The sequence below is a fragment of the Carcharodon carcharias genome, chromosome 28 (genome assembly GCF_017639515.1).
Source record: "Carcharodon carcharias isolate sCarCar2 chromosome 28, sCarCar2.pri, whole genome shotgun sequence".
In the NCBI taxonomy this organism is placed as follows: Eukaryota; Metazoa; Chordata; class Chondrichthyes; order Lamniformes; family Lamnidae; genus Carcharodon; species Carcharodon carcharias.
Window position 1 is genome coordinate 7,233,103 of NC_054494.1, and position 232,219 is coordinate 7,465,321.

Here is a 232,219-nt window from a genome sequence, read left to right on the forward strand (position 1 = left end):
TCATATTGGCTTCAGAGGGCAGGAAGGGTCTCAGTTTAACACCTCACCTGAAAGACAGCATCTCCAACAGTGCAGCAGTCCCTCAGTGCTATATTGAGTGTCACCCTGGATATTATTTGTGTTTACGTTACTGGAGTGGGACTAAAGGAAAGCATGCTCCAGAGCCAAACTCACCTTTACGCATATTTACAACCAGACACTAGTAAGTAGGGAGGGGACACCGGGGAGTGGCTGAGAGCAGGAAAGATGGTGAATTTTCCTGTCTGAGATCACCAAACTGTACAGACCTTGTCCTCACTCATCACCCCACCAGCCTCCACGTTCAAAGGATCATCCTACGCCATTTCTGCCAACCCCAGCATGATGCCACCACCAAACACATCTTCCCTTCACCACCCCTGGCAGCATTCCGCAGGGATCGTTCCCTCCAGGACACCCTGGTCCACTCCTCCATCACCCCCTACACCTCAAACCCCTCCCACGGCACCTTCCCATGCAACCGCAGAAGATGCAACACCTGCCCCTTTACTTCCCCTCTCCTCACCGTCCAAGGGCCCAAACATTCCTTTCAAGTGAAGCAGCATTTCACTTGCACTTCCCTCAACTTAGTCTACTGCATTCGTTGCTCCCAATGTGGTCTCCTCTACATTGGAGAGACCAAATGCAGACTGGGTGACCGCTTTGCGGAACACCTTCGGTCTGTCCACAAGCATGACCCAGACCTCCCTGTCACTTGCCATTTTAACACTCCATCCTGCTCTCTTGCCCACATGTCCATCCTTGGCCTGCTGCATTGTTCCAGTGAAGCTCAACACAAACTGGAGGAACAACACCTCATCTTCCGACTAGGCACTTTACAGCCTTCTGGATTTAATATTGCATTCAACAATTTCAGATCCTAAACTCTCTCCTCCATCCCCACCCCCTTTCCGATCCCCCTTTTTCCAATAATTTATAATTTTTTTACAAATATATTTTTCTTTTCCCACCTATTTTTACATTTATTTTGATCTATTGTTTCATCTCTACGTTTTAGCCCATTTCGATCCCTTCCCCCACTCCACTCCCACTGGGGCCATTTGCCACTAGCTTGTCCTGCTTGCTACCCTTCATGTCCCCACTAGCACATTCCTTAGATAATATCACCACCGTCAACACCCCTTTGTCCTTTTGTCTATGACATCTTTGGCAATCTCTTCTTGGCCACCACCGATCACTGGCCCTCTATCGAGCTCTCCTGTCCTACCCCCCCTCTACCAGCTTATATTTCACCTCATTTCGATATTTCCTTAGTTCTAATGAAGGGTCATACAGACTCAAAACGTCAACTGTGTTCCTCTCCGCAGATGCTGTCAGACTTGCTGAGTTTTTCCAGGTATTTTTGTTTTTGTTCTAGATTTCCAGCATCTGCAGTATTTTGCTTTTATGTACAGACACCAGGACCTTCAGCTTAGCATGATTCATGATTCCAGACACTGGAACAGTGTCTTTGGAGTAGCTCACTACTGACATGCAAATAAAGCAACCTGCAGGGACAATGTTCATATTGCAGCATTGTGGAATATTACAATCTGCCCACCAAACCCCCTACCCACCCCCAAATACCCCCCATCCCCCAGATTGATCTCTATTCAGTTGAAGCTGTGCAGACACAACTAATCACACTGCCCAACACACTGCTAAACTGTGGAAAAGCAGCCACTCATTGAATGTCAGTGGTTACCTTTTGCACACTTGAAGCTGTGGTACTGATATTCATAACTATACGTGAACCTGGTGATTCAGTGAATCAGCAGGAATATTATTGCCAGTCGGTGCTTTGCTATGTCTGCCTGTCAGGTACTTTCAGTGACACTATCCTTAAAGGCTGGGCTGACAAACACACACACACACACACACACACACAGACACATACACACACACACACACACACCACACCCCCCCCCCCCCACCCCTGCAGTGAAGGTCCTGGCTTTCATCCCCAGTGTCTGTACAGTTTGGTGATCTCAGACAGGAAAATTCACCATCTTTCCTGCTCTCAGCCACTCCCTGGTGTCCCCTCCCTACTTACTAGTGTCTGGTTGTAAATATGCGTAAAGGTGAGTTTGGCTCTGGAGCATGCTTTCCTTTAGTCCCACTCCAGTAACCTAAACACAAATAATATCCACGGTGGCAGTCAATATAGCACTGAGGGACTGCTGCACTGTTGGAGATGCTGTCTTTCAGGTGAGGTGTTAAACTGAGACCCTTCCTGCCCTCTGAAGCCAATATGAAAGATCCAATGATGTGAATTCAAAGAAACCAAGACAGTTTTTCCTGGCGACCTGGCCAGTTTTCCATCCCTCAACTCCCAAGTACTCAGAGCTGAACATTTCAGGAAGAATTAGTTCTGAAATAGACAACACTCACCTCCTTGCTGCTGTTTACACCCAAATTCTGTGGCGAAATATGAGGTGATGCAGGTTTCCCATCACACCTGATCTTCATATACAAGTTGTCACATCCGCCTCCTGATTCATCTGCAGCTTCCTTGTTGTGTCGGCACATATACAATGTATTGTTGCGCATTGCGACATCTAAACCTGAGAATATTGCTGCACCAGTTCTGGCCTGCCCTGTACAATGAAACAATATCAGATAAGTCAAAGGTATGAGGGAGCTCTGTGAGTGAAGGGAGCTGCCAAAACTTGAATCTACCAATCAGTGACAAGCTTCATTGGCCATCAATCAATATTCTGAGGCAAGGAGTGAAAAATAGAGACTAACTTTTTAATACAGACTCTGCCAGTTCCCCAACTGAGAGCAAAGGCTAGCAACACTAACTTTAACATTGTGCACTGAAGCCCAGCACTCTAGCATAAGAGAGAATGGCAGCGGTCAGAAATATGTATTTAAATATGAGCGTCACATTGCAGTTTAACCTTATTGTGGAATCTCTGTTATATCTACTCCAATCCCAGCAGACAGAATGGAAGGACAGCACTGCACACAGATAGAATCTTCCTGCCTTATCTGGACATCTCAGAGTGCTTTACAGTGAAGAAATTACTCTGAAAGGGCACTGACTGTGATGTAGGCAAATGCGGCAGTTCACATGTACACAGCAAGATCTCTTTTAACTAGAGCCTACTCCTGCTCCCAATTCGTATTTATGTATGTTCACCAGGAGCAAACAGAAGTTCTTGACCTGAGCAAATGATCAGTCAGAAAAAAAAATTAGCTCTATAAACCCTTATTTATTCTACAATCGAGTAGTTCCTTTGTAAGGCACTTTAGGACTGAATTTCACTCTGGGTGGACTCCAGGCAGGAGGTGGGGGAGGGGCATGGTGGGGTTGGGTGGTTAAGGCTGATTGAGCCACTCACCCCATATCCCCAGAGAGAGGCCTGAGCAGCGCTGTAGCGTGTTAGATGTGGCTCAGTGAGTAAAGCTCTTACCTCTCACTCTCACTCCAGTGACTCAAGCTTAAATCCCTAGCCTGATGCTGAACTACAATCTGAAAGTATCCTTCAGGCAAGATATTAAACCAAGGCCCTGCCTGTTCTCTCAGCTGAAGGGCATTATTTCAGAGAAGAGCAGGGGGTTTGGAGGGAGTGCAGCAGGCTTGACACTATTTGATAATCTGTTCAATTTTTTCATAAGGTGGACATAGAGCGTGGCAATTACCATTGGACTAACTTGGTTGAAACAGAGCAATTGTTTCTGTAGTGATTCAAAGTTAAGAACGTGCCTCCACACCCCAAATCAGTCATTTTACCTGATTTACACATAATTACCTCTAACTCTCTCTCCATCACTTCTGACCTCTTAGCCTCAGAGAAAGCCCTTGTAGATCTCTAGTTAAAAGCCTGGCTGCCTGCACAAAATGACTTCTCTTTAGATTTGAATGGCGGAGCTGGGAGGTGTGGAGGAGTCGAGCATTTTGGGGAGTTCAGATTCACAAAACACTAAAGGCAGTGCCTAATGTAGATAAAGCCATAAAGAAGCAAATGGAATACTAATACGACAAGACATATGGAATTTAAAAGTTGAGATGTAATGGTGTCTCCATACAATATGACAGTTGGAAGGCTGTGTTGAATTCTGGGCTCCTCAGTAGGGGGGAGATGTTAAGGAAAGAGAAAGTGAGCAGCACAGATGGTGTGGACAAATATGAAGAAAAGCTTTTTTTTATTATTCATCTAGAGAAGATTCTGAGGCGATTCAAGAGGACGTTTAAGATTAAGGGATGGGAAAGAGTAGATAGAAGCAGAAAAAGATGTATAAATGAGATTAAGTGTAAGAGGTTTAGGGCAAAGAGCAGGAGGAGCGTTTTTCTACAGAGAGCTGTGAGGCTGTGGGATGCATGGGCCTGAGCTAATGATTGAAGTGGAGACCAAGGCAGCATTAAATAGGTTAGATAGGTGGTTAAAGGAAAGGGAAGTAAAAGGGATATGGGAACATAATGGACACATGGATTTCCATGCTGCTAAAACCAATGGACAAGCCGAGCTGATGGGCCTGTTTATATGTTGTAACTTTTATGTAAATTCTTTGTTAAAAATTTCTTTCAGAGTCAGTTCTATCCAACTGTTTACAGCCAGACATGGGGGCCAATGGCCTCCCAACACAACAGGCTAAGGAGATGTATTTTGATTGTAAAGGGAGGTGAATGAATTACTTACGTATATCCTCAAAGCCTCATTCATTCGCATCTTAATTACTGATCACCCAATTTGTTATTTAACTTGTTCAAATATGTGAATGATGTAACATTAAAAATATTTTTTGTCCCCAATTTTTTATGTAGAAATATGATCAAAACATCCCCAAGGTATCTGTTAAATATCAGCTTAAATGTTGGACAGGCCAGCTCATCACTACTAGGAATCATACTGCACATCCCCCTCCATAGGCAGGGGCTTAGTCCAATGGTAATTGTTCACCTTATGATAAAATTGAACAGATTATCAAATAGTGTCAAGCCTGCTACACTCACTCCAAACCCCTTGGCCCTCGGTTTAACATCTCATCTGAAAAAAATGCCAAGTCAGCACTCCCTGAGTACAACAATATAAAGTTAGCGCTTAAATCCTGGATTAGAGTTTGTTACTGTATAGTCGTAAGGCTGCTACCAATTGAACCAAGCTGACACAACATCACATTAACTCAACATAGAGTAACAACTGAACCTGGAGGTGTTCTGATCTGACAGACTGCACAGTGCACAAGTTTGTAACGATATATCCGATGAAAAGTAAACTCTGTACCTGAGTTGTTAGGACCTGGTTGATTCATTGCAACAGCATGGAGAAGCCTTAAGCAAAAGCAGAAAATGCTGGAAATTCTCAGCAGGTCAGGCAGCATCTGTGCAGAGAGAAACAGAGTTAACGTTTCAGGTCCACGACCTTCCATCAGAACTGGGAAAAGTTAGAGATGTCATAGGCTTTAGGCAAGTCCAGAGGCACGGAAAGGGGGGATGGTGGGGAGCAGGGAGAACCTATGATAGGGAAGAAGGCAGGAGAAATTAAATTACAAAAGGGATAATAATGTACGATGAATGAAGATGGAATGGGATAAGTAAAGAGACAAAAGGTGGCTCTAGAGGAGACGTAATGGAAACAGCAGGATCATGGCCAGCAGCTGTCACTGGGTATAAGTGAGTGCTTGGTTATGATCTGGAATAGGTACACTCAATGTTGACCCTGGAGGGCTGTAAAGATGAGGTTTCGTTCCCCAAGTTTACATTGAGTTTCATCGGAACAGTGCAGGAGGTTGAAGACAGAGTTCAGCAGGGGGAGTGGGTCAGAGAAATAAAGTGACAGGCAGCCGGAGCTCGGAGTCACGTGGACTGAATGGAGACATTTCACAGAGCAGTCACCCAATCTGCACTGGGTCTCCGCAGGATGGAAGAGATCGCATCATGAGAAGTGAATATGGTTTATTAAATTAAAAGAAGCACGCACAAGTCACTGTTTCACTTAGAAAGAGCAGGTGGGGCCTTGGAAAGTGAGGAGAGAAATATTCCACCTGCTGCACTTACATGGGAAGATGCCTTGGGCAGGGGAGGGTGTGTTGGGAATAATAGAGGAGTGGACCAGGGTGTTGGGAAGGGAACTGTCCCTTCTGCTAACTGCTGAAAGGAGATGGATGGCAGGGATGTATTTGATAGTGGCATCATGCTGGAGGTGACAGAAATTGCAGAGAATGATCTGTTGAATGTGGAGGCAGATGGGGTGGAAGGTGAGGAGAAGGGGAACCCCATTGTGACTCTGGGGGAGGGAGGGCAAAGGGGGAACCTGTGATGGAGCAACATTGTGAGAGCTGATATAGAAGATGTTTTCACCAGAACAGGCACAACTGAGATGGAGAAACTGAGAGAATGGGATTGAGACCTTGCTGGAAGCTGGGTTTGAAGAAATATCAGGTAATGATGTGGTAACTGTAGGAATATGGTGGGCATTGATCCTAGAAATTCCTATCTTTAAAAATAGAGTCAGAAGTCAAGGAAAGGAAGGGAAGAGTTGGAGCTTGAAAGTAGAAGCAAAGTTGATGAAATTTCCCGGTTCGGGGTGAGAGCGGGAAATGGCACGGATACAGTTATTAATGTACTGGAAAAGAGTTGAGGGAGGGGCCAGAATAGGACTGGAAGAAAGAATATTCCATGTATTCCATCAAGAGGTGGGCACAGTTATGGGTTCCCATTGCAACATCTGCTATTTGGAGGAAGTGAATGGAGTTGAAGGAGAAGTTGTTCAATGTGAGAACAAGTTCAGTCAGGAGAAGGGGGCATTTGGGATGGAGATGAAGATGGGCAAAAGGAGGTGATGATTCTCTTATTCCCATTTACATCTCCTCTGGACACATCTTTTGTTTCTTGACTTGTCCAATTAGCATCTTCGTTTCCCTTGCACCATCATTCCTGCCTTCCCCTTTTGTTCATTCTCCTCTCCTTTCCCCAGCCTTTATGCTTGTTTAAAGTCTGCTGCATCACTAACTTAATTCAGTTTTGATGAAACTGAAACATTGGGCAGAATTTTAAGGCGTTTGCGTGCCAGGAAGCACTTAAAATTCTGCGGCTGTATTTCCTGCTGCCAACCAGCCTGCCCCAACCTGGAGACGATTTAAAGGGTGGAGAGCAAAACCTTGATTGGCCCACTTGCCCTCACGCCAACTGAGGTTCTTAAGTGCTCAATAAATGGCAACTTAATGGCCACTTCCCACCCGGCCACAATGTTTCAACTGGCAGGAGGAGGTTAGCAGAGGGTGTGAAGGGAAGCCTGTTGGATCTTGGGCAGGAAATGGAAGCGGGCCAGCCCCTTCATGGGCCCCTTTTCTGATTGGAGGTTTCCCCTCAAGGCCTGTTCCCCCCCAACCCAGATGCCCCCTTCCCTTGGCTGTGCACTCTGGTCCCTCCTTGCTCCCCCACCTCTCCCTCCCCCTCCTCCTCCCGAGGCTTCATATCCTGGCCCCACTGAGAACCCGCTCCACTCCCACCCCAATTTACCTGTATGCTGGCTCTCCTCCAGGACTGGCTGCAGTTCAAGCAGTGGCCACTGGTCCTGGTGGCGCTGCTGGGACCATAGAGCTACCACCCCCCAACCTGATTGTCCAGCAGCTCTTGGAGGCTGGAGTTGCTCCCAAGATGGGGGTGGAATGCCTGTCTCAAGCCAATAAACACACCTGAGAGCGATAAATGGTTGCCGTTGTGGGGGGTGGGGGGGGGGGGGTGAGTTTTGCAATGACATTTTTGGAGGCGGGGCAGGAAACACCGCCACCAGTAAGGTCCTGCCCTTTAACTCTATTTCCCTGTCCAGACCTGCTGAGTATTCCCAGCATTTTCCAAGTAGGAAAATTTCATTCCAGGTTTCCAGGATTCTCAGTATTTTGCTTTTGTGTGGAGAAGCCTTAGCTGCATTTATACTAAATAGACATATATTACCCCTCACTCATTGTTGTTTAGCCTTGCACACAGGCTAGTCCCCGGTACTTATAACAGTTAATTCCTCATCATGCTACCTCTTCTCTGGCTGACATTTTCTTTGTTAAGTTTTTGGCTTTGATTTTAACTGGTGATGGGTCAGGGTTGAGGGGTGTGCGCAGGGTGGTGTTGGGTGGGGGGATGTCGGGTGGGGGTGTCTGCATCGAGACGGGCAGGGATACATAAAGGAGGAAACTCCCCACAGAGAGCTCAGCATGAGACCTGGCCTTTTCAAGCTCCTGGTGGAACAGTGGAGCCTCTGGTCAGCAAGTAGACTCAGCCTGATTTTAACCTCACATCGACACGCCATTCCCATTGGACAGGGGATTAAAATTGCAGCGTTTATGTCCGACAATGTTGGCAGTGATCACTGTAGGTAAATCTTTAATGGGTGGTGGTGCTGTAAGATCTGGATTTCCTTTAATTTAATCATAAGGCTTAAGGTCAAATACAATTACTGACTAAGATAGGGAGAAGATCTAAAAGGGACTTAAAGCTCAGACTAGCCACAAAACCACACGGGTATGACAATGTTTTCACAAGCTCCACAAACTTTATTACATTTCCACAATTAGCACAAAGTCATGATAGTTAGCAAGGACAGAGGTCAGCTGTCACGTACACAATAGAACACTAGCCCTCAACCTCTGGTTGACTTTTTTTAATTTGCAAAAATACACTTTATTCATAAAATATCTGAAAGAACTTTACAAAACATTTCATCACCAAAAGTGCAATCAGATTCAAGTTTTCCACATAGATCATGTCGCACCCTGAGGTGTTTCAGTACAATCAAGGAACATTACAGACATTTCATAATGGCCATAACGGGCAGTCAGACAGTGCAATGGTATTTAAGTTGTCCACATAGATCATGTCGCACTCTGAGGTGAGGCATGTAATATTCACTGCATACATTCATGTGAGTCGTACAGCCCGAGGGGTCTATACAATTCCCAGCCCCTCGGTGCACTATGGCAGAAAGGTCTTAGACAGGGACCTTTCCCCATTGGGCCTTTGCAGTGGCTGCCCCAAGCTTCAGTGTGTCCCTCAGCACGTAGTCCTGGACCTTGGAATGTGCCAGTCTGCAACACTCGGTCAGGGACAACACTTTGCATTGGAAGACCAACAAGTTTCAAGAAGACCAAAGAGCGTCATTCACCGAGTTGATGATCCTCTGGACACCTTGTCTCATGATTGAAGTTGATCTTCTGTCTTCTCTTCTGATGATATCTTACAAATCCTTATTTTATACACTGTTCCCAGCTTGGCTCTGCGCCATATTAGGTAAAACCCTGTTTCTGTCTATCTGATTGGTCAGTCATTGCCCTTCCATGATGGTAGCTTGAGTCTGGTTTAGGTCATTGTCATTGTCGTTCAGGGGATCCAGACACCTGCTCCCTTGTCTACTGTATTCGCTGCTCCCAATGCAGTCTCCTCTATATTGGAGAGACCAAACACAGACTGGGTGACCGCTTTGCGGAACACCTTCAGTCTGTCCACAAGCTTGACCCAGGTCTTCCTGTCACTTGCCATTTCAACAATCCACCCTGGTCTCATGCCCACATGTCTGTCCTTGGCCTGCTGCATTGTTCCAGTGAAGCTCAACACAAACTGGAGGAACAGCACCTCATCTTCCGACTAGGCACTTTACAGCCTTCCGGGCTTAACATTGAGTTCAACAATTTCAGATCATGAACTCTCTCCTCCCTCCCCAGCCCCTTTCCGACCCCCCTTTTTACAATAATTTATAATATTTTTAGAACTATATTTTTTCTTTTCCCTCCTATTTTTAAATTTATTTCGATCTATTGTTTAATCTCCACCTTTTAGCCCATTTTGTTCCCTTCCCCCCACCCCCACTAGGGCCATCTGCCACTAGCTTGTCCTGCTTGTTATCCTTAATGTCCCCATTAGCACATCTTTTAGATAATATCTCCACCGTCAACACCCCTTTGTCCTTTTGTCTATGACCTCTTTGGCAGTCTCTTCTTGGCCTCCACCTATCATTGGCCCCCTTTCGGGCACCCCCTTCTACCAGCTTATATTTCATCTCATTTCTATATATCTTGTTTCTGATGAAGAGTCATACGGACTCGAAACATCAACTGTATCCCTCTCCGCAGATGCTGTCAGACCTGCTGAGTTATTCCAGGTACTTTTGTTTTTGTCCTGCTTCCTTGTTGTTTATTCATCAACAATGACTACTTATTGAGATTAATATGCACTTGTCCCATTTCACAGCTATTTAGCTAGACATGTTTACAATTGTTACTGGTTAAATGACTAACAGCCTCCCGGGGGGTTATACACAATCTAACAATTTTTGAACAAAGGATCTTTACATCGTCTGAATTCATCCTTTTCATCACTCCTGACATGCCAGGACTTGTACAGACTGTAGCTGACGTTCAGCTGAGTTCATCAACCATGCCTTGCAGCTATGATACATACAGAATACAATTTGAACTAAAATACTCAAGGATATGACAACTAAGTCTTAACAATACTGTAATCAAATAGAATAAACTCAGTTCTATGGTGTGGTGTCTGCAGTGGGTGCAGGTTCTTTAAACTGAATACTAGGTGTTGTTTGTAGTCACAGCACTCTGTCTTTCTATGTGGAAGCGTCAACAAGAATAAACTGGTCAGGAACAGTAACAAATGTTTTGCCCATTCAATGTTACTTGAAACTTCCTGTCCTGCTGCTAAAAATATTCACAAAGTCAAATAAGTGTACGTGGCTATTTTGTTCAAGAGAAGTTTGAGCAACGTTACTCAGCCTGTAATAAATATAAATATTGAGCTCATTATATCATTTCCTCAGCTCCATGTTCATTGATATCTTTAAGAGGTTGATGCAAAAAGTAATTTGATACAGGTATACGAAGGGTCAGCTGGCTTCAAGCTCCATTGGTAAGGGTTTAAACTAATTTGGTCGGGGGATGGGATACAGAGTGGAGGTATACTAGGGGGTGATGTACAGACAAGTATAGAAGAGAAACCAAGCCAGTCTGGAAGGCAGAGTGTATGTAGTCAAGTTAAGGCACAAGGGAGCATGACAAGGCTGGATAGCATTTATTTTAATGCAAGGAGTAAGGCAGATGAGTTGAGGATGTTGATTAACGCATGGGGATTTGGTACCATTGCTATCACGGAGACATGGTTGAGGTGGGGCAGGATTGGCAGCTCAATATTCCGGGGTTTAGAATCTTCAGGCGAGATGGGGCAGGGAGGGTGGGGTGTAAAAGAGGAGGTGGTGTTGCAATATTAATCAAGGAGTCAATTACTGCAATAAGGAGGGATGATATCTTAGAAGGTTCCTCAAATGAGGCCCTATAGGTAGAACTTAAAAACAAAAAGGGGGTAATCACATTGCTAGGGGTGTAATATAGACCCCCAAACAGTCAGGGAGAGGTAGGAGGCAGTTAAGTAAGCAAATCTCAAAGAAGTGTAAAAATAATACCGTAATATTAGTAGGGGATTTCAACTTCCCCATTATTACCTGGGATAGACAAAGTGTGAAAAGCTTAGAGGCGGCAGAATTCTTAAAATGTATCCAGGAGAGCTTTTTAAGCCGTAGAAAGTCCTACAAGAGAGAGGGTGGTGCTGGATCTAGTTTTAGGGAATGAAGTTGGGCAAGTGGTAGAAGCATCAGTGGGAAAGTATTTCAGTGATAGTGACCATAACTGTAAGATTTAAGGTAGTTATGGAAAAGAACAAAGATGGACTGGAAATAAAGGTTTTGAGTTGGTGGAAGGCCAATTTTAATATGATAAGACAGGAAGGATCTGGCCAAAGTGGACTGGGAGCTGCTACTTGTAGGAAAATCTACATCAGAGCAGTGGAAGTCATTCAAAAAGGAAATAGTGGGAGCACAGGGCCAACATGTTCCCTTAAAGGTGAAGGGTGGGATCAACAAGTCCAGAGAACCCTGGATATCGAAGAATGTACAGGATTGGATAAGGGAGAAAAGGGAAGCTAATGGTAGATATTGAAGGCTCAAAACAGCTGAAGCCCTAGAGGAGTATAGAAAGTGCAGGGGGTTACTTAAAAAAGAAATTAGGAGAGCAAAGAGGGGACATGAGAAAACACCGGCGGGTAAAATAAAGGAAAATCCAAAGGCCTTTTAAAAATATATTAGGGGCAAGAGGATAACCAGGGAAAGAGTAGGGCCGATTAAGGGCCAAAGTAGCAAACTCTGTGAGGAACCGGAAGACGTGGGTGAGGTTTTAAACGAGTACTTTGCATCTGTATTCACTACAGAGAAGGACAATATAGGTATAAAAATCAAGGAGGGGGACCATGATATAGTTGAGCAAATTAGCATTGAGAGGGAGGAGGTATTAGCGGTTTTAGTGAACTTAAAAGTGGATAAATCCCCAGGCCCAGATGAGATGTATCTCAGGTTGCTATGTGGGGCAAGGGAGGAGATTGCAGGGATTCTGACACTAATTTTCAAATCCTCTCTGGCCACAAGAGAGGTGCCAGAGGACTGGAGGACAGTCAATGTGGTACTGTTATTCAAGAAGTGTGGTAGGGATAAATCAGGGAACTAAAGGCCAGTGAGTCTAACATCAGTGGTAGGGAAACTTGTGGAAAAAATTCTGAGGGACAGAATTAATCTCCACTTGGAGAGGTAGGGATTAATCAGGGATAGTCAGCATGGCTTTGTCAGGGGGAGATCATGCCTAACAAATTTGATTGAATTTTTTGAGGAGGTGACAGGGTGTGTAGATGAGGATGGTGCAGTTGGACTTCAGTGAGGCTTTTGACATGGTCTCACATGGGAGACTGGTAAAGAAGGTAAGAGCCCATGAGGTCCAAAATTAGCTTAGTGGCAGGATGCAGAGGATGATGGTCGAAAGTTGTTTTTGTGACTGGAAGCCTGTGTCCAGTGGCATACCGTAGGGTTTGGTGCTGGGACCCTTGCTGTTTGTAGTGTACTTTAAAGATCTAGACATGAATATAAGAGGTATGATCAGTAAGTTCACAGGTGACACGAAAATTGGTGCTGTGATAAATACTGAGGAGGAAAGCCTTAGGCTATAGGAAGATATAGGTGGGCTGGTCAATTGGGCAGAGCAGTGGCAAAGATTTGATAGGCTTGGAGCAGCGAAGGTTGAGAGGGGACCTGACAGAGGTGTAAAAGATTATGAGGGTCATGGATAGGGTGGATAGTAAAGCACTTTTTCCATTAGTTGGGGTGTCAATAACCAGGGGGCATAGATTTAAGGTAAGAGGTAGAAGACTAAGAGGGGAGTTGAGGAGAATTTTTTTAACCCAGAGGGTGGTGGGAGTCTGGAACTCACTGCCTGAAAGGGTGGTTGAGTCAGAAACTCTCTTAACATTTAAGAAGTATTTAGATATTCACTTGCATTGCCATAGCCTCCAGGGCTATGGGCCAAGCGCTGGAAAATGGGATTAGTGTAGTCAGATCTCTGTTGACCGGTGTGGACAGGATGGGCTGATTGGCCTCCTTCTGTGCTGTAAACGTCTATGAGTCTAAATGGAATTTAATCCTGAAAAGTGTGATGTGATGCATTTTGGGAGCACTAACAAGGCAAGGGAAGACTCAATGAATGGTTGGACCCTCGGAGGTACAGAGGATCAGAGGGACCTTGGTGTCCATAGATCCTTAAAGGCAGCAGCACAGGTAGATGAGGTGGTTAAGAAGGCATATGGGATACTTGCCTTTATTAGTCAAGACATTGAAAACAAGAGCAAGGAAGTTATGTTGGAACTGTATAAAGCATTAGTTAGGACACAGCTAGAGTACTGTGTGCAGTTCTGGTCACCACGGTATAGGAAGGATGTGATTGCACTGGAGAGGGTGCAGAGGAGATTCACCAGGATGTTGCCTGGGCTGGAGCATTTCAGCTATGAAGAGAGACTGGATAGACTGGGATTGTTTTCCTTAGAGCAAAGAAGGCTGAGGGGGGACCTGATAGATGTATATAAAATTATGAGGGGCATATATAGGGTAGATAGGAAGAAACCTTTTCCCTTAGTGGAGGGGTCAATAACCAGGGAGCATTGATTTAAGGTAAGGGGCAGGAGGTTTAGAGGGGATTTGAGGAGAAATGTTTTCACTCAGAAGGTTGGGGGTATCTGGAATTCACTGCCTGAGGGGGTGGTAGAGGCAGGAACCCTCACAACATTTAAGAAGTATTTAGATGAACACTTGAAACACCATAGCATACAGGGCTACGGGTCAAGTGCTGGAAAATGGGATTCGAGTAGATGGGAGCTTGATGGCTGACACAGACATGATGGGCTGAAGGGCCTGTTTCATGCTGTAAAACTCTATGACCCTAAGACCCTAATTGTGTATGAAATCTAGACTGAGATAACAATACAACACTGAGGGCGTGCAGCATTTTCAGAGGTACTCTCTTTCGGATGAGTCATTAAGCTGAGGCCCCAGCTATCTGCTAAGATTGATGTTAAAGATGACACCAGAGCAGAGTAGGAGAACATTCATCCCTGGCCTGACATCACCTCACTAAATTAAACTGTTCTGTTAATTTATTTATTGTTTGTGGGACCTTGCTGTTTGCAAATCAGTTACTGCACATTAAAATTCATTTGTAGGACGTGAGGTACTTTACAAAGGCAGAGGGAGATCGATTCTTGATAAGCAAGGGGGTGAAAGGTTATTGGGGGTAGGCAGGAAAATAAGGTTACAGTCAGATCAGCCATGATCTTAATGAATGGTGGGGCAGGCTTGAGGGGCCGAGTGGCCTACTCCTGTTCCTAATTCTTATGTATGTAAATTGAAATTGTTTCTTTGTGTCGTTATTAAGATTTATGTTCTTGAGCTTTTCCAAGTCATGGAATTTTAATTCATTTCTTGTGGGTTGTGAATTCTGAACTGAGATGGATGGTCAAATATGCTGCCTATTTAACCCTGATATAGGTTAGACTCCCATTGTCACTGAACCACAATTCCACTGTCTCGCTCAAGAATCTCAGTTGGCTTTGCAACAATACGTCATCTTTACAATGCAGTTGGCAATGGCGGTTGAAATATTCACTGTTTATAGCTGAGTAACTGGCAATTTATCTCCCTGTGAGACATGAAAGGAACATCAGTACAGAATTATAAATCATTTCTGATGGAAGGACGCAGGTCCAAAGCATTAACTGTTTCCGTCTCCACAGATGCTGCCTGACCTGCTGAGTATTTCCAGCATTTCCTGTTTGTATTTTAGATTTCCAGCAACTGCTGTATTTTATTTGTGTAATATTAGAGGTAACACTATCGAATGTTTCCTTATCTTTTCTCTGAGAACTGTGGAGGTAAAATTGTCTATCCCTCCTTTTTAATTTTGGTTTGTTATTTTCTTCAGTATAACCTGAAACTCAGGAAAAGCAGAAAATATTCCTCTTCAATCCTACATATGTTCCTCTTCTATCTAAAAATGTACTTAATTTATTCATTGAACATTTTATCATTGAAACAGGTTATTGTCTCTGTTGTTGTTTTTCTTCACAGGATCTTCCCAGTCTAATCCCACTCTCCCCCTCACTCCCCGCACCCTTTAATATCCCATCCAGTCTAATCCCACTCGCCCCCTCACTCCCCACACCTTTCAATATCCCACCCAGTCTAATTTCACTCTCCCCCTCACTGCCCGCACCCTTTAATATCCCTTCCAGTGTTAGCCCACTCTCCCCCTCACTCCCCATATCCAGTAATATCCCACCCAATCGAATCCCACTCTCTCCTCACTCCCTGCACTCTTTAACACCCCACCCAGTCTAATCCCACTCTCCCCCTCACTCCCCGCACCCTTTAATATCCCACCCAGTCTAAACCCACTCTCCCTTTCACTCCCCGCACCCTTTAATATCCCTTCCAGTGTTATCCTCATGGCTCTTCCATTGTGATTCTCCTCAGGATGTGGGCACCTCCAGCTAGGCCCAGCATTTATTGCCCATTCCTAGTTGCCCAGAGAAAGTAGTCGTGGGTTTTTATCTTTTGAGTAAGTGAGTTTGTAATTAGTGGGATTTTCGCTGTTTTGGTGCAATGGAGAGGCTTGCTTGACCAATTAAAAGTGTACTTGAGAGTCAATCACGTTGTTTCGGGACAGTACTCACATATCGACTGGGCCAGGTAAGAAGAGCAGGTTTACCTTCCCAAAGAATATAAGTGACCCAGGTGGGGTTTTACAACAATTCCACAGTTTTGTTGCTACTTTTTACTGATACCAGCTGTTTAATTTTGAACTGAATTCCAAAACAATTGTGCTCAGGTTCTCTGGATTATTAGTCAAGACCCAGCCTGCTGTTTCTTTGACCTGGGTGAATTTCAAGGAATACTTGTTTTATGATTGTCAGCAATACACAAACCAAACCCTGAAAATCAGAGTCAGGCCCCAAAAAAACTGGCTGCTCCAGATGGACCTTGACACTTGTAGCTGCAAAAGATTTATAACTTGAGCATATTTTTTATTCATTGACAGGATGTAGGCATTTCTGGCACAACCAACATTTATTGGCCCATCCCTAATTGCTCTTGAGAAGGTGGCAATGATCCATTTTCTTGACAACTGAGCATCATGCTAGGTTATTTCAGAGGGCATTGCTGTGGAATTGGGATCACATATAGGCCAGACCAGAAAAAACAGCAGGTTTCCTTCCCTAAAAGGCATTCATGAACCAAGTGGGTTTTTACGACAATCTGGTGGTTACCTGGTCACCGTTCCTGATACTAGCTTTTTATTTAACTCCAGATTTATGAGTTTAAACTCCCTGGCTGCCATGGTACCACTCATGTGTCATGAATGCTGAATTTTACAAGGTACTGTTAAAATGTCTTCTTTATCTTAAGGCAAAACAGAACGTTCTGAAATGTGGGGTGGTGTAGTCATGATAAAACATCTCTGCTCAGAGACATGCCCATGTGATCTGGTTGCCATGGGGAGGGAACCTCAAACAGACACCCATTGAGGAGTTGGGTGCCAGTTTTAACACCTGCCCACAGTATTTCATAGAAAGAGGACAGCTGTGATCTGAGATGCAGGAAACAAAGAAGCTACTGCTATGGGAAAGCATTGTGTTAACCAAATAGGATGCTTGTAACAATTAGGTTTCTGTTAAAAAGGAAGGGACTGAATGGGGCTTTTGGAGACTTAAGGAATGAAGAGTCACCGAGGTGTGTCTTGCCAGTAATAAGTGGATCAGGGAAACTCAGATTGAGTGCAATGATTGCCGATGGATACTGGAAGTTGCAAACTGGCATGACAGGGAGAAGTGAGCCTGCTGGAGAGCTGGGAGTGACTGTGGGATGGTTCCTGGAATGCTAAACATCTGCCAGAAGCACGGCGTATGGCGCAAGTGTTTCACAAGACGTGTGTCAGTTACATTAGTTAGTTATTGTGCAAGTACCTTTTCTTTAGTCTGATGTATTAGTGGCCTGTTAAGTAATGTTTAATCTATGCTAATTTTAGTTTGTGACAGTAAAAGCCTTAAAGCCTGAAATTTTGTCCTTTAGCTCTTTCCGCTGGTTGCTAGGAAATTAATTTATTTTCAGAAGTTATCCATCTCTATGGTGATTATAACACATGTTTTAGGATTATTAATCTAGGCCTCTGCATTACTAGTCCACTTTGCTACCATATACATTCAATTCACTAAAATCAACTAAAGGATATAAAAGGCAGAGAAAAATGAAATAAAAGTGAGGTGAGTTGTGAAAAATGGGCAATAGATTCACTGCCACCCTGTTCCAGACTATGACACACAACCAAATTTAATCCCTTTGATACATGGGACAGAATTTTTTAAGAAATGATTGAGATTATGTCAGGATTTTGAGTTTTAAATTATGGAAGTAGATTAACAAACCAAACTTGTCTTCATTAAGAGAAATGGAAAGATGATTGATGATTGAAAAATGATGAGGACAGTTAACCCAGATTTGCATCAGATTCACTAGATTCGGAGAATGTTCCATTAGATTGGGAAATAGCTAATGTAGCATATTTATTCAAAAAGGGAGGGAGACAGAAAGCAGGAAACAGCAGGCCTGTTAGCTTAACATCTGTCATGGGGAAAATGTTAGAAACTACTATTAGCGATGTTATGACAGGGCATTTAGATAGATTCAAGGCAATCAGGCAGAGTCAACATGGTTTTGTAAAAGGGAAATCATGTTTAACTAATTTTTTGGAGTTCTTTGAAAAAGTCACATTTGCTATGGGTAAAGGGGAACTAGTGGATGAACTGTACTTAGATTTTCAGAAGGCATTTGATAAGGTGCCATATCAAAGGTTATTGTGTTAAAAAAAAAGCTCTTGGTGTAGGGGGTAACATGTTGGCACAGATAGAAGATCGGCTAGCTAACAGGAAACAGAGAGTAGGCATAAATGGGTCATTTTCTATTTGGCAAGTTGTAACAAATGGTGTGTCACAGGGATCAGTGCTGGGGCCTCAACATTTTACAATTTATATAAATGATTTGGAGGATTACCGATGGCATGGTTGCTAAATTTCCTGAAGACACAAACATAGATGGGAAGGTAAGTTGTGAAGAGGACATAAGAAGGCAACAAAAGGATGCAGATAGTTTATGTGAGTGGGCAAAGATTTGGCAAATGGAGTACAATGTGGGAAAATGTGAAATTGTCCATTTTGGCAGGAAGAATAAAAGAGATTATGATCTAAATGGTGTGAGATTGCAGAGCTCTGAGATGCAGAGGGATCTGGGTGTTCTAGCATATGAATCACAAATAGTAAGTATGCAGGTACAGCAAATAATTAGGAAAGCTAAATGGAATGTTACCATTTATTGTGAGGGGAATTGAACACAAAAGTAGGGAGGGTATGCTTCAGTTGTACAGGGCATTGGTGAGACCACATCTGGAGTACTGTGTACAGTATTGGTCACCTTATTTAAGGAAGGATATAAATGCATAGGAAGCTGTTCAGAGAAGATTTACTAGACTAATACCTGGAATGGGCGAATTATTATATGAGGAAAGGCTGGACAGGCTAGGCTTATATTCACTGGAGTTTAGAAAAGTAACAGACAACTTGACTGAAACATAAGATCCTGAAGGGCCTTGAAAAAGTGAATGTGAAGGGATATTTCCTCCTGTGAGAGAATCTAGAACTAGAGCTCACTGTTTAAAAATAAGGGGTCGCCCATTTAAGACAGAGATGAGGAGAATGTTTTTCTCTCACAGGGTTGTGAGTCTTTGGAACTCTCTTCCTGAAAAGGTGGTGGAAGCAGAGACTTTGAATATTTTTACAGCAGAGGTGGATAGATTCTTGATAAGCAAGAGGGTGAAAGGTTATCGGGGGTAGGTGGGGATGTGGAGTTGAAGCTACAGTTAGATCACGAACGGTCTTATTGAATGGTGGAGCAGGCTCGAGGGCTAAGTGGCCTATTCCTCCTCCTAATTCGTATGTATGTTCACAGTGTTTATTTATCTCAGACTGTCATCAAGGTACCTCAATGTTGAGTGCAGAATTAACCAGTCGCAGGCAAGATTTTGGATCAGAGGAAAAGCGATTTGCAGTAAAATGGCAAATGGCATAAATATCAGGTCAGGAGCAGATGTTGTAACCAAGCTTTCCTCCCAGCATTGTTATTGAATGCTTTCATTCGAGGCGTTTCTATAACCAGCCTGGTTCTCTCTGAATTGAACAAGCCTCAGGCACAGTAATGGCAACTTTGCTTCAGAACCAAAGGCGCAATGGCTGCCCACATTCTCTGCTATACTCTGAAGTCCAGTGAATCACACACTCCTACTGTTACAAGAAAACTAATGGCAAAAAAAAAGTATGCCCAGATTTTGTTGTCAGCAGGAAAGCAGGGTTGCAAGGGATCAATCTTTGATTTATAAGGGAGTCAAAGGTATTGTGGGGGCAAGCAGGAAAGTGGAGTCAGAACAACCATAGTCTTATTGAATGGCAGACCAATCTCGAGGGACTGAATGGCCTACACCTGTTCCTATTACTTATGATCTAACGCTACTCACCACTGACCCCAAAGAAAACTGCGCTGAGAGATCTATTGATCTCTGCCGCGAGAACATTAACTCTTTCAGTGTGCAGTTGACTGCAGTGCAGTTTAATGGGGATTCCCAATGTGGAGCTGCAGTGTCAAACTGTCCAAGCTGCCAATCATATCAAAACATTCTCACAGACAGCTAATTAGGGAAAAAAACACTAATTATCAAACCAGTGTTTAAATAGTTTACAGAAAGCAGAAGAAAGATTGGGACATACATGGGGATAAGGTAGAAGCTGAAATGTCATGAACATTTTAACTCTTTTAAATTCATTATTTAAAAATCCAGTTTGAAAAAATCTAGAAATTACTTATGGAGAAGACATTGAACAATATTCTACAAATATATAATTTTTTTTCAGGGCCAGCTCAGTTGTTCAGCAGTAGTTATAACTTAAATCACCATTAAAAATGCAGCAACACCTCACTGAACAAGGCTTCACTTTTCCTGGGGCTTCTAACAGTAATATGGAGCTGAAAATGGGATTTTCTCAACCCATCAATTGATTTCACGATTGCTGGCTCTTGGGGGGTGGTGTGGAGTTCAGTGGGGTGGGGGTGTCTACAGTGCAGCAGGAAACAGAGCAGTGAATGGTGGCCTACAACTTCAGGATTTCTGTGTTAATCTGTACTTGCACTGAATCCTGAAGGTGCTATCCGATTCTGAGGCTTAATGTAGGTGAACGCTAACAGTTCACCATCAAAACCACAGCAAATTTCAGCCCATTATTTAAACATAACTAAACGTAAGAACAGGAAAGGGAACAGGTGAATGGCTCACAGGGAGTAATAACAGTAGCTTCAGATTAAGAGAGATTCTTCAGGGCATTCTTTGAACAGTCTGATAATCTGAAAGACTTGCCGAAGAAATGGTTTTGACAGCCCTCCTGTTCTCCTGGACATGGATAGGCTGCTCAGCAAGTGGAGAGAAAGGGATGCGATGCCTAGAGGAATTTTCCTCTTCATCTATCACAGATTAAAGTCAGAGGCAGCTTTCATACCATTTCTCTGATCGTTCTTCTGTCAAAGGATCAGCAGATGTTCTTGAGAACCCTCAGAAATTCAACGCTAAAAGTGTCATACCCACTGACACTGAAACTGAATTAAAGCTACTGTGTAGCTACTGCTGTCCCTTTATGATAAAAGAAATCTTTCCGATAACAGACATTAATTCTAGGACATAAACCATCTTCCACTGAAACTGTACCTTGATGGTTCAGTCACTAGAGATAATTGGGCAGAAATTAATCTGGACATGGGATGGGGGAGAGAGGGCAGGAGAGAGAGAGGGTGGAGGGGATGGCAGGAGTAGGAGGGAGAAGAGTAAATGCGACAGATCTCTCTTGTGGATTTAATACCTGTGGTTGACCAAATAGCTACAGAAACTGATGTACAATGACCTCAGAGCCAAAGCGGCAGCAGAATGAAATTCCACAGTGCGGTTGTGAGGAAAAACCATTCTATCGCGAGGAGATGCCAGTGGCTGAGATTCAAACCCCATTGTGCGTCAATGCTTGTGTCGTCAAGGACCACTTGTGTGGACATTGGGAACACCGATGCTATGGTCACCTGACAGAAATGTGACAAGAAATATTTATCAACACATATCTTTGAAAGCAGCCTCAGGTCAGTCAGTCCGGGAGATAGAGACACTCAGAGGGAAGAGATCCTACCCAGCAAAAATAAGACCCTGGCTAGCACCCACTAAAAGGCAGCAAAGTGGGGTTAGCCTTTTACCTACCAATTTGCAGAACCAAGCCAATCTTCGCTACAGGGGCTTAACTACAACTTTGGCAAGAGCAAAGCAAGAAACCCACTGTTGCAAGTGCTAAGCTACTGTGAATTAATTTCCAGGATCTTCCAAAATTCATTTTCTTCAGTGAGCCAAAAGGGAATCATCAGGTCTTCAACGTTTCAAGATTCCATCTCAAAAGAGTTAAGTATAACCATGAGCAGAATTTTCCTGCCCGCTGGTGTCGAGCATCATGGCGGGTGTGAGATGACAATATGGTGGGAAGGCCAAAAAGCATTTTCACACCAGCTTGAAACCACCTTGCAATCGGCTGCTCTGCCCGTCAATGGCGGGCAGTGTGTCCCACTGCCGCAGGCCGGGATATTCATTGTAATACATCTGCATATTGTTACAAGCCCAGCTCACCAGAATGAGCTGCACTTCACTCGGGACTTCGAGGTTTGTTTGCCCAACTTGCTTGGGGCAGCACTCAGTCATCAGCGCCAGGCTTCCCAGGCAGCACCACATCACTGTTAGGGGGGCTCACGGGCAGGCGTCTACCTACCAGACCAGCCGTAAGGTGGGGGTCGCTTTTCAACAGCTGCAGGGCTAGGGCTTGCTTGGGGAAGGGGGAGAAGTGGCCTCAGGCAAGGGAAGAGGCTGCAGGGTGAGGACTGTACTGGGAAAGGGGGGTATCCCAGTGTGTGTGTGGGGGGCACATGGTGACTTGTGCAAGTGGCCTCAAGATGGTGAGGGCTGAGGAGGCAGCCTCCAGAGATGAGGCCAGATGGAGATGTGAGGGTGTGTGGGAGAGAGTGAGTGGTGATGTCCCTTGAGCTGGCAGTGAGGGAGATGCCAGTGAGTGTGTGATGGGCTTGCGAGTGTGTGAGTTTAGAGTGATGAGATGGTTGCCTTACCGTGGCTGAATGGATGAGATCATTCATCCTCTTTCTGCACTGGATGCACTTTTCTGTGCAGCGTTGGCACTGACCATCACTGCCATTGCCTCCCAAGCCGGAGTGGTGAGACTGTTGGGCCTCCTGCGGCCACAGCAGGGGTACAGGACATTGCAGTGAGCTCCAAAGGTATTGAGAAGGCATCCCAGCAACAACATCACTGAATCAGGAGGCTGCAGTCTTCTTGCCTTTTGGGGTAATGTTTTCGATGCAGCAGGTCCCAGGCTGGAAGCACTGAGTGGTCTGCAAGCTCCTGCACTTTGAACATGGTGCCCGGCATGGGGAAGCAGCGAGGTGACGGTGTGGTGAGTGAATTGGAGGCCACAGTGTGTCCCCTGGGAATGCATGATTAATGAGGTGGGATTGAGATGCTACAGCATGAAAACCCGCCATTGTGGCCAGTGTGGAAAACACCCTGTTTCCTGCCAGCTACCATTCTTAGTGCAGATCTGGGATGATTCCGCCCCATGACGTTTTTGGACTTTTATAAAAATCTCAGTGCATGCTACCTCTTTTGCAATCACCTTTTACTGGATGCATGTGTGTGGGTGTGAGTGGGTGCTGTTGCGATTACATGCAGGTTTTGAGGAACATACATTTATGCTTTTTATCAAATTTAGGAGAAAACCTGTCATGTGTCTGTCCTTGAGAGTCACAGCACTCAAGAGGTTAAACACTTCTTCATTAAAACATATCTTGTTGTGATTAGGCAAGAGGTGGAAAAAGGTGAAACCATCCAGCCATCTCTCCCCTGACTGTGATGGATTCTAGTATTTAGATTGGTTTATCTTTGATATCCTGAATAAACTTTCCAGAACTTTTTAAAAATTTGCCCTTGGGGTGTGGGCAACACTGGCAAGGTGATACTTATTACCCACCTCTCGTTTCCTTGAGGCGCATTAAGGGTGGACCAGAGAAGTGTGGACTTCTGTACGAGACACCAAATCAAGTCCTCAGCAGTCTTCTCGGGTGTAAAAGATCCCAAACACTATCCTGAGAACAGCAGCAGTTTTCTCCCTGGTCCCCTGGCCAATATTTATCTCTCATTCAACATCACACAGAGAGCGGGCTATTTGCTTATTATCACATTGCTGTCTGTCAGAGCTGGCCACAAACTAACTTCCACACTTGCTGCATTCATTAACACAGCAACTACTGTTCAAAAATACTTCCTTGGCTGTAAAAGGGCTTTGAGATGTCAGGTGGTTGTGAAAAGCGCTATAAAAATGCACGTCTTTTTCTTTGTTGTTCTGGAGCTATGCATTGCCCAGGCCAGACAGGAATGGTGGGTGTTCCCTGAAGGCCATTGTTGGATCACAAGCCTACAGCTTTCATTTCCTGCCGCTTATCATGTTAAAATCACAATCATCCATTGTAGGTTTGAGCTCTCAACCTCTGATTCATCAAAAATCAGTAAATGGTCCGGCATACACAGCTCCTCCTCAATGATGAAATGGTTTGCGTTAGGTCCGTGATGAAACAGTGGGCTGTGGCAGCAACGGGCTTGGGGAGTCACTGGCCTTTCTATGATATGGTCTTCATATAGGGCTGACTTGGCCAAGGGATTGCCCGTTCGTAGCTACAGGGTGTGAACAAAATCTATCATCATAATAAACACTCCCTCCATTGCTGGCACACACTGACAGCAATGTGACTGCCATCAAGATGCACTGCAGCAACTCATCAAGCCCCCTTCAACAGCACCTCCCAAACTGGTGACTTCCATCCCTTAGGAGAACAAGGGACGCATGGGAACACTACCACCCGCAAGTTCCCCTCCAAGTCACACACCATCCTGACAAGAAACTATATTGCCATCGCTTCATCATCACTGGGTCAAAATCTGGAACTCCCTCCCTATCAGAACTGTGGAAGCATCTTCACTAGACAGACGGCATTCATCACTGCCTTCTCCAGGGCATTTAGAGACAGGCAATAAACATGGGTCTTATCAATGAGAACTCAGAATCAATAAAGAAAAAGATAAATACGGAGGGCTCATGGCCAAATTGACACTGTTGTTCTGATAAATAAAATTTCACATTTTTAATGTAATTCAAACGTCAAACATTAAACTGTGGCTACAAGAGCAGGTCAGAGTCTAGGAATCCTGTGGTGAGTAACTCACCTCCTGATTCCCCAAAGCCTGTCCACCATCTACAAGGCACAAGTCAGGAGTGTGATGGAATACTCCCCACTTGCCTGGATGAGTGCAGCTCCAACGACACTCAAGAAGCTTGACACCATCCAGGACAAAGCGGCCCACTTGATTGGCACCACATCCACAAACATTCACTCCCTCCACCACCGACGCACAGTAGCAGCAGTGTGTACCATCTGCAAGATGCACTGCAGGAATTCACTAAGGCTCCTTCGACAGCACCTTCCAAACGCCAACCTCGACCATCTTGAAGGACAAGGGCAGCAGATACATGGGAACACCACCACCTGGAAGTTAATATTAAAGCAAAATACTGCAGGTGTTGGAAATCTGAAATAAAAACAGAAAATGCTGGATAAGCTCAGATGCTCTGGCAGCATCTGTGGAGAGAGAAACAGAGTTAATGTTTCAAGTCCGTATGACTCTTCTTCAGAGTCTGCAACACGTAAGTTCCCCTCCAAGCCACACACCATCCTGACCTGGAACTATTTTTCTGTTCCTTCAGTGTCGCTGTGTCAAAACCCTGGAACTCCCTCCCTTACAGCACTGTGGGTGTACCTGGACCGGATGGTCTGCTGCGGCTCAGGACCCCCTCCTCATGGGAAATTAGGGATAGGCAACAAATGCTGCCCTTGCCAACAATGTCCACGTCCCATAAAGAGAATAAGAGCAGAGCTTGTTGCAAGAAATTGGCATCTTTAATAAGCAGGAATTTTCTGCATTTTATGAGCTTAGCTAAACAGCATTGATTCTCTCTCTGGAAAGAAGAGTTAACATTCCTGAGCTGATGGAATGGTATTTTTTGAACTGCCTTATCTACATGTTTAGAAAGAGCCAGGATATGACTCTCAGCAAGATATAAACTAAAAAGCTGACCTCGAGCAGGGTGACGCACAAGGTGGGGGGTAACCACGCTGATGTTTTGAGTACCTGTCCTGTGTCCATTGGTCAGAATAGTTAGAATAGGTGATTGACAGCAGGTAAGCTACCAACCCCCATAAAGGGTATATATACTGGTGTCATACTGGTGGTATAGGGCTGCTGAGGTGGTGGTAGGGGGCTGAGGCGCTAGTGAGGTGGCAGCGCCTTCTTCAGATGGGAGATGGACCAGAGGAGGAGGAGGAAGATCGAGAGATCGAGGGAAGAGTTTCCCAACACTTTGATTGGAGAGCGGAATGCTGTTATCACAAGCTGTTACAGGCTGTATACTTGTTTTCCTGTCTAACTAGTTAACATATCATACCTAAGCTGTTATTTCTTACTAAACTTAATAAACCATCTTATAATTACTTATGACTAGACGACTGCTTATTTAGGTATCTGTGGTCCCAAACCCAGTAATCTTACTCAAACTCTGTAATGCTCATGTCACGCATGTTCATGTTAGAACTGATCACCAATGCACTGTAAATGGAGCAGAGATCAATTTAGATAAAAAGGCCATTTGCCTATTCATAGATCATCCCTCCAAAGATGAGCATTCTTGTCTAATCCCACTCTCCTCACTCCCCAAGCTGTTTAATATCCCAGCCCACTCTCCCCCCAATCCCCACACCCTTTAATATCCCAGCCTGCCCAATCCATTCTCCCCTCAATCCCCACACCTTTTAATATCCCGGCTTGTCCAATTAAAAGTCTAAACATGACCATGAAACCATTGTCGATTGTTGTAAAAAACCCATCTGGTTCATTAATGGGAAATCTGTTTTCCTTACCTGGTCCGGCCTGCATGTGACTCCAGACTCACAGCAATGTGGTTGACTCTGAAATGGCCGAGCCAGACACTCAGTTCTCAAGGCCAATTAGGGATGGGCAATAAATGCTGGCCCAGCCAGCGACACCCACATCACAGGAATGAATTAAAAAAACCCAATGTACTTGCACTGGGGGGAGGGGTGGTGGGAGGGTGAGGGGTGGAGGCCATTCACCTGCTGTAAACCTTGACTCAACGGGTAGCACTGCTGCCCGTGAGCTATAACCTTGTGGATTCCAGTCTCACTCCTGAGACCTGAGTACAAAATCTAGGCTGGCACTGCAATGCAGCACTCGGTGAATGCTGCACAGTTGGAGGAGCTGTCTGCATTTAGATGTTAAACTGAAGCCTTCTCTGCCTTGGGTGTAAAAGATCCCATGTGCTATTTTGAAGAAGGGCAAGGGAGTTCTCCCAGTGTCCTGGTCAATATTTACCTCTCAATTAACATCACTAAACAAAAATAATTATCTGGTCATTATCTCATTGCTGCTTGCAGGAGCTACCTGTGCAAAAATTGGTTCCTGTTTTTCCTACATTACAGCAGTGACAACATTTCAAAAGGAATTCCATTGCCCTTTGGGATGTCCTGAGGTCATGTAAAATGATATACCAAATGGAATATTTCTTCCTTTGGGATCAGCCTTTGTGGCTCTGATCTGCACTGTTTCCAGTGCCTGAATTCTTGTTTCTCTGTGACCAGAACTCAAGATCCGGTCTGATCAAAGCTCCAGGGTATTTGATCCTGACTTCCTCTGGCTTCTATATTCCTGCTTTAGTTCCAGAGTTCAGCGGTGTTATTGGTTTGCTCATTGCTGCGTTAATTCAATGTGTTGAGCACAGATTCTAATAATATCCCTAAATCTTGTTCATCGTCACCATAGCTAATCCACTGTTATAAGATAGGTTTAGCGCCTGCTGTCCATTTCTACCTGGGTTAGCCTACAGCTTCCCCCATTTCTCTTTTAACATTCTCTGAAGGGTTCACCAATGCACTCATTGCTGCCTCCTCATGAGCATCAATGCCAGCTGCCCCATCCTGCTCTCAGGCTGCCCTCGCCACCCAGTATGCCAGCTGGGCACTGCTCTAGCCTTGTCCAACTTACCCTTTCCAGTGATGACCCTGTGGACTCTGCATTGGCCCAGTTGTCACCGCCCCCCTCCACATCTCCTACCAGGATGTCTGTTCACTCACAAACAAAAGCTGTTGCTTAACCTAATGCTTATTGTCAATGATTGCATCATGGCCTTAATAGAAACCTGGCTGATGGATGATAACAGCTTCCGTCTAATTGAAACCTCCCCTGTCTCGCTATGCCTTTCACCACTTGCCTCTCCAAGATCATGGTGGTGGTGTGACTCATGTAACCAAATCACTCCTTGGTCTCTCTCCCTACTCTTCTAGCATTTTTTTCTTCTTTAATCATTTCACTTTGTTCCACCTCTGTAACATCTCATTTGAAATCCTGGTTCTCTATCACTCACCCAAGTACGATGGGAATTTTCTCTTCACTGATTTCCTCCCTCAGTCTCTGTACTGGACAGCTTCCCAACTCAAGGGGTGAGGGTGGCAGAGTGGTATCTGTCAGTGGCTGAGTAATTCCAAGGTACAGGACAATGTTCTAATGGTGTGGGCTTAAATCCCACCTTAGCAGTTGTGGCTTTCTGGTAAGTTTAATTCAGAAGGAAATAATAACTTTACTCACACAGCACCCTAATTGTACATGCAATAAGAACAGTCACTCCCTCAGGCGCACACACAAGAAAAGGTGAATTCTAGAAATGAAACTTGTCTCTAAGTCTTTAACTGAATAGCAAAAGGTAGTCCTTTAACACGCAAGAGTTGCAGGCCTGACTGATTTCACATGGTTCTTTGGGGGTTGTAAGTCTCTGGGGTTTTTTTATGAAGTTGCAGCTGAGCTTCTGTAGAGAAGAATCTTGCAGGTGAAGGAAAATTAATGCCTCTTTCACTGCCTGAGAAGACTGTTTGTCTTGGGCAGGGACCTTTCTTCTTGCTGGAGCATTGCCCTCCTTGTGTTCTGTTAGTCTGCAGACTGACTTGCCCCCAGCTGGTTCTTAGAATAATAAGATGTGTTATCTCTAGTGAGTTTAAATCATGTGACCACACAGATGATACAATGTTAGAAGCCATTGCTACACAATGGACAATGAATGGTGGCCATTCACACCTGCCTGTGATAAACTGGTTTCTTCATATCGCCCTTTGTTCGGTTTTGAATTTGCAGACACTGAGTCTGGGGGAACCATTGGATTTCAGTTTCTGTAAATGTCCAGACAATAGGGAACTCACAAGTGATGTTGTATCCAGAATGCATTTACAAGGGAAACTTGTACCACAAGTGTTTAGATTTTAATGATTTTCCAGAGAGATGGGTTAGTTTTTTTTCTGGCAACAAGTCACCTGACCTCCCCAGACTCCATCTTGGGTCAAAGTAGATTGCCCCCAAAAATGTTCATCGTTTCCATAAATTCATGGGTATATGACATGAGAGTGACACATTCTGGTAATCTATGCTGCACTCACTCCAAAACTTATATAAAATTAAATTTGCAATGAAATTAAGGAGAAAAGGTACCGTTCTGAAAATCAGGTATAAATTGAATAGGCTACGAGAGAGGCCAACCTTCTACTTTATCTGTTCTCATGGGTTTTTCTTGGGATTCGTTAGCTTCTTATTCTAGAAGAGATCTCGCTGGAGGCAATAGTATTTGTTCTAAAACATTTATTTACATTCTAACTATTTACAAAGGTTAAATAAGACTGACATATAGTTAGAGCTGCCCTCTGAGGTGCTACTCAGACACCCACTCTCGGTGAGTGACATCTGCGTGACATAGCTTCTTGCCCATGCTCAGTATGCTCTTATTAAAGTTAACTCTTCACTCTGCACTTTATAAAACTCATTAAAATATGTAAACATTTGAGAATTTAATGAACTCACCCTGACGACTTTTGATCTATGGACTTCAATACAAAATAGAAAATATAATAGACCGTTTATTTTTATTTTGTAAATTATGTTGTATTTTGCAACATATTGTCATGACTTGTATACAGAAATGTTCTCAATAATGCTATCCTTTTATAATTTTATACTTTATTTGAATGAATGATTATGTTATGAATTATGATTACTTGTTCTATTTGTGTCAGTATTCCACACCTGTTGCCATGACGATTTGTCAGCAAATCAGACCAATAAGAAAATTCCTTCCTAAGCGTGTGGTGCCCAGAGCTGCTCACCGTAACTCCAGGTGTGGTCTAACCGGGGCTTTGTGAAGCTGAAGACTGACTTCTACCCCTTTGTATTCTAGTCCTCTCCATATAAAAGCCAGCATTCCATCAGCCTTCATGATTATTTTCCCCACTGTTCATGACTTCTTAACGATCCATGTATCTGGACATCCAAGCCTCAATGGATCGCCACTATTTCTAGCTTTTCGATGCTTCTTCACATACTATGGGGTTTACACTTGAGCCACACAATTTGGGCTCCAAATAAATCGACTGAAAATTCTGGGGAAATCTGACAGTGTTAAATAAAACCCTCTCAGTCAGCTATGCAGGAACACTGTCAGAACACATAAAATGTGCTTCCCTTGGGAATGAAGGCACTGGTGACTTGCTCGGTAAAGGAAGGACAGCAAAGGGGCAGAAATGACAAAGTCCCCTGTGGGTTCCTGCAATGAAACTGTCACGTAGAAGTTGAGAACTGTGGACCTTGGTTTCAGAACTGGCTGTAGCAGTAAACAGGGTTCCTCTGGAGGCTCAGGACAGAAACACAACCTCCTGAGACACTGTGTGCCTGGGTCTATAGGTGCTGCAGGATGGGGGGGGTTCTGTACTGGTCTAACTCCCATCGGACGCTGTCTGATTTCCAGTCTTCCCATACAGCCTCCTGTTACTCCTCACCCTCCATTGTGTTTATTATGTAAAGTGAGATTCCCATTGAGAAGCAGATTTTGCAGCTTTGAGATACTTGCTCCCTAACTCCTGTTAAATACAAAGCTCTCCATGCGGACTGTAGGTGAAATGGTGCGTGGACAACCCTATTGAATCTCCTGCCAAAGCCTCCACCATCAGAGGTACCAGTGTCCATCCAATTCAGTTCACTCCACATAACATTAAGAAACACTGAGTTTACTGGATGAGGCACCGACAGCTGAAGTACTTTATCAGTAAAGAGGACAAAATCATGGAACCCTCCTTGCATTTAAATCATACATCACTGAATCACCTTCGGGGCTACAGTCATAGTATAGTGGTTGTGTTACTGGGCTGGGAATTCAGAGGCCTGGATCAATAATGAAGGGGCCTTTAACATGAGTGCAATAGAAAGGAGAAGAATCACGCGGACTCGAAACGTTAACTCTGTTTCTCACTCTACAGATGCTTCCAGACCTGCTGAGATCTTGCTGCAGATTTTGTTTCGATTTCAGATTTCCAGCATTCGCAGTATTTCGCTTTCAGCCTGGATTAATCATCTTGGAGACCTGAGGTAAAATTCCACCATGACAGCTGGGGAATTCAAATTTACTTAACCAAATAAATGTAGAATTGAAAAGCTAGCATTAATAATGCTGACCAAGAATCCGTTGGATTGTCATAAGGACCCATCTGCTTCACTAATGTCCTTTGGGGAAGGGATTCTGCTGCCCTTACTTGGTCTGGTCTACACGTGACTCCAGGTTGATTTTTAACGGCCTCTGACACAGCCTGACCAGCTGCTCAGTGGTATAGGGGTGGATAATAAATGCTGGTATTACCAGCTATTCCCACACCTCATGAACCAGTAAAAAAGAATAACCACATGCCACCAGTGTGGGAGAACCTTCAGCACAAGGACTTCAGTGGGTCAAGGGGAGCAGAGTCAGGCAGTAACTGCAGCTGTGCCAATGCCACTCGTATCATGAGCACATTTTTGTTTAAAAAAAAGCAACAAAATCTTTATGCAGCAAAGGCGTTTTTATAGTGCCTTCAATATAGTCGTGTCCCAAGGTGTTTAACATGAGTATAGTCAATTGATGCTGCGCCAGAGGAGATGTTAGGACAGGTGGACAAAAGCTTGGCAGATTTGAAGGAGCCCTGAAACGAGGGAGATGTGGGGAGGTGGAGAAATTTAGTGAGGGAATTCCAGAACTCAGGACCTAGATGCCTAAAGACATGTTCACCAATGGTGGGGTAGGGGAAGGCTGGTGGGGTGTGGGAGTCACAAGCAGACAGAATTTGAAGAACACAGATTTCCTGGAAAGCAGATCCCACCATCATCAATTCAACAAGCATTTTGGCTTAACCATAAAGTCTTGGCACCTATGCCTGTTATGCAGTGGAATACGATCAGTGGCATATGTAGTGGTATACAATCAGTGGCATACGATCAGTGGTATATGCAGTGGCATACGATCAGTGGTATATGTAATGGTATATGCAGTGGTTTACGATCAGTGGCATATGCAGTGGCATATGATGAGTGCTTTATGCAGTGGTATACCATCAATGGTATATGCAGTGGTATATGATCAGTGTTATATGCAGTGGTATACAATCAGTGTTATATGCAGTGGTATACAATCAGTGATATATGCAGTGGTATAAGATCGGTGGCATATGCAGCAACATATGTAGTGGTATACGATCAGTGGTATATGCAGTGGTATACGATCAGTGTTATATGCAGTGGTATACAATCAATGGCATATGCAGTGGTATACAGTCAGTTTTATATGCAGTGGTATACAATCAGTGATATATGCAGTGGTATATGATCAGTGTTATATGCAGTGGAACATGCATTGGTTAACGATCAGTGTTATATGCAGTGTTATATAATCAGTGGTATTTGCAGTGGTATATGATCAGTGTTATATGCAGTGGTATACAATCAGTAGTATATACAGTGGTATACAATCAGTGTTATATGCAGTGGTATATGATCAGTGTTATATGCAGTGGTATACAATCAGTGGTATATGCAGTGGTATACAATCAGTGGTATATGCAGTGGTATATGATCAGTGTTATATGCAGTGGTATACAATCAGTGGTATATGCAGTGTTATACAATTAATGCCATATGCAGTAGTATATAATCAATGGCATATGCAGTCATATATGATCAGTGGTGTATGTAGTGGTATACAATCAGTGGTATATGCAGTGGTATACAATCAGTGGCATATGCAGTGGTATATAATCAGTGATATAATGAGTGGTATATGATCAGTGGCATATGCAGCGGCATATGTAGTGGTGTACGATCAGTGGCATATGCAGTGGTATATGCAGTGGTATACGATCAGTGTTATATGCAATGGTATACAATCAGTGGCATATGCAGTGGTATACAATCAGCGGTATATGCAGTGATATATGATCAGTGGCATACGCCATGGTATACAATTAGTGGTATATGCAGTGGTATACGATCAGTGTTATATGCAATGGTATACAATCAGCGGTACATGCAGTGAAAAATGATCAGTGGCATATGCTGTGGTATACAATTAGTGGTACATGCAGTGGTATATGATCAGAAGGTTTCATGGGACTGCAGATTCAATAGGATCACCTCTCATTCTACCAAACTCCAATGAGTGTAGACCCAACATACTCTATCTTTCCTCATAAGAAAATCCCTTTCATCCTAGGAATTAGCTGAGTGAAGCTCCTCTGACATACTTCCATTGCAGACATATCCCTGTTTAAGTAAGGAGAGGAAAACTGTGTATACTACTTCACGTGTGGTCTCACCAATGGTCAACAGATGCAGCAAAGATGGAATTTATTTTTAATTCTTTCATGTGATTTGGGCTTCGCTGGCTGGGTCAGGATTCATTGCCCATCCCTAATAACCCTTGAGAAGGTGGTGGTGAGCTGCCTTCTTGAACCGCTGCAGTCCATGTGGTGTAGGTACACCCACAGTGCTGTTAGGGAGTTCCAGGATTTTGACCCAGTGACAGTGAAGGAACGCCGATATATTCCTAATTTAAGGTGAAGGGTATCCCCCTGCCCTATAACTCTGCCTGTGAGTGGGTGGGATTCTTCAGCTCTACCTAAATCTATGATCGGGCACTTTGGGCCTAGATGGTTCTTGATATTCTTATCAATTGGAGGATATAAATCTTGATTTACATTCCTCCCCAATGCAGAGATTTCAGATCTCCAATGTTGATCTGTTCTGCTTTGCTACAGTAACATTCCTCAGTAAATAAAATTGCCAGGAATGTGCTATGTAGAGTTCTACAGTGTAGAGCAAATAAAGTTCTCAATTCTCCTGCGCACGATGCCACACATGACTTGTTCTCAGCAGGCGTGTGAAGTTATTAGGAAGGCAAAAGGAATGTTGGTCTTTATTATGAGGAGGTTGGAGTATAAATGTAGGGAAGTCTTGCTACAAATGTACAGGGTATTGGTGAGACCGCACCTGGAGCACTGTGTCCAGTTTAGATCTCCCCACCTAGGGAGGGATGTACTTGTATTGGAAACAGTTCGAGAAGGTTCACCAGGCTGATTCCCGGGCTGAAGGGATTGTCTTGTGACTGGGCTTCCCAAACTTTTTCCCACTGGGGCCCCAATTCAAGGCTTCGGAATTGTAGTTACCCCGCAGTGGGGGCTTTGAGAGTGGGGGATGGGGGAGACCAGTGAGGTGGGCAGGTGAGGAGAGTTTTTAAATCTTCACGTATTTTTAAAACCTTATGTTTCGGCTGGTTTTCTGAAGCAGGCCTCAAGCATCGGCCATTTAGCTCACGCCCACCATTTTGTAAAAACGCCAATATTTAAAGGGGCCTCACAGCTGTTAACGCTCAGTCAGAGTTCCATGGCAGCCATTGCTGCTGCAGCGCCCGTGACCGCAGAATCCCGTCACCTGGTCCCATTGGGGGTCACGACCCCCAGTTTGGGAAGCCCTGTCTCCTGAGAAAAATTTGGGTATGTTTGGGCCGATACCCATTGGATTCTGAGAGGGTTTGACAGGGGCTTAGCATCTCTTGGGGCGATCTAGGACTAGGGGACACCGTTTAAAAATAAGGAGCCTCCCATAAGACTGGGCGGAGGAGGGATTTCTTCTCTCAGAGGCTCATTAGTGTTTGGAATTCTCTTCCCCACAGAGAGCAGAGGAGGCTGGGTCGATATATTCAAGACTGAGACAGATTTTTGATCTACAAGGGAGTCAAGAGTTGTGATTGGAGTTAAGCTCAAAATCAGTTCTGCTGTGATCTTATTGAATAGTCAAGCAGGTTTGATGTCCTGATTGACCTACTCCTGCTCCTATTTCTTATGATCCTATGTTCTAACCAATAGCATTGCTCAGTTCAGATAATTAATTTTCTAAGTTTGTAACATTTGTTTATGTGAATAAAAAACACAGAGTCAGACAATGCATTTGTATTTTTATAGTCACTTAATATTGGTATACAGTATAGTAACCAAACACAATACCTTCTACTTTAAAGGTTAAGGGTCAGAGTCTTTCAGACCACACAGGAAGATAATTAATAAAGGTTAAAGTGCACAGTGATAGGCCTCAGCTTCAATATTAGTTTGATTATTGCAGGTGACGGCTGACAAGGTCTCAACTTATGAAAAGTCTACTACTTTACAAAATGTTAGGAGTTGGTGGGACTTGAAGGATGACCATTATTGACCAGGCCAGCCTCAAGAGTTCACCACGACATCACTCGTCAAATGACCTTTTTGAATCCCGATTGCCTCTTCAAACCAACCATTGCCCTGCATCTGGAACAGGTCCAACCTTCTCTGTCCAATCACATCCATCTTCTGAGCTTCTGTCCATCTCATATCTTGCTCCTGCCTCACCAGGAGATCCCAGCTCTCCAGTGGACAAGGGACCACAGGCAGCTTGAGGCAAACTCACTCAGAGAGGCCATAGTGCCTGGTGCAGAAAACAGAGCAAGTTCACATGGAGACAGCTGGAAGTGTTCGTCCAAGGCTAGGCTGAGGCTCTTTGTTTGGGGAAGAGGAGGGTTTACGTTGTGACTAAAATTCCTCTTCTCACCAAGCACCAAGTTCACAGATAAAACATACAACTTTCACAAAAGGTAAAGTTTTGAAACGCAGAACTTCATTTCACATTTTCCAAACACAATTGTATTTAACAGCAAAAAGTTATCTAGGTTATAGTAAACCCTCCAGTGGACTAGGATGTGTATTAGCGCAGGTGATGAGAGCATGAGTTTAAACCCTGCCATGGATTGGGATCAGTTACTAAACAATTCAGTTACTGCTGGAAAAAGTGAATCTGAGTTGAAATCAGCTACGTCTTTTTTGCTTTTCTTTGTCTCCCCTTCTGTTGGTGTCCAGTTCTTTGGAGGATAGGGCATTCCCCAGCTCTCTTAACCAATGTGTGGGCCTGGACAACTGGTGCTGACCAATTACTGAACCAGAAACAACACTACAGCCCCAGGTCAAAACCATCCTCGACCAGTAATGACTCACTCACATGTTCCACACATATTAACCCACTGACACGCTCACTCATACACATGCTGATGCTCTCACTCACACTCTCAACACACACTCACATGTTGACACATTAATACACACACACACACAAACACACAAATACACTCTCCACACACTGATATATACACACACACACACATACACACAGAAATTCACACTTTTCATACACACTCACATGTTGACACATTAACACACACTCACATACACACACACACAAATACACTCTCCACACACATATACATACATACACACACACACACACTGAAACTCACACTCTTCATACACACTGGCACATTGACACATTAACACACACACACAAACACACACGGACACATGCACAGACACTGACACACACATATATTCTCTGTACAAACACTAGCACTTGCACACACTGATGCAGATGCACACAGCGACTCATGCATAGACACAGGGCTGGATTTCCGTGAGTCAGGCTGAGTCCAGGGGCTATTAAAAATCTGGAGAAAAGGATACTTGGCCCATCTGTTTCTGTTGCTACAGTTGGAAAATTGACTCATTATGAATGTTTGGCTGAGATCCAAGAATCGCTAATGGATTCACTCAGCAGGGGGTCTGTTCACACAGCTAAAAAGGAAGTGTCTGCTTTGATTGATTGACATCTTTATGAGGATATAATAGGTTATTCTTTCTTTGATCTGCTCTTATCTCAATGTTTTATGTTTATTTGGACAAGGTTAAGAGTTGTGAAGTGAGGAAAACATCTGCAATTGAAACAATGGGAAAAATTTTCCCCCCGTTGGTGAGGGGTGGGGGGGGGGGGGGGTGGGTGGGAGTGTGGGAGCGAGCATGGGCAGGCAGCCCACCGATTGACACCCCCGATCCAGGACTGAGTGCAAATCCTTGAATAAAAGTAATTTGAAAGTTGTCAAAGGTGCTGCTCCCTGGGTGCTGTCCTGTCACCAGCTGCCTTACAGCAGGCAAAGACACTCAGGGAGGAGGGTCTTGGTGCTGCTGCTGTTGTGAGAATCCTCTCGACAGTATCCCAGCCCTGGGGGGGGGGGGGGCGGTGGGGGTGGCGTTGGGAAGGTCGGTCAGGAGATGACCCTTACCTCTCTCTCTAAAGTGACTTTGTTCAACTCTGCTGAAATCTGTTGCTGAGGGAGTTTTAAACATGAGGGGATGCTTCGCCTCCAGGGCCTGAATCAGTGAGCAGGGGCAGTTGCAGAGCTGACTGCTGACCGCTGCGCATCAGCGGCTCTGCGCCGCCATTTCACGCAGGCGGGCCAGTTGAGGACTGCCCAGTGTAAGACGCGAGTGGTAGTGCCCAGCGCTACCTGTGTGGGCGGTGGGGAAGGGGAGGGGAGCTGGGAGAGTCGTGGCCTGCGCTCTTTCAGGGAGATTGAAGCATTTTGAAATAAATAAATAAATGGATTAAAAATGTAATTAAACATGTCCCCTCATGTGACCGTGTCAGAGCAGAAGAGGCCCTTCGGCCCATTGAGTCTGCACTGACACGTGAGAAGCCCCTGACCTACCTCCCTAATCCCATTTACCAGCACTTGGCCCGTAGTCTTGACATGTTTTTATATTTCAGAAATTTTTAAAATTTAATTAATAAAATCTTTAGGAAACCGCTCGTGGATGAGGTTTCCTAAAAAGTGTAAAGGCCGCTTGGCCTTTTTTGCCTGGCTGCCTACCGTGAGATTGGATGGGCAGTGTTAACAATTACATTAATTACTTCCTCAATGGCCTTAATAGGCTGTTTAAATATCAGCGGGCACACAGCTGACTCTGGTGCGCGTCTGCTGAATGAAGTATTGCGAGGCTGGGCGATGATGTCGAGACACGTGCCCCATGTCACTGTGGGTCGGGCCTGCTCCAGCACGCCGAGCGGAACATTCAGGCCCAGGTATCCTTAGGCAGGCTGAGAATTACTGGCTGTGGTTCCACTGAGACGCTATCCCACAGTTTTCCTGTTTCTCCCTGTTGAAGTTGTGGGATTGAGGACTGATTAACTTTGCACTTAAAAGAGAGGTGGGTAGGAAATTTGCACAATTGCATTTGCAAAATTATTCAGATAAACATCACCTATTATTTAAATTGACTAAACATTCATCACAAGCCTTAAACAATGTGAAGTGTATTCTTTTAAACAGCTTGTTTAAGAACCACACAGAATGATTTATGTAAATGGTCATCTCTTTGCGTTTTGGGTGAATTCCACCACTTTTATACTCAGGACGTTTAGCTACCATTTAGGAGCGGATATTTGGACAGTTCTCACCATTTACAGCACAACATTCAAATAAATAGATTGGTGAGTTAACTCTCAGCAAACCACACTCGGCTGTGCCATCAGAAAGGAAACTGCAGCAGACAGTTAGCACAAAAGCTGCACTTGGAACTTGATTCTCTTTTTTCCAAGTGGTAGTTCTGTTAAATGCTTTTTTATTATTGAAGTGAGGGCTGATCCCTGGTGCCTGAACTGTGACTATCGACCTCTAGGTGGCACAGGAGGAGCAGCAGCGACCTTTGCTGAGGCTTGGGTTGGGGTCCTGAAAAATAAATAGCAGATTTGCCGTGTTAGTGCTGATAGGGACATGACAGTGTTTAAGCAAAGATCCATTACCTGTACCTCCAGTGCCCACGCACTGCCTGGCATCAAGTCCCATTCACCCATCGCCCCTGTGGTTGCTGAACTATGTTGGCTCTCAACCCCCCCACCCAACTTCAAATTCCTGGCGTGCCGCCAAGGGCCCCTGTATATTCCGACACCTCATGAGAGCAACCATTTCTTTGGGTGGATGAGCCAATCCTCGATGTAGCCAACAGCAGCCACAAGCGGTGAGCCAGCGCGGCAAGGAGAGCTGGCGAGCGCGGACAGTCACAAACACAACCACAGTCGAGCAATGATTGTTAGATTGTGCAGTGGACCTGGGGACCCCTCGGTCTTCAGGAGGATTGGAAGGAATGGTTGGGAGTTCAGGGCACACAAGCATCTGCTTTGCACAATGTGGTTAAAGGTCACGAGTAGATACCTGGGTGGCATGCGAGGTGGAATTCGAGGAGGCGGTAAACTGGGTGGTCGGTGTCGGCTGATAGGCCGACTCACGGGTCTGCAGTCTGCTGGCTCATTGTCCTTGATAAGGTCAAAACAGAAAAAGAGAAAAAGCAACGTCACTATTTGCAGAGAGAATGGGGAAAGCACCGTGTGTTACTGATATTACATTGTGCACGTTTTCACACTAACTTAGTTAGGAATTCTGCAGGATTCTCCCGGTGCCCCAGCGTAACACTGGCGGACATCCCAAGCACATGGCACCAGCGAGGAGATTGGGAGAAGCCAGCGGAAATCCTGCTCCTCTGTTCCTGCGCTCCAGTGCCCCCACTGAGTGATTTACACAGCACACGTAGAGACAGGCTGCTGGCCTAACAGGCCAGTGCTGGGGTTTTATACTGAGCCTCCTCTCACCCCACTTCATCCTACTTCATTTCCACCCCTTCAACTAAATGGATGTGTTGCGAGAACGCAAATTCATGATTCACACTTCCAGTGACTACTGAGAGCGTGGAGGTGAAATATATACCCCAAAACTCAGCCTCTGTCAGCTCTCCCTCCCCCCAGCACCCCCCCACTCCCCTCCCTGAGCAACTGACGGGTGAATAGAATTGAGGTAGATCAGCCATGATTGTGTTGAACGGACGAGCACGGTCAAAGGGCTGAATGGCCTACACTTGCTCCTATTTTTTATGGTCTTATGTGCCTGCACACATTATTCCTCATAAACTGATCTTTCCTGACTTCCATGTCAGTAAACAATTCCCTTTCCTCAGGTACAGGCCCTGCCCTTTCAGAACTGCTGTCAGCACCTCTTCCTGAAATAGTTCATCCTCAACTCAACTCAATTACCCCATTTCCAAAATGCTCTGAATGCTGCAAGTCTGAATTAAAACAGTCTGACAGCATCTGTGGACAGAGAATTGCAGTTAACGTAGAGAATGACATAGTCCACACCAGGTACAGATGGCAGGTTTCCTTCCTTAAAAACAAAAAAACTGCGGATGCTGGAAATCCAAAACAAAAACAGAATTACCTGGAAAAACTCAGCAGGTCTGGCAGCATCGGCGGAGAAGAAAAGAGTTGACGTTTCGAGTCCTTCGAGTTCTGTCGAAGGGTCATGAGGACTCGAAACGTCAACTCTTTTCTTCTCCGCCGATGCTGCCAGACCTGCTGAGTTTTTCCAGGTAATTCTGTTTTTGTTTTCCTTCCTTAAACATTAATGTTTAAAATGGTCACAATTACTGAGGCTAGCTTTGTATTCCAGATTTTATAAATTGAATTTAAATTTCACCAGCTGCTATAATGGGATTTCAACCCACTCCCCCCCCCGAGTACCTAATCTGGACCTATAGCACACTCAGGCCAGGGACATTACCACTACACCACCATCTCCCTGCAGCTTTAACTCAGCATGTAACCACACCTGAATAGCTCGAGTTCCCTCTGTCCATTCACTTGTGGGATTTGGCTGTTGCTGCAGACCTGAGTCCATCACTGGAGATTCCCCTTTCTCATCCACGTCTCCTTTTACTTTCTCTTTATTCCTCTTCACCCCTCTCTCATGTCATCATGCCTTCTTTCATTTTTTCCCTCTCAGACAGTCTGCCCTTCCAAATCCCTGTCCAAACCCTCTTTGACCTTCTTACTCTCTGACCTTCAAAATCAGAAACAACATCCTACGTGCCTGTGACAAAAGTAAACTATCCCCCTCATCTTCCTCGTCCTGTCTGCACACTTCATCACCACACCATCCTCGTCCACTTCATCGTCCAGCTGGGAGCGACTGTACTCACCTGGTTCCATTCTTTTCTATTCAGTTGTAGCCAAAGAACCTCCTACAATGGATTCTCTTCCTGCTCTTGCACCACTACCTCTGGTGCCCCCCCCCACCCAAGAATCTATCCTTGGACCCCTCCTATTTCTCAGCAGTATACTGATCTTTGTCAATATCATTCTGAAAATACAATGTCAGGTTGCACATGTATGTTGATGATAGCCATTGACATAAGACATAAGACATAGGAGCAGAAATTAGGCCATTCGGCCCATCAAGTCTGCTCCACCATTCAATCATGGCTGATAAGTTTCTCAACCCCATTCTGCCGCCTTCTCCCTGTAACATTGCCATCTTGCTTGACCCCCTTCACTATCACTGTATTGTCACAATACTTGTCTGACATCTAGTACTGGATGGGTAAAAATTTTCTTCGACTAAATATTGGGATAATTGAGACCATTTCCTTCAGTCCCCATCAAGCAGTCTGCTCCTTAGTAACTAACTCTATCGCTTTCCCTGGCAACTGTCTGTAACTGAACCAGACTGGTTGAGACCTTGGCATTGCACTTAACACTGAGATGAACGTATCTGCTCCATCACCCAGATTACCTACTTCAATCCCTGTAGCATCACTTGTGGATTACCTCATTATCCCCCTCTGCTCCACTGCTTAAACTCAGGATGCTTCGAGTGCTTGACCGACTGCTGAGGCTGCCTGAGTAGAGGGAACAGAAGACAGACTGATTTAGAAATGGAGACAATTTACAAAAGCAGCTTTAGATAAAGAAAACTAATAATACCTCAAACCCCAACTCTGTCAAAACAGCTCATGGGTTGAACGCTGAGTTGTGTTAACTGACAGTCATTGCAAGTATGAATTAAATGGAGAGAGAAAATAAATTTCTGTATGTTCTGCAGAGTTTAGCTGTCCTTGCCCCTCTATATAAGATTGCTGTTTACACATTAAGATGCTGAATAAAATTATCCCATGGAAAGAAGACAGAATTATGACAGATTGTATTTTTGGCTAAGCTTAGAGGGAAAGGTAAAAACTGAAATCAACTTTTCTCTCTAGAGTTAAGTGCCTCGTGAAATGAGCAGGAAGGTAAACTTGCTCTTACCTAGCCTAGCAGTTCCCATGTTAAATTGTGCCAGAACTGGACTTTTCCAATGAATCTTAGCCTTGGTTTAGGGCGTTTTACTATGTGAAAAGTGCTATATGAATGCAAGTTGTTGCTGTCGGTTGGGTACACCTCCCTTTTGAGTTCTTTTGTGATGCTCATCCCTCTGTCACGTTTCACACCCTTCAGTCTAAACCGCTGTTCCTTTCTTCCATTGTTTTGATCTCCAGTTTTTTTTTTAAAGCGCAAGCAGATAAACTAACGCTTCCGTCTGCAAGTTTCCCTCTCTCTGTAATAAGGAGAGCTGGGGATGCAGTTGAAAAGGCAAGAAAATAGCAGGGCCAGGGGGAAAAGAGCAGGGGGGTGGGGTTAATAGCTGGATAGCTTCCGCACGTGTTTAACAATTTGATGGAAAATAAGGAAGAATTTAAGAACAAGGATAAGAAAATCAAAGAGGGTGTATGAAAAGAGAAGCGCGGGCACCAGGCATGATGGGCCGAATGGCAGCCTTCTGTGCTGTGCCACTCAGTGATAGTGCGATGAGTTTAGTTGCTATCTCAGGTAGGAAGGCTCAAGGAGTTAGACTGACATTAGAATCTGACCCATGGCTCTGCAGACATACTTGCTGTGCTAGATGTGCTTCCTGTTTTCCACATGCCCCGCTGTATTCCTTCCCGGAATGGGCAAGGCTGGTTGAATCTGGGATTATCTTGATAAACTCCATATTGCGCAGTGTCTGAAATGTCATTTGGCCGAGCAGGAAGTGTGATTTCTAATTCTGGTGAATAATTACAACAGTGACATTTTAAAACACTTATTATACGCTGCTGATCCCCCCATGCCAATGCCTCTGCATAAAAATGCTTTCTTTAAAAATAAAATCAAACAGATATTAACAAAATTGAAGTAGATATTAGCCTTCCACTGGCAGATTATAAACGTCTGTCCAGAAAGCGATTACAAATAGGGTGTGCTGCCAATAATCATTCAAACTTAAAGAAATAAGAAGTCTCTGTGCCTGGTGTCTTTAAATGGATGAAAAACCAGAAAGATTCCTTTATGGAAATGTTAACCTGATTTGCCTCTTTTTTTAAAAAAAAATGTTCTTGGGATGTGGGCTTCGCTGGCTGGGCCAGCATTTATTGCCCATCCCTAGTTGCCCTTGAGAAGGTGGTGGTGAGCTGACTTCTTGAGCCGCTGCAGTCCATGTGGTGTAGGTACACCCACACTGCTGTTAGGGAGGGAGTTCCAGGATTTTGACCCAGCGACAGTGAAGGAACGGTGATATATTTCCAAGTCAGGATGGTGAGTGACTTGGAGGGGAACTTACAAGTGGTGGTGTTCCCATCTATCTGCTGCCCTTGTCCTTCTAGGTGGTAGTGGTCGTGGGTTTGGAAGGTGTTGTCGAAGGAACCTTGGTAAGTTCCTGCAGTGTATCTTGTAGATGGTACACACTGCTGCTACTGTGTGTTGGTGGTGGAGGGAGTGAATGTTTGTGGATGTGGTGCCAATCAAGTGGCTACTTTATCCTGGATGTTGTCGAGCTTCTTGAATGTCATTGGATTTGTACACATCTGGAAAGTGGAGAGTATTCCATTACACTCCTAACTTGTGCCTTGTAGATGATGGACAGGTTTGGGGAGTTACTCACAGGAGGTGAGTTACTCACTGCAGAATTCACAGCCTCTGACCTGTTCTTGTTGCCACAGTACTTGTATGGATGGCCCAGTTCAGTTTCTGGTCAATGGTAACTCCCAGGAAGGTAATAGTGGGGGATTCAATGATGGTAATGCCTTTGAAGATCAAGGGGCGATGGTTAGATTCTCTCTTGTTGGAGATGGTCATTGCCTAGCACTTGTGTGTTGTGAATGTTACTTGCTACTTAGCAGCCCAAGCCTGTAAATTGAATGTGGGCACAAACTGCCTTCGCATCTGAGGCATTGTGAATGGCTATTGAACTTTGTGCAATCATCAGTGAAGATCCCCACTTCTGACCTTATATTGGAGGGAAGGTCATTGATGAAGCAGCAGAAAAAGGCTGAGCCTGAGGGACCTCTTGTAGTGAGGAGCTGAATCCAGGTGTGTGGACCAGAGACCCTGCTCCATTATCTCTAATCATGAGTAAAACATGGAAGTGTGAGGGACTAAGACCTCAACAGTGCACATTTTTATAAAATATACACATATACTCATTTCTAGTTCTAAATTTTAAAACTGAACCTAGGCTGAACAAGATCCTTATAACGGCTGAATCTATGACCCCAGGACAAAGAAGCCCCTTTGCAATTTTGGGAAAACTCACACCTCATTACCTTTGAGGAGCCTCTAACAATCACTGGGGGATTGCACAGCCCAACTTCAAAGAGAATTATACAAAGGCCATTTGCATATGGTAATCCAGGTTTGCCAGCAGGAGACAGAGGGTCTGCTAAGACAAAAAGCCCCTCAACCATTCCTTTCAACTCATAATGGCTGTGATGTTTAGCAGTCAAAGAACAAAGAACAAAGAAAAGTACAGCACATGAACAGGTCCTTCGGCCCTCCAAGCCTGCGCAGATCATATTGCCCGTCAACTAAAATATTTTGCCTTTGAGTCTTTGAGACCCAGCCTAAGTCCAGACAATAGATGCACATCCTTTGCTGAAGACCTGGTGAAGAGGTGGGGGTCATGTGAGAAGGGCCTCTGGCTTGTTGAACAAACTAATATTGCCTTGCTGAGCTGAATAACCCAGTCTGCTCCTTACAAAAACAGAATTACCTGGAAAAACTCAGCAAGTCTGGCAGCATCGGCAGAGAAGAAAAGAGTTGACCTTTCAAGTCCTCATGACCCTTCAACAGAAATAAGTAAAAATAGGAGAAGGGTGAAATATAAGGTGGGGGGGGGGTGGGGTAGAGAAGTGGGGGTGGGGGGCGGTGGCTGTAGGAATAATGAAAGCAGTGATAGGAGCTGATAATCAAAAGATGTCACAGACAAAAGAACAAAGAGGTGTTGAAGATAGTGATAGTATCTGAAAGAATGTGCTAATTAAGAATGGATGGCAGGACACTCAAGGTACAGCTCTAGTGGAAATAATGGAAATAGGCGGGAAAAGAAAAATCTATATAAATTGTTGGAAAAAACAAAAGGAAGGGGGAAGAAACAGAAAGGGGATGGGGATGGAGGGGGGAGTTCAAGATCTAAAGTTGTTGAACTCAGTATTCAGTCCGGAAGGCTGTAAAGTGCCTAGTCGGAAGATGAGGTGTTGTTCCTCCAGTTTGCGTTGAGTTTCACTGGAACAATGCAGCAAGCCAAGGACAGACATGTGGGCAAGAAAGCAGGGTGGAGTGTTAAAATGGCAAGTGACAGGGAGGTCTGGGTAATGCTTACGGTCAGACCGCAGGTGTTCTGCAAAGTGGTCGCCCAGCTTACGTTTGGTCTCTCCAATGTAGAGGAAACCGCATTGGGAGCAACGAATACAGTAGACTAAGTTGGGGGAAATGCAAGTGAAATGCTGCATCACTTGAAAGGAGTGTTTGGGCCCTTGGACGGTGAGGAGAGAGGAAGTGAAGGGGCAGGTGTTGCATATTTTGCGTATGCATGGGGAGGTGCCGTAGGTGGGGTTTGAGGAGTATGGGGTGATGGAGGAGTGGACCAGGGTGTCCCGAAGGGAACGATCCCTACGGAATGCTGCCGGTGGGGGGGTGAAGGGAAGATGTGTTTGGTGTTGGCATCATGCTGGAGTTGGAGGAAATGGCGGAGGATGGTTCTTTGAATGCGGAGGCTGGTGGGGTGATAAGTGAGGACAAGGGGGACCCTATCATGTTTCTGGGAGGGAGGAAAAGGCGTGAGGGTGGATGCGCGGGAGATGGGCCGAACACGGTTGAGGGCCCTGTCAACCACTGTGGGTGGAAAACCTCGGTTAAGGAAGAAGGAGGACATGTCAGAGGAACTGTTTTTGAAGGTAGCATCATCAGAACAGATAGAACGGAGGCGAAGGCACTGAGAGAATGGGATGGAGTCCTTACAGGAAGCGGAGTGTGAGGAGCTGTAGTCGAGGTAGCTGTGGGAGTCGATAGGCTTGTAATGGATACTGGTGGACAGTCTATCACCAGAAATTAAGACAGAGAGGTCAAGGAAGGGAAGGGGAGTGTCAGAGATGGACCATGTGAAAATGATGGAGGGGTGGAGATTGGAAGCAAAATTAATAAATTTTTCCAAGTCTTGACGAGAACATGAAGCAGCACCAAAGTAATCATCGATGTACTGGAGAAAGAGTTGTGGGAGGCGGCCGGAGTAGGACTGGAACAAGGAATGTCCCACATACCCCATAAAGAGACAGGCATAGCTGGGGCCCATGTGGGTACCCATAGCCACACCTTTTATTTGGAGAAAGTGAGAGGAGTTTAAGGAGCAATTGTTCAGTGAGAGAACAAGTTCAGCCAGATGGAGGAGAGTAGTGGTGGATGGAGATTGTTTGGGCCTCTGTTTAAGGAAGAAGCTAAGGGCCCTCAGACCATCCTGGTGGGGGATGGAGGTGTAGAGGGATTGGACGTCCATGGTGAAGAGGAAGCGGTTGCGGCCAGGGAACTGGAAATTGTTGATGTGACGTAAGGTGTCAGAGGAATCGTGGATGTAGGTGGGAAGAGACTGGGCAAGGGGAGAGAGAAGGGAGTCAAGATAACGAGAAATGAGTTCCGTGGAGCAGGAACAGGCTGACACGATCGGTCTGCCGGGACAGTCCTGTTTGTGGATTTTGGGTAAGAGGTAGAAGCGGGCCATCCGAGGTTGGGCAGCTATCAGGTTGGAGGCTGTGGGAGGAAGATCTCCACAGGAGATGAGGTCAGTGACAGTCCTGGAAACAATGGCTTGATGTTCAGTGGTGGGGTCATGGTCCAGGGAGAGGTAGGAGGAAGTGTCTGCGAGTTGACGCTCAGCCTCTGCGAGGTAGAGGTCAGTGCGCCAGACAACAACAGCACCACCCTTGTCAGCGGGTTTGATGACAATGTTAGGGTTGGACCTGAGAGAACGGAATGCAGGAAGTTGAGAGAGAGAGAGATTAGAATGGGTGAGAGGAGCAGAGAAATTGAGATGACTAATGTCACGCTGTCAGTTCTCAATGAAAAGATCAAGAGAAGGTAAGAATCCAGAGGGAGAGGTCCAGGTGGAGGGAGAATATTGGATGTGGGTAAAAGGATCTGTTGAATGCGGAGAGGACTCCTGCCCAAAGAAGTGAGCCCGGAGATGAAGACGGCGGAAAAAGAGTTCAGCATCATGCCGAGCCCAAAATTCATTGAGGTGAGGGCGTAAGGGTATGAAACTAAGTCCTTTGCTGAGCACTGAATGTTCAGCGTCGGAGAGGGGAAGGTCAGGGGGTATAGTGAATACACGGCTGGGGCTGGGATTGGAAGATGGGGTGGGGACGGAGGGACAGGCAGGGGTGGAGGGTCCTGGATGGCGTTGGTGTCGATGGGTTGTTGGAGCTTGCGTTCCTTAGCACTTGAGAGAAAGAGAAAAAGTTCCTTGTTCAGGCGTCAGATGAGACGAAGAATAAAATGAAACTGGGGGCACGTGCAGCTTTGAAAAAGGGTGTGGTGGTGCTGCTGGAGGGAGAGGTCGAGTGTGTTCATATGGCGGCGCATGGCACTGAGTGTGGATCTCAGAATGTGTCAGGAACAGCAGTCCGAGAAACGTTTTATGTCCAATACCTGTAATCCTGGGTGGGTTTGAAACATGAGGGGTGGAATTTCAGTTGAAATCCATGTGGGGTAAGTCGGAGATGGAGACAGTCACTGAGAAAGGAGATATGGCTGTGAAAGCGGGTTTTAGTAAACACCTTGTCAAACACCAGGAGAGAAATGGAAAGCAATGAAGGTGAACAAGGCAAAAGAGAGATACGGAAATCCTGTAGGAGAGAAGAGCAATACTTCTTTAAGGTAGGCATTTCTTGAAGAGAAGTGGCAGTCAATTAAACACAGAGATAAAAACAAAAACTGCAGATGCAGGAAATCCAAAACAAAAACAGAATTATCTGGAAAAACTCAGTAGGTCTGGCAGCATTGGCGGAGAAGAGTTGACATTTCGAGTCCTCATGACTCTTCAACAGAACTGAGTGAATATAAGGAGAGGGGTGAAATATAAGCTGGTTTAATGTGGGGGGCATGTGGTTGTAGGGACAAGCAAGCAGTGATAGGAGCAGATAATCAAAAGATGTCACAGACAAAAGAACAAAGAGGTGTTGAAGGTGGTGATATTATCTAAGAGAATGTGCTAATTAAGAATGGATGGCAGGACACACAAGGTACAGCTCTAGTGGGGGTGGGGTGAAATAAGACTAAAAGGGCATGAAAGGTATAGATTTAAAAATAATGGAAATAGGTGGGGAAAGAAAAATCTATATAAATTATTGGAAAGAACAAAAGGGAGGGGGAAGAAACGGAGAGGGGGTGGGGATGGAGGAGGGAGTTCAAGATCTAAAGTTGTTGAACTCAATATTCAGTCCGGAAGGCTGTAAAGTGCCTAGTCGGAAGATGAGGTGCTGTTCCTCCAGTTTGCATTGGGCTTCACTGGAACAATGCAGCAAGCCAAGGACAGACATGTGGGCAAGAGAGCAGGGTGGAGTGTTAAAATGGCAAGCGACAGGGAGGTCTGGGTCATTCTTGTGGACAGACCGAATGTGTTCTGCAAAGCGATCGCCCAGTCTGTGTTTGGTCTCTCCAATGTAGAGGAGACCGCATTGGGAGCAATGATTGCAGTAGACTAAGTTGTCCTCACTTATCACCCCACCAGCCTCCGCATTCAAAGGATCATCCTCCACCATTTCCGCCAACTCCAGCATGATGCCACCACCAAACACATCTTCCCTTCACCCCCCCCGGCAGCCATCCGTAGGGATCGTTCCCTCCGTGACACCGTGGTCCACTCCTCCATCACCCCATACTCCTCAAACCCCACCAATGGCACCACCCCATGCCCACGCAAAATATGCAACACCTGCGGGTTTGATGACAATGTTAGGGTTGGACCTGAGAGAACGGAGTGCAGGAAGTTGAGAGAGAGAGAGATTAGAATGGGTGAGAGGAGAGAGAAACTGAGATGACTAATGTCACGCCGTCAGTTCTCAATGAAAAGATCAAGAGAAGGTAAGAATCCAGAGGGAGAGGTCCAGGTGGAGGGAGAATATTGGATGTGGGTAAAAGGATCCATTGAATGGGGAGAGGAATCCTGCCCAAAGAAGTGAGCCCGGAGACGAAAGCAGCGGAAGAAGTGTTCAGCATCGTGCCAAGCCCAAAATTCATTGAGATGAGGGAGTAAGGGTATGAAACGAAGTCCTTTGCTGAGCGCTGAACTTTCAGCATCGGAGAGGGGAAGGTGAGGGGGTATAGTGAATTGATGGGATTGGAAGATGGGGTGGGGATGGAGGGACAGGCAGTGGTGGAGAGTTCTGGATGGCGTTGGTGTCGATGAGTTGTTGGAGCTTGCGTTCCTTAGCACTTGAGAGAAAGAGAAAAAGTTTCTTGTTCAGGCGTCGGATGAGACGAAGGATAAAATGAAACTGGGGGCACGCGCAGCTTTGAAAAAGGGTGTGGCGGTGCTGCTGGAGGGAGAGGTCGAGTGTGCTCATATGGCGGCGCATGGCACTGAGTGTGGATCTCAGAATGTGACGGGAACAGCATGGTCTCAATTAAACCCTGTTTTAGGCTGAATACGTGCAGCTGAGTCCCATGTCCAATAGTGAGGTGGAGGTGAATGTGCCTGTGTAGAAAAAAGATTATGGGCAGAATTTTATGCTGGCAGAATTTTACAGTCCCGCCAAAGTCAGTGGACTTTTGAATGGCTCGATGTATTTTACAGCCCCACCCCCATCGCAGGAGGACCATAAAGTTCCGCCCTATCAGATGACTCTTGATACACAGTTCATGATGCCCGTGTTGAAGGTCAAAATTTGGTAATGATAAGAGGAAGTGGCTTCTTCATCAGCTGACACATCCACTGCTGTGAGTGGGAACAATATTATTTATTTGCCTTGCTGCAGTGAGGAAGTAAAAATTGCAATTTTTTAGGAATCAATGAAAAATCACTTCGCCTTCTTTCTGCATGTTGTTTGCAAACCCTGTAAATTTTTACAGCGACGATATCTGCCCCTCCCCTTCCCCACACAGTGGACAGCACTACAGGATATTTCTCTCTTTAATTAAATGTCTTGTGAACAACACATCACACATGCTTTCTGCTCACCTCGCTACAGGTGTATAAATTTACTCCCTCATAGGTCTTTCATTCTTCAATCATGTCCTCCGCTCTGCTGTAAGGGTTCCTCCTCACCCTTTTCTATATGATCGCCCACTTTATTAACTTTCACTTAGCCTTTGGTCCTTCCATGCTGTGCTGCAGACCTGAATTATCCACGTCAAACTACCTCTCTTATGCCGAGCAATGCCACAGGTGATCAGCCTGTGATTGCATGTTGAAAATAAAACTGGCCATTTTGGATCGGTGTTGGTCCCAGAGTCGGCAGATTGTGGATTCAAGTTTCACGCCAGGGTTAAGCACATAAACTAGGCTAGTTTTATTGAAGGGATGCTACATTGCTTTTTGACTGGGATGTTAAGCCCAGGCTCCATAGTCTAGCTCTGGTGGAAAGTGTATGAACTTTTGCCAATGTCTTAGGCCAAGATTTTTTCTCCCACCAATATCACCAGAAACATGTTAAAAAGCAACAGCAGCTTAACTAGCCATTGATCTTATTATCGTCCGTTCAATCTTGCTCTACACAAAATTATTTCTCTAAAGTTCCTGCTGTAATTCATTGGGCGGAATTTTACAGACCCATCATGGTGGGGGTGGGGCTGTAAAATGTGGCGAGTCGTTCTAATGTCCATTGACTTTGGCAGGGCTGGAAAATCCCGCCAGCGGGAAAGGCCGTAAACTTCCACCTTTTGCGTGTGAAACACCTGGAAACGTTTCTGAGGAATGTGATAAGCTGCCATATAACCAATTCTTAAAAGTATTCCTCTCAAGTTATTAAAAATAAACATTAGCCAATCTCCAATGGCACTGGCAGCAGGTGGAATAAATAAAGCTACCATCATAGAATTTGACACCATTCAGCCCATCGCACATGTGCCAGGTCTCTGAAAGCACCATCCACATGCAAACTTCTATTTCTTTATACTATCTATCCACTGCCTCTTTAAATGATATCTTTAATTCTGATTCCACCACTGTTTCTGATTAGACAGTTTTTAATCTTCCTATTCTTTCACGTGGGCATCACTTGCAAGCCCAGCATGTGTTGCCCATGCCCAATGAGTGAGGGTCTTGCCAGGCCACTTCAGAGGGGTAGTTAAGAGTCGACCACGTTGCTGTGGGTCTGGAGTCACATGTAGGCCAGACCAGGTAAGGATGGCAGAATTCCTTCCCTAAAAGAATCGATGATATTTGTCGTGCTCATCATTGCTGAGGCTAGCTTTCAATTCCAGATTTTACTATAACATTCTGCCTGCTGCAGTAGGATTTGAACCCAATGCCTGAAGGCACTAGCCTGGCACTCTGGATGATGAGTGCAGTGACATTATCGCCATGCCATCAATACCCCATAACTAACAGCTGCACAACTGTCTGCATAGAGTTTTTTTCCCCCAACTTCTCTCTTCATTTTTTGGTAATGTTCTTAAATTTATGCCTTTTTATTACCAGCTCGCTGGCTGAGTGGAATTGGTTTCCTGACTTATTTTATTCATAATTTTGAAAACCTCTATCAGAACTTTTCTGTTCTTATAAGAATTGTCCTCGTTTCTAAACCCTGGGATCGTCACTGTCAATCTTTCCTGCACCTCCTCCATGGCCTTGGCTATTTCTTCACCTTAAGAGTTCAAAACTGGTCACAATACCAGACCTCTGATTGACTCCCCCACTCTGTCTAGGAAATTCAATCTGACTTAGTGCCCCCAGATGAAATCAAAGCTGCTGATGGATGGAACTGAGACTCCTGGCCTGGTTTAACACCCATGCTGTGCATTTACCCTTTGTGCCACTTGGTAGGCAGGAGAGAGAAATGCCTATTTCAAACGGCTTTAGCTTCTCGGGCTGTTTGACAGGTGTGGCTGGAGCTCACCTGGATGTTTGCTGGACTTTCCTTTGATGTTCTGTCTCCGTGTGATACTGTCCCGCAGCTTCTTGAGGTTTTCCTGACACAGAAAGATACTGTTAGATTTCTCATGGTCTGTCTGCTCTGTCACTCTGCGTCACCCTCCAGAGAACGAGCACTGAGCAAATGCAAGAGTTCACAGGTCCTATGCTTTTATGGAGACTGAATTCCATATGGTGGGAATATTATTATAAACAATATGATTTAATGGTCAGATAAGACTGTTACTCCTCCAATAACATTTTCTGTTTTTGCCCTTTGTCTTTTATTCAGTCTTGGGATGTGGGTGTTGGTGTGAAGGCTGGCATTTATTACCCATTCCTTTTTGCCCTTCAGTTGATGGTGAGCCACCATCCTGAATACAAGTGAATGGCTTGTTTCAGAGAGAAGTGGAGAGTCAGCCGCATTGCTGGGGGTCTGGAGCTACATATAGGCCAAATCAGGTAAGGATGGTAGATTTCCTTTCCCAATGGACATTGGTGAAGCAAAGTGGCTTTTATGTCAGTCTGGAAGTTTCATGGCCACCGGGAATGAGAGTGGCTTTTTAATCCAGATTTTATTTAATTAATTGAATTAAAATTACCCAGCCGTCTTGTCTCATGCCTCTAAATTATATATATTTTATATCTGGAATATAAAGTTATGTATGAGATATAATGTTATATATATTATATAACATTATTATATAATATTAGTGACTAGACTGTGGTGTTCATGGCATGATTTCAAACTTTGTGCTGATGTGAAGACTGGAAATGTTGTCAACTGTGCTGGGAATAGTCTTGAATTTCAAAAGGACATAGACAAGTTGTTGGATTTGGCAGACAAGTGGCAGATGAAGTTCAATGCCGAGAAGCGTGAAGTAATTCATTTTGGCAGGAAGAATAAGGAGAGACAGTATAAAATAAAGGGAGGGCCTCTAAAGGAGGTGCAGGAACATATGGACCTTGGTGTATATGTATATAGGCCATTGAAGATGGCAGGGCATGTTGAGAGAGCAGTTAACAAAGCATATAGTATCTTAGCCTTTATTAATAGGGGCATTGAGTACAAGAGTAAGGAGGTCATGTTGAACTTGTATAAGACACTAGTTAGTACTGCGTCCAGTTCTGGGCGCCATACCTAGGGAAGGATGTGGAGGCATTGGAAAGAGTACAGAGGAAATTCACAGGAATGATTCTTGGAATGAAGAGCTGTAGCTATGAGGAAAGATTGGAGAGATTGGGACTGTTTTCCATGGAGAAAAGGCCAGGAAACTTGACAGAGGTATTCAAGATCCAGGGTGGGGTATGGACAGGGTAAATAATGAGAAACAGTTCCCACTCAAGAGCATATCAGAAACTAGGGGGCGCAGATTTGATCCAGGTATTCAAAAGGGAATTGGATTTCTATCTGAAAAGAAAGAATGTGCTAGGTTACAGGGAAAAGGTGGGGGAGTGGGACTAGTTGGAATGCAGACTCAATGGGTCAAATGGACTTTTTCTGCACTGTAAAGATTCTGGACTCTGTGAATTACAATCCTCAGGCATAATCACAAAGCTACCCCACCACTCTGTGCTGGAGGTTGCAGCGGAGAGAAATGATGTGGAAGTCATTTTGGAGAGTTGCTGCAGTACATCCATTAGTCCTGCTGTTGTGTAGCATGTGTTGCTGCAACTTCAGAATAATTGTGAATAGAACTGAACACTGGGGAGCCATCTGCAAACAGCCCTATCCTTGTTAATTGTATATTAATTGTATTTATTTGTACGGGGATGGTGGGCATTAACTGGAGATTCACTTGAGAGCCCCTATAAATAGATACAGACTGAAACTGTGGTTATAGGGCTTAAGAGGTGCTTATTTGTAAAGTGTGTAAATAAGTGCTTATTAAAGTGTATAATGATTGGCTCCAGTTATAGCCTACACAACTGGCTTTCTGGAATATCACACTCCTGACTTTATGATAGCAAAAAAAGTCAATGATGAAGCATTGGGAGTCACACAGGGGATGGTTGGAGTGTGGAACAAACTTCCTGAGAGAGTGGTGGAGGCAGGTTTGATGGGGGTATTCAAAAGGGAATTGGATTGCTATCTGAAAAGAAAGAATGTGCAAGGTTATGAGGATAAGGCAGGGGTGTGTGACTATATAGAATGCTCTTTCAGAGAGCCAGTGCATTCTCAATGGGCCGAGTAGCCTCCTCCTGCACTGTAAGGTGGTGAGCTGAGCACATTTCCCTGAAGAACTCCCCTGCTGAGATAATTGGCATCAACAGACATCAATCCTCGTTTAGAATTTATTTGTCAATGCAGCTCCAGCTGTATGTACGGTCCATTCCAAAACTATAAACGTAGGTTCCGTTTGTCAGTGCTTCACTCCTGCCTGAGCATCAGAGGATCATTTCTCACTCGAGAGGTATGAGCACAAGAGGGAGTGCTGCACTGTCTTTTGGGTGAAACATAAAACTAAGGGCTGCCTTCCCCCCTCACGGGAGTTCTCCCCAACATCCTGGCCAATATTTAACCCTTAATCAACATCAATTAAACAGGTTATCTGCTTATTTGACCCATTGCTTCATGGGGCACCTTGCTGTACACAAAGGGGCTGTGAGTCTGCACATGTCAAAGCAGTAAGAACACCTCAGAAGGAATTACTGAGAGGGGCTTTGGGATGTCCTGAGGATGTGAAAGACACTGTAAGAAATGTAAGTCCATTCATTCAAAGACAAACCAATGCATGTTCAATATAAATGCGACCAACACTTGGTTGCCTGGACTTCAAAGCCCATTTGGCACTGCTGGGCTAGGCTGTCCTGCTCAGGGTTGCACCGAACTAGGCTGGGTTGGGCCAGGCTAAGGTAGCCTAGATAGGCCTGGACTGGCCGTTGGGGTAGGGGTGGGTTAGGCTGGCCGGGGGCAAATTACATATTCAGCGTGTTCTTGAGAACAACCCCACTGGCTGATTAGAGATCCCAGTTACGTGAACGATGACAACCGGCATTCAGTCTGCAAACCTGACCCTGACCTTCCTCAACTCTCCACCTCGCTTTCACACTGTCCTTACTGTCCCTGCTCTCCTGCACTGTTCAAATGAAGCTCAACGTAAGCTGGAGGAAAAGCACCTCATCTCTAGATTAGGCACTTTACAGCCTTCTGGGCTGAACAAAGATTCTGCCCCATTTTGTTTCCTTTTCCATTGTAGGTTTTGGTTTTACTCTTGTTTCTTCTTGTATTTGCTTTTGGGAGGCAGATGCTCCTCATTCTGCCATTCACACCTCCTCTAGACACATCTTTTGTTTCTTTGCTTGTCCCATTACCACTCCTTTTGGCCGTGCACCACTAACTCTCTTGCCACTTAGTCTCTCCTATCTTCCACCATGTCACAGTCCTTCCCTTTTGTTCTTTTTCCCACCTTCTCCCTTCCACCTGCTTAAAACCTGCCTGTGCATTATATTTCTAACTTTTCCCAGTTCTGATGAAAGGTCATCGACTTAAAACATTAACTCTGTTTCTCTCTCCACAAGTGCTGCTTGACATGCTGAGTATTTCAAGAGTTTTCTGTTTTTATTTCAGATTTCAAGCATCTGCAGTATTTTATTTTTGTGTTGTGTGAATGATGTATTTTAAGGTGGGCGGAGTTTATGTTTTTGTCCCTGTTAGTCTGTTTGTCTGTAAACAGTTTATCCCAAAAACTACTGTGTAGATTTCAATGAAACTTGGCAAACTGATTGGGTATGGTCCAAGGAAGAACTGATTAGTTTTTGGTGAAGATGTGGATCCAGGTCCTGGAATCTTTTAAAGGATCCATTAACGATGGGAGGTACGGCAAACTGACTTTTTTAAAAGAATGTTGCTTATTATAGAATGTTGTGGACTGCCTCAGCTGCTGTGGTGGAATTTGTTTCAGCTGTCAAAATGCGAGCAGAGTTTTCAGAGCAGGTTTGTGGATGTGCATTGGTCTGAAGCCTCATCAATGAGATGGGAAATCTTAACAAAAAGATTTCTTTTGTCAGCTTTGTAGTTACAGATCATCAACCAGGCAGGGAGAAGCCTCAAGGAAGAGCTATTTAATTGTGATAATTATCACAGTGTGGTGTAGGTAGGCACTCTACTGAGTGTCCTCTTCACTTGTTTATAACGTGGTTATGGGAATGGAACAAATGATCAATTTTCCAGTGTTATTTTGCTTCTGTCTTTGGGTTGCTGGATCTGGTGAAGCTAAATGTAAAAAGATAAATAATGCAGAAAGTACAGAGTTTTAACCTGCTCATGTTTAAAGCAGAGGGAGAAAACTTACATAACCGATCTTTAGAAGAATAAGTAAACTGGATAAAGCCCAGAGTGGAGGGGACTGTACAGTCTGGGCATGGATGGGCCAAATGGTTGTTCTCCAATCAATCCTATCCTCCGCTCTGATGGAGGTACTTCATTGTAGCTCCAGTGAATGAATGCAAAAGAGGAATTTAAACCCCCATCCCTGACCCCAATAACAAACCACATCTTGTATTATATTGGAGGAGGAGTGTTCCGCTAATGTTGGTAATTAATCAGTTTAGAGTGGAGTGCGAAATACCTGCTGGTAGCGGAATGACTCAGATCTGCGTTTCTGGTTGAGTTGCCACTCCTTAAACTGCAGGAGAGCTTCATCCACAGTGATCATTCCTAACTTCACCTGTTCCTGCAAGGTGATGAGCTGCCGCTGACCAGGGGTCTTCATCCCCGCAAATGGGTCATAGTCACTGGATGGAACTCTAGACAGCGCCTGCTTCGAGCGTGGTGGAATTGCTGGGAGAAAAAAAAACCATCAAACTCAAGTAAAGTCAACCAGTATATTACAGTCATACATTATCAGATCTCCCCTCCAGCCTGCACTCCTCTCTCTCTCTCTCTCTCTCCTTCCATGTTCACAACCTTTGCCTATCCAATAGTCTTTGCCACATGAGGGCAATCCCTTTCTAATGGGATGAGTTGTGAACAAACCATCCTAAGTATGGTGAACCTGAAACTGTAGGGGAACCCTGGTGGTCCCCTGGAGCTGCACAACAGGCAATTGGTGTTTCAGGCTCAAATTCTCATCTGCATATCCATTTTACTCTTGCCAATGCCTTGACAGGAGTGTGGATTGCAGGGCGAGCAGTTAAAATGGAGTGACTCTATTCTCCACTGCTTGCCCATTTTTGCAACACTGGTTTTGCCAATGTTTGAGGTTCCCCCCAGGCTCCTTTGGGAGCCACATTAATAATGTACATGGGACCCAGCAAGCATTTCAACCCTTTCTTCAGTGAGGCCCCCTTCAGAGCCACCCCACCAGGCAAAGCTGTCGAGGAACCAATGAGATAAAAACAGAAAATGCTGGAAAAACTCAGCTTGGCTCCAACAGCATCTCGTGGACAGGGAAACAGAATTAACCTTTCAAGTCCATATGACCCTTCCTCAGAGCTAAAGAGAAGTCGAAATGTGATGGAATTTATACTGTGTAAGGGGGTGGAGCAGGTGAAGCTGGATAGAAGGACAGCGATACGTGGGGTTAAGGAGAGATTGACAGAGATGTCATGGACACAAGACAAAGGGCGTGTTAATGGTGGTGGTGAGGACTAAAGGAGGTGCTGATAGTGTCATAAGGGTAAGAAAGCAGAATGTGAGAATGTGTGAATGTGTCAATAGCAGAACAAGGGTGAGCACTCTGTGAAAGAACAACATAGAACAAGTGACAGAGGGCCCTTTTGGGGGGAGGGGGAGTGGTTGGGGAAAAAGGATAGAAAAGGGATAAAAAGGGGATAAAACAATGAATAAATGAATAAAAATTAATGAAAATAAGTAGATAAAAAATAAAAACAGAAGAAACCAATGAGGCTCACTAAGGAAAGTAAATAAAATGCTCGGGCTGGGGCCAGGGAAGCTGGAGTGATCTTCAAGCTGGGATCCAGAAAAGAGTGATCACTACTGCCCCCAGGCTCCCCACTCACATCTACACCCTGCACAGCTGATAGATCCTAGCAACAGCCCCCACCACCCTTGCCCCACCCTGGACATGCCACAGTGTCGAGGACCAAGCTCCAGGCTGAGGAATCTAGAACACCGGGGGGGGGCACAGTCTCAGGATAAAGGGGCTGGTCATTCAGGACTGAGATGTGGAGAAATTTCTTCACTCAAAGGGTTGTGACTCTCTGGAACTCTCTACCCCAGAGGGTTGTGGCTGCTCCATCGTTGAACACATTTAAGGCTGGAATAGACAGATTTTTGGTCTCTCGGGGAATTAAGAGATATGGGAGTGGGCGGGAAAGTGGAGTTGAAGACCAAGATCATCCACATTCGTATTGAATGATGGGCTTGATGGGCTGTGTCATCTCCTCCTGCTCCTATTTCTTATGATCTGATATTGATCTCTCTGCATGAAAAATGATCACAAACGTACAAGTTACAGGCTCCTGGGCCTGTTTCAAGGACTCCCGTCTCCCCGGATTGTCACCCGCTCTCACTCGGGGTGGGACATGTCCCTGGAGGTTCCATCATGCTCCCTCCCACCTCCAACCATCCCTCCCCCTCACTCCTGCCATTGGCATGCCCATCCTCGTGGAACCCTGTCTTCCCAGGGTCAATCGGAAAGCAAAAAAATGAACGAACTGGACGATGTTTGGTCAAACACTCTTTTTATCCCATCTGCAATGTTTTTATGATTAATAAATGTTCAAAGAAAGGGAGAAAGATCACATGCAACTTTTTTGGGTCCCTATGATTTTTCTCTTTGTTGCTTGAAGCAGTTCTTGGAGATAAATTGATGTAATTCCTGAAGGAGGGCATGGATGTGTCAATCCTGGAGCGTTGGCAACTGAACCTCCAGGGGGGTTAACATACCCCTCAGAACTCCTCACAGTCTCCCATTGTTGGTCAGGGTCTCAAACCATGGAACCCCACCCCTCATCTCCTCCTGACTTGCCTACATCGTACGATCTAATAGTTTTAAACCCACGGTAGATATCTTCACCTTACCTCTCCTTCTACTATGTGCAGCCTTTGCTCTTCATTGAAGCTTCTCAATTAAATAGAGAAAAAAAACCTTATCCAGCCATGTGAGGTGGGAGGAATTATTGGTTAAATACCTGGGCCAGCAGGTCCACCTGGGGAAGCTTTCAGTGCTGTAATGTAAAGGTTCTCTGCTCTCCTCTCCTCTTTATTGCAGAACACTGAAGCAAATAGAAATATAAACATCAATATTCTTTTCAATGTTCACCTCTTCCTAGTGATGCTCTGCCATAAGCAGCTTGAAAGGCCATTGTAGTGATCGAGGGGATGCCTGGCCTCCACTATCAGTGCCAGCAGGTTATTGGCCATGTGGTCACCATTGCCAAATACAACACCATTCCCAGGCACACAGCATCTTTGGTGTTTTTTGCCTTTTCATCGTACAAATGATACATAATTGGTCCACCAATCAAGCAAACGTGCGATGGTCACCGTTTTAGTCAAGTGAAATGGCAACAAATTTCCAGTGAATCAGTAAGGACCTGTTTCATTTTGTGCAAATATATTAAATTTGATTTCGCTGTGAACTTGTCCCCTAACTACAGCTATCAGAAATGTCCTTCATTAAATATTTCTGGAGCTTATGCAATCATTAATTTTAGCATTAGGCCTGTTTTGGGTGACCGTGTACATTTTTAGTTCATTTCCAGACTTCCTGTGTGCACTACCTGAAGTTGAGGCTTGACAGTTTTTGAAGGTGAATGGCCTGTAACTGAGTTAGTCTTGATAAATCGATAAAGTCCTTCTTAAAAAGATTTACATGAAGATTTGGCGTTAGGCGCTGTTGTAAGGCATGTGCAATTCAGAAGGCCTCATGAAGAGGTTCTGAGTCTTCTATAGATTAACAGTAAGTGTTTATTAACTACTTGTAACTATATACATATATACAGTATAAGATCTAAGCTAGAAGCTGTCTCCATGCTTGTCTCTACACACATATCTGTCCAGTACAATACTGCCCTGTAGACTCGGTTAGTATGTTCCATTACATCACTGTGTTCCATTACATCACTGTGCAGGTGGTACTGTACCCAGTCTCAGGTTAACCCTTTCTATGCCAGATCCTTATATTAGAGGCACTACAATTTTCATATGATACATTTGAAATAAAATAGAATTTAACCACAGTATGTTCTGCATTCTTAACAACGAAAGTGTTATGTCAAACATTAGGCTGGACGTAATTATAAAATGCTCTTTACTGCCACTGAACATAGACGTCAAAAACTAGATTAAATGAGAACCTGCTGGGTACCATAATGTGGGTCATTTATCAACTTGCTAAAGCAGTAATATTTACAAGTCCATATAGAGTCACGGGGCTGGATTTTCCACTCCCCCACTGGTAGTTTTGAAGGCAGGGATGGCTCATTAAATCCAGTGTGTGGCCTGCCTGCTGCCTACCAGCCTGCCCTCACAGAAATTATATCAGCAGTGAGGTGGCACGCCTCTGAGTGGGCAAATTGAGGCCCTTAAGCGGGCAGTTAATACCCTAAGGGTCTTATCCCACTGCCGCTGGCATTTAACAGACAGCAGGAGAGGCTCACACCAAGTGGCCAGTTCAGCAACTTCCTAGCAAAGGCTACTGGCAGGCGGGGAAGTCCGTCCTTAATGAGTCCCCTGGACCCAACAGTTGGTCGGCCCCCCCACCCAACCCCCCCAACCCCACCGAGGTTGCCCTCACCCCATGGCTTCCCAGCACCCCCAACTTCTTCACTCTCCTCGCCCGGGCCCGTCAGCTTGGCACCCAACGAGACACCCAAACACTTACCCAAACCCCAATCCCAACTCCGCATGTCTCTGTTCCAAAGCGCTGGAGAGCGGGCGGCCTCTGATTGGCCTGCAGCTCTCTGAGACAGGACTTCCAATTCCTGCCTATTAATGGCCAATTGGCAGTTATGTGGCTGCGAGGTGAGCGTGTTCTTCTCGATGAGCGGTCACCACCCCAACTCCCCAACCTTTTTGCTGCAGAGACAGGGAATCTGGAACCTCATATACTTCAGCCTATAGCATCATTATGGCACAGAAGGAGGCCATTTGGCCCATTGAACCCATCCTAACTCTCTATAGAGCAATCCAATCAGTCCCAATCCCCTGCTTATCTGGGTAGCCCTGTTTTGTTTTTGAACTATATTGCAAATTGTAGACAGCATAATTTTGTCCACGTTGAATAGAAGGTTAGGTTGACAATATCAGATGAAAACGTTTGGAAGGAGGTTTGAGAGGAACATAGATTGGTCGAGCTGTAGGTGGCTCGGCCCTTCATGTTATGCACCGACCCAAGAGCTCAGAATGAAAGTATTTTTGCTGTGGCCTGATGTCAGTCAGCGCTGGGAGCTACGGTTGGAGTCAGGGGGTTGGTCCACATACTCATTGAGCAATTAAGGGGAACCTGTTTCGAATGGCAGGAGGGCCAGCAACCAAAGATTTAAGATGATCAGCACAACCAGCGGGAACGTGAGGAGAATATTTTAATGATCTGGAATGCAGCTTCACAAGAGCAATTAGGGGTGGACAACAAATGCTGTCCTAAAGCAACAGTCACCTCCCATGGACAATCCTTTAAAAAAACTGCCCGAAAGGGTGGTAGAAGTGGATTCAATGGTAACTTCCAAAAAGGAAGTAGATCAATACTTGAAAAGGAAAGATGTGCAGGACTGAATGGGAAGAGTAGGAGAGTGGGACTAATTGGAAAGCAAGTTCAAAGGGCTGGTGCAGACAAAAATGGCTTCCTTCTGCCCTGACCTTGGTGCCCTGGGTCTCTGTTGTTAAAAATGCAAATTGCTCTTGCAGTGTGATGCAGTAGAAAAAACAGCAAGTTAAAAATAGTTACTACTAAAATAGACTGGCTGACTTTATCACAGTGCTGTACCCTCTGGGTAAGGGTCATTGATCTAGCTCTTGAGCACCCACATAAGCCCTGGTGCAGTTCGAACAAACCAGAAGTCTTTCGGAAACAGGAAATTGAAATGATATATATTTCACTGAAACAAAACTGTCGTTCACAAATGAACACAACAGCGTTTCACAAATCCCTTCAGAATGAGAAGGGGAAGTAGCTGCCCTGTCAGGTGACCATGTTGCCACACAGATGTTGATGCACACATTTTCCATTCAGGTTCTTAGAAGTAGAAAGGAAATAAGGAGAAACTGTTTCCACTGGGCAGAATGGACGGTAACCAGAGAGGCACAGAATTAAGACGATTAGCAAAAGAGCCAGAATGCTGATGAGAAAGACTGTTTTCACATTGTGAGTTGTTGTGATCTGGAATGTACTCCCCGAGCGGAAGCAGATTCAATCGCAATTTTCAAAAGGAATTGGATAAATATTGAAAGGGAGAGTACAGCAGGGCCACAGGGAACTGGGACTGATTATTCTCCTTCAGTGAGCCAGCACAGGTATGATGGGCATCAGTCCTTTTGCACGTACTCCGATCAGCTCTGGAGGGCGGAATGTGAACTCACTGGCAGTCAAACCATCAGGAAAACCGGCTCGGCAGCAGGGATAACAGTTGGGTGATTTCTGACGGCACTTAATCCAATTCATTTGAGCGTGGAAATCTCCCCGAGGCATGGAGCTGCCTCAGGGAGATTAATTTGATTATGAAAACTTGAAGAAAGGAATTAAAAAAGTTCTTCAGACATGTCCCCTCATGTGACATTGTCACATGAGCTGGGCCATGTCAATGAGTTTTAATAACATTTTTTATTAAAGTTATAAACCCTTCATGGAATCCCATCCCACCTGTGGATGAGGTTCCATGAAAAATGCGAAGGCCGCCTGGGCTCTTCACCTGCCCCCCCACCCCCCCGCCAGCCTTAAGCTTGGTCAGGCAGCCGTGACAACTGCTTCAGTTAGTTGATTAATGGCCTTGATAGGCCTTTGACAGCTCAGCGGGTGCGCAGCCGACTCTGGTGCACGCCTGCTGAACTGAAGATCAGAATGGCGTGTGGAGTCATGGAGACGCAGGCCCGACATCATCGCGTGTCATTTTACACATCGGGGAGCAGGCCCCGCCCCTACACGCCAACCAGAAGATTCTGTGGCCGTTTGACAGGGTGGATGCTGAGAGGATGTTTCCCCTCATGGGGAATCTAGGACTGGGAGGGGCGGCGGGGGGTGGTGGGGGGGGGCACAGTTTCAAAATAAGGGGTCTCCCATTTAAAATGGAGATGAGGAGGAATTTCTTCTTTCAGAGAGTCCTTCATCTTTAGAATTCTCTACTCCAGAGAGCACTGGTCTTTGAATATATTCAAAGCCAAATTAGACAAATATTTGATGTGCAATGGAGTCAAGGGTTATGGCGGGGGGGGTGGGGGGGTGGGGGGGGGGTTGGCGGTGTGGTGCTCGGGGAAGACAGGAAAATGGAGTTAAGTCCACAGTCAGATGAGCCATTACCTCATTAAATGGCACAGCAGGCTCAAGGGGCTGAATGGCCTACTCTTCCTCCTATTTCTTTTGCTCTCATGGAAGCAGGGAGGATAGAGCAACAAGGGGCGAAGTCACACAGGAGGGATGGGATTGGATAAAATGGTGTTATCTTTTTGAGGTTAATGGACTTGTCCTGTTTGTATTGATCTTCAGTTCCGGTCTCTGGTTCAAGCTTTGACTCATCACTTCCAGCTGTTAGCAACTATGAAGACTGATTTTCTACAAAGATGGTGAGACTTGGTCCCCTGGGTAAATGTAACAGTTGGTGAATTTTGTACTGACTGGGTTTGATCCTCATTCAATCAGCTGATCTCTCGTGTGTCGCAGTAGAGATGATGCTGGACTTGGCTATAGAAGCAAAGCCAAGACAAGGATTCTTGCTCTTGAGCACAATATAATGATCACTGTGGCCATGGGAAGGTGTATGGATTGTCTGACCAACCACCTTACCTTGAGGAAGTGACAACCCAATTGGAGTGTGGTAAACCTTATACAGTTGCGCACTTAGACTTCCAAAGGTCAGATTGAGGTGAAGTATGGTTGCTGTGCACCCCGGGGATCCATGTTGGGACAACCAACGTTTCAATTTACATCAAATACATGGAATCAGACATTCAAAGCAAATCGCAGGTGATAGCAAACTGATCAGAAACTACAGACTGAACTGAGCAAAAATTGTTTGTGGGCAGAACTATAATAAATGAACCGTAATACTGACTCCTCCCATAGAATCACATGGAGGAGGGAGAAGTGGGTAACACACCAACCCAATGAATAATGTTAAAACAGCCAACAATAAAACTGAAAGGGATTTAGGAGTTTTAGTGGATTAACACTCAACATCTCCAACCACTGAAATGAGCAACTCAACAGGGCCAATAAGATGTTCAGCTATAGTAGGATATAAATCAGAAGTCCTCAGCAAACTATACAGCCTCTGGTCAGGCCCACATAGAACACTGTGTGGAGTTCCGGTCAATGCACACCTATTGCACTGTGTCCAGTTCTAGTGAGTCTGCACCTTGAGCACTGTGTCCAGTTCTGGTCAGACAACACGTTGAGCACTGTGTCCAGTTCTGGTCAGTCTGCACCTTGAGCACTGTGTCCAGTTCTGATCAGTCTGCACCTTGAACACTGTGTCCAGTTCTGGTCAGTCTGCACCTTGAACACTGTGTCCAGTTCTGGTCAGACAACACGTTGAGCACTGTGTCCAGTTCTGGTCAGTCTGCACCTTGAGCACTGTGTCCAGTTCTGATCAGTCTGCACCTTGACCACTGTGTCCAGTTCTGGTCAGTCTGCACCTTGAACACTGTGTCCAGTTCTAGTCAGACAACACGTTGAGCACTGTGTCCAGTTCTGGTCAGTCTGTACCTTGAGCACTGTGTCCAGTTCTGGTCAGTCTGCACCTTGAACACTGTGTCCAGCTCTGGTCAGTCTGCACCTTGAACACTGTCCAGTTCTGGTCAGACAACACGTTGAGCACTGTGTCCAGTTCTGGTCAGTCTGCACCTTGAGCACTGTGTCCAGTTCTGATCAGTCTGCACCTTGAACACTGTGTCCAGTTCTGGTCAGTCTGCACCTTGAACACTGTGTCCAGTTCTAGTCAGACAACACGTTGAGCACTGTGTCCAGTTCTGGTCAGTCTGTACCTTGAGCACTGTGTCCAGTTCTGGTCAGTCTGCACCTTGAACACTGTGTCCAGTTCTGGTCAGTCTGCACCTTGAACACTGTCCAGTTCTGGTCAGTCTGCACCTTAAACACTGTGTCCAGTTCTGGTCAAGCTGCACCTTGAGCACTGGGTCCAGTTCTGGTCAGTCTGCACCTTGAACACTGGATCCAGTTCTGGTCAGTCTGCACCTTGAACACTGTGTCCAGTTCTGGTCAGTCTGCACCTTGAACACTGTGTCCAGTTCTAGTCAGACAACACGTTGAGCACTGTGTCCAGTTCTGGTCAGTCTGTACCTTGAGCACTGTGTCCAGTTCTGGTCAGTCTGCACCTTGAACACCGTGTCCAGTTCTGGTCAGTCTGCACCTTGAACACTGTCCAGTTCTGGTCAGTCTGCACCTTAAACACTGTGTCCAGTTCTGGTCAAGCTGCACCTTGAGCACTGGGTCCAGTTCTGGTCAGTCTGCACCTTGAACACTGGATCCAGTTCTGGTCAGTCTGCACCTTGAACACTGTGTCCAGTTCTGGTCAGTCTGCACCTTAAACACTGTGTCCAGTTCTGGTCAATCTGCTCCTTGAGCACTGTGTCCAGTTCTGGTCAGTCTGCACCTTGAAAACTGTGTCCAGTTCTGGTCAGTCTCCACTTTGAGCACTGTGTCCAGTTCTGGTCAGTCTGCACCTTGAACACTGTGTCCAGTTCTGGCCAGTCTGCACCTTGAACACAGTGTCCATTACTGGTCAGTCTGCACCTTGAGCACTGCGTCCAGTTCTGGTCAGTCTTCACCTTGAACACTGTGTCCAGTTCTGGTCAGTCTGCACCTTGAACACTGTGTCCAGTTCTGGTCAGTCTGCACCTTAATCACTGTGTCCAGTTCTGATCAGTCTGCACCTTGAGCACTGGGTCCAGTTCCGGTCAGTCTGCACCTTGAGCACTGTGTCCAGTTCTGGTCAGTCTGCACTTTGAACAATGTGTCCAGTTCTGGTCAGTCTGCACCTTGAACACTGTGTCCATTACTGGTCAGTCTGCACCTTGAACACTGTGTCCAGTTCTGGTCAGTCTGCACCTTGAACACTGTGTCCAGTTCTGGACACAATGCTGACATTCTAGTGCAGCAAGTAGAGCAGAGAAGAGCCATAAGGCTGATCTTCAGCCTTAGGTCTGTTATGAGGGAAGAAATGGAGAGACTTGGGCTTTTCAGTGTGAAACGAGGTGCCTGAGATTTGCTTTTATAGAAGTTTATATGATTCATAAGGCTATTAGAAATGCAACAATACTACTTTAAATAAAACTAGGAGGAGGACAAGTGGACACAGGTTAGACACATGAACGGTAATTTCACATCTGCTATGGGAAGGTTCTCCTCACACAACGTGTACTCCCGGACTGGCAGACTGGTAGAGGGGAAATGCTGGAATCATTTAACAAACAACTAGATGCAGTAATGTGGGCTGGTGCAGGAATGTTCTGGGTAGATGAGTTAAAATGGGCCACATGCCCTTTCCATTTGTATGAAGCTCCACTGTCCTCCTCACCTTTAGAAATGTAAGGCTTCATGTCATCAACATTGGAAACAATCTGTAGCCGAGGAATAGGAAGTGGAGGTCTGCTCACAGTCTCTTCAGGATATTCATCTTCCGTCACAACATCGTATACACCCTCCTCACTCACTTCACCAGGGCTCTCACAATCCTCAGGAATGGCACTATTCCCTGCAATAACAATTGTTCAAGTACAAAGTAAATAATGCTTAAGAAACTTGGGTCAAACTTCCTGGTTTAATGGAAAATTGTTTCAAGCAGTGTGGTTCTGAGCTCTGAGACCTGGAAGATTCCAAGTGCAATTCCCAGGATTAACCCATCTCCTAGAGTACTAGCTACATTTAGATTTGGTGCTGCTGGGGTAAGGAGGATTCAGAGACATCAGCTGGGGCTTCCAATCCTCCTCATGGGTGGATGGTGGGTGAGGACAGAACTGTCGCAGGCTATGAAACTTTCCACTCATTGTCTGGTCTCTCTAGAGATGAATGAACCCGTTGGGTGCTAATGCCAAAGTCAAACTGTACCTGGTATGAGTGTATGTCTTTAGGGCAATGAAGGAGGGAACAGAGATGAAAAACATGACCCACCTTGGAGAAATTTTCTCAGTATGCAATCTGCTGTTGAATCAAAAGAGTCTGGATCACATGCGGCTGAGTGGACCATTCCAGTTACTTTAGACATTGGCTCATCTGCAAGCAAAGTTTATTGAAACATTATCCTCTCAAATCAAACCAAAACCTCTTACAGGCACAGCATGATTTATTGTTACTGTCTAATACATCCACTTACACTTTTAATATCGACTCGCCTGCGGAAAGCACAGATATTTAAACCAGTTATTCACAATGTGTGTGTTGCACCCCTGGTACTAGTGTCCTACCAGTAAATTGCCATTCTTCCCACTGAGAAGACACTTGCTAAAAGCAGCAAGATCTTTTTGATAAATACATGATGCAGCCACTCAGACAGAGATTGTTAGAGCTGCTCATACAGATGGGCGGGCAGGGAGGGTGGCTGCTGATATTCTGTTTGCCCATCAGGCCTTGTATATCCGCTGGAATGGGATCTCATCTTGTTCATATGGGGCTGCAACAAATCAGTCTCCATAGAATATATTATTTGTTCCCCTTTCCCAAATCCTAGCCATTTCTTTGGTTCTGATTCCCGAATCCCAGGCCAGATCAGTAATTAAGCCTGGGATTTGGGAATGCCTGGCCCAGTTTTATCCCTGGCAGCGAGCGCCCACTAGCCTGATTTTGCTCTCACTCACAGGTGCTTTCCATAATCCCTTGTGGAGGCATCAGTTCTATCATCGACTCATAGATGTCCTCATCACAGCCGGGGTTTAAGGTGCATTTCATCAAGATATCTTTGGACACCGTTGCCATGGACTCATACAAGTCTTCATCCTCTTCCCCATCAATGTTCCCACACAGCTCCTCTTTAAGGTGAGTCTTTAGCATATCCGCTGTCTCCTGTAAAGAGTAACTGTAAATATTAGGGTGAATCACACAGACAAAGGGGTCTCAGAAACAACACTGCCTGCTGATCTGATGAGAGAGGATTGGGCTGAGTTTTTCCAACTCCCTGCTGATGGGGTTGAAAGTGGGGCAGCCAGAAAATTTGGGGCAGTGCCGTCGAGACAGTCCCCGGCGCATTCCTGCCCTCAGGGACCATTTCTAGGGACTGGTTAGGACCAGGGTTGGCTGCCCATTCCACTGAAACTTCAGCATGTCAGCTATTTAGGCTAACACTCGAGGGCTGGAGTGAGGGAGTGCGATGCTGTTGGAGAGGCAGCACTAAGAGAGCATAGCAATATCGGCGGGGTGGCACTAGGGGAGTGCAATGCTGTCAGAGGGGCAGCACTGGGAGAGCCTGGCAATGCTGGCAGGGCAGTACCAGGGGAGTGCAACGCTGCTGGAGGAGCAGCACTGGGGGAGCTCGACACTGTTGGAGGGGGAGCACTGGGGGAGCTCGACACTGTTGGAGGGGGAGCACTGGGGGAGCTCGACACTGTTGGAGGGGGAGCACTGGGGGAGCTCGACACTGTTGGAGGGGGAGCACTGGGGGAGCTCGACACTGTTGGATGGGGAGCACTGGGGGAGCTCGACACTGTTGGATGGGGAGCACTGGGGGAGCTCGACACTGTTGGATGGGGAGCACTGGGGGAGCTCGACACTGTTGGAGGGGGAGCACTGGGGGAGCTCGACACTGTTGGATGGGGAGCACTGGGGGAGCTCGACACTGTTGGAGGGGGAGCACTGGGGGAGCTCGACACTGTTGGATGGGGAGCACTGGGGGAGCTCGACACTGTTGGATGGGGAGCACTGGGGGAACTCGACACTGTTGGATGGGGAGCACTGGGGGAGCTCGACACTGTTGGAGGGGGAGCACTGGGGGAGCTCGACACTGTTGGATGGGGAGCACTGGGGGAGCTCGACACTGTTGGATGGGGAGCACTGGGGGAGCTCGACACTGTTGGATGGGGAGCACTGGGGGAGCTCGACACTGTTGGATGGGGAGCACTGGGGGAGCTCGACACTGTTGGAGGGGGAGCACTGGGGGAGCTCGACACTGTTGGAGGGGGAGCACTGGGGGAGCTCGACACTGTTGGATGGGGAGCACTGGGGGAGCTCGACACTGTTGGATGGGGAGCACTGGGGGAGCTCGACACTGTTGGATGGGGAGCACTGGGGGAGCTCGACACTGTTGGAGGGGGAGCACTGGGGGAGCTCGACACTGTTGGATGGGGAGCACTGGGGGAGCTCGACACTGTTGGAGGGGGAGCACTGGGGGAGCTCGACACTGTTGGAGGGGGAGCACTGGGGGAGCTCGACACTGTTGGATGGGGAGCACTGGGGGAGCTCGACACTGTTGGATGGGGAGCACTGGGGGAACTCGACACTGTTGGATGGGGAGCACTGGGGGAGCTCGACACTGTTGGAGGGGGAGCACTGGGGGAGCTCGACACTGTTGGAGGGGGAGCACTGGGGGAGCTCGACACTGTTGGATGGGGAGCACTGGGGGAGCTCGACACTGTTGGAGGGGGAGCACTGGGGGAGCTCGACACTGTTGGAGGGGGAGCACTGGGTGAGCTCGACACTGTTGGATGGGGAGCACTGGGGGAGCTCGACACTGTTGGATGGGGAGCACTGGGGGAGCTCGACACTGTTGGATGGGGAGCACTGGGGGAGCTCGACACTGTTGGATGGGGAGCACTGGGGGAGCTCGACACTGTTGGAGGGGGAGCACTGGGGGAGCTCGACACTGTTGGAGGGGGAGCACTGGGGGAGCTCGACACTGTTGGAGGGGGAGCACTGGGGGAGCTCGACACTGTTGGAGGGCGAGCACTGGGGGAGCTCGACACTGTTGGAGGGGGAGCACTGGGGGAGCTCGACACTGTTGGAGGGGGAGCACTGGGGGAGCTCGACACTGTTGGAGGGGGAGCACTGGGGGAGCTCGACACTGTTGGAGGGGGAGCACTGGGGGAGCTCGACACTGTTGGAGGGGGAGCACTGGGGGAGCTCGACACTGTTGGATGGGGAGCACTGGGGGAGCTCGACACTGTTGGATGGGGAGCACTGGGGGGGCTCGACACTGTTGGATGGGGAGCACTGGGGGAGCTCGACACTGTTGGATGGGGAGCACTGGGGGAGCTCGACACTGTTGGAGGGGGAGCACTGGGGGAGCTCGACACTGTTGGATGGGGAGCACTGGGGGAGCTCGACACTGTTGGATGGGGAGCACTGGGGGAGCTCGACACTGTTGGATGGGGAGCACTGGGGGAGCTCGACACTGTTGGAGGGGGAGCACTGGGGGAGCTCGACACTGTTGGATGGGGAGCACTGGGGGAACTCGACACTGTTGGATGGGGAGCACTGGGGGAGCTCGACACTGTTGGAGGGGGAGCACTGGGGGAGCTCGACACTGTTGGAGGGGGAGCACTGGGGGAGCTCGACACTGTTGGATGGGGAGCACTGGGGGAGCTCGACACTGTTGGAGGGGGAGCACTGGGGGAGCTCGACACTGTTGGAGGGGGAGCACTGGGGGAGCTCGACACTGCTGGAGGAGCAGCACTGGGGGAGCTCGACACTGTTGGAGGGGGAGCACTGGGGGAGCTCGACACTGTTGGAGGAGCAGCACTGGGGGAGCTCGACACTGTTGGAGGGGGAGCACTGGGGGAGCTCGACACTGTTGGAGGGGGAGCACTGGGGGAGCTCGACACTGTTGGAGGGGGAGCACTGGGGGAGCTCGACACTGTTGGAGGGGGAGCACTGGGGGAGCTCGACACTGTTGGAGGGGGAGCACTGGGGGAGCTCGACACTGTTGGATGGGGAGCACTGGGGGAACTCGACACTGTTGGATGGGGAGCACTGGGGGAGCTCGACACTGTTGGATGGGGAGCACTGGGGGAGCTCGACACTGTTGGAGGGGGAGCACTGGGGGAGCTCGACACTGTTGGAGGGGGAGCACTGGGGGAGCTCGACACTGTTGGAGGGGGAGCACTGGGGGAGCTCGACACTGTTGGAGGGGGAGCACTGGGGGAGCTCGACACTGTTGGAGGGGGAGCACTGGGGGAGCTCGACACTGTTGGAGGGGGAGCACTGGGGGAGCTCGACACTGTTGGAGGGGGAGCACTGGGGGAGCTCGACACTGTTGGATGGGGAGCACTGGGGGAGCTCGACACTGTTGGAGGGGGAGCACTGGGGGAGCTCGACACTGTTGGATGGGGAGCACTGGGGGAGCTCGACACTGTTGGATGGGGAGCACTGGGGGAGCTCGACACTGTTGGAGGGGGAGCACTGGGGGAGCTCGACACTGTTGGATGGGGAGCACTGGGGGAGCTCGACACTGTTGGAGGGGGAGCACTGGGGGAGCTCGACACTGTTGGATGGGGAGCTCGACACTGTTGGATGGGGAGCACTGGGGGAGCTCGACACTGTTGGAGGGGGAGCACTGGGGGAGCTCGACACTGTTGGATGGGGAGCACTGGGGGAACTCGACACTGTTGGATGGGGAGCACTGGGGGAGCTCGACACTGTTGGAGGGGGAGCACTGGGGGAGCTCGACACTGTTGGAGGGGGAGCACTGGGGGAGCTCGACACTGTTGGAGGGGGAGCACTGGGGGAGCTCGACACTGTTGGATGGGGAGCACTGGGGGAGCTCGACACTGTTGGATGGGGAGCACTGGGGGAGCTCGACACTGTTGGAGGGGGAGCACTGGGGGAGCTCGACACTGTTGGAGGGGGAGCACTGGGGGAGCTCGACACTGTTGGAGGGGGAGCACTGGGGGAGCTCGACACTGTTGGAGGGCGAGCACTGGGGGAGCTCGACACTGTTGGAGGGGGAGCACTGGGGGAGCTCGACACTGTTGGAGGGGGAGCACTGGGGGAGCTCGACACTGTTGGAGGGGGAGCACTGGGGGAGCTCGACACTGTTGGAGGGGGAGCACTGGGGGAACTCGACACTGTTGGAGGGGGAGCACTGGGGGAGCTCGACACTGTTGGAGGGGGAGCACTGGGGGAGCTCGACACTGTTGGATGGGGAGCACTGGGGGAGCTCGACACTGTTGGAGGGGGAGCACTGGGGTAGCTCGACACTGTTGGAGGGGGAGCACTGGGGGAGCTCGACACTGTTGGATGGGGAGCACTGGGGGAGCTCGACACTGTTGGATGGGGAGCACTGGGGGAGCTCGACACTGCTGGAGGAGCAGCACTGGGGGAGCTCGACACTGTTGGAGGGGGAGCACTGGGGGAGCTCGACACTGTTGGAGGGGGAGCACTGGGGGAGCTCGACACTGCTGGAGGGGGAGCACTGGGGGAGCTCGACACTGTTGGAGGGGGAGCACTGGGGGAGCTCGACACTGTTGGAGGGGGAGCACTGGGGGAGCTCGACACTGTTGGAGGGGGAGCACTGGGGGAGCTCGACACTGTTGGAGGGGGAGCACTGGGGGAGCTCGACACTGTTGGAGGGGGAGCACTGGGGGAGCTCGACACTGTTGGAGGGGGAGCACTGGGGTAGTGCCATTATGAAACCCATGATTCCTAGGATCCCCTGGAATGTCTGAGAGTTTCCCAGAAACAGGGATACCTTTTCTGAACTGTGCCTCCAACAGTCCTGGGAAATTACGCCCCAAACTCCATGACTTCACTCTCTGCTGTTAAAGCCTTGGGGAGGGTGACCCCATCTGATCAGAACAGGGAACCACAAGCCAGTGCTGTATGGTCAGCAGAGTGGGTAGGGAGGCTGGAGTCTCAGGATTCAGCTTTCAGGGAATCATTGAACCCATCAGAGCTCTGACTGTAGAGCTGGAAACTGGGATTGGGGCTTAGGTGGAGGTCATGGGGTCTTGAGAAAGAGGGGAAGAAAAAGAGACAGGGGCATCATAAGGACAGAAGAAATAGGAACAGGAGTAGATCATTCAGTCCCTCGAGCCTGCTCCGCCATTCAATAAGATCATGGCTGATCTGTCTGTGTTTTGAATTCCACATTCCCATCTACCCTCGATAACCTTAGATTCCTTTGTCTAACAAGAATCTATCTAACTCTGCCTTAAAAATATTCAATGACCCCGCCTCCACCACCTTCTGAGGCAGAGAGTTCCAAAGTTGCACAACCTTCAGAGAAAATATTTCTCCTCATCCACAAAAGGGCGACCCCTAATGTTAAAACACTGCCTCCTAGTTCTGGACTCACTCACAAGAGGAAACATCCTTTCCACATCCATCTTGTCAAGGCCGATCAGGATCTTGTATACTTCAGTCAAATCACCCCTCACTCTTCTAAACTCCAGTGGAAACAAGCCCAGATTGTCCAAACTATCCTCATAAGACGACCCACTCATTCCAGGTATCAATCTAGTAAACCCCCTTTGAACCGCCTCTAATACATTTACATCTTTCCTTAAGTAAGGAGACCAAAACTGCACATAGTATTCATGGTGCAGTCTCACCAATGCCCTGTATAACTGAAGCATAACATTCTTACTTTTATGTTCAATTCATCTCATATTAAAGGATAGCATTCCATTAGCCTTCTTAATTACTTGCTGTACATGCTTACTAACTTTTTGTGATTTATGTACTGGAACACCCAGATCCCTCTGCACCTCAGAATTTTGCAGTTGTTCTCCATTTAAGTAATACTCTGCTTTTTTGTTCTTCCTGCCAAAGTGAACAACTTCACATTTTCCCATGTTAAACGCCATTTGCCAGATCTTTGCCCAGTCACTCAATCTATCTATAACCATCTGCAACTTCCTCATGTCCTCTTCACAACATCCTTTCCTACTTATTTTTGTGTCATCTGCAAATTTAGTTACCATGAGATGAGGAGAAATTTCTTCACCCAGAGAGTGGTGAGCCTATGGAACTCATTACCACAGAAAGTAGTTGAGAACAAAACATTGTATGTTTTCAAGAAGGAGTTAGATATAGCTCTTGGGGCAAAAGGGATCAAAGGGTATGGGGAGAAAGCGGGAGCAGGCTATTGAGTTGGATGATCAGCCACAATCATAATGAATGGCGGAGCAGGCTCGAAGGGTCGAATGGCCTACTCCTGCTCCTAGTTTCTTTGTGTCTATGTTTCTATGTCTTCGTTCCCCTCATCTAAGTCATTGACGTAAATCTTCAAAAGTTGAGGCACCAGCACAGACCCCTGTGAGACTCCACTCGTCACATCCTGCCAATCCGAAAAAGACCCATTTATGCATACTCCCTGCTTTCTGCCAGCCAGCCAATCTTCTATCCATGCTAATATGTTACCCACCATACCATGTGCTTTTATTTTCTGTAATAACCTCGGATGTGGCACCTTATCAAATGCCTTCTGGAATTCCAAGTACAGAATGTCTACAGGTTCCCCTTTATCCACTGCACATGTTACTCCTTCAAAAAACTCCAATAAATTGGTTAAACATGATTTCCTTTCACAAACCCATGCTGATCCTTCCCGATTGCCTTGAGCTCTTCTAAGTGCCCAGCTATAACCTCCTTAATGGTTGATTCTAACAACCTCCCCATGACAGATGTCAAGCTAACTGGCCTATAGTTTCCTGTTTACTGCCTCCCTCCCTTCTTGAATAGAACGGTTATATTTGCTACTTTCCAGTCTGATTGAACCTTTCCAGAATCTAGCAAATTTTGTAAAATTAACACCAGCCATGACTACCTCATTAGCCACCTCTTTTAAGACCCTAGGATGTAATCCATCGGGACCCGGAGACTTGCCAGCCGCAGCTCCATCAGTTTGCTCAGTACCGCTTTGCTAGTGATTTCAATTTCAACATCATGGGAAGACTGCGCAACGGAAGCTCAGGCAGAGAGGGAGAGTGGGGAAATGGGGTGAGGGGAGGGGTGGGTGCGGATAAAAAATTGAGATTGGGAATTATACAGAATGTGCAGCTCAGAAGCAGAACATTCAGCCCAATTCCTCTCTGATGCTCCAGACAAGTCTCCTTCCATTCTAGCTGCCTCAGCTCAGCCTCAGCTTATTTATTGCATGTATTCGCCCAGTTTTCTTTTGACAAAATCTGAACTAATTCCCTGAATAATTTCCCCTGGAGTTTCACATCTTAACCACTTTCTGAGTAAAGAAATCTCTTATTATTTCCCCCTTGGGATTTATAAGTAATGATCGTGTACAGACGGACCCGAGTTTTGAATTCTCCCAAAACTCATAGAATGTTTACAGCACAGAAGGCGGCCAATCAGCCCTTTGTGTCTGTGCTGGCTTCCTGCAATAGCAACTCACCTAGACCCATGCCCCCATGCTTGCTTCATTAGCTCTGCAAATGTTTTTCTCTTCAGATAATTATTCAATTCCCCATTCAAAGCCATGATTAGATTTGAATTCACCATGTATAAATTAAGGTTAAGTGGCTACAGGTATCCATTGGTATGTTTGAAGCCTTCTGCGACCAGTGGGTGCCAGGAAGTGCTGGACAGCATCATCGACACCGAGAATTACATTTTAATTTGATAATTTTTGCTGAAAAAAAAGAGACATGTCGAAGCTTTTCACCTTGCACTCATCAGGACACTTTGCAAGAATACCAAATATAAGGGGAAAACAACAATTTGATGTCCTGATGAGTACGAGATGGAAAACTTTGACATGTCTCTCTTTTTAGCAATACTCAAGTTCTGTATACCAAATGGCTATTTGATAAGTTTCCTTTAAAGTTTTTATTTTTGTTACAGTGAGTTAATAATCAGTTTATTGGTATCAAAAGAGGTATAAAGAAACACTTATTGACATTGCTGGTAGGTTGTAGAGTTAGGAGCTTTTCTTCTGTAATGTTTCATTTTGTGAATAAATTTAAAACTGCGTAAAGGGGGTAGTGAGAGAGACACAGAAAGGAGCAGCCAATAAACAGGGGAATGAGAGAGACACTGAGATAGGAGCAGCCAGTAAAGGGGGGACTGAGAGAGACACTGAGAAAGGAGGAGCCAGTAAAGGGGGTAGTGAAACTAGTGAATAGTAAAAGACTGTTTCCATTTGATGGGTGGATGGGAAACCTAGAACAAAGAATCTCAGCGGAAAAATCAAGGGGAAAGGTTTTTGAGCTGAAGGTTAATGGGTGTGGGATCTTTCACCAAATATTGTTGGGTAGGGATGAAAGCTGCATTTCAAAGGGAGTATGATATAAATTATATATTTGTAAAGCTCTTGGAGGGAGGCTAGGGTTAAAGGAGAGAGAAGCAGTATAGAGGGCTGAATGGCCTCCTCTTGTATCTAAATTCTATCATTCTCTAAAAACTCCGTTATTGACACCGAGCCCAGGGAAGGGTTTAGAAAAGTTGACGCTCTGAGTTTAGGGTGATGTGGCCTGTGGGAAATTCCCCAAACCGAGTGCTCCGTCCTCTAATCCAGCCTCTCCGATTAATTCAGGTCGGTTTGTGCTGCAGGGTTTTAATAGTTGGAGTGCATGTACAGAGCTGCTGTGACTGATTGATTGAGCGGTAAATACTGGCAAGGACACCGGGGAAAGCTCTTCAATATAGTGTCATGGGGGTCTTTTATGTCCACTTGAGTGAGCCGACAGGGCCTCCATATAATGTTTCATCTGAGAGATGTCGCCTAGAACAATGCAGCACTCCCTTAGTGCTGCACTGGACTGTCAGCCTTGATTATTGTACTCAGGTCTCTGTGGGTGGAATCTTCCATTCTGGGGACAAGTTCGGTGGCGGGAGTGAAAGTCAATGTGATTTCCTGTGGAAGGAGGGGTGGTTGAACATGTGAGATCTTGCACTGTTCAGCTAATTAAGTATGCGGGAGCAGGTTGAATCTCGTGGTGGGGTGGGCAGGAAGTGGCCTGTCCCACCATCACCTCATAGGCTCCAAATCCAGGCGCCATATTTGAACGGCACCCGGACAGCCAATCACTCTCCCCCTCTGCTCCTTGACTCCCCCTCCCATTAGTCCCGCCTCAGTCTCACCCCACCCTTGTGCACAGCCTTGTGGTGCAGTGTGTGTGACAGGCAGCCGCTGTCTCTCAGTGTGAAAGGAAGCTGAAAGCAGCGTCTACTGAGCTCAAAGTCCAAGAAGCAACCTGGCTCACCATTCTGAATTCCCGCTGGCTTAATTTGGTGGGGAAACAAGATTCTGGCAGGTTGGTGTTTTAATGAGCAGTCATGAGATGCAAATGGGGTTCCTGACATACCCCCCGCTCGACCCACCTTTAAGCCGCCATGAAAGTCGGGAGAAAAAGATTCCAAACTAATTTCCCGAACCTGATTTTTGGCCTCTTGTCAACTCTTGCTCTCCGCCATCTTCCATGATTCCCGCTGCTGGCGGGAGTGGAAGATTCCGCCCTGGACTGGGACTCAAACCCAGAATATTCTGAATCGGGACAAGGATGCTCATTTATTTCAATGAGAAGTGCCTCTGAGAGAAGAGGCTTCTATTAGTTTGGTGTGGTTAATGGCAGATTGGTGCAAACTGCCCAGGAATCTACGGTTTCTCTCATAGTTTCTCTTTCATACTCCACATAAAGCCTCGATTTGTTTAAACTAATGAATAATGGCAAGTGCCGGTAATGCCTTATTAGACCATAAGACATTGGAGCAGAAATTAGGCCATTCAGCCCATCGAGTCTGCTCCGCCACTCAATCATGGCTGATAAGTTTCTCAACCCGATTCTCCCGCCTTCTCCCCGTAACCTTTGATCCCCTTACCAATCAAGAACCTATCTATCTCGGTCTTAAATACACTCAATGACCTGGCCTCCACAGCCTTCTGTGGCAATGAATTCCATAGATTCACCACTCTCTGGCTAAAGGAGTTTCTCCTCATCTCTGTTCTAAAAGGTCTTCCCTTTACTCTGAGGCTGTGCCCTCGGGTCCTAGTCTCTCCTACTAATGGAAACATCTTCCCCACGTCCACTCTATCCAGGCCTTTCAGTATTCTGTAAGTTTCAATCAGATCCCTCCTCATCCTTCTAAACTCCATTGAGTATAGACCCAGAGTCCTCAAACGTTCCTCATATGTTAAGCCTTTCATTCCTGAGATCATTCTCGTGAACCTCCTCTGGACCCTCTCCAGGGCCAGCACATCCTTCCTGAGATACGGGGCCCAAAATTGCTCACAATATTCTAAATGTGGTCTGACCAGAGCCTTATAAAGCCTCAGCAGCACATCCCTGCTTTTATATTCTAGTCCTCTCGAAATAAATGCCAACATTGCATTTGCCTTCCTAACTACCGACTCAACCTGCAAGTTAACCTTAAGAGAATCCTGGACTAAGACTCCCAAGTCCCTTTGCACTCCAGATTTCTGAATTCTCTCCCCATTTAGAAAATAGTCCATACCTCTATTCTTCCTACCAAAGTTCTAACCATGCAAATTCCTGGCAATTTCTGACTAATTATTATTTTTAGCAACTGTGAAAATTGTGCATTGTATCAAACAACCTTTATCTAGCAACAAACATTAACTAAGAGCAGTGTTGTGATAGTCACACATCTTGAACAAGAAAACAACATTCAGACTCACAGCCTGTTACATCCTGTTATTGTGTACAACTCTGGTCACCACATTACCAGAAGGATATGGAGGCGTTGGAGAGGGCGCAGAGGAGGTTTACCAGGATGCTGCCTGGTCTGGAGGTTATTAGCTATGAGGAGAGGTTGGAGAAACTTGGATTGTTCTCACTAGAGCGATGGAGATTGAGGGGCGACTTGATAGAAGTTTACAAAATTATGAGTGGCATGGACAGAGGAGATAGTCAGAAGCTTTTTCCCAGAGTGGAAGAGTCAATTACTAGGGGACATAGATTTAAGGTGAGAGGAGAAAACTATAGAGGAGATGTGTGGGGCTAGTTTTTTACGCAGAGGGTAGTGAGTGTCTGGAATTCGCTGCCAGAGGAGGTGGTGAAAGCAGGTACGATAGTGGTGTTTAAGAGGCAGCTTGACAAATACATGAATAGGATGGGAATAGAGGGATACGGACCCCGGAAGTGCAAAATGTTTAGTTGATGGGCAATATGATCGGCACAGGCTTGGAGGGCCGAAGGGCCTGTTCCTGTGTTGTACTTTTTTTTGTTCTTTGTTCTTTGTCATAATTGATACTTTAAATTGAAACACACTATCAACTCACAGCAAAGAGACTGTGGCCAACTTTGGAATAGCAGACTAGATTCTTTTGGAGACATTCCAGATTTCCCTGAATGGCTTTTTTCTCCTTCAGTGAGGTAGCTAGCAGCCTGATTTTAACGCCTCCCCCCCACACCCTGTCATCACTCCTCACAACCCCCACCACAGCCGGAACAGTGTAGGCAGTAAGGGGTTACGTTGCTGGAGGAGGGGTTCCAATGTATTCATGCTCTCCTCATCTAACTAACGTACGTGGGCCTAAATTAAATGGTGAAGTCATGTCATAATGCAGGAGTGATCCTGCTAGTCCCATAAGGCTGCCTTGGGCTTTCCCTGGCTTCTTGTTCTCCCAGTTTCTCCCCACCATTCCTGACAGCGGGAACTGTTTCTGGGCGCCCCCCCAGACAATGGCCCATTAGCCCATGAGTATCAAATCCCGCCTGTGAACAGTGGTGCCATTCCCACTTGCTTCGGTGAGAGTCAGTATTAGGGTACGTTAAAGAGGGTGCAGCCGCTGAGAGGGCAATCAGATTGCTGCCCCTTTGACCCACCTGGTACCCCGATCCCTGCCCTGAGTTAAAATCGGGCCTTTCATTTGTTACTGGGGCAAAATCCTGAAGCTGTGAATCAAAATTATTTAGTGTATATTTTGAAGTCACCTTTGCTTACACAGCACATCATCCTTGACAATAAGTAGAAACAGGAGTAAACCATTCAGCCCTTCGAGCCTGCCCTATCATTCATTCCGATCCTGGCTACCTCAATCCCATTTACCCTGCCTTTGCTCCATGTCCTTTGATATCCTTACTTAACAAAAATCTAATGATTTCCAACTAGAAAGTTTCAGTTGGCCCCTCGTATCCATGGTCTCATCGGGGTGAGAGACTTCCAAACTTCCACTACCCTGTGTGTGAAGAAGTGGCCGGAATCTTCCAGATTGCGCCCTACAGTGGGACCGGCAAGCCATTGAAATCTCCGTTCACACGGGTGTGACCGGAAAATCCCACCGGTGTGAGGGACTGGAAAATTCCGGCCAGTGTTTCCCGACCTCACTCCTGAATAGGCCTCACTCTAATTTTACAATTAAGTCTCTTTGTCAAGATTTCCCCACCAGAAGAAATGGTTTCGCTCTATCTACGCAATTGAACCCTCTTAATATTTTAATCAGATTGTCTGTAAACCTCCTATAGTCTATGAGACTGGAACCCAGGGTTGAACCAGTGATTTTTGTGCCTTCAGTCTAATCATCTGCAACTGAGCTACTCCAAACCCCGGGCAATAGGATCAAAATCCTTCTCTGATCATTCCGCGTAGGTTCTGGGTGCCCAGCACTGCTCCTGGAAACCTGCTGGGTTTTCTATCACACCGCGTGATTCAATTTACTCAAGTCGGTGACAATTTTCTGCCTCATTGGAACAGTTTCTCAGGTGATGGTTAAATACATCTCTCATTGTCGGTATGATCGGTGTGTGAACATTCCGTGTGGCCATCTCCCATTCCTCTCAAGCCAATGATGAAATTTGACAACACATTGTAACCACTTCTCTTCCACAGCTTATAACTAACTGAGACTGATAGTGTAATTATAGAACCACAGAGCTACAGAAAGGTTACAGCACAGAGACCTAGGAATGCGTGTCCACAGGTTCTTGAAGGTGGCAGGACAGGTGGATAAGGTGGTAAAGAAGGCATATGGAATGCTTTCCTTTATAGGGCGAGGTATAGAATACAAGAGCAGGGATGTAGTGCTGGAACTGTATAAAACACTGGTTGGGCCACAGCTGGAATTTTGTGTATGGTTCTGGTCACCACATTACAGGAAGGACCTAATTGCTCTGGAGAGAGTGCAGAGGACGTTTACATGAATGCTGCCAGGGCTGGAAAATTGCTGCTATGAGGAAAGATTGGATAGGCTGGGATTGTTTTCCTTGGGACAGAGGAGGCTGAGGGGTGACCTGATTGAGGTGTACAAGATTATGAGGGGCCTAGACAGGGTAGACAGGAAAGGCCCGTTTCCCCTAGCTGAGGGGTCAATTGCCGGGTGGCACAGATTTAAAGGATTAGAGGGGACATCAGGAAAAGCGTCTTCACCCAGGGGGTGGTGGGTGTCTGGAATTCACTGACTGGTTTGGTGTTGGAGGCAGAACCCCTCAACTCATTTAAAAGGCATCTGGATCTGCACCTGAAGTGCTGTAACCGACAAGGCTATGGACCAGGTGGGATTAAAATAGGCAGCTAGTTTGTGTAGTTTATATGCGATATGTGCCTGAGTTTAGTAGAGGGGAGGGCAGGTTGTGAATTTAAAATTCAGTTTAAAAAATCCGGAAATAAAAAATGACCATAAAGCAGTTGTTAAAAAGCAACTGATTCACTAATGTCACTTTAGGGAAGGAAACCCATTTAAGCTGTCCTTGCCCATATATGACCCCACTTCCGCATCAACATGCTGGCAGAAGGCAAGCCACAGTTACCACCTCCTTAGGGCAACTACAGGTCAATAAATGCCAGCAATATCCACATCCCAAGAATGCCTTTTTTTAAAAAAAAAAGACCCTTTTGGTCTTTTGTTGAGTGTTTTCCCTGACAATTACTTAGTTTGACCCATGCAGCAATCGGCAGGGACACTGCACAATCTTTCAATTCTCTTTGGATTCAGACATAATACCCGAGGACCCGAGTTCCTAATGTTAAGCCATCATTCAGGAAAGAGGAAAGGGATAAAACAGGAAAACAGAGGCCTATCAGTATAACATTGGCGAAAGGGATGTTGCTCAAACCCATTGTCAGGGACAGAATAAACTTCTATTTGGAAAGGTATTAATTAATTGTGGAGAGTGGCAAGGATTTGTTAACCAAATTGTTTCTGACTAAGTTGATTGAATTCATTTAGGTGACAGAGAAAGTTGATTAAAATGGTGCAATGAATGATGCATATATGGAATTTCAGAAGGGATGTAACAAAGTACCACAAAGGAGACTTATTAAGAAAACGGAAGCCCATGGAACTTAGGGAAAAGTGTTGGCATGGATACAGAATTAGCTCTCTCACAGGCAGCAAGCAGCAGTGATGGATGAGTGCTTTTCACACTGGGAGGTGGTTTGCAGTCCTACTCCTAAAGGCTTTGGGCCCATGACTCTTTTCAGTTTTTATAACCAACCTGGGCTCCACAGTGTGGGGACCAGCATTATAAAGTTTGCAGATGGTACAAAACTTGGCAAAGTAGTAGATCATGACGAGGATAGTTACAGGCTTCAGGATGACAATAAACAGGATGGTGAAATGGGCAGAAGATAGAGTTCACTGCAGAGAATGATGAACTGGTGCATTTTGGGAGGATTAATTTGGAAAGATAGCATATTATAAATGATACAATTTTGGGAAGCATATGTGAACAGAGAGACCTTGGTGTCCATTTACACAAACCCTTAACGGTGCCAGGGCAAGTTGATAAGATGGCTAAAAAGCAGGTGGGTTACTTGGGCCAGGATTTTCCCTATGGTGGATGGGCTTGGCGGGAGCGGGCAGGAGCGGGTGGAAGCGGGCGGGGAGCTGAAAGACGCCCGCGATCGGCTCCACGCCGCCATTTTACGTGGGCGGGCCAACTAAGGTCCGCCCAGCGTAATACGCGACCGGTAGCGCTCAGCGTTACCTGTGCGAGCTGGGGGAGGAGGTAGAGTCCGGGTCAGCGATGCACAGAGCTGCCTCAGGGAGTTGGAATGAATATCAAAATAATTAAAGAATTGATTTAAAAAATGTATTTAAACACGTCCCCTCATGTGACTGCATCAAATGAGTGGGGACGTGTTTGTATATTTATGAAAATTAATTAATTAAATAAATAAATAAAAGCTTCAGGAAACCTCACCCCGCCTGTGGATGAGCTTTCCTGAGAAACGTGAAGGCTGCCTGGGCTCTTTGTCCGCCCGCTAACCGTAAGGTTGGACAGACAGCGTTCTCAAGTGGCTCAAAACAAAAACAGAATTACCTGGAAAAACTCAGCAGGTCTGGCAGCATCGGCGGAGAAGAAAAGAATTGACTTTTCGAGTCCTCATGACCCTTCAACAGAACTGAAGTTCTGTTGAAGGGTCATGAGGACTCGAAACGTCAGCTCTTCTCCGCCGATGCTGCCAGACCTGCTGAGTTTTTCCAGGTAATTCTGTTTTTGTTTTGGATTTCCAGCATCCGCAGTTTTTTGTTTTTTTTTTCTCAAGTGGCTCAGTTGATTTCTTAATGGCCTTAATAGGTCGCTTACATTTTGGCGGCTGCACAGCCGACTCTGGTGCCCACCAGCCGAACGAAATAGCGCGATGGCGCGAGATGACATCAGGGTGCACGCCTGACATCATCGCGCGTCAGTTTACATGTCGGCGGGTCAGTCCCGTCTCCGCACGCCGACCGGAAAGTTCTGCCCTCGGTTTAAAAGCAAAGGAAGCGAATATTAAAAGCAGGGGATCATGCTAGAACATTTTAAATCACTAGTTACAGCTCAGCTGGAGAAGTGGACAATTCTGGGCACTACGCTTAAGATATAAATGTCTTAAAAAGGACGCAGAGGGGGCTTACCAGGAAGTTAGCCCAGGGATGGGAGACTTCGGTTAAGAGGAAAGATTGGAAACGTTAGAACTGTTCTCCTTGGGAAAGAGAAGGTTAAGAGGCGACTCTAATAAATGTTACAGGATGATGAGAGATTTTGACAGAGTAGATATTCCCACAGGAGAGTGGATCACTAACCAGAGGCTGTAGGTATTAAATCTGGGAGGTGGTGGCATAGTGGTATTGTCACTGACTAGTGTTCCAGTAACCCAGGGTAATTCTCTGGGGACCTGGGTTTGAATCCCAGCATAGCAGATGGTAAAATTTAAATCCAATAAAAAATCTGAAATTAAAAGTCTGATGATGATGAAACAATTGCTGATTGTTGTAAAAGCCCATCTGGTTCACTAAGGCCTGTTAGGGAGGGAAACCTGCTGTCCTTACCTGGTCTGACTCCAGACCCACAGCAATGTGTTTGACTCTTAAATGCCCTCTGAACAAGGGCAATTAGGGGTGGGCAATAAATGCTGGCCCAGCCAGTGACTCCCACTTCCCACGAATGAACAAAAGAAAGTTAGGAATGAGAGAGGAGATTAGGAGAATGCTTTCACTGAGTTATTGGATCTGAAATGCTCTACCTGAAAAGGTAGTGGAAGCTGATTCTGTGGCTGGGATTTGACCAACTTGTGGATATTTTACCCATGGGTGAGGGGGGGGGGGGCGTTAGGTGGCCTGCTCACCTATGGGGCAATTAATGACCACTTAAGGTCGTCCTGCCACCATTGCTGGGGTTTTTCCCATGTTGGGGAAGGCCAGCACCAAGTGTCGAGGCTGCCAAGTAAAACCTGGTGCCTCTTGGGCAGGCTAGGGGGTGCCTCCTGGTCGGGAACCCTGTGCCCATTGGAAACATCCTCAAGGTAACCCCCCCCTCCCCAAAGTTTCCCCTTCCCCTGCACTGCCCTGTTGATCCCTGCCCCTCAGCAGGGTCTGCCAGCCTGGCCCCAGCAAGACTCTCAAAATCACCTGCATGTTCGGACTCCACAGCTCCTCTTCTTTGGGGGCAGCCTGCAGTCCCAGCAGTGGCCATGGCTCCTGGCGGCACTGCTGAGACAAGAGAGCTACTGGTCATTTGATTGGCCAGCAGCTCTCAGAGGAGGGACTTTCTCCCAATGGGGACAGCCCGACGGCTGTAAAATGGCCAAGGGGCCAGTCAACCAAGTGCAAGTGGACTGACCCCCAACTTTACTGGTGGGAGTTGAGGCCTCTGCATAAAATTCAGCCCCATGAATATTTTTAAAAGGGGATTGGACAGGGAGTTAAGGATAAGGAACTTAAGGATTATGGGCAAAAGCGTGGATGTGGAGCTAAGCATGACTGCTCGTTCAAAGAGCCAGCATAGGTATGATGGGCTGAACAACCTCCTTCTGTGCTCTTAAGTTATTGTTTCCATATTAAAAAAATGATTCAAAACAAGAAGGAAGTGTTAAACAAAAACAAAAACAGAATTACCTGGAAAAACTCAGCAGGTCTGGCAGCATCGGCGGAGAAGAAAAGAGTTGACGTTTTGAGTCCTCATGACCCTTCAACAGAACTTGAGTTTCTTGGACTCGAACTCAAGTTCTGTCGAAGGGTCATGAGGACTCGAAACGTCAACTCTTTTCTTCTCCGCCGATGCTGCCAGACCTGCTGAGTTTTTCCAGGTAATTCTGTTTTTGTTTTTGTTTTGGATTTCCAGCATCCACAGTTTTTTTGTTTTTAAGAAGGAAGTGTTGTTTGGAGAGTTTTGGGTTTTTTTTGCTTTGAGCATACAATCTTCACAGAATGCCTTGGTCACCACCAGGACCCAAACCCCCACCACCTACATATTCTGAAATTGAAGCCCACTTAATGCACATGAGAAAGGGGCTGTTGATCACTGAACAGCCTGCCTCCATGTTTATTCCAGTCCTTACCACATATTCGTCCATGAACTGTCGGAGGTCTCTGTAACCATTCTTCTCCGCCATGTTGTTTGGATAATCCCCGTGTTTGTTGGCCACACTGTAAGCCTGCAATGCTCCTGGACACTGCAGCAGAAGAGCAGTCAGGTTTTTCAAGCCGTACTTGGCTGCAAAGTGAAGCAGGGTTGGGAGCTCTACATCGCGCTGAGCTGTGTGAATATTAAACTCTTCATCAATGCACTGGTACCCATTAGGCTTCATAACATTTCGAGTTCAGGCCTAGGAATTTGTCTTTCACTTAAATGACAGTGAAAGTATCCCTTTACAGAGTGCTCTCCACACTCCCCACCTGCCAACCGCACCCCCACCCCCCCCCACCCACCCCGTTACTCCTGACCCCATCTACTCCCCAGTGGATCGTCCCAGTCTGTGCTGCTTTCCCTCAGCTCCACAGGGACATTGCATTTGGCCTCCCCCCTTGACCATACAGGATAAAGATAAATTGACTGGTCACCACTCCCTCCAATCCTGATCATTTTCCATTGATGCCTCTTGGCATTGTACATGGCAACAATGGATGAGGACAGGATGAGGCCAACTGTGTTGTCCTTCATGGTCAAAGAACTTGCTGACATTCATTAAGGCATAGGAACTGGAGGAGGCCATTCAGTCCCTCTACCCTCCTCCAACGTTCAATCATGGCTGACCCCCACGTCAACTCCATCTATCAACTTTGGTTGCATAATCTTCATACCATGTTACCCAAAATCCTGGGTAACAGCACTGTGGGTGTACCTACACCACATGGACTACAGCGGTTCAAGAAGGCAGCTCACCACCACCTTCTCAAGGGCAATTAGGGGTGGGCAATAAATGCTGGCCCAGCCAGCGACACCCAGTGAAAGAATAAAAAAAACAAATATTGATTTTTATTGAAATTTCCAATTCATCCTCAGCCTTTCTGGGGGGAGAGAGTTCTACCCTTCCACTATGGTTGTGCGAAGATGTGCTTTCCCATCAATGGTCTGGCTCTAATTTTAAGGTTATGCCCCGCTCACTCTTGATTCCCTCACCAGAGGTAATCGTTTCTTTGTGTATGCCCTGTCATATCTTTTTAACATTTTAAACACTTCCATCTGCACTGGTCTTGTGAGCAGTTTAGATTTGAACAGCCAGTACTGGGTTTTAGTCAGTCTCCAATGGAAGGGGCCCCCATTTCCCTTGGTCACCTCATTAACATGGCTTCGGGGCAGAGCCTACATGGGCTCTGGGGGGCCCAGAAATGGTGGAAGCAGAAAACTGTGTGTGCATGAAATTGAAAGGAAAGGGGGACTCCATTGTGCCACCCTGTCCTTTCAGAGTTTCAGGGCTGGATTTTCATCTTCAAGTTGGGAATCGCGAGTCAGGCCATTTCTCATGTCCCGATGCTTGGCTCATGGTGGGGTTGTGAGGAGGACTGGAGTTAGGGCCACTGTCTTTCGAAGCAGGGGAGGGTCGGAAACAGAGGTGGGTGATTTCCAAGGCAGGAAGGTTAGCAAACCCACCTTGGTTCCCAAGGACATCCCCCCATCCCTCTATATCCCCTATGCACCCTCATATCTCCCCATTCCTCCACCATACCCACTCACCCAGGGACAGAACTCATGACCCCTAAAAGAACATTGGGAAGTCTTTGAGATGCTCATTAAACAGTCAAATTGAAAAAACACTCATTCAAACTCAACTATTCTAAAAAAGCTTAATCCTGTTAAACGGTCATAAAACTGTCAAAATAAGCAAACAGCCATTCAAGAACTTCTTCAAAAAAAAACCCATACTCCTATTAGGAACTCATAAAATTGTCAATCAAAACAAATTTCACAGTCTTTTTGACAGCAATCTCCACTGAGCTGAATCCATTAATGGGTTGGAGCTCTGTCAGGCATTCATAATGAGATTCCATCACAGAACTCTGTCAACAAAGCCTCCAGAGCTGAACGCATTAAAGCCTTTGAAGTAATGGAACAGGTGGCCATCTGTTGCACTGCTTCAAAGACTGAACAGATGGCTGACCTAGTAATCAAACAAAAATCAAAGTACAGGGTGCAATTGAAACAGTGAAAACTGAATCTCAAGGCTGTTAGTGCAGAAAAGCACTTTATTCAGTGCATAATATACCCTAATGCATTTGAAGACTTTTCCACTTTCACAATGTTGGTCAATTTGGTGGTCACTTACCTTTTCTAAACAAAGCCCTATCAAAAATCACTGAATTAAGAACATATTTAACTTATCATTACATTGTGACATGTGAAGTGGGCAACACCTTTTGAACTTAGCTGTCAAAAGGTTCTGACTCCAGATTAGGACTCTCCATATTGTGATCCATCTTGCCTACCAAAATGGGCCTGGCTCAATGAAACTCGTGGAGGTCTAAAATGTCAACTCCCATAATGGAGCCCACAAAGTCGGGAGCACTGCATGCCAGCTCGTTCCCTGCATTCTTATCCCACGCTGCTCAAAACAGCCGGCGACGGGAATGAGGGCGGGAATCCTAGAATCAGGACCCGTTTGCCTCGGTTCTGACAGGGATAGTGGGATCAAAATCTGGTTGCCATCGTCCAACTGACCACATGGATCATGGATTCACTTGATATTCAATCTCCTCCAGAGTCTGGAATAATATCAAATACTCACTTGTAGATAGATCATCCTCTTCCAGCTGATTAATTCCAAATATGTGCAGCCCCTTAGCTGGCATGTTTCTCCTCAGTGACTCTGTCAGTAGTTTGTCCAGTGTTTCTCTGTTATATGGTATAATATGGAAAGCCTGCAGACAGGAAGCAGGAAGGAATTTAAATGATCTCAGGAATGAAAGGCTTAACATAAGAGGAACGTTTGAGGACTCTGGGTCTATACTTGATGGAGTTTAGAAGGATGAGGGGGGATCTGATTGAAACTTACAGAATACTGAAAGGCCTGGATAGAGTGAACGTGGGGAAGATGTTTCCATTAGTAGGAGAGACTAGGACCCGAGGGCACAGCCTCAGAGTAAAGGGAAGACCTTTTAGAACAGAGATGAGGAGAAACTTCTTTAGCCAGGGAGTGGTGAATCTATGGAATTCATTGCCACAGAAGGCTGTGGAGGCCAGGTCATTGAGTGTATTTAAGACCAAGATAGATAGATTCTTCATTGGTAAGGGGATCAAAGGTTACGGGGAGAAGGCAGGAGAATGGGGTTGAGAAACTTATCGGCCATGATTGAATGGCGGAGCAGACTCGATGGGCCGAATGGCCTAATTTCTGCCCCTTTGTCTTATTGTCTATGGTCTTATATCTGAGAGATGTGTCTGTGAACAAGAGTTGCTTTATAACAGTTTTGTCACAGCTCTGATTACAGTCCCGATCCGGAAATAATTTTTTTAACTGACTCAGTTTGAAATTTGAACAATTTCAGGGAAGACGCAGGTAGTGCTGATACTTGCTTGAAAAAGAGGAATAATGAAGAGGGTGGGGGGGGTGGGGGAGGTGTGCGGGGTAGTCAGAGGATTAGAAAAGTTCACTCAAAAGGAGACAAATAGCAGCACAGATGTGAAGGGCTGGATGGCCGAGTCTTTGATTTCTGGGAGAAACTTCCAATGTGAGGATACCTATTTTTCTGGGCATGAAACCTCAGAATTTCACACTGCAATCTGACGGAGACTGGCATTACCCCATTCACCATGTTGGTTTGAAAACAGGTGTAATATTCCTGAACTAAATCATTGTGGTCCATTACAAGTTGCAGGAAGTGGAAGAGGAAGGAGAATTTTTAAAAGGAAGTTGAGTTCGAGTTGTTCCCAAATTTTGGGAGGGAGGCCAAGCCTTCATCAGGTAAATCACTGAGACCGACTCAAAGGGGGAGGCAGCCACCACAAGGTTCTTTTCCTTCGTTGCGTAACCTCTGAACGCGCGGGTCAACTGGAGCGAAGTGGGGAGGGGAGGGAAGGAAAATCTGACAGGAACGTGGTCTGGCCCTTTGCCTTCATTTGCACGTGGTGGGTGGGGAAGGAGGGGCCAATGACAGATAAGGGGGTTGGGGGCGGTTGAGGTAGCAAGGCAGTGATTGGCCTCACAGCCTACATCTTCTGAGAGTTTCCCCAGCAAACTCCACCCAGAGCCAGGAAGCGAATCCCCTTCCATTTCTCCAGAGTCACAGCACATTCGTCTAGTAACCCAGTCAGGCAAAGAAGTGCCACTGTAATGCAGTAAAAATTAAACATGGAACTGAAGGTTAAGAATTATAAAGAAAATAACTGAACTTGTGGGATAGTCAGTAATTGTGAGGGATAAAGGAACAGGAGGAGGCCAATCAGTCCCTCGAGCCTGTTCTGTCATTCAGTCAGGTAATGACTGATGTGCATCTTAACTCTATCTAAGTGCTTCAGCTCTGCACCTATTAATACATTTGCTAACAAAATCTGTCAATCTCAGTTTTGAAATTTTTGACTGAGTTAGTCTCAATAGATTTTGGGGGAGAGAGTTCCAGATTTCCAATCCCCGGGTGGAATTTTCCAGTCTCCCGTCAGTGAGTTTGAAAGCTGGGGGGCGGTTTTGGGGGCATGTACGACGCAGGCCATGGTCTGCCCGCTGCCTACCCACCTGTCCCTGGCCTGTCCCCCATTTTACGGTGGGATGGTGGAGGTGTCGGGCAGCTCACAGGGCAGCCCACCCGCCCTCAAGCCTATTGAGGCCACTTTATGTGGCTTATTAAATGCCTCAAACTTCCCACCCCCACTATTTTGTCTATGGCAGGGAGATGCCCATGCCAAGTGGGTAGCCCAGCAGCTTTGGTGTGGGGCAAGGCATGGGTAACTTCTTTGCGGGCCCCCTCTGCCAGTTGGAGGGACCCCCTTTAACCCACCCCAAAGCACCTGACCCCCTCGCTCCCCTGGCTGGGGCCTGCCCACGAGACCCTGTCTATACCCTGGATTTAGCTAAAGCCCAGCCTCCATGAGCTCCCCTTCTCTGGGGATGGGCTGCAATCCCAGCAGTGACCACCCCACGAACCTGGGTGTTGCTGGGATTACAGAGCCTCCGGCTGTCTGATTGGCAGCAGCCCTCAGAGGTGGGACTTCCTCCCCAGATGGAAGTGGAAGTCTCGCCCTTAACCAGTTAACACCCCGCCGAATGTTAAACAGCTGCTGGCAGCAGTATCCCCGCCGGCTCTTTGGGTGGTGGAGCAGGAGATGCCACGGTCTGAAAAATCCTGTCTCCTCTTTGTGGCCTAAGTAACCAAGCTCTACGTTTTAATGTTATGCCACATGGCTCTGGACTCCTCCCAGCAAAGCCTCTCTCCATGTACCCTATCAAATCATTTAACTGTCTTAAGCACTACTATTAGATCATCCCTTAATCTTATACACTCAAAGGAATGCAAACCTAGTCTATGCAATCTATCCTTATAATTTAACCCTTTTATCCTGGTATCAGTCTGGTGAATGTGTGCAGCCAGTCTCCAAGGTTAATATATCCTACCTGAAGCATGGTGCCCAGAACTGAATGTAGTCATGCAGATGCAGCCTAACCAGAGATGTATGTAATTATTCCGGCCCGTGGTATTCCATCCCTCGACATAAAAGCTAACATTCCATTAGCCTTTTCAATTATTATTTGTACCTGAGCACTAGATTTTAGTATTTGGACCCCCAGATCTCTCGATTCCTCTACAGTTCCTAGCTTCTCGCCATTTAGTAAATACTCTGCTCTACATTTCTTTGGTCCAAAGTGGAAGCCTCGCACTTCCCCACACTGAACCATTGAGGAAGCTGTGGCCAGCAAAGGTCCTTTGATACGATAGATCAGAAATAACAGAGAAAGGATGGAATTTTCCAACTTCGGAAAAGAAATTCTTAAAACCCTGCAAACACAAGGGATAGGAGCAGGAGCAGACCATTCGACTCACTGAGTCCGGTCTACCATTCAAAACCATCATGGCCAATCTTGGACTTCAACTCCACCCTCTCCCCATATTCCTTCATTTCCTGAGAGACCAAGAGTCTGTCTATCCCAAACTTAAATATGCTCAATATTGTGGAGCATCCACAATCCTCTGGGGTAGAGAATTCCAAAGATTCCCAACACTTTGAATGAAGAAATTTCTCCTCATCTCAGTCCTGAATGATCTCCCCGATCCTGAAACTGCCCACTTGTTTTAGATTCCCCAACAAGGGGAAGCAACCTCTTAGTATCTACCCCCTCAGAATCTTGTATGTTACAATAAGGTCCCTCTCATTCTTCTAAACTCCAGAGAGTATAGGCCAAATTTATTCAACCTCTCAACATAGGACAACCCCCTCATCCCAGGGACCAATCTAGTGAGCTTTTACTGTACTGCCCCAATGCAAGTATATCCTTCCTTAAATATGGAGACCAAAATTGCACAGAACATTCCAGGTGTGGTCTCGACAAAGCCCCTGCAGCAAGACTTCTTTATTCCTGTACTCCAAAATAAAGGCCAACATGCCATTTGCCTTCCTAAATGCTTGCTGTGCCTGATTATTTCAGATCTCCAGCGTGCAAAGTATTTTGCTTTTATGCTAACTTTGTGTTCCTTGCACAAGCACAACTTAATATCTCTGAACACCAACATTCACAAGTTTCATACCGTTTAAAAAATATTCTACTTTTCGATTCTTATGACCAAAGTGAATAATCTTGCACTTCCTCACATGATACTCCATCTGCCACCTTTTTTCCACTCACTTAACTTGTCTGTATCTCTTTGCAGCCTCTCTGTGTCCTCCTCACAGCTTTACCTACCCACCTAGCTTTGTATCATCAGCAAAAGCAGATAAAAAAAGGCAGAATCTATTTGGCTAGAGCCAAGGAACAAAAAAGGTGCAACTACATTGCTCAGTGTAGTCTATAGATCACCAACTAGTGGGAAAGACATAGAGGAAACAAATTGCAAGAAATTACAGAGAGGTGCAAGAATTATTATAGGATAGTTATAATGGGGGACTTTAGTTATCCAAATATAGATTGGGATAGCACTGCTGTAAAGGGCAGAGAGGGATAAATTCCTGGAGTGTGTTCAGGAATATTTTCTACCACAGTATGCTTACAGTCCAATGAGAAAGGAAACACTGTTAGACCTGGTTCCTGGGAATAGGCCAGCTAGATCAAGTGTCAGGAGGAGAACATTAAGGGGACTGTGAACACTGTATCTATCATAAGGCTTAGGTGTTAGTGTTCTGCTATCTATAACCCTCCCGACCTGCACCCCACCGCCACCACCCACCCCCCCCCGCCCCACCCCCCACAACCCCCATCTGCCACACCAGTAGGTAAATTTATTCAACTGAACTTATTGCTAGTTCAAATCCTCAACTGAAAGGAATTTCAAATCATCATAAGAGGTAAATCAGCTACACTAGTTATTAATGTGGTCCTAAGATAAAATATCCTTTCTTCCAGGAGTATTTAGACTAAACAAAGATATCTCTGAATAAAACTTACATGGTGCATTACAGTAGAATTCTCTTTCCTATTGGAGAGTAACCTCTCCCAGAACTTAGAACCTTATAATTAAGAATTCTAGAAGAGTTAGGGTTCATGAGGTTTACAGACTGAGACCACAACCTTTTGTAATGGTTACTTTGTAGTACTTTATTTAAACTTAAATCTCAAATTACATCATAGTAATGTTTTGATTATTACAGAACGTGAATTCAAGATAAACTAATTAATATAAATATAGTAAATTTAAGCTTCAAACCTACTTAAGGAATAAGAGTAGGATATTCAAACAAATAATAAACTAGCTTATTTACAATCAAATGTATAAAGTGTAGATGTTCTTGTCTTTGTCTCAGTTATGAGGAAAGGTCTCAACTGAATGATTTTCCTGCAAAATCTGACTAACTTGTTAATTTAACTTTGTATTATAAAGAATATATGTTGTGTTTGAATAACATGGCTATTGTGTGTTTTACTGTTAGACCCCTCTTTGTCCTGAGGAATTCTTGAGAAGCAAAATATGTTTCTCTAAAATGCAAGAGCAATGTTGTCAACTTAAGCATGGCTTAAAAATCTGTTCTCAAAGGCCTCTGCATCTGTACATGCCTATGTGAAATTAAGGTGTGTGAATTTCTCAAAAGAATTCTTTAGCTGCATTTTCTTTGAGTTAAATTTTTAACCATTTCATAGACTGAGTTAAATCCTTGACACAGGTCAGCTATGGAAAAGGGCAAGGAACAGTCCAGAGTGGGAATAATGAACTGGGGGAAAGCCAACTTCAATGGGGTACGAATAGATCTGGGCTGAATAAAATGGAATCAAAGGTTGGCAGGAGAAACAGTAGCTGAACAATGGGCTACCTTCAAGGAAGGGATAATTCAGGCACAGTCAATGTGCCTTTCCCTTGAAGGGGAAAGGTAGGGCAAACAAATCCAGAGCTCCCTGGATGACAGGAAAGATAGAGGTTAAGATAAAGAAGAGAAAGTGTGCCTACGACAGATGTCAGGTGGCTAATACAATGGAGAACCAGGCTGAGTATAGAAGGTTCAGAGGGCTATGTATGGATCATCAGTGGTTTCTAGAAACCATTCTGAAAAACAACATCAATCTTCTTTTTGATTATTTCCTGGGATATGAGAGTCATCAGCAAGGCCAGCATTTATTGCCCATTCCTACTTGCTCTTCAGAAGGTGGTGGTGAACAACCTTCTTGAACCACTGCAGTCCATGGTGTATGGGGAGGCAGTGGCACAGTGGTATTGTCACTGGATTCATATTCCATGAGACCCAGGGAAATGCTCTGGGGGCCCAGGTTTGAATCCTACCATGGCAGATGGTGAAATTTGAATTCAACAAGAAATCTGGAATTAAAAGTCTAATGATGACTACAAAACCATTGTCAATTGTCATAAAACCCATCTGGTTCACTAATGTCCTTTAGGGAAGGAAATCTGCCATCCTTACCCGGTCTGACCTACATGTGACTCCAGACCCACAGCGATGTGGTTGACTCTTAAATGCCCTCTGAACAAGAGCAATTTGGGTTGGGCAATAAGTACTGGCTGAGCTAGTGACATCCACATCCTGTAAATGAATTTTAAAAATGCTTCATATTTGGCAACAGGCTTATATTTGTAACTACTAAAATCAGTGGCCTTGATTGAACAATCCTCCTACTCCATCTCCCTCCTGTAAGGGTGGCACAGATATAATAAATCTCTGGAAATAAAGGAGAGTCATATTGGACATGAAGCATCAACTCTGTTTCTCTCCACAGTTGCTGCCAGACCTGCTGAATTTTTCCAGAACTTTCCATTTTTATTTCAGATCTCCAGCATCTTGCTTTTATGACACAGACATATGTTGCAATATGAATAAATTATTGGGAGCATCCAGGAAGTGGGAAATAGATTTTAATGTGTTAATGTCCCATCCAGCCAATGTTCCTGAGGGCAAAGAGTGGCCCATCTTTGGCCCCCACACCTTCCTTTCAGAATTCAAAGGTTTGGGCCTTACAAGCATGGTGGCCTCTTTGACAGATGGCTGGCCAGAAGTCAAAATTATTCTGTGCCAAGTTAGCTGATGTCAGCCAGGGGTTGAGTGGTAGCATTGACCTCTGCACCCAGAGCTTGCAGAAACCCCAAACTTTCTGACTCCTGATCGCTACCCAGTGGGCTGGATTGTCCTTTAGTATCCTGTCGAAATTGGGCAGGGTATCTGTGAAAATGGATGCAAGGTGAAGAGCTAAGGCCCAGCAACACCTCAATCTCCCTCCTACATTCTCACTGGATCTGCCCCTTCCCTGCCCATTGTAAGTAAATATCGGGAGGGGAGGGGTAGAGGCCAGAGCCTGGAGCCTCCTTTCCTACTTCCCTTCTGCCCAGCCCTGTTACTGTCACTCACCTGGTGGAAGATGTTGATTGATCCTTGATAGCGGTGGGAATGGAGGGGGTGCCTAATCTCTGTCTAGTCTGTTCCAATGGGCCTGCATGCCTACAGCTCCTTTATTAGGGGCTCCTCTACCCCTTCAAAGTACTGCAGGCCTCTTGGCGAATCTCTGCAGCACCACCGGATTATCCCTCAGTTTCAACAGGCTGTCCCCTGGTGGCAGGAATCTCAACGCAACCTCACCTTGTGTGACCCATAAACTCAATCCAGGAAAATGGGTCAGGCTGAGGTCCCACCCACTTCCAGGAGGAAAATCCAAACGATTGATTCAGCGTGGAACTCTGATTTTGGGCACAAACAGGCCGGGGCTCAGCTGCATTCCCATCAAAGCTGAGTAGCCTGTCCACACTCACTGGGTAAGCTGGAGAATGACCAGCTGGAAGTGCAATTGGAGAGCTGCCAGGAGGTTCATCCAAAACCAGGCAGAGGCATTCCTCGAAGTTCATGTCTAATTACAGCCCGGGGTCTGCCCAGCCTGGGTACACAGAGAGTGAAACCTCAAAGGAGCCACAATCCACTCGGATTAACGATTGAAGCATCAGCTCTTGCTCTTGAGAAGGTGGTGGCGAACAACCTTCTTGAACCACTGCAGTCCATGGTGTATGGGGAGGCGGAGGTGCGCCCGCCGACAATTAAGAGGGCAATTAAACCCATTAACAGTGCAATTGTCTGTCATTTTACCAAGCCCGCCCAAATTGGCGGACGGGCGAATTGGTCGGGCGGCCTGCGCATTTTTTGCCAAACCTCATCCACAGGCGGGTCGAGATTTCCGTGATGAAGTTAAACATAAATAAATTTCTGCGGACAGCGTTTTCATCAGCTAAATTTTCAGGTGACCGATTATGATGCGAGGGCACTTTTATTTTCCCCCAGCTTTTGAGACATTTATTTTTGCTGTTTTGAGTCTTCAGCTCCCTGAGGCAGCTCTCTGCCTTCTGGGGGCCTTCTCTCAGCACTGGCCAGCGCCCGCGATGACATCATCGCCCGCCCTCCTCCCCACCCCCACCCCAGCAGCGCTGACCCGTTAGTTGGCCAGGCAGCGTGAAATCACAGTCGGGGGCTGATCGCGGCCTGTGGTCCATTTCCCGGCTGATTGAGACTGTCTGCTGAGCCGGAAACTCAGGCCTAAGAGTTTAGGGCAAGGTTATAAATGACAGGTTTCTGTTCCTTACCCAGTTTTTTCCAGCTAATGTTTAACTTGAGACCTGCTTGGGACCAGGGGAAGTAAATGTCCCCTCACACTCATAGCGGTTCAAGGATACAAGCCACTCAGATGGCAACAGTCCAAGACCTGCTCCCCCTCTCTTGCTTTCTCTCTCTCAAGAGAGTTATGGTTAGAAAGACAGAAGGAGACACATGTATTTATATAGCAGCTTTCACAACTTCAGGGAATCTTAAAGAACCATACAGGCAATGAAATCATTTTGAGGTGTTGTCACTGTTACGTGAGGAAAATCAGCAGCCAATTTGCACACAGCAAGCTCCCACAAGCAACAATGTGATCATTGGTTTTATTCATTTAAAGGATGTGGGTGTCGCTGGCTAGGCCAGCATTTATTGCCCATCCCTATTTGCCCTTGAGAAGGTGGGGGTGAGCTGCCTTCTTGAACCGCTGCTGTCCCTGTGGTGCAGGTACACCCACAGTGCTTTTAGGGAGGGAGTTCCAGGATTTTGACCCAACAGTGAAGGAACAGTGATATATTCCCAAGTCGGGATGGTGTGTGGCTTGGAGGGGAACTTGCAGGAAGTGGTGTTCCCATGTACCTGCTGCCCTTGTCCTTCTAGATGGTAGCAATCATGGGTTTGGAAGGTGCTTTGTAAGGAGCCCTGGTGAGTTCCTGCAAAGCATCTTGTCGATGGTACACACTGCTGCTACTGTGTGTTGGTGGTGGAGGGAGTGAATGTTTGTGGATGTGGTGCCAATCAAGCATGCAGCTTTGTCCTGGATAGTGTTGAGGTCTCAAGTATTGTTGGAGATGCATCATCCAGGCAAGTGGGGAGTATTCCACCACACTTCTAACTTGTGCCTTGTAGATGGTGGACAGGCTTTGGGGAGTCAGGAAGTGAGTTAATCATCACAGGATTCCCAGCCTCTGACCTGCTCTTGTAGGGACAGTATTTATATGGCTAGTCCAATTCAGCTTCTGGTCAATGGTAACCCCCAGGATGTTGATAGTGGTGGATTCAGTGATGGTAATGCCAGCGAATGTCAAGGGGCGATGGTTAGATTCTGTCTTGTTGGAGATGGTCATTTCCTGGCACTTGTGTGGCGCAAATGTTACTTGCCACTTGTCAGCCCAAGGTATGACAAGGTAATATGCTTTATCATAAAATAACAACAGAAAATGCTGGAAATACTCATCAGGTCCAGCAGCCTCAGTAAAAAGAGGAACATAATGAATGTTTTAAGTTGATGGCGTTTCATCAGAGCAGTTCCGATGAAAGGTCATTGGCCTGAAATGGGCTGAATTTTACTGAAGCGGTAAAAGTTCTGTCACCAGGGCTGAGAGTGGGAGATGACCCCACCTAGGTGGGCAGCGGGACCCAGAGAGGCATATTCCCAGTGGTGGCCAGTTAAGGATGGTGGCCTGCAACCCCCCTACCTCCCCCAAGAGCTGCCAGCCCAATCAGAGAGCCAGCAGCACTACCACTTGTGGTGCCCATTGCTGAGAGGGAAAGCTACAAGGAAACAACACCTCAATATTCTCAATGCCCAAGAGTATCTGCGATGAGGGGCAGCATTCTTGGCGGAAGCTTGGGCTAGGCTGACAGGCTCCAGTGATCGATGCGCAGGAGGAGGGGAGGGAGAGGGGCAGACGGAGCAAGGCAGGAGAGGGAGACGGAACAAGGCGGCTTTGCTATGGACCGGCCATTGTCATCGGGGCCCCATCCTTTGGCCATGGAGTTCCCAAAATGAAGATCCCGCCTCACCCTCCAGAGCCTGCTGGGAAACCACCAGGTTTCACTGGGCAGTCCCCCCACCCCGCAGCAGGCCTCCCCACCCCCACCCCGCCTCTCACCCCCACCCCTACCACCCACCCCCTTCCAACACCACTGGCAAAATGCCTATAGGGGCGGGAAGTGCCCATTAATTGGCCACTCAAGCCACTCAATGGGGCTCCTGGGGAGAGGGGGGGGGGGGGGGGGTCTGTCACCTTTCCCACTGTTGACAGAACAGGTGACGAGAAAGGCATTAAGCCCTTCCCCCGCCCCGACACACTCCCACATCTTTCCAGCCTTCCTGCAACATATTCCACTGCCAAAACCCTGGTAAAATTCCGGCCGCTAACTCTGCTCCTTTCTGCACAGGTGCTGCCCGACATGCTGAGAATTTCCAGCGTCTCCTGTTTTTATTTCAGGTTTTCAGCATGCACAGTATTTTGTTTTTGTATTCTGTTTTTGTGACATTTATCGAGGGATGAATTTTGGCCGGGGTACTGGGTATAACACCCCTGCCCTGCCTCAGTATAATACAGTGGGATTTCTTCCCTCCAGCCAAGAGGGCAGACGCGGCTTTTCATGTCTCACCCAAAAAGCGGCAACTCCAACAGCGCAGCACTCCCTCAGAGCTGTACTGAAATTCCGAGCTTAACCTTGCGCTCCAATCTCAGGAATGGAAAGATCTACTCGTGGGTCAGAATCTTCTGGTCGGTGTGTGGGGGTGGGTCCCACTCACCGACGCATAAAATGATGAGCGGTGATGTTGGGCGGATGTCCCGATGTCACCACACGTCATTCCGGCCTTCAGTTCGGTGGGTGCACAGAGTGGAGTCGGCTGCGCGCTCGCCGAACTATCAAAGACCTATTAAGGCCATTAATTAAAGTACTTGTCAGGGCTTCTGGTCCAACCTTAAGGTGGTCGGGCAGGCGAAGAGTCCAGGCGGCCTTCGCATTTATCACGGAACCTCATCCACGAGCGGGGTGAAGTTTCATGAAGGGTTTATTAATTTAATGAAATGTTTCATGTAAACTCATAAACATGTCACAGCTCATGTGACAATGTTACATGAGGGGACGTGTCTGAATTATTTTTAAAATTTTTTTTATTTTTCACATTTTTATAGCCTTTCTTAATCTCCCTGAGACAGCCCCGTGCCTCGGGGAGATTTCTGCGCTCTTCCAGCAGCATGCATGAAGGAGCACAGGCCCCGACTCTCCCTCCTCTCCCCACCCGCACTGGGAGCACTGAGGGCTACTGGCTGTGCATTACGCTGGGTGGGCCTCAATTGGCCTGCTCACGTAAAATGGCGGCGTGCAGCCGATTGTGGGCGGTGATCAGCTGCGTGACCACCCGCACTCGCTCCTACCCAGCCCACCCGCCAGGAAGAAGATTCTCCCCAGGACGTAGCTGGATAGTCCACAGCTTTGCATAGGTCAAGGATCTTACAAGACTGGCTCAATTCCAATCGGTGTAATCTCTTGCCCTGCAGGACATTATTCTGGCCTGACCTTGGCTTAGCCAATATAGCGAGAGAGCAAATCAGGAGCAGAAACCCTGGCTGATTCCAAAGCTATTCAAGTATATTATACACCAAGCCCAAACTGTCTTAAAATCCATTCTTCCCCCCCACCCCAACTAAATTACTTTCACATCTTTACAAACTTGACATTTATGCATCAACCTTACTAACTAACATCTGCATCCCTCCTGATGTAGCATTGTTCTAAGGATTAGCCTCGCAGGCTCTCTCAATAACAGCTTAGAATAGACACTTCCTCCCTCTGTTTCCTTGGCCAAGACTTCCCCTTCTCAACAGTTCTAGTGTTTCCATTTCTTATTGTCCTTTATTGTAGTGTCAACAGCAAGCTCGTGTAAGCACAGACATCTACAAATTGTTTCATCAGCCAGAGTCAGCCACAGACACTGACTCGCAACTTCATTCCTTTACCCTGCTTGAGGATTTTGTGCACAAGGTAAGGGACCAAGGCATTGGAACACATTTCATTCTGGGTATCCAGATGTTGGGTGTTCTCAGGTAACAGCATTGGGTTAGACAGCAAGTGAAGCTCACTCAGGACTGTCTCAGCAAATAAACCAAGGGCAGGCATAGCACAGGTTAAAAGTACAGCTCCCTCTACAGTGCCTCCATCAAACACTCCCAGGACAGGTACAGCACGGGGTTAGATACAGAGTAAAGCTCCCTCTACACTGCCCCCATCAAACACCCCCAGGACAGGTACAGCACGGGGTTAGATTTAAAATAAAGCTCCCTCTACACTGTCCCCATCAAACACGCCCAGGACAGGTACAGCACGGGGTTAAATACAGAGTAAAGCTCGCTCTACACTGTCCCCATCAAACACTCCCAGGACAGGTACAGCACGGGGTTAGATACAGAGTAAAGCTCCCTCTACACTGTCCCTATCAAACACTCCCAGGACAGGTACAGCACGGGGTTAGATACAGAATAAATCTCCCTCTACACTGTCCCCATCAAACACTCCCAGGACAGGTACAGCACGGGATTAGATACAGAATAAAGCTCCTTCTGCACTGTCCCCATCAAACACTCCCAGGACAGGTACAGCACGGGATTAGATACAGAATAAAGCTCCTTCTGCACTGTCCCCATCAAACACTCCCAGGACAGGTACAGCACGGGGTTAGATACAGAGTAAAGCTTCCTCTACACTATCCCCATCAAACACTCCCAGGACAGGTACAGCACGGGGTTAGATACAGAGTAAATCTCTACACTGTCCCCATCAAACACTCCCAGGACAGGTACAGCACGGGGTTAGATACAGAGTAAATCTCCCTCTGCACTGTCCCCATCAAACACTCCCAGGGCAGGTACAGCACGGGGTTAGATACAGAGTAAAGCTTCCTCTACACTATCCCCATCAAACACTCCCAGGGCAGGTACAGCACGGGGTTAGATACAGAGTAAAGCTCCCTCTACACTGTCCCCATCAAACACTCCCAGGACAGGTACAGCATGGGGTTAGATATAGAGTTAAGCTTCCTCTACACTGTCCCCATGAAACACTCCCAGGACAGATACAGCACGGGGTTAGATAAAGAATAAAGCTCCCTCTGCACTGTCCCCATCAAACACTCCCAGGACAGATACAGCACGGGGTTAGATATAGAATAAAGCTCCCTCTGCACTGTCCCCATCAAACACTCCCAGGACAGATACAGCACGGGGTTAGATACAGAGTAAAGCTCCCTCTGCACTATCCCCATCAAACACTCCCAGGACAGGTACAGCACGGGGTTAGATACAGAGTAAAGTTCCCTCTGCACTGTCCCCATCAAACACTCCCAAGACAGGTACAGCACGGAGTATGATGGAAAGCTCTCTTGATACAGCCACAATAGTGTGCCTCACACTGACTGTGTTGCATCAACATAATATTCTTTCCATGTCCCACACCAGTTGCCTAATCTCATTGATCCGATCGACAATTACGGTAAATTAGCGATAATGCTATGTCTTTGACTGGGGATTGGAAGAATGCTGCCGGAATTCTTTCACATTTACAGCCACCAGGCCTTGAATCTTTCATCCTCTGGCACTGACTTGAAGCACAACCAACATGAACCTCGTTGTTGAACACCAGCCAGCCAATGTCAATGGATAAAACTACAGACACCTAGACACTATTTGATTCTATTATAGGCTTGCACACATCAAACTATAGATTCTACCAATCGTAGCCATCCTTCTGTCCAATGACATGCTCCATCCATGTGGATGAAATGAGCCACACTCCATTCAGCTTCTACTGTTTATATAATGCTAGAATAACATTTCCAATCCTGTTTTATGACAACAGAATATTGTCCTTCAGTTAATCTTTGGATCATAGAATGATACACAGTACAAAAGGAGCGTCTTTGAAAGAGCTGCCCAACTAATTCCATTTCCCTGCTCTTTCCGCATAGGCCTGCAAATATTCCCCCTTTAATTATTTATTTAACTATTTATTTATTTAACTATTTATTTAGTTCACTATTTATTTATTTAACTAATTATTTTAACTAATTCCATTTCCCTGCTCTTTCTGCATAGGCTGCAAATATTCCCCCCTTTATTATTTATCCAATTCGCTTCTGAAAGTTACCCTTGAATCTACTTATACCAATCTTTCAGGCAGTGGATTTCTCAATGTAAGAACTTGCATCATAAATAAAAATTCCTCATCCCCATCTTTGGCTCTTTTATCAATTACCTTAAACTGTGCCTTTGGTTATTGATTCTTCGAATGCTTGAAACAGTTTCTCCTTATTTACACTGTCAAACTATTCATGATTTTGAACACTTCCATTAAATCTCCCCTTAATTACCCCTACGGAAACCTGCTTCTCTAATCTCTTGACATAACCCCACATTCTACAGTAAATCTCCATCTCACCCTCTGTTGCTGGGATAGACCTGATTCCTGAGCTCGGTGTGACCAAGATGCTACATAAATACATTAAACTACTTGCCTGGCACATGAATTCCACAGGGTTGATGGCATACTTCAGGAGATTTTCAATTTCTTCCATGTCAGTGTAGTAAATTAAAGTTGCTGAACTCACTTTCAGATCCCCTGAGTATAATGTGAGTGTGACCAAACCGGAAGGCATATCTGTTCAACACAAGGCAAAAGTGTTAGCTATTCCACAATGGAAGGTGCCATGACACTATCCCAAATATCTGCTCATTTCGACAGCCCATTTTGCTGATCAGTAATTATTTTCAGATTCAAGTGTTTGTTATTGAAATGTTGGATGAAATCATAATTCCTCCCAACATACTTGAAAATCATTCATAGCAAAGCAGCTTACAGGTTTAGATCTCAAAACATCCAGGGTACTTTACACAGGGTAGGAACTGAGCAGGAAGTAGAGGGGCAGTTTGGGAAGGTACTGGAGATGCACAAGAAGGAAGTTCTGAGGAGCTGGAATTGGCATGAAGGAGAGACTGTCATTGTGTGCTTCTGCACTCCCACACTGATGGATTCCAACACTGCGGCCCTATCTCTGACATCCACACACAGCGAGCATTAGGAATTTAGATTTACCACTGAAAATTTCTGGTAGGAGCTAAATGTTCTGTCCATTTGGGTGCTGAGTGGACAAAAGCCAGACTGGATGGCTGGATAGTCCAACAGTGAGTGTTGGGCACAGAGTTGAGGAGCAATGATGTGTCCAAGGGCCTTAGAGAGGTTGGCGATGGGCTGGTAATTTTGGACAACAGAGAGGTATGGGTTGACTTCTAAGTCAGTGAGCATAGCTGGCTAATAATGACAGCAGTTACAAAGACAGATGTCAATGATACCTCAGGGAATCGGGTGTTTGACAATGTGGCTGAGGACTGAGCTAGGGAGTTCTCACTGAATGCGGAGGTTCAGAGTTGGTTGGTGATTCAGTTCCTTTGTACTTCATTAATGTAAATCTCAGCTTGAAAAAGAACAGGCCAAAAGTTCCTGGGCTATTGCGTGAGAAACATTTTGCAAATAGTTTTGTGATACGTGCTATCTCGTGAATGATAACTTTGAAAAATAAAATCTGGAGGCTTGTTTGCTCAATTTCTTGCCAGTTACTCATTCTTTGTTGGTATGTTTGCTGAGTTCATTTTTCTTTGGATGCATATGATGTGGTCATCAGTCTCTCCAAAGGTAGTACCTTCAAAGGCGCTACCTCAGAGATATTATGTCTCCAACCAACAGCAGTCACAAGGCAAAGGTTAATGACAGGCAGAAATAAAGCCTTAAATAATCAAAATTAAACCAAATAAGCATCTATCAAAGTGAATGAATAGAATAATAATGATAAAGTGGCACTCCAGCCAGAGATACAAAAGAATACACTGCTGTTGAAGTATGTATCAGGGTGATTAACATTAGGATGCTAGGATAAAAACAAAAAAACTGCGGATGCTGAAAATCCAAAACAAAAACAGAATTACCTGGAAAAACTCAGCAGGTCTGGCAGCATCGGCGGAGAAGAAAAGAGTTGACGTTTCGAGTCCTCATGACCCTTCGACAGAACTTGCGTTCGACTCCAAGAAAGAGTTGAAATATAAGCTGGTTTAAGGTGTGTGTGTGGGGGGGCGGAGAGATAGAGAGACAAAGAGGTGGAGCGGGGGGGGCGGGGGTGTGGTTGTAGGGACAAACAAGCAGTGATAGAAGCAGCTCATCAAAAGATGTCAACGACAATAGTACAATAGAACACATAGGTGTTAAAATTAAAGTTGGTGATATTATCTAAACGAATGTGCTAATTAAGAATGGATGGTAGGGTACTCAAGGTATAGCTCTAGTGGGGTTTTTTTTTAAAGATTTTCCTTTTCCCACCTACTTCCATTACTGCATTCGTTGCTCCCAATGTGGTCTCCTCTACATTGGAGAGACCAAACGTAAACTGGGCGACCGCTTTGCAGAACACCTGCGGTCTGTCCGCAAGAATGACCCAAACCTCCCTGTCGCTTGCCATTTCAACACTCCACCCTGCTCTCTTGCCCACATGTCTGTCCTTGGCTTGCTGCATTGTTCCAGTGAAGCCCAACGCAAACTGGAGGAACAACACCTCATCTTCCGACTAGGGACTTTACAGCCTTCCGGACTGAATATTGAATTCAACAACTTTAGGTCGTAAGCTCCCTCCCCCATCCCCACCCCCTTTCTGTTTCCCCCTCCCCTTTTTTTTTTCCCCAATAAATTATAAAGATTTTCCTTTTCCCACCTACTTCCATTATATAAATAAAAAAAAAACCCCACTAGAGCTATACCTTGAGTGCCCTACCATCCATTCTTAATTAGCACATTCGTTTAGATAATATCACCAACTTTAATTTTAACACCTATGTGTTCTATTGTACTATTGTCGTTGACATCTTTTGATGAGCTGCTTCTATCACTGCTTGTTTGTCCCTACAACCACACCCCCGCCCCCCCGCTCCACCTCTTTGTCTCTCTATCTCTCCGCCCCCCCACACACACACCTTAAACCAGCTTATATTTCAACTCTTTCTTGGAGTCGAACGCAAGTTCTGTCGAAGGGTCATGAGGACTCGAAACGTCAACTCTTTTCTTCTCTGCCGATGCTGCCAGACCTGCTGAGTTTTTCCAGGTAATTCTGTTTTTGATTAGGATGCTAGGGATCATTCAAGTTAATAGACAAGAGGAAGTCAAAGAGACAATGGCGAGACATTTCCTGGCCTGGGGGTTTATATCCCAGGATATTGAACAAGACCAGCAAGGGGATTTCTGGGACCTGACTCTGCTCACCACTGAATCTTAGCGCACAAGTAAGTTGACTGGAAGCAAATGGAAAAAGAATAAGAAACCTGAATGTGGCAGCTACAGGTCTGTTTGCCTAACTTCTATAACAGGTAAACAATGTCAAATGGCAAGAGTTCTTGTGTAGCAGTGAACTTATAAACAGGCAGCATGAGTGTGGGAGAGGGAAGTGCTGGCGCACAGTCTCTTCAAACTCTTTCCGGGTGCAGTAGATTGTGAAACCAGTAAAATATAGTTTAACTGGAGCCTCAGGAACAGGCCAAGCCCCGAATGCAACCTAATTTAGCCAAATCAGACATTTATTGCAGAATGGGAAGCAGAAAGCCCCATAACAGTTTAGGACCCCCCAGAAGTCCTTAAGCTAAGACAAGGTTCTTCATCAGGTAAACGCTGGGGTGAAATAAAGGGAGAAAAGACCCTTTTCCTCAAGTGGGTGTCTCAGGCCTGTTATTTCCTGGCACCTATCTTCGCCCTCTCCAAAGAGGGGCAGTAACATGGACAGTCAGACTGAAGGGGAATCAGCTGGCTCCATGCCCATCATTATCTATATGATGCAGGCATGGGAAGAGAGGTCAGTGACCCTCCTGGTAATATAAACCTGTGGAGGGAAGCAAGGAGCAGGTGCTGAGGCTGGGTTAGGCCTCACCGCTCACATTTTCTGTTCATCTCAGTGGCAATCACACCTGATTCTGGACAGGATTATGGAGGAGCATCCTGAGCTAACTCGGCTGTAACTCTGAACAGAGAACAAAAATCAGCAGGTGCCAAAAATTTAAAACTAAAACCAAAAATGCTACAAATAGATCAAATGGAAAAGTGCACCGAGATCACTTAACATCCTGGGTACAGACCCTTTGTTTTGACTCAAACCGATGGCTTATCTTTGCTCTCACACAAATGCAGCCAAACCTTCTGAATGTCTCGAGCATTTTTTGGTTTTTTGCAGCTTTCAAGGCTCTATAGTCCCTGCAACAATCACCTGTGGAGCATTGTGTTCAATCCGAGCTAACACAGCACACCAGACACATTTGTATTCAAGCAAATACATGGGAAAAGCAATCAGGCCACATTTATTGCCCACACCTCATTGCCCACAGAGGGCAACTGAGTAGGACTGGAGTCACATGTAAGTTGAACCAGATAAAGATGTTGGTTAATCGGTGTACAGAAATAAGGTAAGTCCAGGGCATTTCAGAATATTCACATCCCCCAGATTGTGACTTCTGTCCAGTGAAATGTACAGAAACATCAATGAACGGGAGTGGGCAATTTCCTGACATTTGCTCTTGCCCCAAAGTGGGAGTTTACCCCTGTACATCCACACCATCTAGAAATTAAAATTGATGAGTCTTCTGTGATTGACAATCACCTCTCTAAATCTCCTTCTGCCACTTTTATTCCATTTCTTACACCTTATGTGTCTTTTGTGAAATGACAAACAGAATGGATTCATGAAAAGGAGGCTATACTTAAATAACTTGCTGGGGCTTTTTTTAAAGAGTTCCCTGCTGCAGTTATTGGGGGTATACTTGTACTTTGAGTCAGTTATTACCAGGTTCCAATCGGGAATTGTACAGCAGGAGATGAGGGATGAACTGGGAATAAAGAACTGGCTTAAACACAATAATTAAAACTGAACACTCGAGGACAGTTTCTCTCTGTCAGGGTTGAGTCTTACCTGGCGCTTGCGCAGATACTGTGTACTCATTGATAAGTGTTGCTGGAACCCGGACAGCAGCCTTTGCACCGAATACAAAGTCAATTTCACTCTTCACTTTGGTGTCCAGTTTAACCTTTAAAATAACAAACATCTGCTGTGGTACCTGAAATTAAAAAAAAAAATACCTGTATTGAGAATGTTCAGCACATTGCGGCATCACGAGAGAATGTGTTGGTCATCGTTGGAAAGGGGGTGATCTGACCAAATAGCACAGGAGTTCTTCTAGAAGATACATGGGGCAATTCTAACCAGATTTTATTTAAGAACATAAAGCTCTAATAATTTGTTCTCCTGGAATAAGAACATTGTTTTCTCTCTTCCTATAATGTTTTCTTTACCTGTTTCTCACTCTCTCATTCTTCCTTTGAGCCTTTCTCTATTTTTCTCTTATTCCCGACATGACTTACACACACTTGTCTCATTGTGGGTATTTCTCTCTTTCTGTTCAATAGCTTTCCCATTCTTTGTCCATATATATATATATATATTATAGAGAGCAAGAGAGAGAGAGAGAGTTCCACATGATGAGGACAGATTCAATAAAATTGGCTTGTAGTCCCTAGAGTATAGAAGATTGAGGAGTGATTTAATTGAAATGGTTACTATGAAATTCAAAGGGTTGATGCAGAGAAACTGTTTCCTTTGGAGGGGGAGTCAAGAATGATGGGGACAATGTTAAGAATAGAACTAAATCATTTAGGAGTGAAATCAGGAAATACCCATTCACACAAAAATGTTGAAATCTGGAACTTGCTTCCCCGAAAGGCTGTGGGTTCTCAATTGGAATTTTCAACTCAGAGAGCAATAGATTTTTTATGAGGAAAGGATGTCCACAGATATGAAGCAATGGCAGAGCAGGTTCAATTAGCTGAACAGCCTCCTCCTATCCCTATGATCCAATATCTTCCAGTGTCTCTGTGTGGGTCTCACAGGCTTTGTTAAACTGATGTACTCAATTCTGCATTCTTAAACTTGGTGAAGTCCAGGGTGTTCAGCAAGCACACAGCAACTGGCATGAGGGCTGAGATCGGTACCTGGATCATGGAGAGAAAGCATCAGGTGGAATATGCACAGAGCAGAGACCATGAGAGTGGATCTGGCAACCTTCTGGGAGTTAGGCCTGTGAGCCAGTCCAGGCAGAAGGGAATGAAGAGGATCAGGTATATTGAATAGACCAAACCAAGTAACAGGCCGGATCTGAGGACAGGCCTGGGGAAGCTGAGGAAGGCCTTGAAAACACCTGCCACACAAATAAGAGCAATGAGGGGCATTGAGCTCTCGAACTGTGGATGTGGAACATAGAAACCATGGTGAGTCGGGGCCTATTGAAGTGTACAAGTTTAACAAATGGTTAAAGAGGCGAGTTTGAGGACCCTGAGGGGTTGTCCATACCTTCAACCCTGGGTTTACCCTCAGCACACACTTCCCCCACCACCCCTTCCCCTCCCCCAACACTGGGTTTCTCCTGACCTACACTCTCTCTCCCTTGGATATTGGGCTCTTCTCAGTCCTGGGTCTTTTCCTCCCTGTAACACTGAGCTTCCCTGCAGAACTCATTCCCTGCCACCTTCTAGAATGCGCTTATATTGTGTACGCTGACCTATTACATTGTGTATTTTGCTGAATTCTATTCGACTGAAAGCTGCTCTACACAATCAAAAGCATGAAATTAGCACCAGTAACTTATTTCATTTTATGTTTTGATGCAACTCATCTTCCGTGAAACAGAAACATATGGGCTGAAGCGTAACACCCGTATGATAGTTAATACTTACCCCACATTGGATCCTGTCTGGTAAAACCTTCACTATGTTTTCTTGATGGTCTCTGTTAGATTGGGAACAAGATTCCAGGTGGGATTTGGCTACGTTACTCCACACTTTGGCTTGAGGCTCAGCTTGTGCTTCAGATTCAGTTGTGTCACAGCCCGAGTCCCTGCTGGAGCCTGAAGAGGTGCAAGTGTTTGAATAAGCCTTACAAATGGACACAAGACAATTGCCTACAACAGACCAATAACCACTGAGACATACCTGACATGCTTTGATCCTTCTACTCCATTTTATCCTGAAACCACAATTACAGCCATCTATCACTACAGGTGCTCAAACACATGAGCAACCTGGGTGTAAGTAAAGGCTTATCCTTTTTGTCTGGAAAGTACTTTGGGGCATCCTGAAGTCATGGAATGCACGATACAAATGTTAAGTGATTCTTCTTTCTTTCTACTAATTTTAAAATTTATCATAGAATCACGGAAAGTTTATGACACATAATGAGTTTATAAGGCCATTTGACCCATCGTGTCTCTGCTGCCCGGAAAATGAGTCACACCGCTCCCCCCCCTCCCCACCCCCCCCACCAGCCTAATCCCACTTTCCAGCGTTTGGTCCTGCAGGTTATGGTGCTTGAGTTGCGTATCCAGACACATTTCAAGTGAATTGGGGGTTTCTGGCTCTATTATCCTTTCAGGCACTGAGTTCCAGAGCCCCCATAACCCTCTGGGTGAAAAGATTTTTCCTCATCTCCACTCAAAGTCCTTCTACCAATCACTTTAAATCTATGCCCCCTAGTCACTGGCCTGTCTGCTAAAGTAAATAGGCCCTTCCCATCCAGTCTCTCCAGGCCCCTCGCAATTTTGTACCTCTCAATCAAAGTCTCCCCTCAGCCTCCTCTGTTCCAAGGAGAAGAACCCCAGCCTACTTAAAACAAAAACAGAAAATGCTGGAAAAACTCAGCAGGTCTGGCAGCATCTGCGGAGAGGGAAACAGAGTTAACGTTTCGAGTCCGCATGCGGACAGTGCTAACCCTGTCAGCCAGTTTGATGACATTAGAGATCGGACATGAGAGCACATAGCGTTGCAAGCTCAGAGGGAGGAAGGTAAGGACATGTGAGGAGAGCTGTAAGATTGAGACGACTGATGTAGCGCCATTAGTTCTCAATGAAAAGATCCAGAGAGGCTAACTATTCTATAAATGGAACTAAAAGAAAGCATAATTTAATATGATATGAATGATGCTGTAAATAGACATAATTTGAATTGGGTGAAATCCTACAGAAACCCCACCACGCATTTCAGATTCTATTTGCCGTGGCAGTTCCCCATTTTTATAATTCACGCATTTATAGACCAACGTTTTCCATCTTTCACTTTCCTATCATTGCAAACATTTCCATTATGACCAAGCTTTCCACTGAGTGGCTGTGAAAAGAGTGTCACGTGAATAAGATGCAAAAATGGGGATTCAGGACAGAGGGGGAAAGGGTTGCTGTTTATTTTTGCATCCAACACTGTGTGGCTCGTGTTAGTTTGGGACAATGGGGAGAATTTTCTGCTCAGCGAGCCAGGGTGGGGCCTGCTCGCCAAGGGCGTAAAATGACACAGGGTGACATTGGGTATACATCCTGACATCACCACGTGTCATTTAGATTTTCAGTTCGGGGGATGCGCAGCCGATTCAGCTGCCAATCTGTCAAAGGCCTGTTAGGGCCATTAATTAACTAATTAATGCCATTGAGAAAGCTGCCCGTCCAACCTTAAGATTGTCGGGGTACGGGCAAAGAGCCCAAGCGGCCTTTGCATTTTTCATGGAACCTCATCCACGGGCGGGACGAGGTTTCATGAAGGGTTTATAAATTAAATACATCTTTTTATTAAAGTTCATTGACATGTCCCAGCTCATGTGACACTGTCTTAAATATTTTTTCTTTATTGAAATTTTTAAAACTTAAAACTAATCTCCCTGAGGCAGCTCTGTGCCTCGGAGAGAATTCTGCGCTCTGTTGTGCGTCACACTCCCGACTCAGGGAACCCTCCACCCTCCAGTCCTTCCGGGTGTGCCCTAATTGGCCCGCCCATGTAAATGGCAGCGTGGACCTGATTGGGGGCATCAATCAGGTTCGCATCCACCTCCGCATGACCCCTCCCCAGCAGGGGCAAAATTCTCTCCAATAAGTATCTGGACAGTTTGCTCCAGATCTTGGGGTAGTTCACAGTTCTCAGCGTTATGTTTCATCCGCCACATGTCTTGAAGTCTATCATTACCCTCATCCCATTTCACAATACTTTCAGGTTTTATGTCATCTGTAAATTTTGAAATCCCAGGTCATTATGAAATAATCCTCACACCAGCTCCTGGGGAACTCCACTTTGTCTTCCTCCAGTCTGTAAAACAACCATTCACTACTTCTCTTTGTTTCCTCTCACACAGTCAGTCTTGTATCCATGCTGCAACTGTCCCTTTTAACCCACGGGCTTCAACTTTAATGACAAACCCAGTGCGTGACACTTTTGAAAGTCCATGCACACCATATCAAACCTCTTTGTTACCTCAGCAAAAAATTCACTCAAGTTAATCAAACACAATTTTCCCTTGATCCAATGTTAGCTTTCCCTAATTAATCCATTTTTGTTCAAATGACTGTTAAGTTTGTTCTGGATTATCATTTCTAAAATCTTTCCCACCACCAAGGTTAAAGTGACGGGCCTGTAGTTTGCTACGCCCCTTTTTTTTTGAATATTTGCAATTCTCCCGTCCTCTGGCACCATTCTCTAAGGAGGATTGGAACATTATGGCCAGCGCTTCTGCAATTTCCATCATGGCTTCCCTCAGTATCCTTGGGTACATTCGATCCAGTCCTGGTGCCTTATCCACTTTAAGTACAGCCACCTTTTCTAAACCTCCTCATCATCAATTTTTAGGCCATCCAGTGTCAACTAATGAGCGGCATGGCACTGGGAAGTTCTGAGGAACAAAGGGACCTTGGCATGTGTGTCCATAGATCTCTGAAGGCGGAGGGGCATGTTAGTGGGGTGGTGAAAAAGGCATATGGGACACTTGCCTTTATCAATCGAGGCATAGGTTACAAAATTAGGGAGATCATGTTGGAGCTGTATAGAACCTTGGTGAGGCCACAGCTGGAGTACTGTGTGCAGTTCTGGTCGCCACATTATAGGAAGGATGTGATTGCACTGGAGGGGGTGCAGAGGAGATTCACCAGGATGTTTCCTGGGATGAAACATTTAAGTTATGAAGAGAGGTTGGATAGACTTGGGTTGTTTTCATTGGCGCAGAGAAGACTGAGGGACGACCTGATCGAGGTGTACAGGATTATGAGGGACATGGACAGGGTGGATAGGGAGCAGCTGTTCCCCTTAATTGAAGGGTCAGTCATGAGGGGACACAAGTTCAAGGTGAGGGACAGGAGGTTTAGGGGAATGTGAGGAAAAACTTTTTTACCCAGAGGGTGGTGAGGGTCTGGAATGCGCTGCCTGGGAGGGTGGTGGAGGCGGGTTGCCTCACATCTTTTAAAAAGTACCTGGATGAGCACTTGGCACGTCATAACATTCAAGACTATGGCCAAGTGCTGGTAAATGGGATTAGGTAGGTAGGTCAGCTGTTTCTCATGTGTCGGTGCAGACTCGATGGGCCGAAGGGCCTCTTCTGCACTATGATTCTGTGAACTACCTCCTCTTTCACTATGACTTTAACAGCATCTTCTTCCTTGGTAAAGACAGGTGCAAAGAATTCATTTAGTACCTCAACCATGCCCCCAGCCCCCATGTGTAAATCCCCTCATTGGTCATTATAAACAGTGTAGATGGAAGCAAAAAATTACAAAGAGATATTGATAGATTAATGAATGGGCAAAACTGTGGCAAATGGATTCCAATGCAGGCAAATGTGAAGTCATCTACTTTGGACTAAAAATGATAGAACAGGGTACCCTCTGGAAATTGAAACAAATGCTAGAACCCGTGGAAGTCCAAAGAAACTTGGGGGTCTAGGTATGTAGATCAAAACATGTCATGATGAGGTATAGAAAATAATCATGAAGGCCGATGGAATGTTGGCCTTTCTATCGAGAGGACCAGAATACAAGGGGATAGAATTCATTCTTCAGTTTCACAAAGCCTTGGTTAGACCACACCTGGAGTTACTGACAGCAGTTCTGGGCACAATTCCTTAGGAAGGATATATGGGCCTTGGAGGGAGTGCAGCGTAGAATTACTTGAATGATACCTGGATTCCAAGGATTAAGTTACAAGGAAAGATCACACAAACTAGGGATGTTTTTGCTGGAATTTAGTGGGTTAAGGGGTGATTTGATTTAAGTTTTCAAGATATTAAGGAGTAAAGTAGAATAAAGAAAGAGAAATTATTTTCATAGGTTGTGGGAGTCTCAGACTAGGGGGTATAGGAGTGACACTAGGAAACCCATCTACATGTAGAAGTTTGGAACTTACCTCTGCAAATGGCAACTGATGCTGGGTCATTTATTAATTTTAAAGCTGAGCTTAATAAGCTTTTGTTTCCCAAAGTTATGAAGGGATGGGGCAAAGGTGGGTATGTGGAGTTAGATCACAGGTCTGCCATAATCACTTTGAATGGTGCAACAGGCTCCAGGGCTAGATGGCCTCTTCCTGTTCTTATATTCTTATATTCCCATCATTAAAAACTTTACTATTATTACAAACATTCACATCATTTCCAACCTTCCTGTCATTACAAACCACCTCACCATAATAAAGCATTCCATTATTACAAACCACTGCACTTCTTATGTCAAGAGCAATTAGGTCAGAGCAAGCATAACCATCAACACAGTTTGCTGAGGGATTAAGCAATGTAATGGTCACAACTGGCCTTTCACATCTGACACGGGTTTAAATCTAGATCCTCATGGGCCCATGACTTGAAACTACACCAAATTGGACATGGCAGATTTGCTCAGGGGGAACCATTGAAAGTCTAGTGTGGTTGACAGGCAGACCAGTAGAGTAGGATGTGGACTTCTAAAGTTGTGGCTGAGACAAATTGCGGTGTGAAGAGCAGCGAGTTTTACTTTACATGTAGCATGTGCTCTAACTTGCACTGGAGACCGGAAATGAAGGCTTTTTAATCCCCAACACCAACATTCCTCACCTTTTCAGCTGATAAATCATAGCTTGATTCCACATGTAGGTTTTATAACTCCTTGATCTTAATAAAACTCAATTATCCTTCACCTTTTTTACATTGTTAAAGTCAACTTGAGTCAACCATCTAAAGGACGTGTCACACCTTCCATCCTGAGAGGAGCTGGAAACTAAGCTTATAATCGTCTTCTGGCACCCTCTAAATAGCAGCAAACTCACTGCAGGGAGAGGCAAATAAAGCCAGAAGCTCTGTTACTTCACCTCCACCTTCTACATATATACTTTTTATTATTTCATGGCTGTGGGTGTAGCTAGCAAGCCCAGCCTTTATTGCCCCCTCCCTCATTGTCCTTGAGAAAGTGATGGTGAGCCACCTTCTTGAATGCAACCAAGTGGTTTGCTCAGCCTTTTCAGAGTATCTTTAAGAGGCAACCACATTGCTGTGTGTCTGGGATCACAGGTAGATCTTCAGCTAAAGGCAGCATATTTCGTTCCCTAAAATATATTAGTGGACTAGACAAATTTTTTCAACAATGCAGTAATTTCACGTTCACCATTACTGACACTAGGGCCAGAATTTTTCTCATGTCGGATGGGCGATCAGGTCCGTACCGCGATTTTACGCAGGCAGGGCCAATTAAGGCCCGCCCTGCACAAATCTCAGAATATTCTTAGAATAGAAATGTTAACCACACCAGACTTTCAACAGTCGCTCTGAGCCAATCTGCCTTGTCTTGTTTTCTCTCACTGGCCAATGAGGTCCATCGCTCCTTCAGTCTATCTTAGGATGATGGAATGATTGAATAGTTACAGCACAGGAGGACCATTCGGCCAGTCACGCCCATGCCAGCTCTCTGCAAGAACAATTTAGTTAGTCCCACTATTTCGTTCTTTCCCATAGCCCTGCAATTTTTATTCCTCCAGGCTTTTATCCAATTTCCTTTTGGAAACTCCAGTTGAATCTGCCTCCAGATTAGACTCTCAGATAATGCATTCCAGATCCTAACCACTCACCTCGTGAAACAGTTTCCCCTTAAGTCACCTTTGGTTGTTTTGCCAAAGCTTTAAATTGAAGTTCTCTGGTACTTGGCCCTTCTGCCAATTGGTACAGTTTCTCCCTTTGTATTCTGATTTTGAACACCTCTATCAAATCTCCCCTCAATCTTAGAAATGTAGAAACATAGAAAATAGGAGCAGGAGAAGGCCATTCGGCCCTTCAAGCCTGCTCCACCATTCATTATGATCATGGCTGATCATCGAATTCAATAGCCTGCTCCCGCTTTCTCCTCATATCCTTTGATCTCTTTCGCCCCAAGAGCTATATCTAACTCCTTCTTGAAAACATACAATGTTTTGGCCTCAACTACTTTCTGAGGTAGCGAATTCCACAGGCTCACCACTCTCTGGGTGAAGAAATTTCTCCTCATCTCAGTCCTAAATGGTCTACCCCATATCCTCAGACAGTGACCCCTGGTTCTGGACTCCCCCCACCATCAAGAACATCCTTCCTGCAACCACCCTGTCTAGTCCTGTTAGAATTTTATAGGTTTCTATGAGATCCCCCCTTCTGAACTCCAGCGAATATAAGCCTAAACGACTCAATCTCTCCTCATATGTCAGTCCCGCCGTCCCAGGAATCAGTCAGGTAAACCTTTGCTGCACACTCTCTATAGCGAGAACATCCTTCCTCAGCTAAGGAAACCAAAACTGCACACAATATTCCAAGTGTGGTCTCACCAAGGCCCTGTACAATTGCAGCCAGGCATCTCTGTTCCTGTACTTGAATCCTCTGGCTATGAAGGCCAACATACCATTTGCCTTCTTTACCGCCTGCTGCACCTGCATGTTTACCTTCAGCAACTGGTGTACAAGGACACCCAGGTCTCATTGCACATTCCCCTCTCTCAATTTATGGCCATTCAGATAATAATCTGCCTTCCTGTTTTTGCTACCAAAGTGGATAATCTCACATTTATGCACATTATATTGCATCTGCCATGCATTTGCCCACTCACTCAGCTTGTCCAAATCACACTGAAGCATCTCTGCATCCTCCTCACAGCTCACCCTCCCACCCAGCTTTGTGTCATCTGCAAATTTGGAGATATTACATTTAACTCCCTCATTAATATAAATAATTAATATATATTGTGAATAGCTGGGGTCCCAGCACCGATCCCTGCAGTACCCCACTAGTCACTACCTGCCATTCGGAAAAAGACATGTTTATTCCTACTCTTTGTTTCCTGTCTGCCAACCAGTTTTCTATCCATCTCAATACACTACCCCCAATCCCATGTGCTTTAATTTTACACTCTAATCTCTTATGTGGGACTTAGTCGAAAGCCTTCTGAAAGTCCAAACAAACCACATCCACTGGCTCCCCCTCATCAACTCTACTGGTTACATTCTTGAAAAATTGCAGTAGATTTATCAAGCATGATTTCCCTTTTGTAAATCCATGCTGACTCTGTCCGATTCTGCCACTGTTTTCCAAATGCTCAGCTATTAAATCTTTTATAATGGACTCTAGAATTTTCCCCATTACTGACGTCAGGCTGACTGGTCTATAATTCCCTGTTTTCTCTCTACCTCCCTTTTTAAATAGTGGGGTTACATTAGCTACCTTCCAATCTGTAGAAACTGTTCCAGATTCTATAGAATCTCGAAAGTTGACCACCAACGCATCCAAAGGGCCACTTCCTTAAGTACTCTGGGATGTAGATTATCAGGCCCTGGGGATTTATCGGCCTTCAATCCCATCAATTTCTCCAGCACGATTTCCCTACTAATACTGATTTCTTTCAGTTCCTCCCTCTCACCAAACCCTGTGTTCCCCAACAATTCTGGTATGTTATTCTTGTCCTCCTTTGTGAAGACAGAACCAAAGTATGTATTTAGTTGGTCAGCCGTTTCTTTGTTCCCCATTATAAATTCCCCTGTTTCTGACTGTAAAGGACCTACATTTGTCTACACCAATCTTTTTCTCTTCACATACCTATAGAAACTTATAGTATTTTATGTTCTCTGCAAGCTTACTCTCATGCTCTATTTTTCCCTTCTTTTTCAATCCCTTGGTCCTCCTTTGCTGAATTCTAAACTGCTCCCAATCCTCAAGTCTGTTGTTTTTTCTGACCAATTTGTATGCCTCTTCCTTGGATCTAATACTATTTCTAATTTCCCTTGTAAGCCATGGTGTAGCCACCTTTCCTGTTTTACTTTTGTGTCAGGAATAAACAATTGTTGCAATTCACCCATGCACTCTTTGAATGTTTGCCATTGCCTATCCACCGTCATCCCTTTAAGTAACATTTCCCAATCCATCATAGCCAACTCGCGTCTCATACCATTGTAGTTGCCTTTATTAAGATTCGGGACCCTGGTCTCAGAATCAACTACGTCACTCTCCATCTTGATGAAGATTCTATCATATTTTGGTCGCTCATCCCCAAGGGGCCTCGCACAGCCAGATTGTCAATTATTCCTTTCTCATTACACAACACCCAGTCTAGGATGGTCTGATCTCTGGTTAGTTACTCAGCGTATTGGTTCAGAAAACCATCCTGTACACACTCCAGGAATTCCTCCTCTATGGTATTGTTACTAATTTGATTTGCCCAATCTATATGCAGATTAAAGTCACCCATAATTACAGATGTTCCTTTATTGCATGCATCTCTAACTTCCTGTTTAATGCCATTCCCAACATCACCACTACAGTTTGGGGGTCTATATACAACCCCCACTAACATTTTTTGCCCCTTAGTATTTCTCAGCTCTACTCATACAGATTCCACATCGTCGGAGCTAATATCATTCCTCACTATTGCATTAATTTCCTCTTTAACCAGTAATGCAACTCCACCACCTTTTCCTTTTTGTCTGTCCTTTCTAAATACTGAATCCCCCTGGATGTTCAGTTCCCATCCCTGGTCACCCTGCAGCCAAGTCTCCGTAATCCTGACTATATCATACCTGCTTACATCTATTTGCACGATTAATTCATCCACTTTATTGCGAATGCTCCTTACAGTTAAGGTGCAAAGCCTTAAGGCTTGTCTTTTTAACAGTACTTGTCCTATTCCCACTACTTTTCACTGAGGCCCTGTTTGATTCTTGCCCTTGATTTCTCTGCCTATCACTTTTCTTATTCCCCTTTCTGTCTTTTGTTCTTATCCTTGATTCCTCCTCCTCTAACTCCTTGCATAGGTTCCCATCCCCCTGCCATTTTAGTTTAAACGCTCCCCAACCACTCTAGCAAATATTCCCCCGAGGGGGAACAGCCCGGCTCCTCCAATCTATCCATGTAGCTGAAGTCCCTCACCCCTGAAACCATTCTTGTAATTATTTTCTGCACCTTCTCTAAAGCCTTCACATCTTTCTTAAAGGGCAGTGTCCAGGATGAGGCCGAACCAGAGTTTTACACAACTTTATGATAACTTGCTTTTGTTCGCAAAGCCTCTATTTCTCAAGCCTAGAATCCTCTTTCTACAATCCACAGACTTTTATGCTTGGTGCCAACCAATCAATCCCTCCAGCTTTACCTTATCATTTCCCCAAGTAGCCGGTGTCTGGCACAATGCACCACACATCTTTATCTGAGATAAGAGCAACAGATACTTTCTGAACTTGTACTTTATTATGGCCGCATTTGTTTAGATAAGTTCTAAGCAAACATTGAGATTGGTTTCCAAAGCAACAAAATATTTTGGTGTCTTTTTCAAGGAAATCATTATGACACTGTGGATCAAGTAATTTAATTGGAAAAATGAATGTTTATATTGTTTAAGAATTGTCCATTGCTGGAGGTTTACACGCCCAATGTCATCATCCTCTATGTAGGGTTTAAGGCTGGGGATAAATGGAGTGATTATTCACACATAATCCATCTACAAACCATCCAGGTTACTCCTGTTGCTGAACAATCACCCACACATAAAACTCACTCAGTTTCCCAGTAAGGTAATCTGAAATCGCGTGTCATAACGATTACTCTGAAAAGAGAAGTCAGGTATCTCCTTGCTTTAGAAAGTAAAATCCGAGTGTTCATGTGTATTTTTTTTATTCATTCATGGGATGTGGGTTTCGCTGGCTAGGCCAGTATTTATTGCCCGTCCCTAATTGCCCTTGAGAAGGTGGTGGTGAGCTGCCTTCTTGAACCGCTGCAGTCCATGTGGTGTAGGTACACCCACAGTGCCATTAGGGAGGGAGTGCCAGGGTTTTGACCAAGCGACAGTGAAGGAACGGCGATATATTTCCAAGTCAGGATGGTGAATGACTTGGAGGGGAACCTCCAGGTGGTGTTCCTATGTATCTGCTGCCCTTGTACTTCTAGATGGTAGTGGTCGTGAGTTTGGAAGTTGCTGTCTAAGGAGCCTTGGTGAATCCCTGCAGTGCATCTTGTAGATGGTACACACTGCTGCTACATTGCATCGGTGGTGGAGGGAATGAATGTTTGTGGATGGGGTTCCAATCAAATGGGTTGTTTTGTTCTGGATGGTGTCGAGCTTCTTGAGTGTTGTGGGAGCTGCACTCATCCAGGCAAGTAGGGAGTATTCCATCACACTCCTGACTTGTGCCTTGTAGATTAGATGGTGGACAGGCTTAGGGGAGTCAGGAGGTGAGTTACTCATTGCACGATTCCTAGCCTCTGACCTGCTTTTGTAGCGATGCTATTTATATGCCTAGCCCAGTTCAGTTTCTGGTCAATGGTAACCCCCAGGATGATGATAGAGGAGGATTCAGTGATGACAATACCATTGAACGTCTAGGGGTGATGGTTAGATTCTCTCTTGTTGGAGATGGACATTGCCTGGCACTTGTGCGGTGCGAATGTTACTTGCCACTTGTCAGCCCAAGCCTGGATATTGTCCAGGTCTTGCTGCATTTGTACATGGACTGCTTCAGTATCTGAGGAGTCGTGAATGGTGCTGAACATTGTGCAATCATCAGCAAACATCCCCACTTCTGACCTTATGATGGAAGGAAGGTCATTGATGAAGCAGCTGAAGATGGTTGGGCCTAGGACACTACCCTGAGGAACTCCTGCAGTGATGTCCTGGAGCTGAGATGACTGACTTCCACAACCACAACTGTCTTCCTTTGTGCTACCAGTGGAGAGCTTTCCCATTGACTCCAATTTTGCTAGGGCTCCTTGATGCCACACTCGGTCAAATGTGGCCTTGATGTCAAGGAGAGTCACTCTCAACTCACCAGAGAAGTTCAGCTTTTTGTCCATGATTGAACCAAAGCTGTAATAGGTCAGGAACTGAGTGGCCCTGTTTGGGCGTCAGTGAGCAGGTTATTGCTAAGCAAATGCCACTTGATAGCACTGTTGATGACCCCTTCCATTACTTTACTGATGATTGAGAGTAGACTGATGGGGTGGGAATTGGCCGTAACAAAAACAGAAACAGAAATAGCTGGAAAAACTCAGCAGGTCCGGCAGCATCAGCGGAGGAGAGCACAGTCGAGGTTTCGAGTCCTCATGACCCTTCAACAGAACAAAGTAAAAATAGGAAAGGGGTGAAATATAAGCTGGTTTAAGGAGGTGGGGGGTGGGGTGGTGTTGTTGGGACAAGCAACCAGTAATAGGTGGAGGTAACCAAAAGATGTCACAGACAAAAGGACAAAGAGGTGTTGAAGGTGGTGATATTATCCAAAGGAATGTGCTAATTAAGAGCAGAAAACAGGACAGACAAGGTACAGATAGCTCTAGTGGGGGTGGGGGAATACTAAAAGGGGCATAAAAGGTAGAGATAAACAATGGGTGGAAATACATTTAAGAATAATGGAAATAGGTGGGAAAAGAAAAATCTATATAAATTATTGGAAAAAACAAAAAGGAAGGGGGAAGAAATGGAAAGGGGGTGGGGATGGAGGAGAGAGTTCAAGATCTAAAATTGTTGAACTCAATATTCAGTCCGGAAGGCTGTAAAGTGCCTAGTCGGAAGATGAGGTGCTGTTCCTCCAGTTTGCGTTGAGCTTCACTGGAACAATGCAGCAAGCCAAGGACAGAAATGTGGGCATGAGAGCAGGGTGGAGTGTTAAAATGGCAAGCGACAGGGAGGTCTGGGTAATGCTTGCGGACAGTCCGAAGGTGTTCTGCAAAGCGGTCACCCAGTCTGTGTTTGGTCTCTCCAATGTAGAGGAAACCGCATTGGGAGCAACGAATGCAGTAGACTAAGTTGAGGGAAATGCAAGTGAAATGCTGCTTCACTTGAAAGGAATGTTTAGGCCCTTGGACGGTGCAGAGAGAGGAAGTAAAGGGGCAGGTGTTGCATCTTCTGCGGTTGCATGGGAAGGTGCCGTGGGAGGGGGTTGAGGAGTAGGGGGTGATGGAGGAGTGGACCAGGGTGTCACGGAGGGAACGATCCCTACGGAATGCCACCGGGAGGGTGAAGGGAAGATGTGTTTGGTGGTGGCATCATGCTGGAGTTGGCGGAAATGACGGAGGATGATCCTTTGAATGCGGAGGCTGGTGGGGTGATAAGTGAGGACAAGGGAGACCCTATCATGTTTCTGGGAGGGAGGAGAAGGCGTGAGGGCGGATGCGCGGGAGATGGGCCGGACACAGTTGAGGGCCCTGTCAACGACCGTGGGTTGAAAACCTCGGTTAAGGAAGAAGGAGGACATGTCAGAGGAACTGTTTTTGAAGGTAGCATCATCGGAACAGATGCGACGGAGGCGAAGGAACTGAGAGAATGGGATGGAGTCCTTACAGGAAGCGGGGTGTAAGGAGCTGTAGTCAAGGTAGCTGTGGGAGTCGGTTGGCTTGTAATGGATATTAGTGGACAGTCTATCACCAGAAATTGAGACAGCGAGGTCAAGGAAGGGAAGGGAAGTGTCAGAGATGGACCATGTGAAAATGATGGAGGGATAGAGATTAGAAGCAAAATTAATAAATTTTTCCAAGTCCCGACGAGAGCATGAAGCAGCACCGAAGTAATCCCCGATGTACCGGAGAAAGAGTTGTGGGAGGGGGCCAGAGTAGGACTGGAACAAGGAATGTTCCACATACCCCATAAAGAGACAGGCATAGCTGGGGCCCATGCGGGTACCCATAGCCACACCTTTTATTTGGAGGAAGTGAGAGGAGTTAAACTAGAAATTGTTCAGTGTGAGAACAAGTTCAGCCAGACGGAGGAGAGTAGTGATGGATGGGGATTGTTAATGGCCATTTGTCCTGCTTTTGGTGTATAGGACATACCTGGGCAATTTTCTACTTAGCCGGGTAGATGCCAGTATTGTAGCTGTACTTGTAGCTTGGCTAGGGACATAAAAACCAATGCAAATTTCAGTGGAATTGTAGTGTAAATCAAACCAAGGAAATTGGATCCACATAAAAATGTACAAACAGAGTGTCTCATGGCATGCCCTACTTTTCACATTTATACTGCATGAGAAGGGAGTGCTGATTGGTTGGCAAGTGGACTCTGAGGCGTTGCCATGGAGAATGCACCCGGGAACAGTATTCTTGTGAATTGCCCTGGTGAGTGCAAGATGAAAAGCTTTAACAAAATGTCTTTTTCAGCAATGCTCAGCTTCTGTACAGCCAAGCAGATATTTAGATTTGTTCCTGCACCCTTTAGTTACTGCAAGTGCAGGGTGAAAACAGAGCAGTGAGGACAATGGGCTATCTGGGACCTTGGTGTACAACAGGCCAACAATCTACCTCCTTAACCAATGAAATGTAAGGATTGAGAAATAAAGAGAGAAAGGACTGAGAAGGATGGTGAATTTCAGTCAACTTATTCACAGAAAGAAAAATGATGAGAAGGAAGAAAGGTGGATTCAAGAGAGAGAAAAACAAGACAAAGTACAAAAAAAACACAATTTAAAATTTGTTTTAACTCTCCAGCAAAAATTCAATACCTAAAGGAGTAAGACTTCACACTTATATTTGTTCACTTTCTGGGCCGAGGGGTTAATTGACAGCCATTGACAATTTTCATGCCATTATGCTATTTATTATTGGCGAGTTTAATGCACAAAGGCAGCAACTTCGTGAAACTCACAGGAAGTTTTGGGGCAAGACGCTATTTTCTTTAAAATAAAACGTAGAACTAAGTGTGAATTGTCCAACAATGTTTTGCAATTTGTAATTCATTTGAAATGCTATGCATCATTTACACCTTTTTTTAAAAAATGTACAGATTTCTCATTTCTTATTTTGCTGGTATAATTTATATTAACTAAATGAAGTGTTTCAAGTTTCTTTGTTTTTCTCTCTTTCCCTCTGTTCCAATCTAACCTGGAAAGGACAAGGTGTTTTTGAACACACATATGATAAACTCACCATTCATAACAGTGCAGAGAGTCAATTCACCAGTTAAACCATCAAAGAGTGTGTCAATTCAGATTAGTCAGGCCGACAAGGGCAGATTACTGGACACAGAGAGAAAGGGGAGAGGGTGCATCTTGGCATCCACAGAGTGTGTCTAAGATCATCGAGATCCCAAAGCTTCTGACAGCTTCCAGTCCCAACACTTCCTCTTTCAATGGTGTCCAATTCATGTTACAGGGAGATTCTTGGAAAACCAATGAATTTAAAGGTTATCATTCCCTGACAGCTATAAAGAAAGGAGAGCAGATTTTGGGGTTTTATAAACTGGGACAAAGCATACATTAAAAGAATAATGATGAATTTGTACAAAACATTGGTTGGGCTGCCATTAGAGGCTGTGTACAGTTTTTAGTGTCCCATTGTAGAAACAAATTTAAGGCCATGTAGCGCACACAGTGCAGGTTCACCAGGATAATGCCAGCATTGAAAAACTACAGTTATGAAGAGAAACTTTACCTATTTCCAGTCAGAGAAAAAAGGCCAAGAGAAAATGTAAAGCGTTGATAGAGTGAAGAGGGAAAGGTTGAGGTCCCCTGGTTGAGGAGTCAGTGAGGTGGATTCATCAATTTAAAATAGTGACAAAGTGAGGTTAGGAGATATTTCTTTACACAGAGAGTAGTTGGAGCACAGAATGCGCAGCCATAGGGAGTGGCTGAGGCAGAGAACATTGCATCTTTTAAAGGAGGAGTATTATTACACAATGTTCAGCACCATTCACAGGCCCTCAGCTACTGAGGAATCCATGTCTGCATGCAGCAAGACCTGGATAACATTCAGATTTGGGCTGGTAAGTGGCAAGTGACATTCATACCACCAAAGTGCCAGGCAATGACCATCCCCAATATCAGAGAATCTGATCATCTCCCCTCTAATGGGCAACAGCTTATTATGATTTCTGAAACCCCAGCCATCAGCATCCTAAGGTTTAATATTGATCAGAAACTCAACTGGACCATTTAAGTAACTGATGCGGCTACCTGAGCAGGTCAGAGGCTGGTAATTCTGCGACGAATTCTACTGCTGACTTCCGAAAGTCTGTTCATCATCTACATGCCACAAGTCAGGAGTGTGATGGATCACTCTCTGATTGCCTGGATGAGTGCAGCTCCAACAACACTCAAGAAACTCAAAACCATCCAGGACAAATCAGCCCATTTAATTAGCAGCCCAGCCATCAGCTTAAACACTCACTCTCTCTACACTGACGCACAGTAGCAGCAGTGTGTACCATTTGCAAGATGCACTGCAGCAACTCACCAAGGGTCCTTCCAAACCCATGACCTCTATCATCTAGAAGGACAAGAGCAGTAGATGCATGGGAACACCACCACCTAGAAGTCCCCCTCCAAGTCACTCACCATCCTGACTTGGAAATATATCGCCATTTCTTCTTCATTGCTGGGTCAGAATCATTGAATTCCCTGCCTAACAGCACTGTGGGGGTACCTTCACCTCACTGACTTGCAGTGGTTCAAGAGGATGGCTCACCACCACTTTCACAAGGAAATCTGGGACTTAACAGTAAATGCTGCTGTTATAGCGATGCCCCATTTAGCTGAATATCACTGTATAGCTGTTTATCACTGTTTAGCTGTTTATCACTATATTGTTGCATGTCACTGTATCGCTGTATATCACTTTACAGCTATATATCACTCTATAGCTGGATATCACTGTATAGCTCTATAGAACTCTAAACTGGATATCACTGTATAGCTGTATATTACTTTGCAGCTGTGTATCACTATACAGCTGTATGTCACTGTACAGCTATATATCACTGTATATCACTCTATTGCTGTATATCACTACATATCTGTATATCACAGTATAGCTGTGTATCACTCTATAGCTGTAATCACTGTACAGCTGTATATCACTTTATAGCTTTATATCACTGTATAGCTGTATGTCACTGTATAGTTGTATATCACTGTATAGCTGTATGTCACTGTATAGCTGTATGTCACTGTATAGCTCTATGTCACTGTACAGCTGTATATCACTGTATAGCTCTATGTCACTGTATAGCTCTATGACACTGTATAGCTCTATGGCACAGTACAGCTGTATTTCACTGTATAGCTCTATGTCACTCTATAGCTGTATATCACTGCATAGCTGTATATCACTGTATAGCTGTATGGCACTGTACAGCTGTATGTCACTGTACAGCTGTATATCACTGTACAGCTCTATGTCACTGTACAGCTCTATGTCACTGTATAGCTGTATATCACTGTACAGTTGTATGTCACTGTACAGCTCTATGTCACTGTATAGCTCTATGTCACTGTATATCTTTATATCACTGCATAGCTGTATTTCACTGTATAGCTGTAGGCCACTGTACAGCTGTATATCACTGTACAGCTATATGTCACTGTATAGCTGTATGTCACTGTATAGCTTTATATCACTGTACAGCTGTATGTCACTGTATAGCTGTATGTCACTGTATAGCTGTATATCACTGTATAGCTCTATGTCACTGTATAGCTGTATATCACTGTATAGCTGTATGCCACTGTATAGCTCTATGTCACTGTATAGCTGTATGTCACTGTATAGCTCTATGTCACTGTATAGCTGTATGCCACTGTATAGTTCCATGCCACTGTATAGCTGTATGCCACTGTATAGCTCTATGACATTGTATAGCTCTATGCCACTGTATAGCTCAATGTCACTGTATAGCTGTATGTCACTGTATATCTCTATGTCACTGTATAGCTGTATGTCACTGTATAGCTCTATGTCACTGTATAGCTGTATGTCACTGTATAGCTCTATGTCACTGTACAGCTGTATATCACTGTATAGCTCTATGTCACTGTATAGCTCTATGACACTGTATAGCTCTATGGCACAGTACAGCTGTATTTCACTGTATAGCTCTATGTCACTCTATAGCTGTATATCACTGCATAGCTGTATATCACTGTATAGCTGTATGGCACTGTACAGCTGTATGTCACTGTACAGCTGTATATCACTGTACAGCTCTATGTCACTGTACAGCTCTATGTCACTGTATAGCTGTATATCACTGTACAGTTGTATGTCACTGTACAGCTCTATGTCACTGTATAGCTCTATGTCACTGTATATCTTTATATCACTGCATAGCTGTATTTCACTGTATAGCTGTAGGCCACTGTACAGCTGTATATCACTGTACAGCTATATGTCACTGTATAGCTGTATGTCACTGTATAGCTTTATATCACTGTACAGCTGTATGTCACTGTATAGCTGTATGTCACTGTATAGCTGTATATCACTGTATAGCTCTATGTCACTGTATAGCTGTATATCACTGTATAGCTGTATGCCACTGTATAGCTCTATGTCACTGTATAGCTGTATGTCACTGTATAGCTCTATGTCACTGTATAGCTGTATGCCACTGTATAGTTCCATGCCACTGTATAGCTGTATGCCACTGTATAGCTCTATGACATTGTATAGCTCTATGCCACTGTATAGCTCAATGTCACTGTATAGCTGTATGTCACTGTATATCTCTATGTCACTGTATAGCTGTATGTCACTGTATAGCTCTATGTCACTGTATAGCTGTATGTCACTGTATATCTCTATGTCACTGTATAGCTGTATGTCACTGCATAGTTCCATGCCACTGTATAGCTGTATGCCACTGTATAGCTCTATGACATTGTATAGCTCTATGCCCAGTGTATAGCTGTATGTCACTGTATATCTCTATGTCACTGTATAGCTGTATGTCACTGTATATCTCTATGTCACTGTATAGCTGTATGTCACTGTATATCTCTATGTCACTGTATATCTCTATGTCACTGTATAGCTGTATGTCACTGTATATCTCTATGTCACTGTATAGCTGTATGTCACTGTATAGCTCTATGCCACTGTATAGCTCTATGCCACTGTATAGCTCAATGTCACTGTATAGCTGTATGTCACTGTATATCTCTATGTCACTGTATAGCTGTATGTCACTGTATAGCTCTATGTCACTGTATAGCTGTATGTCACTGTATATCTCTATGTCACTGTATAGCTGTATGTCACTGTATATCTCTATGTCACTGTATAGCTCTATGTCACTGTATAGCTGTATGTCACTGTATATCTCTATGTCACTATATAGCTGTATGTCACTGTATATCTCTATGTCACTGTATAGCTGTACGCCACTGTATATCTCTATGTCACTGTACAACTGTATGCCACTGTATATCTCTATGTCACTGTATAGCTGTATGTCACTGTATATCTCTATGTCACTGTATAGCTGTATGTCACTGTATATCTCTATGTCACTATATAGCTGTATGCCACTGTATATCTCTATGTCACTATATAGCTGTATGTCACTGTATATCTCTATGTCACTGTATAGCTGTACGCCACTGTATATCTCTATGTCACTGTACAACTGTATGCCACTGTATATCTCTATGTCACTGTATAGCTGTATGTCACTGTATATCTCTATGTCACTGTATAGCTGTATGCCACTGTATATCTCTATGTCACTACACAGCTGTATGTCACTGTATAGCTGTATGTCACTGTATATTTTTATATCACTGCATAGCTGTATTTCACTGTATAGCTGTATGCCACTGTACAGCTGTATATCACTGTACAGCTATATGTCACTGTATAGCTGTATGTCACTGTATAGCTTTATATCACTGTACAGCTGTATGTCACTGTATAGCTGTATATCACTGTATAGCTCTATGTCACTGTATAGCTGTATATCACTGTATAGCTGTATGTCACTGTATAGCTCTATGTCACTGTATAGCTGTATGTCACTGTATAGCTGTATGTCACTGTATAGCTGTATGCCACTGTATAGTTCCATGCCACTGTATAGTTGTATGCCACTGTATAGCTCTATGACATTGTATAGCTCTATGCCCAGTGTATAGCTGTATGTCACTGTATATCTCTATGTCACTGTATAGCTGTATGTCACTGTATATCTCTATGTCACTGTATAGCTGTATGTCACTGTATATCTCTATGTCACTGTATATCTCTATGTCACTGTATAGCTGTATGTCACTGTATATCTCTATGTCACTGTATAGCTGTATGTCACTGTATAGCTCTATGCCACTGTATAGCTCTATGCCACTGTATAGCTCAATGTCACTGTATAGCTGTATGTCACTGTATATCTCTATGTCACTGTGTAGCTGTATGTCACTGTATATCTCTATGTCACTGTATAGCTGTATGTCACTGTATATCTCTATGTCACTATATAGCTGTATGCCACTGTATATCTCTATGTCACTATATAGCTGTATGTCACTGTATATCTCTATGTCACTGTATAGCTGTACGCCACTGTATATCTCTATGTCACTGTACAACTGTATGCCACTGCATATCTCTATGTCACTGTATAGCTGTGTGTCACTGTATATCTCTATGTCACTGTACAGCTGTATGTCACTGTATAGCTGATAGCAGCTCTTTGCTCATGATGTAAGGTTGGGCAGCATGAAGCAGACCACCACAAATCTTGAGACCCGCTGACCTGACTGTTGCAGCGCTCATACAGAGCAGTCCAGGCACCAGAAGTGTTGTTCTTCAATAACTGGTTTGCTCTGTCACGTTTTGTGTGGAAGCAGGGCTTTCACTATCTGCATGCTGTGCACAGATTGTGAATCAGAGTCATGAGCCACATTGTCAGTGAATAACCTTTGTCCACCTTTTGGTTTTGCTGCAGCAGCAGAAATGCAGCTGGCACAGCTTGCTGACATCACTGATGACATCACCCCAAGTCATCTCTTTGACTTGGTGCCAGATTGAAACTGCCATTGGGAAAGGGATAATCCTCCCCACAGAGACTGCTAGAGCTTTGCAGGCAGCCTTCTTTGTGGTCAGGGACGAGCACCCTGGCTTTGTCACTGGCCACTAAATCTGGCCCATTGTGAACAGTTCCCTCTCCTCAGATAAAGCCCCTCTCTCTTATAAATGTGCTATCACCACCACTCCCCTCAAAAAAACCAACCCCTGACCCCACCATCTTTGCAAATTACCGTCCCATCTCCCTTTCCTCTCCAAAGTCCTTGAACCTGTTGTCACCTCACAAATCCATGCCCATATTTCCAGGTTTGAATAACTCCCTTACAACAATGCTGAAATGGCTCTTATCAAACCCCCCCATAAACAGTCTATGTGAACTATCCTTCTCGATCTGTCTGTAGCCTTTGATACAGTTGACCACACCACCTTCATCCAATGTCTCTCCACCATTGTCCAGCTGCAGGGACCACTCTCACCTGGTTCCATTCTTATCTAGCTAATCATAGCCAGAGGATCACTTGCAATGACTTCTCTTCCTGCTCCTGCATCATTACATTTGGTGTCCTTCGAGGAACCACTTGAACTCCTCCTATTTCTCATCTACATGCTGCCCCTTGGCAACATCATCTGAAAACATCCACATGAACGTTGCCAATACCCAGCACTATTAATGCCACCTTTCTTGGTCCATCCACACTGCCTGTTCAACATCCAGTACTGGGTGAGCAGAGAGTTCCTCCAACTAAATACTAGAAAGGTTGATGTTAATTTCTTCAGGCCACTCCCCACAAACTCCATTTCCCAGCTATTGACTCCATCTTTCTCCACGGCCACTGTGTGAGGACAATTCAGACCATTTTCAATCTTGGTGTGGTGTTTGATCATTAGGTGAGTTTCCAACCACATAACTGTGTCATCGCTATGATCACCTATTTCCCCTTCTGTAACATCACTCAACTCTGCTCCTGCCTAAGCTCTTTCGTTGCTGAAACTTTCATCCCTGTTACCTCTGGAGTTGGCTATTTTAATGCCCCCCTGATGGGCATTCCCTCTTTCAGTATCCATAACATGAGGTCATCGAAACTCTGCTGCCCATAACCTAACTTGCAACAAGTCCCTTTTCTCTATCACCCCTGTGCCTATTGGTTCGCAGTTAAGCATTGTCTCAATTTAAAAATTCTCATTCTCAATTTTAAAATTTCAAATCCCTCCATGGGCTTGCTCCTCCCTATCCTTGTAATCTCCCCCACAACTCTCTGAGATCTCTGTGTTCCTCCAATTCTGGTGTCTTGCATACTACCAATTTTAATTGCCCCACCATTGGTGGCTGTGCCTTTAGTTGCCTAGGCCCTAAACTCTGGAATTCCCCCCTTAACACCTCTCTGCCTCTCCAATTCACTTTTATTCTTTAAGGTGATCCTTAAAACTTACCTCTTTGACCAAACTTTGGACATCTGCCCAAATATCTCCTGGTGCAACTCAGTACCCAATATTTTGGGACTTTGGGACATTGTTATGTCAAAGGTGCTATAAAAGTACAAGTCAATGTTGTTGTTCAGGCTCATTGTGGGTGGAATTGGTCTAGGGCAATAGTGAATGAAAGGCCTGTTTTGCACCTCATCCATTTTGCTTTTCCATTGTGTTCAGAAATCAGATATCTTGCACCTTTGTAGTGCTCTACATGACCATTCAAAGCACTTTACAGCTAACAGAATACAATGAGGAAATCAAAAGGACCCATTAAAACAGACGACGCACATTAACTTCATGGAAATGGAAGTTTGTAACAGGTGCAACCTCAGAGTAGCAGGAACAATAACCTGTGGAAATCCCCATCATTTACTTGGTAAAGAAATAGGGAAATTTAGGATTGGGCTGAAAAGCTGATATTCACACCTGAAAGCTTAAAAAAGGACTTGCGTTTCTACAACAACTTCAGGAAGCCCCAAAGCAGTTAACAGCCAATAAAGTACATTTTTCTGTTGTAATGTTGCAAACAGATAGCCCAGTTCATGCACAACAAATTCCCAGAAACAATGAACAGATAATCTGTTTTTGGGTGTTGGTTGAGATTAATATTGGCCATGATCCTGGGAAGGACTCCTTCACTCTCCCTTCAAATAGTGCATTGAAATCTTTTATCTCTACCTGACAGGGCAGACAGGGCCACAGTTTAATGTCGCATCCAAAAAGACAGTACCTCCGAGAGTGCAACACTCCCCCAGTACTGCGCTGGGAATGTCAGCCTGGTTTATGTGCTCATGTCTCTGGAGTGGAACCTGAACCCACAACCTTCTGACTCAGAGATGAGCGTGAAACCCACTGAGCTGAGGTAGAGGTTCAGTGAGTGAAATCAGACACAGATGAGGCTGCAAAACTGCATTGGAACTGGGTGCTCAGCTGAACGTCTCAGTTCTGTCTACATGTGTGACCATGAGCTCAATGCGGCTGACCACCATACCTTGTGCTTTCAATTTCATTCTGATCGTTCCACATTTAGTCTTGTATATTGTTCCAACAAAGCTCAAAGATGTAAATGATCAAAGGATGTGATGATGGAACTGTATAAAATGCTGGTTAGGCCACAGCTGGAATTTTGGGTATAGTTCGTGTCGTCACATTACAGGAAGGACATCATTGCCCTGGAGAGAGTCCAGAGGAGATTTACAAGAATGTTGCCAGGGCTTGAAAATTGCAGCTATGAGGAAAGATTGGATAGGCCAGGGTTGTTTTCCTTGGAACTAAAGAGGTTGAGGGGTGACATGATTGAGGTGTACAGGTTACGAGGGGCCTAGATAGAGCAGACTGGGGTGTCCTGTATCCCCTAGCAGACAGCTCAATTACAAGGGGGCACAGATTTAAGGAGATTGGTAGAAGGATTAGATGGGACATGAGGAAAAGCCTTCTTCACCCAGGGGTGGTGGGTGTCTGGAATTCACTGCCTGGTTTGGTGGTGGAGACGGAAACCCTCAACTCATTTAAAAGGCACCTGGACCTACGCCTAAAGTGCTGTAACCTGTACAGCTACGGACCAGGTGCTGGAAGGTGGGATTAAAATGGGCAGCTAGTTTTCCTTATTTTTTTCTTTTTCGGCCAGCGCAGATGGGCTGAATGGCCTCTTTTTGTGCTGTAACATTTCTGTGGTTTCTAGGGCGGAAGGTCCAATGTTGCCTGAGGTCAGCTCTGGTGATGTGAGAGCAGCTGCCTGTTTTACACCAATGTCTTTCTTATCTTCTCTCCATTTTGATCACTGAGTAACTTCATACGGTTGCATTCTCTGCATTACACAGGGCAGGTGGTGCTGGCAATGTAGAGGATTCTGTTGATGTCTGGGAAACGGGGATGTTGGGGTACATGGCACTAGGAAGTTCTGAGGAACAAAGGGACCTTGGCGTGTGTGTCTATAGATCTCTGAAGGCGGAGGGGCATGTTAGTGGGGTGGTGAAAAAGGCATATTTGCCTTTATCAAATGATGTATAGATTACAAAAGTAGGGAGGTCATGTTGGAGTTGTATAGAACCTTGGTGAGGCCACAGCTGGAGTATTGTGTGCAGTTCTGGTCGCCACATTATAGGAAGGATGTGATTGCACTGGAGGGGGTGCAGAGGAGATTCACTAGGATGTTGCCTGGGATGAAACATTTAAGTTATGAAGAGAGGTTGGATAGACTTGGGTTGTTTTCGTTGGAGCAGAGAAGACTGAGGGGCGACCTGATCGAAGTGTACAAGATTATGAGGGGCATGGACAGGGTGGATAGGGAGCAGCTGTTCCCCTTAGTTGAAGGGTCAGTCATGAGGGGACATAAGTTCAAGGTGAGGGGCAGGAGGTTTAGGGGGGATGTGAGGAAAAACTTTTTTACTCAGAGGGTGGTGACGGTCTGGAATGCGCTGCCTGGGAGGGTGGTGGAGGCAGGTTGCCTCACATCTTTTAAAAAGTACCTGGATGAGCACTTGACACGTCATAACATTCAAGGCTATGCGCCAAGTGTTGGTAAATGGGATTAGGTAGGTAGGTCAGGTGTTTCTCACATGTCGGTGCAGACTCGATGGGCAGAAGGGCCTCTTCTGCGCTGTGATTCTGTGATTCTGTGATACAGGGGGTGTGAGTACCCCTGGAGGGTCCTGGGTCCATGATGTGGAGCTGAAGATATTTTTCACTTCTCTTTAATGATGGATCCATTATGTTTCCTCTACATTCCCTGTTTCAGTTTCAGATCTGTTGTTTTAGCAACTTGTGTTTCTATTTCCACCTGGTACAATTTTAAAGAGGGGGCAGGAACAGAGGGATGTGCCGATAAGAGCACAAGAATATGTCAAGGCCTGAGGGATGGGGCAGGAGGGATTTACCAGAATGGCACCTGAGATGGTGGTGGAAGCATATTCAATGGTAAATGTCCAAAGGGAGTGGGAGAAACACTCGAAAAGGAGAAAGTTTCAGGGCTCTGGGGAAAGCGCAGAGGAGTGGGACTAATTGAAAAGCTCTTTAAAGAGCTGGCACAGACATGATGGGCTGGGTGGCCTCCCTCTGTGCTATATAATTCTGTGATAAAAATATAGATTCATGTGTAGGGAGAGACAGGCAGAAAAAAACACAGGAAAGGATACAGTATTAATAAAGGCCAAGTAACACCAGGTCTGTCCCAGCTAACAATGCAACTCCACCAGATGCAAGGCCATGGTGTATTGTGGGGGTATTATTTGTGATTTAATGGATTGGGGGGGGAGAGGGTGTCATCCTGGTGAGAGGAGGGACCTGGTTTTTCAATAATGGAGAGCCCTTCTCTTCGTTCACAAGCAATCCTTTGAAAAATTGTTGTTTTGTATATCTTGTACTTCTTCAAAAAAAATTGCAGAGTTTATTTTTTTTTAAGCTGTAAGCTCGGACTAGACAGAGTTGCTTGCTCGTGAATTTTATGAGGAAACACTTATTTCAATGTCTCTGACACCATGCTGAAGGTTCTCCCATTCCGTGTCAGTGCCTGAGCTAAACTGACTTAGGAGTACCCCAATTTTCTCCCCTTCCTCAAGATGGAAACCTCCACTGGGGAGGTCCGACACACAGCAGCCAATTGCCTTTGGTCAAGTTTGTGGTCTCGACAGTAGTTTCAAAAACAGTTGCACTACTAACACCTTTCACAACTTCAGAATATCCCAAAATGTTCAGGAGAGCACCATGAGATGTCTTACATCACTGAAAGGGCAGGCCAGATCTCAGTTTAATAACTCATCTGAAAGGTGCCCACTCTGTTGGTGCAACAGCTCTTTGGTACTGCACTGAGGCAACTGAGATTATGCACTCATTTTCCTGGAATGAAACTTTGAATCCGCACCTACTCTGACTCAAAGTGAGGGTGCTGCTACTGTGCCAAGGTTGACACCCAAGAAGGACACTTGACAACTGAAGCTATCACATCTTAGCCATTTCTGCCCCGACCATAGCATCTCCAATGTGTACTTTCCACAGAGTTCACCAGACTGCAATCAGGAGCTCGGTTTCCCACGGAGCCAAATGTTACGCCCCCAATCTCTGCCGACTCTGGGAGCAGATACCTCAACAGGGACTGGAGAACAAACCATGGATTTCCTGGTTTGTATAAGGCCTGTGCATTTATTCACTAGACTGAGATGCTTTGAGGTAAACAGAGGTTCTGGAGGTGGGAAGCAAAGATATGAGACAGCACCCCATTTCTGAATTTATATATGATATATATAATATTTTATATATATATTAGGAACCCCCATTCCTGGCATATAAACTACTCAACCTCCCTCTCCTTTAAATCTCCTTAAAACCCATTTCTTTGACCAACCTCTTTTGGTTACCACTCTATCTTTGGCTCAACATTCAATGTTTCCTTACTTCTCTCTAAAGCACCATGGTAAGTTTTTTTGTGTTACAAGTGCTATTGAAAAAGCAAGTTGCTGTATAAAATGGGCACGCTCTCTTCACTGTAAAGCATTCTGGCACAATGCTGTTCTGGCACAGGGTTCTGTTCAGATTTCGGAATGGACAGTGAGATGACACTACTTAGGGCTTGGCAACACTCACTGGACATGTTCCGGGAAGTATAATCACAGAAACTCCCACCTCCAGCCACTCCCCTCATTGTCCATTCTTTCAGAGTTGCTTCTTACCACAACCAACTGGAAAGTGAACTGAGTCTTTGTCAATCCTTTGGGTGGTTCTTTGTCAGATAAATTGTTTTTTTGCCATCCCTAGTAATTTTATAATTAATAAAGGAGAGCGTTCAAAGAAAAGGCGGGAGGGGCACTAGGGGGGAGAAAAACAACCTGTACAATTGTTTTTATTTTCCGCCTGGCTGTTTGCTGCGCTGCTGTGGGGATTAATCTCTAATTCCTGGCGAATTCAGCAGGCCTGGCAATGCTAACGTCACTTCAAAGCGAAAAACGTTTCTATATTTTGCGTGTAAAATGTATGTAAAGAATTACAGCACTGCCTTTAAACATCAGCGGAAAAAAATACTTCCCTAAGTACAACTGCCACAAATCACTGAGGCAGTTTGAAAACAGGACCACATTCCTAGCTCATTCACAGAATGCCCCCATGTCTTTTTGCCTGCGTATAACCTCGCACTTTAGAAGCACATGTGCTCGACAAAGATCTGGTTATTTTTGGTCACGGTTAACACTTGTGTCTTTCTTAAAGATGTTATTTTAGTATATGCCTGTAACATCAGTTAAGAGTCAGTAGCTCAACATATCCTGTGCACGACAGGCTTCCTCTTTCAGAAACTGTCCAATTTATATCTGACTAACTGAAACTGTGGTCGTGTTAGAGAGAAGTGCTTTCTGCACAGACGCCTGCCTCACATTTCTGGTGGGCTCTGCAGTAAAGAGTTTCCAAGTCTGACAAAACTTTCCACGCCCGTTGATTTAGTGCCCTCGCCCCTCCATCGTCGGTTTCTTCTTTCCTACCATCCTGGCTCGCAGGTTGCCCTCGCTACCTCAGCCAAATGGTCATTACTGATGTGGGAACCTTGCTGCCGAGCTATTCGACAGCAGGGGAATCAAGGCCAAGCTTGATAGTCACCACTCAACAGCCTCAAATGTTCCTCTTCAGCTGAGGTTGTCATAGCAACTGAGACCAGGAGGCCTACCTGGCTTTCCCCTCTGAAAGGTCGAAGCTGGCCATGGTGTGAGACCAAGACTATTCTGATGTGGGTTTGATGGTTCCCTCTGCAAAGTTCCATTCCAACTGCTCTCATTTGGTCACCCAATAAGCTTTTCTTGCCTCTAGATCTCAACTTCTCTCTCTCCTCCTCGCATACTTTTCTGTTCTGTATTTTATTGATAGTATCATTTATTTTGTTCTGAGCTTTCTTTGTTCCTCTCCAATTGAAAATCAGACACATTTTCTCCCTCTTACATCCTCATTTGACAGCGAGTAGCAACAGGCTGTTAAAGTATCAGGACTTTGGTGCTGCCCAGTCAATTCACACCCAAGCTTCAGTTTCCAACGGGGGAACAAGAGTCTAAATGAACCCTAAATGAATTAGCCCCTTCCCAGTCCATTGTAGCCACCAGGATTGCTCACCCAAGATCATTTTCCTGATCATACAGCAGACCCTAAATCTCAGAGCTTTCTCCATGGCTCAGTGTTAACCCACTAAGTCTTCAGAATGGCCTCTAAGTAACAGTTTTGGTAATTCCACAGCAAAGACATTGTGAATTTAAGGTTTTTTTTGTAGTTAATTATCTGGATGAACTACTTTTCCCTTCCCCTATCCCCCTGCCAATGTCCCAACTCACACATATCCATATTTCTTCTTTTGCCCTTTATCCACCTGGGAGAAGGAACAGGTTTACAGACGTTGACCCAAGATCCAGCTGCATGGGATGGAACAGCTTTGGCACGATTGTACTCTCCCCTCCTCCTCACAATCCATTCAGCACTTCCCCATTCAACATGGCTCAGCCTTGCACGGCTTAAACCAACACCTATCCAAATCCTAATGCCAGGGCATCTCAGCCTCCCAAACCTGTCACCAATATCGTGGCTTTAAACTAAACAATTGTATAAACTGATACAGTTATTCACCATGGAAGCTTATGGTCTGAATGAGGCCATTTGGCCCATTGTGCCTGTTCCAGCTCTTTGAAGAGCTGTCCAGTTAGTCCCATTCCCCTGCTCTTTCCCTTCAGCCCTGCAAGTTGTTATCCAATTCCTGTTTGAAAGTTATTAATGAATCTGCTTTCGCCAGCTTTTCCAACAGTGTTTTTTGCGGCTTAACAAATTCTCCATACCTTCTCTGCATCTTTTGATAGTTTTTAACCATGAGTCCTTTGGTTATTAACCCTCCTGCAATGGAAACAATTTCCCTTGATCTCATTTCTCTTCTATCTTCTCTTATGGCTTCCCCATCTTCTCCATGAGACCCAACCTCCTGCTCCCTCAACCCTATTCTCACTAAACTGCCAAGCTTCCCTTCATGACCCCATGCTACCTGTCATTGTTAACTGCACTTTCTATTAAAATACTATCCCTCCCTCATTTAAATCTGTCACCATTAATCCTCTCCTCAGAGAGAAAGCATTGCTCGATCCTCCATCCTTGCAATCAAGCATCCAATCTCCCTTTCCCATCCAAAGTTGTTGTTCACACTGTCACCTCCCAAATCTGTGTCCATCTTTCCTGGGATTCCATGTTTGAATCCCTCCAATCTGCCCAGCCATGGCACTGAAAAAGCTTTTATGAAAATCACAAATGACCTTTGTGACCTGTGTGCGACCTTTGACACAGCTAACCAACCCCAAAACCCCTCCACAGTCGTCCAGCTGAGCGGGACTGCACTCACCTGGTTCCATTCAGAATTATCCACTGGTAGCTAAAGAGGCAGCTGCAAAGGCTTCTCTTCCCACTCCTGCACCATTACCTCTGGTGTCCCCCAAGGGTCCACCCTTGGTCCCCCCAACTATTTCGCATCTACATGTTGGCCCTCAGTGGCATCCTCTGAAAGCACAGTGTACGCTGGCCCACCATCTCACAACTGCCTTTCTCACCCCATCCCATTTCTAGCCTGTCTGATGTCACTACTGGGAAAGGAGAGATTTCCCCCAATTCACCAGAAATCAATGTGTTCAGTTTCCACAACAACCTCCGCTCCCCACTCCATCCTGCTCCCTGGCCGCTGTTTGAGCCTGAGCCGAACCCTTCACAATACCAGTGTCGTAGCTGATGCTGAGATAAGCTTCCGACCACATATCTGCACCATCACTAAGACTATTTCCCCTTCAATGACATCATCTGACTCTGCTCCTGCCTCAGCGCATCTGCTACTGAAACCTTCATCCATCCTTTCTTGCCCCTGGGCTTGACTATTTTAACGCACATCCCTCTTCCACACTCTGTAAACTTAAGGTGATCCGAAATTTTTGCAGCCTCTACCCTAACCTCACGCCAAGTCCCATTCCCAGCCCTGTGCTCGCTGACGTACATTGACTCCTGGTTTAGAAACGTCCTGATTTTAAAATTCTCAACCTTGTTTTAAAGTCTCTCCAGGTTTTTCCGCCTCCCTATCACTGTCATTCTCTCCAGTCCGACAGCCCTTTGCCATGTCTGCGTTAATAAGGATGGAAAGGGCACCAATCGCTCATAGCGGATTGCGCAAACACTTTGCGGCTTCATTTACTAATTCTAGGCACACGTGAACGGATATACATGGGTCAAAAGCTTGAGGATGTCAAACCTGCAGGGCTGTGGGCGGAATCATCCCAGAAATCGGCAAAGTCCGATATTGGGCCGGGAAAGCGGCATTTGACCCGTCAACGGCGATGGCGGCTTTTTCTGCCTAATCGTGCTGCACTTTGTTTAAAAAATGCAGAGGCACAAGTCTCACATTGGATCGCTGGTGGGGCAGGCTCTGATTCACCCACCCTGCCATTGCCTCAGGCCTTGAATAATCCGGGCGCTATGTTTAAAGGGTGCCCCTGCACAGAGCTAGCTCTCTCTAAGGCATGGGAAGCTACTGGAAGGTCATTGCTGCCAAAGGGAGGGAACATGCTGCCCCCAGATTTAGCAATGCCTCCTTCGAGCACCTACTGGACACAGTGGAGGCCGGCTGTGAAATCCTCTACCCCAGGGCCTGGGCTAAGGCCAGCGAGCAAGGTCACCAGTCCAGCACGGGAGGCGGTGGCAGTGGTGGTCAGCGCCAACACCCTGCAAAAGAGGACAGGCACCCAGTGCTGCTCAAAGATGAACGATCTCCTCCGTTCTGCCAGGGTAAGTCACTCTTATCATCACTCTCACCTCACACACTCACAAACCCATCACACATCCACAGGGATCGCACTCACTGTCCGTTCAAAGAACATCACCATTCACTCTCTCACACACACCTTCATCTGCCCTCCGGATTGTGTCCTCATCCCATCCACGGCACCACTCACCATCCACACATACCGGGCATCCTTCTCAGCTGGCCTGGCAAGCGTCCTGCTTACACTCTCTCCATTTGTATTTATGCAGAAGGAGCTGGCACACAACAAAAGAGAGAGGTTGCAGACTCGTGGAGGAATGCCTGGCATCAAGTGTTCACAGATTTTGAGAATAGAGTCATATAGTTGGTTGGCAACAATCTGGACCATTCCTGTGTTGATGGTGAGGTCGGTGCTCAACCAAATGAGGATCCAGCAGTGCAACGTCCATCAGACAACCAGGCTGTGAGTGAGTTCCCCTGTTCTGCAATCCCCTGCCTTGCACTAATTATCTCTTCTTGCTTTCACAGGCACTTCTGGGAAGCAGCCAGGGGGGTCCATAACACAGGTCCTCAATCCAGCCCTGAGGACACCACAGAAGAGGAATCCACATGCACCAACACTGAAGACCCGTCACAGCGCTCACCACACCCTCCATCAGCGCAGAGACACACACCTCAGTAGGGCTTAGTTCTAGAGTAGCCTGGGGGTCACGATCTGGTGAGCAAATCGCACTGTCTGATCCACAGCAGGCGGGGGCAGGGACTTCCCAGGTCCCCGGCACTCGGAGGAGCTGCTGGAGAACAAAAATCTGCTGAATCCGAAGGAACATGAGAAACCTTTGGAATCAGTCACACCTCATTTGCTGGAGCTGCAAAATCATGCTTGGGAATATCGGGGAGGGATTTCCACTGCACTCCTCAGATTGCAAGACACGATGGAGGAGTTCATCTGCCTTCAGTCTGAGGCGTTAGCGCCGGCGTGCCAACACACTGAGGTCAACACTGGTAGGATGGCGGCCGCCATGGAGACCTTGGTCCAGGACATTAATCCTGCACTGCTGCAGGAGCTGCACTCTGTTGCTGAGGCACTTTCTGACATCCATCAGTGTCAACACGAGAGTGGGGCAGGGCATCTCGACCTCATTCCAGCTGCCCCCCTCCTCTCAAGGAGTTATCCAGGGGCCCTTGGGCACCCATAGAGAGGAGGATCAACAGGTGCACATTGTAGCGGCAGAGTTAGAAAGGTCAAGAAGGTGTGGTTGCACAATGTGGGCATGGGTGTTAATCACTTGTACTTAACGTTGACCATTGTAAATCACTTCCAAGACATTGCCTGTGGTTCCTTGTTATGTTGGGCCGTGTTCATGTCAGATGTCAAACTTTGGCTGGGATTTCCATGCCCACTGGCGTCGGGCGTGTTTGGCAGTGTGAGCGGACAGTATGGCGAGAAAGCCAAAAATCGGTTTCATGACATTATGAAACCAGTTTGTGATCCTCCGCTCAGCCTGTCGAAGGTGGGGGCCCTGCCATCAGCTGTTGGGAACCTCATTCTAATACACCCGCACATCATTATAAGGCCAGCCCGCCGGAATCATCCTCCCCATGCTGGATTGTCCGCCGGGAAAATACGCCAACATGTTTCACAACAGCACATACAAGGCGTGCACCTGGTGAGCTGCACTTCACTCGGGACTTTGAGGTTTGTTTGCCCACCTTGCTCTGGGCAGCTCTCGTGATCATCAGCGCCAGGCTTCACAGGCAGCACCACATCACTGTTAGGGAGGCTCACGGGCAGGTCTCTACCTACCAGACCAACCGTAAGGCGGGGGTCGCTTTTCATTGGCTGCAGGGTCAGGGTTTACATGGGGAAGGGGGAGAAGTGGCCTCAAGGAAGGGAAGAGGCTGCAGGGTGAGGGCTGTATTGGGGAAGGAGGGTATCCCAGGGTGTGTGTGGGGGACACATGTTGATCTGTGCAAGTGGTCTCAAGATGGTGAGGGCTGAGGAGGCAGCCTCCAGAGGAGATGAGGCCAGATGGAGATATGAGGGTGTGTGTGAGAGAGTGAGGGGTGATGTCCCTTGAGCTGGCAGTGAGGGAGATGCCAGTAAACGTGTGATGGGTTTGTGAGTGTGTGAGTTTAGAGTGATGGGATGGTTACCTTACCCTGGCTGCATGGATGAGATCATTCATCCTCTATCTGCACTGGATGACCAACCTCTTCTGTGCAGCGTTGGCACTGACTACCTCTGCCGTCACCCAGCAAGCCGGAGTGGGAATGTTGCTGCTCCTCCTGTGGCCAGAACAGGGGTAGAGGATACCACAGCAGCCTGCATGGTGCCCAAAGAGTGCTCAGGAGCTGCAGTCTTCTTGCCATTCGGGGCCATGTCTCCTTTGCTGCAGCCCTGGGCTGGAAACACTGAGCATGGTTGTTGTTTAAATGTGGTGCCTGGCGTGATGAAGCAGTGAGGTGACGGCATGGCAAGCGAATCGGAGCCCACCCACCATGGAAACGCTGTGTATCCCGGGAATGCATAGTTAATGTGGCAGGTTTTTTTGGGATGAAACGGAATGAAAAGCTGCCATTGCAGCTGGTGGGAAAAACGTTGTTTTCCCCGTCCGCAAACTAACTTGGTCCAAATCTGGGATGATTCCGCCCAATGTTCCCTGCACAAAATGAAGGCTAATGTCGCAGTCCAGGGCCTCTCCCCTGCTCAGTGTGTAACCTGCTGAGCACAGAGATTGTCCTGCTTCAAAGTCACTCTCCAGATCAGTGATGCCTGCACCTCCACATGGCTTGTGTTTGCTGCAAGAGTCTCGTACCCAAGCGTCACTGGGTTCGGTGATGTTCTCTGTGTGCTCACAGCACCTTACAGGCGGGCTGCTCCCCATCTCATCGCTATTCCTGACAGGTGAAGATGCGGTGCTGAAGGGAACAGGTGATGAAGCCTGCCATGGGATCAAGTTGTCTTAAAGCCGATGTGGCTGCTGTTTCTCAGCAGCTTCTCGATGATATGAGCCTCTTCACAGGGCCTACGTGCGCCGCCCTCAGCCAGATGGGTGTTAGACGTTCCCAGATGCAATGTGAAGATCTGAGCAGTGTCCTCACTGCATCTTGCCATCATCCTCCTGGAATCTTGCAGCAATGAGGGCCTCGCGACTACACCTGCCTCGTCTGGCCAGTGAAATAGCCTCTTTGCCTGCACCCTCACCTTCCAGGATCTCAGAAATGACGTGGGGTCAGATGATGTAGAATCTGTGTGGGTAGAGTTGAGGAACCACAAAGGTAAAAAAACCATAATGGGAGTTATGTACAGGCCTCCGATCAGTAGTCAGGATGTGGGGCACAAGATACACCAGGAGATAGAAAAGGCTTGTAAGAAAGGCAAGGTTACAGTGATCATGGGGGATTTCAAGATGCAGGTAGACTGGGAAAATCAGGTTGGCAGTGGATCCCAAGAAAAGGAATTTGTGGAATGTCTACGAGATGGCTTTTTGGAGCAGCTTGTGGTGGAGCCCACTAGGGAACAGGCAATTCTAGATTTAGTGATGTGTAATGAGGCAGATTTGATAAGGGAGCTTAAGGTGAAGGAACACTTAGGAGGAAGTGACCATAATATGATAGAATTTACCCTGTAATTTGAGAAGAAAAAGCTGGAATCAGATGTAACGGTATTACAGTTGAATAAAGGCAACTACAGAGGCATGAGGGAGGAGCTGGCCAGAATTGAGTGGGAGATGAGCCTAGCAGGAAAGACAGTGGAACAGCAATGGTAGGAGTTTCTGGGAGTAATTTGGGAGATACAGCAAAAATTCATCCCTAGGAAGAAGAAGCATACTAAAGGGAGGACGAAGCAACCATGGCTGACAAGAGAAGTCAGGGACAGCATAAAAGCTAAAGAGAAAGCATACAATGCGGCGAAGAACAGTGGGAAACCAGGAGATTGGGAAGCCTACAAAGACCAACAGAGGACAACTAAAAAAGAAATAAGGAGGGAGAAGATTAAATATGAGGGTAAACTAGCCAGTAATATAAAAGAAGATTGCAAGAGTTTTTTTAGATATATAAAGGGTAAGAGAGAGGCAAAAGTGGACATTTGACTGCTGGAAAATGCTACTGAAGAAGTAGTAGTGGGGAACAAAGAAATGTCGGAGGAACTGAATAGGTACTTTGCATCAGTCTTCACGGTGGAAGACATGAGTAACATCCCCAAAGTTTAAGAGAGTCGGGGGGCAGAGGTGAGTATGGTGGCCATTACCAAGGAGAAGGTGCTAGGAAAACTGAAAGGTCTGAAGGTGGATAAATCACCTGGACCAGATGGATTACACCCCAGAGTTCTGAAGGAGATAGCTGAAGGGATAGTGGAGGTGTTAGTGGTGATCTTTCAGGAATCACTGGAGTCAGGGAGGATCCCTGAGGACTGGAAAATCGCTAATGTAACCCCCCTGTTTAAGAAGGGAGTGAGGCAAAAGATGGGAAATTACAGGCCGATTAGCCTGACCTCGGTCGTTGCTAAGATTTTAGAGTCCATTATTAAGGATGAGATTTCAGAATACTTGGAAGTGCATGGTAAAATCGGACAAAGTCAGCAGATGGGCCAGGCAGCCTTCACGTTTTCACTACAAACTACACTGAGGGTGGGATGAAATGTTCGAGAGGTTAAATAAAATAAAAGGAGAGGGTCGAGGGATGAGCTGCTGTGGGGTCTGCTGCCAGCTGCTTGCATTTACAGTATTGTCACAGTCTGCAGCAGTTTACTGAGCTCATTTCATTTTTAAATGACTGCATCTCCCTGAGGCAGCTCCACAGCAGCCATCAGCTTTCAGGAAGTGCAAGCCCACACCCTTGCTTCTCTTGGCACCTGCCCTATTCTGCCACACCCCGGCAGTGCTGAGCCTTTCTCAGCGCATGTTTCGCATTAGCTGGCTGTTAATTGGAGCCGGTCGTGCACGCCCGATGAACATTAGATTCAGGCCATGATTTCCCTTTCACAAAACCATGTTGACTCTGCCTTATTGCTTTAAACTTTTCTAAGTGCCCTGCTATAACATCTTTAATAATAGCTTCTAACATTTTCCCTGTGACAGTTCGGGAAATCTTCGAAAACATTTGCTTATGTGGCTTGGTGACAAATTTTCTTTCCTATTGCCCCATTGGAATGTTTAATTATATTTAAAGAGTTATATAAATGCAATAGGTTGCAATCTGTCAAAACCCCTCATAATTTTGAACATCTCTATTAAATATCCCTTTACCTTTCTCTACTCTAAGGAGAACAATCCCAGCTTTTCTAGCGGCTCCACATAACTGAGCTCCCTCATCCCTGATAAATCTCCTCTGCACCCTCTCCAAGGTCTCGGTATCTTTTCTCAAAACACAACACAAAAACAGGCCTTTTACCTCGACCAGCACATGTCAGCAATGTCTTGCCTTGGGATGTTGGGATAGAGCTGGGCCACCCAGAAACTTTTTGGTGGCACCCGCAATCATGAGTAACAGGTCAGTCTTGGAAATGTCCCAACACGCAGATTATGCCACAAAACCATGGATCGGGGTCTGAATCTGGTTGCCTGCACAGCAAAGCTGTTGAGTTGTTCAGAGAAGGGAAGAAAAACAGATTAAAATTCCATTAAAATAGCAATGGAACAGTGATGTAGTTGGGCTGTATGGGCGTAGATGGGACATCCATGCCAAGTGATGATGGCTATATGGACCATGAAGCCTCAGCGACTCGCTTTCTACCTGCACTGAGTTTATACACAGCTGGGTTCACAAGTCTGGCTGTCTGGAAAGGTTAACTTCCCTGCGATGTATTCAGGATCTATCCACTAATGAAGGAGCAGCACTGGAAGAAGGCCCTTTTTAATAAACCAGGTCCAGGAAATTCAAACCACCAAAGCCAACCATGTCTAATGAGCAATGGGAACAATGTGGAAGACTGAGAAAGGGAGTGGTAAGTGACACTATAAAAATGTGACTGAGTATAATAACTGCACTTAACTGGGATAGAAGAGAGAAGAACAAACAGATTAGAATAAACCAAAGTTATTCAAGCAAATAAATACCAAACAAATCACAGCAGATGGACTCTTATCCGAAGAACATAAGAATTCCAGCACCTTGACTGCCATATCTTGCTTTGCAGCAAGTTTCATGGCATTCTTTGTGTGTATAAACTTTAAAGTTCACTCCACATGATATCAAGAAACAGCTGAAGGCACTGGACACTGCAAAGGCTATGGGCCCTGACAATATTCCGGCAATAATACTGAAGACTTGTGCTCCAGAACTTGCCGTGCCCCTAGCCAAGTTGTTCCAGTACAGCTACAACACTGGTATCTACCCGGCTATGTGGAAAATAGTCCATGTATGCCCCTTACAGAAAAAGCAGGATAAATCCAACCTGGCCAATTACTCTCTACTCTCGATCATCAGTAAAGTGATGGAAGGGTTCATCAACAGTGCTATCAAGAGGCACTTGCTTAGCAATAACCTGCTCACTGATGCCCAGTTTGAGTTCCACCAGGGTCACTCAGCTCCTGACCTCATTACAGCCTTGGTTCAAAAATGGACAAAAGAGCTGAACTCCAGAGGTGAGGTGAGAGTGGTTGCCCTTGACATCAAGGCCGCATTTGACCGAGTGTGGCATCAAGGAGCCCTAGCAAAACTGGAGTCAATAGGAATCAGGGGGAAAACTGTCCACTGGTTGAAATCATACCCAGCACAAAGGAAGATGGTTGTGGTTGTTGGAGGTCAGTCATCTCAGCTCCAGGACATCGCTGCAGGAGTTCCTCAGGGTAGTGTCCTCGGCCCAACCATCTTCAGCTGCTTCATCAATAACCTTCCTTTCATCATAAGGTCTGAAGTGGGGATGTTCGCTGATGATTGTACAATGTTCAGCACCATTCACGACTCCTCAGATACTGAAGCAGTCTATGTCCAAATGCAGCAAGACCTGGACAATATCCAGGCTTGGGCTGACAAGTGGCAAGTAACATTCGTGCCACACAAGTGTCAGGCAATGACCATCTCTAACAAGAGAGAATCTAACCATCCTCCCTTGACATTCAATGGCTTTCCTATCATTGAATCCCCTAACATCAACATCAACAATGGGTTACCATTGACAAGAAGCTGAACTGGATGAGCCATATAAGTACTGTGGCTAAAAAAGCAGGTCAGAGGCTAGGAATCGTGCAATGAGAAACTCACCTCCTGACTCCTCAAAGTTTGTCCACCATCTAATCTACAAGGCACAAGTCAGGAGTGTGATGGAATATTCTCCACTTGCCTGGATGAGTGCAGCTCCCACAACACTCAAGAAGCTCGACACCATTCAGAACAAAGCAGCCCACTCGATTGGCACCACATCCATAAACATTCATTCCCTTCACCACCAACGCATAGTGTGTTCCATCTACAAGATACACTGCAGGAATTCACCAAGACTCCTTAGACAGCACCTTCCAAACCCACAACCGCCACCATCTAGAAGGACAAGGACAGCAGACATACGGGAACACCACCACCTGGAAGTTCCCCTCCAAGTCACTCACCCTCCTGACTTGGAAATATATCGGCCGTTCCTTCACTGTCACTGGGTCAGAATCCTGGAGCTCCCTCCCTAACAGTACTGTGTATATACCTACACTACATGGGCTGCGGTGGTTCAAGAAGGCAGCTCACCACCACCTTCTCAAGGGCAGCTAGGGATGGGCAATAAATGCTGGCCCAGCCAGCGAAGTCCACATCCCGTGAATGAATTTTTAAAAATGTTGATTTCACCTGGAGGTTTTCAGCCCTTCATGCCTGTGCCAAGCTAACTCCTTACTGGGATGGTCTACTCGAAATCCCATGTCTCTTCCTTACTCCATAATTCTTTCATATTTTTACTTTTCAACTAATTATCCAATTTCTTTCTAAATAATGTTGCTGTCTGTGCCACAGTAACCCTTTGTTTTAAAGCATTCCCTGTATCACCAAGAGAGTTAGGAACAGGAATAGGCCATTGGCCCCTTGAGCCTGTTCTGCCATTGAATTAAATCATGGCTGATTAATACCCTAATTCCATTTACCCACCTTAGCCTAACAACACTGTATCAATCTCAGTTTTTATATGTTTTTGGGGTCACCATCAAAAGATAGAAACAGGATTAAACCATTTAGCCCTCGAGCATGTTCTGCCATTTAATAAGATCATGACTGATGTGAGACTTAACTCCATATACTGCCTTTGCCCCCTATCAACTGCACAAGAAACAGTTAATCTGGTCATTATCACATTGCTGTTTGTGGGATTTTGTGCTGTGAAAATTGGCTGACATTTTTACTACATTCTAAAAGTGAATACACCTCAAAAGCACCTTACTGGCTTAAAGTGCTTTGCGATGTCCTGTGGTCATGAAAGTTGTACAAATGCAGGTCTTTTTATAACACCTTTGGTTAACCAAAGTCTATCTATCATAGATTTAAAATTAACAATTTATCTGGCATCAATTGACATTTGTGGAAGAGAGTTCCAAACTTCTACCAGCCTTTGCAGGGCCAGCGAGAGAAATCGTGGGCCCTGGTGCTCTGGTTCTTCTCCTATTTCTGGGCCCCTGATTCCCTCCACCGTCTATCCACCACCACCCCCCACTAAAGGTGGGTGGGAGGCCCATCTTTAACCCTCTCCCTCACATTCTTTAGGTCCCCAGAACTGGGGACCATAGTCACAGTGGGGTCAAACTGTTTTACATAGTTGTAGCAAAACTTCTTGGCTTTTGTACTCCATTTCGAAAGCCCATTGAAAGCTCAGGTTTCAGTATGAAATATTTTACAGTCACAGCTTTGTCAGATAATTACACACAACTTGGTCTTTCATATTATGCAACCTTCTCAGCTTCTTTGAACCTGGCCATATACAATATTCAGATATCAATATCCAAAAGACTTGAACCTCACAAGCACTGTAAACAACAATCCTATGTACAAATGAGAATATCTTGAATGAACAGTGACATATTCTATTGATGCCTAACTCCTGGTTTCACTTCCAAGCTTAAAAATTGCAAAACCTTCCAGTAAATTAGCACCAACCAATATTAACAGAAAAATTACATTTTGCATTGAGGGATACATATTTTGTTATTTAAAATTGAAACTGACCACACTTATAAATACACAGAGCGGAGCATATAATAGGAGAGTAAAGTAATGCAGATGCTGGAACCTGAAATATAACAGAAAATGCTAGAAATACTCAGCAGGCCAGACAGCATCTGTGGTGGGAGAAACAGTTAATTCATCAGGTCCACATCTTCCACTGATTCTGACGAAGGGTCACTGACCTCGGTTTCTCTCTGCACAGATGCTGCCAGACATGCTGAGCACTTCCTGTTTCTATTGGAGCAAAAATAACCCCCTTTGCCAGCCCTTCAAAAAAAGGAATCAGGCTCTTGTGAGCCTCTCACTCCCTTTCAGCAAGAAACACAGCAGCAATGGGATCTGGTTTGGCACAACATTAAACATGAATTTCACATAAATTTAAGGTATTAAAGAAAACATACACATCTTACTGAGCCAAAAAAAAATCAATGTCAAAGCAATAAATTGATAATTTTCTTAAAAATTAGTAATTAATAAGTATGGTTATTAAAAAGTGCCAAGCAGCAGAGATAACTAACAAAGCTTTTTTTGCCTTTTCACTTAAGAAGCAGAGATAGAGACAGATTAGGTCCCAAGACTTGTCCACCAGTGAAAGGGAGAGGGAACTGAGACCAACCTAAGGAGTTAGGTTTAACTAACACCGACTTTGCGTTCACCTCTGGTAGTGTAGACTCCAAGCTGGCCTTCGTGGGATTCATATGAAAGAGGGGGTCTGAAGCAGGTTGGCTTTCAGCCTGGGTTCCTCCTATCCCCGGCTGTTGTGGTTAGATTTTTGGGGAGCGAGGAGGATCGGGAGAGGTATGTGTGTGTGTTAGTGTGCGTGTGTGTGAGAGAGAGTGTGTGTGTGCGTGTGTGTGTGTGTATGTGTGTGAGAGAGAGTGTGTGTGTGTGTGTGTGTGTGTGTGTGAGAGTGTGTGTGGGTGTGAGAGAGTATCAGTGTGTCAGAGTGTGTGTGTGTTTGACAGAGTGTGTGTGAAAGGGTGTGTGTGTGTGTGAAAGAGAGTGTGTGTCAGAGTGTGTGTGAGAAAGTGTGTGTGTGTGTGTGTGAAAGAGAGAAACAGAGTGTGTATGAGAGAGAGAGAGTGTGTTTATGTTTGTGTGTGTGTGTGTGTGTGTGTGTGTGTGTGTGTGTGTGTGTGTGTGTGTGTGTGTTTGTCCAGTTCAATCCCAGTCTCTGAGTTCTCACTGTCTCATTCAATTTCGAGGGAAGACTGAGGTCCCCACCTCTGGAATTGCATCTCATGTTATCAAATCCCCAACACACTCCCTGGCTGGAGATACAGATTCCACCCCCAAGGCCTCATGATCAGTGAATTAGGGGACAGCAGGGTCACTACAGAGCCCCAGGCCAGGTCATACAGAAAATAAACCCGGAGATGCAGAAACATAGCACACAGACCCAGGCAGTCATCAATTACTTGTCAGGGACCTGCCTCATTATATTGATGAGGTGGAGCTGAAAGGATTTTTCACAGACGGCAAAGTGGTGGAACTCCACATTAACACCAAGAGTGGTGGCTGCAGGGGGTTGGCAAGGGCCTGGCACAGGGGCCCAGTGCCCACCAACTATCGGGGGAGGAGGGTTGGGAAGGGCTGGAGAGGTGGGGCACTCGGCGCTTCACCTCTGACAGAATCCCAGGCCTTACCCTGCTCCTTTCTGCACAGAAGCCGCCGGGATTGCTGAGCGTTGCCAGCACTTCCTGTTTTTATTGGAGCAGAATTAACCCCATTTTCCAGGCCTCCAAAAAGCAAGCCAGACTTCTTCCCCATTTCTATTTCGAAGAACAACCAGCCAAGAGCTTTCACAGCTTTATTGCACTTTGATGACAATCCTGTGTATCAGTTAATGGGTTTCAACAACTGGCCCCCTGTGTAGGCCCAGACCTTCACATTCACACGTGAACCCTTTTATCCAGAATCCTGCCGGATTGTCCCGTACACAACTCAGCTTCTCAGTCACTATGTCTACAGCTTTAGGCTTCCAGGCCTTTCTCCTGCTTGACAAATGCCCGTAGTAGGTTCGGTGTCAAATTCGATTGTCATTAGCCGCCTGGTGGGTGGGTTTGCTGACACAGCCAGCACACAGCAAGGGTGATACGTCCAGCTAGGGAAAGCTCCCAATAGCGATCAGACGTCCAGACCTCAATTTACCACCCTTTGCTCCACATAACTGGAAGGGTCTTGGTAGCAGACTCGAATTCCATTTATGGCCAAAAGTGGGCAGCCTGGAGCTGCCCGTCCCAACCACCTCACATGGCCGCCGCTCTCTCACCCAACCCGCCATCTGTTGTCACCGTTAAAACCGGCTCGACACACAGCTGGGGACCGGGAGGAGAGGCAGAGGGAGCTGGCTTTAAATCTCAAAATGGCCCGGGAGGTCCAATGAATTGAGGGTTTGAAATAGATGATTCGAGCCTGAAGAGGAATCCACTTGCCTGATCTTTACAGGGGAAAGAGGTGAGGGATGGGGTGGGGAGGGGAGCGAGGGGGTGGGGTGGGGGAAGTTGTGTGAGGGGTACTGGCCTTGAAACAACTGTCGCCAAACTGCTTGCACTCCAGCCAGGTCTGAAGATTAAGGAAACAGCACTCTATGATGACCAGGCCCAAACAGAAATCCACAAGGAGTCTGGTATGTCCTACTGCTCGACCAATCAGAACAACAGCAATCATTGGTCAATTAGCCCGTCAACAGGATGGTCTACATGCCAGGTTGGCTGCTTTGGACATTGACCATCCAGATTGACAGGCTACTTGGCCAATGAGCCCAGACCCCTCAGCGGCACATGCCCCGATGATTAGAACCATCTGCACCCACCCACCTCCCTCTCCTGGGCCCTGACCCTTTGCATGAAGAAATATTTCCTAATGTCAACCCTGGCTCTACCTTTTAGACAATGTTCCTAGCCCTACACTCTGCAACCAGCAGAAATATTTTCTCTCTATCCACCCTATCTGTTCCCCATAATATCTTGAAAGCTTCAAATAAACCACTCCTTAATCATCTAAATTCCAGGGAATACCGCCTTAATTAGTGTAAACACTCCTTGAAATGTAACCATTGGAATCCAAGCATCATTCTGGTAAATGTGCCCTGAACTATCTCCAAGGTCAATATATCCTTTTTAAGGTCTGTTGCCCAGAATTGAACCAATTACTCCAGGTGTAGTCTAACCAGGGCTTTGTATAGCCTATAGAATGACTCTTACCCCATTTTATTCTAGTCTTCTAGATAGAAAGGTCAGCATTCCTTTAGGTTTTTTGATTATTTTCTGTAGCTATTCATGACATTTTAATGATCTATGTACCTGGATCCTGAAATCTCTTCAGACATTCACTGTTTCTAGCTTTTCACCCTGTTCTATCCTTTTTAGGTGAAAAGTCATTTCACCTTGCTATTTGTGGGAGCTTTCTGTGCACAAACTGGCTGCTGTGTTTCTTACCTTACAACCAGGACTACACTTCAAAAAGTAGTTCATCCACTGTAAAGCGCTTCGAGACATCCCGTCATCGCAAAAGGTGCTATATAAATGCAAATCTTTTATCAAAGTGGACGATTTGCATTTGCTGATATTGAAATCTGCTTGCCACAGGTTTTGCCCGTTCTCTTAATCTGTCAACATCTCCTTGTAATTTTATGCTTGCAGCCTACACTTCTCAAAATGCTGCCCATCTTTGTGTCATTGGCAAACTCGATGTGTGCCTTCCTCTCCCAACGCAGATCCTTGTGGGGACCATATTCGAGTACCTGCCCATTATCCTTACTGTCTGTCTCCTGCCACACAGCATATTTCTTAACCAGGTTATTATTATGCCTTCAATTCTATGAGCTTCGACTTTAGAAACAGTCACCCATGAGGGGCTTTATCAAATACCTTCTGGAAGTCCATGGGCAGGATTTTCCCTTCATCGGGTGGACAGGGTGGGCATGGTGGGCAGGCCACTGTCCGGGATCAGGACCCAGCCGCGATTTCATGTGGGACTGGCCAATTAAGGGCCAGCCAGCGAGAAAAGCGTGGGTGGGGGAGGGAGGAGGGTGAGTGCGGAAGTCTGCGTGTGTGTGGGGGTGTGGGGGTGTTGGGGGGGGGAAGCGTGGGCGCTGTCAGCTCCCTGAGGGCACCGAGCTGTCTCGGGGAGCTGAATATTTGGACAAAGGAAAATAAAGATTTAATAAGCGATATAAACGTGTCCCCACATGTGACTCAGTCACATGAAGAGGGGAATGTTTAAACTAAAGTGGAAACATTTTTCTGAGTTTTTATTTACCGTTGGAAACCACATCCAGCCCGTCTGGCCTATTCGTCCGCCCACCAATCGAACGGTTGAATGGGCAACAAAAAATATAACTTAATTCATATTTTAAGGGCCATAATAGGCCTCTTAATTGTCGGCGGGCACACTGCTGACTCTCATGCATACCCACAGACTGAAAGATCGTGAGAGTGCGCAATGACATCGGGACGCTCACCCAACGTCAGCGCAAGAGATTTTACAACCATTCGAGTCGGGCGTGCGCACACCTGACAGCCGTAGAATCCTGCCCCTTATAAATAACATCCATGGATACACACGCCCCCCCCCCCCCCACCCCCTGCCTCACCGTCCACTCCTTTAGTCACCTCTTCAAAAAATTCAGTCAGATTAGTCAGGCATGACCTACCCTTTACAAATCTCTGCTTCCTTTCTCTGCTAAACCAGCTGGTAGTGTACAAGGTGTTCAGTCACTTTGTGCTTAATTATAGACTCCAGTAATTCCTGGACAATAGATGTTTGGCTAACTGGTTTACAATTCCCTGTCTTTAATCACTCCATTGGTAGCTGTAAATTCAGCTGCCTGAGCTCAAAGCTCTGGAATTCCTTCCCTAAACCCTTCCACCTCTGTCTCAAATTGCTTCTTTAAGACACTCCTTCAAATCTACTCAGTCCCTGACAGTAATTCAATATTAGTTTCCTTGGGATGTCTGTCATGGTGATTTCTTCCTCGACTGTAAAGCAACTATTCAACATGACCGCCATTTCCCTATTATCACTGACAAAATCACCATTATCAGTTTTCAACAGGCTCACATTATTCCTGACCACCATCTTTACCCTAATATAATTGAATCACAGAATTATTACAGCACAGGAGGCCATTCAGCCCATCGTGTTTGTGCTGGCTCTCCAAAGAAGCAATTCACCTAGTGCCACTCCCCTGCCTTCTCCCTGTAACTCTGCACATGCTTCCTTTTCAAATGATCATCCAACTCCCTCTTGAATGCCTTGATTGAACCTGCCTTCACCACACCCTCAGGCAGGGCATTCTAGATCCTAACAGTCTAACCACATCACCTAACTTACTTTTGTCAGAAAACTTGGATATTTGATAGACATATAGATCTCTATTTCATTATCAAAGTCATTTATGAATATAATGAAAAGCTGAAGCCCCAGTACAAATCCCTGGGTGAACACCATTGGTTGTATCCTGCCAATTTGAGTAGATGTACATTATCCTTTCTTGCTGTCCCCTACATCCAAACCAATTCTCTATGCAAGGTAATAGGCTGCCTCCAATTCCATGCGCTCTCAATTTTGTTAACAGTTGCTTCTATAGAACCTTGTTGAATGCCTCCAGCAATCCATACAAAAAATCATCTGTGTCAAATTTCTTGTACAGTTTCTCTAACCAGCCAAATCAATCGTTCACTTCTTACCATCTCAAAATGTTTAATAATTTTGAAATCTCCTGGTTAAACCCACCCCTCAGCCTTCTTTGTTCCAATAAAAAAGCCAAAATTATTCAAGCCTTTCTTTGTAGAATTCAATCCTGGTATTATTATAATAAACCATCACTTTACACTTTCAATCCCTCCAGATCCTTCCTTGATGGGGTGCCCAGGACTCTATACATATTCCAAATATAGCCATGCCAAATGTAAAAATAATTACCACAGCTTAATGCCCTTGTGTAAAGTTTGAGATCCCATTTGGTGGGGTGTATACTGAGGGACAAGCAGTCTGGAAAGAGTATGGCAGCTTCATTCTAAGCACTACTCCAGCATTGACAGTTCGAACTTACTCTCATTGATGGCTTCTTCCACAGCTGTGGTGAAAACAGCTGGGTCATCATCACATGAGACTTGTTTCCACTTTTGCCAGTCTCTAAACAAGGTCTGTAGTTCCGCTGCTTCCACACCACAAAACAGCATGACCACTTTGTGCGCAGGCAGCAATGTCCTCTGCAGTCCATGCTCCAGCCTAGGGAGTGCGGCCAACTCCAAGAGCTGTGGCGAAAGTAGAACCAAGAGGCATTTGCATCTCTCAAACTGACTGTAATCCCGGTTTGTAAATGAAGTGCTCTCGTTTACTGTGTAGGACAGGACTTCGGTGTGTTGGACTGATGTGAGCAAGCTGACAAGGTAGATATTCCACTCCTTCGCATCCTCTGCGTAGAAAATCACCACATCCGATCTGACCACTTTTCCTTGAAGAGAAATGAATAATTATTTTGTGAAATAAGACCTTTCTTTTTCATTTTGATTAAATATTTCTAGGGTAGAATACTACACCATCACCAGTCCCTAAAGGGGCCAACATCTAAGGCACATTCCCAACGGGATGGAGCAAGCCTTCCACACATGGCCCTCTTCCATGCTCCCAAGTTGCAATTCTCCAAATGGAAATGGTGGCGGATGTCTCATCCACTGGGGGTAAGGGGTGTCATAACTGAACCCATCCCTTTCTCAGGAGCTATCCACATGACAAAAGTCAGTGAACAATGTCCATTTGACTCTGACAGAAGTAAAATAAATCTAGCCTTTGATATGGTTGCCTGCATCACCCATCTCTGATGCCTTTCTGCCACTGCCCAGCTGGGTGGAATTATGCCAGTCTGGTTCTATCTTTATCTCTCCAGTCATAGCCAGACAATCACCTGCAATGGCTTCTCTTCCTGCTCCTCCACCATTTCTTCTGGGAACCTCCAAGGGTCTATCCTTGGCCCCCTCCTATCTCTCATCTACATGCTGCCCCTCGGTGACTTTATCTGAAAACACAGCATCAGCTTTCACATATACATTGACAGTACCGGCCACCATCACACCCATCTCTCTCAACCTCTCCACTGTTTCTAAATTGTCAGACTGCTTGTCCAATAATAGTAGTGGATGAGCAGAAATCTCCTCCAACTGAATATTGGGAAATCTGAAGCCACTGTCCTCAATGCAACAAATTCCATTCCCTAGCTACCCAAATCTATCCCTCTCCCTGGCAACTGCCTAAGGCTGAATGAGCTTTGGGATCATACCTGACCCTGCAATGGGCTCGGGTCACATAGAATCACAGAATCACACAGTGCAGAAGAGGCCCTTTGGCCCATCGAGTCTGCACCAACACTTGAGAAACACCTGACCTACCTACCTAATCCCATTTACCAGCACTTGGCGCATAGCCTTGAATGTTATGATGTGCCAAGTGCTCATCCAGGTATTTTTTAAAGGATGTGAGGCAACCCGCCTCCACCACCCTCCCAGGCAGCGCATTCCAGACCCTCACCACCCTCTGGGTAAAAAAGTTTTTTCTCACATCCCCCCTAAACTTCCTGTCCCTCAATTTGAACTTATGTCCCCTCGTGACTGACCCTTCAACTAAGGGGAACAGCTGCTCCCTATCCACCCTGTCCATGCCCCTCATAATCTTGTACACCTCGATCAGGTCACCCGTCAGTCTTCTCTGCTCCAACGAGAGCAACCCAAGTCTATCCAACCTCTTCTCATAATTCTTCAAAATATCCGTGCTATTATTAAGACCGCCTATTTCCACGTCCATAACTTTGTCCAACTCTGCACCTGTCTCAGCTCAGCTGCAACCCTCATCCATGCCTTTATTACCTTCAGACTATTTCAATCACACTCCTGGATGATCTCCCACATTGTACCCTCTGTAAACATGGGGCCTTCCAAAACTTTGCTGCTGATGTGTTAACTTGCTCCGAGTCCCATGTTCCTATCACCCCTGTGTTCACCGACTCACATTGGTACTGGTTTAGCAACGGCTTGGTTCTGAAATCCTCGTCCTTGTTTTCAATGCCTACGTCCTGTTCCAAGTGCACTCTGACTTGTCTCATCTCAGCCAGAATGGCATTAAGAATTGTCCTTAGCATTTCCAGCTTAGGGAAGAGAAAGCAAGCCAGACTTTCCGTTCCTAACCACGGGTGTGATGGGCTCTGCTGGGAGGAGCACATGTGTGGGTGCTGGGTGAAGAGGGGATCAGGCTCCGCAGTCATGTGATCGCGGAGCTTGCTGACAATGTCTGTTCAGCTTCAAATGCAATAAACAATCACTTAGCATGTTCTCAGCACCCATGATCCCGCACTCCTTCAAACAGCTAACATTGTCAAAGCAGGGGGATTGAAAATTGCCCTCCACAATATTAAATTAAATTAGAATGGGGGGGCGTAATTTGACTTCCATTTCCATTTGAAAATCATCACATTTTGAATTAGAGTGCACTTTCAATAATTTAACCTCTGAATTTGTTAATTTGCCGAAGTGCTGGGTTGAAAGAACAGTCGGTTCATGGGATTGTATCCTACTCTATTCTCAGTTACTATCGGGCATGCTGACAGTAAGGATCGATCCGTCGTATCGGCTGCTTCGCAAATGGTCGGATAGCCCAGCCATAAAGGAAAACGCTAAAACCACATATCACCCAGCCTCCCAGCTCCTGCTTCTAACAACTTTGGTAATTATATATTTATTCTTTCACAGGATGTGACCATCCTTAGTTGCCCCTTGAGAAGGTGGTGGTGTGCTGCAGTCCATGTGGTGTGGGTGCACCCACAGTGATTCCACGTTCATCAATTGTGGAGAATTCATACTATGATCAAACGATTAGAAATGTGATCAATCCGAGAGATCCTAACTATGTTGAATGACAGCACAATGATCTGCTTGTTGTAAACAGGGAGATTTTTTATTCAAAGTAAAGATTTTTTGTATAAATTGAAATTTTATAAAAACTATTTCAGCAGAAGTGCTGACCAGCTTGGGCTATAAAAGTTATTTCCTAATTTTCAGTGTTGCGTCTTGCGCTTTCGTTTTTAAAAGGATGTCAATTGATAAGAATAAGATGCAGCGCCCCGTGAGGCTTCGAGACTTTTCCACAGATTTTATAATGACCCTCAGGCCTGCCGTGTGACTATACCTCCTGAGATTTCAGCACGTCAGGTGAGTGCCCTGCGTGTGTAGGCACAAGACCCGAGCATCGCGCCACTCGCCAGTCCTCCAGCCCAGATGAGGGCTGGTGTGGGAGTTAGAAAAATGGCTTCTGCTGTACAGGGCGATCTTTCAATATGACACCGATGTTCAAGAGACCACGCGGAGGGAACTTTGCTCTGCTTTGAATTTACTGTGCCCGATTTGCAAGAGCCTAGCGCTAACGGTGGCTGCGCTCCATTTTCTGATGTCCCTTAGCTTGGTCAGCACAAAAAAAATAATTCACAACATTGTTTATTGAGTGTAGTATTGGCCACAGGTACGTCTCTGAGATTGACCGTGAGGAACGTCAGATCCTCATTCTGGTTTTTGAGTTGTGTCGCATTGACTTGTAGTTATGGCTCTTAAGATTAACGTCTGTAGCCACAACAACTACAAAGAAACATGGAGAAAAAGGAATTCACTGAGAACAAATCAAACTGACTCTTCCATGGACCAATAAACAATGGGTGCTCCATCTATTCAATCTCATGATAAAAAAAACATAAGCTTTTCCTTTGAGTCAAAATGTTACGGCTTCAAGTCCCACTCCAGGGTTTTGAGCGCAAAATCACTCGAGTGTGGCTTTTATTAAACTGGGACCCTGCCTGGCGTCTTCAGTAAAATGTAAAAGATGCCATGGCACTGTTTTTCAAAGATCAAGCCAGCTCTTCCTGGTGTCCTGGCCCATATTTATCCCTCAATCAAGATCCCTAAAACAGATTATCGATCATTGCTGGGATCTTGCTCTGTGCAAGTTTTCTACATTTCAACACTGACCAACACTTCCAAAAGTATTTAATTGGTCAGTAAGCATTCAACATATTGAGGCGACAAGAGGCAGCACGTAAATGCAAGGTCTTTCTTTCTTTAGAACCATCTCTTAAGTATTATTAATGTGAACAACTAGCGGTAAGCTGCACGTAGCCCTGACAGGATTTGCTAAAGGCTGACACTCGGCATCTTTGGTTGTCGCCAGCCCTTCCCAAAGCACAAATTGCCTTATATAAATGACGCGTGGGACACCCTTTAGGCTGCGTGGGTTTCAATAATATTTCTGTTGCAGCCTTATACCTCTCTATAAATCTCACCAACACCACCACTGGTTGAGTTATTTATAAACTGCACTTTCTCTGAAGCAGACACTTCAAAGGCCAGAGCAGTCCTTTCATTAGCGGAATGCGCAATGTGAACCTGGTTTAAAGCCAGTCACGAAACAATCATTCTTGTTTTAAATTTTTTGAAAGTAAATACTGGAATATATTTACTTAACGTGTCTATATCAGAAACTGAGTTCCATTTATCAAGGAAAAAAAAACAGGAAAAACTTCCTTTTGTTTACAAAGCTACCAGTTGCCAACTTCCTGGAGTGGGTTTCTGGGAAATGATTGATCAATAGAGCAAAAGAGCAACAGTCTCCTCCTGGTCAACACATAGTCATGCAGATTTCGAAATGTTTAAATGAGCGATTTTTATGATGAATCTGCTCATTATGATAAGTTTAAGATGTCAGATGTTACAATGCAAGCTCTCGGGTGCTAAAGAGCTTCTCCAAACAAACAAATTAAGGTCAGAAAATAGTGAAAGATATACACCAGGTTCTGCCAACAACTGTCAACAAAACTCAGTCATGTTGGGTGTTTCCAGCATTTTCTGCTTCATTGACCACTTTAGTTCTCTATCCACAGCCTCCTGCACTGTTCCAGTGACGTTCATTCACATTTTACAGGCTTTTGGAATTATCTCAGAGTTTAACAACTTGAGATCTTAACCCCTGTTCCCATTTTATCAAACAGCAGCTTCTGTTAATGGAGGAGGTTTGCACCCGAGCCACTGGGCGTGGGGGAGGTATGGGCTGGTGCTTGGGGTAGGGGCCATCCATCAGTACACAGCCAATGAGGTGGTCCTTTCATTAACCACACTCCAGGCTCATGCTAACCTTTCCATTTTTGCTAGATTATCTCAGCTTCCTCTTGTATTCTGCTGTTGCCATTTACACCTCTTCCCGACCCATCTTTTGTTTCTTTACTTGTCCCATCACCATTTTCTTTGGCCTTGCACCATCATCTCTTTTGTCATTTACTCACTCCTACCCTTCACTTTAAACAGATTTCTCCTTTGGTTGTTCCCTTTCCTTTGACTCTCTCTTTGTAACCTTTTCCAGTTCTGATGAAAGGTCATCAATCCGAAATGTTAATCCTGTTTCTCTCTCTACACATGCTGCCAGACCCAACAGAGTCACAGAATCACAGAAACACTACAGCACAGAAGGTGGCCATTCAGCCCATCGTGTCTGCACCAGCTCTCTGCCTGAGCACTCACCGAGTGTCACTCCTACACCTTCTCCTCATAACCCTCCACATTCTTCCTTTTCAGATAATAATCCAATTCCCTCGTGACACCTTCGCTGGAACCTGCCACTGCCACACTCTCAGGCAATGCATTCCAGATCCTAACTACTCACTGCATGAAAACTTTTCTCGTGTCTCCACTCCTGTTTCACCAATCACCTTAAATCTGCACCCTCTCATTCTCGATCCTTCCACCAGTGGGAAGTTTCTCCCTATCCACTCTGTCCAGAGCCCTCATGATTTTGAACACCACTATCAAATCTCCTCTCAACCTTCTCTTCTCCAAGGTAAACAGTCCCAAATCCCTTAACTTATCTTCATAACTGAAGTTCCTCATCCCTGGAAGCATTCCGGTGAATCTCTTCTGCACTGTCTCCAATGCCTTCACATCTTTCCTGTATGCAATACTCCAGCTGAGGTTGAACCAGTGTCTTATACAAGTTTAAGATAACCTCCTTGCTCTTGTACTCCATGCCCTTATTAATAAAGCCCAGGATACTGTACATTTCAATAACTGCGCTCTCAACCTTCTTCCTGCCATAATGAATCACTTCACATTTCTGTCTTGAATATCTTCTGCCACCTCTTTGCCCATTCCACCAATATGCCAATGTCTTTTTGAAGTGCTACACCATCCCTCTCACAGTTCACAATAATTCCAAGCTTTGTATCATCTGTAAACTTTGAAATTGTGCCTTGTCTGGGTCATTAATATATATCAGGAAAAGCAAGGGTCTTAGCGCTGACCCCTGGTGAACTCCACTACAAACCTTCCTCCAAACCCCAGAAACACCCACTCACATCCAGGAGCATTTTCGGTACCTTTTTTTTGCTGTTTTTATCAAATAATTCCTTTCATTGGTGGGGAGAGATTTAAAGAAATTAATTAGATAGCTGCACCAAAGAGGAACAATGGGTCAGCGAGTCTACAAGATTCTATAACCAGAAACGGCTGACGAGATGTTGGAAATATGAATCTGTCTTTTCCCTTTCACACCTGTGTTTGGATCTCTACAGCATTCCCTGTTGACATTTGCGGGATCCCCCCTTGTCCGCACCACCACCACCACCCACCACCCCCCCCCCCCCCCCCCCCACCCCCCAACTCGTTTCAAGGGTTTTTTTGAGCAGTTGTGAGAAAGTCACTGGAAATAATCCAATCCCGTGGGTTCGGCTGCTCCAAAAACCCGAGCTTTCCCCAAGAGAGGAGGCTCACTGTGCGGGTGGGGTGCTCCCCCCACCATTTCCCAATGTCGGCAGATTCAACACAATCCCTGCTCGGTAGCGATGGGCAAAGCCTAGCACCGTCCGGGACAGTCCTGGAAGCAGGAATGACAACTCAAAACACACACATACACGCACAGTGTGTCTCCCATATCCCCCAGGCAGGAATGCAATCCAATCGGCAACTCCTGTTTTACTGCGTGTGAATTCAATCCCCCGAAATAATGGAAATGTCACAACACAGGGGTTAGCCCAGGGTTGAAGTGTGAGAAGAGCTGCCGAGAGGTTTAGTAGTTGTGACCAAGGTCCATTCGCTTTGTAACCCGGCTTTAAACCCATTTAATTTAAGAGGAAATTCAACAGACGACAAAATTCCCGCCGGGTAGAAGGGCAGTTTGCCCTCCTGAATGGGATGTGGATGGGGATGGGGATGGGATGGGGATGGGGATGGGATGGGGGTGGGGATGGGGATGGGGGTGGGGGTGGGGGTGGGGGTGGGGATGGGGATGGGGATGGGGGTGGGGATGGGGATGGGGATGGGGGTGGGGGTGGGGATGGGGATGGGGATGGGATGGGGATGGGGATGGGGGTGGGGATGGGGATGGGGATGGGGATGGGATGGGGATGGGGATGGGATGGGGATGGGGATGGGGATGGGATGGGGATGGGGATGGGGATGGGATGGGGATGGGGATGGGGATGGGATGGGGGTGGGGATGGGGATGGGATGGGGATGGGATGGGGATGGGGATGGGGATGGGGATGGGGATGGGGATGGGATGGGGGTGGGATGGGGATGGGGATGGGATGGGGATGGGATGGGGATGGGGATGGGATGGGGATGGGGATGGGATGGGGATGGGGATGGGGGTGGGGATGGGGATGGGATGGGGATGGGATGGGGATGGGATGGGGATGGGGATGGGATGGGGATGGGGATGGGGATGGGATGGGGATGGGGATGGGATGGGGATGGGGATGGGATGGGGATGGGGATGGGGATGGGGATGGGATGGGGATGGGGATGGGGATGGGGATGGGGGGGCGGTGAGGGTACCTCTCAAACACTCAGTCACTGGGAACCTGCCCCACACTGACTCCCAGGAACAGTTGGTAAAGGAGGGTCACCCAGGAATATTGAACAGCGAGGCTCCAGGATAATATCTCAGTCCTTAATTACATTAAGAGCAATTTCCCAGCAAAAGCCGTTTGCTTAAATTATAAACTTTGTCGAATAAAACTTAATTCACCATGGAAATGTAACAATCTATAAAGGGGTTACGAAACATCGCAAAGTGAAGGTTATTCTGGGTTATCTAACCAAATGAACAGTCTAACATTTTCTTATTTATTTTCTTTTGAACATATATATATTCCCGGGCTTTTGAAGAGGAAGGAGGGTTTGAGAAAATGATAACCTGCTGTTTTAGGAATTAAACAGAACCGTTTACCTGTTGCTGACATTGTTCCCAGAGTCTGAGGCCAATCCTTTCAAATCCAGACAGACTTTGTACCCGAGAGACGGTACATCAGAGCCTCCCCACACCGCCTGTACAAACAGGGACAATCCGGACTCCGGCTTCCCACCCACTCTCCCCCGGCTGGAGATCACAGTCCGGCTCTGCTCCGGGAGCACCTCCGAGGATGAACTTCACAAATCAGCTACGACAAGAATTTCCTGCTTCTCTGAGCAGCGCCGTCACTTCCTCATACTCCAAACACCAGCTCGTCTCACTGGCCGGTAATCAACGGCGGTCAGCAGCCGCACATACATGTCAGAGCCAGAGTCATAGACATTTCAGAGCAAGAGACACCCATGTCAGAGCCAGAGACACACGTCAGAGCCAGAGACATACACTTGTCAGAGCCAGAGACACACAATTGTCAGAGCCAGAGACACACACATGTCAGAGCCAGAGAAAACACACATGTCAGAGCCAGAGACACACAATTGTCGGACCAAGAGATATACACGTCAGAGCCAGAGACATACACATGTCAGAGCCAGAGACACACACATGTCAGAGCCAGAGACATACACATGTCAGAGCCAGAGACACACACATGTCAGAGCCAGAGACACACAATTGTCGGACCAAGAGATATACACATGTCAGAGCCAGAGGCATAAACATGTCAAAGCCAGAGACACCCATGTCAGAGCCAGAGACACTCATTTCAGAGCCAGAGAAATAAACATGTGAGAGCCAGACACACCAATGTCAGAGCCAGAGGGATAAACATGTCAGAGTCAGAGACATAAACATGTCAGAGTCAGAGACACCCATGTCAGAGCCAGAGACACACATGTCAGAGCCAGAGAAACAAACATGTGAGAGCCAGACACACCAATGTCAGAGCCAGAGACATAAACATATCAGAGCCAGAGACACACGTCCAAGGCAGAGACACACTCATGTCAGAGCCAGAGACATACACATGTCAGAGCCAGAGACACATGTCAGAGCCAGAGACACACACATGTCAGAGCCAGAGACAGAAACATGTCAGAGCTAGAGACACCCATGTCAGAGCAAGAGGCATAAACATGTTAGAGCCAGAGACACATGTCAGAGCCAGAGACATACACCTGTCAGAGCCAGAGACATAAACATGTGAAAGCCAGAGATATCCATATCAGAGCCAGAGACATACAGATGTCAGAGCCAGAGAGACACATCAGAGCCAAAGACATACACATATCAGAGCCAGAGACATAAACATGTCAGAGCCAGACACACACACATGTCAGAGCCAGAGACATAAACGTGTGATAGCCAATCACACCCATGTCATGGCAGAGGGATAAACATGTCAAAGCCAGAGACACACACATGTCAGAGCCAGAGACACACATCAGAGCCAAAGACATACACATGTCAGAGCCAGAGACATAAACATGTCAAAGCCAGACACACACCCATGTCAGAGCCAGAGGCATAAACATGTCAGGGTCAGAGACAACACATTTCAGAGCCAGAGACACATCAGACTCAGAGACATACACATATCAGATGCAGAGACATAGACATGTCAGGCCCTGAGACACATACATGTCAGACCCAGAAACACACTCATGTCAGAGCCAGAGACACCCATGTCAGAGCCAGAGACACCCATGTCAGAGTCAGAGACATAAACATGTGAGAGCCAGACACACCCATGACAGAGCCAGAGGGATAAACATGTCAAAGCCAGAGATATACATCAGAGCCAGAAACATACACTTGTCAGAGCCAGAGACATACACATGTCAGACCCAGAGACACACATATGTCAGAGCCAGAGGCATAAACATGTCAGAGTCAGAGACATAAACATATCAGAGCCAGAGACACATGTCCAAGGCAGAGACACACTCATGTCAGAGCCAGAGACATACACATGTCAGAGCCAGAGACACATGTCAGAGCCAGAGACACCCATGTCAGAGCCAGAGGCATAAACATGTCAGAGTCAGAGACATAAACATATCAGAGCCAGAGACACACGTCCAAGGCAGAGACACACTCATGTCAGAGCCAGAGACACACACATATCAGACCCAGAGACACACACATGTCGGAGCCAGAGACATAAACATGTCAGAACTAGAGACACCCACGTCAGAGCCAGAGACACAAACATGTGATAGCCAGAGATATCCATATCAGAGCCAGAGACATACAGATGTCAGAGCCAGAGAGACACGTCAGAGCCAGAGACATAAACATGTGATAGCCAGTCACACCCAAGTCATGGCAGAGGGATAACCATGTCAAAGCCAGAGACACACACATGTCAGAGCCAGTGACAGCCATGTCAGAGCCAGAGACACACCTCAGAGCCAAAGACATACACATGTCAGAGCCAGAGGCATAAACATGTCAGGGTCAGAGACAACACATGTCAGAGCCAGAGACACATCAGACTCAGAGACATACACATATCAGATGCAGAGACATAGACATGTCAGGCCCTGAGACACATACATGTCAGACCCAGAAACACACTCATGTCAGAGCCAGAGACACCCACATCAGAGCCAGAGACACAAACATGTGAGAGCCAGACACACCCATGACAGAGCCAGAGGGATAAACGTGTCAAAGCCAGAGATATACATCAGAGCCAGAAACATACACTTGTCAGAGCCAGAGACATAAACATGTCAGAGCCAGAGACACACACGTCAGAGCCAGAGACACACACATGTCAGAGCCAGAGACACACACATGTCAGAGCCAGAGACACACACATATCAGAGCCAGAGGCATAAACATGTCAGAGCCAGAGACACACACATGTCAGACCCAGAGACACACATATGTCAGAACCAGAGACACACATCAGAGCCAGAGACATACACATGTCAGAGACAGAGACATAAACATATGAGAGCCAGAGACACCCATGTCAGAGCAAGAGGCATAAACATGCAGAGCCAGAGACACATGTCAGAGCCAGAGACATAAACATGTGAAAGCCAGAGATATCTATATCAGAGCCAGAGACATACAGATGTCAGAGCCAGAGAGACACGTCAGAGCCAGAGACAGACACATATCAGAGGCATAGACACGCATGTCAGAGCCAGAGACACACATATGTCAGACCCAGAGACACACATCAGAGCCAGAGACATACACATGTCAGAGACAGAGACATAAACATGTGAGAGCCAGAGACATCCATGTCACAGCCAGAGGCATAAACATGTCAGAGTCAGAGACATAAACATATCAGAGCCAGAGACCCCCATGTCACAGCCAGAGACACACGTCCAAGGCAGAGACACACTAATGTCAGAGCCAGAGGCATAATCATGTCAGAGCCAGAGACATAAACATGTGAAAGCCAGAGATATCCATATCAGAGCCAGAGACATACAGATGTCAGAGCCAGAGAGACACGTCAAAGCCAGAGACACACACATGTCAGACCCAGAGACACACACATGTCAGAGTCAGAGGCATAAACATGTCAGAGCCAGAGACAACACATGTCAGAGCCAGAGACAACACATGTCAGAGCCAGAGACACATCAGACTCAGAGACATACACATATCAGATGCAGAGACATAGACATGTCAGGCTCTGAGACACATACATGTCAGACCCAGAAACACACACGTCAGAGCCAGAGACACCCACATCAGAGCCAGAGACACAAACATGTGATAGCCAGTCACACCCATGTCATGGCAGAGGGATAAACATGTCAAAGCCAGAGACACACACATGTCAGAGCCAGAGACACACATCAGAGCCAAAGACATACACATATCAGAACCAGAGATATAAACATGTCAGAGCCAGACACACACACATGTCAGAGCCAGAGGCATAAACATGTCAGGGTCAGAGACAACACATGTCAGAGCCAGAGACACATCAGACTCAGAGACATACACATATTAGATGCAGAGACATAGACATGTCAGGCCCTGAGACACATACATGTCAGACCCAGAAACACACCCATGTCAGAGCCAGAGACATAAACATGTGAGAGCCAGACACACTCACGTCAGAGCCAGAGGGATAAACATGTCAAAGCCAGAGATATACATCAGAGCCAGAAACATACACTTGTCAGAGCCAGAGACACACACGTCAGAGCTAGAGACACACACGTCAGAGCCAGAGATACATGTCAGACCCAGAGACATACACATATCAGAGCCAGAGACATAAACATGTCAGACCCAGAGACACACATATGTCAGAACCAGAGACACAGGTCACAGCCAGAGACACACACATGTCAGACCCAGAGACACACGTCAGAGCCAGAGACATACACATGTCAGAGACAGAGACGTAAACATGTCAGAGCCAGAGACACCCATGTCAGAGCCAGAGGCATAAACATGTCAGAGCCAGAGGCATAAACAATTCAGAGGCAGGGACACCTATGTCAGAGCCAAAAACACACACATGTCAGAGCCAGAGACATAAAATGTCAGAGCCAGAGACACATGTCGGAGCCAGAGACACACACATGTCAGAGCCAGAGACACACGTCAGAGCCAGAGACACACACATGTCAGAGCCAGAGGCATAAACATGTCAGAGTCAGTGACACTCATGTCAGAGCCAAAGACACACATATGTCAGAGCCAGAGACACACATATATGAATGTAACATATATGCCTGTGTCTGTAACATGTATGTCCCTGGCTCTAAAATTTGTCTATAGGGTACTCATATCTAGATATACATGGCAGAGGCAGGCACATGCATGTTAGAACCAGTGCCATGGATGCTAGAAGCAGAGGCATACATGTTATGTTTCAAAGCCATAAATACATATATGCCATCATATACATGTAGAACCAGGAACATATATTTCAGAATCAGACATATATGTTAAAGACAGATGCATACATGTTACATATATGAGCCAAACATATACATGCCAGTTCTAGATATCTACACATTATATATTACAGCCATTATATATTAACACACAAATGGTAGAATCAGACATATACATATCACATGTTAGAACCAAGTATGTGCTTGTTACATGTAAACACATTTTTAGAGCCAGAGATAGACACGTAACAGACACAGACATATATAAACACAACTATGTTACATAGAGGCTTGTGTTTGAGCCACACACACAAGTTAGGGCAAGATACATACATGTAGACATATGTTAGATCCAGACATAAAATGTTACATTTACACTTCAATCTCTTGGCACCTGCACAGTTCATTGCATTTTTATTTTTAGAACAATTCAGTTAAGATGTAATAGTGCATGAACTAACTCTGAGTTTAAAATCTGTTGTCCGTGACTGTCACAAAAATCAGCCCCCACATTGGATTCCGCGTAGAGGGCTCGGGTTCCCTTTCCACCAGAGCAGACCCCCTCCCCCCCACCCCTGCACACTTGCCAGCAGACTCCTTTGCACAGCCTCATTTCATTCACCCCCTCCCAGTGCCATGGCTCCTTACAGACTCCCACAGCACTCTTGCCCCTGTACCCTTTGCCCATCCTCAGAACTCCTTGCCATTCTTTGATTCCCTTGTACCCCTCAAACCCCCTTGCCCTTGCTACTCTCCTGCTCCAGCCACCCATAATCTCAATTTCTTGAATTGCAGGTGTGGGAGGCTGACAAATCTAATCAAAGTCTGTGTGAACATGGTGGCTGTCATTGTGGGGGAGTGGGTTTGATACATAACAGATAGAGTACAGACCATGCTCAACCAGCCCGCGCTTGCAAAACCCCAAACGAAATGTCTACCATTGGACATAATTCTGTGATTGGACAGCACTTGCTGAACAATCCTGAGTGTGCTAATATTTACACCAACAACCAATTTAAGATAATCAGTTGAGCTCATAATGCGGCTCATTTATACTTGCTAGAAGTGGCGCACATTCATATGCAGGAACCCGTCCTCTGCAAACAAAAGGAATATGTTCAAGTGTTGCACCTTTTTTGAATTACCTGTAAGCCTGGGGAGCTGATAGCCATCGATGTTTCCATGGCAACACCTCAGCCAATCAGAATTGACTTGCCAACCAATCAACACCCCCTTTTTCCTGTGATATAAATTGTTGTGATTGTTTGTCCTGATGTGTGCCAGACAAAAAGCTTCAGCAATATGTCCCTCTTTTCAGCAATACTTATTGTGTTACTAGCTCATTACACAAAAGTCCCAACCACTATGACAATGATTGATAACCTAAACAAAGGGTCCTTTATTAAAAAGCAATAAGATTCCAGGAGAACTTTTCAAACACGTGTTACCTGCTGATCAATTCTGCTCCAAATACTGTATCACACGTTAACTTGCCCCATTTGGGGGAGGTGGTAACATAATGTTATTCTCATTGGACTAGTATTCCTGGAACCCAAGGTACAGGTCTGGGGACCGAAATTTGAATTCAATTAAAATCTGGAATTAAAATTAAAATCTGGTGATCCCCATGAAACCATTGCCGATGGTTGTAAAACCCATTCGGGAAGGAAGTCTGCTTACCTGATCTGGCCTGCATGTGACTCCAGACCCACAGCAATGTGGTTGACTCTTAAATGCCCTCTGAACAAGGGCATTTAGGGAAGGGAAATAAATGCTGGGCTAGCCGGTGACGCCCCATCTCATGAACGATTAAGAAATTTCCTTACCAAAGAATATTCAACTCCCAAACCTGTAACCACGTCTCAGTAATCGCTACCAATATTATTTAATATTAAATATTAAATTTAATATTTATCTCTATTTGCACTGTTAACTCATTAGTTTTATTCCGAATGCTACGCGCATTCAGATACAAAGCCTTTAAGTTTGCCCTATTGTCAATTTCCCCTACTGTTATATGATTCTTTTGTGCAATATGGGGTTCACACACTCTGTCCCTTTTTGGTAACAATCAGCCTCGTCACTAACCTGCACTCTTACCCTCTCCTTAAACTTTGATTGTTTTTATATTTCCATGCAACTGAACCCCGCCCCCCCCCCCCCGACTATTTAGATTAAAGCCCTATCTACAGCCCGAGTTATGTGATTCGCCAGGACACTGGTCCCAGAATGATTCAAGTGGAGCCCGTTTGAACTGAATAGCTCCCTCTTTCCCCAATACTGGTGCCAATGTTCCATGAACTCGAACCCACTTCTCCCACACCAGTCTTTGAGCCACGCATTTACCTCTTTAATCTTATTGACCCTGTGCCAATTAGCTCGTGGCTCAGGTAGTAGTCCGGAGATTATTACCTTTTTGCTTCTGCTTTTTAATTTAGCCCCTAGCTGCTCATATTCCCTCAGCAGAACCTCTTTCTTTCCTCTACCTATATCGTTGGTACCTACGTGGACCCCAGCAACTGGATCTTTCCCCTCCAACTCCAGTTCCTCTACAGCCCAGATGAGATCTCCTTAATCCTGGCACCAGGTAGGCAACACAGCCTTCGGGACTCTCGATCCCGGCTACAGAGAACAGTATCTATTCCCCTAACTATGCTATCCCCGATTACAACTACATTTCTCTTTTCTCCCCCAACTTGAATGGCTCCCTGTGCCATGCGCTATGGTCAGTTTGCTCATCCTCTCTACAGTCCCCACTCTCAAACACACATGGAGCAAGAATCTCGAACCTGTTGGATAAGGGCAAGGGCTGAGGCTCCTGCAGTGCTACTTCCTGGAGCCCTCTACCTGCCTCACTCATAGTCACACCCTCCTGTCCCTGACCACTAGCTGAATTTAAGGTAGTTAATCTAAGGGGTGTGACTGTCTCCTGAAACACAGCGTCCAGGTAACTCTCCCCCTCTCTGATGTGTCGCAGTGTCCGAAGCGCAGACTCCAGCTCATCAACTCTGAGCTGGAGTTCCTTGAGCAACCAACATTTGCTACAGATGTGGTCACTAGGAACCACAATGGGGTCCACCAGCTCCCACATCATGCAGCTACAACACATCGCCTGGCCCTGTATCTCTATTTTATTTAATTAGTTTTTCAATTTGTTTTTAAATTTCCTACTGGTCTTAGTTTATCAACCTGCAAAATATTTCTCCTATTTACTTTTAATCTGAAAGCAAGTTAGAATAGAGGTTCAAAATATACTTTTTAAAATCAATTGGAACTCGCTCTCTCTGCTGAGTTGAAGCTGAATTGTTCGGCCTCTGATCCTGGGCCCCAGTCGTCACCTTTAATCTGAAATCAATTTAGAATAAGTAGTTCAAACTAGCAGTTACTTATCAACCAATGAACTTACACTTTTCCTGTGATGTCACTCTTTGTTTTTTTCTCACTTGGTGACTGCAGAGGACACATCCCAGACTGCTTCACGGTGACGGTGACTGCAGAGGACACTCTTCCCGGACTGCTTCACGGTGATGGTGACTGCAGAGGACGCTCTTCCCAGACTGCTTCACGGCGACAGTGACTGCAGAGGACGCTCTTCCCAGACTGCTTCACAGCGACGGTAACTGCAGAGGATGCTCTTCCCAGACTGCTTCACGGCGACAGTGACTACAGAGGACACTCTTCCCAGACTGCTTCACGGCGACGGTGACTGCAGAGGGCACTCTTCCCAGACTGCTTCATGGCGACGGTGACTGCAGAGGGCACTCTTCCCAGACTGCTTCACGGCAATGGTGACTGCAGAGGGCACTCTTCCCAGACTGCTTCACGGCGACGGTGACTGCAGAGGGCACTCTTCCCAGACTGCTTCACGGTGACGGTGATTGCAGAGGAAACTCTTCCCAGACTGCTTCACAGTGACGGTGACTGCAGAGGATGCTCTTCCCAGACTGCTTCACGGCGACGGTGACTGCAGAGGACGCTCTTCCCAGACTGCTTCACGGTGACGGTGACTGCAGAGGGCACTCTTCCCAGACTGCTTCAAAGTGATGGTGACTGCAGAGGACACTCTTCCCAGACTGCTTCATGGCAACGGTGACTGCAGAGGACGCTCTTCCCAGACTGCTTCACGGCGACAGTGACTGCAGAGGATGCTCTTCCCAGACTGCTTCAAGGTGACTGTGACTGCAGAGGATGCTCTTCCCAGACTGCTTCACGGCGACAGTGACTGCAGAGGACGCTCTTCCCAGACAGCTTCACAGCGACACTGACTGCAGAGGACGCTCTTCCCAGACTGCTTCACGGTGACAGTGACTGCAGAGGACGCTCTTCCCAGACTGCTTCACAGCGACGATGACTGCAGAGGACGCTCTTCCCAGACTGCTTCACGGTGACAGTGACTGCAGAGGACGCTCTTCCCAGACTGCTTCACGGCGACAGTGACTGCAGAGGACGCTCTTCCCAGACTGCTTCACAGTGACGGTGACTGCAGAGAATGCTCTTCCCAGACTGCTTCACGGTGACGGTGACTGCAGAGAATGCTCTTCCCAGACTGTTTCACGGTGACGGTGACTGCAGAGGACATTCTTCCCAGACTGCTTCACGGCGACACTGACTGCAGAGGATGCTCTTCCCAGACTGCTTCATGGTGATGGTGACTGCAGAGGACACTCTTCCCAGACTGCTTCACAGTGACGGTGACTGCGGAGGACACTCTTCCCAGACAAATTTGTGATTCTGTGATTCCATGTCTCTGCCTTCCTCGTGGACATACTTGTGCTTGAAATGGTATTTGGTGAACTCTTTCTTGTTCTTGCCACTATGCAGTGTCTGCTTTTGCTGAGCTGTGGCTTCTGACCATTTCCTTGCTGTCAGACTTTCTACACAACCTTGCCCAGCGTCCTCTTAGACTACATGTCCTGTAGCTATCTCTAATTGCAGGACAGTCATGTGGCTGATGCATTAGGCTGCACTTGCTGCTGCTTTTCTCTGTCTGGGTGCCTTGGCTACCTCAACAATGGTTGTTGCTGCTGCAGGGGTTTGTAGATATTGCCTGTTCACAACTTTATTTTTTATCATCTTTAAATAAGCTCTCAATGTTGTGTCCCTTTCTCCTATCAAGCAGATCCATTTGGAATCCTTCTATTGGGATTGGGATGATTACCAGCTCCGCTATTCTTTCAGAAAGTTCTGCATCTGAAAAATCACAATTTCTGCCTTGTCCCAGTATCTACTAACAAACTGGTCAATAGTTTCATTTGGATAAAAACAAAAAACTGCAGATGCTGGAAATCCAAAACAAAAACAGAAACAGGAAAAACTCAGCAGGTCTGGCAGCATCGGTGGAGAAGAGTACAGTTGACGTTTCAGAGAAGGTTGAGGAGTGTTCAAAATTACAAGGGCTTTTGATGGATGACATCCTTCAACTGTTATCTCACTGATAACCAGAGGACACAGATTTTAAATACCAGTTAAAAAACAGGCAGAGAGAGATGGAGAAAGTTTATTTTTCTCATCAAGTTGTTATGATCTGGAATGCATTGACTGAGAGGCTGGTGGAATCTGGTTCAATAGTAACTTTCCAAAGAGAATTGGGTATCTACTTAACAAGGAAGTAAAAATTACAGAGCAAAGGGAAAGAACAGGGGAGTGGGCCTAATTTAATAGAACTTTCAAAGAGCCAGCACAGACATGATGGCCGAATGTGCTTCTTCTGTGATGTATTTTTCAATTTCCCATTTTACACTGTGTTATTTAATCATTGTGCTCTCCTTTTGCACTGTATTCCCATTATGTCCTGTGTTCTCGTTATGCCCTACGTTCCCATTGTGACCTGTGCTCTCACTATGTCCTGTGTTCCCATTGTGTCCTGTGTTCCCATTGTGCCCTGTGTTCCTATTGTATCCTGTGTTCCTATTGTGTCCTGTGTTCTCATTATGTCCTGTGTTTCCATTGTGCTCTGTGTTCCCACTGTGTCCTGTGTTCCTATTATGTCATGTGTTCCCACTATATTCTGTGTTCCTATTTTGTCCTGTGTTCCTATTTGGTCCTGTGTTCCTATTATGTCCTATGTTCTCATTATGCCCTGTGTTCTCATTATGCCCTGTGTTCCCATTGTGTCCTGTGTTCCCATTGTGTCCTGTGTTCCCATTGTGTCCTGTGTTCTCATTATGCCCTGTGTTCTCATTAGATCCTGTGTTCCCATTGTGTCCTGTGTTCCTATTATATCTTGTATTCCCATTGTGTCCTGTGTTCCTATTATGCCCTGTGTTCTCATTATGCCCTGTGTTACCATTCTGTCTTGTGTTCCCATTCTGTCCTGTGTCCCCATTGTGTCCTATGTTGCCATTATGTCTTGTGTTCTCACTGTGTCCTGTGTTCCCATTGTGTCCTGTGTTCTCATTGTGTCCTGTGTTTTCATTGTGTCCTATGTTTCCATTTCACAATATGTTGTCATTATTTAATGTTTTTCCATTGTGAAGTATCTGTCTATTGTACACCATATGACCCCATTTCCCTTTGTGTACTGTTCCAAATTGGCTATAATACTCACTGAAAAAGTCAAACTATTCAAGATAACGTGGAACCAGGAAGCCATCCCTTGGGAATTCAAAGGTGCATCATTTATCATCTTATCAAAAGGAAGGGAATCATTGAGCATGTAACACCAAGGCATATTGCTACTGTGTATTGTGGGGAAAATAATTGCATGAGTCCTGCTCAACCATTGGTGGTAATGGTAGAATGGGGGATATGTTGGGCCATGAGGCTGTAGATTGTGGTCAAGTACAATTCTGCTGCTGCTGATGGCCCACAGCACTTGATGGATGCCCAATCTTGAGCTGCTAGATCTGTTTGAAATTAACACGGTGGTAGTGCCATACAACAAAATGAAGGGTGTCCTCAATGGGAAGATGGGACTTCATCTCCACAATGACTGTGCGGTGGTCACTCCGACCAATACTGTCATGGACAGATGCATCTGCAGCAAGCAGGTTGGTGAGGATGAGGTCAAGTATGTTTTTCTCTCTAGTTGGTTCCCTCACCACCTGTCGTAGCCTCGCAGCTATGTCCTTTAGGACTCAGCCAGCATGGTCAGTAGTGGTGCTACTGGGCCTCTCTTGGTGATGGGCATTGAAGACCCCACCCAGAGTACATTCTGCACCCTGACATGGTATAAGCTGCACATCAGCTCCAGTAAAATTAGCAAGAGTAAAACTGCAACCTGTTCTTGATGGGAAACCTTTTTGCAGACAACTACATGTCAGGCATGCTCATTAAAAGGCAATCTCACCAGAATTAAGTGCACCTTTCAAATTAACTTCTCCGTGAGTGAGAAATACATAGCTTCAGATTCACAACTGTGAATAAGTGCAGCAGGCAAGGTGGTGTACTTAAATAAGAACAGAAACTCAACAGGTCTGACAGCATCTGTGAAGAGAGAAAAAGAGTTAATGCTCTGAGTCCATATGGCTCTTCTTCAGAGCTGTTCTTCTTTAACTCTGAAGATTCATATGGACTTGAAGAATTAACTCTGTTTCTCTCTCCACAGATACTGTCAGACCTGCTGAGTTTTACAAGCATTTTCTGTTTTTATTTCAGATTTCCAGCCTCTGCGGTATTTTGCTTTTAGCTCCAGGTAGTGTACTTGCTGGAATTGATGCTTTTTCCTCTCTGGGAAGCATTGTTCTGTGACAGGCCATGCTTGAGACTGGGTAGTGGCAGGTAAAACTGGGCAGGGATGTCCAAGGGATGGAGCAGGCAGGGACATGTGGGGGGTGGAAAGGCAGACTGTCATTGAGCAGGGTGGTCCTGTTGTTGGGTGGGGGAGGGGTTTTCTGGACAGGAATGGTTGGAGGGAGATGGTCCTAAAAGGCAGGATCAGTGCTGTCAATGGTAAGGTCCTGGGGGTTGAACTGAGGAGACTGCGCAGCAGAGGGAACAGTCACAGTGTGAGACAGAAGTGAGATGTGGTGGGAGTTCCAGCGTCATGGTTGGGTACCTTATGGTCTCATGGGAGTCGGGTGCGGGTCACGGAATCATATGGTACACGTGGCCTAGATAACAGGAGGGGTCAGATTCAGGGTGGGCATGGGGTCAGTGATTAGGTTCAGAGGAGAGAGAAGGCATGAGGAGGGCGATGTTCTAGGGTCCAAGTTGGTGGTAGAGGCAGTAACTTTAAACTCTTTTAAAAAGTACCTGGATCTGCATCTAAAGTGCTGTAAGCTGCAGGGCTATGGGCCGGGTGAAGAAAGGTGGGATTAGAAAGGTCTGTGTCCATGAAGATTGGGAGAGAATCCAATGCTAATAGCATTGAAAGTCACCATTGAACTGGGTGTCCTTGGGCTGGTATGGACAAGATGAGCCGAATGGCCTCCTTCTGTGCTATAACTTTTCTATGGTTCTATGTTCAAGGCCAATGAGGGAGGTTCAAGGATAACAATGGGTAATGGAATGGTTATTTTGGGTGGGTAAAGGGTGATGGGGGGAATTTGGTGGGTGAGAGGGGGAGGGGGTAGAAGGTGGATGAGCAAGTTTGCAAAGTGATGAGGCCCATTTCTCACGGCTGATCCTCAAAATGCAGTAATTCCAAAATTGCGATTCCCCAAAGCGGGCGGAGGGTTATTTTGGGTGGGTGGAGGTCTTAGTGAGTGCAATTAGCTGACTAATGGAGCATCCTGATAATCGTGTGCTAAATGGCCGGGAACCATGATCAGGTGTGTTCTCATCAATATGGTCAGCCTCTGAACACAGTGGCCCATGGGTCTCAGTCAACCGAGACCCCAGAAAGGTCGGGAGAAGAAGAAGAGGATTCGCTGAAGGACAGATCCTGCTGACCGAGGGAGGGAGCTGGCAGGCTGACGATCTCTCATAGCGGACAGAATGAGGATACGGCATCATTCAGGGGACCTCGGTGTTGGAAGGCTGAAGGCCCAGAATGACTGTGGTGCAAGGGTCATATCAGGAAGATTAATCCAGAAGTCCCTGCAAAGGTTAAAGGGGCAATGTCGGAGGCTACTGAAGATGTCACATGTGCCAGCTCCTGCAGAAAGGTCTGTGTCCATGAAGATTGGGAGAGAATCCAATGCTAATAGCATTGAAAGTCACCATTGAACTTGGTCACCAATGGCTCTTCCATGCTCTTCTTTCACATGTGTGAAATATCGCAGTCAGTCACACATAAATACATCACAGAAGTCACCCATGCCCTGTTCAGAACAGCCAATGAATTTGGGCAATTCACCGCAGACTCAGAGAGCCAGGCAGCCTGAGCTGTGGGATTCGCTGCCATTGGAGGATTGCCACGAGGGCAAGGGGCTGTAAGTGGTGCTGAGAGCTCCCTGAGATCAGCCAGCAGCATTCAGGAAGCAAAAGGGTTTCTCACTTTCTGAATGTGCGGCTGGTCTTCAATCACAGGAAAATCCTTCAAGCGTGTGCGCACTACCCAGGGAATTCTCACAATTCATACATCGACTCCAACCCTCGGGTACCACAAGCGTTTGCTTCACCTTATCGATTGCAGGGCTGGGCCCCTTTGGTGACAGAGGGTACACACAGAGGAGCTGGCTAATGACACCAGTGTGGAACCTGCAAGCTGCAGCAAGGGGCAGTACAATGCCACCCAGGCCTCAACAAAGACAACAATAAAGTCGACCACTGGGCAGCTAAAGATGAGGTTCTGCTGCTTGAGCCGTTCAGGCAGAGCACTGCATTTTCCTGGGGAATAAACCAGGGACTGGCTGTCACAGAATCACAGAACTGTTACAGCACAGGAGGAGGCCATTCAGCCCATCCTGACTACACCGACTCTCCCAATGAGCGTTATGACTCAGAGCCATTCTCCTGCCTTTTCCTGTAACCCTGCACATTGTTTATGTTCAAATAATCATCTCATGCCCTCTTGAAAGTTTCGATTGAACCTGCCTCCACCGCACTTGCAGGCAGAGCGTTCCGGACTCTAACCACTCGCTGTGTGAAACGGTTTCTTTTTCTCACATCACATTGGCTCCTTTTGCAAATCACTTTAACCTGCACCACGGGGACTGCAGCAGTTCGAGGAGGCAGCTCCCCACCACCTCCTCAAGGGCAACTAAGGCTGGTCAATAAATGCTGGGCCCAGCCAGCGACGCCCACATCCCATGAATGAGAAAAAAGGACTCACTACCCAATTGGATGATGCCGGGCTGTCGGCCAAACAGCTTTTCTTATTCCCCACTTTCAATATTTTTATATCTGGTGAAGAGAAATGCTCTTGGAAAATTTGAAAAAATTCTTTTTTACTGTCCCAGTGATTTTTTTTCTTCAGGGTCGCACAGAGCAGAGTCCAGGGGATTGATCTCCAGTTCTTGGAGGGTTGGCAATCCTACGCCTGCTTTGAGACCCTGCAGCTCAGAGACCTGCCCTCCCTGTCAAACCCTCATGGCTTTGCGTGTGTCACTCAGCATGCTAGAGCTCAGAAGGTCCCTGGGGCACTTTCTGCAGCGGACACACGTCCTGCTGAGGTCACTGCAGCTGCTGACCTTCTTGAGCGACCTGGTGTCACCACTCACTCCCCGGGTATGTGTGTGTGAAGTCCGGCTCCCTCAGCGACGCGACAGCCCGGCTGCAGCCACGTTGATGGCTGGCAGGTGCCCTTGACGTGGGACCCGCCCCCAACTCCCGCCTCCTGGTCATGCCTGCCATCGTGGCAGTCGCCTCCCACAAGGGACAAAAGGACATTGGGCAGCGATTACAAGCGGGGTCAGGACCTGGGAAAGATCCCGATGTCAGTGTCCCAGTGAACTTGTCAAAATCCAGCCCAGAGTGTCACCTAGTGGTGAAACGGACAGTTGCAGTTCTCACTGCAACATGGCAATAAAGCAAGAAAGATGCACATTTATTATAACGCCTTCATTGAATTACAGAATGATACAGCACAGAAAGATACCATTCAGTCCATCGCCCCAGCCTTTTGAAAGAGCTATCCTGTTAACCTTACTCCCCCCTCCTTACTGTCCCAAAGCCCTGCTGGCTTTTAACACTTCAAATATTTATCCAATTTCCTTTTGGAAGTTATTATTGAACCTGCTCCCACCACTCTTCCAGCCAGTCTTGATAAATTCACTGTGGACCATAGTAAAATTATGGTACAGGAAGAGGCCATTCAGCCGATCATGTCTGTGCTGGCAAGAAAAGAGGGGGAAAAAAAACAAAAAATAGACTAGCCACCCGTTTTAATCCTATTTATCAGCACTTGGTCTGCGGCATAAAAATAATTCTCTTCCTCTTGCCTCCGTCTCTTCTGTCTAGTATCTTAAAGCAGTATCCTCTCATTCCTGACCTACCGCCACTGGAAACAGTTTCTCCTTATTTCTCCTTATTAATGCGACCAAACTTATTCATGGTTTGAACCCCTCTGTAGATTCACAGAATCACATTTGGTTACAGCACAGGAGGAGGCCATTCAGCCCGTTCTCTCACTGCCAGGCTTCTCAGCTGGTCCTCCATCCCCTGCCCTATCCTCTCGGTCCCTACTCATTTTTCTCTTCAGATAATTATCCAATTTCCTTGTGACAGCCTCAATTGAATGGGACTGCACCACACTCCCAGGCCGAGCATTCCAGATTCCAGCCAGTCGCTGCATTAAATATGTTTCTCTTCCGTCCGACTTTGGCTCTCTTGCCCCCAATCAGCTTAAACCTGTGCCCTCTGCTTCTCAATCCCTGCACCAGTGGGAACAGTTCCTCCCTATCCACTCTGTCCAGGCCTCATAGTTTTGAACACCTCCATCAAGTCTCCTCTCAACCTTCTCTTCTCAAAGGAAACCAGCTCCAACTTCTCCAATCTATTCGTATAACCGAAGTCCCTCATCTCTGGAACCATTCACGTGAATCTTTTCTGCACCATCTCTAACGCGTTTACCTCCTTCCTAAAGTGCGGCACCCGGAACTGGGCACAACACTCCAGCTGAGGCCAAACCAGTGTTTTGTACAGGTTTCTCATAACTTCCTTGCTTTTGTACTGAGTGCCTGTATTTACAAAGCCCAGGTTCCCATGTGCTTTGTTAACTGCTTCCTGAACCTGTCCTGACACCTTCAATGATGTGTGTGCATGCACCCCCAGCTCCCTCTGCCCCTGCACCCCCTTTCGATTTGTACCCAGTGTTTTTTTATGTTGTCTCTCTTCATTCTTCCTCCCAAACTTTGCACTTCTAATCTCCCTTTAATCCTCCCTGCTTTCAGGAGAATAATCTCAGCTTCCTTAGTCTCTCCAGGTAACTGAATTTGCCTCATGCCCGGTTCCATCCTGGTAAATCTCCTCTGCACCATCCCTCTGGCCTGGACATCCTTCCTAAAGTGCGGAGCCCGGAACTGAATGCAATACTCCGCACTTTAGGAAGGATGTCTAGGCCCGAGGGCGTTGATATATCGGGCAGAGTTTTGCCCTCAGCGGTGGGGGGGTTGGGGAGGGGTGGGGGGGTGGGGGGGTGCGAGCGGCAGCAGTCGGGAAGCTAACCACCGCCCGCAATCGGGGCCCTGCCGCCATTTCACGCCCCTGCGCCAATTAAGGCCCTCCCAGCATGCAATGCTCGCTGCAGCACTCAGAGCTGCTCTGTGTGGGGGGGAGGGGAGGGGAGGAAGGGGAGGGGGAAGAGAGGAGGGCAAGTTCACAACTATACGCGTGCGCACAAGTGTGTGCAGGAAATGCTCCTCGAGGCACAGAGCTGCCTCAGGGAGATGAAGGTTTTGAACAATGAAAACAAATAATTCAAACATGTTTACAGCATGTCCCCTCATGTGACTCTATGTCATGTCAGAAATTACTTTGAAAATTCACTTGTTTTTTTTTAAATCACTGACCGAAACCTCGTCCTGCCCCTTGGGATGAGGTTTTGCAAAAAAAATAAATAAATACCAAAGGCCGCTTGGCCTTTTTGCCTGCAAAAAATTTAATTCAACTAGAGCTTTAACAGCCTCAATAGGGCCTGTTAATTTCGGCGGGCGTGTTGCCAACTCCCACGCACACCCGCCGGCCGGAATGTCGCGCAAGTGCCCTTGTCCGACCTCACCGCGCGTCATTTTGCGCTCGTTCGGGTCAGGAGCTTGCCCGCCCGACAAACAGGAAATTCTGCCCCTAAAGTTTTAACTGAACTTTCGTATTCTCCGTGGGCAACTTTGCTCACCAAGAGCGGGTGGGATGGGAGTGAATGGGGAGAAAATGAACGACATTTCAGATTAGGGTTGCCGACTCTGACTCAATGTATTCCTGGAGGATTCATCACTTGACTCGCCTGCACACCCCGACCATTCATTGGCCAACACATCTGTCCTTGTGACACCCTGCCTTCCTGCACCCATTGGAAACCAAAAAGACTCGTTACCCGAACGGAAGATGCTTGTCTGACTGCGGAACAGCCTTGTTTTCCCATTTTCAATATTTGGTGAAGAGAAATGTTCAGATAAAACTTTTTCAAGAAACGATCTTTTTTAACGTCCAGATGATTCTTCTCCAGGGTTGCGCACAGCAGTGTCCTGGAAACTGGTCTTCGATTTTTGGAGGCTCCAGGCCAATCCTGGGGGGTTGGGAACCCGAGTCTGCATCTTGACTCCAAACACACCCAGAGGTGCTTTCAGCCAGTGAGAAATGTATGTGTCAAAGTCAGGGGTTTAATCATCGCAACCTGGTGAAGACTTGTTGCTGCAATTAAGCCTCCTTAGCATACATTAATGAGGTGTTTGTGAGTCGAATTTTAATATTTCCAGCATTGGTTTCCCAGGGCAACAGATCAGGAAACGGAGGTGAGTTTATAAGCAGCAGTTCAGGAGAATATTTAAACTGGTCACCCCTTCTTTAAACTGGTCATATTTCACCCCTTCCTTGGATCCACCTAGTTCTGTTGAAGGGTCATGAGGATTCAAAACGTCAACTCTTTTCTTCTCCACCGATGCTGCCAGACCTGCTGAGTTTTTCCAGGTAATTCTGTTTTTGTATTTAAACTGGTCATTGTCCCAGCTGAGAATAACCTCACAGCTGTCGCTCAATCCTCTCTTGCTCTTGTGCAGATACAGTTGTTATTATTTTGCACCACTGGAGGCTTTCAAGCAAACAGGGGTGAGGGTGGGGGGGCGAGCACTGGATGTGTTGTCCCAGCGTTACCAGGGAGGGGAAATATTCGGGGGACTTGCAGCCCTGAAAGCAGATAAGTCACCAGGGCCCAGATGAAATGGACTCCAGATTGTTAAAAGAAGCCGGGGGTGGGGTGGGGGGGTGGTGGGGGGGGGGGATTGCGGTGGAATAGCGGATGCTCTGACCAACATCCTCCAATCCTCACTGGGTGCCAGTGTGGTGCCAGAGGATTGGAGGTCTGCTAATGTTGTGCCTTTGTTTAAAAATGGAGCGAGGGATAGACCGAATAGTCCCAGGCCAGTCAATCTAACCTCAATGGTGGAAAAATTATTGGGAATCAATTCTGAGGCACAGGATAGAAAGACATGGAGTAATCGAGGGCTGTCAGCATGGACTTGTTCAGGGGTGGTTGCGTCTGACTAAATTGATTGAATCTTTTGAGGATGTAACAAGGAGGATTGATGAGGGTGGTGTAGTTGATGTGGTCTATATGGCAAGGCTTTTGACAAGGTCCCACATGGCAGATTGATGAATAAAGTAAAAGCCCACGGGCCCAAGAGGAATATAGCAAGTTGGTTAGCGCTGTCCTTTGGGCAGGTCCCTTGTGATGAGACAATGAAGTGGAATCCAGGGCCCTGACTTGATGAAAGTTCATGATTCTACCATTGAGGTTTTAGGAGACAGGCTGGAGGCTGTTATAAGAGACGTCTTCCCTTCTCTCTCTGTGACCATGCGGGGCATCACAGCTGTAATCATGCCGCTGGATGCATTGGTTCGAAGGCTCCAAGGGGTGTTTGTGACTGATGCTTCCACCTCCAGGTGGAATATTTTCAATATTTTGATATCTGGTAAAGAGAAATGAACAAATACAATATGAGCGACATGGTACAATTTTAAATCACCTTAAATCACCTCTTAGCCTTCCCTGCTTTAAGGCAAACAATCCCAGCTTCTCCAATCTATATGTGGAGTTTAGTCCCTCAGCCCTGGAACCATTGTTTGAAGATGACAGGACAGGTTAGCAAAGCAGTTAATAAACCATGTGGCACCCTGGGCTTTATAACCGCAGATAGAGGGTGGGGTTTTCCGGCCCCTCCAGCGATGGGCATCGTCGTGGGCAGGACAGGAAAATTTGGAGTGCGGCCAAGAGTCAATTGACGGCGATTTGGCCCTCACTGGAGTATTATGTCCAAGTCTGGATATCCCTCACTGGAGTATTATGTCCAAGTCTAGATGTCCCACTTTAGGAAAGACATTAAAGCTTTGGAGAGGTTACAGAAAAAGATTTATTACAATGGTTCCAGGGCTGAGGGACTAAACTCCACATATAGATTGGAGAAGCTGGGATTGTTTGCCTTAAAACAGGGAAGGCTAAGAGGTGATTTAAGGTGATTTAAAATTGTACCATGTCGCTCATATTGTATTTCCTCATCTTCCCTGCCAAATGTGAACAGGAAACAGATTTATTTAGCTTTTTGAACTGGAAAATTCTATTCATTTGTTATTAAGAGGTAACAATTGGAGATTATAATAGATCTATTCTGACTTTTAAAACATCAATATGCTATGGGGAGACGGCAGTGCAGTGATAATTCACTGGGCTTAATCCTCTGAGTAGATGGGGTCAAATCCCACCATGGTAGCTGGTAGAATTTAAATTTCATTTAAAAAAAATCAGGAATATAAAGCTAGTCTTAGTAATGCTGACCATGAAGCTGTTGTAAAAACCCATCTGATTCATTAATGTCCTTTAGTGAATGTGATTGCCTCTGACCTCACACTGTACCTTCTTTTATAAAATAAAATCCTCATTGCTATTTCTAAATTTTAAAACTGGACCTTGGCTGAACATCCTCCTTAAAATGGTTGAACCTATATCTGCCTGTGACCCCAGAACAAAAGAAGCCACTTTGCGGTTTTGGGGAAACACACACCTCGTTGTCTCTGAGGAGCCACTAATGATGACCTGGGGACTGCACAGCCCAACTTCAAAAAGAGCTATAAAAAGGCCATTTGCATATGATAATCCAGGCTTGCCAGCAGGAGACAGAGGGTCTGCTAAGACAGAAGGGCCTCTCAAGTATTCCTTTCAACTCATAATGGCTGGGGCATTTAGCAGTCTTTGAGACCCAGCCGAATTCCTGATGCTGGATACACATCCTTTGTTGAAGACCTGCTGAGCTGAATAGCTCAGTCTGCTCTTTAACATCTGACTAGCAGCCACACACAGAAAAGGAGCTCTGCTCAGGTTGGGCACCTGGATCCACCTATGCTGCTTCTGTTGGAAATTCTGTGCCATCACCTACAAGACTGATTGACCTCTGGATGCCTTTCTCTTCTTGTGAAGTCAACACCAGCAGGTTTTCAGCCTGCTGACCTCTGGAAAGGAATATATCATTGGACTTTGATTCTGGGCTCAGGAACCAATATTTATTTTCTCTGTGGTCTCTGTACTGTAAAACTTCCTTTTCTCTATCCCTCTCTTTACTTTCAGAGTGTGGAGGTGACGTTACAAACCCTCATTCCCGTGGTTTGAATCTGTGCAAATAAACTAACCCTCTGAGTTCATTTTCTCAAGTTTGCTGTGGGGCTATTAATAGAAACTTGCATCGCACAAAAACCGAGAAGAGAGAAACAAATAACAAGAAGGAAATCTGCCGTCTTTACCAGGTCTGGCTGTAATGAGGTCAGGAGCTGAGTGTCACTGGCAGAATCCAAACTGGGCGTCAGTGAGTAGGTGATTGTGAAGCAAGTGCCTCTTGATAGCATTGTTGATGACCCCTTCCATCACTTTACTGATGATGGAGAGTAGACTGATGGGGCAGTAATTGGCCGTGTTGTCCTGCTTTTGTATACAGGACATACCCGGGCAATTTTCCACATAGGCGGGTAGATGCCAGTGTTGTAGCTGTACTGGAACAGCTTGGCTAGGGGCCCGGCAAGCTCTGGAGCACAAGTCATCAGTACTGTTGCCAGAATATTGTCAGGGCCCATAGCCTTTGCAGTATCCAGTGTCTTCAGTTGTTACCTGATATCACATGGAGTGAATCGCATTGGCTGAAGACTGACATCTGTGATGCTGGGGATCTCCAGGGGAGGCCGAGATGGATCCATCAATCTGTAAGACTGAACCTCAATCCCATGGGAGTGCCATTGATTGTTCCAAGCGCCTCTGACATCCAATAACTATCCAGTGATTCCTGCTGCTCCAGTGAATGCTATATCAAATTGAATGAAAGAGAAAAAAGAAAGACTTGCATTGAGATAGCATTTTTCATGTCTCAAAGCACTCGACAGCCAATGAAGTACTTTTTAAATTGCAGTCATTGTTGTAACGTAAGAAATGTGGCAGCCAATATGCACACAGCAAACTCCCACAAACAGCCATGTGATAATGACCTGATCATCTCTTTTTACGATGTTGATTGAGAGATCAGTATTGGCCAGGACAGCAGGGAGGACTCCCCTGTTCTTCTTCAAGATGGTGACATGGGATCTTTTACATCATCCAGACAAGCAGGTAGGGACTCGGTTTGATATCTCACCCAAAAGACAGCACCTCCAACTGTGCAGCACATTCTCAGCACTGCACAGCTTTTGATTTTGATGAAACAAACATAACAACACAGAAAACGTACAGCACAGAGGCCATTTGGCCCTTCATGTCTGTGCTGACTGAAAAAGAGTTGTCTCACCTAATTCCACATTCCAGTTATTGGTCCATATATATCCCTGGAGGTTTCGGTACTTCAAGTACATATCCATGTATTTTTTAAATGCGATGAGGGTTTCTGCCTCTCCCCCACCTTCAGGCAGTGAGTTCCAGACCCCCCACCACCCTCTGGATGTAAACATTTCTCCTTAAATCCTTCCACCAACTACTTTAAATCACCGCTCCTGTTATTGACCCCTCAACCAAGGGGAATGGATTCTTCCCATCCACTCTCTCCAGTCCCCTCATACACCCCAATTACATCTCCCATCAGCCCCCTCTGTTCCAAAGGGAACAATCCCAGCCTATCCAATGCTTCCGCATGACTAAAATTCTCCATTCCTGGCAACTTCCTCATAAATCCCCTCTGTACCGTCTCTAGTGCAATCACACCCTGCCTGTAATGCAGTAACCAGAACTGTACGCAATACCCTAGCTGTGACCTGGTTAATGTTTTATACAGTTCCAATATAACCTTCCTGCTCTTATACTCTGTACCATGACCAATAATAAAAATCCTATATGCCTTTTTAACAACCCTATCAACCTGTCCTGCTACTTTCAGGGATCTGTGGACATTCACTCCAAGGTCCCTCACTTCCTCTACACCTCTCAGTATCCTCCCATTTATTGTGTAATCCTTTGCCTTGTCTGACCTCCCCAAATGCATCACCTCACACTCCTCCAGATGGAATTCCATTTGCCACTTTTCTGATCACCTGACCATCCCATTGATATCTTCCTGAAGTCTATGGCTTCCCTCCTCACCACCAACTACAAGGCCAATTTTCTGTATCACCTGCAAACTTCTTAATCATGCCCCTTACAGTTAAGGCCAAATCATTGATATATATACACTATGATCAACAAGGGACTGAAACATTTTTTGAGGAGGTAACCAGGTGTGTAGATGAGGATAGTGCAGTTGATGTAGTTTAAATGGATTTCAGCAAAGCCTTTGACAAGGTCCCACATGGGAGGCTTATAAAGAAGGCAAATGCACATGGGATACAGGGTAATTTGATAAGGTGTATTCAAATTTGGCTTAGTTGTAGGAGACAAAGGGCGATGATAGAAGGATGCTTTAGTGACTGGAAGCCAATGTCCAGTGGCATACCACAGGGATCTGTGCTGGGTCCCCTATTATTCATCATTTATATAAACAACATGGATGACTATGTGGGGGGAAGGATTAGTAAGTTTGCGGATGACACAAGATTAGCCGAGTGGTTAACAGTGAGGTTGAGTTTGAGGGGCCACCTGATCGAGGTGTACAAGATTATGAGGGGCATGGACAGGGTGGATAGGGAGCAGCTGTTCCCCTTAGCTGAAGGGTCAGTCACGAGGGGACATAAGTTCAAGGTGAGGGGCAGGAGGTTTAGGGGGGATGTGAGGCAAAACCTTTTTACCCAGAAGGTGGTGATGGTCTGGAATGCGCTGCCTAGGAGGCTACAGGAAGATATAGACGGGATGGTCAAATGAGCAGATAAGTGGCAGATGGAATTTAACCCTGAAAAGTTTGAAATTATACACTTTGGAAGGAGTAATTTGACAAGGAAGTATTCAATGAATGCTATGACATTAGGAAGTTCTGAGGAACAAAGGGACCTTGGCGTGTGTGTCCATAGATCTCTGAAGGAAGAGGGGCATGTTAGTGGGGTGGTGAAAAAGGCATATGGGACACTTGCCTTTATCAATCGAGGCATAGGTTACAAAATTAGGGAGATCATGTTGGAGTTGTATAGAACCTTGGTGAGGCCACAGCTGGAGTACTGTGTGCAGTTCTGGTCGCCACATTATAGGAAGGATGTGATTGCACTGGAGGGGGTGCAGAGGAGATTCACCAGGATGTTGCCTGGGATGAAACATTTAACTTATGAAGAGAGGTTGGATAGACTTGGGTTGTTTTCGTTGGAGCAGAGAAGACTGAGGGGCGACCTGATCGAAGTGTACAAGATTATGAGGGGCATGGACAGGGTGGATAGGGAGCAGCTGTTCCCCTTAGTTGAAGGGTCAGTCACAAGGGGACATAAGTTCAAGGTGAGGGGCAGGAGGTTTAGGGAGGATGTGAGGAAAAACTTATTTACCCAGAGGGTGGTGAAGGTCTGGAATGCGCTGCCTGGGAGGGTGGTGGAGGCGGGTTGCCTCACATCCTTTAAAAAGTACCTGAATGAGCACTTGGCACATCATAACATTCAAGGATATGGCGAAGTGCTGGTAAATGGGATTAGGTAGGTAGGTCAGGTGTTTCTCACGTGTCGGTGCAGACTTGATGGGCCGAAGGGCCTCTTCTGCATTCTGTGATTCTGTGATTCTGTGAAACTGCACTGAGCCATGCAGAACCCCGCTGGAAATAGTCTTAAAAATACCTGTCAACCATTACCTTTTGCTTCCTGCCAATGGGCTAATTTTGAATCTAACTTGCCCCCTTCCATGGATCCCATGGGCTTTTACTTTTTTATACAGTTTTTCATATGGAACATTATCAAATCCTTGCTAAAATCCATGTCGACTGCAGTAAACACACTATTCACATCAACCCTCCTTGTCACCTCCTTAAAAAATTCAGTCAAGTTAGACAGACATAACCTTCCCTAAACAAATCCATAATGATTGAACCTGTTTAATTGCGGACTTTTCAAATGATGATTTACACTGTCCCTTTAGAATTTTTTTCCAATAATTTGCCCACCACCGAGCTCAGGCTGATTGGTCTGTAAGGACTTGGTCTATTCCTTTCTCCTTTTTTAAACATCGGTACAAAGTTAGCAGTTCTTCAGTCATCCAACTCCACATCTGTGGCCAGAGAGGATTGGAAAACACAATGGTCAGAGCGTCCACTAATTCCTCCCTTGCTTCTCTTAACAGCCTGGCATACAATTCATCCAGGACTGGGGTTGATCCACTTTCAAAAATGCTTAACCCTTTAACATTTCCTCTCTCTAGATAGATTACACCCCAGAGTTCTGAAGGAGATAGCTGAAGAGATAGTGGAGGCGTTCGTGGTGATCTTTCAGGAATCACTTGAGTCAGGAAGGGTCCCAGACGACTGGAAAATCGCTAATGTAACCCCCCTGTTTAAGAAGGGAGTGAGGCAAAAGACGGGAAATTACAGGCCGATTAGCCTGACCTTGGTCGTTGGTAAGATTTTAGTGTCCATTATTAAGGATGAGATTTCAGAATACTTGGAAGTGCATGGTAAAATAGGGCAAAGTCAGCATGATTTCATCCAGGGGAGGTCATGCCTGACAAATCTGTTACAATTCTTTGAGGAGGTAACGAGTAGGTTAGACAAAGGAGAGCCAATGGATGTTATCTACTTGGACTTCCAGAAGGCCTTTGACAAGGTGCCGCACAGGAGGCTGCTCAGTAAGATAAGAGCCCATGGTGTTAGAGGCAAGGTACTAGCATGGATAGAAGATTGGCTGTCTGGTAGGAGGCAGAGAGTGGGGATAAGGGGATCCTTCTCAGGATGGCGGCCGGTGACTAGTGGAGTTCCGCAGGGGTTAGTGTTGGGATCACAACTTTTCACTTTATACATTAATGATCTAGATGAAGGAACTGAGGGCATCCTGGCTAAGTTTGCAGATGATACAATGATAGATGGAGGGACAGGTAGTATTGAGGAGGCGGGGAGGCTGCAGAAGGATTTGGACAGGTTAGGAGAATGGGCAAAGAAGTGGCAGATGCAATACAATGTGGCAAAGTGTGAGGTCATGCACTTTGGTAGGAAGAACAGAGACATAGACTATTTTCTAAATGGTGAGAGAATTCAGAAATCTGGAGTGCAAAGGGACTTGGGAGTCCTAGTCCAGGATTCTCTTAAGGTTAACTTGCAGGTTGAGATGGTAGTTAGGAAGGCAAATGCAATGTTGGCATTTATTTCGAGAGGACTGGAATATAAAAGCAGGGATGTGCTGCTAAGGCTTTATAAGGCTCTGGTCAGACCACATTTAGAATATTGTGACAGTTTTGGGCCCCGTATCTCAGGAAGGATGTGCTGGCCCTGGAGAGGGTCCAGAGGAGGTTCACGAGAACGATCCCAGGAATGAAAGGCTTAACATATGAGGAATGTTTGAGGACTCTGGGTCTATACTCAGTGGAGTTTAGAAGGATGAGGGGGGATCTGATTGAAACTTACAGAATACTGAAAGGCCTGGATAGTGTGGACGTGGGGAAGATGTTTCCATTAGTAGGAGAGACTAGGACCTGAGGGCACAGCCTCAGAGTAAAGGGAAGACCTTTTAGAACAGAGATGAGGAGAAACTTCTTTAGCCAGAGAGTGGTGAATCTATGGAATTCATTGCCACAGAAGGCTGTGGAGGCCAGGTCATTGAGTGTATTTAAGACCGAGATAGATAGGTTCTTGATTGGTAAAGGGATCAAAGGTTACAGGAAGAAGGCTGGAGAATGGGGTTGAGAAACTTGTCAGCCATGATTGAATGGCGGAACAGACTCGATGGGCCGAATGGCCTAATCTCTGATCCTATGTCGTATGGTTTATCTGGCCTGAATAGTCCCAGATTTGCACTAAGTGCAGCAGCGGGTGTGAAAAAAATTGTTTTACCTGCCGGCCGCAATGGCGGGATTTTGTGCTGGTTCCATCTGGCTAGCCGGCGAGGATCTGGACTGTTCCTGTGCTGAGGGTGAGGTCAGCGCTGCTCAGCCAAGTGAGGATCCAGCAGTGCAACATCCATCAGGCAACCAGGCTGTGAGTGATGTGTCCATGCACTGATTATCTCCATTTGCTTCCATAGGCACATCTGGGAAGCAGCTGAGCGGGTGCACGAGCCAGGCCCTCCACTCAAGCACGAAGACAGCTCAGGAGAAGAATCTGATGACACCCTAATTGAAGTCCCCTCACAGCGTCACCCACCAGCGCAGAGACACACACCTCAGTGGGACCTGGCTTTAGAGTAGCCTCAGGATCACAATCTGGTGAGCACATCGCACTGTCTGATCCACAGCAGGTGGAGGCAGGGACTTCCCAGGTCCCCGGCGCTCGGAGGAGCTGCTGGAGGCCACATCATTGCTGAGTCTGAGTCAGATGATGAGCCTCTGGACTCAGTCATACCTCAGTTGCAGGAAGGGCAAAAGCAAGCTCAGGAACTTCAGGAAGGGATGTCTGCTACACTCCTCAGATTGCAAGGCATGATGGAGGAGTCCGTCTGTCTTCAGGCTGAGGTGATAGTGCCGGCATTGCAACGCACCGAGGTCAACACTGGCAGGATGGGGGCCGCCGTGGAGACCTTGGTCCAGGACATCGCTCCTGCACTGCTGCGAGGGTGAATTCCATTGCTGATGCCATAGTTGGCCTCCAACAATATCAACGCGAGGAGGATGCAGTGCAGCTCGATCTCACTCCAGCTTCCCCTTCTCCTCAAGGAGTCAGCCAGAGGCCCTCGGACACCCATAGGGAGGAGGATCAGCAGGTGCACATCCCGGGGCCATCCACCCAGGTGATTCCAGGAGTGTCCGGCCCATCGAAATCCCCTCTTCCTGTAAACCCAGCAGCTCCAGCTCCACAGGCCAAGGAGGGTGTCACTGCCACACAGCAGGACCCAGAAAGCAGGCCCAGGCCCTCCAAGTCTCGGCCCTCCAGAGGACGCACACTGAAGTCATCACAGACAGGATGTGGCACTCAGCAGCCTGGCTCCACCTCCGCTGTCGATGTCTGGGGAGCAACAAGACATAGCAGCAGTGTGAGGAAGGTTCAGAAGATGTGGTTGCACAAACTGGGCGTGGGTGTTAATCGCTTGTACACAATGTTCACTATTGTCAATAAACTCCTGAGAACATCTCCCTGCCTGTGGCTCCTTGTTCTGATGAGCAGTGTTCATGTCACTCAGATGTGAAATCTTTCTGCACAAGGTAAAGGCAGGTGTCTCAGTCCAGGGCCTCTTCCCTGTGCTTTGTGTAACCTTCAGGCCAAAGTGATGGTCCAGCCTCACACTCCCTGGACACATAACTGATGCCTGCACCTCGATGGTGCTGGTCATTGCTGCCAGAATGTTGTGGGCAGGTGTCACAGAGTTCCCTCATTCTCTCTGTGTGCTCTCAGCACCTTTAAGGTGGGGCTGATCCCCATCTCTTCAGCATCTGTGACCAGTGATGCTGTGCTCCTGAAGGGGAGAGGTGATGAAGGCTGTCAAGGGACCAGACCACATTTAGAATACTGTGAGCAATTTTGGGCCCCATAGCTCAGGAAGGATGTGCTGGCCCTGGAGAGGGTCCAGAGGAGGTTCACGAGAATGATCTCAGGAATGAAAGGCTTAACATATGAGGAACATTTGAGGACTCTGGGTCTATACTTGATGGAGTTTAGAAGGATGAAGGGGGATCTGATTGAAACTTACAGAATACTGAAAGGCCTGGATAGAGTGATCATGGGGAAGATGTTTCCATTAGTAGGAGAGACTAGGACCTGAGGGCACAGCCTCAGAGTAAAGGGAAGACCTTTTAGAACAGAGATGAGGAGAAACTTCTTTAGTCAGAGAGTGGTGAATCTATGGAATTCATTGCCACAGAAGGCTGTGGAGGCCAGGTCATTGAATGTATTTAAGACCGAGATAGATAAGCTCTTGATTGGTAAGGGGATCAAAGGTTATGGGGAGAAGGCGGGAGAATGGGGTTGAGAAACTTATCAGCCATGATTGAGTGGCGGAGCAGACTCGATGGGCCGAATGGCCTAATTTCTGCTCCTATGTCTTATGGTCTTATAGGTGCATCTAAAGTTTCATGGCTGCATCTCCATAATGTGACCCTGATCACAGATCGCAAGCAAACTGCCCCCAGCCAGACAGGAGTCAAACATTCTCAGAGGCTATGTGAAGATCTATGGAGTGTCCTCACTGCATGTCACCATCATCCTCCTGGAATTGAGTAACTATTAGGGCCTCTGCTATATCTCCATGACAGGAGCATTCTCACAGGGGGTCTGTGCACTGCCATTGGCCACACGGGAGTTAAACATTCACAGATGCAATGTGAGAGTGTCAGGACTGTCCCTGCTGCTTCTTGTCAGCATCACACATGAATCTTTGAGTGAGGAGGACCTCCTGAGTGTACCTGCCTCATTTGGTCAGTGATGGCCTTATCGCCAGCATCTCCGCCTTCAACATCTCATCACTGTATTCAACTTCGACTTGCTCCTCATTGGAGAAGATGTGGGCAGCTCTGCCATCTCCTCCTCAGATGTAGGCCTATAGGATGTGTTCATGGTGGTCGCACACCAGCTGAATGTTCAGTGAGTGGAAGTCCTTGCGGTTGATGTAGTTGACTCCTTGTTGCCATGGAGATCTAAGCACCACATGAGTGCAGTTGATGTCACCCTGCACCTGTGGAAAGCCAGGGATCTGAGCAAATCCCTTTTGCTTCCTGCTTTTCCCAATCCCGAGTGAAATGCACAAAGTTCTGTGTCTTTGTGAAGATGGGGTCTGTGACCTCCCGGATACTCTTGTGTGTTGAGGCTTGCGAGACCCCTCACAGGTCACCTGTGGAGCCCTGGAAGGAGCCGCTGGTGTAAAAATTGAGCACCGCCATCACTTTCACGGCCACTGGCAGTGGATGCCCTCCACGTCCCCTTGGCACCAAATCCTGCAGCAGCTGGTGGATGTGACTGACCAGTTCCCTGGACACGCACAGTCCTCAGTGAAGCTGGTTTTCAGTCATCTTCCAGATGGACAAGCGCTGGCTACAGACCCTGGGTCTTGTGAAGGGGCTACGAGTGACGGCTCTCTGTGGATCTTCTGCTGGATACACAGCAGGCCCTGCCACCCCTTCATCTTGAGGGAGGTGCTCCTCCCTTTGCTGAGCCTGGCGCCTCTGTCGCTCTCCTCTTCTTCTTCACTGCTCCCTGTGAGCCATGAGGCAGTCGCTAAATCACCAGGGTCCATGATCCTGATGTTCTCCTCCTGCAGGATCAACGAGAGAGACGCGTGGGTTAGAATATGTGTCCTAAGAACCTCTCTTGGTCAAGTCTGAAGGCCCCTCCACGCATGCAGGAGAGTGTTGACCACCAGTTGGATGGCCAGTGTGTAGTGTGCTCATTGGCTGTTCGAAACCCCACCCACCTCCGCCCCTCTCCACCTGACCGATTGGCAGTAACTTTGCCCATTGGACTGCAGGCTGTGCTCTCAGCTCAGGCACAGGCATTCTCCTAACCCCCACTGCAAGGCTGCACTGTTAGCTTGAACCACGGGGAGACTGGTCCAAACCGGAATGATGACATTGCAAGGGGCTGTGAGTGTCTCCCCCAGTGACTGCTCCATGGCCACTGTAATAACCTCGATGTACTAGATAGGTTTCTTACTTGAAACATATAACAGTTTACAGAGCCCTTATAGAAGCTACATGCTTGAACCAAGTCCATGGCTAGAAATCTCTGCCCTTAAGATTACCCCTGCTTGGGGCTGGTTCATCTGTATAATCCCGTGATCCTGAGAAGCAGTAGGAAAGGTCACAGTCGCCACCTTTCTCAAGGGGATTGTACAGCTTGCCCAGTTGTCCAATTGGTTTGCTGACCCCTAAAACACACACTGATTTGCAATCTACACCCAAGGAGTGAAAAGATCTGGAGCATTTGGTGGCACTTTCATGTTTTTGCGTTGCTTGAGTGGACAGAAAAGCTTCAGAGTCCCGACTCCAAGCATCTCAATAGCGCTGCAGCTGAATGGTCTCAGCTGTGGGAGAACGTTCACTTTCGACAAGCTTTTCCAAGGTGCATGGCCACTTCCCCCACCCTCCCTTCTCCCCACCCCACCAGCATGTGCTTTGGGTAATTCCCTCAGCCTGTGCTGCCTTATCCCACCCTTGGCCTGACCCACACGAGAGTCCTTGGCCTGGCACTGTACTGAAAGCCAGCCGGGGAGAAGTGACTTGCCTGCGTGGTGCCTCTTCCTTGGTCTCCTACAGGTGATTCCTGCGAATGCTGAGCAAGGTTGTGTGCACTCATCTCTGAGCTCCCCTCCAAGTTCAGGCCACCAGGTGCATGTCTTTTAAAAGCAGACGTGAATCACGCCGTTCTGAAGTCACACCGACATGGGCAGTAAATTTGAGGTGGGGTGTGCTGACTCCGGCGAGCAGGGCTTATAATGAGATGCAAATGTATTAAAATGATGTTCCCGACATGCGGCAGTGGGAATCGTGGTCTGTCATTGAGGGGTCGAGCGGACGAACGCAAACTGGTTTCACAACGGCCTGAAACCAATTTTGGCCTACTCGCCCATATTGCTCTCCCCCCTGCCCTGCCCACCATGATGCCTGATGCCAACAGGATCGGACTATTCCACCCACTATCTTTATCCCATCCAATATTTTGCCTCCTCCTCCCCCTTAACTACAATGCCTGAATCATTCCCCCTCTTTCAGCAAGGCAGGTGCAAAGCATTCATCAAGAACTATTCCACCTCCATTCTCAAGTTACCTTTTCAGTCTCTGATAGGCTGTATTCTTTCCTTAGTTGGCCTTTTGCTCTTTTTGCGCTTATCTTTGGATTTTCCTTAATTTTCCTTGCCAATATTTTTCATGCCCTCTCTTTGCTTTCCTAATTTCCTTTTTAACTTCACACAGTATCTTTTACACTCCACCAGGCTCTCTGTTATTTCGAGCTCTCACTATCTGACATAAGCCTCCCTTTTTAAGCTTATCCAACTCAACATGCTGTTTGTCATGCCAGGAGGTGTGGGGGAGATGGAGGAGGGAGGCGGTCCAGAACTGGGAGTTCCACACTTTTTCTTTGTCTGAACCCTCTCAGTCTCCTCCTTCAATGCAGCCACAAGTGCCAGGGCCACTTGGCTCTTTACAGCCTTGGTCCAAACATGGACAAAAGAGATGAATTTCAGAGGGGAGGTGAGATCGACTGTCCTTAATATAAAGGCAGTATTTGAGCGAGTGTAGCATCAAAAAGCCAAGAGCTAAAAAATGGAAGTCAATATGGATTATGGGAAAAACTCTCCACTGGTTGGAGTCCTGCCCAGCACAACGGGTGATGGTTGTGGTTGTTGGAGGTCAATCGTCTCAGTTCCAGGACATCACTGCAGGAGTTCCTCAGGGTAGTGTCCTCGGCCCAACCATCTTCAGCTGCTTCATCAATGACCTTCCCTCCAGTGTAAGGGCAGAAGTGGAGAAGTTTGTTGACGACTGTGCAATATTCAGCACTATTTGTGACTCCTCAGATATTAAAGCAGTCCGTGTCCAAATGCAGCAAGACCTTGACAATATTCAGGCTTAGGCTGGTAAGTGGCAAGTAACATTCACACCACCCAAGTACCAGGCAATGGTCACATCAAACAAAACGGAATCTAACCATCTTCCCTTGACATTCAATGATATTACTGTCACTGAATCCCCCAATATCAAAATCCTGGGCCAGCCACATAAATACTCTGACTAAAGAACAGGTCAGAGTTTAGGAGTTCTGTGGCAAGTAACTCACCTCCTGACTCCCCAAAGCCTATTCACAAATTACAAGGCACACATCAGAGTGTAATGGAATACTCTCCACTTGTCTGAATGAGTACAGCTCCAATGACAGTGAAGAAGTTCAACACCATCCAAGACAAAGCAGCCTTTTGATCAGCACACTATTCACAATGTCAAACATTCATAGTGGCAGCAGTGTGTACCAACTACAAGAGACACTGCAGCAACTCGCCCAGGCTCCTCCTTCCAAACACACGACCTCTACCACCTAGAACGATAAGGTCAGTAGTTGCATGGGGCCACCACCACCTGCAAGTTGCCCTAAAAGTCACACACCATGCTGACTTGGAAATATATCTCCGTTCCTTCACTGTCGCTGGGTCAAAGTTCCAGAACTCCCTCCCTAACAGCACTGTGGGTGTACCTACACCACATGGGCTGCAGCGGTTCAAGAAGGCAGCTCACCACCACCTTCTCAAGGGCAATTAGTGATGAGCAATAAATGCTGGCCCAGCCAGCGAAGCCCACATCCAGTGAATGAATAAAAGAAAATGGCTCTGGTATTGCTTTATCTCTAAGTTTCCAGTCCACTTTTACCAAATCGCATCCCAGCTTAGTAAAATTGGCTTTTATCCAAATTCAGAAATCTTACTCCTTGTCCATCTTTGTCCTTTTCAATAACGACACTAAATATAACTGTGTAATGAATTACCAGAGCAATGCCATCCAGGAAAACAGCAGGGATAAATCACAAAGCGACATCACAGAGCAAGGAGCTGCTTGGGGTGAATATATCGGTGTATGTTTAATTTAAATTAATCAACTATAAAATATAATCATCAACTACAAACTATAATTATCAACGACTGACAGCAGAGTGCTGGGCCTATAACTCAGAGGTCGATGGACCAAAACCATCCTCGGCTATTTATGAAAGTGGCAAGAAGGAGCAGGAGTTCAGGGCCATGAAAGTGTGTGAAGGAAAGAGAGCTTGAGGCCATAAAATCAGTGAGGGAGAGCAGGGGTTCAGGAAAATTAAAACAGCAAGAGAGAACCGGGAGTTCTGGTGAGAGAAAGCAGGAACTCAGAGCCATTAAAGTGGTCAGAGAGAGTGGGCGTTCGGTGCTATCAAAATGGTGAGAGAGAGAGTGGGAGTTCTGGTGAGAAAGAGCAAGAGATCAGGGCCGTTAAAGCGGTGAGAGAGTGGGAGTTCAGGGCTATTGAAGTGGTGAGAGCGAGTGGGTGTTTGGCTCTCTCTCTCTCTCGCTCTCTGTTACAGTCTCTGGGCTCAGAGCCATATTCAGAAACAAAAACTGAGGGGTGGCATCATTGGAAAGTCGTAAGCTGATTGGCTGGTGAGCATTGCTGCTTTGGGACTGAATCTAAACAACTGGCAGATTAAAGACGATTAAATATTAATAATAAGTAACAAGTGAGTAGCTAGTGGGTATTATCTTTTATTTTTAAGGAATGACAGGAAGAAAGAACAATGAGGGGTGGCACTAATGACAAAAGGATGAGATTGTTACAATAGTGAGAAATGATCATGGCTAAAAGATCAATATGTGGAATCAGTTTAGGTGGACATAAGAAATATCACGGGAAAGCAGTCACTGTTGGGAGTAACTTATAGGCCCCAAGGCAGCAGCTACACTGTAGGACAGACTATACATCAAGAAATAATGAGGGCTTAGAACAAACATACTGCAATAATTGTAGACAATTTTAATCTTTGTATGAACTGGGCAAATCAAATTGGCACTGGTAACCCGGAGGATGAGCTTGTGAGTGCATTTGGATAGTTTCTTGGGATAATACATGCTAGAACCAACCAGGGAGCAGATTATATTAGATCTGGTAATGTGTAATGAGACAGGATTAATTAATTACCTCATAGTAAAGGATCCTCTATGCAAGAGTTATAATATAATAGAATTTCACATTCAGTTTGAGGGTGAGAAATGTGGGTCTAAAACTAATGTCTTAAACTTAACTAAGGGCATAAAAAATAGGAGGAGTAGGCCTTTGAGCCCTTTGAGTCTACTCTGCCATTCAAAGATGTTGTGGTTGATATTCTACTTCAACACCATTTTCCTGAACTATCACGGTATCTCTTGATGTTTTTAATATGTAGAAATCTATCAATCTCGGTCTTGAACATACTCAACAACTGGCCCTCCACAGCTCTGACAGAGAATTCCAAAGATTCACCACCCTCTGAGTGAAGAAATTCCTCATCTCATTCCTAAATGGCCTGCCCCTTATTCTAAGGCTGTGTCCCCTGGTTCTAGACCACCCTAGCCAAGGGAAGCATGCTTCATGCACTACCCTGTTGAGCCCTGCAAGAATTTTGTATGTTTGAATGAAATCACCCTCTCATTCTTCTAAACTCCAGAGAATAAAGATCCAATCTATCTTAATATTTCCTCATCTTTCCTCATCCCTCCATCCCAGAAATTAGTTTGGTGAATTTTCGTTGCACTTTAGACAATTATAAAGATATTGTTATGCCCAGTCCCTGGGCAAGGTCCCCCAATTTGTTAGCTCCTTGAACAGGACACCAATTTTGTTATGCTCCCAGCTGAGAGGGAATGAGCTGGCTCCCCTTCTCTTTTCAACCCCCTTGGTTGGTCACAACAAAGTTAAGTTAAATGGGATCCCTTCCGCTGTGGATACCTTTTCCCAGTCCAAATGTATTTAATATTTAGGAGGAGCCAGTTTAACTAGGCTTTCCTGAGTCAAAAAAGTGTAAGTTTATTAGTTTCTAAAACCTGAGAAAAGTGATAAAAATGCAACACACATACATGCAGATCAGAACTGAGAAGTTAAGAGTCTAAATAAAATTTAAAAGAAAATATGCAAATCTGTCTTTAGCTTGTCCATGAGGTGTAGATGGCAGTTTGTTGTGACCGTTAAGTTGGGTGATTCCAATAGGGTTGACTTTGGCAGTTTTGCAGTTGCTTTAGAGACACTTGGTTCTGCAGGGTAACCGAAGAGGCTGTCCTATTTCCTTTTTGATTGTGGCTTCTCCTGAGCCTTGCCTCCAGCAACAGAAAGAGAGAAACTTCGCCTGCAACTGCAGGGGTAACTAGTTGGTCTTCTTGTGCTGTCAATCTCAGAGCACACCAGCACACACTGCACTTCTCTGCAGCTAGTTTTTTAACCCATTTTCCCCTGTGTGTTCCAGGAGAGGAAATAGCCCATTTGCATTCATATCAGAACTATTTAATATTCTGAGATATAAATTAACAGGAGATGGATTTTTGGGTGACTGCTGAGACATGCAATCAGTCTTTTGTCTCCACAACCACAGGAGATTAAAGTCCAGTCTTTTGCATTTTCCCTACTGCCCTTTCAAGCATCTCTGCTTGAAGAAGGTCACAACATCTTTTCAGGTGCAACCTTCCATATTCTCTCAGGGCAGGTCTGTCAGTATAATTCACATAGGAGCTTTCCAGAAAGTGGTCACTTCACATTATCAGCCATCTTTTGCTGAGTGTACTTGTTTGTATTTCTTTAAAACACACAGAGGTCTTCCTTGAAAAGTTCAATATGCCTGTAAGTAATTTGTGGCAGTAATCAGCTTTGCGTGACAGTATGAGGACTGAGTTTGCTACAGTGGGCTGGGAAAGTAGATTAAAAGGTAAGACATTGCATAAGCAGTGACAGACATTTAAGGAGATATTTCATAACTCTCCACAAAGATATACCCTGTTGAGAAAGAAAGGCTCTATGAGAAGGATGCACTATCCATGGCTGGCTAAGGAAGTGCCAGATGGTATTAAATTGAAAGAAAATGCAGACAATGTTGTTAAGATTATTGGAAGGCCAGGAGATTGGGAAATTTTTGGAAAAGAGCAAAGGGTAGCTAAAAATAAATAAATAATAATAATTTAGAATATGTGAGTAAATACAAAAACAGTAATAGCTTCTACAAATACTGTATATAAAAAAGAAGAGAGTAGCTAAAGTAAACATTGATCCCTTAGAGGACGAGACTGGGAAATTACCAATAGGAAACAAGGAAATGGCAGAGACTTTGAACAAGTATTTGTATCCTTCTTCACAGTAGGAGACACTGAAAGCATCCCAAGAATAGTAGAAAATCTGGGGACAACAGTGCGGGAGGAACTTAAACAATCACTATCACAAGAGAAAAAGTGCCAGGGAAACTAACGGGACTAAAGACTGACAAGTCCCCTAGACCTGATGGCCTGCACCCTAGTGCCTTAAAAGACGAGGCTGCAGAAATAGTGGATACACTGGTTGTAATCTTCCAAAATCCCCTAGATTCTGGAAAGGGCCCAGTGGATTGGAAAACTGCAGATTTATCACCTCTATTCAAGAAAAGAGGAAGACAGAAAGTAATAAACTATAGGCTAATTGGCCTTACATCAGTCATTGGAAAAATGCTGAAATCCATTATTAAGGGAGTAGGAGCAAAATGTTTAAAAAATCATTATACAATCAGAGTGGACATGGTTTTATGAAAAGGAAATCATGTTTGACAAATTTATTAGAGTTCTTTGAGTATGCAACAAGCAGGATGGATAAAGGGAAAGCATTGGATGTAGTGTATTCGGATTTCCGAAAGGCATTCGATAAGGTGCAGCAAGGTAAGAGCTCGTGGTGTTGGGGGTAACACATTAGCATGGATAGAGGATTGGCTAATGGACAGGAAACAGAGAGTCTGGTTAAATGGGTCATTTTCAATTTGGCAAACTGTGATTAGTGGAGTGCCGCAGGGATCAGTGCTGGGCCTCAGCTACTATACAGTCCATATTAATGACTGAGATGAAGAGATTGACTAGGTGGCCAAATTTGCTGACAATGCAAAGATAGGTAGGAAAACAAGTTTTGAGGAGAATACAAAGGTGATTGGATAAAAATTTGACAGATGTGGGAAAAAATTTTCCCATTTGGTGGGAAGAATAGAAAAATAGGATATTATTCTGGTGCAATATTGTACAGAGAGATCTGGCTGTCTGTGAACATGAATCACAAAAAGTTAGTATGCAGGTACAGCAAGTAATTAGGAAAGCTAATGAAATGTTGGCCTTAATTGCAAGGGGGGTGGAGTATAAATGTTGGGAAGTCTTGTTACAACTGTGCAGAGCACTGGTGTGACTGAACCTGGAGTACTGAATACAGTTTTGGTCTCCGTACTTAAGGAGGGTCAGACTTGCATCAGAGGCAGTTCAGAGAAGATTCACCCCAGGTGGATTCCTGGGATGAAGGTGTTGTCTTTTGAGGAAATGTTGAGCAGATTGGACCTATACTCATTGGAATTTAGAAGAATGAGAGGCGATCTTACTGAAACATACAGGGCAGAATTTTCAGGTTGACGAGCAGGGTCAGGGCCTACTCGCCAATGGGTAAAATGACATCACCGCACGACATTTAGATTTTCAGTTTGGCGAGAGGGCGGCTGACTCAGCTGTGCACCCACCAAACTGTCAAAGGCCTATTAAGGCCACTTGAAAATCAATTAAAGTGATAAACCGAGCTGTCTGAGCAACCTCAAGGTTGGTGGGGGGGGCAGGCTCCAAGCCCAACAGCCTTCACATTTTTCATGAAACCTCAACCACGGGAAGGATGAGGTTTCATGAAGGGTTTATTAATTAAATTTAAATCATTTGATAAACATATCCCAGCTCATGTGACGCTGTCACATGAGGAGACATGTCTAAATAACTTTTTGCTGTCTTTAATAAAAGCTTTCATTCCGACCTTAAACAGCTCCGTGCCTCAGGGAGATTTCTGAGCTCTTTCACGCGCGTGCGCAAAAGAGCACAGGCCCCGACTCAGCGAACCACCCCCCCCCCCGCCCCCCCCGACCCCACCCGCACAAGGAGCACTCAGCACTTCTGGGCGCATGGTGCTGGGCAGGCCTTAATTGGCCCGGCCTACATAAAATGGCAGCGTGGCTCCAATCGGGAGCACCGATCGGGTTCGCGCCCCCCCCCCTGCACAACCCTCCATCACCCCCCCCCCAAACAGGGGTAAAATTCTCCCCATAAGATTCTGAGGGGCCTTGACAGTGTGGATGTTGAGAGGATGTTCCCCCTCCTGGGGAATCTAGAACCAGGGGGCACAGATTGAAAATAAGGGGTCTTCCATTTAAGACAGAGATGAAGAGGAATTTCTTCTCTCAGAGGGTGATTAATCTTTGGAATTCTCTTCCCCAGAAAGGTGTAGAGACTGGGTCACTGAACATATTCAAGGCTGAGTAGGACACATTTTTGATTGCATCCAGTTCTGGGCACCACGCTTTAGGAAGAAAGCGAAGGTGTTAGGCTGCAGCAAAGATTCACGAGAAAGGTTCCAGGGACGAGGGATATCAGTTACATGGATAGACTGGAGAATTTATGCACTGTTTTCCTTGGAGAAGAAGAGGTTGAGAGGAGATTTGATAGAGATACTCAAAATCACAAAGGCAGAGCAGATAGAGAGAAACTGTTCCATTGGCGGAAGGATTAAGAATGAGAGGACACAGTTTTAAGGTAATTGGCAAAAGAAGCAATGAAGACATTAGGAGAAATTACTTCGCACAGTGAGTGGTCAGGATCTGGAATATGCTGCTTTAGGTTCAGGCAGGTTCAATCGAGGCATTCAAGAGGAAATTGGATTCTCATCTGAAAATGAAGAATGTGCAGGGTTATGGGGAGAAGCCTGGAGATTAGCATCAGGTGAATTGCTGCTTCAGAGAGCCAGTACATACACAATGATCTGGATGGCCTCCCTCTGTGCTGTGACAATTCTATGATTCTAAAGGAGTTAAGGGTTATGCAGGTCAGGCAGAAAAGTGAAGTTAAGGCTGTGATATGATCAGCCATGACCTTAGTAAATGGTGGAACAGTCTTGATGGTGCCACATAGCCTACTCCTGCTCCTATTTTTTATGTTCTTACAGCAATCTGAGAGGAGGATAATGATAGACTTAAAGAGGATATAGACAGGCTGCTGGAAGGAATGGGCACATGGCAGATGAAATTTAATGTGGAGAAATGTGAAATGATACATTATTGTAGGAAAAACGAGTAGAGGCCATATAAAATAAAGTTTACAATTCTAAAGGAGATACAGGAATAGAGAGGAATAGGGGTATACGTGCATTGAAGGTAGCAGGGCAGTTTGAAAAACTGGGACACTGGGCTTTATTAGCAGATGTAAAGAGTGTACAGAAGAAAAGAAGGTCTTATGGATCCATATAAAAAATGCTTGCAACTCAACTGGAGAATTGCATCCAATTCCAGACACTGCACTTTAGGATGTATGTGAAGGCTTTAGAGAGGGTGCAGAAAAGATTGTGAGAATGGTTCCAGGGATGAGGGATATCATTACACATGTAGGCTGGAGAAGCGGTTTCCCTTACAGAAGGTGGAGAGGAAATATGATACAGGTGTTCAAAATCATGAGCTGTCTGGACAGAGTAGATAGGTAAAAACTTTATATGTTGGCAGAAGGGTCTAGAATCAGAGGACACAGGTTTAAAGTGAGAAGGGCAGGTGGAGCCTTTGTCTTTATTAGGGATAACATAGTAAAATTAAGAAAAGACATGCAGCTATGAGCACGACACAAATAGAATCCATATGGACAGTGATAAAGAGAACAAACAATTAATCAAATTATGTTTAAGAGGTGACCTAATAGTGGAAGGGATGTGGAGGAAGAAATGAGCAGACAAATTAGGGAACCAACTAAAAACATAGAATAATAACGCAGGGGATTTCAACTACCCTGACATTAATTGGACAGAAGAGGTAGGTGATGAGAATAAGGGAATGGAGTTCTTAACAATGTATACAGAGCTCCTTCCTAACCAAATATGTTAAACGGCAGCAAGGGAAGATTCGCCATTGGATCTAGCAATGGTAAATAAACCAGAGGAGTAAATGTTGCTGAATTCCTAGGCAATAGTGGCAAAAGCATAACACATTTTAAGCTGATAATAGAGTAGGACATAAATATGACAGAAACCAAGACAATAGATTGGAGAAAAGCTGATGCTTAAGGGGCTGTGAATAGAACTTGGGAAAATTAAATCGGCCTCAATATTGGCGAACACCAATCTAGAACAACAATGGGAGACAGAGTGCAGGGAAAACATTGAAAAGAAAGAACAAATAATGAAGAGTGAGACTCTATGGATGAATAAAGACAGCAGGGAACAATGGGTAAGAAAAGAATCACCCATTAAGCATATAGATAACAGAGGAGTGAAGATCAGACAATAAAAACAGATTTAAAAACAAAAAAACTGCGGATGCTGGAAATCCAAAACAAAAACAGAATTACCTGGAAAAACTCAGCAGGTCTGGCAGCATCGGCGGAGAAGAAAACAGTTGACGTTTCGAGTCCTCATGACCCTTCGACAGAACTTGAGTTCGAGTCCAAGAAAGAGTTGAAATATAAGCTGGTTTAAGGTGTGTGTGTGGGGTATAAAAACAGATTGGCAGAGAAGTTAAAAAAACTACTTAGAAGGCAAAGGGGAACTAAAAAATTAAATATTCAAGAAATATTAAACAAAACAGTTAAATACTTTACAGGCACATCAATAAAAAAGGAAAGCTGTGATGAGAATAGGACCATTAAGGGATAAAGCATAAGTAATGATAGAGCAATGGCAGAAATATTAAATAATTATTTCACTTTGATATTTACCAAGGAGATAGAAGAGTTAGGCATGACATTGGATGATCAGATGAGTAACAAGATAAGTGCATTTAAAAAAATGATGTATCAAATCAACTAATTAAATTCAAAGAGAATAAAACCCTTTGGTCTGGATGAATTTGTCCAAGCATTTTAAAGGAATCTAGGCATTTAATAACTCGTACAGGTGTAACGTCAGAGGACTGGCGATAGCTGATGTGCTACGTATGTTTAAGGAGGAGGCAGAACATGTTCAGGTATTTATAGACCAATCATCTGAACATCAGTGGTAGAAAAAAGAATGGAATCTGACTAGAAGAAGAGAGAATAGAAAAAAAGAGACAAACAAAGATAAATGAACGAACAGTCAGCATGGATTTCAAAAAGGAAAATCTTGTTTGACCAACATTTTTGAATTTTTTGAGCTACAAAGAGATTAAACAATGGTGATGTGTAGATGTAATTGACCCAGATTTTCGATAAGATGCCCCATAATAGGTTAATCGATAAGGTTACAGAATGTGGAGTCAGGAGACAAGTGACAGAATGGATTATTAGCCGGTATACTATTTTTTAATCTTTGAAAGACTATCTAATCAAGCAATTAGTATTGAGTGCAACCAAACTGTTGGTAGGTTGAATTTAATCAGCATTTAAGCTGCAATATTACACACTAGGTAAACAGCAAAAAACACACAACCACAACAAGTACCCTGTACAAAAGTCTGGATCGGGTGGGACAGCTGGCATATACAAACAGCTTTTTCTTCCTTTTTCTTCCACTTCTGCTCTGGGTTCCCAAGTCTTCTCAACTTCTTGAACCATTCAGGATTGTATAACCAGAGTCTTCTGTGAGAACTCTTTTCCACTGTCTATTGCACTGAGCACTCCCAAAGCCTATTACTTTATGTGCTATTTCAGGGTCGATGTTATATTCCTGATAGCCAGTTGGTGAAGGAAGAATCAAAAGCTAGACTTTACTTGGCATAGATTTATTCACAGAGTGAAACATTACAGGTATATATCTCCTGACTCCACACTACTTCTGTAAGTGTCTCTTTATTTGTGCTCAAATAACCATCCAATCAATGCCCTCCAACTCCAACTCAACAGACTTTTGGCTGCTCTCCAAATTTTCCAGTCCCACCCGCAGCGATTCCCAACACGGGTGGGACCAGAAAATCCTGGCCTGGGTCGAAAATCTCACCTTTAATGTCATTCATCTGCCAACAGCTTTTGAGCCTTCACATGTAACTTCTGACCTTGATTAATCATTATTATCTCATCCTTACTTTATCACATCTCAAGCTGAACTTCCGGACCAGTTTCATCCTTCCAGTAACATTCCAGCTCTGGCATCAAACTAACTCCCAAATGTTCCATGAATTGTATCTCTTCCACTATCAGTTGTTGTTTAAGGCTGTTTGTCAGGCCTGTTGACAAGCTGTTCAGTTACGATGTTCTTATTCCTTATTGGGCTGTTGAACTATGGAGTTGTTCACTAATGTAGCTAGTATTCTACTTCCTCACACTAATGAGCTTACATACTTTAGCAAGCATCTTAACTAAGCAAAGTTAAAAGAAAAGTCTAGCACAATGTTGTACCATGGTTACCTATTTGCATTTATTCAACTGTGCCTCTTTGTTGAAAACAAACGAGCACTACATAAGAATCATTAAACCACAAGCCCTAATTCTGTGGAAATTAAATCTTAAACAATTTCCAGTGATAGAAAGCAGAGAATGGGAGTAAAGAGTGGCTATTTACAGTGGAGGAGGGTGGGTAATAGCGCTCCACAAGGATCGGTGTTGGGAGCACAGCTTTTAAGAATTAAATTAAGAATTTAGAGTTTGGACTCAAAAAATTAATTTCCAAATTTGTAGATGACAGCAAGTTGGGGAGGAAAGTTAACATTGAGGAAAACAGCAACAAATTACAGGAGGATCTTAATAAACTTGCAAATAATGGGCAAATAATTGACAAATGAAGTTCAATACATAAATGTGAGACAGTACAATTTGGAAGGGAGGTTACTTATTATTTGGAAGGGGCGAGTCTGGGTGGGGTAGAGAAACAAAGGGATCTCGGATACAAATACATCAATCACTAAATGTTGCATCACAGGTTAGCAAGGCCAGAAAAAAAGAAGCCATAACTTTATTTCTGGAAGGATAGAATTGAAAATTAGGGAAGTTATTGCTAAGCCTGTATGGAACCTTGGTTACATCACACTTAGAGTACTACATCCAGATCTGGACGCCATATTATAAAAAGGATATAGAGGCAGAGGAGAGGGTGCAGAGAAGATTTGCATGGATGAAACCAGAAATGTGTGGAGATACAGATCAGGAAAGGATTGACTGGCTGGGTCTCTTTTCTCTTGAAAAAAGAAGGCTGAGGGGTGATCCAATTGAGGTCCTTAAAATTCTGAAAGGTTTTGATAGAGTGGATAGAGAGAGAATGTTTCCTCTTGTGGGGAAGAGCAGAACTAGAGACCGTCAATATAAGATAATCACCAAGAAATCCAATCGGAAATTCAGAAGAAACTTCTTCACCTGGAGAGTGGCCACAATGTGGAACTCGTTACCACAGGGAGTGATTGAAGTGAATAGCATAGCATTTAACAGGAGGCTAGACAAGTATATGAGGAAGAAGGGAGTGGGGGGTAACGATGATAGATATACATGAGGAAAGGTGAGAGGAGGCTCAAGTGGAGACAAAGTCCTGTCATCTTGTTGTGTAGTGCTACCACTGTGCTAAATGGGATAGTATGGTAAAGTGGAATGCTATGTACCTTTAAGAGAAGGTAGTTAATTGACCATGTGACTGTATTGACCAATTGCTACACACCGTGGACTACTTTGGTAACTCCAAGTCTAGAGGTGGAGGGGGCACACATGGTGTTAATGCTTTGTTCTTAGTTTCAATAAACCGCTAGCGTTTGTTCAGTTAATCGGTCTCTCTCTGCATTCGCCAGACTAAACAAACCTGATAACTAAAGGCATAAAACTGGTGACAAGGATAAACCAGATCAATTGACGGCAACCAAGGAAGCTGCAGTAAGCCAGCTTTGTTACCTCACCACTACCTTGAAGCTGTCTGAAAGCGCAGCCTCCTTAGTCATCGAGTTTGCCGTAGTTTGGGCATCTTGAATCATTCGACCCCGTTTCCAATGACTGGTCTCATTATATCGAACGCCTACTGTTCTTCTTTACTGCTAATGACATCACGGGGGAGGAGAAGAAGAGGGCGATTCTTTTGTCCCCATGTGGGAGCAAAACGTACAGACTGATCCGCAGCCTCACATCACCAAGCACCCCCTAGTATGAAGACTTTCGACGAGTTAGTAAACTTTGTAAAAAACCACCTGAAGCCAAAGCCCTCTGACACTATGCAGCGTTTTAAATTCAACTCGAGGAACAGGCTTCCAGGAGGGACAATTGCTGGCAATGTAGCGGCTTTAAAGGAGGAGATGCTGAAATGCTTCTCACAAGCTGGGCTGTGTTTGAAACAAGGGAAATGTACTTTCCAAGCCAAGGAGGTCATTTACTTGGGCCATAAGGTCGACGCGCAGGACCTGCATCCTGTGGAAGAAAAGGTCAAGGCTATTTGTGAGGCACCTACACTGATGAACGTTACAGAACGAAAGACCTTCTTAGGCATGATAAACCACTATGGGTGATTTCTCTCAAATCTATCAACCGTACTGGCTCCGTTATACTTAGGAAAAGCCATAAATGGATTTGGCGAGCTCTGCACCAGTTTGTGTTTCTGAAGGTAAAGCAATTGTTAAGACCATCAGTCCTACTGGTCCACTTTGACCCAAAGAAATAATTGATTTTAACTTGTGATGCATCCCCTTATGGAGTAGGGGCTGGACTTTCACATTGGATGGTGGGTGGCTCCGAATGACCCATTGGTTACACATCGCACACGCTCAGTGCTGCAGAGCGACGATATTCTCACATTGAGAAGATGGGTTTGCCGGTTGTGTTTGGTGTTCAGAAATTCCATCAATACCTCCACGGTTGCCATTTTCACATTATATCCGACTACAAGCCTCTGCTGGGATTATTTGGAGAGGATAAGGCGATACCCCCATCACATCTGCTCACATCCAGAGGTGGGCACTGATACTGGCTGTTCACGAATACACTTTTATTCACCAATCGGAAAGTCAGATCACACATGCTGACGCACTGAGCTGCCTCCCCTGCCAGATAACAATGTGAAGGTTCCAATTCCCCAGGAAGATTTACTAAACATTTTGGATTCCTCCCCTGTCCAGGCCAAACAAATCCGTGAGTGGACAAGCCGAGATCCACTTTTATCTCATGTCCGGGAGCAGGTCTTGAATGGATGGTCAGGAGAACCACGGCCTGATAACCTGAAGCCCTATTTCAAACACAGATGTGAGCTCACCTGCCAGGACAGCATATTACTTTGGAGATTAAGGGTTATCGTGCCCCCGAGAATGTAAAGGCCATTACTGACCGAATTACATATTGCTCACCCTGGCATTAGTAGGATGAAAATGCTCATGTGCAGCTACTTAATGATGGATTCAGACAACGAAACCCTAGTCAAAAGCTACACAGCATAGGCTGCTTTGGTAACTCTAAGTCTAGAGGCGGAGGGGATTGAAGAAGCACACATGGTGTTAATGCTCTGTTCTTATTTCCAATAAACCACCAGTTTTTGTTCAGTTAATCGGTCTCTCTGCCTATATTGGTTCAAGCATCAACTAATGTGTTAATATCAATAGCGCAGCTTGTGTTCGCCAGGCAAAGCAAACCTGATAATTAAAAACGTGAAAGGTAGATTTCAAACAGATCTAGCAACTCAATGCTGGGTATCCATGAGGCACTGTGGGCCATCAGCAACAGCAGTATTCAACCACAATCTGTAACCTCATGCCCCGGCTGTTCCCTCACTCTACCATTACTATCAATCCGGGGGATTAGCCCTTGTTCAATGAAGAGTACAGCAGGGCGTGCCAGGAGCAGCACCAGACATACCTAAAAATGAGGTGTCAGCCTGGTGAAGCTACAGCACAGGACTACTTGCATGCCAGACAGCAGAAGCAGCAAGTGATAGACAGTGCTAAGCGATCACGGAACCAATGGATCAGATCTAAGCACAACAATCCTGCGACATTGAGTCATAAATGGTGGTAGACAATTAAACAACTAACTGGTGGAGGAGGCTCTACAGATATACTGCAAGGGCTATGGGTCTTGACAACATTCTAGCAATAGTACTTGTCCTCCAGAACTAGCTACACCCCCAAGGCAAGCTGTTCCAGTACAGCTACAACATTGGCATTTATCCAAAAAAGTGGAAAATTGCACAGGTAGGTCCTGTCCACAAAAAGCAGGACAAATCCAAACCAGTCAATTACTGCTCCAAGAGACTACTCTCAATCACCAGCATATTGATATTAGGTATCATTGACAGTGCGATCAAGTGGCACTGACTCAGCAATGACCTGCTCACTGATGGCCAGTTTGCGTTTTGCCAGGACCACTCAGCTCCTGACCACATTACAGCCTTGGTTCAAACAACCTTGACTGCCCTTGACATCAAGGCAACATTTGACCGAGTGTGGCATCAAGAAGCCCTAGGAAAATTTGAGCCAATAGGAATCAGGGAGAAACCTTTCCACTGGTTGGAGTCATACTTAGTTAGCACAAAGGAAGATGGTTGCGGTTGTTGGAGGTCAGTCATCTCAGTTCCAGGACATCACTGCAGGAGTTCCTCAGCGTAGTGTCCTCAGCCCAACCATCTTCAGCTGCTTCATCAATGACCTTCCTTCCATCATAAAGTCAGAAGTGGGGATGTTCGCAGATGATTGCACAACGTTCAGCACTATTTGCGGCTCTTCAGGTACTGAAGCAGTCCATGTCCGAATGCAGCAAGACCTGGACCTGGGCTGACAAGTGGTAAGTAATATCCATGCCACAGAAGTTCCAGACAATGGCCATCTCCAACAAGAGGGAATCTAACCATCACCTCTTGACATTCAATGGCATTAGTATCACTGAATCCCCCACTATCAACATCCTGAGGGTTACCATTGACCAAATACTGAACTGGACTAGCCATATAAATGCTGTGGCTACAAGAGCAGGTCACTGGCTGGGAAATCTGCCCAGAGTAACTCACCTCCTGACTCCCCAAAGACCATATACAAGGCACAAGCTAGGAGTGTGATGGAATACTCTCCACTTGCCTGGATGAGTGCAGCTCCCACAACACTCAAGAAGTTTGACATCATCCAGGGCAAAGCAGCCCATTTGATTGGCACCACATCCACAACATTTACTCCCTCCACCACCAACACACAATGGCAGCAATGTTTAACATCTATAAGATGCATTGCAGAAACTCACTAAGGCTCCTTCAACAGCACCTTCCAAACCCATGACCGTTACCATCTAGAAGGGCAAGGGCAGCAGATACATGGAATTTGGAAGTTCTCCTCCAAGCCACTCACCATCCTGACTTAGAAATATATCGGCCACTCCTTCACTGTCGCTGGGTCAAAATCCTGGAACTCACTCCTTAACAGCACTGGGGGTGTACCTACACCACATGGACTGCAGCGGTTCAAGAAGGCAGCTCACCACCACCTTTTCAAGGGAACTTAGGGATGGGCAATAAATGCTGCCAACAACCCCCAAATCCTGTGAAAGAATAAAATAAAAATCGGCATGGGCTGATTGGGCCAAATGGCCTGTTTCTGTGACGTTTATCTTTATGTTCCTGAGTAATCCAATATGATGCAGAGGAAAGATGCAACCAGAGCCACATAATCACAAGGGTATATCGAGCAGGCCAGTGGGTTGCTGATGTTCTAATTCAAGCGCCTGGACAGATTTGGGCTCACCAGCATAGGTCTCCAGAATGTTACTACAAAGAGGACTGAAGCTTCAGTCATTAGAAAATGAGCAATTTTCTACATCCTCAGAGGAGGAGGAGGAAGAGGAGCAGTATGAGAAGGAGTAGCCTGATGTGGCTAGGGTGTCTGCAGCTGCTAGAGAAGACGCGTCCAGGCAAGGTTCAGATAAGCTGACTATGTGAAGCCTTATGGCACAACAATGCTGAACCCACTGCCAGTCCAAGCCCAAATCCAAATCATAACCCACCTGAACTTCCCTGCTTGCCAAGAGTTGTTGGTTACATTCCAGTTTGTGGTGACAGCAGATTGATATTAGTCATTGTTATGTGCCAACTGGCTTTACCGTATTTAATTCTGTCACCAGGTATCTGTGAGACCCTGCACTCCCCACCCCACCCCCTCCCCCCATCTCAGTATGCCCCCCGCAAACCTGCCAATCTCCAAGGTCTCCACCCCTTCAGCAGTCAGTGTGGCTATTACTGCAGGGCCTCCCCAGTTCTCTTCCTCTCCCTGGAGTTCTGTGCTCTCTTGTCCTGCAAGGGACCATTTATTACCTCAGTATTGCCCACAGCCTCTGCAAGAAGATTCCCTTTTGGATCTTTAATTGTCCCCACTTTTCCTTTAACTAATCCTTTTATGTTTGTAAAAAAAATTAGTGTTCTCTTTTATGTTACCATCTAATCTTTTCTTATACACTCCCTCTTCTTTCCTTTCCAAGGAAGGACCCATTCATGCTGCTCCACCATTCAATATGATAGTGGCTGATCTTGGGCTTGAACTTCATTTTCCCATATCCATTGATTCCCTGAGAGAACCACAATTTGTCTATGCCAGACTTAAATGTATTCAATTTTGGAGCATTCCAAAAGGTTCACAACACTTCTGGTTAAGTAATTTCTCCTCATCTCAGTCCTAAATGATCGGCCCCTTATCCTGAGACTGTGCCCCTGTGTTTTAGGTTCCCCAGCCTGGGGGAAACAATCTCACAGCATCAACCATATCAAGCCCCTTCAGAATCTTGTGCTTTTCAATGAGATTGCCTCTCATTCTGTGAAACCCCAGAGAATATTGGCCCAATTTACTCAGCCTTTCATTGTAGGACACCTAGGGACCAATCTAGTGACCTTTCAATGCACCACTTCCAAAGCAAGTATATCCTTCCTTAAATGTGGAGACCAAAACTGCACACCGTACTCCAAATGCAGTCTCGCCAAAACCTTGTACAAGTGCAGCAAGACTTTGTTGTTCTTGTACTCCAATCCCCTTGCAATAAATGCCAACATGCCATTAGCCTTCCTAATTGCTTGCTGCACCTACATGCTTAAATCCTGCATTCCTTGTACGAGCGTGCCCAAGTCTCTTCAAACATCAGCACTTACAAACTTTAAAAAGAAATTCTGCTTTTCTATTCTTTCGACCAAAGTGAATAACTTCACACTTCCCTACATTATACTCCATTTGCCATCTTGTTGGCCACTCACTTAACCTGTCGATATCTTTTTGCAGCCTCTCTGTGTCCTCCCCACAGCTTATCTTCCCGCCTAGCTTTGTATCATCAGCAAACTTTGATACATTACTCCCTATTTCTCTATCTAAGTAATTAATATAATTTGCTCCTCCACTATTTGATGGCCTATACACCCAGTAGTGTTCCAAGTTGCCTATTCTTCCCTAATTCTAGTCGTGTACATTTTGTCTTTTAACCTTAAAGCACTTTATCCCTTTCCAGGGCAGTAACGATCCTTGTGCAATGGTTTACCAAAGCTTCCCAGCCCCTTCATTTTACTTCCATATTTCTCGTTAATCGAAAAACAGAATACTGCTGAAGCTGGAAATCTGAAATAAAAATGGAAAATGCTGGAAATACTCAACAGGTTAGGTAGCATCTGTGGAGAGAAAAACAGAGTTAATGGGCGGGATTTTTCGGATTCGTAGTGGGCTGAATGGAAAGTTTGATGGGCCAGGGCAGGAATTTCAGGCCAGAGCAGAAAATCCCGCCCAATGTTCGAGGTCGGTGATCTTTCAGCCGAATTGGGAAAAGTTAAAGACGGAATAGGTTTTGAGCAAGGTTATGGATGGGACAAGGGCAAAAGGAAGGCCCGTGATAGTGTGGAAGACAGGAGAGATTGAATGACAGAAGTTACAGGAGCAAAGGGAATGGCGATAAGACAAGAAAAGTAAGAGCAGGTGTACTGCTGACTGCAAGCTAAAAATAAGAAAAAAACAGAAACATGCAAAGAAAGTGCAGCCAGTTCTGTTAAATTTCTAGTACTCACCTTGTTTCAACTAAGTCTCTGCTATTGCCATTATATCATAATCACATGTGGCAACTTGTGCCTACAGCTCACCAACATTATTTACCATTCTGCATGCATTTATGTCATATGTTGTCTGCTTTGCATTGCTCCTCTGCTGCATTTCCCCTTATTTCTGGACTACTCTTTATTCCAAGTCCTCTACTCAACTAGTTTTTCTCCTCGAATGTTTCTAGGTATCCACTACCCTGCCAAATTAGTTAAACCTTCCCCACTATACTAGTTAACTTTCCCTTAAGGACATTGGTCCCAATCCCATTCAGTTGGCAACCCATCCATCTTGTCTAGTTCCCTCCTGTTTCCAAAATGGCCCCAGTTTTTAGGTCAATTGTGAAGCTCTTCTCTGTGCCCCTCCAGTGGCTAAACATCTGTTTTGAAATCAGGAGACCAAACTGTATACAGTGCTCCAGCTGTGGTCTTGCTAGGGCCAATAACAGTTTTAAAATTGGCTCTCTGCAGCAGAGTATTTCAATAACACAGGGTTATTAATGCTGCAGCGACATTAGGTAAGGAGAAAAAAGATACAAATGATTTTTTTCCTCAGTTTTTTAGTTTTCTTGTACCACACAATAAAAAAAATTCTAAAACAATTGAACAATCTGCCTCAGTGTTGAAAATATGGAGCTATTTAAGTCAGTTTCTCAAGAAAGCATTGGAAAAGAGAATTAAAATTATGTTTTGCCCAAAATTTGTACTTATTTCCTCTAACCAATTTTAACCAAGTTTTTACTGTTGATCAAATAAACCTGATTGCTTGCTCCCTGCTGATTTCTGGCAGAAAGCTTACAGTGATGAACTGGCCTTGACAAAATCAGCTTTGTAGCTGAATAAGAGTATTTGTTTTAAACACACCTGGAAAATTCCCATGCTTCAGTGTATGAGATAAAGGTAAAAGATTGTAAACTATTTACCTACAGAAAAGAGCTATGGAAAAACGTTACAAACTATTTTTGTGGAAGAACAAATACCCAGTTTCATGGTGAGAAGCAGGTGGATTAACATTTATTTATGTAACAAGTACACGGAAGGGAATAAACTAAATTAATCTAAAATGAAAATTGAAAATGCTGGAAACAAGCAGCAGGACAGATACAACTGCTGGAGGGTCATCTGCTCGGTGAAAGATGCTCTTCGGTCTGCTCAAAACTTGTTGGTCTTCCAGTGCAAAGAGTTGTCCTCGACTGTGCGTTGCAGGCTGGCACATTCCAACGTCCAGAGCTATGTGCTGAGGGATGCGCTAAAGTTTGGAGCAGTTGCTGCCAAGGCACAATGGGGAAAGGCCACTATCTAAGGCCTTTCAGCCATAGTGCCCTGAGGAGCTGGTAACCATGTAGAACCCCTCGGGCTGTAAGCAAGTCAGTGAATGTGCAACTCAGAGTGCAACATGCTATATGGAAAAAAGTTGAATATTCTTGCACTTTCTGTTATGACCATTTTGAAATGTTTTGGAATGTTCTTTTAGATGTTCTACTAATAAAGTATACTTTTGGGGGAAAAAATCTACCTATGTTAGGAAATCAGTAATTATTTTAAAACCCATTCGAGAACCATTTCTACTAGAAAAAAAAGCAAAGACTTGTATTTCTATAGCACCTTTCTTAATCTCAGGATTTTCCAAAGCACTTTACAACCAATTAGGTTATTTTGATCATTGCTGTCATATAGGAAATACAGTAGAGTGTGTGTATTATCCCACAAACAGCAGGTAATAATGACAAGATAATCTGTTTTAGTTCAGAGATAAATGTTGCTTGCGCTTTTTCAAATAGTCATAGAGGTCTACAGCACAGAAAAAGACCCTTCAGCCCATCGAGTCTGCACTGGTCAAACAAGTACCTAACTATTGTAATGCCATTTTCCAGCACTAGGCCCAAAGCATTGTATGCCATGGCATCACAAGTGCACATCCAAATACTTCTTAAATGTTATGAGGGTATCTACCTCTACCACCCTTTCAGACAGTGAGTTCCAGATTCCCACCACCTTCTGGGTGAAAAAATTCTTCCTCACATCCCCTCTAACTTTCTGCCCCTTACCTTAAACTTATGCCCCCTGGTTATTGATGCCTCCACCAAGGGGAAAAGTTCCTTCCTGTCAACCCTATCTATGCCCCTCACAATTTTATACACCTCAATCATGTTCCCCCTCAATCTCCTCTGCTCTAGGGAAAATAACATCAGTTGATCCAATCTTTCCTTATAACTAAAACTCTCCAACATCCTGGTAAATCTCCTCTGCACTCTCTCTAGTGCAATCACATCCTTCCTATAATGCAGATTTCAGAACTGCACACAATACTCTAGCTGTGGCCTAACCAGTGTTTTATACAGTTCCAGCATAACCTCCCTACTCTTATAATCTATGCCTTGGCTAATAAAGGCAAATGTCCCATATGCCTTCTTAACCACATTATCTACCTGTCCCACTACCTTAAGGGACCGGCGGACATGCACACCAAGGTCCCTCTGATCCTTGGTATTTCCCAGGGTCCTACCATTCATCGTGTATTCCTGTGCCTTGTTTGTCCTGCCCAAGTGCATCACCTCACGCTTATCCGGATTAAATTCCATTTGCCACTGACCAGCCCATCTGACCAGCCTGTCTATATCCTCCTGTAATCTAAGGCTAACCTCCTCACTATTTACCACCCCACCAATTTTTGTGTCATCCGTGAACTTACTGATCAACCCTCCTACATTCAAGTCTAAATCGTTTATATACACCACAAACAGCAAGGTATCCAACACCAATCCCTGTGGAATCCCACTGGACACAGGCATCCAGTCATAAAAACACCCCTCGACCATCACCCTCTGCTTCCTGCCACTCAGCCAATTCTGTATCCAATTTGCCAAATTGCCTTGGATCCCATGGGCTCTTACCTTCGATATTAGTTTCCCATGTGGGACCTTATCAAAAGCCTTGCTGAAGTCCAAGTTAACTACGTCAAATGCATTGCACTCATCTACACAACTGGTCACTCCTTCGAAAAATTCAATCAAAAGACATGACCTCCCCTTAACAAAACCATGCTGACTGTCCTTGATTAATCCCTGCCGCTCCAAGTGTAGATTAATTCTGTCCCTCAGAATTGCTTCCAATGGTTTCCCCACCACTGAGGTTAGACTGACTGGCCTGTAGTTCCCTGGTTTATCCCTTCCTCCCTCTTGAATAATTGTTGCCAGCGCCCCACTATCTCCTCCCTTGCCTCACTCAACCGCCTGGGATACATTTCATTCCAGTCTGGAGATTTATCTACTTTTTAGCCTGCCAGACCACTTAGAACCTCCTCCCTTTCTATGCTAATTTCTTTAACTATATCAGTCCTTCTGCCTGATTTCCATACCCACGTCGACCCTCTCACTTGTGAACACCGACATAAAGTATTCATGTACAACCCTACCTACGTCTTCTGGCTCCACACACAAATTACCGCTATGGTCCTTAATGGGCCCTACTCTTTCCCTCATTATCCTCTTACTCTTAATATACTTGTGAAATAACTTTGGATTTTCCTTTATTTTACCTGCCAATGTTTTTTCATGCCCCCTTTTTGCTCTCCTAATTTCCTTTTTAAGTTCCACCCTACACATTCTATATTCCTCTAGGGCTTCTGCTGTTTTGAGTCCTCGATATGTGCCATAAGCCTCCTTTTTTCTCTTTATCCAATCCTGTATATCCCTCAACATCCAGGGCTCCCTAGATTTGTTGGTCCCACCCTTTATCATTACTGGAATATGTTGGCCCTGTACTCTCCCTATTTCCATCTTGAATGAGTCCCATTGCTCTGACACAGATTTACTTAAAAGTAGCTGCTCCCAGCCCACTCTGGCCAAATCAAACCTGATCTTATTAAAATTGGCCTTCCCCCAATTTAGAACTCTGATTTCTGGCCCATCCTTGTCCTTTTCCATAACAACGTTGAATCTAACGGAGTTATGATCACTATCTGCAAAATGCTCCCCCAGTGACACCTCTACCACTTGCCCGGCTTCATTCCCTAAAATTAATTCCAGGACCCCCCCCACCCCTCTCTTGTAGGACCTTCTATAGACTGGCTTAAAAAGCTCTCCTAGATGCATTTTAAGAATTCCGCTCCCTCTCAACCTATCACATTATGACTAACCCAATTAATGTTGGGGAAGTTGAAATCCCCCACTATTACTACCCTATTATTTTTACACTTCTGTGAAGTTTGCCTAATATCTGCTCTTCTATTTCTCTCTGACTGTTTGGGGGCCTATAGTACACTCCCAGCAATGTGATTGCTCCTTTTTTGTTTCTTATTTCTACCCATATGGCTTCATTTGAGGAGCTTTCTAAGATGTCATCTCTCCTTGCTGCTGTAATTGATTCCTTGATCAATATTGCGATACTCTCTCCTCTTTTACTTCCTTCCCTGCCTCACCTGAAGAGCCTATATCCTGGAATATTGAGCTGCCAATCCTGCCCCTCTCTCAACCATGTCTCTGTGACAGCAATGACATCATACTTCCATATGTTAATTTGTGCCCTCAACTCATCTGCCTTATTCGTCAGCCTCCTTGCATTAAAATAAGTACCATCCAACCTTGCCAAGCTCCCTGTGCCTTACTTAACTGGCCTATAATTTCTATGCCTTCCAGACTCACTTGCTGTTCTAATTTTGACTGTGCATCTCCCCGTGCTGAACCTCCTCTCAGGATCCCATCCCTCTGCCAAGTTAGTTTAAACCCTCCCCAACAGCACTGGCAAACCTCCCCACAAAGATGTTGCTCCCATTCCGGTTCACCTCAGAGAGTATAAAGGGCTTCTATTTAACATCTTAGCACCTCCAACAGCGCCGCGCTCCCACATTAGTGTCAGCTAAATGCTGAAGTTTCTGGAGGGGGCTTGAACCTTCTGACTCAAGAGCTAAGAGTGTTACTAAATGAGACAGGGCTGTATACTCATCAGTCTGCCTATTACAAATTACCTTCTAAATCCTTTCATCAGCCAATTGGCACTTCTCTTTCAACAGCATAATTACCAGCTCACTGTGAGTGATGCGTTGGGTGTCCTCTTAGTATAACGAAGAACCTTAGTCCAGCTCTCGCATTCAGCCATTGTGCCTCTGGATGTGTAGTGAGATAGGTCTTCAGCCTACTCCAAAGATACACTCATAACTCACTTTACATAAGAATGTAAGAAACAGTAGGCTATCTGATCCTTCCAGCCTGATCGACATTTAACAAGATCATGGCTGATCTTCCACATTAACTCAACCTTCTCACCTTATCCCCATTCCCCTTAATTTCCTTAGTCCACAAAAATATATCAACCTCTATCTTGAGTAACCCCAACCCCCATCTCTACTCCTCTCTTCCCTCTCCCCATCTCACTTCTCCCCCTCTCTACCCCTCCCACTTGCTTCCCCCTCTCTCCCCCACTTTGTCCCCCCCTCTCTCCCCCTACCCTCCCTCCCCTCCCAACACCCTCCTCCCCGCCCCCTCCCCTCCCCCTCGCCCCTCCTCCCCCCGCCCACTCCCCCTCCCCCCTTGCCACCCCCCTCCCCACCTCCCCTCCTCACTCCACCCGCCCCCTCCCCCTTCCCTCTCCACACCCCGCTCCCCTCTCCCCCTCTCCCCAATGCCCTTCCCTCACCTCCCTCCCCTTCCCTCCTCCCCTCTCCCCCTCCCCGTCACGCCGCCTACCCTCCTTACCCTCCCCCCTCCTCCAGCCCCCGCCCTCTCCCCTCCCCTTCTCCCCCCTCTCCCCACAGCTCTATTTTTCTTCTCTCCCCCACCGCTCCCCCTTGCCCCCTTCCCCTCGCACCCCTCCCCCCTCACCCCCCCTTCCCCACCTCTTCCCCCTCCCCTCCTCCCTCTCTCCCCACACCTCTACTTTTCTTCTCTCCCCCAACCCTCCACCCGCTCCCCCCCGCCCCCCTCCCCGCCTCCATCCACTCCTCCTCCCCCTCCCTCCACTCCTCCCCATCCCTCCCTCCACTGCTCCTCCCTCCCTCCACTCCTCCCCATCCCTCCCTCCACTCCTCCTCCCCCTCCCTCCACTCTTCCCCATCCCTCCCTCCACTTCCCTCCCTCCCTCCCTCCACTCCTCCTCCCCCTCCCTCCACTCATCCTCTCCCTCCCTCCACTCATCCTCTCCCTCCCTCCACTCATCCTCCAACTCTCCACTCCTCCTAGCCCCCTCCCTCCACTCCTCCCTCTCCATCCACTCCTTCCTCCCTCTCTCCAATCCACATCCCTCCCCCCTCCCCTCCCTCCACTCCACTCCACTCCTCCGTCCCCTCCCTCCAATCCTCCCCTCCAATCCTCCTCTCCTCCGTCCACTCTTTCCTCCCTCCCTCTACTTCTACTCCCACCCTTCCTGCTCCCCCTCCCCTCACTCCACTCCTCTTCCCCCTCCCTCCACTCCTCCTTCCCTCCCCCTCCCTCCACTTCTCCTTCCCTCCATTCCTCCTCCCACCCTCCCTTCCACCTCCCTCCGTCCACTCCTCCTCCATCCCTCCCCCTTCATCCCCTCTCTCCGCTCCCTCCCTCCATTCTTCCTCCTCAATGCCTCCCTCCACTCTTCCTCCTCACTCCCTCCCTCCACTCTTCCTCCTCACTCCCTCATCCACCTCCATCCCTCCACTCCTCCTTCTAGCCCCTCCATCCACTACACCTCCCCTTCCCGTCCCTCTCCCTCCCTCCACTCCTCCTACCCCTCCCTCCACTCCTCCTCCTCTCCATTCCTCCCCCACCCTCCCTCCACTCCACCCTCCCTCTCAGCTCCCCCTCCCCCTCCCTCCACTCCTCCTACATCCACCTCTGCGCCTCCTTCCCTCCCCTCCTCACTCCCTCCACTCCTCATCCCTCCCCCTCCCTCATCGTACCATCCTCCTTTCCTCCACTTCCCCTCCTCCCCTACCCCTCCCTCTCTCCCTCCCTCCACTCTTCCATCCCTCCATTTCTCCTACTCCTCCTCACACCCTCCCTTCCTCCTCCCTCTGTCTACCTCCTCCTCCCTCCATCCCACTCCCTCATACCCCTTACCCTCCATGCCTCACCCCCTCCCCCTCCACACCTCCTCCCTCCCTCCACTCCTCCTCCTCCTTACTTCCACTCCTTCTCCCCTCCCTCCCTCCACTCTTCCTACTCCCTCCCTCCACTCCTCCTCCCCATCCATCCCTCCCTCCACTCGCTCCTCCTCCAACCCTCCACTCTCCCCATCCCTCCCTCCACTCCTCCTCCCCTCCCTCCTCCTCCAACTCCTCTAACCCTCCACTCCTCCTAGCTCCCTCCCTGCCTCCACTCCCCTTCACTCCCTCCCCTCCACCTCACTCCACTTCTCCTCCCTCCACTACAACTCCATCCAACCCTCCTCCCTCCCTGCACTCCCCTACACTCTACTTCCTCCCTCCCTACACTCCTCCTCTCCCTCTCTACACTCCTCCCCTCCTCTGTCATCAATTCCTTCTCCATCCCTCGACTCCTCCCCTCCATCCTGCCACTCCTCTGCCATCCCTCCACACTTCCCTCCCTCCTTCCACTCCTCCATCCCCTCCCTCCACTCCTCCTTCCTCCCCTCACCACCCTCTCCCCTTCCACTTCCTCCCATCCTCCTCCACCCCTCCTCTTCCCTACCCCTCCCTCTGCCTCCCTCCCTCTCTCCTCTCCTCCTCCCTCCCTCCTCTTCCTTCCCCCACTCCTCCTTCCTCTCCCACCCTCCACTCCTCCTCCCTCTCCCTCCCTCCACTTATCCTACCCCTCCCTCCACACCTCCTCCCCTCCATTCCTCCTCCCACCCTCCCTTCCATCTCCTCCCTCCGACCTCCACACCTCCTTCTCACTACCTCGTCCCCCTCCATCCCTCCTCTCCTCCTCCTCCCTCCCTCCACTCCTCCTCCTACCCCTTCATCCACTACAACCCCTCCCTCCACTCCTCCTACCCCTCCACCCTCCACTCCTCCTCCCACCTTCCCTTCCTCGTCCTCCCTCCATCCACTCCTCCTCCTCCCTACCCCCTCCCTCACCCCTACCCTCCCTCCACTCCTCCTCCTCCCTACCCCCTCCCTCATGCCTTACCCTCCCTCCACTCCTCCTACCGCTTCCTCCGTCCACTCCTCCTCCTCCCAACCTCCACTCCTCCTCCTCCCCATCCCTCCCTCCACATCCCTCCCTCTACTCCTCCTGCCCCTCCCTCCTTCCCTCCACTCCTCCTTCCCTCCATTCCTCCTCCCACTCTCCATTCCACCTCCTCCCTCCGTCCACTCCTCCTCCCTCCCTCTCCTCCCCCTTCATCATCTCTCTCCGCTCCCTCCCTCCACTCCTCCCCCTCCCTCCCACCTTCCACTCCTCCCCCTCCCTCCCTCCACTCCTCCCCTCCCTCCCTCCATTCCTCCCTCTCTCCACTCTTCCTCCGTCATCAATTCCTCCTCCATCCCTCAACTCTTCCTCCTTCCCTCCACTCCTCCCACTCCCTCCACTCCTCCATCCCCTCCCTCCACTCCTCCTTCCTCCCCTCACCACCCTCTCCCCTTCCTCTTCCTCCCTTCCTCCTCACCCTACCCCTCCCTCTGCCTCCCTCCCTCTCTCCACTCCTCCTCCCTCCCTCCCCCACTCTTCCTCCCTCTCCCACCCTCCACTCCTCCTCCCTCTCCCTCCCTCCACTTATCCTACCCCTCCCTCCAGACCTCCTCCAGTCCATTCCTCCTCCCACACTCCCTTCCACCTCCTCCCTCCGTCCACCCTCCTCCCTCCTACACTCCAGCCCCTCTTCCCTCCCACCCTCCACCTCCCTCCCTCCACTCCTCTTCCTCACTCGCTCATCCACCTCCCTCCCTCCACTCCTCCTCCTACCCCTCCATCCACTACAACCCCTCCCTCCTCTCCTCCTCCCACCTTCCCTTCCTCCTCCCTCCATCCAATCCTCCTCCTCCCTCCCCCTCCCTCACCCCTACCCTCCCCTCCCTCCACTCCTCCTCCCCCTCCCTCCTCCTCCTCTCCCTCCCTCCACTCCTCCTCCAACCCTCCACTCCTCCTAGCACCCACCCTCCCTCCACTCCTCCTCCGTCCCTCCACTCCCCCTCCCTCCCTCCACTACTCCCCCTCCCTCCCTCCACTCCTCCCCCTCCCTACCTCCCTCCACTCCTCCCCCTCCCTCCCTCCCTCCACTCCTCCATAGAACCATAGTACACTACAGCACAGAAAACAGGCCATTCGGCCCTTCTAGTCTGTGCCGAAATATTATTCCTCCACCTCCCTCCCTCCACTCCTCTTCCCCTCACTCCCTCCCTCCACTCCTCCTCCAACTCTCCACTCCTCCTAGCCCCCTCACTCCACTCCCCTTCGCTCCCTCCACTCCTCCCCTCCCTCCATTCCTCCCCCTCCCTTCCTCCACTCCTCCTCCCCTCCCTCCTCCTCCAACCCTCCACTCCTCCGAGCCCTCTCCCTGCCTCCACACCCCTTCGCTCCCTCCCCTCCACTTCACTCCACTCCTACTCGCTCCACTACAACTCCCTGCAACCCTCCTCCCTACACTGCTCCTCCAGCCCCTCCCGCCCTCCACTCCTCCTCCTCCCCATCCCTCCCACCTTCCACTCCTCCTCCCCTTCCCTCCCTCCACTCCACCCCTCCCTCCCTCCACTCCTCCTCCATCATCCTCCTCCTCCCACCTTCCCTTCCTCCTCCCTCCATCCAATCATCCTCCTCCCTCCCCCTCACCCCCTCCCCTCCCGCTTCCTCCCTCCACTCCTCCTCCGCCCAACCTCCACTCCTACTTCCCATCCCTCCCTCCCTCCCTCGTCTCCTTCTGCCCCTACCTCCCTCCACTCCTCCTCCCTCTCCCTCCACGGCTCCTCCTCCCCTCCCTCCACACCTCCTCCTCCCCTCCCTACTCCTCCTCCTCCCCTCCCTCCACACCTCCTCTTCCCCTCCCAACTCCTCCTCCTCCCCATCCCTACTCCTCCTCCTCCCGCTCCCTACTCCTCCTCCTCCCCTCCCTCCACTCCTCCTCCTCCCTCCACTCCTCTTCCTCCCTCCACTCCTCTTCCTCCCCTCCACTCCTCCTCCTCCCCCTCCCTCCACTCCTCCTCCTCCCCCTCTACTCCTTCTCCTCCCCTCCCTCCACTCCTCATCCTCACCCTCCCTCCACTCGTCCTCCTCCCCATCCCTCTACTCCACCTCCTCCTCCTACCTCCACTCCTCCTCCCTACCTCCACTCCTCCTCCCTCCCTCCACTCCTCCTCCTCCCTCCCTCCACTCCTACTCCTCCTTCCCTCGACTCCTACTCCTCCCTCCCTCCTCCTCCCCTCCTCCCCCTACTCCTCCTCCTCCCCCTCCCTCCTCCTCCTCCCCTCCCTCCACTCCTCCTCCTCCTCCCTCCACTCCTCTTCCTCCCCCTCCCTCCACTCCTCTTCCTCCCCCTCCCTCCACTCCTCCTCCTCCCCCTCCCTCCACTCCTCCTCCTCCCCCTCCCTCCACTCCTCCTCCTCCCCTCTACTCCTCCTCCCCCTCCCTCCACTCCTCATCCTCACCCTCCCTCCACTCGTCCTCCTCCCCATCCCTCTACTCCACCTCCTCCTCCTACATCCACTCCTCCTCCTCCTCCACTCCTCCTCCCTACCTCCACTCCTCCTCCCTCCCTCCACTCCTACTCCTCCTTCCCTCCTACTCCTCCCTCCCTCCTCCTCCCCCTCCCCTCCCTCCACTCCTCCCCCTCCCCTCCCTCCACTCCTCCCTTCCCTCCCCTCCCTCCGCTCCTCCTCCCCCTCCCCTCCCTCCTCCTCCCCCTCCCCTCCCTCCTCCTCCCCCTCCCCTCCCTCCACTCCAACTCCTCCTCCCCCTCCCCTCCTCCTCCTCCCAATTCCCTCCACTCCTCCTCCCCTTCCCTCCACTCCTACTCCTCCCCTTCCCCCATTCCTCCTCCTCCACCTCCCTCCACTCCTCCTCCTCCCCCTCCCACCACACCTCCTCCTTCCCCTCCCTCCACTCCTCCTCCTCCCCCTCCCTCCACTCCTCCTCCCCCTCCCTCCACTACTCCTCCTCACTCCCTCCACTCCTCCCTCTTCCTAAACTCCTCTTCAACCAGCTCCCTCCACTCCTCCTCCTCACCCACCTCCCTCCTCCTCCCCACCTCCCTCCCCCTCCTCTCCCTCATCCTCCTCCCCCCACCACCTCCCTCCTCCTATTCCCCCCTCCCCCACCTCCTCCCCCACATCCCTCCACTCCTCCTCCTCCTCCCCACATGCCTCCTCCTCCCCACCTCCCCCCACTCCCCCACCTCCCTCCACTCCTCCTCCTCCCCACCTCCCTCCACTTCTCCTCCTCCACTCCCTCCTCCTCCTCCTCCCCATCCCTCCTCCTCCCATCTCCCTCCACTCCTCATGCCTCCTCCACCTCCCCCTCCATCCGCCTCCTCCACTCCCTCCTCTCCCTCCACTCCTCCTCCTCCTCACCCTCCCTCCACTCCTCCTCCGCCTCACCCTCCCTCCATTCCTCCTCCCCCTCCCTCCACTACTCCTCCTCACTCCCTCCACTCCTCCCTCTTCCTAAACTCCTCTTCAACCAGCTCCCTCCACTCCTCCTCCTCACCCACCTCCCTCCTCCTCCCCACCTCCCTCCCCCTCCTCTCCCTCATCCTCCTCCCCCCACCACCTCCCTCCTCCTATTCCCCCCTCCCCCACCTCCTCCCCCACATCCCTCCACTCCTCCTCCTCCTTCCCACATGCCTCCTCCTCCCCACCTCCCCCACCTCCCTCCACTCCTCCTCCTCCCCACCTCCCTCCACTTCTCCTCTTCCACTCCCTCCTCCTCCTCCTCCCCATCCCTCCTCCTCCCATCTCCCTCCACTCCTCATGCCTCCTCCACCTCCCCCTCCATCCGCCTCCTCCACTCCCTCCTCTCCCTCCACTCCTCCTCCTCCTCACCCTCCCTCCACTCCTCCTCCGCCTCACCCTCCCTCCATTCCTCCTCCTCCTCCCACTTCTCCCCCACTCTCCCTCCCTCCACTCCTCCTCCTCCCCTCCCCTTCACTCCTCCTCCTCCCTCACCTCTCTCCACTCTTTCTCCTGTCCACCTCCCCCACTCCTCCACCTCCCCCACACCTCCACCTCCCCCACCTCCCCCACTCCTCCACCTCCCCTTCCCAGCATTCCTCCTCCTCCCCCTCCCTCCAGTCCTCCTCCTCCCCCTCCACTCCTCCTCGCTACCTCCACCCCTCCTCCTCTCCCACCTCCCTCCACTCCTCCTCCTCACCCACCTCCTTCCTCCTCTCCCTCCACCTCCTCCTCCTCCCCTTCCCCCACCTCCCTCCAATCCTCCTCCTCCCGCACATCCCTCCTCCTCCCCACCTCCCTCCAGTCCACCTCCTCCACCACCTCCCTCCACTCCTCCTCCTCCCCACCTCCCTCCCATCCTCCTCCTCCCCCACCTCCCTCACCTCCCACCACTCCTCACCACCTCCCTCCACTCCTCCTTCTCCCCACCTCCCTCACCTCCCTCCACTCCTCCCCACCTCCCTCCACTCTTCCTCCTCCAACCTCCCTCCACTTCTCCTCCTCACCCACCTCCCTCCCACCTCCTCCTCCACTCATCCCTCCCTCCACTCCTCCTCTGCCCAACAATCCCTCCACTCCACCCTCCACTACTCCCCCTCCCTCCACACCTCATCACCATCCCTCCCTCCACTCCTCCTCCTCCTCCCCACCTCCCTCCACTTCTCCTTCTCCCCCCTCCACTCCTCCTCCCCCAACTCCCTCCACTCCTCCTCCCCACGTTCCTCCACTCCTCCAACTCCACCTCCCTCCACTCCCCCCTCCCTCCACTCCACCTCCTCCCCCTCCCTCCTCTCCTCCCCTCCCTCCACTCCTCCTCCCCTCCCTCCACTCCTCTCCCTCCACTCCTCCTCCACTCTTCCTCTCTCCCTCCACTCCTCCTCCTCCACCTCCCTCCACTCCTCCTCCCCTCCCTCCACTCCTCCTCCCCACTCCCTCCACTCCCCTCCTCCGCCTCCCTCCACTCCTTCTCCTCCTCCCTCCACTCCTCCTCCTCCTCCTCCCTCCACTCCTTCTCCTCCCCCTCCCTCCACTCCTTCTCTGCCCCCTCCCTCCTCTCCGCCTCCTACCCCCTCCCTCCACTCCTCCTCCACCCCCTCCCTCCACTCCTCCTCCTCACACCATCCCTCCACTCCTCCTCCTCACCCACCACTCCTACTCTTCCCCGACCTCCCTCCACTCCTCCTCCTCCTCCCCAACCTCCCCACCTCCCTCCACTCCTCCTCCCCACCTCTTCCCTCCCTCCAATCCTCATCCCCCACCTCACTCCCTCCTCCACTCCTCCTCCCCTCCTCCACCTCCTCCCTCCTCCACTTCCCCTCCCTCCTCCTCCTCCCCACACCTCCCTCCCTCCACTCCTCCTCCTCCCCCACAACCCTCCCTCCACTCCTCCTCCCCCCACCTCCCTCCCTCCACTCCTCCTCCTCCCCACCTCCCTCCACTCCTCCTCCTCCCCACCTCCCTTCTCTCCTCCTCCTCCCCACCTCCTTCCACTCCTCCTCCTCCCCCACCTCCCTCTACTCCTCCTCCTCCCCAACTCCTCCTCATCCCCCTCACTCCATTCCTCCTCATCTCCCTCCCTCCTCCCTCCACCCCCTCCCTCCACTCCTCCTCCCCCTCCCTCCACTCCTCCTCCCCCTCCCTCCACTCCTCCACCCCCCTCCTCCCCCTCCCTCCACTCCTCCTTCTTCTTCCTCCTCCCCCTCCCTCCTCTTCCTCCCCATCCCTCCTGCCACCACTCCTCCTCCTCCCTCCACTCCTCCTCCTCCCTCCACTCCTCCTCCCTCCACTCCTCCTCCCTCCACTCCTCCTCCTCCCCCACCGCTCCCGACTCCTCCTCCTCAACCACCGCTCCCCACTCCTCCTCCTCCCCCACCTCCCTCCACTCCTCCTCCTCCCCACTTCCCTCCACTCCTCCTCCTCCCCACCTCCCTCCCTCCACTCCTCCCCACCTCCCTCCCTCCACTCCTCCTCCCACCCACATCCCTCCCTCCACTTCTCCTCCCCCCACCTCCCTCCCTCCACTCCTCCTCCCCCCACCTCCCTCCCTCTACACCTCCTCCCCCCACCTCCCTCCACTCCTCCTCCTCCCCACCTCCCTCCCTCCACCTCCTCCTCCACTTCCTCCACCTCCTCCTCCCATCCCTCCACTCCTCCTCCTTCCCCTCCCTCCACTCCTCCTTGTCCCCCACCTCCCACCCTCCACTCCTCCTCCCCCACCCACCCTCCATCTCCTCCCCACCTCCCTCCCTGCACTCCTCCTCCTCCATTCATCCTCCCACAACTCCCCCACCTCAACTCCTCCTCCTACAACTCCCTCCCTCCACTCCACCTCCTCCTCACCTCCACACCTCCTCCTCCCCACCTCCATTCCTCCCCCACCACCCTCCCTCCACTCCTCCTCCTCCCCACCTCCCTCCATCCACCTCCCTCCCTCCACTCCTCCTCCCGCCCACATCCCTTCCACCACTTCTCCTCCCCACACCTCACTCCCTCAACTCCTCCTCCCCCCACCTCCCTCCCTCCACTCCTCCTCCCCACCTCCCTTCCTCCACTCCTCCTCCTCCCCACCTCCCTCCCTCCACAAAGTCCTCCCCACCTCCCTTCCTGCACTCCTCCTCCTCCCCACCTCCCTCCCTCCACTCCTCCTCCTCCTCCCCCACCTTCCTCCCTCCACTCCTCCTCCACCCCACCTCCCTCCCTCCATTCCTCCTCCTCCCCACCTCCCTCCCACCACTCCTCCTCCCCCACCTCCCTCCCTCCACTCCTCCTCCCCACCTCCCTTCCTCCACTCCTCCTCCTCCCCACCTCCCTCCCTCCACAAAGTCCTCCCCACCTCCCTTCCTGCACTCCTCCTCCTCCCCAACTCCCTCCCTCCACTCCTCCTCCTCCTCCCCCACCTTCCTCCCTCCACTCCTCCTCCACCCCACCTCCCTCCCTCCATTCCTCCTCCTCCCCACCTCCCTCCCACCACTCCTCCTCCTCCCCCACCTCCCTCCCTCCACTCCTCCTCACCCCCAACTCCCTCCCTCCACTCCTCCTCCCCCACCCTCCACTCCTCCTCCCCCCACCTCCCTCCACTCCTCCTCCTCCCCAACTCCACTCCTCCTCCCCCACCTCCACTCCTTCTCCTTCCCCACCTCCCTCGCTCCACTCCCCCTCCTCCACCACCTCCACTCCTCCACCTACCCCACCTCCACTCCCTCCCTCCACTCTTCCTCCTACCCCCTCCTCCTCCCACCGCTCCTCCTCCTCTCTCAACTCCACCTACTCCCTCCACACCTCCTCCTCCCTCCAGTCCTCACCCTCCTTCCGCTCCTCATCCTCCTCCCACTCCCCCCACTCTCCCTCCCTCCCTCCATTCCTCCTCCTCCCCCTCCCTCCATTCCTCCTCCTCCCCTCCCTCCACTCCTCCTACCCCCCTCCCTCCACTCCTCCCCCTCCCTCCACTCCTCCTCCTCCTCCCTCCACTCCTCCCCCTCCCTCCACTCCTCCTCCTCCTCCCCATCCCCATCCCTCCACTCCTCCTCCCCGTCCCTCCACTCCTCCTCCCCTCCCCCTCCCTCCTCTCCTCCTCCTCCCCCTCTCCCTCCCTCCACTCCTCCTCCTCCCCTCCCCCTCCACTCCTCCTCCTCCCCTCCCCCTCCACAACTCCTCCTCCCCCTCCCTCCACTCCTCCTCCAGCTCCCTCCACTCCTACTCCTCCACCTACCTCCACTTCTCCTCCTTCCCCACCTCCCTCCACTCATCCTCCTCCCCAACTCCTTCCACTCCTCCTCCTCCCCCACCTCCCTCCCTCCACTCCTCCTCCTCCCCAACTCCCTCCCCCACCCTCCACTCCTCCTCCCCCACCTCCCTCCACTCCTCCTGCTCCCCCACCTCCACTCCTCCTCCTCCTCCCCCACCTCCCTCCCTCCACTCCCCCCCTCCACTCCTCCTCCTCCCCCACCTCCACTCCTCCTTTTCCCTCAACTCCCTCCCTCAACTCCACCTCCTCCCTCCACTCCTCCTCCTCCCCTCCCTCCACTCCTCCTTCTCCTCACCCTCCTTCTGCTCCTCATTCTCCTCCCCCACTCCTCCTCCTCCCCCCTCCACTCCTCCTACACCCTCCCCCTCCCTCCACTCCTCCTCCTCCCCCTCCCTCCACTCATCCTCCTCCCCCTCCCTCCACTCCTCCTCCCCCTCCCTCCACTCCTCCTCCTCCCCCTCTCCCTCCCTCCACTCCTCCTCCTCCCCCTCCTCCCCTCCACCTCCACACCTCCTCCTCCCCCTCCCTCCACTCCTACTCCTCCCCCACCTACCTCCACTTCTCCTCCTCCCCCACCTACCTCCACTCATCCTCCTCCCCACCTCCCTCCACTCATCCTCCTCCCCAACTCCTTCCACTCCTCCTCCTCCCCACCTCCCTCCCTCCACTCCTCCTCCTTCCCACCTCCCTCCCTCCACTCCTCCTCCTCCCCAACTCCCTCCCTCCACTCCTCCTCCTCCCCCTCCCTCCACTCCTCCTCCAGCTCCCTCCACTCCTACTCCTCCCCCACCTACCTCCACTTCTCCTCCTACCCCACCTCCCTCCACTCATCCTCCTCCCCAACTCCTTCCACTCTTCCTCCTCCCGCACCTCCCTCCACTCCTCCTCCTCCCCAACTCCCTCCCTCCACTCCTCCTCCTCCCCAACTCCCTCCCTCCACTCCTCCTCCTCCCCAACTCCCTCCCTCCACTCCTCCTCCTCCCCCACCTCCACTCCTCCTCCTCCCCCACCTCCCTCCCTCCACTCCCCCTCCTCCACTCCTCCTCCTCCTCCACCTCCACTCCTCCTCTTCCCTCAACTCCCTCCCTCCACTCTTCCTCTTACCCCCTCCTCCTCCCACCTCTCCTCCCACCTCTCCTCCTCCTCCTCCTCCCCCTCCCTCAACTCCACCTCCTCCCTCCACACCTCCTCCTCCCCCACCTCCCTCCCTCCACTCCTCCTCCCGCCCACATCCCTCCCTCCACTTCTCCTCCCCCCACCTCCCTCCCTCCCTCCACCTCCTCCTCCCCATCCCTCCACTCCTCCTTCTCCTCACCCTCCTTCCGCTCCTCATTCTCCTCCCCCCACTCTCCCTCCGTCCACTCCTCCTCCCTCCACTTCTCCTCCCCCCACTTCTCCTCCCTCCACCTCCCTCCCTCCACTCCTCCTCCCCCCCACCTCCCTCCCTCTACTCCTCCTCCCCCCACCTCCCTCCCTCTACTCCTCCTCCCCCCACCTCCCTCCCTCTACTCCTCCTCCCCCCACCTCCCTCCCTCCTCCCTCCCCCACCTCCCTCCCTCCTCCCTCCCCCACCTCCCTCCCTCCTCCCTCCCCCACCTCCCTCCCTCCTCCCTCCCCCACCTCCCTCCCTCCTCCCTCCACTCCTCCTCCTCCCCACCTTCCTCCCTCCACTCCTCCTCCTCCCCCACCTCCCTCCACTCCTCCTCCCTCCCCCCCTCCACTCCTCCCCCTCCCTCCTCCCCCTCCCTCCCCCCCTCCACTCCCCCCCCTCCCTCCTCCCCCTCCCTCCCCCCCTCCACCCCCTCCCTCCCCCCCTCCCTCCCCCCCCTCCACTCCTCCCCCTCCATCCCCCCCTCCACTCCTCCCCCTCCATCCCCCCCTCCACTCCTCCCCCTCCCTCCCCCCCTCCACTCCTCCCCCCTCCACTCCTCCCCCTCCCTCCCCCCCTCCCCCTCCCTCCCCCCCTCCACTCCTCCCCCTCCCTCCCCCCCTCCCTCCCCCCCATCCCTCCCCCTCCCTCCCCCCCCTCCCTCCCCCTCCCTCCCCCCCCTCCCTCCCCCTC

The 232,219-nt window shown here is 46.8% G+C and overlaps 2 protein-coding genes across 3 annotated transcripts in view; both read right to left on the bottom strand.

Annotated features, from left to right (window-relative positions):
• LOC121270932 (fatty acid-binding protein, intestinal-like) overlaps positions 1–2,559 on the bottom strand; it is a 175,550-nt gene extending 172,991 nt beyond the window's left edge. The window contains exon 1 of the mRNA XM_041176555.1: positions 2,410–2,559. The gene's annotated coding sequence lies outside the window, so the exon portion shown is untranslated. The remainder of the gene's footprint in view (positions 1–2,409) is intronic.
• A 35,061-nt stretch (positions 2,560–37,620) lies between these two features.
• On the bottom strand, positions 37,621–163,668 carry pik3ap1 (phosphoinositide-3-kinase adaptor protein 1). 2 transcript variants are annotated; one of them, XM_041176074.1, is made up of 17 exons: positions 163,439–163,668; positions 155,238–155,642; positions 109,512–109,681; positions 107,695–107,839; positions 103,219–103,361; positions 88,531–88,663; positions 85,867–86,063; positions 68,058–68,262; positions 67,375–67,476; positions 66,782–66,958; positions 59,228–59,311; positions 56,701–56,912; positions 52,116–52,188; positions 42,644–42,799; positions 41,545–41,615; positions 39,101–39,201; positions 37,621–38,617 (listed from the first exon to the last, which is right to left on the bottom strand). In XM_041176074.1, exons 1-17 carry the CDS (start codon positions 163,449–163,451, stop codon positions 38,554–38,556), a joined length of 2,451 nt encoding a protein of 816 aa, XP_041032008.1. In that variant the 5' UTR covers positions 163,452–163,668; the 3' UTR covers positions 37,621–38,553. The 2 variants fall into 2 exon arrangements, with proteins under 2 accessions (XP_041032008.1, XP_041032009.1); XM_041176075.1 differs by lacking the exon at positions 42,644–42,799.
• Between the last annotated feature and the right edge of the window lie 68,551 nt (positions 163,669–232,219).

What these genes read in the sequence shown, in the direction of transcription:
- pik3ap1 (XM_041176074.1), bottom strand. An exon ending in AGGGATTATGGAAAGCACCT is followed by an intron (nt 67,477 to 68,057) that starts GTGAGTGAGAGC and finishes CTTTGCTTGCAG; the next exon opens with ATGAGCCAATGTCTAAAGTA. An exon ending in AGTCATTCCGCTACCAGCAG is followed by an intron (nt 52,189 to 56,700) that starts GTATTTCGCACT and finishes TTTCTGTGTCAG; the next exon opens with GAAAACCTCAAGAAGCTGCG.